Source organism: Lynx rufus, unplaced genomic scaffold (assembly GCF_022079265.1).
Source record: "Lynx rufus isolate CCGP_SWC_20201006 ecotype Redwood Valley unplaced genomic scaffold, mLynRuf1.p SCAF_1, whole genome shotgun sequence".
Lineage (NCBI taxonomy): Eukaryota > Metazoa > Chordata > Mammalia > Carnivora > Felidae > Lynx > Lynx rufus.
Window position 1 is genome coordinate 81,158,442 of NW_025814823.1, and position 288,358 is coordinate 81,446,799.

A 288,358-nucleotide genomic window follows, 5' to 3' on the forward strand; every position below is an offset into this window, starting at 1 on the left:
CCTCTCCACGCTCGCGCTCTCTCGTCTGCAAGAGCGCTTCCCTCGGGCCAGTGTGAGCATGGGGTGAACAATACACACGGTTCGACAGTGCCGGGCTTAGGTCCTCACTTAGAGGCCTATCCCATGCCCCTGGGTGCCCACGGCACCAACACCAACACTCCACCCGTGAGTGACCTGCTGCTCACGGTGTGTCTGTCCTGCCACTTTCCTGTGTCTGCCCGCCACGGAGCGCACTCAAAGTGCCACCCTGGTCGTGCTCAAAGTCTTAGTTATCAGAGGGGACTGGTGTCTTTCTGTCCTCCAGGCCCTCCCTCTGTCGGGACCTGCTTTTCCCTCCCTCTCCCTCTGGCCCGTTGCTACGAATGCCTCAGGCTTGAGCTGGGCGGTGCTGCTCACATCTGGACGGGATTCCCTCACCCACCGTACTCCTGTCCCTCCATCATAGCCCCCGTCTGCCATAGGCCACTGATTCCTCAGCCGTCCACCTCTCCAGCTTGGCGGCCACCGCAGTGGGGACAGGTTCTGCGGCTGTGCGCACGTCACTGGTTCTCGGCTCTCGGTGCCCTGCTTGGCATGTGGTTGGTACAGAGCAGACACTGGCCCAGCGAGTGAAGGGGTGGCCGACCTCCACAGGTAGGCTGAGTGGTCCGGGAGTGGCCGGCCTGGAGGTGCAGACAGAGCAGGAAAGTGTCGGATCTGGAATGGGCCGGGTAGGGGTTGTCCACCAGCCCCCTCTCCCCCTCCCCTGCACTGTGTAGGTGTCATGGCACCAGAGAGGAGAGTTTGTCACGTCTGAGGTGTGAGATCGCTCCCTCTTCGTGTCTTCCAACCACCTAGAAGTTGTTTTATTTAGCTCCTTCCGCTGGTACTTTTGTTACGTCGCCCAGTTAATGAGTGCAAAGTGTGAAGGATTCCTGTCCTCAAACCCTCGCCGCTGGAGGAGAGAGAGCGAGATGAGCGTTCGTAATACCAGGAAGAGGTGAGCACGTGCTCAAAGGCACCGAAGGTTCCCGAGGGGGAGGTTGGCTTTGGAGGATGCCGGGAGGGTGAGGGGAGTCTCGGGGGCCGACCGGAGCAGGGGTCAGGGAGGCAGGGGGTGCAGTGGCGTGCGGACGTCCCGAGGCGGGAGCCGCTCCGTGTCTGCGGGTTGGCAGGGGTGCCGTGCGGCTGCAAGAAATGGGAAAGCCACAGGGGGCTGACTTTCCTCCCGAGACGAGACAGGCAGCTCCCGGTGCCCGCGTAGCTGTAGGAAGGCCCAGCAGCGATTCGGCCTGCTGAACTTCGTCCCCGTGCCTGGCCAGTACGTGGCTGTAAGAAGACCCGCTCTTCAGCTGTCACATCCGCTGTCAGGCTGGAAGAGGGGCGGCGGGGGCAGGACAGGCCGCGGGGGGCCTGTTGCGGGAGGAAGGCAGCAGCTTCCTCTGACACCTGGGCCGACCCCCACTTCGGTGCCGTGGCCACGCTGGGGGGCAGGGAGTGGAAAGGACCCCAGAAGGTCAGAGTTCTGTCCGCCAGAGGGGCAATGCCCGTCATCACGCTCGGGCTGCGGAAGGTGGAGAGAAAGCGCAGACTGAGGCTGGACGAGGGGGAGCCTCGGCTGTCCCGCCAAGCGGTGGGACCCCGCGGAAGGCACGGGAACCATTGAGGAATTCACCTGGGAGGGCTGTACTTTACAAAATTATTTATCTATTTTCAAAAGGTGTTACTTTTGGGGCACCTGGGTGGCTCAGTTGTTGAGCTTCCGACTTTGGCTCGGGGCATGATTTCATGTTTCATGGGTTTGAGTCCTTCATCGGATTCGATGTCAGCACAGAGCCTGCTTGCGTTTCCGTCTCCCTCTCTCTCTGTGCCTCTACTTGCACGCACACGCGCTATCTTTGTCTCAAAATAAATTAAAAAAAAAAAGAAATACTTTAAAATAAAAGATTTTACTTTTAAATAATCTCTACACCAAATGTAGGGCTCAAACTTACAACCCGAGATCAAGAGTCTCACACTCTAACAACTGAGCTGCCAGGCGCCCCTGGCGAGAGCTGTACTTTAGAAGAAGGATCTAGCAGCAAGTTGGGGAGTAGAATGAGCAGGGCAGGAGCGGAGGTGGAGAGAGAGTCGGGGAGCCCCCGCAGTAGCCCAGCGGAGGCCCGGCCAGGGTGTGGCTTCAAGGAGCAGGGTGGAAACTGAGAGGACAGAGGACCGGGTGCCCAGGCCCAGGAGGTGGGGTTGGGGATGATGGTGCTGCATCGGAGGGGACAGTGTTGGGGTTAGCACCAGAATCTTGTGGGGGTGCCAGAGAATCCCTAGGTGTCCCCAAGTTCGAGTTCCACCTCAGTCTGCAGCCCACACACACACACAGGGTCTGTCTTTTCCAGTTTCAGCGTATGGTTTGGGCACCTTGTGGAGTTCGAGACACTCTTCTCTTTTTCCACCTGCAGTTTGGGGTGGTTAAAAAGAGCAGCTGTCCTCAAGTCTTCTTCATGAGTCTCAGAAGTGGCATCTAACTCACTCGAAGAAGTACATCCTCCATAAATAGATTTGGCAGGGAAGCTGGGTGAGGTCCCATGATTATATAAAAACTAGTGTTCATTTTACATAAAATGTCAAGTTGGTCTTTAAATAGCAGTCTCTGAAGCACAAGCCATTTTATTATCCATTAAGTCATTTAGCATCCACTATACAGTTTTTCAAAGTTATTTTTCCCAGAGGGGTTGCTGATACACAGTATGCTTGCAGAAGGGCGCCAAGAGGAGAGGGGAGAGACTGTTGAGAAGAGACGAGCCTACAAGCAACCTCTTTAAACTGTTTGCTTTATGATTTAGAGAAAATGCAGATATCAAATTTGAGACAAGGAGTCAAAAAGAAAATCTCTAGATGCTGTCGTGGGCTCAGGGCTGTGTTTGGTGCAGCTCAGTGAGGCTTGCCCTGCTTTGCAGCTCTAATAGTTTCCATCTCGGACACCCATGGTCCTAAATCTGTCACCCACTTTCAGTTCCTGACCAGGACCCCGTATCAGGCACAAATGCATCAGAGAGAAGCTGTGACCTCAGGCTGGTGAGAGCCCCATCTGGCTGGGGAGACTGAGTCCGCACACGTAAAGTGACCCAGATGCTCTCTGAACTGTAGATAATCGTAGCCTTACTCTTCATGCTTACTTACTCCTTGCTGCTTCTCATTTTAAAACGCCAGGATAGCCCTGGACCCCTCCTCCAGTCCCTGCTCCCACCGCGCTGGACTCATCCCCAGGAGGGTAACTCCCTCCAGCTCTTCGTCTGAAGTTGAGCCTCAGGGAAAGTTAAAATGTGCATGTGTCCCAGACCTCTGAACTGTGTATGGCTCACCCTGGAGGGCCCAGGGTCCCTTGATATAAACACAAGGGGCCCGTGTGTTCTAGGGTGTTGGACGTCATGTGACATTCGGGTTGAAGGTGGCTCGTGAGGACGGCTCCTGTCACTTGTATGTGTGTCAGTGGTCCCTTACTTTTCTGGGTGTGGCTCACCAGGGGGTGAGTGTGGTTTGGAAAGAGGACTTCCCATGAGGTGGAGTGCTTTTTTTTTTTTTAAAGTTTATTAAAAAATAAATGAACCTGCAAGATCATAACTTGAGCTGAGTTCAAGAGTCAGAGGCTTAACCCACTGAGCCACCCAGGCGCCCGGGAGTGGAGAGCTTTGAATTCCTTTTGTGGAGGATCAGATGGCAAGGTCAACCAGGGCGCTGTGTCCTTTGGGTAAGGCCTGCTCCGTTTCACCCAGGGGCGGCCTCGTGGCCCTGAGCTTGAGTCTGTCCTGGGTGCTCTAACTAATGCAGGCAGCCGGGATCTTGCTGTCCTAACATCGTTCCTGGGATTGTTTGTCCATTCCGACCCTACCTGGCTCTGTCAAAGTTGAAGCTGTTTCATTGGGGTGCTGCCTTGGACCAGTCAAGCATGGGATTTTTTTCTAGGGTGTGCTGGCTTGGGGTGCTGTAACAAAATACCACAGATTGGCCAGCTTGTCAACAGCATAAATTTAAGATCCAGTGCTGGCCGACTTGGTGTCCGGGGAGGGCTCTCTTCCTTGCCGCAGATGGCCATCCTCTCCTTGTGTCCTCCTTTGGTGGAGAGGAAGACATCATCTCTCTCCATGTGTCATCTCTTAAGGCCACTAATCTCACTTGTGAGGGCTTCATCCATGTGACCTAATAAATACCTTCAGATCACAAATTTGAACATGTGAATTTTGGGGGAAACAGTCTGTAACACAGGAGTAAAATTCAAGATATTTACTAACTCATATGCCATGGATATAACCAGACAGAATAAGCCTCAGCTGTTACACAAGGGCGTGTCCAAGAAGCCCCTATCAGCCAGGGATCAACCTGGGGGGTTTCTGCAGCAAAGCATATGCAGGGAACGAAAGGCTGTAGCTATCTACCAAGTCCCGGGCAGTATTTCAGTAGCTTAACATCTGGCACAGCTTTATCCACTGCTTTACTGGATGAATATCAGTTTAATTAGCTTGAAGCTCATGAGTCTGTCCTGCTTGGTTTCCCCCTCCCTGCTGCTTGGAAATTTTGGAATTCCAGGGTCATCTTTTGTTGCACTGTAGGACTTGAGGGTGGGTATGTACCCAGGATATCTGCTTCCAGTTCCCAGAAAGATAGTGTCTAAACTATTGTCTGTTCCCTCTGACCTGCAAACTTCCCACTTCATATCATTTTCCCAGTAAAATAACACTATTTATTACTCTAATCCTGAAACTCAGCACCTCTTCCTAAGGACTTGAACCTATGGATTTTCCCGTGGACTCGGACACCTGCTGTGTGCCCATTCTGTGTCTTTGCTGGGGCCACATCCCCATGTGAAATGCCCCTCTGTCCACCTTCAAATGTCCCAGGCTGCTTATTACTTACGGCTAAGTTAAATGTTCTCCCCCACCTTTCTTACCTCGTCCATTTCCTTCACTCTTCTAATTCTTCATTGGCACCTCTCACAGACCCGTCACTTTCCACTTTGGATGGCAGTTATGTCTCTGCGCACCTGTCTCCCTGGCTGTGCTGTGACATCTCTGAGCCTAAGACTCTGGCATAGATCTTAATGTTTCCTGAGTGCCTCTGGCAACATAAAGATGTTTCACATGGTGATAAACTGAGGGAAGGACAAGTTAATAATTGTTCCTGGCATTTGTAGGAGGTAGAGGATTTACTGATATTTTGCATTCCGGAGTTCACCTGAATTTTACAACAATCTGTAAGCCAAGTTGGTTATGAGGTTTAGATAGTGGGTAAAATTTATAATCTAAGTAGGTTATAGCAGTAAATTACAGAATCGAATGGAGATAGCCATTATCAATTATTTAATGAATCTATGATAAATCTGAAGATTCATGTCAACTGTGATCCTGGTTTTAACTCAACAGATTGTGACATGAACTCCTGTTTTAGCATTTCTCCTAAATAAATAGCTCTGGGTCGACTGGGCTGAGCTTTATGTCAGCCCTAGTCCCATATGCCTGTGAACCCAGGACACAGGGATACATGGTTGGCTAAGGTTTCCAAGGGGCTTTCAGCTTATTTGGGGAGACAGGGGAGTAAATCTATGAGATACCAAGTGTTTGGTTACCCCTTGCTGTGTAATCAACCCAAACAGCAGCTACGTCTCATGATTCTTTCTGCAGGTGGACCGGGCTCAGCGGGGGTGGGAGGAACCCTTCCACAGGGCTCACTTGGAGCTATCTGTGTGGGTGCGGTCAGAAGGTGCTGGAGTCATCTGCATCCTAAACATTGATGCTGAGGTTTGGGGGCCTCCCCTCTCCAGGTGATGCCCATATGGTCTCTCTGGTCTTTCAGGAGGAGGGTCGACTGTGTACACAGTGGTTGGGACCTTCCACACACTGTGTCCCAAGAAGAGGGCACAGAACATGCCGGTCCTCTTAGCAGCAAGGCCTGAGCCTGGCACAGTGTCATTCTAGCACATTCTCCTGGTTCATGGAACTCAGGTCCAACCCAGATGCAGTGTGAGAGGTCCAGCCCAGGAGGCATGGCCACAGCCACCACTGGAGATGAGCCAGCACACAGAGCAATGGGTGGGTTTTAGGAATGTGCACAGGCTGCCCTGGGAGCACAGAGAAGCCCAGATTCAGGGCAGAGATGGTTTCTGCAAGGTAATGAATCTAGAGCACATGTGGGTTTTTTTTCTTTTTTTTTTTTTTTTGCAGTAAGTAAGATTTAGCCAAATGAAAAAGGAATACTCAGTGAGTGAGTGAATTAACAAGTGAATGAGTAGAGTCAGAAATAGAATATTGGGGTTTTCTATAAAAAAAAACTTAAGGTGGGAGGCGTGGAGATAATATGGAAGGCATTTTGGAGATGTGTAGACATGGAATGGAAGGATCATTCATCAACATGAAAAATGTCTGTCTTTTCACCACCCAGCTGGCATCACATCACTGCTGCAATCATGGGGACACATGTGCAGCGCACCAGCTCTGTACATGTTTAACTTTGACCTAGAGGCTTCAGCCAGTAAAATAGGACAGAAAAAGGAAAGAGGCAAACAGTTTCAATATAGAGAAGGTGATGTTGTCGTTTCAGATTAAGATTACCTAGAAGACCCCAAAGAATCAATGGAAAAACTATTGGAATAATGATTGAGTAGCGTAAGGTAACTAGTCACAAACTAAATGTTCAAAAATGGAGAGCTTTCTTCTACACCAATGGTAGTCAGATAACATCACTGGGAAGACGTTCAGCAGGAGCTACAAAAGTTTACCTAAGAGTTAACATGACAAGAACCAGATAGGACCGAACCCAAGAAAATTATAACTCTACTGTATGACAGGAGAACACAAAAAGAGGTTTCAGTGATTGCAGGGACATGCCCTGCCCCAGTTGGAAAAACCCAACACTGTAAAGGCATCATGCCTCTCCAAAGTGATTTGTAGGAGGCTTAAGGCAATTCCTATAAGACTGCAATGGGCATTTTCTTAGAACACGAGATCTTGCTCTTTCTTGATCTTGGGGTTGGAAGTTTGAGCCCCACACTGGGCATAGAGATCACTTGAAATGAAATCTTAAAACCCAAGAAACTTAGAGAAACCCATGAAATATCAGCAACATCAGATATTCACACAGATCATAAAGCTGTAATACTTAAGAGGGTGTTTTGCTGCCATAGGAGCAGATGGGCAGATCAAAAAGCCAAAAATGGAAACTGCCAAATGGACTCAAATATATAGTTAGTTCACGATAAATGTGATATTTCAGTCAGTGAGAAAGAAAAGGAATATTCTCTATGGAATGCTGAAATAATTGGTTAACCATTTGGAGGCAAAAAGTTAATTACATAACTTCATATATCATTTACAAAAAACAATACATTGAATGATTAAATGTAAAATAATTAAATCGTTCAGTAAGAAAAAGGAAATACAATCTTGGGATGTGGATGGAGGCTTTTTTCTTTTTTTCTTTTTTTTAACAGTAAAGGGAGCAAAGTAAGTTGGAGAGATTTGACAATAATAACAAAAAAGAAATAGTTCTGTGTCTCTCAAAATACATGCAAATTAACCCCAAATGACAAACGAGGTGAAGATATTTGCAACAAAGATAAAGCCACGGCGTATTTTATCCACTACATAGAGGGATCACAGGGCAAGAAAGTAACATGTAATCTGGTAGAAAACTCAAAGGCAATGTGGAAAAGCAGAAATACAAATGGCTGGTAACTCCCTTAGAAGGTTCAATTTCTCTAGCAGTTAATGAAGCAGTAGTTAAAATGGGGTGTCATTTCATCTGTTAAACTGGCAAAGAAAGAGCATGAGCGTTCCTAGTGCTGAGAAGGAGAGGCGATGGACACAGCAGGGAGGACTGAAGACAGTGAGTATTTTGGAGTGTAGTCTGACCTCAAGAGTTTTATAAAGTATATATATGTGTTGCCTTTCGACCTAGCAGTTTCTTATCACAGAACTTATCATAAGAGGAGAATCAAGAATTTGCACACTGTTCATATAGGAATACAGTCAGGGTGTTATGTCTGATTGTTAAAAAATAAAAACAGCCTAAATGCTTACTTTAAAACATGTAAGCTGTGACATCCATAAAGTGCTACACTGTCCAGCCTTTAGAAATTACTGTTTAGGGGGCGGGGCACCTGGGTGGCTCAGTCGTTTAAGTGTCCAACTTTGGCTCAGGTCATGATCTCCCAGTTCATGGGTTCGAGCACCACGTCAGGCTCTGTGCTGACAGCTCAGAGCCAGGAGCCTGCTTCGGATTCTGTATCTCCCTCTCTCTCTGCCCCTCGCCCGCTCACGCTCTTTCTCTGTCTCTCAAAAAATAAACTTAAGCAAAAAGAAATTACTGTTTAAAGCATGAAAAGGCATCGCAAAATGTGCACAACAAACGTCAAAGTGAAGCAAAGAGCAACGAACAAACAGCAGTAACCACAGCACAAAGCCAGGAGGCTGAACCATCAGTGCCGTATCCCGAATAGTCCTCTTTCTCTCCATCTACTCTCCTAGAGAAAGAGCTTAAGTTCTATGCGGCCAATGACATTTTGAATAGTTATGTTTCCTCTTTGTGCTTTTTGGAACTTTCCACGTTTTCTCCAATGGACCTGTGTCCCTTTTCTTTTTAATCCAAGAGGAAAATGTGGCTTGAAAAACAAAGCAAACAAATGTTAACTGCGCGTTGCTCGACTCCCGTATTGCTTAGATGTGGCTTTCGGTCCTGCTTTGGGGAGTCCCAACTCTTGCCTCCTGCTATATCCTTTCCAGGGACCTCAGGGCTGACAAATGTACCAGGACAAAATTGGTTGTATTTGATCGTCTTCATCGGTCGAGCCTCTATAACGACACAGCACCGACTGGGCGGCTTGAACTACAAAATCTGTATCTCATGGTCTGGAGTCTAGAAGTCTGAGATCAGGGAGGCGGCATGGTTGGGTTCGGGGGTGGGGGTGGGGCTCTTCCCGGCTCCTCGCTGTGTCCTTGCTGTGACTGTGGAAGGGGCGAGGGGGCTCTCTGGGGTCTCCTTTATAAGAGCACCCACTCATTGCAGGGACTCAGCCTCATGACCGAAGCACCTTGCATAGACCCTCCTACACCATCACACTGCGGGGGTGGGGGTTTCAACACACAGATTTGTGGCACACACATGTGGGCCACAGCGCCAGACTTAAATGTGATGGACTGTTTGGGGGAGGGGATGGAGGAAATTGGAAACTCAGGACCCGCGGGTAAATGGGAGATTCAGTACATCAGGTTTCTCCAGGATTTCTGCCTCTGGGAGGCCCAAAGCTCTGTGATTTTCACTGCCTGTCAGCATCTCTGGCATGTTCTGGAAGCAGGTCTGCTGAGAAAGCCTGTATGAGCTCAGAGGAGTTCTTTTCTGGGGCGCCTTATTTGTAGAAGGTGGCTTCTCCCCAAGGCCGGCTCTTAAATTGTTTCCATGGTTAATGAGAAATAATTATGGTGAGGAGCCCCCAGCTCCAGACCTAAGTAACAGTCTCTGTTTAAAATAGTTTGTGGTTGATATCAAGTGAGGCCAACATGGTCTTCCCCCCCCCCCACCCCAGGTCTCCTTCTTTATATCATTCAGAGGGAGTGACTTTCAGCTCCACACCCCACATGCAAGGGCAGAGGGCGCATCTGCTTCCCTGCTGTGTACACAACAGCAGCTGATTGTACATTATTCACCAGCGCACTAAATACAAAGGAGGAGAGGCGCGGGGCTCCATAGGTAAATTTGGATTTTTTTTTTTTTAACAAATGTTTAAAAGTACCAGGAAGGAAGAAAGGGAGGGAATGAGGGAGGGAGGAAGGGAGGCAGAGGGAGGCGAGGGAAGGAAGAAGGAGGGGGAGGAAGGAAGGGAGGGAGAGAGAGGCAGAGGAAGGGAAGGAAGGAAGGAGGAAGGGGAGGGAGAGAAGGAGTGGGGGAAGGAAGGAGAGAAGGGGAGGGAGGGAGAGGGAAAGAAGGAGGGAAGGGAGGGAGGGAGGGATGGGCAAGGAAGGAGGGAGGCGGAGGGAGAGAAGGAGTGGAGGAAGGAAGGAGGGAGGGGGAGGGAGAGGAGTGGAGAAGGGAGGGGGAGGGAGGGGGCGCAGGGGGAGGGAGGGGGAAGGAGGGGGAAAGAAGGAAGGAGGGACGGAGGGATCAAGGGAGGGAGGCGGGAAGGAACCCCTAACAAATCAAGATGTCTTGGCCATGACTTTGCATTAGAGTTGCCTGTCTGCTTCTCAAGAATTCAAATGAATTTTGAGAATCCCCTTAGAAGTGACAACCCAAAGTGTAAGAAATGATAAACGGCTTTGGCCTCGGTAATTTTTATTAAGCACTAAATGTCACATTTAACCTGCATTACTGAGAGCAATTACCCACATATCAACAGTCAAGCGGCGCAGAGCCGTGCCTGGAGCGGCGCGTTTGGCTCCATCTGGGAATAAGGATTTTCAATTAGGAGCCAAATAGCTGCAGAGGGGCCGGGGTCCTCCGGGGCTCCCAGAGGAGGCCTGCGGGGTAGTCTTCCGAGTGAGTCATCGCTGGCAGTGTCAACAGATCATCCCCAGCCATCTGCTGCCAGAGCGGCGCTTACTTTATCAAATCTCAATATTTACAGACGCTGATCAGCTCGTGGGACCAGGATGGCTCCCTGCCAGGGAGTTCTGGGAGATTCATTTAAGGTGTGTTTCAGCAGGCTAATTAATTTACAAGCACCTGTGTCATCGCCGGGAGCTGTTAGCACAGCAGATGAGCCTCAGCCCGGGAGGGAGACTTTCTCTCGGCTAAATTGATTTCAATTGATTTTAATTTGCTGATGGCACAGTTGCAGGTTTAACGTGAGCCTAGCCCGAAGCCCCTGTTTCCGCCCCCCTTTTGGGAGTGAGCCTTGCGGATGGCGCATTTCTTGGCCCTGTCGTGGAGGCGAGGAAAGCCCGAGGCGGGAAGCTTGCGTGACACCTACAGGCTCCACGGACTCTCGGAAGCAATATTCACTGTGTCTAATCAGACGTGAGGCGCGGGCTGCCAGTTAACATCCAGGGTTCCCAGATAGATCCAGGCTTCGGATAAACAACAGATAATTTTTCAGTAGCCGAGCGTCCTGTGGGGACATTGTTATTTGTTTATCTGAAATCCAAACTTAACCAGGTGTCCTGGGTTTTATCCGCTGAGTCTGGCAGCCCTGGTTGGGAGCTGCTGAGTCAGCACAGGAGCAAGTGTTCCCCTCTACCTGGGTGGTTTCCTCTGCGGCTGAGATGTTCTTGTCATGGAAACGTGATTTTTCTTAATATATTTCTTTTAAATATGTATGTTTTTTATTTGAGAGAGAGAGCACAATCGGGGAGAGGGGCAGAGGGGGAGGGAGGGAAGGAGAGGCAGAGGGGGAGAGAGAGAGAGAGAGAGAGAGAGAGAGAGAGAGAGAGAGGGGAGGTCAAGCAGGCTCCATGCTCAGCACGGAGCCTGATGCGGGGCTCGATCCCATGACCCTGGGATCATGACGTGAGCCAAAATCAAGAGTCGGACGCTCAACAGACTGAGCCCCCCAGGTGCCCCTTGATTTTTATGTGAAGGTTTGAATCAGAATTTCTGAGCCAGATCTTCCACTTTCTCCTCTAAACACAATTCCTACCACTACGTCCTCTTCCTAGCCAGCTGCTTGAATGGTGGAGCGAGTCGGCTGTAGGCTGACCCCCGCCCCCGCCAAGGTGATGGTGTTAGGGGGTGGGGCCTTTAGGAGGTGATTAGGTCCTGAGGGTGGGGCCGCTGTGACGAATTAGCACCCTTATGAGAGACAGCCCTCCGCCTCCCTCTGCCTGCACCGTGACAGCCAGCGGGGAGGCAGCCGTCTGGGGACCTCACCAGAACCCCGCCATGCGGGTGCTCTCATCTCAGACTTCCAGCTTCCGGAGCTGAGAGAAGTAAATGTGTGTTACTGAAGCTGCCCAGTCTGTTGTCCTTTGTCATAGCAGCCCCACTTGAGACAGACGGAGTGAGACTTGTTCAGTGTCACACAACTACGGTGAGGACCAGGACCTTGACGGGCATTATCTTTTGGTGATGGGCAGAGATTCAAAGTTTGGACGGTACTCATGTACATGTAATTAACATGTCCCAGGTGGGACTCATGTGTGTGGGACTCAGTTCCCCATTCCAGTTCCTGTGGGTGTCACCCACACTGCCCTCTGCCTGGGCCTCCTCCCTCACGGAAATGGCCACCGGACTGATTGATCTTCCTGACTCTCCCAGTTCTGGATCTTCATTAGATCACAGGGCTATTGTTAACCTGGGCCTGGTTGTATTAGTAGTCAATTTGTAAGTAATTAAGTTCTCTGTTTATTTTTTAAAAGTGTTTTTGTCATTTAATTAATAAGTTTTGAGGGGCGCCTGGGTGGCGCAGTCGGTTAAGCGTCCGACTTCAGCCAGGTCACGATCTCGCGGTCCGTGAGTTCGAGCCCCGCGTCAGGCTCTGGGCTGATGGCTCAGAGCCTGGAGCCTGCTTCCGATTCTGTGTCTCCCTCTCTCTCTGCCCCTCCCCCATTCATGCTGTGTCTCTCTCTGTCCCCAAAATAAATAAACATTAAAAAAAAAATTAAAAAAAAAATAAGTTTTGATTGCAGACCTACGTGTACAAAATGCCGTGATATACTCTGAGGGGGTTTGATCCAAGCATCAAGTCTAGACACAGGCCGTCTAGAAGCATACAACAAATATGTGTATATCTTGTGCTCAGTAGGATTTCATCCCTGGTGCTAAGACTTAAGAGAAAATTCTCCTGTGGTTCCTCATGGAAAGGTGGCTGTCCAGAGTGCTGAGTGTCATCCTAACAGCAGCCACGAGGACAGCTTGTGAGAGCTGTTTGTTATGGTGCCCTTAAGACAGGCTACTGGGGGGCGCCTGGGTGGCGCAGTCGGTTAAGCGTCCGACTTCAGCCAGGTCACGATCTCGCGGTCCGTGAGTTCGAGCCCCGCGTCAGGCTCTGGGCTGATGGCTCAGAGCCTGGAGCCCGTTTCCGATTCTGTGTCTCCCTCTCTCTCTGCCCCTCCCCCGTTCGTGCTCTGTCTCTCTCTGTCCCAAAAATAAATAACGTTGAAAAAAAAAACAGGCTACTGGTAAACCTAAATCTCGTGCTTTGAATAAAAGTCACCAAGGTGATCCCAGAGTAATTGTAGACCTGGTTTTGGTCTGGTAGACCCCGAGCAAAGCACTGGATGAACACGTCCTTCGGCACCCTTCCTTCTCTCGGTGATGTGTTGCTAAGTACCTGGTAGCACTGATTTCCAGGCAGTGGGTTGGGCGAGTTTTCACCGCCTGAAGAGGGCCCTCGTTGAAGCTGCTTAACGTTGTTCCAAACGGAGAGTGAAAACCAGTTGTTTGCTCAGACATCTTCGCTTCTGTGCCGCCTTCCCAGGGCTTTTGTATCTGAGTGTTGCTAGTGTAGAATTGGCATTTTCCCCAACTTAATTTCTTTTTAAAAATATAAATTACTATTTTTTAGATGGCTGTTTCAGCTTTTGAGTAAGCAGTACCGTGAATGAAGTCATGGGTTTGATGCACTCTGTTTTCTTGTCTTGTTACTTGTTCATGTGTTGCTGAGATCACCTGTGTGTGTCCTGCAGCCTGCATAATCCCAGGGTGGATGGGGTACCTGAGTCCTTCAGGAGAGATGAGGTTTAAGCAGAGATAGCATCTGTTCAGTAGAGGATTAAACAGAGCACCTGAAGGTGAAGGTTCCCCACAAAAGCTGCCAGGACACGTGTCCTACCTTTCCATGAGAACTTTAAAAGTCTCAAGGTTCTGGTTGTGTACAGTACACAGAGATTTAGGAGGTCCTCCATGGGGCATTTTCTCAGCTGGCTGCAGCTGGGAAGTGCTGCGGGTTCGGGATTTATGTGTGCGGAACAGTTGGTTAGAAATACCCACTGAGCAGGTGTTCTTGGAATCAGAGTATGGACTGATTTGATTGCTGGAGGCTGGTTCCCTGGCAGCATGCAGGACATTTGTTTGGGAGAGTGCTGGAGGCCCACAGCTGAGGAGGAGAGGGGAGGAGTGGGGGGATGTGGGGGAGCCAACGGGAATCAGGCTGGCCATGGTCTCAGTGGAGCACCTGGCTGGCCCTGTGGGGCGCCGTGAACCTGTGTGGTCTTTCAGGCTTTCCTGAGTTGGGGCAAGAGGGCCAACCCTTTCTAGCCTGGGTGGGCCACCTTCCATGTGGGCTGTGTCCAGAGGGGTGACCTTGGGTGAGGCGGCTCTCTCTGGACAGGGCTGTCCCTGAGAAGGGCTGGTGGCCGAGGGCCGGCCGCCAGCAGCTTCCTGTGTCCAGGAGCGGGACCTTGCCTTCTGAGGTGGGACAGGTGGGGTCATAGCATCTTCCCCATTCACAAGGCAGGCATGTTTGACACTTGCCTCTTACGTATGCCATTGAGTCCTTTACACATCTTGTTGTGAATCCTCTCAATACACTTAAGAGGAAGGCATTTTTATCACTTCCATTTACCGTGTGATAAAACTTTCATCCCGGGGTGGTAAAGACACCAACATCAGTGAGTGGTTGAGTCAGGAGATGGACTCACTCCAGGGCTCACTCCAGGGCTCATTCCACTGTGGGGAGTTAAGCTCTGTAGATGTGTGCACACGCATATTTTACATGTGTGTATAATGGACACACGTGTGTATACATGTGTGTATAAATATATATGCTATGGGCATATGTGTGTGGATATATATGTAAACCTGTGTACAGCCTCGCCTCGTATGCTGGTTCAGATGCTGTCAGAAATAGTATTACCTGAAAACGTGTGTCAGGTGGTGGATGAGATAGAACTATCACTTTCTATCATGAGGGGAGAGCCGTCTGTGGAGGAAGGAGGCCCAGGATCTAGAGAATGCGGGTGGTTTGGCCCTTGAGGCCCAGAAGGCAGGGCTCGCACACCAGGTCTGGGGTCCAAGATTCTGGCCACCACATCCCCGTGGCAACCACAAGGTTTGAGAGGAGAAGCGTTTTGGACCCCTCCATGTGGGGGCGTGTCGGACAGTCTTTGCCCCAGCCCGTGGAGGGGTGTCTCAGGCCACCTGGGGAAAGAGCCCAGATGTGTCGGGAAGCTGTATTTTCCTCTCCCAAGGCAGTCTCTGTTCATCCACCCCTTTGTCTCCTTGTCCGTCCCCCACGCAGTCTCCGGATCAAAGGGCGGATTCGGGGCGGCAGTGAAGGAAGAGATCCCTACAGAGGCGTGTTCGGTTGCCCACTAGCCATTGACTAAGGCTTTGAAATTTGAATGCATTTCATCATGGTTGCAATTATTTTAGCCCAGGGGAAAAAAAAAACTTTCATAGCAGGTGCTCACCAGCACCATTAGGAAGAAAAGTAAATTACCTGAATAGTAACTTTAAAAAATGTCATATGCTTGGGAACCTCCCGAGATACTGGTTGTAAAATGCTCTCAGTGATAACACAGTGATTTAATTTGCTGCATGAGGTCCTTAATGATAAACCAGCTGAATAATGGTGATGAGTATTGGTGACATCGAGCTTAATTTTGGAATATATCAGGTCCTTGTTAGTGACGGTAGAACGGTGCCATCTGTGATGGGAAATACTTGCTTTCCAATTTTCCAGGGGGTGGAGTGGGGAGAAAGCATATGGGGGGCTCTTCCAAAAACAGGGCTCTAAAAGCATTCTTGTGTTTACCCTCCTAGAAATTATTATAGGATTCAACAAAGGAAGTTTGCTACCCTACTGACACGTGAGGTGGTGTTAAGGAGCAAGTTTTTGTTTTTTTTTAACTAAAACAATTTTTTTTTTTTTTATTTGAGAGAGAGAGTGTGAGCAGGGGAGAGGGGAAGAGAGAATCCCAAGCAGGCTCCCACGACCATGGGATCATGACCTGAGCTGAAACCAAGAATCCAAAAAATTAAAAGTCCATTTCGCAGGACAACTCTGTGCATAAAGAACACGCAAGATTCTATCAGAGAGATGACTGGCGTGTTCTTAATCATCTTGTAGGATTCCGATTGGAGTAAAACAAAGTTACAGCTTTTATTGATTTATCCTTAACCTTTGCATATGTGAGAGCAATCTAACCTAGGCTCAAACCGATGAGCCACCAGGCGCCCTGGGGCAGGTTTTGAATAAGTGTAATCAATGGTATTTTAAAAAAAATTTAGCACCTATAACTTAGCCTAGGTTGGATTACTCTCACATGTGCAAAGGTTAAGGATAAACCAATAAAAGCTGTAACTTCGTTTTACTCCAGTCGGAGTCCTACAAGATGATTAAGAACACGCCAGTCATCTCTCTGATAGAATCTTGCGTGTTCTTTATGCACAGAGTTGTCCTGAGAAACGGACTTTTAATTCTTAGGAAAGAAAGTGGATCAGTGCGGCAAACAGTAGGACTAGTGTCGTGAAAGGCCTATAGCTGAGGAGGGGTGTACGATTTCCATGTAAAGAAAGGCCTGGGATCCCACCAGACAGGGCTCATTAATTTAAGACAGTTGAACTCATAAGCATCAGAGTTCACAATTCAATTATGCAGGGAGATAATCTTCCTGTGGTGGCTTATTTAGCTCATGAGTTCTAATTAATTCTGTTCCACGAGGGAGGGCTGCAGAGAGCAGCCTGGGCCCATAATCTAGGGCTGTTCGTGTTCATTTTAGTAAGCTGTGCCCACGCACACGCGCGGCATAAAATACCTTCATCCAGTCTCTGCTGCATTTAGCTGACGACCTCAAGAGTCAGTGTTGGGATATTCTTTTAACTGAGCAGGCAGCAATTTCTAGAAACCATTGGGTTGTGTTCTGACTCTGCAGAAGCTGCCTATGGCAACTGTCCTGCTCCCTGTCACCAGTTTGGATGCTAAAAATAAGTAACAGATTCAACTCCAAGGATGACTCTGGTTGATAAGAGTCTATTTACAGTCTACCTGATCTGTTTCTGTCCTTTGGGGCCCCAGGATGCTCTCATTTCACTCCCGTATCAAAGCTCACTCCTCTCACCGTCTTCTGTGAGCCAGACCACAACCTACCTGAGTGCCCTGGTTTCTGATCTTCCTTTCCGGGCTTTCGACAAAGGTGAGGATGTCAGATGGCCCTCACAGTGGTAGGTTGAACACAGGGACAGGGAGTGGGACAGAACAGCTGGACTCTGAGGACAAATGCTTCGAAGAGTTGTTAATAGGTGCCACATGTTGTCCAGGATGGTGATACTTTGCTCGTCAGTATGTTTGGATGAGCTTGTTGTAGAATTTATTTTATTATAATGTGTGCATGTATATATATCCTATTTATTCATTTGGCCAACCTTGGGTGAGTGCTATGTACCAGATACTGGGCGTAAAGTGGTAGGCTCGTTGGGACAAGCTAAGTTTTGTGAGGGAAACCACAGCCCCCAGAGCTCAGCAACCTGAAACAGCAAAGGCTGCTCAAGGTCCAGTTGGGGTCCTCCCTGTGTCTCTTCCCCTGCAGGCAGCACCCTCGGGAATGGTCAGCTGCGGTAGAAGAGAGAGTGGGAGCTGTGGAAGGCCTTTCCCCAGCAGTCCGGTCCTTTGGGCCAGAAACGACACACGTGATTTCCACTCATAGTCCATTGGCTGAAACTGACCACGGACCCTCCCAAACACACGGGGTCAGGAGGGGCACGTCCCTCAAATGCCCACAGAGCCCGGGGCCAGGGTTGTTTGGTGGTCAGCAAAGTGACTGCCCGCGTGGCGTGGACACATCTGTGCGGTATAGTTTGGTTGGGCAGCTGGACATCAGCAGATGATTGCAGAAGTCACCACTGCAACCCTGATACGTGCCCTGGGGCAGTCGGAGGCATCACATGTGGTCCTTGGGCATTGTCATCTATTCATGAGAGTAGTTTCTTGTTAGAGGTTTGACATCTCTCGGGTGGAATAAATCGCAACCCGTAAACGTTTAGAAGCCGAGGAGATTGACTAATAACTCTTGGTGGTTTTTAAATCCTATTCGCTAGGTCTCTTGGGTTGAGGGGTCTGGTTGGACCAGAGGAGTTCTGACTTGGCCCATTTGGATTTGTTTGATCCACAGAAACTATTCTCGGTCAACCATTCTCGGCACAGGTCAAAGGCAACAGCAACCTGATATTTTGGGTTTGCGTATCAGATTTTCCAGGAAAATAGGTTTTGCTGCTTTGAGATATAATACAGACCAACCTCAAATAATTCTTTCACGCGAGAGCAATCTGAGGCCCGAGGAAGTTAGTGGCTTCTTAAGGCTATGTTAGAAACTAATGTCAGAGCTCAGTTGCTGCTTTCATTTTTCTAATCACTTAAAAAAATTGTGGTGGAATGCATATAAATAAAATGTACAGTTTTCACCATTTTACATATTTTTAAGTGTAAGTTCAGTGGCATTAACCGCGTTCACATAGTTGTGCGTCCCTCACCGTCATTCGTCTCCAGAACTTCCTCCCCAACTGAAACTGTCCCCATTAAACACCAAGTCCCCATCCCTACCCTGTGGCCAAGAGCCCAGTGTCCCCGCAGGCTTTGGGTGCTCTGTGCTGGGGTGAGTCCTCCAGGCTGGGGGTATGTCCGGTCTTTCAGCAGGACACCCCCAGATGTTAGGTTCCCCCAGTTACCACGGTTAGTCCTGCTCTGCTGTGGCAATAGTCACTCCTTGGGGATTGCGGGGCCTTTCCCCTGCCTGCCCCCGGGCTGGGGGCACATTCACCTGGGGAAGGCCGGGGCCTGCGGGGGTCTGTGGGTCCCAGTCTTCCCCACCTGTGGTCTTGGCCCCTGCAGAGCGGGGCACAGAGGGAAGATCCCCCCACATCTTTCCACGGCCTGCTGCACACACCGCTCTCCTGTAGAGGCCGCTTGGCAGCCCCGTTTCCGATGGTTCGTTCATGCAGTTGGACAAGGTGTATCGTCTGGCCAGCATCTCTCAAAACTTGGGATATGTCATTAGGGCCATGGATGCTGATGACATTTCTTCACTACTGTTGCTTCTGTTTGAAGTGTTCAGTCAGTTGTACGGGGTCAGACAGGAGACTCCACAGCCTGTGCACATGGCCCTGTCCCTCCTGAAGGTGCCTCCAGACACTGGAGAGCAGCCCCTCGCGGAGGAGGCCCACGTCTCAGGAGAGGTGGGACTGGGTGCACCGGGGGACTTTGGTGGCTGCAGCGCTTGTATGAGAGGTGAGTGATGAATCAGGGAACGGTTGTGATGTATATTCAGGGAAGTTGTATGCAGCTGGGGTGTTCTGGTCATTGGAGGGACGGAGCTCAGAATCTTAGAATCGCAGAAATTCTCAGGAGTTACATGGTCTGCCGGCATCAGATCGCACCAGAACTTTTCAGTTTTCCTTTCAATTTCTGCCCCAGAGGAGTGGGAAAAACAGAAAATTCATAAGAAAAGGCACCTGGCATACTTGAGAAATTAGTAGTAGAAATGTAAAAGACAGTAAAGAAAACAATCTTTTGATACAAAGTGTCATAGCCAACATAAATAAATAGGTTTTGCATCTGTGATGTTATAAAGTTAACATAGAAACACAAGAAGAGTCTTTTAATTTTTAACATATTTATTTACGTGTGTGTGTGTGTGTGTGAGAGAGAGAGAGAGAGAGAGAGAGAGAGAGAGAGAGAGAGAGAGAGAGAATGAGCAGGTGAAGGGCAGAGATAAGGAGACACAGAAACTGAAGCAGGCTCCAGGCTCTGAGCTGTCAGCACAGAGCCGGATGTGGGGCTTGAACTCACAAACTGTGAGGTCGGGACCTGAGCTGAAGTCAGATGCTTAACTGACTGAGCCACCCAGGTGCCTCAAGAAGGGGTCTTGATGCCAGATTTTTTGGACGAATCCAGATCTGATTCCAGGAGAAGAACTTGTAGTGATTTTGTTGTCATGAACTGAAAGGACCAGTTCAGGGCAAGCGCAGAGATTTGTTATTAGTAATTTAATTAACAAATGAAAATCAGCTTTTCAAGTTGTACTGAAGGTATGCAATTTTAAAAACGTACTCTATATATGTGTTCATTTTAAGATAGAGCCACTTAGTAAAGTGGAAGGTATACATTTAACACAGAAGTTTGCTTTTTTTTTTTTTTTTTTTTAAGAAAAAGAACGAAAGTAATGGGTGGGAGACAAATACACAAAGATTTGCCAGGCGGCCCAGGTGAAGCGTCATTTTCAAGACCCTGCTGTTCCTGAATCTCCCAATTCGGGGAAAGTTCTCAAAATAAAGGCCTTTGAGAACTAAGCTTTGCCAACCGAAGCTTATGGAGGGACGGTACAGTCCCAGGTCTTAGTGGGATGCACAGCCCTCACATCTCTAGTCCTGTTCGGAATGCTTCATCGTCCCCGCAGAGGGATGTGAACCGTTGACCACACCCTGTAGGCTGCCTCGACAAGGCGTCCTCATCTGAGTGGCTTACAGGAGACCCCGGCCCCTGTCGCCCCTCCCGACCCCTGCGCCACCACAGGGGCGCGGCTGAGCAGGGGGAAAACCCCGCTTGCCTCTCCTGGAGCCCGTGGCTGTGCTGGCCTGCACGGGCTTGTTGCGGCGAGCGTGGTGGCCGCAGCCCTGACCTGCTGCAGGATGACGTTGTTATGACAGTGCCAGTCTCTCAACAGCTGGGGAGCCTTGAGGGTTGTATTCTGGACGTCACGCAAATACGTTTTTGGAGGTGATAATGTGGTGCTGGACGTAACGCTGGTACGATGAAAGAGGCAGCGTTTGCAGGAATAAACCATCAGAATGCTCTTTGGGGACAATGAAGATTACTCTGAATAGTTTAAACTGGATAAACAGCGTTTAAAGCAAACCACACGCTTCCAGGCATCCGTATGAGGCTTTTTACAGATTAGACTAGATCTCTGGGTAACATTGTTGGGGAAACATCCTCTGTTTCATCTGGAACCATGCAACTTTCTGATTAATAATATTAATGGGAGAACTGATATCCCTGTTTGTACAGGGAACAAAAATGTAATTCTAATAGAGGCCAGGGCAGGGACGGGGAGCTTGTCAGGACGGCTTCACGCTGATGCTCTCGAGGAGTTCTGTCTTTTTTTTAATTTTTTTTTTATTTTTATTTTTAAAAAAAATTTTTTTTCAACGTTTATTTTTTGGGACAGAGAGAGACAGAGCATGAACGGGGGAGGGGCAGAGAGAGAGAGAGACACAGAATCGGAAACAGGCTCCAGGCTCTGAGCCATCAGCCCAGAGCCTGACGCGGGGCTCGAACTCACGGACCGCGAGATCGTGACCTGGCTGAAGTCGGACGCTTAACCGACTGCGCCACCCAGGCGCCCCTCGAGGAGTTCTGTCTTTGTTTAGCTTCTGGCTCCTTCCAAGCTGTTGGGTCTGTAGCCTTTATGTATCACCGACATCTGTCATCTCCGTCCGCCATGTGTGGGACATGGACCCTCCTGAGCTGTATGTTTAAGTCTCTTTAAAATTGCAGAGCACAGAGTCTTGGTGATGATCCAGCCCACACGTTGCCCACGAGAAGCAGCTTCTGCAGCCTGCTGTCCTCGGTGTCGGTCCCCACCCTCGAACAGCAGCACAACCGGAACGTGCCGCAGGCTTCCCTGGCCGACGCGCCTTTAACGTATCAGTGGTGTTGCCCGTCAGTGCCGCTTCCCTGGAGCATTTGTTCCACTCCTCAGGGTTCCCTTCCCAGCCCCAAGTCACCTCTGTGGTCAGGTGGTGGGGGGTGGGGGTGGGGAGGGGGACCAGCAGCCCTAATGTGACATGAGACAAAATTGCATGCTGTTTCCAACAACTTTGCATCCTGTGAAATCCTGGGCTGTGTCGTGTCCGCATTGTGTGTATGTGTGTGTGCATCTGAGCACATGTGTACGAGGCGATAAGAGTACAACTCTACTTGGGACTTGATGATGAAAACAGCAATGTGAAGATCACTTGTGGGAAGGTGGGTGTGGATTGCTGGGAAATGACTTTGTGAGGTGTGGGGACCATCACAGACTGTGCCCTCTGCAGGGCGTAAACCACCCCCCCCCCGCCCTCCTTGGGACCGCTGAGCCTCACACACCCCCCCTGCCCTCTTTGGGACCCCCAAGTTCACACCCCCCCCCCCTGCCCTCTGCATGGCTGCCAAGTGTCACATACCCAGCGCGTCCTCTGGGGGGCTGTCGAGCGTCACACACACCCCCTGCCCTCCGTGGGGCCGCCTAGTTGCAGCAGGTCTGGTTTCCTTGCTTGTGGAGGGCGGGTAGGTTCAGCACCCTCTAGGCCCAGCCACGTGCGCATAGATGCTCCTGGAACGTGCGCTGCACTGACTTGATGTGTAAGTTGTAACTGAGGCTGTATCCTCTCTCCCCTCCCGTGTGACCCTAGACCGCACTGCCTATCACTGGTGCGTGGGACCGAGTCTGGACCTCATCCGGCCCTACCCGACGCCCCGGCTCGGCCTCCGTTCCCCACCAGCCCCTCAGGTGTGGCGTTCTGATCTCAAGCAAATTCCCTTCAATATTTCAGAGAAAGAAAACTCGATTTCCAACACGAAACCTGTTCCTAGGCTTCCTGCACGACTGAGCCGGGCCCTCCTTCCGACACCGGGCCCGTCTTTGTTCAGAGGAAGGAAGAATGAGGTAGACTGCAGAGTGCTCGGGCAGGCGTCTGCTGCTCTAGGAACACGTGTATTGTGGCGTATCATGTAACGGTGCGCTGTGGGGAATAGTAATGAATAGTTGGGACCACAATAATGCGCATTGTTGATGTTTGTTAAAATAAAGATATTCAATTTATAATAAAAGGGATTAAAAGCTTAATTCATGGCTATGTTAATATTTGCCTGCGAGTACTCAGATAAAGGGTGACGCACCTTATCACGTCGAACACCTGCGCGCACAAGTTCCTCCACGGAGATCTCCATGGGATTGCATGTTTTACAGAGCTTAAACTTTCATTTCCCAAAATAATGATATCATTCATTTACAGATATAGATAGGCTCTCCTCACTCCAACTCTATCCTGCAATGAGTATTGTGACTTCAGCTACAAAAATGCGGATTAATGGCGGCGGTGATCCGCCGCGATTTTCCCACTGCAACAGCAGACGAGCAGGCAGGCGCCAGCCAGCCGTGTGTGCACGCTGTCGCTTCTGGACGCCCGCAGGCTGCCCCCACCTGGAGGTTCTCCCGCCAGTAGAGGGGCACGGGGGAACCGGCGTGGTGGAAAGTGCCTGGCCACAGACACTTGTGAATCGAATCATGTTTTAAAGTATCCTGGCTGGGGTGGGGGGCTTTGCTCTTTGTGGGAGGTTTGTGACAAATTGTTTGGGTGAAGTGTCCTGATGGAAAGTTAGCACATGCTTGTGAGCACCTCTGACTTCATCATCCTGGGCTAATTCCCTAGGAGATGCGGAGGTATGGTCAACTGTGCCTGTAGCCTCAGAACCCCCACCAAAGTACTAAGCTACATGTTATGTAGATGCTAGACTGTTGATATATTTAAAGATCTTGGTTGTATCAGTGTCCTGGGGCAGCAACAGAGCCCCACCCCGGGGGGGCTGCACCACAGACCTTGCTTCCTCCCAGTCCTGGAGGTGCTGGCCTGGGATCGGCGTGCGAGCCCAGGATTGGGGTGTGGGCAGGGCCGTGCTCTCTCTGACGGCACTGTGGAAGGGGGTCCCGCACACGCCCAGAGTCCCCGCGATGGTTCCTGTGGTCTCTGCTGTGTCCAGACCTCCTCTTTTATAAGGACACTGTCCCTGGATTAGGGCCACCCGACCCCTGTATGGCCTCAACCAACCACATCTGCAGCAACCTTGTTCCCAGATAAGGCCACATCCTGCGGTTCTGGGGGTCAGGGCTTGAAGATATGCCTTGTTGAGGACACAATTCAGCCTGTTACAGTGGTGGTAGCAGCTGGAATCCTGGATGGCGTAGGTGGCAGGGACCGGCATGAGGCCGGTGGTCTGAGCAGATGCTGCCTCACCCAGGGAGGTGGCCCAGAGAAGCTGGGCCCTGGGCAGGGCTGTTCTGTGGCCCCTGGCTGGCTTCTTGTTCCCAGACTTGCAGGAGTGCATGAGACGAGCATATGGACTGGCCCCACAGTCACTGTGGAGGAAGCCACCCCCGTGGCCGGGATCAGATGTAGGGAGATGGGGTAGACCCAGAACTCCCAGTGTCTCGAAATACAAGGGCGGTAAACTGTGATGCTTCTGGAAGTCAGGGAAGTGCTTCCTGGATGCAGATGGACGGACCCCAGTGATGGCGTTGGCGGTATCTGAGCCCAAATGCAGTAGCTTGTGGCCCACACGCGTTTCTAGGCCTCCCCTCGTTCTGGGCCTGTGGAAATGAGTGAGGGCTCAGGAGCTGACGGGGTTGACCATACACTCATCTGAAGAGTTCCCGTGGTCCTCCTGTTGTATCGGGCACTGTGCTGAACCTGTTGTATTCGTCACAGATGCATGACGTGACCCTCCACCAGGAGGAGGCCCTGATCCTGCTGTCTAGATAAAAGTGGGTGTTGAGTAATTTTCTCCAAGGGTCTCAGCTTCTGCTGGGTTTTGGCCCCATCAGTTTGGGTCCAGAGAGCTTGCTCTCGACCCTGTGCTGTCAGCCCCCTCCACAAAAACCACAAAAGGTTTCAGAAGGATGAGTTAGGGAAGAGCTTGCCGGTAAGCAGAAAGATAACTGGCTGGCTGTAAGGGCTGGCTAAGCTCTGGTGTCTGGTGGGAGGAAATCTGGCTTTCGTGGGCTGGAAGCTGTGTGTGTAAGGCATGGGAAATAAGTTGGGTAGGAAAGGTTGGAGTGACTATATAAGGGTTTAGAAGCAAGCAGAAGTCTCTAAAGTTGAGTCTTGCAGTGAGCAGGTGCCATAAACTGTTCAGAAAGAGGCGGACATGTTGGGGAAGGTGGGCCAACTGGTCAGAGGGGGACCAGAAGCAGACACCTAGTGGCCTGCTCCCCACGGAGGGGGAGTGGGGGCGGCGGCCATGGTCTAGGTGTGGTGACGAGCTGCAGAGGTTGGATAAAGAGGAAAGAAAGGTTTTCAGTAGAAGACACTAAATTAGAAACAGATTTACTGCAACAGGAATAGGCATTATACATCGTGATTATTCTTGGCCCTTATAATTTCATATGATTTAATATTTTTCTCAAAGAACCCATTGCGTATGCACTTGAAGTTGATTTCAAAAACAAACGTTCTGGGACTTTGCATGTAAATAGACCCACACATCTGATAAAGTTGCCAGATCATGTGTCCCTTTATGTATTTCAGTTTGTGGCTCAGGAAACATGGGTCCAGGAGAAGACAGGGGGCTGTGAGCCACACGCCAAGACCGAAGGGGCAGCGTGGGGACAGGCGGGCTCAGGGAGGCTGGCGGGTCTGGGAGCACAGCCTCGGGCTGACACCTCGGCTGGGCTGACATCAGGGCAGCCCGGAGCAGGCCTTGAGAGGCGGGGAAGGCTGGGCTTGTGGAGACAAGAGTCCAAGGGCCAGAATCAGCAAGTGCGTGGGCACCGGGCCCCAAGTCGGGCTCACAAGTTGTGCTTGTCTTGTTTGATTCGGTGACCTCTGGCGAGGGCTTGTCGGAGGCCAGGTCCACCGGGTGCCGCATGGGCAGGGCAGGGCAGGCCTACGCCCTGCCTCACGTGCTGGAGACACGCCTGGTTCTGGGGCGAGCGTCAGTGCGGCTGCCTCTGAGTGTGGATAGAGGAGGCAGTCTGACAGCCTCATCTTCTACCTCTATGTCTGAAAAGTGGACACAGGACACGCCATCCATTGGTGCTGTTCACACACGTGAATTCATCCATATGCACAGTTGCACAGTGTTGTCTAAAAAGTCACCTTTATGGGGCATCTGGGTGGCTCAGTGGCTTAAGTGTCCAACTTTGGCTCAGGTCATGATCTCACTGCTTGTGGAGTCCGAGCCCCTCATCGGGCTCTGTGCTGACAGCTCGCAGCTTGGAGCCTAGAGCCTGCTTCAGATTCTGTTTCCATCCCTCTGCCCCTTCCCTGCTCGCTCTCTCTTTCTTTCTCAAATATAAATAAATGTAAATAAATATAAAAAATTTAAAAAGTCACCTTTAAACGCGTACATCATGGATTCTTTACAGAAGATACTGAATGATGCGCGGTTAGGATAGCTGCACAACCAGGATGCGCAGTGGCTTCCGGTCACAGGGACCGTGTCTGAAGGAGCATGGAGGAGGAATGGTGGAGGGGGTTTGCGCAAAGAGCGTCTGATGGAGACCAGTTTGTGTTCCCGTGGGCTGCACTGTCCACTATGTCAGTACCCAGCTGCCGGCGGACGTCAGATTCGAGTTAATTCATATTGAATATATTACAGCCTTAGTTCCTCAGTTACGCGGGCCACATTTCAGGTGCTCAAAGAGCCACACTGGCTGCTGGCCACCGCACTGGACAGAGCAGGTGTGGGACATTTCCATCACTGCAGAAACTGCAGGGATGGCGTTGCCCTAGGGGACCACGTCTGCAGATCTAGAAACACCGCAGGGTGATCTGGTGTAGCTGGTTGTTTGTGTCACAAAATGAAATCAACGTCCCTGTAACTATCATCCTCCCCTTATTTCCCTGTTGTCACCATTTACGTAGGACAGGTCTATTTTCTTTTCTTTTCTTTCTTTCTTTTTTTTTTTTAGAAGAAAGGACGGGTCTATTTTCTATCTATTTTAGGTAGTAAAATACCAAAGTGGGTTTTAAAAGAGTCTATTTTAACTCTTTAGCTAGCAAAAGGCCAAAGTGGAACTTTGGAACAGTGGTAGGAAGGAGCGGCTAACAAAGTCGGCAAGACTAAAATTGTAACTGGCAGATTATACAGTGTAACAAGCGAAACTAGCAACCTTTGAAGTTGGTCGTTTGTTTTTAGGCGGCCACTTCAGCAATATTTCATTGTAGCTAAGTTTCAAATGCAGGGCAAAATGAAGCCAGTCTGCTCACTTGTGGGTTAAGAGGCACTTCTAAAGGTAGCTGGGGGCCCCTTCATTCTTTGCGCCACCAGCCGCCTGTTAGGAGCTCCCAACGCCTCGGTGGCTTTGGGCTTGGCGGCTCCAGGAATTTGATTTCCTTTCAGCTCTGCAGTTGATGAGCTGGGTGACGTTGAGGATCTACCTGAGTAGATCCACCGAGCCTGTTTTCTCAGTGAAGAGGGATCCTGTGGCATCTCCCGTATGGGCTCCCGTCAGAGTGGGATGTGAGCTTAGCGCCGGACCCAACACGCGCAAACCACCAGCTGTGCTTTGCGCCTGGTGCGGTTATGGCTGGTGGGCGCTGGAGACCAGGTAGGCTGGTGTCAGATGCGAGGATGGATTTAAAACTGCTGTCTTCACAGCCAGATCATGGCTTCCTGGGCAGCCTAAGAACTGGGCGCCCTTCCGAGCAATTTTCTGTTCGTACACGGGTGGCATTCAACAGGAAGATTTTGCTAGCTTTTGAAACAGAGAACTGAACGAATAGAGCATAAAAAATTGGAACTTTTCTGATGAGACTGGTTTCATTTGACTCCGTGAGTGACCTGTGGATCATTTAAGTCTGACGGCGACACCCGGGCTGTTCCCAGATGCTCCCCGCGGACCAGGCTTGCACGCAGCATTTGTGAGCAGGGCGGTCCCACGCGGCTGTGTGAGCCCTTTCTGCACAGGGAGTGGGCAGATGTCACTTGCATAGCACTGGGGTTGTGCCAGCACGTGTCACAGCTGCCAGATGAGCAAGAGAGGGAATCCGAGGTCAGGGCCAGGTTGGGACATGCTGGCGTCTGAAGGTTGGCTCTGTGGAAGATGGGGGCCCGGCTGTGGAGCGGCCGTGGTGGTCTCTGTGTGCGGACGGGGTGGCCCGAGACCAGCGAGGCTCCTGTAAGGTTGAGGAACGAGACCCCCGACCCGAGGAGGGCGGCTGGGTGGGCGTCCACAGCAGGGGAGGGGCCGGAGAGTCCCTGTGGGACGGATGCTGGTTGTCCTGGGACAACAGTAACCTCAGAAAGGGACTCTGGAAAGGCACCTGGGAGGCTGGTGGATGGGGAGGTAAGTGCCCTTCCACGTTCACCGTGAACTTGATGCGTTCCCTGACTGTGACAGCACAGGACCGCTCCCTGTCACCCTTAGTTGCAGAGCCCCGATTCTGGCTGAGCGGCCCCTAAATGAAGGTGATGCTCCTGCCCTTCTCTGCGGCCACCTTGGCCTCACCCCGCGTTCTAGCTACTGAGGGCAAACAGACGTGTGCATGTGACTTCCCGAATAGCTCTTTGGAGGCACACGGTGTGATGTTCTCCATCCGTCACCTCTGCCCGCCCCTGGAAGGACACCGGGAGGGACAGAGTGACAAAAGGGATACTGCATGGAAGGAGCTGTGTTTCTGACGCTCAGAGGCCTTCTGCTCCAGGTGCCTTCATGTGAGGGACAAATACGCCCTTACTGGATAAAGTCACTCTTCTCCCAGGGGTTGCTGTTCAGTCTGCCCAGGGCCAAGCTTCCCTCCAACCCCCACACCCCAGAAGGGGTGCTTCCGTGAATGGAGAGGGGCCTGGAGGCTCACCCTGGAAATAGGAGGACTAGATTACACTGAATATATAATTCTTACTGAATTTATTTCTTCTTTTCTTAAATTTTTTTTTTCAACGTTTATTTATTTTTGGGACAGAGAGAGAGCATGAACAGGGGAGGGGCAGAGAGAGAGAGAGACACAGAATCGGAAACAGGCTCCAGGCTCCGAGCCATCAGCCCAGAGCCTGACGCGGGGCTCGAACTCACGGACCGCGAGATCGTGACCTGGCTGAAGTCGGACGCTTAACCGACTGCGCCACCCAGGCGCCCCGATTTCTTCTTTTCTTAAAGAGAGCTTTTTTTAAAATATTTATTTCTGAGAGAGAGAGAGAGAGAGAGAGCGAGCACAAATGGGGGAGGGGCAGACAGAGAGGGAGACACAGAATGGGAAGCAGGCTCCAGGCTCTGAGCTGTCAGCACAGAGCCCGACGTGGGTACTGAAACCACAAACTGTGAGATCGTGACCTGAGCTGAAGTCGGACACTCAACCAACTGAGCCACCTAGGCGCCCCTTATTGAATTTATTTCTACGTAAGACAAGTTTGGTTCAGTTGACCTGTTAAATTACTTAATTTTTGTGGACTCTGTTTCCTTATCTGTGGAGTGGGCACAACAATACCACTTGGAAGCTCGTTGCGAGAATTGCCTAGCGGAATGCCCAGCACACAGAATAGACTCGCAGACTCGATGCATGTGGGTCACAGAGCATCAGTGTTATAGGTCCTCAGGTACATTCTGTAAGAACACTGAGTGAAGGACAAGATACTTTGCTTTTTTGCGAAGATCTAATTCTCATCCCTCTTTGGTTTGGTTTTCTCGAGGCTGCTCCTTCCGATCATGGACCGTGCATTCAAATGAGAATAAAAAGAATCCACATTTTTTTTTCAATTTTTTTCAACGTTTTTTATTTATTTTTGGGACAGAGACAGAGCATGAACGGGGGAGGGGCAGAGAGAGAGGGAGACACAGAATCGGAAACAGGCTCCAGGCTCTGAGCCATCAGCCCAGAGCCTGACGCGGGGCTCGAACTCCCGGACCGCGAGATCGTGACCTGGCTGAAGTCGGACGCTTAACCGACTGCGCCACCCAGGCACCCCAAGAATCCACATTTTTTGATACGTGGGGCTAATCTCTGAATCCCTGGCATAAAGTGAATTCCCGAATATGTCCAATATGTCTTCATCTGAATTACTGTCGTTTTCAGTGTTGGTTAGTAAATGATGGCAAGTCTGCCTTTAGTCTTCTGTAGAGTGGAGGGAAATATTTATATAGGTGTGGATGTGTGCACGCACATACACGTGCATGGCTATTACGGAGTGTGGAATAGCTGGTCAGTTCCCTCCAAATAAAGGAGGAGTAAGTACAGGTTTCGAGGGGATTGCTTCAGAGTCCACTCCTCCTGGGCGTTGTCATGACACAGTTCAGCTCTGCCTTAGCCTGGACATTTTTAAAGATAACTATGTTTATAGGAAGATGGGCTTCTGTCCCCACTCCTTCATTTACACAGAATGACTTTTTCTTTAAACACTGGGACTTTTGTTATGCTAATCAGGCAGGGACCATTTCCAATTCAATTTCACCTGGGCCTGGTCAGCGGTTCTCTTTTGTGGCGTCTCTGGGGACCTTCCTTGTCTTTTAAGCTGTAATTTAGTTGGAGCTGCCGTCAATTTCCTGTGCTCATTACGTCTGCCGCGGTATCTCGGCCCTGTCATTGTGCTGATGTTCCAGACCAGAGGGGAGCGTGCCTCTCAGGCTGGCCTTCTGCCCACCTCATGGCCCAGACCCAGGTCCCCTGGCCGCCCGAAGATGCCCTGTTCTCAGGTTGGTTCACATCAGATCTGGAGATGGGAGCTTGGCTCTACAGAGACCTGTCAGGAGACGCCACTGCTCAGTGATTACTTAGTGGTTTCAACCAGGCGCACAGGCTGGGCCACGGCTCTCGCTCTGGCCCATCCTGGGAGAAATGAGCTTTTAAACCCACACTTTCAAAGTTGACACAGGAACACCAACCATTAAGAGTGTCTGATGATTGGGGTGCCTGGGTGGCTCAGTCAGTTAAGCGTCCGGCTTTGGCTCAGGTCATGATCTCACGGTTCGTGGGTTCCAGCCCCACGTCGGGCTCTGTGCTGACGGCTTAGAGCTTGGAGCCTGCTTTGGATTTTTCCCAGTTGTCATGGAAGTCAACGTCAGCCAGTTCCTGAATCGGGGCACCCGGTGTGGGGAGGCTGGGCCTTGAGCAGTTTTCTGGTGGGAAAAATGAAAACACACACCTGCTGGCATGAAGCAGGGGCTTCGTAGCTGCCAAGCTCCCACACGCAATCGAGGTAAGCCGAGAAGAGACCTACCAGAACGGCCGGGCATCCCGTTTGTGGGAAAAACAGAACCTTTGGATCAGGCCTCAGAGGTTCATGTTGGCCTCATAATCGAGGGTGATTAGTTGCGGTGGACTTAAAAAAAAAATCTACTTTCCTATAACAGGTGAAGGTGACATTAACAAAACTGAGGAGACAGACACATGTGCCTTGTGAGTCTCTAGAATATTCCCTTCATCTGCGGTGCTCAGTGTGCTTGGATCTTGGTGTTTTCTTGTGCTGTTCCTCCTGGACCCCTGCAGCAGGTTAAGCTGATCCTAATGTTGGCACCTGCCTCTCAGAAAAAAAAAAAAAAATACAGCAAAGATTCCCTCTTCCTTTATCTGAATAATGGCTCAATTTATTAGTTGTGGATTAATCAATCTCCTTATTCCAAAAGAATTCTGAAGTAGTTGCATTATTAACCCAGGGGATAATTCCCTTCATTTACCATAAAGGTTTTGCAGAAAGTTTGAGGCCAGCCACGTTCACTTATCTCAGGAAGTTGCCTCGTTTTCTCGCCCAAGTGTCGGAGGGAACAGTGAGTGTTAGAGAAACACGTGTGGGCTCACACAGGGCCCCGCCCCACAGGCTCGGCTTTCCTCCCTCCGCCTGAACCTTCTCACTGGCAGTGTTGCAGCCTAAGAAAGAAGGTTCTAGCACCCAGACTCCCTCAGCACTCCCTTTCAGTCTCGGTTTTACTTCATGAGATATCTCTGGCTGAAAAATTGCAATTAAACTTAGTCTTTTACTGACATACTCGAGCATATTGCTTTTTACTCCTTCCCTCCAAATACAGCTACTGTCTAGTACAAATGGAAAGTGAGGCAGGGAGGTAAATGGCCTCGGCCAAGGTCCCCCAGCAAGACCCCTGAATATCCTGACCCCTGCAGAACTCTGGGCCGGCTCTCCACAAGCCCCACCACGCCCGCAGGTGTGCTAGCAGGGGGAGGCAGTGGAGGCCCCAAAGAGCCGGAGGCCGGACATAATACTCTAATACCACTTTGTGATGTCTGCATTAAGATGACACACTGCAGTGACAGGGCCTCACAGTGGGAATATCACAATGGAGTGGGAGATTGTCACTGAGGCCAGGGCTCCCTGGGAGTCCATTCAGAGAAGGGGTTTTCATTTTGCAGGTTTCTTAAAAGTTTGTTTCTGAAAGACACCTTTACTGGGATTTTTTTCCCCCCAGCTCAAACATGCGCTGCCCTGGAGTAAACAGTCCGTATGTAGGGTTGCTCATTTTATTACCTTCTTTGGAATATCACCTGCTGGCCCCCAACACTGGGTCTTTTCTGGAAGTCGGAGGGGAGCGTTCATTTGTTTTCCAAATAAGAAAGCGCAAGAATGGTCTTTGCTCTGACCATGGATGCCATCGCCTCTCGCGTCAGTATATGCAGGTGCAGGCTCTTAGATGGGCGATGGCCTCAAGGATGGGCGATCCAGAGGACGGACACTTGGGCAGTGTGTGAGGGCCGCCAGGAAGGACCTGAAGGACCATTCTGGTGCCTTGCATGTCACCCAAAGAAATGCATTCCTTTGGATAAAGGTTCTTTGGCCCTTTGTAAAGATGCCCCCCAAAGTACCACCACTCAACATTCAAGGCCTCATTAGGGCAACTGGTCTGAGCGATAGGTGTCATTTGAAGCGTGTCTGAGGACTTCTAGAGGAAGCCATGACCTCGGACCACACCATGTAATTGTTGGCCCCTTGTAAGTTGGTCGGCAGGACTAGTTTGTGCCTCTCTGCACAGCCTTGCGGGGGTGACGGTGGCCCTGGTTTGCTCACCTGTGGTCCGGGTTCTCAGCAGTCAAAGGTCAGGGTGGGTGAAGCATCCCTCCTGTGACTCCTCCTCACCTCTGGTGCCCAGAACCCAGAGGCTTTCTTCAGAAAGGTTCTCTCCAGGCTTCCAGCTCTTACTCTGGTCCTTGTTCCATGTTGCTAAATACCCTGCTTACACTGCTCTTCCTTGAGTTTTCAGTTTGGGGTTTTACATATTGCCCTACTAAGGGTAAGGAAGATTTAACCTCCTTCACTTTCTCAGAAGCCTACTTTCTCTCCCCCCATTGTGCCCATATGGGAATACTCTAATAGTTGGTCACATGGATACCCAGCATTTCTATGAACTTGCTGACCCACGTGCCATTCATGCTGTCACGGGATGCATGAAGATTGAGCTTTGTTCCTTGTACTTTTTGTTTATCCTGGAGTGGTTTTGTTCTCTTTCTGTAATTTCCTACATACTTCCTGCAGATCTATCTGTAAATGCTTATAATTTAAATACAAAGCGTTAGACTGACTTCGCCCCATCTGGACGGACTGCCCTCTAGACCAGCCACCTGGCTGGTTTTCTGGACTCTTCTACCCTGACCCTCCTGCGATAGTTTAACCACTCTGCTGGCCAGATCCTGTTTCCTGGATGCCACATTGAGCACGGACGTTTTTGTCTTCCTTTTGGTAGATCGCATCTTCCACTACCTTTCTGAAGAAAGTGTGTGGAAGGTGATTTAAATCACTGTCTTGTTTTCTGCATGCGGCCTTAGCTGGTGGTTGGCTGGGGATAGACATCTAGGTCACGTGTGATTGTCCCTCAGGTTTTAAAGATGTTACTCTCCCATCTTCGAGCTGCTGGAGCTTCAAGGCCATTCTGGTTCTAGATTTTTGTCCTGAACTCCTTTCTGTCCCATCCCTAGAAGCCTTTAAAAAGGATCTTCTTTTGGGGCTCCTGGGTGGCTCAGTCCGTTAAGCATCTGACTCTCGGTTTCAGTTCAGGTCATGATTTCACAGTTTTGAGTTCGAGCCCCACTTTGGGCTCTGCATTGACAGTGTGGAGCCTGCTTGGGATTTTCTTTCCCTCTCTGTCTGCCCCTCCCCTGCTCATTCTGTCTGCCTCTCTCTCTCTCTCTGAAGATAAATAAATAAACTTAAAAACAGTATGTAAAAAGGATCTTCTTTTGATCCCAATATATTGAAGCTTCAAGAGCACGGTCTTTGATATTTATTGTAGGTATCTGTGGATGGTTGTCTGTCATTCAACCGATGGGTCACTGAAGTCTGGATACTCACATTCTTCCATCTGGGAAGTTTTCTCCTAATTCTTTCATAATTTCTTCCTCTACGTTTTCCTTCTTTGCTTTACCTGGAGTTATACTACTCGAATATTCTGTCTTTTGTGTGGACCACTTAATTTTTCTTATTTTGGCTCTCTTTTTCATTTTGTTGATTTTTCGTATTGTTTATTTCTGAACAATTTCATCATCTTTCTCTCCTAAATTTTTCATTTTGATCCTACTTTTAATTCTTAAGGTCTCTTATTTTTTCCTTGAGTATGACTTGGATGTCTTGGTTACTAAGATGCAACATCTTCTCTTCAACATTATTAGTGGTTAGCTTTTTAAAAATGTTCTACAATGTTTATTTATTCTTGGGGGGGGGAGGGGCAGAGAGAGAGAGAGGGAGACACAGAATCTGAAGCACGCTCCAGGCTCTGAGCCCAACATTGGGCTCGAACTCACAGACTGCGAGATCATGACCTGAGCTGAAGTTGGTTGCTTAACTGACTAAGCCACCCAGGTGCTCTGCTTAGCTTTTTAAAAGAAAAATCTCTTCTGACCCCTGCCTGAGTTCCTCCTGTCGATCTGTTCACTTGTTCATTTTCATCTCCGCCTTTCTCGTTCATTCCTCTTGCACATCTGGTGGATGTGGCTGCAGGCACATCGGAAGGCGCGATGGTAAACAGCAGTGCAGAATCAGCTGAGCCTGCCTCCTGAGAGCCAACTGTTGAATGTTCGGAAACTTTGTGAGCTCGTTGTTCCGTGCGACCATGATTAAAACTTATATTGCACAAACTTGCAATTAAGTAAATTATGTGGAAAACGGGAAATAAATCCTTAACACATCACCCTAATTACATTGGCTGTATTTTACTGTTGTCCATATGGTGAAGTTCTTCATGGCCACAAGACAGTAGGCATCCCGTCGATGGCACGCCGCCACACTTGTCTTTCCAGCTCCCAGAGGCGGGTGCGTCATGATGGCAGCTTGAAGTCAGCCGTGGTGGGAGCATTTATGCCATGGAAGTTGTCCAGCACTAGAGCAGGGCTCTGTAACCATGCAGCCCCACCAGGGAGTCTGTTGTGGTGCATCCCCCCAGCGTACCAGGTGGTCACCTGTTCATGCCCCCTGGTGCTTCCCTGTCCAGAAGATAGCCCCTTGGGGTTCCTTTCCAAATGTGAGCAAGGACTTGCACCGATCAGTGCAGTGACCTCCCCTGCGGCCCGGGTCTCCAGGGCTCACGGAAATGGCCCCGTGAACAAATGTCCCTCTCCAGCCGGGAGAAATTCTCTCTTTCCTTCATCAAAACTCAATTTCCTTCCAATGTTAGGTGTAAACAAAGGCCAGAGCTTCAGCTAATAGTCCTTCTGAAGTTCACAGAACCATTGTCTGAAAATGTTCACATTGTGGTTTAGAAATGACTACTTTCCAAAGAACAAGACCATTCCTATGTCGCTTTTACTTCTCAGTAGGAATGTTGGGTTTCAGTTCTTTTGTACGTTCAAGAAACTATAGTTTTTGTAGGGCATGCATTTTTTATTCTGTTTGAAAATATTTATAACAGTAATTAGCACCATACTCTGCAAAAAAGTGTTTAATATTTGTTGTAAAGGGAACTATAGCTGTGTGTACCCACTGCAGTGTGGTATTTTAAAACATTCCAAATGGAGAGTCCTATAGTTAAGACACAAGACATCTTTGAATTACAGTTCAATTTTCTTAAAAAGTTAAAATAAAAATCAAATCATATACATATATCATTTGTGACAAAACTAATATTTTCTGAGCTCAATGTTTTTGTCTAAAGATTATGACGTTTTGAATAGGAAAAAATATAAACAGCTAGAATAAGACAATCATGAAGAAATGAGATAATAGTCTTCAGATGAAACAATTAAATATGAATTATGACATAATTACAGACCCCCCGATGGGTAAAGAAGAAAGCTCCTGATGATATAATCGTGTTTTTCTGTAATGTCTATTGCTGTTTAGGCTAAAAAGATATTTGTTCCATCGCATTCTCTTCTATTTTGTTGTTTGAACCTTTCTCAAATGTTCCTTTAGGCTAGGGGATTTGTTGCTTCAGTTGGGTTAAAAGTAGCGATCCTAAAAAAAAGTTTAATCAGAGTCCCGGTGGATCTGCATAGCAGAGCGCTCCCCCGCTTGGCAGACAGGGACACACAGAATTCCTCCTGTCGGGCTGCATTTCGGCATCATTACAAAGCATGAATGGCACAGACTTCAAAGTCACCAGTGCTTTTTCCTGAGCAGACTGGTGTACAATTTATTTAAAAGTTGAAAAATCAAACAGGCTGTATCTACTTGTACAGGACCGATAGAATCATTCTGATCTGAGGCTTTCAATTTTGTTTTCATCTTACACAGTTTCATTCAGTAGTAAATGTCCTCATCCAGCCAGAGTCGCTGCCTGAAGAGAAAGCTTGGTTTCTGGAGGTAGGTGGCTGGACGCTGAGGGAAGAAATTGTTATGTGTGCATCTGAGCATAAACGCGGACGTATTCCTGTGCACTTTCGCCTTCACACGCACCCACATGCGTATCTGCGTCCTCACGGCAGTGGTTCATATGCACATATTTTCATAGACAAATGCAAACAACATGTTCATGTACATATGCATATACGCACATATTCATACACATACGTACCGTATTTATCCATAAAAGCAGCAATATCCAGATACAGATCCACGTTCATAAACGCACTGACATTTCCGTGCACAGAGATGGATTAGCCGGTGTGCCTGATGGCTTGTGCCATGACACTCAGGTTACAGTGTGTCTGGAGAAATCAAAGGCCACTGTAGCAGCTATCCAGATTTGTATTTTACTCACTGTTAAATTTGGGTTAGATGATAAGCATGATTTTTGGCCCACGCTGGCACCTGTAACCCACTCTGACTTGCCAACAGCTCTGTTAGTACATCTGTCTACAACTGTGTTCTTCTCTCCGTTGACTTCAAAAGGTTAAGGGTAAAAATGTCTTGGGTGGTTCATTCTGGATTTCTCACTTGTAAATTTACATCATCCTTTTTAAAATAAAACTAATTTTTTTTGTATGTAATGTAATTCATGGTTATTATAAAAAAGGTGGAAAATACGGCCAAGTAAGGGTTGGCAGGAGCTGTGCAGCTACAGTGATGGGTAACGGGGCTGTAGTCCTCAACTACAATAACAGCGTATTTCTCCTTCCGACTGTTATTTTAGGGTGCTGAAATCCTGATGTAATTCAGTTTTGTATCCTGGTTTTATTCTAGTCGCGCTACAATATAAGCATCTCCCCATGTCATTACAGTTCTTTGTCAGCGGTTTTCAGAGGCTGTAAAACGTACCAGCATACATAGCCGCGTCTGGGTCACTCCTCCCGGGCTCTGTCATTGAGCACACACTTGCTCTCCATGGTTTGCAGTGTTAGAACTGTCTCGCAGCGAACATCTCTGAGTTAAAGATTCTTTTCTTTCTTTCTTTTTTTTTTTTTTTTTGTTAAATTTATTTATTTATTTTGAGAGACAGAGAGAGAGAGAGAGAGAACATGCTAGCAAGGAGGGCAGAGAGAAAGGGAGACACAGAATCTGAAGCAGGCTCTAGGCTCCGAGCTGTCAGCACAGAGCCCGACGCGGGTGCTCGATCTCACAAACCTCAAGATCATGACCTGAGCTGAAGTCGGATGTTTAACCACCTGAGCCACCCAGGGTCCCCAAGGATTATTTTCTAAGAATAGATATTCAGAAGTGAAATTTCTGTGGCAAGATATGAACACATTTAAGCCTCCTGATGTGTTGCCCAGTCGCTTTCTCCTGGTCAGCATTTGCCCCTCCATGGGCAGGGCGAGAGCCTACATCCTACATCCCTTTAAGCTTGCTAGTGTTTCCGACCGCCTCAACCCTAGTGTTGACATTCACAGAACAGCCATTCCTCAACACCATTTTGTTCACGGGTGGTGTGGGAGGCTCTTTCCTGGTTTTCGTATAATGATACCACTTGGAACCCTCCAGAGCTCTAGCTAAGACTCTTCTCAGCCCCCACCCAGACACGTTCTCTGCCCTGGGCAAACCGAGCTCCCTCTGGGTTCTCTGTCATTGTCCTCTCTGGTTCTTAGCTCATGCTCTACTAAATTTGTTCCATTTTGGATCTGTTCATCATTCACCCTTTTTTCTATTCCATGATGACCGAGATATGAAACTCAAGGCCCTCTTTGGCTTCCTAAAGGCAAGCAAACAAGAGCCCAGTCCGTTCTTAGGAAGAGAAGAGCAGCCAGAAGGTCTGGCGTGGCTGAGGGTGGTCAGGGGCCGCCCTGAGGCGAGGCAGAGCCCCCACGAGCATTAGGCAGGGCTCAGGTTAGACACCTGGGCCCCAGCAGGCCTCCTCGCCTGGTCCTGCCCCTCTGTCCTGCCCCTCTCCCGTAGCCTCAGGGGCCCTCATGGACCCCCAATCCCTCTCATTCCTCTGCACGGTCATGCACCCCTCCTTCCGCCTCCCCCGAATGGTCACAAGGTCAGGCCTTTATGTCAGAGGGTCAAGGTGCTTTGTGGGACAAGGGTTCTTCTCCTGGGCCAGCTCGTCCACTTGAGAAGGGAGTGGCAAGGGTGGTGGTAGTACACACCTCGTTACAGTGAAATCTGAGGAGTCCGTGCTCCCCAACCTTAGGGTAATGGTTTTCGGACAGTTATACAGAGGGGGCGGTATGTGGTACGGCCACTAACTGCTTCTCTTCTGTTCCCTCTTCCATTCCTCTCTTCGAAGTATTTATTTATTTATTTATTTATTTATTTATTTATTCAGGTATAATTAACATACAACGTTCTGTTAGTTTCCGGCGTGCAATATAACGATTCGACATCTCCGTTCTCATCATGCTCTCAATCCCCTTTTTCTGTCTCCTGCTCTGTTCCCCACCCACCTCCCCTCTGGTGACCACCAGTTTGAGTCTGGTGTTTTTGATCTCTCTTTTTTGCTTTGTTAAATTTTAAATTCCACGTTCGAGTGAAATCGGATGGTATCTGATATTCTCTGACTTCCTTCATTTAGTACCGTACTGTCTGGCTCCATCCATGTTGCTGTAGATGGCAAGGTCTTATCCTTTCTATGGCTGAGTCATACTCCATGGTATACGCACACCACGTTATCTTGATCCTTCTATCCACGGACACGTGGGTTGCCTCCACATCTCAGCTATCGTGAACCACACGGCAGTAGACACAGGGCTGCGTGTGTCTTTTCAAATTAGTGTTTTCGTTTTCTTTGGGTAAATACCCAGCAGTGGAATTGCTGGGTCACATGGTATCTCCATTCTTAATTTTTAAACATTTTTTAAAATATTTATTTTTGAGAGAGAGAGAAAGAGAGAGAGAGACAGAGTGTGAGCGGGGGAGGGGCAGAGAGAGAGGGAGACACGGAATCCGAAGCAGCTCCAAGATGGCGGCACAGAGCCCAACACGGGGCTTGAGCACATGAACCGGGAGATCGTGACCTGAGCCGAAGCCGGACGCTTAAATGACGGAGCCACCCAGATGTCCCTCCCATTTTAATTTTCTAAGGAATCTCCATACTGTTTTCCACAGTGGTTGCACCACTTTGTGTCCTTGAAGAATTTAAATCTGCCCTCAGGCAAACACCCACTTCCTGGGCGGTGAAATGTTCTGCTTTTGACTTCCTTGTTTCAGAAGGACGCGTGCACAGGCCGGTGAGTCCAGGGGGCCAGTGGAGCCCATGGGACGCGCCCCAGCCCCCCTGCCCCCAGTGTGGGAGTGGCGGTGACACGTGCAGACCCAAGACCTGGGAAAGAGGGAGGGAGGCGTCGCCAACAGTAAGCAGCGAGCAGACCGTGTCCTGTGAGCTGGGAGTCAGCTTGTCCTCACTCGGTGCCCTGAGCTGGTGCCTCCCACCCTGGGTCCCCGGGCCAGCGAGCAGCACGCGCCTCTTGGCGGACCTGCTGGCGGCGCAGTGTCCCCTGGGAGCAGGCCAGGAGTCTGACTGGCAACCGGGGCTCTGGGCGCTGCTGCGGCCCCTGCAGTCTGAGCACACGGGGCTCAGGGTGAGCGGCCCCACCTTGCCAGAAAGACGGGGCTTCGGGCCCTGCGGGGAGGCCGTGTCCCATCCCGGCTTCGACGTGGGGGCAGGTGGGCTGCCGTGCTCCTGTGGTTTCTGTGACTCGAGACAAGATGTTCGGCGGGGTTAGCGTGAGGACAGTGCACCGCACGAGGCTGTCATCGCAGTGGTTCTGATGACAGAGCGGGCACCTTTTCGTGTAATTACAGAGCGTGCTTATTCATTATTTTCACTTAGCTAGGTCCGTGCTGCACGTGGATGTAGGACATAATATGTGAACGTGGTGTGTGTGCGACGCATACGTGTGTGTCCACCCATATTCAATACCCAGGCGGATAATGCCGTATAATAGTGCGGTACGCCGGAGTTTTAATCAAGGCGTCCCTTTGTGAGGGAGCAAAACTAATTGTGTTGTTGTGTGTTGGAGGTCAGAGTTGTTATAATAAAACATCCATCTTGGAGATTTTTAGAGGAACCTGTTTAAAAGGTTAAAGTGGGTAATTATCATACCCTAATTTACAGCTACTTGGCAATAAGAGTTGCTTTTCAATGAACCATTTATTCATGATCCACTGCTCCACACTGCGGGATTCTTCTTGACTAGGTTAGGAGATGTAATTAATAAATGATAGGATTATTTATGGTTCACGGTGCCAGATTGGGAAATACAATGATATACAGAGTGAGCTGAATGATTCTCACAAGCAGCCTAGCAGACTTTAATCCATGGATTGAATTGTCATATCACTTGATATAGTGAAGTGAATTCTGGATGGAATTCGTAGGACGTCTCTGCATGACGGCCTGGAGCTTCTCGTGTGCTGGTGGAAGGCGGCCGTGCCCTGAGGCGCTTCCTGTCCATCGTGGTCTGAATGCAATTTGAGGGGAGGGGTACAGGTATGTTCGTAGGATTGCCCGTAGTAGGAATCCTCTCTAAATCATGGTTGCAAACATAAATTAGGACTCAGATTTAGAGTCATAACAAGACAAGAAATCTGAGGTACTCAACAAGCGTGCCTTCATATTATCAAGTCAAAACATGGTCAGCCTGAGCTCCTAGATTTTTCCAAAGGTGAGTTTTTTGGCATAAAGACAATGTTTGTAATGTTGTTTGTTTTCCAAGCCCCTCATGACTCTGGCACTTAGTAAGCACCACGTGTCATTGAAAATTGCGACTTGCTTTGACTGGTGTGAGACCTCAGAGCTCAGGCCTGTCCTCTCCACGGATGGTCTGCAGGGACAGCATGCAAAGCCGTGGGGTCCACACGCGCCCACTTGGCCAAGATCGGCTTTGGCACCTGCCCCCCCAGATGACAGTCACCGCCACAGTGAGTGCAGCTGCAGAACTACCATACCGCTGCCTCCTGGGGTCCGTGAAAGGCGCCAGGAGCTGTGCTGTGTGCGTTACGATTTCAGAGTCCACCTTGCCACGTCCTGGGGGGTGACTGATGCCATTCCAGCCACGGGTGAGAGACCAGGGCTCAAAAATTGAGTGATACGTCTGGGGTGGCTCAGCTTGTGTGGGCAGGATAAGTCAGTGCTCAGGATCCCAGAGCGACAGCCCCATCCAAGAATCCCATAAAGTGTGTCTTTTGTGAGCTGTGAAGCACTTCTTCATGAGGTTTTTCTTTCCTTAAAATTTTTTTTAAGTTTATTTATTTATTTTGAGAGAGAGAGAGAGAAGAGAGAGCGTGTGAGTGGGGTAGGAGCAGAGAGAGTGGGGAGAGAGGGAATCCCAAGCAGGCTCTGCAGTGTCATCACAGAGCCTGATGCAGGGCTAGAACTCACGAACTGTGAGATCATGGCCTGAGCTGAAATCAAGAGTTGCAGGCTCAACCCACTGAACCCCTCCAGGCACCCCCTCGTGCACTTTTTCAAAGTAACCTGCCTGCTGCTGGGGAACTTGTCCATAGATACATTTGTATTTACATTTATAATCAGTAGTAATAGGGAGAAGCGTCCCTGAGAGGTGGGAGGGACACAGGACCGGTGGCTCCCCTCATCCGTGGTCCATGGAAGGTGCCCAGAGCCCTAGTCTAGAAAGGGCTTCACCCAGGTCACTGGTTCACCCGTCTGATTATAAATATTTTGGAAGTTCCCTTTTCTACCTGCGTTGGGTTGAATAGTGCCTCTCACCATGACCACTCCGACCCTCAGAATGTCACCTTGCTTGGAACAGGGACTTTGCACATGTGATTAGTAGGGTGAGGTTGCTCTGGAGTAGGGCAGGCCCCGATCCAATGACAGGTGTCCTGTAAATAGAGGGAGCTTTGTGTGAACGTTCCACTGAGCACTTGAAAGTCGTGCAAGGGTAAGGGCAGATCATCCTTGAGTGTGGCTCTGAGGACACTCGGGGACAGGTAGCACCCTCCGTCTCTGCGGCTGAGTGCCAGAGCATGCCCAGCTACCATGGCAGTCAAAACCAGGGTGTGCACCAACTTCAGTGGGAACCACAGACCCCGGGGAGGTGCTGTGAGGTCCTGTGGGATCCGAAATCTCGAAGTCTCCGTGGGCAGAATATGTAAGGCTGGACACAGGACTTTCTTTCATCGTGCCTTCAACTTCAGAGTCTTCCGGGTTGGGCCGCGTGTCAGATGGGGCTCCGGGTGCTCTTAGCACCTCAGAGGCAGGGCCAGGCCAGGCCAGGCCAGGGTAGGGGCCGGCTGAGTCCTTCCATGGGGCTCTAAGATGCAGTCCCAGAACCTGGTGGGCATTGGCACATGTAGGGTCAGCTGTTGCCTGCGTTTTAAAGTGCTACTTCAAAGTCCTGTTTTGAGAGGAGTTGTAGACATACACACATTGGTTCTCCGGCTGGGGTTTGATAGGTGGCTGAGGAGTGGCCTCGTTTAACTGGGGAGGCAGGTTCTCAGTGGTAACAACTGCCAGATGCAGGGTCCCCCTTACGTGATAGGCATTTGTGGGGTTTCCTGATCTTTACCATAAGCTGGCAAGGAAGGTATGACTCTCACCTTCTGTTCTAGTTGAGGCTGAGACACAGAAGTTAACTATTCACCCATTCCAGGTTGAAAATGCCCGTGTGAGACAGTACCTGTGCCCGACTACAGTGCTGTGTGGATGTGGAACTTTCTGGCTCCTTTCGCGACTTAACAGACATAAATAGAGCTCGGACAGAGTTAATGCTTTCATGTCAGAAAATGTTGTGCTTCGTTTCCAGTTGCTCGCGTATCAGTTACGCATTTTGCGTATGGACACCAGTTTCCATTCTTCCCGGCTTGTCCGTTTTTCCTGTGTATCTGTCACCAGCTTTAGTCAAATAGGAGTGGCAGCTGTAGCAGTAAACTTAGAGTAGTTAATGGCATTATTTTTTAAGTCCTGGTAAAAATGGGGCCAGCAAGGAAGCGTGCATTTGGTAGAAATGGAGCATGGGGACTTGACTTAGCCGCCCCCCGCCACCGCCCCGTTCTTAGAGATGTGGTCGTTTAGGTGCCGTAAGTACTCTTCATGGAATGAAATAACCTGGAGCTTTTTGACAGGCAGAGCAGCATTTGTTCGGCCCAAAGTCCAGCTCTGTGGCTTTTGAGCTTTGCTTAGTGTTTTGAATAACGAAACAGAAGGGCCTTTGTTTGGCAGCTTGAGGGTAGAGCCAGGCTGTAGGAGGCGGGACGGGAGGCGGGCTGCACAGCCTGAATCCGCAGGCGGCAGTGAAGCAGGGCGGGGCAGACGTTCCTGAAGTTGAACGGAGTCTTCTGAGTTTAAGGGAGAAAGAAACGGACGCGCACAATGAAGTTTTCCTGGAAGTATCTCCCTCCGTGGAATGGAATTTCTGCATGTGATTCCAAATTTAGTTCCCTTCTGCACCACTCTCCGCTGGGAGTTGTTGCCGTGCGTGAGTGAGCTCGGAGAACAGTTTGGAAGGGTGATTCGTGTTTCGTTTCTGGTTTGTCCAAGTCTGATCACCCCCAAATGAACTTCAGTGCAGGGGCTGGGGCCTCAGTTTCCTCTGACGGTGGCCATGACTTTGGAGCCTGTGTTTTGATTTGGAAGCTTGTTTTTGGGTAGGAGATTCAATTCTGTCAATTAAGGTGGAACACCTGCTTTTTCTCTGATTTTTCAGTAGATTTACATTTTGAAAAGCAAAGCAGGTGCTTGAATTTTGTAGCGTTATAATGAAATGGAAAATTGTCAATGTCACCCAAGTGATTGAAAAATTTCCAAAATGAAGTTGAATTCATGAAATGTTACGAGGCCATGAGACCCAATTTCAACATGGCTTCCGAGGGCAGAATCAGCCAGAGACCTTGTTAGAAGAATCTGGAGAGACTGATTCTTTATGTACTAACACCCTAGGGCTTTATGGATTCCCGGAGTTGTTTTTTTTTTTTTTTTTTAAAGGAGGGTCGGGATGCAATTTTATGTAGCATGTTTAATACAGCATTTGTGAATAGCAAATTGTCAGGAACTCTTAGGAGCGCTATTATATCTGTGATTCTGGAGCCAGGAATAGAGAAATTACAGCAATTACAGTCCCATCTCATTGATTAACGCGATTGCAAAATAGTCACGAAAATATTGGCATTGCTGCTCTAGTCTGTTTTACCTAATAATGTTCATGCCAATCAAACCAGATTTGTCAAAGGAAAGCATTAAAACAACAGTGGCAACACCCTCACCATCTCATCCCATGTAACTTAACGTATGTGAGGGGAAGGCTGGGAAGTCTCTCCCAAACCGGTCTCTTCCCAATGCTGGCGTTTAGTTTGCAATCGCTGTTTCTTGACACAATCACAAAGATAGTTATAACTTTGTTATTATCTTTTAAATATTTATTTATTCTGGGGAGAGCTCATGCAGGGGAGGGGCAGAGAGAAGGGGACAGAGGATCTGAAGCAGGCTGTGTGCTGACAGTCTGACTGTAGCCAGCCTGATATGGGGCTCTAACCCACGAACTGCATTATCCTGACCAGAACTCATGAAACGCGATATCATGACCTGAACCGAAGTCAGACGTTCAACCAACTGAGCCACCCAGGTGCCTCTAAGATAGTTAACTTTAAAATGTTACATGTTTTGGGACGCCTGGGTAGCTCAGTCGGTTGAGCTTCTGACTTCGGCTCAGGTCATGATCTCGCAGTTGGTGAGTTCGAGCCCTGCATCAGTCTCTGTGCCGACAGCTCAGAGCCTGGAGCCTGCTTTGGATTCTGTGTCTCCCTTTCTCTCTGCCCCTCCCCCACGTGTGCTCTGCCTCTCAAAAAATAATAAATAAGAACGTTAAAATGCTACGTGTTTTGATATGTAAAGAAGTCACTGAACTGGATAGTCCTATTACTACACATGTCATACAACAAATTTTTGAAAAGATAGAACCTGAAAGCCGGGTGACAGCTTCCCTGGAAAAAGTTGTTGTTCAGGAATTCTGTTTCTGTTTATGCATCTTTCCACCAAAAGTGAGAGGCTGTACTTGGATGAAGTCCCTGAGCATGTGCAAGTCCTTGGCATTTCCGGGCTTTCTCTTTCGTTCTCCCCAGTGTCTCGTCCACAAGAGAATTTGCTCCTCGTCATCTTGTGCAGAAACGCTGCCTCCATATCACGTGTTACACCTTGTCCTACATCTTGTCCCTTATGTGGTCTGTAACTTGTCCATGTTTTTATGCATGGACACCTTTGGTCTAAGCAAAAACTGTACAAATAAAATTCAGGGGCACCTGGGGCTCAGTCGGTTGAGTGTCCGCCTCTTGATCTCGGCTCAGGTCATGGTCCTGGGGTCCTGGGATCGAGTGTTAGGCTCTGTGCTGACGGCGTGGCGCCTGCTTGGGATCCTCTCCCTCCCTCTCTCCCTGCCCCTTCCCTCTCTCTCAAAAAATAATAAATAAGCTTCAAAAAAGATCTCTCTAAATAAATAAGTAAACTAAAAAAATTCAGAGCATTTTGCAAAGCTTCCTCATTTACCTTGCTTTTCTGCTCTTGGCCCCTGCTCCTATGTTAATGTAGGTACGACTTTATATTGAGCCAAGAGTGATGGGGTTTGGGGAAGATACTGAGGCCCTTTTCTTCCTGACCTCCAGATGACAGTTGTAGGGCACCGTTAGCTCTCTGAAAAGACTCCTCCTTAAGTTGCACGTGCCTCGATATGCTCGGTTGGGAAGCAGGAAGAATGAGAGAGAGTTGTTGAAAACACTGTGCGATGCAGACCCACACCAAGCTCATTAAAACCCCCATACTTAGTTTGTTGTTGATTGAAAGCTAAGACAAGGACATTTGTGAATGAGAATTAAGCCAGCCTCAAGCAGTACATTTATAAACTGCCAGCACCCCCAAACAGGATTGGATGTAAATAAAATCAGCAGCCTTTATTTCTTGCCCAGAGAAGTGACAGCACAAGGTACCCATCTACAAAGCCACGATAAGGTATATTCGAGCTCTGGCACTTGGGAGGCTAGCAGACATGTGGAATGTAAATGACAGGCTCCTTCTGTCCTTCAGCCCACCCATCGCTCCTTTCCAGCCTTGTCAGGTGCTCCCTGCCAGCCAGCAGGGAGCCCACCTCGAGCACAGCGGCTTCCTCCCTAAACCGCTGAACTCCTATCACCCATCGCTTGTTGGATGCAGCCTTCCTGGATTTCTGCAAGGGCAAGTGACTTGCCGTCTCCTCTTTGCTCCTAAGGTACTATAGTCATATTTCTGTTACGGTGTTTACCTCCTGAATTCACCCACTTACACTCTGCCCACCCGGCAAGCAGCTTGAACGGGGCGTCTGCCCTGCTCCCCCTTTGTGCCAGCACCCAGTGTCCTATAAATATTTGTTCAGTACATGGATGTGGGAATGAGCGGATCAACTCAGCAAATTCAAGCTGTGGTTCCCTCTCCCAGCCCTTGGGCCTCAGAGGTCATGCAGGGTGCCTACACAGAGCTCAAAATCCAGCTCTTCCTTACTGCAAGGATTAAATGAGGCAATGCCCACTATCACACTGCCCGGGATACTAAGTGCTCAGTAAACGCTAGCTGTTGTTCGCGGTGGACTCAATATTATTACGGGGCTTGAGAAAATGCAGTAAAGAGGCCTAGGCTCTGCTGTGTAACAGTAACATCAGCTAACGCTTACCTAGTGTTTACTGTATGCAAGACACTCGCGGAAGCCCTTCACACCGACCAGCTCACCGATGTCCTGGTGGCCCTGTGAGGGAGGTACTCTGAGGCTTCTGGTACAGAACAGCGCACTGAGACGCAGAGAGACTGAGTAACTTGTTAAGATCGTGCAGCTAAAAAGAGGCAGATCTGGGACTCAAACCAAGGCAGTGCGGATCTAGCATCCATAATACAGAAATTATTTGTTACGCGCCTACTGTGTACGAGGTGTTCTAGGTTGTACATGTCACTGCTGGAAGTGCTGGAAATACACGGTTTCATCAAAATTTAAGGGAGAGAGATTCAGTCAAGCAAGCTGAGCTGTTCTGAAGATTTTGTTGGATTATAATCATTTATTTTCAGATTGAGTCTGGTCAGAGACTGAAATAATACAGGTTAGTCGTCCTCCAATGTTTTAGTCTAAGGATCCCTTTACACTCCTAAAATTTATTTAGGACCCCAAGGAGCTTTTGTTTCTGTGGGTTATATCATTAATATCCCTGGATATTAACCACATTAGACATGAAAACAGAGACATTTGAAATACTGATTTATTTAAAAATTATAATGATAAACTCATTTTATGGTAATATAAAGAACTTTTTTTCCCTGAAAAATAACTCTGTTTCCTCAAACACAAATCATTAGTGACAAGAGTGGCATTTTTTACATTTTTGCAAATTTCTTTGATGTCTGTCTTAAGAAAGACGCCTGGATTTTCATCCTCTTCTGCATCGGCCTGTTGCTGTGTGTTGTTGTGGCTGAAGAAGGTGAAGGCCACCGGGCCTCGTGCAGATGTGAAGCTGAGATGGGAGGAGGGTTTGAACAGCCTTGCAGATGGCGTGGGCACGCCTTTCTGGCACAGCACGGCCCTCGGCACGGGGACGTGCCTTCTGGGTTGGTGGCCACACGGGATAGGAAGCCGGATGAGCAAACCTCTCCTGCTCTGTTAGGCTGAAATCTTCACTCTTTGAATCAGATGCGATTGTGTAATATCACGTGCTGGTCATCTGGAGAACACGATTCCCTCAGTTATGTAGATCTTCCAAATGTGCCACATCAGAAGGTCACCTTCATTAATATCCTTGCTCTGTCCTCAGAGACTTAAGTACCAAGATGTCAAGTCACCGAGGCCGAAACGAAGCTCACGAACTTTAAAGTTTCCTTTGAAATCTCACTTTATCCTTGGTGACAAAGACTAGCAATTGTTTTCCTTGAAGAAACAGGGTCTCCTCTTTGTGCGGTTTTCAGACAATGCTCGCCAAGCACCCAGCCTGAAGAGTGCTGGTCTGGGAGGTAGAGGACACTGGTGTCCCACAGAGGAGTGGCTGGTGCGCTCCTACCTCCGCAGCCACATCTGTCCCGTCTCACCCTGTGGGGCATGGCTGCCAAGGGCAGAAAGGCCTGGGGCCCAGGGCCATGCTTTCAGAAAAGGACTACTTTTTTCCACATCATCAGGGACCTTCCTGTGTGACACTAGCTTTCTCTCTGTCTCTTTATCTCTGAGCCCAGGGTGGTGAACAGTCCGGGGATGCCCAGTGAAGTCTGGTGGCAGGCCAAGGCACCAGAAGTTTGTTCACATCCGGTGAAGAGATACTCCCCTCTTTCAGGTGTGGGCTGAATTCTGTCTCCCAGGATGATGTATCCAAGCCCTGACCTCCAGAAATGGAGGATGTGACCTTATTTGGGAACAAGGTCACTGCAGATGTCATCGGTTAAGTTGAGGTCATACAGGGGTCGGGTGGCCCTAATCCAGGGATGGTGTCCTTATAAAAGGGGAGGTGTGGACACAGCAGAGACCATGGGAAACGCCGAGGGGACTCTGGGTGTGTGCGGGACCCCCATCCCCAGCACTGTGAGAGGGAGCATGGCCCTGCCCACACCCCGATCCCAGGCCGCTCCCCAACCCCAGACCCGCACCCCGATCTCAGGCCCCGCCCCGATCCCGGGCCCCACCCACACCCCAATCCCAGACTGGGAGAGAACAGGGTCTGCAGTGCAGCCGGCCTGGGGTGGAGCTCTGTTATGGCCCCAGGACACAGGTACCCCCAGTCCGCAGAGAAACATTCTCCGCCACCAACGTATTTAGTCATGTGGTAGGAAATGCCGCACGGTCCTGCAAACACAGCCAGCAAATCTAGACTTTCTTTTGCTTATGCATTTCATTTCTTTCACTTGCTGACATAAATGGTGCTGAACTCAGAGTGCCTCTTGGCATAAAAGTGCTCACTGTCTTCACCAGTGACTCACGGCTTTTTCATCTTTGCTTCCTGTTTATTATTATTTCAGAGATTTTGCTTAAGCCTTTAAAAATATAGAGTTTATCTAGCTCTGTATGTTGCCCTAGAGAATAAACCTCCCTGATTCCGGAGGTGATTGTGGGCGGAAAACAAATTCTTTTACACTTTCAGGCTGTTTATGGTCCCTGTTACCACCTTCGGTGCCTTCTGGTTCCTGACCACATGAGACTGTGTCTCTGCGTTTGTCCAGAAACAGAGAGGGCTGGGCTGCAGAGGAGGGCCAGGGGCCTGTGCTCCCGACGCCCTCCACGAGAGGAGGGCGCTGGGCCCCTGGCAGGGGCTCTGAAAGCGGCACGCGTCCTGAACCCAGAGACAGAATCACGCCGTACTGAGTCTGCAGCTTTCCTGCGAAGCTTTCTAATGAAGTCCAAGTGCAAACCAAGGGAGCCAGAAGACCGAGCGTGGCCTTGCGTTGTCCAGGCTTTTCGAATTTTTCTTCCTGATTTCTGGCTGCGTGATATCTTGGAGGGTCTCTTAGGAGGACACGTCCTGAAGGCTCCTGGCGTGCCTGCTGGTGTCCACGTGAAGTTTGTGGTTTCAGTGCTTTTTTCCTCGTGGGCTGGTGTGGCAGTGTTGGTGGGCATTTCGTGTGAAGCATTTTGGAAGGATTATTAAGCGATTTGACATTATCCCTTCCAGAGCTGCCAGGGGAGACCCTTTGCAGAGGCGCCGGGGTGGGTCATCTAAAGGCCAGTGGCACATATGGGACGATGAAAAGGGAGTGTGTGCAGAATTCGGCCGAAGGGACGGTGAGGCAGGCAGGGAGGGGTGAACGGCCAGTTAGCAGAAGATTCAGCTCCAGGTTACGGGCTCGTCTGCTCCCCCTCCCGCCCCTCCCCACTCCAGCACAGGCCTGTGGCTCAGGCCGGCTCAGTGACCGTCACGGGGAAAATGCCACGCACACGTTCATCCTTCGCCTGTGCTCGTGCTGTGGTCCAGCGGCTAAACTTCCCACACATTTCGCCTCCCTTTCCACCACAGTGTAGAATTTAGAACGTGTGACCTCCGCCCTCCTCCGTTTGCGTGTGGCGCAGTGTGGCTTCACAGAAAGAAGTGCGCTTGCCGGGGACCCACGGGCGCAGACCTGTGCACGGTGCCTTGGGAGGTCCTGGGTTTCTTTTCTTGCTGGGAAACGTTTGGTGATGATAAAATTTAAAAAAAAAGAATAAAATATATGCTAACTAATTTGGATGTAAATTAAAAACAAAGAAAAAGAAAACAGTCCCCAAGTGGCCGTGGCACTCACCCTGTGGGCGGGGCCGGCGCTGAGGGTGGCGGGGAGACCCTGCACCTCAGGACCACCGCGTCACCTGCCTCTGATCGCAGAAGAGCTGCGGTCGGAGGAGCTGGGACCTGCCTGGCTCTGACGTTTTGTAGCCACCATCCAGGACGCTCTTGGTCATCTCCGCGTCCCCATTCTTAACGCAGGGTGATGCCGTGCCTCACTTCCTGCGCAGGGTGGCACAGGGACCAAAGAGGAGTGAATAGGAGGAGTTATGTGTTGTCCTGGGTGCGGCCGGGGAGGGGCATCATGGCTCTGTACCTGAAGCAGGTGCGCATTGACCCAGTCCACACGCACCTCCTGTTCCTTGGGCAACCACGTCTCTCTGCTTGCGTCCCTCTTGATGGTGCCTGGAGGCCACCACTCTACTCACGTTCCCTATGGCTATGGCATTTCAATAAATGGTTCCAGAGCCACCAGTCATTTCTGCCCAGACTCGCGTGTGTCCCCGAGCGGTGTGGAAAGCCTTTTCTGGTTGGAGAGTCGGGAGAGCTTTATTGTGCTGAGAACTCTTCGTCTGTGCATTGCTTAAAAAGTTCACCAGCTCAGTGGGTGTTGACCTCCCTGGGCGCCTCACCAGCACGTGTTCTCCCCCGCCTGCTCTCCTGCCCTGCGCCCCCCTGCCCGGCCCTCCCTTACTGCTCTGAAGTCTTCGGACTGGCCTTGATCTGGAGCCTCGGCTCCGCGATGGCGCCCTGCCCCAGGGAAGCTCACCGCACGCACGCATCCATGAAAGAAATGCCATTGACCCAGAAGTTCACTCGGAGAGCTGTAAAATTTGACTCCAAAGAGCCTTGAGAAGGCTTGCGGAAGTCTGTTTTTTATAGCAGAGTGCTGCAAAACCAGGCACAATTCCCATTCACATGACAAGACGGAGCGAACGTGGGGCACAAACAGAGTGGTGTTACAAGTGTCTTTCTAAAAAAGTTCAGTGTTCAAACATGTTTGTTAATGTTACAGAAAAACAGCTTTCATTAAAAAACATTTTTTTAAGTTTACTTATTCGTTTTGAGAGAACACAAGTGGGGAAGGGGCAGAGAGAGAGGGAGAGAACCCCAAGCAGGCTCTGAGCCGTCAGCGCAGAGCCTGACGTGGGGCCCGATTCCACGAACTGTGAGATCATGACCTGAGCCAAGATCAGGAGTTGGATGCTTAACCACCTGAGCCTCCCAGGCGCCCCTGAAACAGCGTTCATTTTCAATACTCCCATTTTCATGGCGGTGTGCTGCCATGCTGAGACCCACTGTGTGCTGCCTGCCACACCCACACGTGGGAACCTATGCCATCAGGGGCTCATGAGTGTGGGACAGCACCTGCCACACAGGACAGGGCTGGCTCGTCAGCCCTCTGCCTGGAACTGGAAGCAGAAAGGGGCTTTCCCAGCATGGCACTTCGTTCTAATGACCTGGGCCAGTGGCCTCTTTCTACTGACCTCATTGGCATACCCACCCGGCAGGGCACAGCCAGATGAGTGGGGATAGCAGGTGCCACTGTGAGCCCCGCCTTCCCCCTTGGCCTCTCAGGCTGCACCTACCCACCCTTTCCCGGCCAGTCCAGCCCCGGAGGCAGCTCCAGCGTGCGTAGATGTAAAGTCCTTAAATTCAGTGTCTGGACATCCTTAGGTAGTTGATGCTTTAGGAAAGGCCTTGGAATTCCAGAAATTCTATGCAATGTTGGTGTGTCATATATATTTTCTGGGGAGCATATCCAAAATTATCATCAGATTCTAAATATTCAGAATACGCTCTTGTGGCACAAGTTCTGCCTGGAACGATCATAAAGCAGATTCATGTGGGAGGTGTGCTGTTAATCCCTGTGGCTCTGAACCTGGCACCCCAAGGGGTGGGGGTCAGAGTTTTCTGGGTCTAGGAGGGGAAGGAGGTGGTGTTAGACAGGGCCTGTGATGGGTAATTTTAGGTGTCAACTTGGCCAGGCCATGATTCCTAGATATTTAGTGAAACACGAGGGTCAACGTTGGTGAGGAAGTGTTAGATGGATGTGATTAACATTTAAATCAGTAGACTTTGAACAAAGCAGATTGCCTTCCCTGATGGGGGTGGGCCTCCTCCAATCAGAGGAAAAGGACCAAGGTCCCCCAAGGAAAAGGCACTTCTGTCCTGCAGACAGCCTTCGGAGTGGCACTCTCTGGGTCCCCAGCCTCCTGGCTTGCCCTGCAGACGTTATGCATGCCATCCCCTGTGATGTCCTGAGACAGTTCCTTAACCTAAATCCACTTTTCAATCTCCCTCTGTTTCCTTCTCTTTCTCTTTCTCTCTCCACACACACACACACACACACACACACACACACACACACACACACTCTTTATTGACTCTGTTTCTCTGGAGAACCCTAATGCACAGCCCTACTTTTTCTATAAATGTTTGTCAGTACTTACTATTTGCTGAGTATTTCAGATGTGCTGTTTAATTCTCAGAATAACTCTATGAGATGCTGATGGACCTCTTCTGGGGGTCAGGAGGACATTGGGGTCAGTCTGACACTCTGCCTTCATTCCTTGTGATTCCTAGCGGAGTAGGAAGTCCCTCACGGGCTGTATTTCCTGGGCAGCACTGGTTACCCTCATTAGGGTAGAATGCGTTTTGTCTAAAGCCTTACGACTGTCAGAGTGTGCTCAGCGGCTCTTTGGCATCAGGACGAATTTCCTTGTTAGGCTTTTCCTGTCTTCGTCCTGAGCCTTCTTGTCTACATTGACACTTCCCAAACTGAAGGTCAGTGAGCTTGGAGGGACTGGTGGGGAGCCTTTGAGAGGCTGGTTTCCTCTGCAGCTCGGCCTCTGCTCCACGACCACCAGGCGGCCTGCTTCCCAGGGAGCCGACCCAGGGGCTCCTCTGGACCCCGTTCCCGGCTAGCTCGGCCTCAGGAGAGGCACGGATTGACTTGGCGTAAGTTCAGCTGTGCAATCACTCCCGTGTGCAATCATGCTGCGTTCTCTCTCCCGGCCAAAGTGCTTGGCAGAGCCCGGACCCCGTGGGGAGGTGAGGGTGCCTCTCACCCACTCTCAACACCACTCACCCACGTTGACCGTACACTTGAGTGCGACACTCCTCTCATCCTCCAATCATACCCTAGACGAGGACGAAAGATTGCAACTGCCACAGAGGCAGGGCTGGAACGGGGGCTCCTCCAGGCTGCCCCCGCCCCGCTGCTGCATCCTGGCCGCTGCCCAGAGCAGGCCTCTCTTCTTGAGTCTTCTTGGGTCATCACCATCAGGAACACCGGGGTGGCATGAGTGGGGTTGTTCTGAACCCTGGATTTGGCATTCTCCGGTGGCACCGGGGGACCGCACCTCTGAGCCTGCCGGAGGAAGGGCAAATGTGGGAGTGCCAGCCCAAGGTGTGGGCTTCCGGGAGTGAGCGGGTCACGCCCGAGTTGTTAGTAGATGCCAAGATCCACAGAAAATGGAGCGAGGCCGTGCGGACAGGAGGGGGTGTGGGCTGTAGTGGGTGCTGTCACTGAGAGACTAAGAGAGGCCCACGGCGGGACCGTGCTCCCTGGGGGCCACGGGTCCCCGGATCCGCCGTCTTACTTGACGTCAGCGGCCACCGTGTGACACTCCTTAGGCTGCCCTGTTTCTTTGGCCGCCATAGAAAGTTTGGCCTGGGAGGGGGACACTTGCCGTCTGCAGTCCTTGTGTGAAGCCCTCTCTCTGACTGCTGAACGAAACTTCCCTGGACGAGCGCGTCTGTCCACGAAACGGACTCGGGTGCTCCCGTCCTCGTGCTTTGTTAGCAGTCTGAGCTGCCAACTGCCCGCCCTGCTCCCGCGGCCTCTCCCAGGGCCGAGGTCCCCTTCCTCCTTTCAAACTGTTCCTCCAGACCCAAGCCGTGTCTGTTCCCTCCCGCATCTGCTCTTGCCATGTCAGCCAGGACCACCCCGTCACCTGACACCTCTCCATGGTTTCCCGATGTTGTGCACCGTCCCCTGCATGGCTTACCCCAGGCCACCTCCTGGTCTGCCCACCCTGGGAGGTGTTTCTTCAAAGTGCCCGGCACAGGGTGGGGGGGGGGGGTCTCAGGAGGGAAAACGCCGTAGCATGGTGACAGAGGGATACGGACAGGAGTCACCAGCCACTGTGAATGCATGGGGGCCGTGGGGCCCGCTGGGGTCCAGACCTCTTCCCCTTGGGTCAGCAGCGCTCCTGTCATGTTCTGTGTGTGGCTCCCGGCACTCAGTTGACAAATAAAAAGTGGTTGTATGTCTCATGAGAAGTACGTGTTTACAAAAAGGAATCGACCGGAAACCATAAACTGGCCACTAATTGCATATGAGTCATTGCCCTTAGAAGTAAAACTCTCATTTTAGGAAACGGGGAGTGTGGTGTGCTCTCAGGATTCGAAGCAGAGAGAAGTGGTGTCTCAGTAGTGGCGTGGCAGGCCTGGGGGCAGCCCACATCATTTATTGAGCCCCCCCGCCCCCCCCCCCCCGCCCAGTGGTCAGGATACCAAGCTGAGTAAATCTCAAGCTCAGGGCGGGGATTGCACACAGATGGCGTCTAGAGGCCAACCGAGCCCTTCAGCGATGGGCTCCAGCATAGAATGTTTCCAGACTGTCTCCGGCAGCTCTGCTTGTCCTTTCTTCCGTCCACCAGATTTCTCCTGGACTGCTTCCTCCATCAACGTCTGGATTAGTCAGGTTCTTCTGTTGCAAGCCACAAAAACCAAATCTGCCTAATTTAAGCAGAAAAGGATTTTTATCTTGGACTGAAAGGGAAGAGTCAAGAGCCAGGTTCTGGTGGAGACAAAGCCCGAGCAGGTGCGGGAGTGTGGCTGGGAGGAAACACAGACGCTTCCACAGCGTGCGGCTGGAGAATAGGCTCCCGCCTTCCTGTTGCTGCTTATTGGTGTCATGCCACATCTGCTCAGAGCCCAGAGTTGTGGCAGTGAGAATCTGAGTGACCTGGCCTTGATGAGTGTGCACCGTGGGCACCCCTGGGGAGAAGCGTCACCTGGATTCTCAGCGACGTGGTGCCTTTCTGAGCCGATGCCAGAGGGGAGGATCTGGAGAAAACCTAAGGTCTCAGTCTTCAGTTGCTAGGTGCAGGGAGACTGGGGATGGGGGAGAGGAGCAAGTTTAGTGGAGAGGGAGGCAAGGTAGCAAGTTGGTCTATGATCTATGAGTTGGGCGAAGCATCCAGGTGGGGAAAGCTGGTTAGCAGTTCGCCCGGAGATCGCGAGAAGGTTCCAGGCTAGAGGGGCCATTGGACTTCATGTTAGAGGGTGACTGACACCAAGGAGTGGACTGGATTATACAGGGAAGGGAAGCAGGGTGAGGACCCAACGCTGGAGGAGCTCTGCTGTTGTAGGACTGTCAAGGTTGGAGAGAGTCACCACAAGGAACCGGGGGTCTGGTGGCCAGTGCTGCCCGGGAGGCAAGCACACTGTCTTGGGTTCCCACGATATTGCCGTATCTTCTCCCACCTTGTCCGGTCACGGGCACCATATTGAAAGTGGCTGCACACGTTTCTCAGGCCTTTGGCTCTGATCAGTTGAGGGCACGTTTAGTGGCCGATTTCTTTGATGGAAGCTCTTGGAAATTTCTAGTTTTTATGAAAATTAAATAACATTAATTTTGGAGAAAAACACAGTTCTCTCCCCCCGCCCCCCCCCACCCCCCTGTAATGCTTCAGAGGGCCAAGGTTCTAGCAGAACCGTTCAGTCTTTAGAACACGATGTGGAAGCCACCCCTCCTCACCCATGCCACCTTGTGCTTTGACAGAACCCATGCATCACATTGTTTAGCAAGCCACCTCCTCCAAAGACATTGTACAGTCTATTTCCACAGAGCGAAAGGCTGACAGGGAGACAGATCACGACCTATTCAAGGTTATTTTTGCCAGGGCTCCGGATTCCACAGCAGTGGAAGTACAAATATCGTCACTGATGTGGCTTCCCATCTCTGCAGAAATGCGTACCCGACGTGGTAAATCGTCTTTACTGGTTTCACCCCTTCCTCTCTCTACGCTTCGCACAAAGACAGCGATCTTGGCCGTGGCCCCCGTCGGAGGCCCCGGGCCCCCTGGCTGGTCGTGCAGCTGGGACTCCTGGACTCTGCCCTCGTTCCTGGGGCTGGGGCTTCGGCTCGTGGTGAGCGAGCATGAGAGCCCCGCGGTATGTTCAGCCATGTTGGCATTGTCGTTTGAGATTTCTTTTAATTAAAAGTCTGCCTCGGAGTATGTCAAGTACTTCTGTATTTTTGCCATTCTTCTTATCTCTATGGCAACAAAAACATTTCAACATTTACATGGACATCATATTCTTAGCTAATGTACTATCTGAACCGTGTGTGTGCCGAGGAGGGCCCGGCAGAGGCTGCTTCTGCTGGCTGGGATGCTGGAGTTGCCAAGACAACCAGGAGGCCCAAAGATGTCCTCACAGGGAGCAATAAATGGAAGCTTTAAATTAATTCACCCTCGTGTGTTTTTGTAGCTTAAGTTGTTAATTGAAATAATAGGAATGACCTTCCATGTAGATTCAAAGCACCTGTCCTATTAAAATCATCTGTGCTATTTACTTAAGTACACTCGTCTATCAGGTAAATCTAGCGTGAAAAGGGGTAAATGGAAGACACATCGCGCTGCTAGGTACTGAGTTGCGGTAATGGGGGAGGCAGCTTCCCTCGTGTCAGGCCTGAAATACGGGAAATAAAAATTTGTGTTTTGGAACTTCATTTGCTTCTGCTCTCTTCTTGCTGGCTCCAAATCTGGGGACCTCTGCAGCCTGTCAAACGCTGGCGCTCGGCTAAGGAGGGCAGCCTTCGCTGTCTTGCCGGTGCGGTCAGGCCGGCGGACACACTAATGTGGCGCCCAGTGCCCTGCGCCGCTCCGGACCGCTGTCCCCTGCTCTCGTAAGCGTCCAGGCCGAAGTGTTCCCCCAGCCCGGCTCCTGATGCCGTAGACAGTCCAGCAGCACCCCCTGCCCTGCCAATTCACCTGCTTCTCAGGATGCTGCTGTACGGGCACATCATAGCTTGGGATCCTAACTGATTTTTTCCTGCAAAGTGAAAGTCACGGGGGTGCCTGCACGAAAGTGGAGAAGAGAGTCTTCTCACCCATGGAAATGTGTCCTCGGTGACACTTTGCCTCTGAAGAATATTCTCTTGGGGCCATGGGTCAGATTTAGAGGTTATGTACGTAAACTTGAGAGCTCAGAGGGAGGGATAGAAGCATACATTTACATGATCCGATGTAAATATGGGGTTAATTGCAGGTGCCAACCCAAAGTGAGCCGACAAACCCTCAGGCAAGGTCTGCTGCCTTCCCCGAAATTCCCTCCTTATTCACTTCTAGACCTCCTTACTGCCTGGTAATGTCTTGCCCAAGTGTTGGATTGCCAGAATGGGAAGCCAGTCATCAGGCTTTGAGGTGATGGAGCCCCGGACAGGCTCACACCTGCAGGACAGAGGCAGGAGCCCTAGGGCCAGGCCTGGGGGGGTGGGTGGGGGCACCAGCCAGTGTGTGTGTGTGTGCAGAAGCCTCAGGCTTTGAGGGAAGAAGGAAGGGAAGAAGAGAGGGAAGACATTACCAAGGGGAGAACTCAAACCTTTCTACTTCCTGCCTTTGTATCGGGCCAAGCTGCACGTATGGGTGTAACTTATTTTCTTAGTCCCTGTAAGAAGTATGATCGAGAATTGTGCATTTGGTTCCTGTTACCCAATGTCTATGGCTATAGACAAACAGAAACAAAACAACACAAAACAATAAACAAAAAGCAAATCCAAAATAAGCAAGTGTGCAGAACTCGTACTGTTTTGGGAATGAAATTCTGATTTTCCTGGATGTTGCCAGTAACACTGCTTCTTAATTGTGAGGTGTGTGATGTGAGAGTCATATCCTGGGAACGTGTCTTAAGGGTCCCTGCTAATTTTGAGAGCCCAGCCAGAGGCAGCAGGGGAGAGAGGGTGTAGTCTTGGGGGCACGGGGCAGACTTCCAAGGCCACCGCCTCTAGACCCTGGCACCTGTCCCCTAGAGCCCTGCTCAGTGACAGCACGAGGGCCATCCCTCCCTGCATGGCTGCCCTCACTTCAGGACTCAGAAAACAAGCCTCAGCCCTCCCCACGCTCTCTCATTTGACCAGAGTCTCGATCCCCTGCCCTGAGCCTCTGGCTGGGGCTCCTCCGGGGGGAGATGGGCGGGAGGGCGGCCCAGGCGCAGCAGCCAGCAGCGAGATTCCAGAGATGATTAACCACCAGGTTTCTGGGGGATTGGTAATCACTCTAATGGTTTTCTGACTGCTGATTTTAGAGGCATTATCAGGAGGGCTTTTATAATGATGACTTTTACTCTGTAGCTGCACTGTGTACTGTGACTGCATGCTATCGAGTAAACAGGGAGCTGACCTAAGCACAGTTCAAGCAAGCTCGCCAGTGAACAGGCGCGCACGTTGCTTTTTCATTTGGGGGGTGGGGTGGGGGGGTGCGAGTTTATTGGGGGTGTGACTTGTACTACTGGGTCTGGCTTTTTTCACCATTCATGAAAACGATGGCAAAGCTTTACTTTGAGGAGCTGTTTCTCCCCCAATTTAAAACTTTTCTCCCTTTTTAAAAAGGGCTTAATGAATCCTTGTGGCCACACGTATTTGACTTCAATTAAGTGGCAGTTTCAGGCAGATCTACTGTCAGAAATAGTTAAATAATAAAATCAAATAGTGAAAACCTCGACTTTCACCACAGATGGCATACACCAGCAGGGCGCTCGTGCTCATAAAGGTGTTCCTGCCACTGGAGCCCCCCCCCCGCCCCCAATTCTCCTTCTTCAAAAACGTAAATGTTTGAACATGCGGCTGCTTTTAAAATAAGGACCTATCACTGGACATACGTTTGACTATCTCCATACCTGGGAATTCCTTGTTATGCTGGTTTGTGCCTTTTAAAAAAGAGAAAGACTGGCGGGGATGATCCTTCTTGGGAGAAGATGCTTGCGGTTCCAGAAAATAGGGTTATTGGACTCTGGGCTGGATGATTGCAAATCAAACACTGGGTGAATAATTGGGAACTTAGAGAAATCAGAGAGGATGCATCCCACAGAAGCACACGATTCCTTCTGTAAACACTGTGCTCTTGGTGGATCGGAGAAATGAAGCACGTTTGGTGGCTCCTTGTGCGTCCAGCGTGAGACCTGGCAGGCCCGTGCACGTGTGGATGCAGGGACGGGCTCCAGCCGTATCGCTGGCGGTAAGTGACGTGTGCTGAGAAACTGAAAGAGAAGTCTAGGCCTCAAGTAAGGCCTTCCTTCTGGAATCCGTCTTCCTTCTGGAATTTGCTAAGTTCATTATTGCCACACAGTGATTTTTTCCCGTACCTTTGTGTATTTAATTTCCTTTTTAATAGACAAACTGTCATGGGAGGTTACACTGAGCATTATTATTCAAAGGAATGTTTATATCACTCAGATAAATATCATAGGGAATTATGGATTGGGAGTGTATTTATTACACACACAACTGAGAAAAGTGTCTGTATTATCAAGTAAATACATGCTATATTTAAATGTGATAACAATCACCAATCACCAAGGTTTTCCTCAGTGTTCTGGAATTAGAATACATAGAAAGGCAAATTAATATTTAAACCTCTGTATACTTTCGAGAATCCCCAATATGCATAACAAAGCCACGACTGGGCCCCCTGTGGTGGGTAGGGTGGTGTCACAACTGAATTTACCCTGGGGCAGGAGAAGTAGGGGCCAGGGCTGAAGGTGATGCCTCCACCGCTAAAGGTAATTCCATGATTATTAAGAGCTTTTATTGCTTGTGGCTCCTCGGTGGGCAGCAGATAAAGTACTTGAAACAAAACAACTTAAGTCTTTGTGAGCCCAGATGCCAAGGTGAGGATAGGACACACAGCTGAGGTTAATTGGGTAATAATTATCAAACATGCAGAAAGCACGTACATGATGTTGTGCAAGTCAAAGGTGGAAGCTGGGACATGGAATGAGCTGCGGGAATGAAAAGTTTAGACCAGGTGGAGGCCGTGCAGGGCAGGAGGCCTGGGGTGGCATCTCGGTGATTTGATTTGGCTCAGGTGAAAGGTGACGTCCGTCAGCCACCCAGAGAATACACTCCCCTTCTCTCTTCCTTTTCGTTGGCAAGGAAGAACCAGGAAGCAGTTGGGACCAGACTGTATGTCACACGATGAAGTAGTAGGAACTACCTAAGTTTACCCACATCTAGGAAAAGGACAACACGAGAGCTTCTGAATCTACCCGAGAGTCCACACAGAGTGTGTTCTCTGAGCATCTGTGGGGGCAGAGACTACAAAACCAGCCTTAATGGTTCATTCCTGGGTTGCATCTTCTGAGCAGTCAGGATGTTTATTCTTCTGGCTAACCAAAATCCGTTTTCAACCATTTGGGGGTGGTAGGGCTGGCTGGAACCTTAGAAGCTGTCCAGTGCCATCCCTTTATTTTGTAAGCGAGTAACTGGAATCCTAGAGAGGTAGTGTTCCTCACTCAGGACTACCTGAGCGGTCATGGCAAAACAGGGGGCCTTCTTATTTAGTATCCATGTGGAGAGACAGACCCTTCTTCTAGAAGCCAGTTAGGTCTCTAAATCAGTCTTACTTTGATTAGCAGCCCTAAATCCTTGAAAATTTCCCACTATATCACCTTTTCCTTCCCTCTAATTAAAAAAAATTTTTTTTAACGTTTATTTTTGAGACAGAGAGAGACAGAGCATGAACGGGGGAGAGTCAGAGAGAGAGGGAGACACAGAATCTGAAACAGGCTCCAGGCTCCGAGCTGTCAGCACAGAGCCCGACGCGGGGCTCAAACTCATGGACCACGAGATCATGACCTGAGCTGAAGTTGGACGTTTAACCGACTGAGCCACCCAGGTGCCCCTCCTTCCTTCTAATTTTTAATCAATAATAATTTGATCATATGTGATCTGTAAACATCTACTGTATAATACAATGATATCTGAAGTACAGAGATATATAATCTTTAATAAGTACCTGGTAGTTGTAGGAACTGCAAGATTCTTTAAGAAAGTATCTTAGATAATCAATCCTCAGAAAAGTCCTGCCAGGTAAATACTATTATTTACATTTTAAGGTGAGGAACATGAGCTTCACAAGGGTCCAATATTTTACCCTCAGAGGTTAGGTCCTAACAGAAGTGTGACCCCCACTGTGGTTTCTCCGTGTCCAGATCCGGGTGGCTGTATACATAATGTGCCCCCTTCCCTGGACTCCTTCCTTCTCTGAACCTTGTTGGAGGCTGAGATGCCCGAGTAGGATTCCAGAAGGAGACGCCCCAGTAGAGCATCTCTGTGCCCACCATCTGTGTCCTGCTGCAGTAGCCCGTATCCTTGACCCCCAGCCCTGGCCCCACTACCGGTCCTAGTTAATGCTTCCAAATGTATGCTCCACAAGACTAAGGACCGCACACACCTAGTGGATCAGAGGTTTGCGCTGTAATCAGAGTGGTGTGCACAGAAGTCAACGGTGCGTGTGTTTGAACAGCCATAAATATAAGTGGTATTGTTAGGGACAGTAATGAGTTACTGCTACAAAGCCAAACGTCTCCATGCTCCTTGTCTTTATCACATCTGTCCGCTGTACTGATGTGAAGGTCCTCCCTAACTTCCCTACAACCACACACGCACGCACGCACTGGGGGACGTGTGTCACACTCCTCTGTCCCCCCCCCCACCCCCAGCACTGACACTTCTCCTTTCTCATTCTCTCACTTGAAAGGCCCTACCCTGACTGGCCCCTTCAGCTCCCCCGTCAAAGCCCCTGATGTCCTGGAGCAGAATGACAGAGGGGTCTGGGGTCTGGGTCTGTGACTGGAGACATCCACGTTCCAGACCCTCCCTCCCAGACACCTGTGGATGTGACTTGGCTAAAGTGCAAAGTGACCGCGGTCAGGGGAGGAAAGATGGAAGGCAGGACCGTCCGAGACTCTGCGAGTCCAAACAGAGCCGTAAAATCAAGGTACCCCACAGATTGTGCTGATTTCCCCTTTGAGAAAATAGCCATCTTCCAACTGTATTCATTCATTCAACCACAATGTATTGAGTATTGAGCGACTGCAGTATTCTGTATTTGTGAGAAAAAAGTCTTAAGTGGCTCTTCAAAGAGCTGAAAGAGGGCTAAATCATTTATTAAGTCTTAAGATATCAGTCCCTGTGGCTTAGACTTGACAGGAAGTGGAAATTGAGTGAGGGGAACCCTACGCGTGTGGGATGTGCGAAGTAAGAGTCTTCATTTGGTGTGTCAGCTGAGGGCTTGGGCTGGGCTGAGACTGGCAGAAAATGACACTAATTAGGGATTTTATATTTCTTAAGCAGCCAGAGGCCGGAAATCCTCCGCCATAGGCTGGTGTACTCGGCCAGTGGAATGTGAGGGACCTGGTTGCTTTTTTATTTCTGTTCGGGCGTCATTAACGGTCTTGTTGCCCCCAGTCCCTGGATGGCTGATCCGTCGTCAGCACTGACTCTGCCTTGCTGGCAAGAAGAAAAACGCACGCATGTACACACGGGGACAGGCCCACCAAGACGCTCCCCCGTAGGAAGCTTTCCTGAGCAACCCACCCAGCAACTTCTGTATGGCCCCCTGGTCAGAAGCGTATCACGTCACAGCCCCCGGTAGTTTGCAGGGCAGAGCATTTTACCTGGCACAGTGCCACCACAAAGAAGTCAACGTCGTTAATAAGGAGGAAGGGAGAGTGTACGTTCCTCGCATTGGGCGAGGTTTTTGGAAGTTGACCCAGTGGGGAGAAAGAGGTCAGAAGGCAAAGGGCTGGCCAGTCTGTCACGGACACTATGGGTACGACGATGATATGGGAGATACTCGAGTGGGCCTGCTGGAGGCAGGGTGGCTTGTAAGGGCTGGGGTGTGGGGTGTGGGCATGTGTGTGGAGTGCCCATGGTGTTCTAGAAGCTGCATTTTATATACAGCAACGGTGGCCATTTAGTCACTCTAACCGGGAGGCAGTCTGGTCTGGCGGTTATGGGTGTGGATAGTAGGGTCAGAAAGCCCTGGGTTACAGATCCCGTCTCTGAGCTCCTCACCGCTGGAGTTGGAGGTTACGGGTCAGCAAGCAGAGGGGGCTAAAGTGATCAGTGTGGAATCGGATCAGAGCAGGACGTCCGTGTTGAGCTTGCATAGATACAGATGGCTGTACACACAGAAGTACTCACAGATATGGGCACATACCCAGGCCAGCACACACACATACATTTCTTTGTCAGCTAAGAGGGCCTGCAAGCAATGCCACCCCAGTAACGCCAAGCACACCGGTGCCCAGAGCCAGGTTTCTGAGGCCATCCGTTCTCCGGCAAAGCAATCCGGGTCTCCTAAGAGAAACGCTGGTTCCCAGAAACGTACATGCCGAGCCTGGAGCGCCATGGGGTGCCAGCGCCTGACTGCTGAATAACCCCAGGCAACGATAATGACACGTCGGGGGTGGGGACACAGGAGCTAACCACAAGGGCCCCGATGGCCAAAGCTGGAAGAGTTTGGGAAACATGGGAAATAAAGTGGTATTGGATTGCAACTCCAAGTATGAAGGAAATATTCATGAGTCCATGTGGGTGTAAATAAGAAATTGGTTGAATAAATAAACGGGGAGACGAGACAAATCTCCCATCTGGAAGAATTTCACGTACACACTGCCCGCAATTCCATAGCCACTGTGTATGCCGCCCCCACCCCGGCAATTCCGAATACACTATCCGCACTCCTCTGGTGATTCCACATGCACACGTACACCGCACCCACCCACCCAAGCACTCACGTGCACACTCACCACACACACACACCCACATACAGTCAACCAAGTACTCACAGTCACATGTTCACATTTCACCCTTTGAAAACACTGGCAGAAGGAATCATGGGAACCGTTGTAATCTCGGGACTCTGCTCTCTCAGGGCAGGGAGGCTGAGGCACGGGTTACTTTCCCTGGAGGAATCCAATCATGAGACACTGGTCCTTTGGGGAGAGCTGAGAAAGCTCTCATTTCCGGGAGTGCTCCCCAGTCCCAGGGAACCTTGACATCCTCACCCATGCCGGGAGGCCACGAGCCAGAAAGTCTTTGACATCGGTGTGCCACTTGTGAGGCAGGCACAGGTATTAGGCGGGGAAGGGGCCCCGTGTCGACTACCCACTGTGGGGAAAAGGCCCGTGGTGCATGTGGTGCATCACCGGAGGGGAAGTCTGGGTGTGGTGGGATGCACACGTATTTGAAGAGCCAATATCAAGGCCATCGGCATTTCTGCTGGATCCCCAGCATCTCCCCATTGACTTGAACTTAATATACTCTGCGGCCAGCCAAGCCAAAGGCCCATTTGCCGCGGTGTTTTTCTGTGCATTAGTGTCCATTATCAAGTAATGGGTGTCTATCAGTGTCAACATGTCCGCAGACAATTAATTCAGCTCACTACTTCTTTCTGGTAATCACGAGTCACTGGACCATCCGGTGCCACATGATATTAAGTACCCTTTTGACCACTGCAAGGAGCATTTACAGGAGGACATGAGGGAAAGTGACATTTAGTGTCTATGGCCGTGAGCTGACAGGCAAAATCGCTCGTGAGAGAAAGAGATTTTTTTATCGGAGGATTTCTTACAGTAGGACTTATATTTAGTATTTTGTATATTTTATGGTTTACATTGAGTATTAGATATTAAGCATTAATATATTGTGGGTTTTGTATTATATACTAAGTAGTGGACGTGGAATATATTTGGTGAAAGATTTTATAAAAATAATCAAAGGGGCGCCTGGGTGGCGCAGTTGGTTAAGCGTCCGACTTCAGCCAGGTCACGATCTCGCGGTCCGTGAGTTCGAGCCCCGCGTCGGGCTCTGGGCTGATGGCTCAGAGCCTGGAGCCTGTTTCCGATTCTGTGTCTCCCTCTCTCTCTGCCCCTCCCCCGTTCATGCTCTGTCTCTCTCTGTCCCAAAAATAAATAAACGTTGAAAAAAAAAATTAAAAAAAAAATCATATATAGTAAGATTCTAGTTGTTTTTTAAGTGTTACGACCAGTTAGAAGAAATCACACAGGAGACGTGATCGCATTCGGAGGAGTGTACGTCAGGCGACAAGACAGAGGCAGTGGAGATAAGGAGGCTGGAGGCGTCCCTGGAGTGAGCGGAGTGAGCGGAGCGAGAGCCATCTGGGCCCCGACGGGCTGGACAGCTCGGCAGGCACTGAGCCGCGGGGGCTGCCTCAGCTGCGGGCCCTCTCGGCGCTCGAGGTAGTGAGAGACGCTGGTGTCTGGGGTGGAGGGACAGCTGTCCTAGCTGCTGGCCCCGTGGGAGGTGTGGGAACAAAGCTGTGGGATGAGTGCAGTGTCACCCAGGAAGTGTGTGCGGGACTGAGCTGTAAATGGAAGGCACAGAACCGGACCCCGGAGCCTCCGGGCTTCTCGCGTTCTGCCGGCCTGCATCCCCCCACGCTCACCAGCTGTGGCTGGTGTGCCTCAGTGCCTGGGACGGCCGGCTCTCGGAAACCCACCAAGAGATCGGGGAATGGGTGGTTCCAGGAGAGGATGGGAAACCCCAAAACTGAAATGCAAACTTTTTAACTAAATGTTTCGAAAAAGTAACACAAGGGCAAATTCGTGAATGGCTACACTCAGTGTTCCTCAAATTGTGTTGCATTTGGAAAATGGTAAATTAGCTTTTCTTACACTAAAAAATCCCTGGGGGTGCCTCCCTAGGTTGAGCATCTCACCTAGGTTGAGCGTTCGGCCCAGGTCAGGAACTCACAGTTGGTGAGGTCAAGTCCTGCTCCGTGCTGACAGCATGGAGCCTTCTTGGGATTCTCTCTCTCTCTCTCTCTCTCTCTCTCTCTCTCTCTCTGCCCTTCCCTCTCTCATGCTCTCTCAAAATAAATAAACTTAAAAAACACTTAAAGAAACCCTGAGCATGCATACAGTTACCAAGATGGCATAGCCTGTGGTAGATCAAGTGTGTTATTTGTTGCCAAACAGGACAACAGTAACACGGGAGAAACTCGTAGGGCTTATTATTCTGTGCCAGGCCTGTTTCCCCTCCTAATGGGTATTAATTCATTTACTCACCATAGTAACCTGTGATATAAGCACTATCGTCATTTTCATTCCATAAATGAGGCGGGGAGGTGTTATGTAACTTCTAGATTACACAGTGCTGGGCCTCTGCTTTACGCCATCTCTGAAAGGAACAATCATAAAATTCTTCAGAACTTAAAGGAAAACATTAGATCATTGTGGGGTGTGTGGGCACGCGTATGTCTTTCATATCCTTGGGGTGACTGGGGTGGGGTCTTTGAGAGAGTGCTCGGAGCTGGCAGGCGCTTCCAGTGGCTTTCCCCGGCGACCAGGTGTGAAAAGCACAGTGGCTGTTTGGATGCTAGGCTTTGCTGCGCGGAAGTCCTGCCCCAGGAGTGACGGGCACGTCGCACGGGTAGACTCATGCGTGGCTCTGGTCCGGTAGCAGGCACAGCACACTGCCACCTGGGCTCTGCTTCTAAACCACACCGACCATGGCTGTGGGAGAGGCCGATGCGGGAGGGGGCCGGCCAGTGGGTACTGCCTTCCTCAGTTCTTCCTGGAATGAGAATCGGGTGTTTCTGGAACATGACTCTTTGAATGAATTGGGATTATTCCCATTGGTCATTTTATTAGCAACTCATGGCAGCTGTTTCTTTGGGGGCTAAAAAGAGGAGAAAGAAGAAGGCGTGTAAGCAAAAGGGGTAAGCTAATGGCTTGCCCAGAATGCCGTGGCCATTTATGGGGGCCCGAGGGACATAACAGAATTGCCATAATGTTACGTTTCACACATTTTATTTTAGCAGTATGATCGTCTGGTCACATCTGCAAATCAGTAGCACTGCAAAAGTGATCGTTATAATTATAGATTCATTCACTCTAAGATGGTTCAGACTGACCTTAGAGATCATACTACCAGATTTTCAGCTTAAAAATGACTTTATCCTGGGGGTGCCTGGGTGGCTCAGACGGTTAAGCATCCAACTTCGGCTCAGGTCATGATCGTGCAGTTTGTGAGTTTGAGCCCCGTGTCGGGCTCTGTGCTGAGAGTTCAGAGCCTGGAGCCTGCTTCGGATTCTGTGTCCCCTGCTCTCTCTACCTCCCCTCCGCTTGTGCTCCCCGCCCCTCACCCCCTGCCCTGCTCAAAAATAAATGCACATTAAAAAAAAATTTTTTTAATGACATGATCCTGTCATGTATAACAGCAAGGTATGAACAAAACTGGAATTTCTTATGCACATCGTGAGAAACAGAACTAAAGCCGTCCTGTGCGCTGTGCTCTGAGAATGTGAACTGGAAGGAGTAACTTTTCCTATTACATGTGTTTGCCAGTATGTGTTTTCTCCCTCCTGTTTTGAGGACTGAGGTTCTCCCTCGATGCCACTCCGTCCTTCTCCGTCTTGACATTTAATTTGGGGGGGGGCAGGGGAAGGTGTCCGTGACACCCCCTCGGAGAGGCAAGGGGTCCCCTGGGCAGGACGCCGTAGCGCACTGCAGGTTCTCTGGGAGAGCGTCATGCTGTTTTCGGGCCTACGTCTTAGGCTTCCCTGATGGCGAACCTCCGTGTCCCTGGGGAGAGGGAAAATAAAATTCTCTCAGCCCAAAACGTGCTGGGTGCTGTGCCCTGTTCACCCTTGGTAACGCTTACCCGGCAACTGGTTAACACACTGCCGAGAAACTTCTCTGTTTTCAGTCCCCGAAGCTGAGCAAGCACGTCGGTGTGGGCACACTCGTGACCCAGCTGTGCCCTCGCCCCCTGGCCCCTGCTTTGATAAAGTCTCTGCTGAGTGTGGCTGCTCCTGGCTTTCCGGAGGAGACGGCACACAGTTCCAGAGGCCAAAACCACTTTTCAGGCAACCACAGGTCCGTTTAATCCTGTGTCACCTTCCTGCTTCTTGCTGCCTGGCCGCGTGTGAAGCAGGTGCGCAGGGCCCAGCGCCTACTTCCACTCCTTCCCTCCCTGAGCGCCCGGGGCCAGGGCCGCCATGCATGCCTGCCAGGCCTTGGATCGCCTGCCTCCGCCCACGTGGGCTGGCACAGAACTGACGGCAGCCGTCTGCACGGGACCCGGGACTCCTGGGACGTCACCAACGCTGGGGTGCACCGCTCTAAGTATTCTTGCACGGCTTGGGGCAGGGGGCTGAGCGGGACTCTCTTTCGGACTGTACTCCATAAAACTCTGCTGTCAGACAGCCCTCTAGGCCCTCAGTCAGATCCGTTGGTCCCTGTAGGCCAGCCTTCCCAAACCCGGGCTGACGGGCGAGAGCACGAGCAGGGCTCGGAGACACTGTGGGTTTCTGCCAGGTAGCCACTCCCCACAGGAGCTGGCGTGTCCGGTCCACGGCCGGGGGGGCCAGTCCCAACACGAGCTGGTGTCTCCAGTGCGTGGTGGGAGGAGCAAGGGAGGGCGTGGCCACATGTAAACAGTTCATGACCTTTTCCTATCATGACCACTTCTGACCATGGTGCTTTCATTACGGTCACTTCTTACGTAGCAGGTTTGTAAACGTGCAGTGCGGGGACGGATCCCCCAAATGCACAAGCTTGGATCTGACGTCATCACACAGAGTTGAGACGAGGACACGGTTCGTGGCCTCGTTTGAATGAAATACCCCTTGTCAACCCAAAGGAGAATGTTTAACCTGACTGGGTAATGATCGGTTTTCTAACCAGATGTGCACTTCTGGGCTGGTTCTGTGCTTACAATGTCCGCCTGTGTCTTCCCAGCCCTGTAAAGGGGGCCACATTCTGTGTGAAGGTGGGGAACGTCTCGCGAGACCTGGGAAGGAACGCGTCCATACCCGCTGGTCTCAGAGCTCAGGTGGACACATGGGGAGCCCAGAGGTGATGATGACAGGCATCCTGGGCTGTGACCAACAGCTGAAAACCATGTGTAGTTTTTACCGTGATTGCCGGTGTTCGAGGCTGTTTTAGTGAGCTGCTTACAACTGCAGAATGTGAACAGCCTTCCCCAGTTTCCTAAGTCAAGTTTAATGATATGTTTTAGCCAGCCCCCAAGTGCTAAAGTGGTCTCCATTGGATGGCAAATCACATCAAAGAAATAAAGAAATCAGCTGGAGAAAACTCCCAATGTGTAAGTTAAAAAAAAAAAAATTCAGTCGTATTCTATTTTATTTTGGGGTGAGATAGAGTTATCTCACTTTTTTGCTAATTTATCTTCAGGTTTAAAGATGAGGACACCTGAGGTCTTACTCCCTGTCTGGTGTTAGTGTCAGAGATGAAGGGGTTGTATTGCTAATATTCACGGCGACTATCATCTCTGAGTACTCTAGTGCAGGTAGGGGAGCTTCTAATACTTACAACACTTCATGGGCGGCTGCTGGGAACCCCATTCTGTGGGGAAAGAAGGGGAGTTGTAGGAGCTTATGTCGGACTGGGGCTGGAACAGGGACACAGCCCAGGACAGGAGGAACTGCTCTCGGGGCCTCCTTCCTGGCTGTGCGCCCCCAGCATGGAGACTATGCCTCCCATCCACATCCAGCACAGTTCTCTCTGTCCAGGAACTCGTCACGGGCGCTAGATAATTCCCCATCATCTACATGCTGGATCCATAGGGGCAGACACAGTTTGCTTAATAATATTCCCAGAGTCTGCAATAAAATAACTGAGGAAAACTCACAGTGTAGTCAAGTGGCTATGATTTGTTGTGGTTGACGTTGTTTTATTATTGTAGATGCTTGATTATAACTGAGTTCAAAAGAAAGTGTTCATGCTCTGTTAAAAATGTTTAAACACACAGGAATAAAAACTCTGGTGGGAAATAAAAGGAATTTTTTGCATGGAGCATGGGGCCAAGGATACGAAGTTGTTAGTCTGTTTCTTACGAAGTATAAACTATAGGACAAAATAGCTTCTTTCCAATTTACAAAAGCAATTGAATTCCAGCTTGACAGCATAGTTTTCTTGGTGACTTTTAGTGTCCGTAGATTTTGAGAAGCAGAGGCAGGTCCCACTGGCCCGTGCACATGGTACACGTGGGGCATTTCTGCACACGCTGAAAAGTGAGTTGGAGGCATGGTTCATATTACTGTCTCTGGGTGCCCAACAGTGACGGATATAAATATTTTATTAAGCAAACCTGCGGGTCTCTGAAGATTATATGTCTTATCAAGTTGACCCTTATAATTATGTTGTCTCCTGCAACCATGGGATCTCTTTTAATTTTGCAGTTCTCTGGTAAATATTGAACCACAAGGAAGGCGCACAACTGTAGGCAGAGACTGGTGAGGAGGGAACAGGGTTCCGGCAAGTGGGTAAGGACGCGTCTCCCTCCCGCTGCTCTGGAGAAGCCAGCACTTGGAGAAAGGGCCTAATTAGGCGAGAAAACAGTCTTCATCCTGTTTGATCCTTACTTTGTTACCTCTTGCTCTGCTGGGGTTTGGACCCACCTGCGTCTCCCATTTTTCAAGAGAACTTTTGTGCGATGTCACGATCCCTGAGGAGGGTGAGGGCGCTGAGGCAGGAGAGGTGGGGATGTGAGCTGGCACTTTCCTCCTTGGTCCCCGCCCGCTGGCCGGGGCGTCTGCTCGCGTATCCTCCTCATCAGTTCGTGTTTCGCTCCAGGGCGCCACGGGCACAGCTGCGGAAGCACCCCGCGCGTGAGCCTGGCTGTCCTGCATGGGGCGATGCTGACTGGGATAGAGCCCCTTAGCCCCCAAGTGTGCACGGTGGGGAGGGGGGGCAGGCATCGGTCAGCCTGGCTTCTCATCTCCCCCGTGCCCCAGAGCTCGGCCTGGCTCCCTCTGTAGCTGATGGAGGCTGCGCCCTGGCCGTGCCTAGCAGGGCCCCTCCTTCGTCACTGCAGTCACTTCTGCGTGGCTTGCTCTCCCCTCCCTGCCCTTCTTATCCTGTGCAGTATGACCGTCTTTCTCACACTCAGACAGACATAGCCCCAAACAGGTGTTCGGAGAAACAGATTTCTGGGTACAACCTGCCAGGCGGTGAGCCTACAGGCCACCCTCTCAGCTGGCCTCTCGGCGGTGCGAGACGTGAAATCAGGATGTTTCTGTGGCTTGTGTAGCAGTGGAAGGGGGACTCCTGCCTGACTCCACGGACGTTGCTTTCTGCAGGCTCCCGATTGAGCGTCTGTCTTGTGAACTGTGTCGTGGGACCTCTTGTTCTGGGTGGGCTGACTGTGTTCAGTTTGGGGTGAGGCACCCACTGCCATCCTGGCCAGCGACTCTCCCAAGGGGGGTACAATCAAGGACTGGAGACAATAAAGGACAAGGTCACCGACAGGGTGGGGCCTCTGAGCCAGCGTGGTGCCACTCTGATGGGCTTCCTCCTGGCCCTGCAAAGTGGACACCGATCTCTTTGGAAAGGAGGCAAGAAGTAAATTAATTTGTGCGGCAAGTAGATTAATCTGTGCACTTGAGGGCTCAGGAAGCAGTGTTTATACTCTAAGGATACTGCTGGCCCAAGGGGCTGGGGGCTCCTCTCCCATTTGGGGGTCACCTCAGGACGTGACACCGCCCAGCCTCAGCACCATCGCGGGGCTCAGTCTCGTCCACTGGCATTAGGTTGGCAGCAGTGGGTGACAAGGCTGCAGTGGAAAGAGCTGACAAAGACACAGATGGCCGACTGCGAGAGGAAGAAGCCACAAGATACGGGGAGACCCCAGACTGCCCTGTCGCTCGTTCTTTCTCTTGCTCTTTCTGTTTTTTCTGGTAGCAGAGTTTAGGATTTTAATTCGCTCCAAAGTCTCTGAAGCAAAGACCACAACAAGTCATCCTGCTTTCCTTTACAACTCCCCCCTCCCAAAGCAAAGACAAGACACAGACAACCACAGCAGCATTACGTATGGGAAAATATTTAACTTTATACACGGGATCCTGCAGGAGAGTTTTGTACAGTGAATTCACCCTACCAGTGAGGGTTAGCTCCGTCACACAGGCCTTGGAAAAACGTCCAATCGAGGCTGAGGGGGGTGGCAGGGAACCCCGGGTGCGGTCTGTGGGCGGGGCCAGTCTGATGCCCAGTCCTGCGTGGCCTCCAGAACATTGTAGACTCTGGTTTTAGGAGCTTGGGTTTTGAATCCCTGCTCTGCGGTGCTCCTGGGTCTGGGGCCAGTGACTTAACCCCGGAGGGTTTGGTCGCTGCCAGGTGGGGACAGCAGTAGCATCTGCCTCCTGGTAGTTACGCGGTATAAATGAGGTAGTTCCTGTACAGGACTTCACTGGGCCTCCTTGGCACCAAGTACTCAATAGCGGCCAAGGTCCTGCCTTTCTTAACAGAGAAGAGAAATCAGTCCCTGGGAAAGTGGAGCTTTTCAGTCCAGGTTGTCATTTGTCCAGGACCCAGGGCAGATGTCGACCTGGCAGCGTCCTCAGCCTGCCCTGCTCCCCAGGCCCTCCCGTTTCCTGGTTCTGACACCTGCCTGTTGCGCTTCCTGTTCTCGGGGGAGGGGCCTTGGGGGAAGTAGTGATGGAAAATGGGACGGATTCCTTTCTCCTATAATTTGTGTGTGGAAGACAAATTCAGAATTAATCCCTTACTCACTGGTGGCAAACTCCACAGCACCTTAGAAAGACGGTCCTATTGGACTGTTCTTTGGTTCTCGCTCAGTTGCACATTTCTGAAGTCTAAATTGTGCCCAAACATACCACCCTCCCCCTACTCCTTCTCTTCTTCTCTGTAGTTAAGTAACTTTTCTTTAAAAATCAAACAAACGAGCAAAAACTCTTCCTCCAGAATAATTAGAGATTTATAGGAAGTTGCAGAATAACAGACAGGGAGGCTGCACGCCCAACCCCAGCCTCCATCAGCACTAACATTCCGCGACTAGAGCCCAGTGTCAACGCCAGGACGCGGCTTCTTCAGGTTCCAGCGGTTCCATGTGGACGCACTGCTGTGCGTGCGTACAATTCTGTGCTGTGGTATCCCGTGAGGACCCGTACTCGCCACCCCACGGTCAAGCCACGTACCCAGCCATCGCCGCAGACTCCTGTTAGCACACGGTCGGTGCACCCTGAGATCGGACTTTATCACTCAGCATGTTTGTGAAGTGAAACCAACACTCGTTCCTTTTCATCGCCACGCCGTAACCTGCGTGGAGATAGACCACGGTCTGTTTGACCACCCGTCCCTTAGAGGACCCACGCTGTCTCCAGGGTGTGACTGTTGTTACCAGTAAAGCTGCCATGGACATTCATGGACAGGCTTTTGTGTCGACAAAGCTTCTTCGGAACAGAGGACCAGGAAGGCGGTTGTTAGGTTATACGCTTAAGTTCGTTTATAGTTTTAACAGAAACTGGCACTGTCTTCCCAGAGTGGCCTTCCTGTTGAATGTTCTCACTGACAACATGTGTGCATCCACTTTTGCTGGACACTGTCACTGGTTCCATTCTCACCATCATGATAGCCATAGAGTGATACCATATTGTGTTTTTTTAATTAAAAAAATTTTTTTTAATGTTTTATTTTTTTGAGAGACAGAGAGAGACAGAGCGTGAGTGGGGGAAGGAAGGGCAGAGAAAGAGAGGGAGACACAGAATCGGAAGCAACTCCAGGCTTGAGCTGTCAGCACGGAGACCGACGTGGGGCTTGAACCCACGAACCATGAGATCGTGACCTGAGCCAAAGTCAGATGCTCAACTGACTGAGCCGCCCAGATGCCCCTCTTATTGTGGTTTTAATTTGCCTTTTTCTAACTTCTTTTATTTGCCATCTGTATGTCCTCTTTGGTGAAACAACTATTCAGGTTTTTGGCCCATTTTGTAATTAAACTATTTTTTTTACTGTTGAGTTTTGAGAGTTCTTTGTATATTCTAGATACAAGTCCTTCTTTGCCTGGTATGTCATTTGCAAGTGTTTTCTCTCAGGCTAATTTCTTTTCATCCTGTTAACCATTTTTAATTTTGACGAGTTCTAACTTATTGTTTTCTCCTTGCTTGTGTGTCAAGTCTAGGAGTGCTTTGACTCATTCTAGGTCCTGAAGATTTTCTTCTTCTTTTTTCTTCTAAAAATTTTGTCGTTTTCCATTTTCTGTTGAGCCTGTGTTTGGCGGTGGGCTGAGTTTCATTCTTTTTTTTGCCTAGGACAATCCAATTGTTCAACAGCACTTGCTGAAAAAGTTATTCTTCCTCCATTAAATTGCATTCACACTTTTGTGAAAAATCAGTTGGTCATATTTGCATGTGTCTGTTTCTGTGTTCTCTGTTCCATTCCACCCATCTCTGTTCTTCTGCCAATACCAGACTATTTTGATTACTGTAGATACATGATGGTGGACTGGTTCCTCCCTCTTTATTCTTCTTTTTCAAAATTGTTTTGACTATTCTAGAACATTTCCCTTTTCATATGCATTTTAGATTTTTTTGAATGTTTATTTATTTTTGAGAGAGAGAGAGAGGCAGACTGTAAGCAGGGGAGGGGCAGAGAGAGAAGGAGACACAGAATATGAAGCAGGCTCCAGCTGTCAGCACAGAACCCGACACAGGGCTTGAACCCACGGAACTGTGAGATCATCACTTGAGCCGAAGTCGGACGTTTAACTGACCAAGCCACCCAAGGCCCCTTCATATGCATTTTAGAATAAGCCTGTGTATGTTTATAAAAAACAACAACAACAACTTTTCTGGGTTTTAGATAACAATTGCATTAAACCTATAGATTTATTTGAGTAGAATTGACATCTTGAGACATGTTGAGTCTTCCAATCCACAAATTTCGTATGCCTCTCCAATATTTATTTATTTATTTATTTACCTACTTAAAAATTTTTTTTTTAATTTATTTTTGAGACGGAGAGAGACAGAGCATGAGCAGGGGAGAGGCAGAGAGAGATGGAGACACAGAATCCGAAGCAGGCTCCAGGCCCTGAGCTGTCAGGACAGAGCCTGACGTGGGGCTCAAGCTCACAGACAGTGAGACCATGACCTGAGTTGACACCGGATGCTTAACCGACTGAGCCACCGAGGCGCCCCGCCTCTTCAATTATTTACATCTTCTTTAATTCATTTCATTGTCATTTTGGAACTATCAGCATACAGATCCTGTACATGTTTGTTTCTTTGGAGCAGTTGCCAATGGTATTACATTTCTGATTTTCATTTCCCTTTGTTTATTGTTGATTTATAGAAATACAATTGATTTTTGTGTATCTTATGTCTTGTGACCTTCCTGAACTCACTTACTAATTCAAGGAATTTTTGTGGATTCCTTGGGATTTCTATATGGACAATCATATCACCTGTGAATATAGCCTATTTTCTTTCTTCCTTTCCAATCTACTCCTTTTATTTTTCTTGCCTTATTGCACTGGCTAGAACTTCTAGCACTGGGCTGAATAAATGAGGAAAGCAGTGATACTTCCCCTCCCCCAACCTAAAGAAGGAAACGTTCAGTCTTTTCACCATTAAGTGTGACGTCCACTGTAGGTTTTTGTAGCTGCTTTTTATTAGGTTTAGGACGTTTTCCTTTATTCCTAGTTTGCTCAGAATTTTTATTATAAATGGGTATTTGACTTTGTCAAGTGCTTTTTCTGCTTCAGTTAATATAAACATGATTTTTCTTTAGACTGTTGATATGGTGGATTACATTGATTTATTTTTGAATATTGAATCAGATTTGCATACCTGGAATAAATTCCACTTGGTCTTAGTGTATTATTCTTTTTGTACATTGCTGGATTCAGTTTGCTATTTTTTTTTTTTTTTGTATTTTATGTTCGAGTTTATGAGAAGTATTGGTCTATAGTATTCTATTGTCTTTGGCTGTTTTGGGTATCAGAATAATACCAGCTTCATAAAATGAGTTGAGAGGTACTCTCTCCTCTGCTATTTTCTGGAGGAAATTATGTAAAATTGGTGTTAATTCTTTAAATGTTTATAACATTCTCCAGTGAAACTATCTGGGCATGAAGATTTCTTTTTCTATAACTCTTAAATTACAAATTAGAGTTTTTTGTAAGTTTGTAAGACTACATATTTGTTTATTCTTGAAAAGCAGGAGGCAGGTGCTATGAAAGCTTCTTTGGTAAGAAGCATGGCTTGTAGGCAGGGAAAGGAGTAAGACACGGAGATAATTTGGGTCAGTATCTTCATGATCCTGACATTTCTTACTTCTTTAAATGGTCCATTTTGGATATGGCACATGATGCAAAAGTTCATCTTTATTTTTATACGTTACATTCCGAAGACATTTTATGGCATGATTTTGATAAATGTTACCAATTTCTATTTCTTTCTGTTTTCAAACTTTTGGACCTTTACAATAGAGAAATGCTTCTGGTCTTAACCTAGTTTTTTTCTCCCTGTTTCTCTATTATATTTAGAAGTGTGTTTCCAAAGTCAATTTCTTTCCTTGAGTTGTTACAAAAGAAGCAAGCATCTGCCCAGATAACTAGTGGAAGCTGAAAATCTATTCCTCTATGGTCCCTACTTGTGTGAAGTAAAGTTTGTAAAAGATTTCATGTTCTGCGAGCAAGTAAATTGTGGGATCTCTATGATCTACCTCAGTGTCAGTTAAGACAGTGCCAGCTAGGAAGTGTCGATTCTTTGAGGATGAAACATCTCCTTCACATGGCTATTTAAAACATATCTACGGAAAATATAAGAATATACAGATAGTCTCTGTATCTAAGTGCTGACTACCACAGTGTGGAGGAAGGCCAGTTTGTTTCCTTCTGGGAACAGTCGCTACCGGGTAGTATTTATAAATGGCTTTCAAATGCATTATTTTAAAAATAAAAATTTTTTCATTAAGCTCAGAAGGCGATGTAAATTCTGTCATCAAGGCCCCAATAGTTTGTCTTTATGAAACAGATCTTGCAAATGTTCCAAATTTATTTTTTTAATGAAAAACACATACACTTGTTTGATTACCCATGACGGTGAAGTAGGGAAGTCATTATAGACAGAGGAATCGCTATTGGCTTGCTTTCCTGTCTGGAGGAAGAGGAAAGGGTATGAGTATGTCCTCTCTGGTAACTCACCCCCCCAACAGAGCCAAAGCTGGTGCTCTTGGTCTCACCATTTAGAATCACCCCACAAGAAAACCTCCTATTATTTAGAAGTGCGTTATTGTCAGCAAGTAAATGCTCTCATCTCAGTGTTGATAAGGTTAAGGGAGAAGGATATTGCAGTCACCGCTTGTGTCCCAAAGCGGGGTGTGTTTCCATGAAAGCAGCTCTGTATAAATAGCAAATGCAGATTCTATCGATGATGTATCTTTGGACCGCTATTTATTTTCCCTTCAAAGTGTGTGAAATGCTGCTGATCTTTTTATTTCTTAGAGGATGAACAATTGCAGCCTTAAGAGACATTTAAATAATGCTTAATTTTTAAAGCAAAAGAATAAGACGGATGAATGCGTTCAGCTTAGGCTTCAGATCAGGTTTCTGTTTTTTTTTAAGCTTAATGTGTGATATTAGCCTATTAAATAGCGTTCTTTTATTTGATACATTCCCTATCCCCATTAGACATCATTTCCATTGATGATATTTTGTATTGTTTGCACGTTAGCACATCTCATACTAAAATACGGGGGATGGAGGGGAAAATAATTAGATTTATGGCTTTGCACTTTTAGTTTCTGATTTAAAGACCTGTTAAAAACTAGCTCACAATATGGTACATACAAGGCCATTATCTGGTTAAATGAGCTTATCAGAATAACATATCTCCGTGAGTGATTTTTCTGGAGAGGAGGAAAGCGGATGGCCAGCCCTTCCACTCGGTGGAAACACAACTTGGAATTTACCATAGCAGCAGAATGCAGTCAACACAACAGTCATCATTAGGCAGTTAATGGTGATAGCTTCTGTATAACTTTGTAATACTCAAGCTTCTCTTGGGGGGGCTGGGAGGTGATGATGGCCCGCCTTCAGGCGCGCAGGGAATTCTCCAGACCCTTGGCGTGGAAGGACCTACAGGCGGACACTCAGAGAAGTCAGCAGGGCACATCACACTGTGGGCTGAAATGCCTAATCAGTCCTAAAGATGCTGGAAAGGGGTCTAAAGGTATGTTCTGTCTACTGGCTGATTCTAGACTGTCTTTTCATGAGACCAAAGATAAAGTTAACAGTTTAAAATGACAGATTTGCAGATACACTGACGTGGGATTCAGACTTGGCTCTCCTACTTTAGATGCTTTACTTTGGGTAGTTTACTTCCACTTCTTCTTCTGTTGTTAATTAAAAACATTTTTTTGAATGTTTATTTTATTTTTGAGGGAGAGAGAGAGCATGAGCGGGGGAGGTGCAGACAGAGGGGGAGACACAGAATCCGAAGCAAGCTCCAGGCTCTGAGCTGTCAGCAAGAGCCCAATGCGGGGCTCTAACCCACAAACCATGAGCTCACGACCTGAGCGGAAGTTGGACACTTAGACAGCTGAGCCACCCGGGCGCCCCGAACCAGAACATTTCTATCCAAGCATGACATATATCTCCCATGTAGGGAGGGAGGCTTCCCTGTCCTTTGATAGAGCTTTAAAATTTCTGTAATTTTCTTTTTTTATGTTTATTTATTTTTGAGAGAAAGAGAGTGAGCAGAGGAGGGGCAGAGAGAGAGAGGGGACTGAGGATCCAAAGCAGCTCCATACTGACAGCAGAGAGCCCATTGTGGGGCTTGAACTCACAAATTGCAAGATCATGACCTGAACTGAAGTCGGACGCTTAACCAACTGAGCCACCCACGCGCCCCTGTTTACTTCGACTTCTTGAGTCTATTTCCTCAGTTTTAAAATGTGGGAAATATTAGTTTTGTCTAGATAATTTCATGCCTGCTGTGTCTGGGAAACCTTTTTTCACATAAATTAAATACAGACTGAGTTTGAAGAGCCCATGACTTTTTCTTTTGCTCTAAATTCTAATGACTATTCCACTTATATTAGTATCTTGTGATTTAAACATACTGTAGAGCGGAGGGGTGTCTGGGTGACTCAGGTTAGGCATCCGACTTTGACTCAGGTCATGAACTTGTGGTTTGTGGATTCGAGCACTGCATCGGGTCTGTGCTGACAGCTCGGAGCCTGGAGCCTGCTTCGAATTCTCTGTGTGTCTCTCTCTCTGTTCCTCTCTGCTTACACTCTGTCTCTCTGTCTCTCTGAAAAATAAAGATTAAAAAAATACCATAGTGTAGAAAGGAAACCATAAAAAATGAAGTGTGAACCATCAAGCCAACTTCACATGGATCAGAGAGGATGTGTGTAACTCCCAGCTTGTCGTAGGTGCATTGAGTTTCACATAGGTTTGCTGATACATTTGTGGTGCTGATAACTCAGTAGATTTCACTTCCCATGTGAGATGGATGTATGGACTGTTGACAGTAGCCTTCAGGACTTGCCTCCAGCCAGGAAGATCTGAGTTAGAATCCTGAATCCAACACTTTTTCACTACATCATCTCAGGCTGGTCTCTCAGTGTCTTTGTTTGTTTGTTTGTTTTTAATATTTATTTATTTTTAAGAGAGAGGCAGACTGCGAGCAGGGGAGGGGCAGACAGAGAAGGAGACACAGAATTCGAAGCAGGCTACAGGCTCTGAGCTGTCAGCACAGAGGCTGATGCGGGGCTCGAACCCACGAACTGTGAGATCATGACCTGAGCCGAAGTCGGGCACTTAACCGACTGAGCTACCCAGGTTGCCCCATCTCTCAGTGGCTCTGTAACCTCAGATTCTTTATTTGCAAAACAAGGGTAAAAATACCTGCTTTGAAAGTTGTAAGAATTCTAGGTGTTTTCTATTACAAGCTGGTGCAAAGTTAGGAGCTCTGACCACATGCCTGGATCTTAGCGAGTTTGCTAATGTAGTGCTGTCTTCATAGCAGCACGGGAGGCATTGTTATTGGTATTGTCTTTCCCCAGACCCCCAGAGGATGGCACTCCCCCACCCTGCCGTGTAAATGGCTCTCGTTGAGGTCCTTCTAGACCCTGCCAGTGTTTTCCCTCAGGAATGTCCTTTAAAGCCAGGTCTCTCCCTCCCTTAGTATCTGATGTGTTCAGTAGTGATAACAGTATTTAGAAACCTTTGTGTCTCATGACAGGGTGGGATTCAATCAGGACCCTGTACCTATGTTCCAGCTATCTGTGTCAACCCAAATCTGTCCTAATTAAGTGAAGCTCCTTTACGGGTGATCAACAGAAGTATAGGAAATGATTGGATTCCAAGTAAAGTATACGGATAGCAAATTTCAAAAATAACTCAAAGCTTTAATGCCTAGTACAAAGTTAAAAATAAGTTAAAAATTAAGGAGAAAATTGATGTCTTTAAGGAGAGCCATCCTTTTAAGTATACGTACCTCTGAGTTGGAAAGTTTATCTGATGAGATAGTTAAGCTGTAGGAAGCACTATTCGATGTGTGGCAGGAGGAGAATGTTACTTGCAAAAATGGCTTGCACTTTTTTTCCAAAGATGTTAATATCTTCAGCAGCCACATGTCCAGTGTGGAACGTGGTATAAAAGAAGTCATGCAGGAGACAACCCAACTTTCCCATTTCCTGGCGTGTGACACAGGGCAGTAGAACCTGTGATCTAATCTTTTAAAGCTAAGGGTTCCGTATCTTCGAAATGGGGGAACGCCACCATCACCTTAGTTTCGAGGATTAAATGAAATAACATGTATGTACATAAACCACGTGGCTCAACCCTAGGCGCAGCATGGGGGTTTAAGAACTACTCACTTTTGTTCCTGTGATTATGGGGGGAAAGCAAAAGCATTTAGTCATTTATTCAACGTTCTCTCCATTAACATATGTCTGACTTTGGGTTTTGAAATCCTGTGCACACACCCTCTAAGGTACTTTTCATCTTCTAGAATCCCTAAGAGTTTAACAAACCCAGTCAATAAAGATAACCCACCATTGATTCCTGGGGGCCACTAATCCACTCCTGGAGCATGGCCACCTCTGGGTAAAAAGAGCAACAAATATTTATCAGCTACATAACACCTCGACTACATTCAATGGAGTCCTTTTATAGTATTTCCTACAGGACAGAGATAAGAAAGCCGTGCACGACGGCGCTGTTACACCTGTGTGTGTTTATCCAGGTCTTTAAAAGATAAATACTGTAATCAGGGAGTCAAATATTAGGCAATTATAAGACTTCAGAGACTCGATGATGAATTCAGTCCCTTTCTCGCTAGTTGGGTGATGGATTTAAATCAGAAACAATAATCTTGCCCCGAAAGGGAGTTTCGCTCCCTCCCGGACAGTGGAAAAGTAGCCGAGAGCCCTCTGTGTATGTTTCAAAATAAGCTGCGCATCGTCTCAAGTCAACCTGGGTGTTAATCAGAAGATCGGTGAGGCTCATCAGTTCCGTCCTTGCACGTGGCTAATTGCATTAAAATTCTTCTGTGAGCACGCTGCGGATAGCCCAGCCACTTGGAACATGCAGTCAGTTCTGTGTTTCTCTTGTAACCTAGTGCCTGTTTGCTTGAGGTTATGAGCCATGTTCGACTCTGAGAGGTGTCCGTGCCCCGGGGCACACACAGTTCTGCCCGAGGGCCATCAGAGCTCCCAAAAGCGGGGAGAGCACTCTGCTGGAGGTTCTGGAGTGAGCCTTCACTGCGTCTCCATTGCGTGGCCTGATTTTGGAGATCCTTGATTTCCCTGATGTCTGAAGGAGGACTGATGACTCATTTCTCCATCTGGTGATTCCCAAAGAGAGACCAGTAGGGATACCTGAGCATAGCAGCCAGGAGCCAGTCTAGGAAGCAGTTGGGAAGGGCTTCTGGCTTCTGAGGAGACTGACCCAGACGGCACCCGCCACTTCCCTTGGCCGAGCCCAGACGGGAGGGGGCCTGTGGAGGGCCAGGGCAGAGGCCTGCTGTTTCATATTTGGGGTTCTACGTCCCCCATTCCCAAGGCTGGTGACTCTTAGAGGGAGAGATGGTAGAAAGGGGAGCAGGTTCAGAAAAAGAAGGCAATGAGGGGCCAACACTGAGACACTGCCAAGTGTCATCCTCAGGGAGGTAGTGGAGAGAAGGAAGGAAGTGAGAGAGGAACAAAGTTCCCAGGAGATCAGGGCACAAAGAACAGAAGGATGTGAGGTCAAGTCAGACTGGGGGCAAAGACACGTGTGAGAGGGCATCAGAACGGCAGGAACACGATGCTCCTGGACAGTTTGGTGGTTTGTGAGCTTCCCTTCACTGGGGAGTTTTCGGGTGTCGGTACTGGCTGAGCGATGAAGAAGGCTGAGAGGTAGGTGTCGCTGTCCAGACCTCACCGGTGCGGGACCCCTGTCTCAACAAGTAAAGTTCTGGGCACCACACAGCTGCTGGGTGACAGCAGCAGGAGTCTGCCTGTTTGCTACTACATTACTCTGGTTCTGTCCACCTCGGGGTTGGCAGACTTCTTCTGTAAGGGCTATAGCAAATATTTTAAGCTTTCTGTCACCATGTAGCTCAAAAGCAGCCACAGACAATATGCAAACGAATGGCCATGGTGGGGTACGATAAAACTTTATGTACAATACAGACAGTGGGCCAGAGTTAGCTTGAGGGCCCTAGCTTGCTCAGGCCTGGTTTACATAAAAGTGGGTGGGTGCACTGGGGACAAAAAAAAAAAAAAAAAAAGCCAGATACGTGCCTGAAGGGAGCCTGAAGAGGGTGTAGGAGATGCCAGGCCACAATAGTGGTGGTTCCTACAGCAGCTTAGCCACACAATCCCTTCTGTTGCTAAATCATCTTCATATGTTTTAAAAGTACAGGTGAAGTCACCCTGTGTCCTCAGTGTGAACAGTTTCTTTCCTTTAAAAAAAAAATATTTTTAATGTTTATTTACTTTCGAGAGAAAGAGACAGAGGCGTGAGCAGGTGAGGGGCAGAGAAAGATGGAGACGCAGAATCCGAAGCAGGCTCCAGGCTCCGAGCCGTCAGCACAGAGCCCGACGCGGGGCTCGAACCCATGAACTGTGAGATCAGGACCTGAGCCGAAGTCGGACGCTCAACTGACTGAGCCACCCCAGGCGCCCTGAACAGTTTCTTTCCTAAACAGCAGTCTCCCTCCCTATCTTCTGTTTCCAGTGCTGTGCCCAGAACCTCTGCTCAGTGACTGTCCTTCCTGGGGGTGAGCTCCGGTGGCTTCTAGGAGGTCACTCAGCCCCGTATGAGAGGCTTGCCGAGGAGCTGAGTTCACAAAGCACTTTACTTTTTATCTCAGTACTTTCCTTGGCTCTTACTTCTTTTGGAGAGGAGTCAAGAAAATCGTCCAATGTCTTTTCTGTGTCCTACAAAAATATCAAACACAAGTGTGGATGATTTTCCAGCCAGCAAAAGTCACCTTGTGGGAATCGACTTAATAATTTGTGTGTGTATTTTCTGTTTGTTGGAAGAACTGTGCTACAAGCAGGCCATTTGATTATCATTCATTTTCCTTGACAGTCAAATGCCTTGAAAAGAAAACCCGGAGCTGGTATAGCAGAACAAACTTGAACTCTTGGTTGCAAAACGTTGATCTGCATCAACAGTTCAAAGAAAAATACAGGAAACGCTGTCCCTTGTCCAACAAGGAGCCAATTCAAGGACACAGCTGTGAACATGCCCCAGAATGGAACTCGCTTGCCTTATTTTGTGTCCAGCTAAGGGTACTCCAAACACATTACCTTCATTTGCTTTGTCTGCTTCTCGTTTGCATCATCAACAGCTCGTCTGACCTCTGTCCATTAGCAATACCAAGAAAAAAATTTCTTGTCCTCAATTAAAGTGTCTTTTTGAGCCTCCTGCTTCCTAATTGTTTCACCTCTGCCTGCAGAAGCACCAGGGAAAATTCTTCTTGTTCACCCTAAAGTATTGCTCCTGAGTTGTAGGATATTAGATTCATCAGAAACCTGTGTGGCCACCTGGCTCATTTCTAGCCTGTATTATGCCCACGAGAGAGCTTTAGTGAGGTCCGGGGGCTTGCTCATAAATGGGTGTGCGTGGACCCCTAATGCCTGGAGATTCTCTGAGTCTTGGGATGTAAATAGAAAAGCAGGATGATAAACGTGGGTGTTTATCCCAGAAATAAGCTCTTCCCAAAAGATTGGCTATCTGTTTATTCTCCAGTCTGCTTTCATCGTTGGCCTCAGTCACATGAAATTGTTGGTACTCTCTTTAAAGTGCTGGAAAACACTATTTTTAAATGCTCAATCAGGAAGCCAGACACCCTGGAAGACCCGTGTTCCAATTGTCCCCAACTACGAAGATACTGTAGGTTCAGTGAGTCTTTGAGAGCAGAAAATCCGCATCTCGGTCATCGGACCTAGCGTCCTTGGATAGAACAACGAGTCTGTAGCTCAGTTTTAGGGCAGAGGTTGGCCGCCCGTGGCCTGGGGGCCAGATCTGGTCCACACGCATTTTCTGTGGCCGCTGACCTAAGAATGGATTTTACATTTTTGAATGGATGGCAAGAAAATTAAAAGAAGAATGGCATTTTTGTGGCACATGAAAATGATATGAAATTCAAATGTCAATGGCCCTAAATAAAGTTTGCTTGGAAGACAGCCATGCCTATTTGTCTACACGTGGCTTCTTTGAGACTATGAAGGCAGAGAAACAGAGCGTTTGGCTTGCAAAGTCAAAAATATTTATTATTTTATTTTTATTTTTATTAGATTTTAAATAATAAAAATTAAATTTTCTTATTTTTTATTATTTTTTAAAGTTTATTTTGAGAGGGAGAGCGAGCCTGCACAGGGGAGGGGCTGAGAGAAAGGGAGAGAGAGAATCCCAAGCAGGCTCTGCACTGTCAGTGCAGAGCCCGACGTGGGGCTCGAACTCACGAACCGAGAGATCATGACCTGAGCCAAAACCAAGAGTCGGATGCTTGGCGCCCCATCTGTCCTTTAGAGACAGAGTTTGTGACACATGTGCTGAGGGTCACGCCTGGCACTTTGCTTGCTTTCTTTCATGTACATCATCTGCCCTGAAAATTCACTAAGTTCTGCTTAGGTATGTGGCACGGTGGCTCTGAAATATTTCCACTCTACTCTCAGCCCACGGAGTGGGAAACTTCCAGATGCAACAAAGACATCAACACTTGATGGTAAATGAAAATACACGGTGGTCGACCGTCTGGCATTAAAGACCCGGGCACGGCAGGCAAACCAAACCAGTCCCAATTTCAAATCATTCTCCCTAAATATAATGCGTTTCAGGAGAGATTAAGGAACCTGCTTAACTGCAGGCAAGGCAGCCACGTGGCCCAGGCAGCAGGCCCTAGAAGGACTGAGTACACTCCGCCTCCCTCCTCTGGCACCTCTTTGTTAGGTCTCCCAGGAGTCTGCGCTGTCAGGGTCCTTCCTTTGTGCAGAAGGAAGCAGCAGGGGAGTGTGGGCAGGGCTGCTGCTAATCTGCAATCCAGTGCACATTTGTTTTTCTGTTGTTTGCTTCAGAGTTTCTGGAATCTATCACTTATATGGATTATGTAATAAGAGCCAATCAGCTCGGTGAAAACCAGCTTCCGAAAGGCAGGAAGTTTAATTTAAAAAAAAAAAAAAAGATGGGACTGGCTTATGCCAGGTTATAAAAGTGAGGTTGACCCCAGTCTCCCTTTCCCCTCGGAGTCACGGCTCTATAGTTGGCTAGCTTTCCAGTAATTGAATCTGAAGGTCGTGTCCTGTTCTTTAAGAATTGCCAATGGAGTCTTGTAATCCTCTCCTGGCCTCCTCGGTGCATCAGGACTTTGGTTTATTGACATGTAATTAGATCAGGCTGTCACTACATCACTGTCAGCGTAGACATCACGGAGTACGCAGCTGATCCATGCAAGATCTCCGCTGGGATGCCACCTGGCCTTGTCAGTCCTCCAGTCGAGGGCTACATCTCCTTTCCTGTGCCTGATTCCAACGGTGGCGGGAACTGTGGTGGCGGAAATCTGGTGTCTCAGGATTTTCCTGCTGACTTTCGACTGTCCTGTTTTCTGCAACACTGAAGGGCACCAGTGACGGTGAAATACTGAAGACTGGGACTGCAAACCCAACCATCCTGCATGACTCCTCCCTCTCTGGGTGACCCCCTCCCCCGAAGTAAGGCAAGCATAGGGGCCAGAATGCATGAAGCACCAGAATGTATGAGGGGTACAGTGTTTCCTCCCCTGAATGTTAATTGATGTGAGTTAATTTGGGAAAAAGAAGCCTAGTTTCTCATTCTCAGATGACCAGTTATAAACAGGTGTTTACTGATAACACTGTAACTGATAAGAGGAAATGCACTGGGTGCCTGTAGATTGTCCCCTGTGTTTGGTGACAGTGAGTGCTCCCTGACACTGTTTGTTGAGTATCTTCCACCACACCACGTTCTTCCCTGAGGCTCTGAAGAAAGTACTCTAACCCCCCTCACTGTGCCCGTGAAGGAGCAGGGCTGAGGTTTGCTGTCCTGTGAGTGTCCCACAGGTTGGAAGGTCTGTGTCCTCCGCTCTCGGCCATGTCGCCAGTGGCAATGGAGGGATTTTTCTATCCTTTCATAACTCTATTTGCTAATGCAAATAATAATTGCATTTGCATTATTTGCATTAGCAGTTCCAGCTATGGTGGGCGGCTCACGGGAGGTCAGCTTGGGAACAAACCCAAACGTTCTGGGCAGTGCAGGAGGTGGCCCAGACCCCACACAAGAAAACCACCTCGTTCCCTGTGGGGTGAGAGGGCTGTGTGGCCGTGGGAAGCAGTGGTGCCCTGGGCAGGGGAGGCTCTTCGTTACTGTGTATGGACCCCATGTGTGGGGAGGGGCGGCCCCACGGAGGGGGGTCGGGTTCCCCCAGAGTGGGTCAGGTCCCCGAATGTGTGGAGGGGCAGGCCCCAGGAGTGGGTTGAGTCTCCCAGGAGCAAGGTCAGGTCCCTGGGAGCAGGCTGGGTCCTCCAGAGCAGGTCAGGTTCCCCAAGAGCAGGTCAGGTCCCCCGAAAGTGGTTCAGGTCCCAGAGTCCCTAGTTGGTTGGGTCCCCCGGAAGCGGGCCAGCCCCGATGGGCGTCACATCGCCTGGTGCTGGTGGTTTTACCCTGTGGGAGACATGGAGGCCCAGACCGTCCTGGCTGGAGTGGGGACAGGGACCAGACAGGGAGCACAGTAGGGGAGGAGTCTACTCAGGAAGGCCTGTGTTCAGGGGCCACTGGGGAGGCCAAGGCAGCTCCCGGCAGCGCGCTCCGACCATGTGCGCCAGCAGGTGCCCTGAGGAGGCTGTGTGGTGACGGGGCAATGCGGGCATCAGAGAACCGGTTGAAGGGAGTCCGTGACGCCAGGAGCTGCTTGGGGCTTGGGCCGTGGGCCTACTCCCCTCCATGCTCCTGTGCCCGGAAGGCCTGACCGACCACGGGAAGAGCTCAGCCCGCACACTCAGGGGCAGTGCTGGGCCTCCACAGGTGACAGGAGCCCCAACGTCACTGCGGTTGCTGCAGACAGCACGTGGTCCGTCTCACCTTCCTTCTGGGGGACGCACGTCTCATTTGCGGTGAAGGAAAGTTGGAAAAGGAGGATGTGCTTGCAGTTAAATTAGAAATGCATCCAGTGCACAGTATACGTGACAAGCAGCTGTGCTGGTGCTGTCAGCGCCCAGCGGGCCTCCCAGCGGTGGGCCGGGCCTCGGGCAAGCCATGCCCTCTGTGTGCACGCTGCTCTGTAGTTTGCACGAGCGTCCCCTGTGTTCAGTTGTATGCGTGTGAGTCCGGTTTGCACTCTAAAGATAGCTCAGACGGACTGTTCCTCACCTGTTCAAGATCTCTTGGAGGCAACTCCCTGTCAGCACAGGGGTGTGGGAATCTCCTCTTGCCCACAGCTGTGAGGCTAACCTGGTTTGCACCGTGAGCCCCTACCTGCTTAAGCTTCTCTGGTGCTTTCTGCATCGCCTTGGCCCTGGGGAGCTGAAGGTGCGCGTCCCGGAGGTCTGCCCTGCACCCGGCCCTTGCACCCCTGCTTTTCTTTCTCCCTGGCCCGTGGGGAGCGGGCGCTCCAGACCCCAGAGCTGGCCCCAGATGCTGAGGCTCATCCCCACACCTGTGCAAAGGGCAGCGTGGGTAGAATGATCTAACCACCTTGGACACGTGTGACCTTGCCTGGGCTATCTGCTTGCCTTTACTGCCCAGTGGAAGGCTACCCTAACTCTCTCTGCAGCAGGTGCATGTGTAGAAGGAATTGCTACAAGTTTGCCAAAGGTGTGAGCATCCTAAACTCAGAGAGGTAGTTGCTAACTCCCTCCCAACCCCAATTCATTTGGATGAACATTGAAGATGCAGACCGAACGGGCCAAGAGTTTGCAACACGAGGCCACACAGGGAGAGCTCGAGTGCTGCGTGGCCGGGGCTCCATACGTGGCGGTACACAAGCCAAGGGTCGCTGCCCTGGCAGCAGTCCACAGCTGGTCTATCCATCCAGTGGGCTATTACTCAGCCATAAAAGGGGGAATGAAGTGCTGACACATGTCACAGCGCTGTGGGAAGGCAGACACAGAAGGCTACATACACTCTGATCCTATTTGTGTGAGAGTTCCAGAACAGGTGGATCGATAGAGATCCAAGCAGATGGCGGTCACCAGGTGGGGGGGGAGGGGAGCTGAATGAGGAGAAACTCTTCAGTGGGCACGGGGTTTCCTTTGGGATTCTGGAGTTAGATGGGAGTGTTAGTTGCACAGCATTGTGAATACAAGAAATACTGTTGAACTGTTCATTGGAAAATGGTTTGTGTTACATTATGTGAAGTTTTAAAAAATTTTATTTCAATTTAATTTAATATTTTTAAGTGTTTATTTACTTTTGAGAGAGAGAGCGTGAGTGAAGGGGAGCAGAGAGAGAGACACACACACAGAATCTGAAGGAGGCTCCAGGCTCAGAGCTGTCAGCACAGAGCCCGACGCGGGGCTCGAATCCACCAACCGTGAGATCGTGACCTGAGCCGAAGTCGGTCGCTCAACCGACTGAGCCACCCAGGCGCCCCTGTGAATTTCATTTTAGTAAAACACTTTAGAAAAATGCTTAAAAGGCACTGTACAAGGGGAGAAAGACGCCGTCTCTCTGTTTGTGTTCCATTAACAGGTAGAGTCTTGCAACTGATATTTTTGGCTGCAGCTCTGATTGGCATCTAGTGCTTAGGGGATGGCTGTCTGTGCTCAGACCTCCGTGGGTGTGTTGACCTTGACTTCGCGTCAAAGCCAGCTTTGTTCTGGCTTCCTGGAGGCTTGCTCCTTACCAAGGATTAAATCAGATGCTGCATAGTGGATTTGGTGTGGAATTTTGGTTTGAGCAGGACAGTATTTATCCTTTGTGAAAGATTGGTCAGGTGGGCTTATGTATTGACAGTTTATTTTATGAGAGGAAAAACAAACTCTACCAGATTTTCTCTAGGTTTTAAAAGAAGCAGTGAGAGCATGCTGGTCACTAGGTTACTGGTGTCTGTGATTTCATTACAGATTTCATCAGCTGCACTTCTCAGGAAGGGAGATGAGGTATTTCATTTCGTGAACTGGGCTGAGTTTCTGCCTCAAAGAGCTCCTGGGTCTCTCACAGTCTGGTCTGCGCAGTGGATTCCCGATCCTTCCTCTCCATGGAACCTTCTCTCTCGCTGCACCCAGATCAGACTGTCTGTGCTCTATTGTGGTGGTTCTGCATCGGCCTCGACCACCCCGGTCAGTCCAGCCAGGGGCGGGATTTCCAGGCGCTGACTGCACACCTCCCAGGTACAGGTCACAGCAGTCTGGTCCAGTGGAAAGCACAGCCCTTGCTCTCAAGGGCGCCTGGCCCTGGATGTGGCAGCAGGTGCGCCGGTACCCAGATGCTCTTAGCTGGAGTTCCGTAAAACTCATTTCGCAGGGGAAATAAACCTGCATTTCACATTCTGGAAATGCTAGCAGGCTGTAGGAAGTGGAGACAGTTTTCACAAACAGACTGAAATTTCAGGTGGATTTTAAGGGATGGGTGGAATTTACCTTGTATTTGAATTTAATACCTGTTATTATTATTTTAGATAGCAAAAGTAGACGCAGCTAGTATCCCCAAATCAGAAAACACAAACAGGTAGAAAAAGAACAGACCAAAAACGAACATACCTGACTAATGAAGAAATAAGACTGTGGGAACATTGGCATGATCTTTCCAGAACCTCCCTTGCCCCTTTTCTCCCCTTCCCTTCCCGTCCCCACCTCTCTGTCCCCCACCCTGCCTTAGTTTAGTCTGTGTATATGGTCTATTGGTAGGCTGCTTCGTAGGGACCAGACACTATGCTAATGGTGCACACACAGACACACACACACACGCACAGAGAAATAGGATCATGATGTTCATAATCTGCCCTCTTCTCCTGATGGCATATTAACTTTTCCAGTGTAAGCAAATTTGTTTCTATGGCACAATTTTAAATGGCTTCAAACTATTGTGTTATGAAGCTAGGTGATGATTACACACTCTCTTGTGTTGGGTTTTCCCGTTCTGGCTGGTGTAGTCACCATGATGAACACCCTGGTGCTAATCCTCTTGAGGATTCTTTTTCCTTCGATCAGTTCTCAGGATCATTGCATCAGTGGACCTGTACATGTTACAGGTTTTTTTCCAGAATGTCGCTGAACAGTCCCCTCAAATGCCTGGATTTATGCTCTGATCAGTGGAACAGCGTTGTGTCTGCTGCCCTGAGAGTTTGCTGAGAGTTTGGCCAGTTTGATAGGTGAAAAGTCACCACGTGTTTGCATTTATTTGATCATTGCTGACTGTTAAGTTTCCTATGTTACCTCCCTGTTTTGCCCTCCTCCTCCCCTCCCCCTCCTCGTCTTCCCCTCGTCTTCCCCCTCCTTCCTAATCCTCCCCTTCTCCTCCTCCCCTTCCTTCTTCTCCTCCACTCTCCCTCTTCTTCCTCTCTTGCCCACCTTCTTCTTCTCTTCCTCTTCTCTGCATTGCTTTCTCAAACTTCTGGCCCCTGGTGTTTTTATTATTGGTTTATAGAAGCTCTTTATTTATTAAGGGTATTACCCTTTGTCTTAAATGCTGAAAGCTTATTTGTAAATGGATGTCCCTGGGACTGACCAGGAGAAAGGGGAAGAGCTTTCCAAGAAGGAAATGAGAGGGACAGTGGTTCAGAGGTGGGACTGACCACACCTGCCTGGGAAATGTGGTGAGCCCTAGGGTGAGCACAGAAAAGCACTTGCAGATGGTGTTAGAGGATCGGAATCAGTCTGGACAGAGAGGCGGAGGCCCGAGCACAGGGTGCAGTTGCCAGGCCCTGCAGTGCCCCTAGGCGTGAGTGTGTGCGTGAGAGTGTGCATGTGTGTTTAGTTAACAGTGGCCAGAGAGCTATGGTTCTCCATGTAATTTGAGTCTTCCACCAGTAAGGGTGGAAAGAGTTCTCTGGTGTAAGAATTCTGACAGGGGCACCTGGATAACTCAGTCGGTTGAACATCCAGCTCTTGATTTTGGCTCAGGTCATGATCTTGTGGTCGTTGGAATTGAGCCCCAAGTCAGGCTCCGTGCTGAGTGTGGAGCCCGCTTAAGATTCGGTGTCTCTCTCTTTCTCTCTCTGCCCCTCTTCCCCACTCACTTGCTCTCTCTCTCTCCCAAATTAAAAAAAAAAAAAAGAATTCTGAGAAATGCCAATACATGACACATAGAGACTCTTCTCTACACAGTAAATTCTCAAACTCTGAACTCTGACCACTAGTGATTTTTCTTCGGCAGGGACATCACCCGGTCAGCAGTGGCTTCCTAGATTTCACTGTGGTTGGCACTGTGGGAAAATCCCAAGCTCTGGAAGTGTCTCCAACTTCTGGGAGGGGGGAGGGGTAAACACAGCACGTGCACACCGATGATGTCGGCACTCCAAGCATATGAGGCCCCATAGGATTCGGTGGCTCCAAACAAGAGGGCTCACATTGGGTTCGAGGCAAAAGAAACTAGAAAGACGTCGGTGGGTCGGCTGGCGCTGGAGCTGCGGGGTCCTCTGCACTGTGGTCCGCAGAGGCCCCGACCCGGGGCTGGCTGTTTCTCCTGCATCAGACGCAGCGGGCCTCCTGCCCACACCTCTGGCATGGCCCAGGACAGATATTTTCCTGGATGACCTTCTTCTGAGGCAGAGGAGAGTTTTGGAAGAGTAACTTTGGAAGGGCTTCAGCCTTTCGGGCTGGCCTGCTCTGCTTCAGAGGCCAGCTCCGGCCCTGGCCAGCTCCAGATCGCACGTGTCAGTCTGAACCCTGATGGCTTCATAGGGTGCATAATCCTAATCAACTGTGTGGGTTGAGAATGCCCCACCCAAAGTCATATGTCCAAGCCCTGACCCCCAGAACCTCAGAATGTGACCTTATTTGGAAACGAGGTCGCTACAGATGTAACTGGTTAACTTGAGGCAGCTGTCCCCTGCTGCCTGTCTGTCTCCTGGCAGGTGTCATGGGGCCGGGACAGAGCATGGCTCTCACCCAGTTTTGCCTTCTCAGCTGTTAAAATTCGAAGTCATGCACAGGAAGCCATTTCAGTAGTTTCCCTCTTTGTGAAGTTACAGGACAAACACATTACGGTTTATTTTTGACTCCACCTTCTGAACTGGCACGACACATCTCCAGAACCCAAAAAGACCTCTTGGAAAACACTCCGGGATTTGTGGCAGGGAAGGTCAGATTGTTTGAAAATGACTAACGATTAGTTTATGGTGCTCGTAATACAGGTTCCATAACAATGGAATTAATCTTTAGAGGGAAAAATTAAAAGGTAGTTTGCCCCCGAGGGAGCCATGCAGGGTTTGCACATCAGTATGATGAGCGCTCATCGGGACAGACAGCAGAACCCCAGGACGCCTCATTGTTTAATCAGGATGGGTAATATCAACTTGATTAATCCACCGCGCTTCCCCGTGACAGGGCTGCTGGCCCCACCGCCTGGCACTGCTCCCATCCCCACAAGGAGGGCGCCTCTCCGCGGGCCCACCTGCCTCTGCCCTTGGCTGGTTTGCCGCAAGCACTCACCTGTCACCTGAAGGGCAGCATGCCTGGCGGCCGCCTGGAGAAAGAAAGCTTCCTTCCCTGCCATAAGTGCAGAGGGATCCCAGGTTTCTGTGCCCCAGCTTTTACCTGGGGAGGAGCTGGCTGAGGTTCTGACAGTGAATACAGACGCTGCCGAGTCGGACGTGTCCGTGGAGACCCCGCATCCCACGTCTGCAGATATGGCCACTCACCGTCTGTGCACGATTCTTTCTGGGGGAGGGGCGCACTTTTAGGAGACACAGAAAGGACTCTGGGATGCCCCAGTGGCTGGCTCTGCCTTGATGGGCCCCAGAGTCGGAGGGCCCAGACAGAGCCTGGCATGGAGCCTGAACCCCGAGGGGAGGAGTTAAGGTCCAACAAACAGGCTCTGCTGTCCTCACTTGACCACAGTGTTCTGGGTCCAGCCGAGACCACTCCTCTCCCACCACAAGAAAATTACTGAACTGATGTACCTGTTTTGATTGGTACAGTTTTCTCTCAGGGGGTGAGCATGCTCGTGCGTTTATGGGTACATCCAAGGTAATTATTATATGGCGGTGTGCATGGGTGGGGCATCCTGGGTGCCGCTGCAGAGCAAACGTGAGGCCCTGCCTTCCATTATGTGTGACGGTGTGTTTGTAGGGACGCTGACTCAATAGGAAAGGTGGGCATGCGTGTGTGTCCTAATTGAGGCGGGAGGCGGGGGCGGGGGGGCCAAGACTGACCTGGGAGGGGGAAAATGAGTGGTAAGAATGGACGGCGTCCTTCCTTTTAATCGCGCTGTCCTTGGCAAGTGTAGGGGAGGCTGGAGGAACAATGGGGCGCTCTCTGGTGAGACCTTGTGGCGCTTTGCACTCGGGGATTTGAAACGGCACCTTGTTCGCCTGCGTGTGCACAGCCTTACGGTTCCACCGTCTCCTGACCTTACAGTCTCGGGGTGGTTGCACAAAGTGCCGGCTTTCACAACTTCCAGATCATGTTGTAAAGGCGGCAGAGACCAGCAGCGTGCACGTGCTATCATGATGTCGGTTAGCCTTGAGGAGAACGAGAGCTTGGGGTTTTGAAACTGCTCAACAGCAAACAGGGAGCTTTTATCAACGTTACTCACAAGAAGAAGAATTTTCTGTCATTTTACTTTACAACACAATTAAATAAGGGATCGTGGTGAGCACACTATTATGGCTGCGCAGTAAAATTTATATTAAGAATCTCACTGTTTACAAAACATATTGTCTTGTAAAATGTTGCTTGTTTCATTTTAGGGAAAACACAAAAACCTCTCACACAATAAAGCATCCTCTTAACATCTTATAACAATATATTAAAACCATACGTGCCGCTAGGCCAGCAGGATGGATTTCCTCTGAAATTCTGGATATTAGCATATTAGTGATTGAAAAAGCTATTATTTGCCCTCAAGGGAAAATCTCTTAGCATCTTTCGCCAGCAAAATTTTGAAAAGATATGTATTTAAAATAAATCTGCACCTTACTTTTGAAAGAAAAGTGTAACTATACCAACAATTTAGCGGCCGTCCAATTTGCCCCCCTCGGAAGGAAGGAGACTCGGAGCGCAGAACGGCTGCGTGGCCTCCGGGAGCTCCCGTGCGCTGCGCCTGGGTTTTTATCTCCTCCTCAGGCTGAAAAGCATTTCCTTTTTATATTTCCCACATTGTTGTTTATACTTTCTTTCACTTCTACATTGTCAAGAATTTTCATTAGGAAAAGAAAGCAAAATGGCCCCGGTATTAGCCAGTTGCCAACGTGGGTGCTGATATCCGATGCTGCGTGTGTGTTTGGTGGGGGGAGTTCCCTTAAATGACGTCGTAACGGGAAGCTTCCTTATTAACAGTGAACACCGCATGTTTTCCTAAATGCAAATATCAGAGAATCTGGCGTCCCCTTCCCGTTGGCTGGGACTTGGCTGACAGCCACCACGTTACAAACTGGCCGTTGCCCGTTGTGAAAATACAAGACGATGTAACATCATGACAGAGGCCACTGCCAGCACACAGGACAGGACATCGCGGCTGCCGCTTCCCCATCAGTCGGCTTCCAGATCTCTGGGTGATGGTCTCTGGATGAACTTGATGCGCCGTCCTGGAGGCCATGGCGGGCCTGAGCACACAGGCAGTTCTGCTCATGTGATCGGCTCTGGGTAGAAGTGCTCCACTAACGTGACCCCCCAGCCTCTCATTTCCTGCTCCTGTTTGCTTTGGGGAAGAAACCAGAAAAGTCTGCAGCTAACGCAGACCCTGAAGCCCTCCTGGGCTTCTGGTAGGAACATGAAGGGACAGGCTGGTGGCTGCCGAGCAGAGGCCAGGGACACGAGTGTGTGCCCAGCTCTGCTGTCAGCCCTTCCCTGGACGCCCTCTCTGTCTCTCCTGATAGAGTCTCCCAGGCCATTTATGAAGGACCTGGTGCACGCCAGGGACTGTGAGAGCACCTACGCGTGTTTGTTATTTGAATCTCACGCCACCCTGTGAGTGCATGTAGCCTGCAGTTTGTAGCCACCCTGGTGTCACAGCCCCTACCTGACAGGACTCACGCCAGGCCTGCTCTGCTCCAGACCTCATGCTGTGGCTGTTGGGGCATATTTGAGGGGATGAGTTCTTCCAGAAGGGCCATCGCCTGGCGAGGGCTGTAATAGCCACGTGCCTCCAACGGGACGGGCTGGATTTCACGCGGTCGCAGAATCTCCTCATAGGAAGGTGTTGATCCTGGGGAGAGCTCTGGAACGCAGACAGATCTCTTGACAGATGACTGCCAGCCTCTGCCACTGAGCGTGGCACTGCAGTGAGGCTGGGCGCAGGGTCCCCGACAGCCAGGCCAGAGCCGAGATTCTACGTCATGGTGGGTAACTAGAGAGCACATCTTGTGTTTATTTCCACCTACGGGTAGCTGGTGTGAGAGGCAATGGAAATGCACGCATTTGGTTCCGTAAAATCACATTACGAAAAATGACCTGTGTTCCCAGACCCAGGGTTTCACCCCTCTGTAGGGCAGGCCCTGCACAGGATCCGGGGGGGGGCCCTGAGCCTTCTGTGGAGCGTTCCAGCTCCAGAAACACGCCGGGGGTGATGGTCCGAGAGGCCACGCAAGTGTGGGCAGAAAACGGCCCTGTCTCCTTCACGGGGTATGACGGCTGCCCTGAGACACTGCGTGTGAGCTGAGATCCCGGCCCCTCCTGTCCTCAGCAGTGCCTCAGGACCTTCATGGCGAACAGCACTGCATCAGGTTTTAGGGTGTTTATTAATAATTTAAGCCTAAAGAATCTGAAAATCTCTGCTCAGGAGGAGGGAGATACTCTTTCTTTTTTACTTTTTTTTTTTGTTTTAAGTTTTACTTTATTTTTGAGAGAGAGAGAAAGCAGGGGAGGGACAGAGAGAGACAGAGAAGGAGACACAGACTCTGAAGCAGGCTCCAGGCTCCAAGCTGTCAGCACAGAGCCCGATGCGGGACTTGAACTCATGAACTGTGAGATCATGACCTGAGCTGAAGTCGGACGCCTAACAGACAGAGCCCCCCAGGTGCCCCAGGAGATTCTCTTTCTGTTTGTTTCTCACATTTTAAAATTCTAAGAAAATGTGCCATTTTTAGTCTTGAGAAATACTTTCAGTGATGTCCTGGGCTTTTTTAGACACAATGTCAAAACTCTGGATGAGTGTCGTCAAGGGGGGTCTGCAGCAGGGCTATCCGCCATCGTTCTTGTGTGGGGGCCACGGGGCTGACTTTGGGGACCTGGGGGCCGCAGATGCCCTCTCCACGTGGGACCCCGAGAGGTGTCTGTGACGTGTGTGAAGAGCCAGGCTTTCCTGGGCAGACAGGCTTTTGTGTGAAAGCCCAGGCTGTGTGGCCCCAGGAATGTCCCTGGCGGGGACATTGACACAGTGTGGTGAGAGGGATGCCTGGAGGGACGGCAGGTGGCTCTGAGGCCACACGCTGTCCCAGCTCCTGTGACCGATCCCCAGAAGCGGATCTCCCAACGGGAAACCAGGCTTCTGGGCGAGTGGCCAGACCGTGTCTTGTTTACCTGGTTTCCAGGCCTTATTTTGACTCCAAGTGGGAACCAGTGTCCTTCTTCCTGGTGTGCGGCTCATACCTGTAAACCATACACCTGAGTTTCTGCCTGTTCTCATCCCTGCGAGATGCGGCGGGGACAGTTTGAGGTGTGGTAATGGAGAAAAGGACGTTTGATAGGATGCTTGTAGCTGTTGGGGCACATCAGGTCCCTCCTCCCCTTTAGGGTGGTGTCACCACTCAGGCACATTGGAAACATCCTCGTCGGAGGTCACAGGAGGTTGGAAACCTTTACCGAGATGCACTGTAAACTGAACGCGGACTGTGGATCGTGGTCTGCCTTATGTGCTGTCGCTAGTGGTAAAGATAACGATGATTCTGGCAAACATTCTATCGGACCTTGAAGGGCCTTCTGTGTCCACCCAACGCTGGACTAAAGCAGCAGAGAGTTGCCCGAGTTGTCCGTGAGGAGGGGGCGCAGAGCCACAGGGCAGTGGGTGTCAGGGTGAGCCTGGGAGGTGCGGGCCTCCACGTGGTCGGGGGGGCACAGCCCGCTAGCAGGGTGCTCTGCGGGGCTGGGGGCTGCTGGGCCTTGGAAACACGGTGCCCGTCATTCACTCCTTCGGTCTGCTTGATTGATCGGGTCCTTCCTGCATTTCGGACCCTCTCTTGGGGCTGCAGACACAGGAACCATCGGCCCATGGTTTGCAGAGAAGGTAGGGAAGAAATGAAGCAAACGTGAGGCTGGTGTTGGGGGCCCACAGCGCCTCTGTGGGGAGGGCAGCAGAGCAGGGTCCAGGGTGGCCCAGACAGGGAGCCGCAGCCTGCCCATGAGGGAGGGAGGATGGAGGACGGATGCAGCTGCCGGAACGCCCAGAGCTGTGTCCTGAGTGTTCCCGGAGCCCCCGAGAAAGCCGCTTGGATACTATGTGCATCCTTTCCCACTAAGGGGGCAGAAAGCCCAGGGTAGAGGGCGTCTCCCTGGGTTCAGCAGGCCAGACCAGAGGGAAGCCAGAGGTTGGGGGAAAGGTGAGGACTTGTCACCTGGCTTTGGTGGGGGCAAAGGTAATGTCTTCCCAGAGGGGTGACAGCAAGGAGCAGACTGGCTCAGTGGGGAGAATGTAAGATACCCTAGAACATTCTAGCGGGACACCCAGCGGTGGACGTGCAGGCGCACGCTCAGGAGGGACACAGGACGGGGCTGTGGCGAGCAGGCCTACCCCCGTCTCTTAGGTTTCACTTGGTTCCCGCGTGCACCTGTCTGATGGGGGCCTTCCCGGACATCTCTAAACGGAGGCCCGGGGCCCATCTGGGCCCTTCCGTCCTTGGCACCACCATTTCCTCTAGCCTCCTGGAGCCCTTGCAGCCAGAAAGCAGAGCTGAAGTCTGGCGCCTCTGCGGGAGACCTCTTGGACCCGACAGTCCCCAGTCCCAGCCCAGCTGCGAGGGAGGGCGGGCCGGTGGCTCGGCCATGAGTCTGCAGGGGTGGCGAGAGCAGCCGGCCCCGGATGCTGGAGGCTCAGTTGGAGCGGAAGGAACCGTGAAAGGTGCTGGGAAGGGCGTGGAGGGGTGGGGGGGAGGGGCCACTGGAGGCAAACCACAGGAGAGCTTCCTGAAGGACAGAGCAGGCCACCGCCTCCCGCAGGCGAGGTCAAGGCAGACCCACACCCACCAGCATCACGACACAACGGAAAACCTGCCCGCGGCTTTTGACCTGGACAGTAAGACAAGGCTGTCTGTTTGTTTACTGTGAGTGTTTACCTCCCCGCTCTAGTGTGGACAGAGCAGGGTAGAAGGGCGTCGGGTTCGTTCACCGCTTTCCGGCTCCCGGCTCGCATAACGGCAGGGGACCGGAGCTGGAACGTGTGCTGGGAGGGGCCGGCTAGGCGGCACGGGGACCGTGACTCACACTCGGGGAGCCGAGGTCAAGAGAGTGGACAGCTCTGAGGGGAAATGACCAGGTCTGTTCCTGTACGCTTTCTGGGCCAAAGATGAAATCGGTTGTTCACAGACACATTTTAACACCTGCACGAGATTATAAAAACTGCCTTATGACGCTGGTGCTTCGGTATAGATTTTATCACTGCTGTTGCTCATTTTGAGCACAGGTCTGGCTTTCTGAGAAGAGAGCTCTGTAAATGGGCACCTCCGAGGAGGTCGGGCCAAAGAGAGGTTGTCTGCAGTACCCACCCCGGGTCAGCTCCCTCTGGGGAATCTGGGAGGGCCCTTCCCCGTGTCTCCGGCTCCGGGGACCCCGAGGGCCCAGCCTCTGTCCTCACGTGGCCATCTTCTCCCTGCACCTCCTGTCTGCGTCCAAATGTCCTTGTTTTTGTAGGGACACCAGTCATATCGGAGGAGGGGTCCCCTCTCCTCCACTGTGACCTCATGTTAACTAATCACATCTGTAATGACCCTATTTCCAAATAAGGTCGCATTCTGAGGTTTGGATTAGGGCTTTCCCCTGTCCTTTGGGGGACACAGTTCAACACGGAACAGCCTCTATGGGGAAAAGCGTGGACAGAGAACGGTGCTCGGGTTGTTTCATGGCCCCGAGGTACAGACTCTGACCCATCAGAGTAGACGCTTAGCCCATGGGGCGGGACACTAGTCAAAGCGAAGGATGCCTGTCTGTGGGCATGTGACCATGGGCCCCTGGTCAGGCTGGCAGCCTCTTCACCCCCTGGCCGGGCCAAACGAGCCTCAGGGGCAACCTGGGTGAGACTCAGCTGGTACAGTGTGTCCATGTACTGACTGGGGACCTGGGGGCTGTGTGGGGCACCCGCCTGTGTCTGTCATGTGGGGAGAGGTGTCCTAGGGCAGCCGCCTGGAAAGCGTGAGGTCTGGGACCAGGAGCAAGGACTGACCACCTGCACAGGAACAGAAAGGGTCCCCGCCCTGCCCCTCAGGTCGCGGAAGTGTTGGCCTTGTTTGTGATGCGGACCGTGGGTTGAGGGAGCTCCTGGCTCTGTAGCTGCACCCGAACCTAGAATGTGCAGGCAGACGTTACCAGTCCTTCCCGAGGGGGTGACCAGAAGACCCAACCGGGGCGGCAGGAGCCAAGACGGTCTGAGTCCTAGCAATAGGCAGGGCCGCTTTGAGAGGGAAGGAAGTGTACTGAACGTAAATACGAGTCTCTTATGTTCTCTGGGTTTTTATAGGGAATTGTAGCATCCTTGTCTGGGACTGTGTGTTCTTCGTGATAATTTACATCTCCCACAGAAATCTGCCAAGCAGCCAGCAGGCGACAGTGGATTGTTCCTGGCCCCACCACCGACTCAGGGCTGCCCCTCCTGTAATTGGGGAGAATGGGGAGAATGGCCCACAGCCCTTAGCACCGACTCAGCCTCTGTGGGCTCGCCTCCTCCTGGCTTTCCCCACGTTGCCTGAGGGGGCTGCTCTGGCTGAGCTCTGCTCTTCTCTCTTTGTGAAGGAGTTTTCTTTTCCCTTGATGTCTTTAACTTAAAAACAAAAATCAAAGAGTTGTGTGATTCCCATTGGGACGCATTATGCAGGAGGAAATTATTCCCATTAGAATCCGGTGAATTTCACATATATCTAGAATTGCTTTTATAATAAAAAATAAATGTTCTATAAGTAATAGTACCTGGGGAATATCACCAGTCCTGACATAAGTCTGGTTGATTTCGTGTTCGGAAGTCAGTTTGTCACGCCACTTAGCAGCATGACTATTGCACAGCATCTAATCTTTGATGGGTGTTCTGAAAAAATAACACTGTATCTCTGCCTTCAGTATTACTTCATTTAGATTCCCGGTATGTTCGGGGCGGCTGCACCGTTTTACTCTAAAGAGCTCTGCACTTCCTCAGGGGTCCCCGGGCTGTGCATGACAGAAAGGGGGCACACACTGCCGCGTGATGCTCACTTCTGGCACAGTCCGCCTGAGAGGTGGTCTCTACCACCAGGTGAATGACAGCTGAGACACAGTCCTGCACGGAGAGAGCCGGTCCGGCACACGCACCTGGAGGAGAAGGATGCAGAGGGGCCCTTAGCTAGAGAAGAGGGGCAGCCAGTTCAGGGGGGTGATGCCAAGTTTCGGGGGCCAGCACTCAGGGGTCCATGGGATTTTAGAGCTGCTCCTGGGGTTCAGAGCAGAGCAAAGTCAGGGCGCGTCGCGTCCCCTGCCGGTGTTTAACACCACGAGCAGCAGTGCCCCAAACCGCAAGCGTGAGGCCAGGGCCCCCGAGGTGTCTGCAGGGTGAGCTGTAGAGTGAAATCTGAGTCCCCTCTGTGCCTCATCACCCACACCCACACCCACACACGATTTTGTCCGTGCGTCCTCGCAAAGTTCACAGTGCACAGGTGCGAAAGTCCTTCCCACACAAACATTTTGAGTCTTTGTCTCCTTAGGTGCGTTTTGCAGGGCGTGCAGGTGAGACTCGTGGAGAAGGGCCTGGAGCCTTGTGGCCGTAGGAGCCGTCCCCGCCTCTGACACATGACTCCCTCCTTTATTTTAATCTCCCCCACCCTCCACCAAAAAAAAAAACCAAAAAAACAAAAAAAACGTTTGGTCTCCATTTTCTTTAACGGGATGAGGCAATTTCTTTTAGATTTGCTTAAACTCACCCGCTAGCTTTGAAAGGAGAACATTATCTGTAGATCGAAACATCGCTCCTGCCCGAGCTGAGCTGTGGCTGTGCGGAATCCAGCATAGTGAAGGCGGATGCCTCCAGAGCGTGTGCAGAGTCCCTTGTTTCCTTTCTTCCTCCCCGCCACTGCCGTGAGGGCTGGAGCGGATTTTGGTTCACAGCGCAGTGTGCAGTGTTAACTAGGTGACATATGGGTGGGGGACATTCCTGCCTGTCCACTGCCGCCGGGGGCGGCGGGGGGGGGGCGTTTCCATAGAGATAAGAAGCAGAAGTGCTCCCTGCCACCTCATTGGTATGCATCCCCAGTACAGGTTCATTGTGCGTGTGCTAATGACAGGGTGGCTCGGTAATAAAGATAGTGCACTGGAGAGATTTGCTGCCTTGGTATATTTTTCCCTGGCAGAAAACTACTTAGAGACTGTAGTCAGTAAGACGATGACTGGCAGGCTGAAGAGGCTGCTTAGCGGCATATGGGGGAAGGCTGGTGCTGTGTGCCACACGCATATGCTGCCATTAAACTCCAGCTTTGCGCTTTGTGTGTTCCTGGGCTCGTGCCAGGGAGCCCACCTGCTGCAAGAATACTTGTAAAGCCCAACTCAAAAGTGATTGAAAAGCTACTAGAATAAACTGTAATAACACAGTGCTTCACAGATGGGACATAATTGCAAGCTAAGTGCACAGCCTCTGCAGTAATGAAAACACGAGCCATTAAATTAAAATCATAAGGGAAAAAACGATAAAAGTCTGTTGATTTTTTTTTTTAGTTTTATTGCAAAAACTTCAATTTTCCTGCCCTCATTAATCAAATACCATAAAACTATAGTGTGACTCTGTTCTCGTGGAGGTTCAGGCAATTAGAGCGGTGAATGTTGAGAAAAAGGATGTAACTTTTGTCATTCGCTTGCTGGCATAACGCAGACCCTCCGTCACCAGAGCCACCGGTCCCGACGCGTATGTGTCCATCTGCAGATCGAAAGAGCCTCCGGGAATTTGCCCTAAGTTACGGCGGTTTGTCTGAGTTTGTCCGGGGCCAGGGCCACGTGACCGTGGAACTTTCGCTTTGTGCTCCGTATTCGCACGTGTGCAAAGTGAGCCCTTTCTCCCGGGTCAGCCCGCCCTTTGTGCTCCAACATTACGGATTTTCCACTCTTTTTGACAATCACGAGAGACCCCCCGAGCCGTGTGAACACAGGGGCTTGACGGCGTCCGAGCCGGGGTGGCCGGCGGGCAGAGGCCAGGCCTCCGTGCAATGGGCGGCCGGGCGCCGGCAGGAGGCGGGGGCCGTGGGAGCCGAATGCGCGGCGGGCGGGGGGCCTCCCCGGGCGTCTGGTGCCCCCGGGGCCCCGGCACCATTGTTCTGCTGCTTTCTGTGGGTGGGCCTTCCGGGGAGAAAGGAGCGTTTGTGTCTCTGTCATCACCCAAGTAAACAGCCTTTAGAAGACTTTCTTTTTTCGTTTTTAATTATGCATTTCTTTGGCATTCCTCACGGCAGAGTGGACGAGTTCCCATCCATTCAAAAAAACAACAGAAAAAAAACAAACCCAGCAGCAACCACGGGATAAATATGTTTTCACTTTACAAGGGGAGCTCGGCGCGCAGTCCTGGGGCGTCTCAAGCCGTTGATGGGGGAAGAACACGTTTCTCCTGCTGGCCCTCCCGTCGGGGGACAGAGGGTCGTTTCTCCGAGAATCCCGCACTCCCGACTCCGAGTCGCCGAGGAGCTGACGGGCCCTCTGAGCCTAAGCGGCTGTGGGAAAGCTCTCTGCGATTTGGTGGCAGGCAGGCTGGCAGCTGACAGTGCACGGGAGCACACAGCCTGGCATGGTCCCTGCCCGAAGACCGACCCACGGCCACCGGGCAGGAACAGGGTGGGCAGGCCAGGACCCCAGATCAGACAAATCTGTGGCTTCTCGACAGCTCAGCTGGGCCCAGCCACGAGGTGGGGGGGGGGGTGGTGGCACATCATGATCACCTGCCGCAACCACCGCAACACTCACATCACTCGGCCTCTAGCTGCTATTACAGCCTTCACACCTGAGTGTTTGCCACTTCCTGCCCGGCGGGACCTGTCCAGACTCACCTCGTGATGTGGTCTTCGAACGTGGCTCATGGGACAAGTACACTCGAGTGTGGGCATCTCCCCTGCCTATTTGTTCCACTTTTGCCTCCCTTCCTTGAGAACCGCTCGTCTCGCGGCCAGATGCCCCCAGATGGCAGCCAGGTTTGATGCGCCACGGTGGCCCTGGCAGGAGTCTGGAACCAAGGAGGTCCAGAGAGAGGACAGAATCAGATGAGGCCTGGGGAAGGAAGTAGGCTCTGATGTGAACTCCGACAAGAAGGGGATGTATAGCCTTTCTGGGCCGTGTTTGTACGAACAACACTGCCACAAGCCTCCTTAGCTGTGGTCACACTTGCTCTGCGGGGCTGTGCCTGTCCCACTGTCCCTGCCCTCTGCTTCGGACTGAAACATGGGTAAAAACAGCCCCTCTAACTGCTGAAAGGGATGTGGCCCTGTGTTACACTCAAAGGGAGAATTTATACTGGTCCTTTCTCCTTCCTCAGCTAAACAACTGATGTGTAAAAAAGCATACACACGTGTGCTTTGCCGTAGGTGTCCATGGCCAGCCCGCATGTGTCCCCTCTGAAATTTGCGGGGACCGTGTGAGAGCCATCCACCACTTCCCAAGCAGCATGGCGTAGCAGTGATTTACATGTGGTCGTTTGAAGGAGGGCGGTGGGAAGCCCACAGCAAATGAGTACTTTTAGAACACCTGCAACCACGTAAGCCTATGTTCATTTTTTCAGTGTGCAGCCTGGCTTTCTGGACTGTCAGCAGGATCCTCGATTTGAAATCCCAGCAAAGGGAGCCAGGCTCCGAGGGGCGCGTTGGGGAGACTCAGGAAGCGGCATGTGCGAGTGTGCAAGCCCAGTGTGGCTGCTCGGGAGATCTGAGCGTGCCTGCACCACACACGCATTATTTGGGGGTGTTCAGAGCTGTTTGTCAAGAATCCCGCTTATGCGTGTGTTTCTGTTTTATAAGAAAGTGTCGGGGCGCCTGAGTGGCTCGGTCCGTTAAGCGTCTGACTTCGGCTCAGGTCACAATCTCACGGTTCGTGGGTTCGAGCCCCACGTCGGGCTCTGTGCTGACAGCTCGGAGCCCGGAGCCTGCTTCGGATTCTGTGCCTCCCTCTCTCTGCCCCTCCCCTGCTTGTGCTCTGTCTCTCTCTCTCAAAAATAAATAAACATTAAAAAAAATGTGTATGAGTGTGGCGTGGGCATGCGTCAGCAGCACCCCACGGGGCTTCACTTGTACACCCACGGAGCCGTTGGTGACATGTTGTTCTCTTGGAACAGGAGTTCCTGCCAAGCAGACTACCGGCTACTCGGTTGTTGGCTCCCTTTCTCTGCGTTCTTTCTAATCTCTAAGCCCAAACCCAGATGAGATGCACGGTAGGCTGCCAGCCAACAGGGGCTGCTGAAATCAGCGTGGTTTAGGGGCAAGTCCAAGCTGTGGTTACAGGACCGTGGAGTCAGCAGGGCCACCCCGCACGGCACGCAGTGCCCTCGCCGCTCATGGAATTGGTCAGCTTATGATTTGCGTCATTTGTTTTCTCTTTGCCTTACTTAGCAAGATGGTTTAAGAGAAAAAAAATGGCAATTTCTTTTGTAGTGGAAAACCTCAGGGGAGGATTGGAGGTGATGCGGTACGAATGGAGGCCCCTCAAAGGAAGGAGAAGGTGGCCTGTCCCAGCTCTCCTTCCACAGGGGATGGCACAGAGTTACAGATGTGGGTTGTTACAAGTTCTTGTCACCTGCCAGCTCCTGCAATGAAGGAGTTGGCTCAACTTCTACGTTAGAGCTCACAGGTTTTGCCCGATTCTCAGGCCTGGTGATGATGTATCCAACCGGATATCTTATGTGTCCCCAAAAACACACCCATTGGTATATTTAGTCATTGTGCGGTGTCCCTGCCTCTCGGGGGTCCGGACTATGGGAAATAATTCACAGAGCACGGCCGTCCTCGCTTGGATTTACTGGAGCGGGGGTGTGCCAGGCTATAGAATTGGATGCCCTCTCCACCCAGGCCTCTGCGCTGTCGCCGAATGACCTTCAGCCAGGCCTTTTCCCTGCCCGGCCTGCCCCCAACAGTGTGCCCCCATCCTGACCTGTCTCCGAGCTTGCTTGCCCATCTGGAAGTCTGATGCCTGGATAAGAGGTGTCGGTGCTCATGTCTGGGCCGCGGTTTCACAGGACCATGGCGGGTGTTCAGGGTCCCTGGCGGGCTGGGTGACGTTTGCGAGGCCTCGTGCGTATCCCTTGGGGGCGAATGCGCCTGCGGGAGATTCACCTGAGGAGCCCTGTGGGGTCTCCTGAGGTGTTGACAGTGGTGGTTGTACCTGTGTTCGTCGTCCCAGGCTGACCTGCCCTCCGGGACATGACTCTGTGCTCACACATGACTTCTCGCGCCAGGGGCCGCTGTGTGTTCCCTCTGCTCAAGGCGGCGGGTCTGTCTCGGAGGTCATGGAGGGACTGGCTACATCACCCAAACCTGCCATTGTGACCACCTCTCTGATCACGGCCGTCCAGTCGAGAGGGCAACGGTGCCTGTGGCCTCCATCATTGTGAGTGAGGGAAGGGTCACCCTCTCTCCCTCCTGGAAGGGGTCTCAGGTTGCAGAGCACCCGGCCCTCTGCCAGCCTCCGGTGTTCTAACAACCTACTGGAAAAGGGCCCAGGGACTCAGTCCCGCCGGCTTGGAGGTGATAGAGCAGGGAAGGAGCTCGGGGTCTCTGCTGTTCCCAGCAGACACTTTTTTTTTTTATTAAGAGCCTTTTTTTACTAAAAAGCCGACACTTGCCTAGGCTTTATCCCTTGGTGGGGCAGTCTGGGCCACCAGGAGTTAGCGCCTGTCTCCTTTCCAGAACCGTGTGTGTGCGCCACAAAGTGCAGGGATAAGAGTCTCCTGCTAAGTTATAATCACAAACACAGCAGAGTGACGTTAGTGGGATGCCTTATGAAACCCAATCCTGCTGTGGCAAACATCGCCATCTGTGGGGGTCCAGCCTCTCTGGGGGAGGGACCAGCTGGGGGGGGGTTGTCTGTGTGCAGGAGTGGGGAGGGGGTTGGGCTGAGACCTCGGACAATCCCATGGGGCACTCTGGGGGTGGGGACCCTCCAAGGGTACCTCTAACTGAGGCCCGGGAAGGGCCAGGCAGCGTGGGGGTGTAACACTGGGGGGACACCTGATCTTCTGGAGCTGCTGTAACAGAGCACCACAGAGTGGACGCTGAACACAACAGGCTCTGGAAACTGCAAGGCTGGGTCGAGGTGTCCCCCTGACACCTGTGGGGTCAGGTCCCTCCTGCCTCTTCCAGCCTCCTGAGCTCCAAGGCTTGTCAAAAGCGTGGTTCCAGTCTCTGCCTCCGTGGGCACGTGGCCTCTCCCTCAGGGTGTGTGTCTATGTCCCCTCTTCCTCTTCTAGGGACACCAGTCATTGGGGTCCGGGCCCTGCTCCTGCATGACTTCGTCTTAGCTTGCACATCTGCAAAGACCCTATTTCTGAACAAGGTCACATTCCGCGGTTCCTGGGGCTGTGGGCTACTTGTCCCAGGACAGATGGGCAGCCTCCTTTGGCTGGGGCAGTGGTTGAGGTGGGGGTCTTGGCTGGGAGCCTTTGGTGTTTCCTGAGCTGGGCGTGAGGGCTGTGGTGCTCAAGGAGATTTGTGCCCGACACGGGCCCTTGTCCCATCCCTATGTGCTTCCACTGGGAGCTCCCGCCTGGGTTCCGAGGGGCAGCGTCAGTGGCAAGGCGTTCCTGGCGTTACTTGCACATGCAGTAATAATGTGGAATTTTCCTTTGGGTCCTTGGGGGGTGGATCTGGACCCCATCACTTTCCCCACCGGTCCCTTTCTCAACTTGCTGAGCTAGTCCACATCCCAGATGACAACTCCTGACCCTTCCTCCCACCACTTTCTTTCACAGTCTGACATCTTAAGCCACCTGCCCGTCCTCCTGCCCACCTGTCCTCAAAGCTGTGGCCTCCTTTCTTAGGACAGAAGGGACGTTGCAGGAAAAAGGATCCCACCGGCACTGGCAAAGCCAGGATAAGCTGATGGGAGGGGAGAGATTGTATGCAGGCTGTGCCTCGGCAGGAAGGGCTTCTGGAAGTTTCTTCCCCAAGCACATGCATCAACAGAGGCCACAGGGGTGAGGACACAGGGTGTCAGGGGCAGCCCCATTTCTGGAAGGTTTGTAGAAATGAGAGACACACAGAAGACAGACTACCCAGTAACCTGGGGTGAGATGCTCACAAAATAAGGAAACGGTGGGCTGAAGACACAGCCTAAGCTAGCCCCTGGAGGGTCTGGTAGGGAAAGGGCCACACAGGACACTTGACTCTACACACCATGCCCCTGGGGGCAGGTCGTGTGTCCTCAGCGGTTCCTTCCCTGTGAGAGTCAGAGGGCCATGAGGCTAGCACTCCGCTGCCCAGGGTTGTCCTCTCTGCCCCGCGTCCTCCCCCGCGTCCTCCCTCACTCTGGGCTTTACTGTTTCAGATGAGGAAGAGCTTGGGCGAGAACACACCAGGCACCTGGATCTCTCGAGGCCACACCACTGTTCTCGGGAATGATTTCGATGCCACAGGGCAGGGGCTGTGGAGGCCCACACGGCAACACCTGAACCCGTGTCCCAACAGGCTCTGGTGGAGATGCACCTGTTCCCCCCGCTGTAGCCGCACGTGTGTTCCAAGGCTGTTCCCAAATCAGCAGGTCCCAAAATGCGTTGTCCTAAGAGAAAGAATAGAGTGTCTGGGTGTCTGAGACTCTCGGCCAGTTTCCGAGGAGCAAAAGCCTTGGGTGGGGCCGTTCAGTGACTTCTTGGCTGGAAAGTCGCCAGTTGAAGGCTGACAGCAGTGGGCAGTGCTTGTGGGCCGGGGTCCATCGTCCTCTAACCTGAGCTCAAGACGGACGATAGGCAGCTGGAGATGCCACCAGCAGGGCAGGGGACAGTCCTGTGGGGGGAACCAAGCCCTCCTCCTTCCCACGCTGCGGCTCAGTCACCCACACCTGTCACCGCCCACGGGGGGGGGGACAAGTGGCTGAGAGGGTCCGTCAAAGGATGTGGCCTGCCTCCGGGCATGTTTTATTATGCAAATAGTTTAACTGTTTTATTAGGAAGATGATGTAGGTGGTCGAAAATACTTTTGGATCCCCTAAGGTTATTTTTGAATTCAAAAGGCAGTGTCCCCAGAGCTTGTCTTATAGTCTCTGCTTGGGATGTCACTGAAACAGGACGCGCCCCATCCCCCCCCCCGCCACCGTCCCACCAAACGTCTCCTGGTTGCCTGTGGTGCACCTCACTAAATGCCAAGAGGAAGACAGGGAGGTGTGACGTGACCCGGTCCAGGAGAAGCCGAGGAGCTAACTGAAGACGTGAGGACCTCATCTGAAAACGTCATTGAAGAGGCGGCGATGAGCCTGAGCTTACGGGGCGAGTGAGCGGGAGTTAACAGCAGTCAGAGCCACGGAAAGTGAACTCTGCCGAGCAGCATGGTGGGGGCCGGGTCTTGAGCCCGGGGACAAGGTGATGGAGCAGGTGTGGCAGCAGGAGGACAGCTCAAAGCAAGGCGGCCTGGAGCGACACCAGACCGGGGACCACAGCTCACAGCCTCAGTTCCTCGTGTTCCTCGGCAAGTCACGGCCTCACGCGTAAGACAAGAAGTCGCCCTGGGTTGAAAGTGTCCCCAAATCCATGTCCTTCCTGGAACCTCATGATGTACACTTATTTGGAACCAGGCAGTTAAGGTGAGGTCGTGTGGAGTAGAGGGGACCCCAACCCAATATGACTGGCGTCCTTGTAGAAGAAGAGACACGCAGGGATGGGTAGGTGCGGGCACAGACACATGGGCAGACACCACGTGACTGCGAGGCAACGATGGGAGTGACGAGGCCCAATCCGGGGCACCAGGGGTGGTGGGGCCGCCGGGGGCTGGGCTGGCTGGTGTGGCCCGGCCGACACCTTGGCTGCGGACCCTGGCCTGCAGAGCCGTGGGAGAGCAGGGATCCGTCGCTCCGAGGCCCATGGTTTGTGGTCGTGTGTTCCTGCCAAGATGCTGACGCAGGGGGTGAACCAGTGCTCACGAGCCCAGTGGGTGGGCCGCCCCGTTGAAAAGGATCAGGAGGTCCCAGAGGGACAGTGTTGAGTTGGGCCAGGCCGGGCCAGCTGGAGGAGAGGCCTGAGGCCAGGCTGCCAGCAGAGGGAGTTTTGGGCGGAGGGAGGGACGGACAGGGAGACCGCTGAGGGCTTTGTGGGTACAGGGCACGGGTTTGGCGAGGGAGGCCTGATGGGCCAGGCCTTTCTTTGGGGAGACGCGGTGGGGCCATTGCCCTCCTGAGTTAATGAAGCTGCGTTCACTCTCCCCCGTGGATCGCCACTTCCCCAAAATTCCATGCTCCGACGGGAGAGCTGCAATCTGGTCCTCCTTCTTGGCGACAATTAAGCTTCCGACCAGGGCGAGCTGTTCCTCCATCACAACGTAAGACAATGAGAGCGTGTACGGCGGGGAGGTCGCGTGGCAGCACCAGTGGGCAGGGCTTTATCGGGAGCTCGGGCCCTGGGGTGGAGAGGCCCCTCTTTCTCCAGCAAGACACAAATCTGAATGTGAGATGTCATTAAAGCCTCCTTCCTCTGCTACTGCTTCTTTTAGAATAACAAAAACACATCAGTGGTGAGTTTCGCGTTATTTTTAATAAAAGAAAACCCTTTAATTTACATATATTTAAGGCTAAGTAAATGAAAATGCATTATGTTACCACTGTTCTAGTGAATAATGAGCCCATAGGGTTCAGAAGAATGTTTGCTTTTCAAACCTTGCGCTCGCCTAGCTCAAGTCTGCCCCTGGGGCGAGGGAGGGGGCACGCGTTGTTGTCAGGGGCACGCTGGGGCTGGCAATGCCCCAGCGGGAGACGTGGGGCAAATGGATTCTAGTCAAGCCACAGCCCCCAAATCTGGTCATCCAGGGCATGTGCCCGGCAGGTGCTGAGCCCAGGCCCTGCTGGGAAGCCCAGGGCCACACTGTGGCCCTCCACCTCCCTCTCCTGAAAGCCGTGCTTCCGGCATCGCCTCTCTGACAGCAGGCAGCGGGAGCCGGGAAGACAAAAGAAATTACACACATACACGCGCACACCCACACACGTATGCGCACACACCTGCGAACACACACATTTTTGTCTCCAGCGTTTTGTTAGAAGAAAATGTCCTTGGGATCATTGAAAAATCACCATCATCCCTGACCTTCAGAGGAGAGCCTGGCATTCCGTGTCCTGCCGTGGTTCCCCAGAGAGGACAGCCTGTGGCCGTGTCTTCCCTGAGATCCGTGGGTGAGGTATTTGGCCCAGGCTCTGGCAGGCAGCACCCCAGGAGGAAGGTTCACTGTTAACGATGATGAACAGTCACTAACAAGCATTTCCTGCGTTCTGCACTGACTTTGGTGGGGGCCAGCCTGCCTTTTCTAAGAAAGATACTTTCTTGTCAACCTGAATACAGAGGGAAACTGAGGCAGGCTCGAGTGACCAGACACTGGGTTCATTCAGGAGCAGCAGTTGGGGACACACACACGGTAACAGGTGGCAACGACCCCGTGGAAGGTCCGGGGTGGTGATGGTCACGGATGGGCAGGAGCGTCAAGAGGGGGCATCCAGCCCGAGTCCCAGCAGTGAGTTCCCCGGCTCCGGGATGGGCAGAGACTCTTGGTGGCGCTCATCGGTCAGGAGGTGAGTGCGGTTTTCCGAAAGTCCCGTGTTTTCGGGGAATCAGTATGTCAGTTCTCAAGCTTCGGTTTCCTGAGGGCGCAGGTGTGAGATTCTCCACTTCGTCCCTCTGGTGATGTTGTACCCTGAGAGTCTCTCATATTCTATACCTTCAGGGGCCACATTTGGGCTTGAGGGGCCCCCTCCTGGCTCCCTTGCCCCTCACTCCACCAAGTGTGAAGTGTGGGCTGGACACAGGAAAGAGAAACGCTCCCCTGCCAGGGAGGCCTCCAGGCTGCCAGGTGCCTGCTGGGGGCTCTCCTTGAGCACTCACGGGTTTGCTCAAGCTGGGGAGGCTGCAGCGTCGCGTGCAGACCAACAGTCCCCTCGCGGTGGGGACTGAGCTCTGGCTGGGCCTCTCAGGGAGTCCTTCCTGCCTGGAGCAGGTTGGCCAGGGCTTCCAGGAGGAGGTAGCTCTAGTGTCAGACCCTGAAGGGCGGCTGAGGAACAGGCTGAGTGGCCCCAGGAGACCCGCGGCCGGAGCGGAGAGCAAAGGCAGGCCGGTCCCCTGGACTTTCAGGGACATTTCCTGCCCCGGTGCAAGGACACGCTCTTTTCTGCCTATTTCTATTTTCCCCAGTTAATCAGGTGACTTGAAAAGAAGCTAGATAAGGGCATTGTTTGTGCTGACATCACCCTGACGATACTGTCTGGGGAGACCCGAGGGGGACGCTGCCTTTCTGAGCGATAGAGTCATTAGGGGCCTCTCATCACCTCTGCGCATCTAGGTTAATTACCACAGAAGGCCTGGAAATGGCAGCTATAATTTTTCTCAAGAAAGTACTGCTATTTTTACTCTTCGACAGACCCTATTTTGCAGTTCGGTGGTGTGATAATTTTCGTAGAACGGCTGTCGTGCGTTTGATTAAATTTGGGTTGCAAGTTAGGCAGTGATGGCCCCACGGCCTGTCGATCAGCTCCAAACAAGCAGCTGTTCCCTCCAGGAAACGGGGCGGGGCCTCTGTGGATGCCCATGACCACCTTGGCACGAGATGCTTTCTGTTTAGGAAATCACAGCCGACATTTACCAAACAGCATAAGGTAACAAACCTCTGGCTTTGGGTTATCACTGAAGTCATGGCAAGGGATGGTGTTCAGAGAGCCTGTGTGGGCGGTTTCCTTTTAGAACATTATTATGACCCGTGTGAATCTTGTGAAGTTTATTTTGAGAGAGCCAGCCGGGGAGGGGCAGAGAGAGAGGGAGGGAAAGAATCCCAAGCGGGCTCTGTGCTGTCAGCACAGAGCCTGACGTGGGTCTCACCATGAGATCATGACCTGAGCTGAAATCGAGAGTCGCATGCTTACCCGATGGAGCCACCCAGGCACCCCTCATGTGATGTTGAAGTAAGTAATTTGTGGCATAACTTGTTTGGGGTGAGATCTGGGAAATTGTGTCGTGTACCTGTTGAGGTCTCTCATGAAAGGACAGATGGCTTTCGTGGACATAACATCTCTATTTCCTTTTTTTTTGTTAATGTCTTATTTATTTTTGAGAGAGATAACAGAAACAATGTGAGCAGGGGAGGGGCAGAGAGAGAGGGAGACACAGAATCCAAGGCAGGCTCCAGGCCCCGAGCCGTTAGCACAGAGCCCAACATGGGGCTTGAACTCACGAACTGTGAGATCATTACCTGAGTTGAAGTCGGATGTTCAACCAACTGAGCCACCCAGGCACCCCTCTATTTCCTTTTGTTTCAAAACCAGATGAAATTTGAAATGCCTGATTTGAAACCTGTCCCTAGAGCTGTCTCTCCTGCCCTCCAGACCATCCATTGGAGTGTGGCCTGACTGCACCCCTGCCGTCCGCCTGGGGGGTGCACATCTGTGGTTTTGATTATTGGCAGCCTCTGGTGCTCTGTTCACAATCACATGCAACTTGTAGGGGTGGGAGAAAGGATATTTGAACTTCTCTCTTCCTCCTGAAGTGAGCCCTTCGGTTCACCCCTTCCTTGTCCTTTGGGGAGCTGGGGAGGGTGTGGAAGCCCTTGGTACAGTAATCAAATATGCAGGAGGGCAAGGCCTGGAGGCATTAGAACATGCCAGGGCGCCTGGGTGGCTCAGTCAGTTAAGCATCCGACTCTTGATTTCAGCTCAGGTCATGATCTCACGGTTCGTGGATTCAAGCCCCACGTCAGGCTCTGTACTGACAGCTCGGAGCCTGGAGCCTGCTTCGGATTTTGTGCCTCCCTCTCTGCCCCTCCCCCACTTGTGTCCTTCCGCCCTCCACAAATAAATAAACATTAAAGAAAAAAAAAAAAGAACATGCCTTCCTGTGGCATCACTGTCCTCCTGCGCAGCAGATGTCCAGGGCCAGCCAGTGTGGAAGATGGAGATTGTAGAGGAAAATTTTAGCATAGGCGTCTCTTCTGGAGAGCTCTGGGCACCCTCCCAGGTCTTTGGGGGAGTCAGGGTGGTGGCATCTTGATTGATTCAAATATGGCTTCGTTCAGGAAGCTCTTCCTGGGTCTCCACACCTTGAGTGCTGCATGAAGGTATGTCTGTGATTGTGCGGGTGGTACCTGTGTCCCTGCGGGACCCGAGCTCTGTGGGAGCAGGGCCGTCCCTGCCTTGCGGCCGTGTCCCCAGGACAGCGCAGCACCTGGCACTCAGACACCTGCTTAGGGCAGGATGCTCACGTTGTGATGTGGCTTGGCACAGGCACCCTCAGATGCCTGGGCCGGTGTTAGAATGTTCTTGAGGGATCCCAGCCCTGAATGCTTAGCCTTTTGAAGGAGATGACTTACCAGTATGTTTTTGTTTACTTTTGAGGAAATTGTCTCATTGGAAATCTGTGGGGCTGTTTTCTAAACTGAGGGCTGAACGTTATGCTATGCTCATTCCTGAGGTTCCGTGGACTGTCACATTTGGGGATGAGCCGGCATGGCGAGGGAGAGGTTCCCCCGCTCCGCTCCCCTTAGGGGGGAAGTCATAACTGTCAGAAGCGAGATATAGCTGTCAAAAGTGCATGAAATCAGGTGTGCGAATGGGAAACAGAAGTCACAGTTCCCTTTGTTCTGTGACAGGGTAAGAATTTCAAATTTTTCATCAGAGAGGAAATAGAATTCTAGCAGTTACATCTAAGTGATGGGGGCCTGTCCCCAGAACCAGTGCTTGCTTATGCACAGCAAATTGACCCCAGTAACCCAACATGGCAAACCGGGGACAGTAGCTAAATGCACAGCAATTGTGTTTTGTTTGGCCAGTAAAACCAGCCCCTGTTCGACTGGGCACATGCTCATTCCAGATGTGACCCTGGGCCCCAGTTCTCCACGCGCCCCGGGACTCGGCCTGGGTCTCCTGACCTGGTGGGATTGCCCCAGGAGGATCTGTCCTTGTCTGCACTGACTCACCAGGCAGACATCCTGGCCTGTGATGGACACTGGGGTGGCTCAGCCAGCAGGATTCGAGGAAAGGCTGGGAGACTGATGGTCACCTTCTGGGTCCTGCTTGCTCTCTGTCCCCAGTGGCCCTCGTGGGCACCGCTGCTCTGTCTTGGGCCTCAGCCTGGGCCCCAGGCAGGAAGAACAAGGAGGGACAGGCTGGGGACAGCCTGCTGGTCCGCTGTCCGTCTGTGTGCTCCTGGGGAGACAGCAGCCTGCCCAGAGCCCCCCACTGGGGTACATCCCCAGCCTCCTGACCAGTCCCTGTACCACTTGGCTGCTGGCGCCTGGGGTCTGCCCTGCACCCCCTGCATTGGAGCCCCAGACCCTGAGTCTCCCTCAGAAACCCCACAGAATGGCTTGGGTCAGCCTCCTGCACTCAGCCTTCTTCCAGTCTGAGCCTTGGATTTTATCTGGGATGATACTTTCCCAGAGTGGCAGCCAGCGAGAAGAGGCACGTCATTTGACTGTGACCCTCGTGTCCATTTTCAGCGTCCACATTCCCCTTGAGACTGTGTGGACGGCCAGCCCCAAGGTCCCTTCCCCCACCTGCCAGAACCCTACATTTGCTACTCACCTCCAGCCCCAGTGCCGTCACTGGGATGGGGTCTGCCCTCAAGAGGGTGGGGGAGGCCTCTCCAAAAGAGGGGTGCAGCCACCCTGGGAAGGCGAGGACCTTTCTACACCGTGGGTCCTCCAGCAGGGAGGGCAGCCCTCATCTTGCCAGGTGGTGCACCTGGCCAGCCCATGCCCTCCTGCTCCTCTGTGGCTGCAGGGCTCTGGGGAGACAGGTCCCCCCTCACCCTTTTGGATTCGCACCTCCTACCTGGCAGCTTGCTCCTTGGAACAGAGAGGCAAAGCCAAACTTGCTTGCACAGACTGGCTCCCAGCCTGGAGATTAACACCACTTCAGACAAGGATAGAATTTTCTAGGACATGACGTGCATTGGGCGCTTGGCAGCTGCAGGTGCTGTATTTTCTCTCTGCGGCCGACCATGGTCCTTGAGAAAATACCGAGTATACCCGTGTAGCCTCGGTCTTTCTATTGGTGCGGCCCCGAGTCGTGATCAGATGCTTGGTCAAACAGAATGTGAAGGATCGTGCAAACATTTGTAGCTGCGTAAATACTGAATAATTTACGAGGGCAAACCTCCATATGCAAATGTCATTGTTCGTGTATTTACGTATTTACTGTTGGTTGTGGGGGGCGGCTAGAGCCTCATTCTTCCAGAAGAGCAAACAAAGCTTACTCTCCCAGAGGAATTCGTTCGTGCATGCTTGCACACCTACTGTGTGCGGGCGCCATGCTCCACACGACCTGTGTCCCCACCTGGGGGATTCCCACCCAGTGCTCCTTGGTCACCTGTGTCAGAGTCCCTGGGAAACTTTTCATAAGCAGCTTCCTGAGCTCCCCTCAGACCAACCAAATCAGAGCCCGTTGGGGTGCGCCCAGGAATCTGCGTCCTCACAAACGCCCCCGTGATGCGGGCCACACTCAAGTCTGGGAAGACCATTTCTGGCCAGTGATGTCTGAGAGTCAGGTGTGTGGGGGCGGGGTTCCTGGGCCTCCAGCTGGGTGGGGCTTTGCATCAGAATCAGCTGCGGACCGTTTTTTAGCCTAGTGCGGCCAGCCCCCCCCCCCCCACTTGGCCTGGAGGTTCTGATTCCTGAGGTCAACACGGGCCTGGACATCTGCATTTTTTGGCAAGCCCACCAGGCATCTCAGATGCGTGCTGAGAGAAACTGCACCAGGGCCAGATCACCATGGGTAATTCTGATGGAGACTCAGCATTTGTATCTTCTGACTCATCTGGTGAAGAAATCGGGACCCGCAGAGAGGCTGGGACTGCCCAAGCCGTAGTTCCCAACAGGGCCTGGCGGGACAGGTCCCCGGAGCCCGCTGCGATTTCCCACACACCACATGTTTCTCCCCCCACCACCTCCCCAAGTGGGTGTGGGTGGGGAGCTGAGCTGGGTCCCAGGGTGGAGGTGGCCTTTGCTACTGCTGACCTGGGTGAAGCACAGGGATGGCTGGGTTACTGGGCCAGTGGTTAGTTACAAGGCTGTCTCCCTTTGGTCAACAGTTGTGATGTAGGAGCTTTGCCTGGGAATGGCAGATACCACACTGGATGGGACCAAGTCCCTGCCCTGCCATCACACATGTCCAGGGACAGAAGGATGGCACAGATAGCCAGGAGACCACATATCCCACGTTAAAATCAGATTAAGGCTGGGGTGCCCGGGTGGCTCAGTCGGTTAAGTGTCCGATTTCAGGTTAGGTCATGATCTTGCAGTTCGTGGGTTTGAGACCCACATTGGGCTTTGTGCTGACAGTTCGGAGCCTGGAGCCCGCTTGAGATTCTGTGTCTCCCTCTCTCTGCCTCTCCTCTGCTCATGCTCTCTCTCTCAAAAATGAATAAACTTAAAAAAATAAAAAAAAATCAGATTGAGGCTTTCACATATCAATTTTTAAATGAACTTCTAAAGTTTAGAATAGCTTCAGCTTTACGGAAAAGTTGCAAAGAAAGCACCGAATTCCCAGACACCTCACACCCGGTTTCCCTTGCTGTACAGTCTTACCTGAGTACGGCACACCTGATGTACCAGTGAACTGATATTTATACTTTATTAGTAACTAAAACCCATCCTTCTCTAAATTCTTCTTTTTCTAGGAAATGGCCTCTTCCTCTTTCAGGATGCCATCACCAGTTTTTTTTTTTTAATTTTTTTTAACGTTTATTTATTTTTGAGACAGAGAGAGACAGAGCATGAACAGGGGAGGGGCAGAGAGAGAGGGAGACACAGAATCTGAAACAGGCTCTAGGCTCTGAGCTGTTAGCACAGAGCCTGACGCAGGGCTCGAACTCACGGACGGCGAGATCATGACCTGAGCCGAAGTTGGACGCTTAACCGACCTAGCCACTCAGGCGCCCCAGCCATCACCGTTTTTAAAGCTTAGGCTTTGTTGAGCAGTTACTAGGTGCCGAGCACTGTGATAAATGCTTCATATGCATTTTTTGAAATTTTCTCCTCTCAAGAACCCTGACTCGAGGCATGAAGTGACTTGCTCACAGACAAGCATCCCACCTGCTTCCGGGCTGAACACAAACTCAAGCGTGTCTCAGTTCAGTGCCACATTCCTACGCCATGTCACTGCATCTTCCTGGAGGGGGGTGGAGGTGATTGGGGTGGAACCCCGTGTGGGGAACCCTCAGTGTGGAGCCCCAAGGTGGCCACAGGACAAATTGTCAGAGGGTTGTGACTTCTGAACCCTTGGGATGGCGAGTCAGAATGCTGGAAGAAAAGATTAGTCTGGTGTATTAACAGGCAGCTTCGATATTCACGTATCTGAATTCAGATACAGAGTTTCCTCCAACAGTAGGAGATAAAGATTCAAAGCCATAGTGTGACTTTAATTCACACAAGAAAGCAGCCCTGTCTGATATGTTTCCTAGATTGTCAGGAATTCTATGGTATCAGGATAAGTAATACACTGTGAGGTTATGGGTATGTTTTCTAAATAAATATGGTGGAAGAGTGGCTTCACACTGTACCTGTTTGCTCAGCCTTGAGTGTAGACGAAGTCACCATCCACGTATCTTTCACTCTTTACATGTGTTGGAGCTTTCAAATTCCAAATGGTAGAAACCCAACCGAAATCAACTTGACCGAAGAGTCTGTTCACGCTACTAGAAAGGCCACAGTGGAAGAAGCTCCAGGCTGGGTCCAGGCTCGGAGAGGTGTCACCTGATGTCACTTGCGTTTGTCAGCTGGTCACACTCTCACCTGTTGCCAGAACCCTGGGAAAGAAGGGTGGAGCCCTGAGCTGGTGGATGGCCATCTGTGATCCCAGGGAAAAGATCCTCTGCTCCCAGCCCCGGGCTCTGTTCTTTCCTCTGAGTTTCTTCCTCCTTAGTCAGCTCCGGTGGCCGTGTCTTAGTACGCAGGCTGGGGGCAAGTGATTTACTTCTCACCGTTCTGGAGGCAAGAAATCCGAGATCGGGTCTTTCCCAGGGCCTCTCTCCTTGGCTTGCAGATGGCTGTCTTCTCACTGTGTCCTCACGTGGTCATCCCTCTGTGCCTGTTTGTGTCCTTATCACCTCCTCTTATAAGGACACCTGTCATATTGGGTTGGTGCCACCCTTGTGACCTCGTTTTATCTTAATGACTTCTTTAAATACTCTCCTTCCAAATGCAGTCCTTTCTGGGTAGTGGGGGCCAGGACTTCATCTGGTTGAAGTTGAGTCCATAACAGCTTCTCCCATCCTTGCCCTGCACACATGATCTCCAGGGGACCCTTTGTCACCCACCATATTTTGCACTGGAGCTCAAAGTTATTCCCATCAGCAATTTGAGTCATTTGTTGGAGAGACATCAGGAGCTCATCCTTGTGAGATAGCCACATTTTAGGAATAAGAACACCACTTTCCACTTCTAAATATCTGAAATATCTAAAAACAAACCCCTTGTTATCCTTTTTAGGTTTTCCACATATTTTTCATAACTTAAAACCATGGTGGGGCATCTGGGTGGCTGAGTCGGTTACATGTCTGTCTCTTGATTTGGGCTCAGATCATGATCTCACGGTTCATGGGATCGGGCTCCACATTGGAGCCTGCTGTCAGCACAGAGCCTGCTTGGGTTTCTGTCCCTCTCTCTGTCTCTCCCCAGCTCATGCTCTCGTTCTCTCTCTCTCTCTCACATAAATAAACATTAAAAGGATTAAAAAAAACATGGTAAGAAACTCCAGTGATGAACCGTTTTTAAATTCAGAAACGTTCACTGAAAGATGTGGAGCCCTGGCCATTTACAATCAACATCTGCCTTTCTGAGAGTACTGTTCACACGCATGCGCATGCGCCCCGGAGGTGGTTTCTCCCATCTCTGGGGTGGGAGACAGGATCGGAGTGATCATCCTCTAACACACACCTGTCATCGACCTTCGGTGGATTTCAGGGACAGAGACCTTTCCCACAATTAGGGTGTACCCAGAAGACTAATATGCTGCTTGTGTTCTTGTCGGAAACGGGATACTATAATGTAGCTGTCGACTGAAACGTGACTCCGTGGAACTTTGCTGAGACAGGTGGAGGGGCCGTCCCTCATCCTCTGTGCCCTCTGCTCCTGTGCACCTGCCTCAGGCGACAGCGACTTGATTTTTAAGCCTTTCGAAGAGCCTTGCGACAGCTTTTGTTGCTGGCTGGTTGAGGTTGTCACATGTTGGGCATATGAAAGAACAAGGTCAGGATTCTTTTTTCCTAAAACCTGTTGGACGGGCAGAGCTGCGTGCTGCTCTGTATCTCACGGTATCTGGGGACCTGGAGCCCGTCATGAAAGATGCGTACCCACCGTGTGTCACAGGAGACGGCCCCACCTTCGATCTTCGAACGTGCCCTGGAAGACACCTGCTCTGATGCGCTGATGGGCAGTGCTTTAAGCATGTTTCCTATAACAGCTTAAGGCTCTGAAGGTAATTTATGAAGCAGAATTTCTGTTGACTTTGATCCTTTTGGTGGTTAAGTACTAATAAAATGAGACTAAGCTGGCCTAGATGTCTCACAGCTGGTGTTCAGAGTTGATGGACAACTGAAGCTCATCAAATATTCATCTCCTCCTGGCATCCTGCCCGCCTCCGGGAAGTTGTCACAGGAGCGCTGTCAAGGACGCACTGGGATGTGCCGCGTGCCCTCCTGCACTGGGCCTTCTTGGCCTGTGATCTGTTCCTTTCTGCCACCGGCCTCATCGCGTGCCTGGTTTTGTGGGCCCCGAGTGTGAGCGACTTTCTCTTTCTCCTGAGCACCATATCTTGGGACTTTTTCTTTAAAAGGTCTGGTTCCTGGGAAACAGATCTGAGACCCAGATCTACCTGCAGGAATTTTCTGGGGTGACCTCCTGGGGAGGGGCACTTGTGGAGGTGGGTCAGGTAACAGTGCAGGCCCCAGCCGGCCCCTGGGAGCGTCACCCTGCTCCACCCACAGACTGAAGGCACCCCTCTGTCCTACTCATTCACTGGCCACCAGGAACAGGTCCCCGTGGGGTGGCCGGGAGAGACACTAGTGCCATAGTGGGAGAGGGTGTGGGGTCAGGGCCCCTGCCCTGCTGTGTCTCATCCCAGACAGATGCTTGTGTGGACTGCTGGGAGTCTGTGGACCTTAGGACTTGGTGGACCTGGCTGCTCCCGCTCGTGGCAGTAGTTCTGTGATGTGGCTACTCGACGTCCGCTGCTAAGAGCCCTAGAGCGTGTGACACCTCTAAATGGTGTGTGACTCCTTCTGCGGATGGCCTGGCCTCTCTCTACAGCCGGGGTCCAGGACGAGATGTTCCTGTTGGCCACTGGTGCTACAGCTCAGCGTGACATTTCCCCACCGGGACCCCTCCACTGCCGCAGGGTCCTTCAGGCCACGGGGCCCCACGGGAGGGCCACCTGCCACTGCCTGGCCCTGCTGCCTTCCATTCTCTGGGCCTACCGAGCCGGGAGCTCTTTCGGTCACTAGGTCAGCACAGGAGCCGTGCGCCCCAGTCTGCATTACACTGCCTGCTGAGCCCAAGGAGGTCCCCACCCCAGTCATGGCTTCTGCACGGCGGACGATGTGAGAGGGGTCTTTTCCCTTTTACTCTGGAGGGTACGTCTCCATCCTAAAACTGCCAATTCTTAGGATTTATCTCTCGCCACCTGGAATTCTCGTGTCTCCCTTCTCAGCCCTGCTCTTGAGGTCTGTGGCCGCTGATACGGTGGACTGTGGTCAGGTTCTGTGGGGAACTGGTCTCGGTGCTATAGGGCCCCTCGTGGGGAGCTGGGATGGCCCCAGGGCTGTAGGGCCCCTCATGCCGGAGGGCACAGAGTTAAAGCCAGCAAGGCGCTTGGCATCCACTGTCACCGTAAGCTACTTTGGGTCCTACTTCTGGGTGGGGGTGCAGACAAGGCACTTTCCAGGTCAGAGGCTGGATCCCAAGCTTCCAACACCCTAGCAATCTCTCCTGGTGGGGACCCCACACTAGGCACAAGGTTGACCCACCAGACTGATGCCATCTCAGCGCTTGGCCGTGGTTCTTCCTCACTGTGATGATAGCATGTCTTCTGGTCAGTTCCTCCTCAATCTTATCATTATTTTTTTTTTTTATTTTTTTTTTTTAATTTTTTTTTTCAACGTTTATTTATTTTTGGGACAGAGAGAGACAGAGCATGAATGGGGGAGGGGCAGAGAGAGAGGGAGACACAGAATCGGAATCAGGCTCCAGGCTCTGAGCCATCAGCCCAGAGCCCGACGCGGGGCTCGAACTCACGGACCGCGAGATCGTGACCTGGCTGAAGTCGGACGCTTAACCGACTGCGCCACCCAGGCGCCCCTCAATCTTATCATTATTTTTAATGTTTATTCAATTTTGAGGGAGAGAGAGAGGGAAAGAGAGAGAGCATGCGCTACTGGAGAAGAGCAGAGAGAGGGGGAGCCAGAGATTCTGAAGCAGGCTCCAGGCTCTGCGCTGTCAGCACAGAGCCCGACGCAGGGCTTGAACTCACTAACCGTGACAGCATGACCCGAGCGCTGGGCGCTCAACCTACTGAGCCACCCAGGGGCCCCCTCTCCTCAATCTTCTACACACTTCAGGGCTTCCTGGCACTGTCCTCACATCCCTTCTGCCTCATTTCTGACTGTGTGGTATCCAGTCACATTGGACATACCCCCTGCACATACCCTCCCCGCCCAGAGAATAGTGAGGATCTTGCCCAGTTTTCGGTCCTGGCAGGCATTTTCCAAGCTCTGTGCTTCTTTTGCAGCTGTTATGTTTCTGCAAACCCGTCTGATAATTTCCCATTGCCACTTCCTGTGAGAGAGCAGGGGCCCTGCCCTTGAACTGTTCGTGATTACCCAAGATGGCGAAATGCCCTGTGATTCTGGAGTTAATGGGGTGGTCTCAATTTACGACTGGGTGTGTTTTTGTTTGAAAGGCACACATCTCAGGACACGAATCTGGTTACAGTTGTTAGCTCACACCTTGAGTTTTGGCTCAAAAATATAGCTATTTGATCAAGTGAGGAAACTTCTGAGGATGCAGACTCTGGGCTGGCCAGCCTCAGGGCTGCGGAAGATTCCGGACAGGGGAACACAGGCCGGGGCAGGAGGGCAGGGCTGACGCTGGGAATCCCAAACTCACCGGCTGATTCCTCCTCACCTTGGCTTTGCTTTCCAGCACATGGATGAAACAGAGCTGGCAGAATGTCCATTTCCTTTTTAAAGCGATGTTTTCTTTGCAACTTCTTTGGCTGTTTTATCATTATTTTTTGCTCATCGGATGCCAGGATTATAAGTGTAGGAGGCGACGTGCATAATTAGCAGAAACTTGGCTTTCGTCGGTTCAGACATGAAACTATATTATTAGGAAAGGGAACAGAGCAGAGCCGGTACATGTGCAGAGGAGAGCCTCCAGTCACTTTGGGGGGGTTCCCTGGTGGTGGTGGGGGGGACACGACACATGAATAAATGCAAACGTTTGGAACAGGTGTGTCGTGCACAGACACCACAGAGGTATTTATCTATCCATGATCTGGAGTTAATGGAGGCCTTCAAAATAATTTGTTTATAATCAACATTTTCTTTTTTTTAAGTTTATTTATTTTGAGAGAGAGAGAGAGCGTGCATGTGCACAAGCAGGGGTAGGACAGAGAGAGAGAGAGAGAGAGAGAGAATCCTAAGCAGGCTCTACACTCAGCGCAGAGCCTGACATGGGGCTGGAACTCATGATCTCTGGGTACTTCATCTGTGTGTGTCTGTGTATCTGTGTGTATGTGTGTCTGTGTGTGTCTCTGTATGTATCTGTGTGTGTTTGTGTGCCCACGTCTATGTGTCTGTGCATGTGTGTGTCTGTGTGTCTGTGCATGTGTGTTGGGGGTGGCATTGTGCTCTTTGGATGTGGTGAGTGCAGGAAGTGGAAAGAAGGTCACCCACATCTTGACCTTGGGACGGAAGCATCGTTGGGCAGCTCCCCGTAAGAGAGATACCTTTGTCGTGCCACAAGCTTCTTGGCTCCACTCGGAGCAGCAGGGTCAGATGTTTCCTCAGATATTTCCAGACCATCTTCCCTGAGCCACAGAGACATAGTCTGAACTCCACCTCGAATTAGCTCACGTGACCAGACACAACTTACATCACCTAAGTCAGGCCAATCTGCTACAGTCCATCTGGCTGAATGTGCATTCTTCTAAGGAGTGAGAATCTTACTTCCTTTTAAAAACAATTACACTGAAATGTTTAATTTGGCATTCACAGGCCACGAGTCTGAAAAATCGCCCTTTACCTTTTGTGCTCCCAAAAAAAAAGTAAATTGTTACCGTCAGATCTTTAGTTTCCCTGAACAGCAAGTTGACATCATAAACCACTAAAACCTTCCCTCCTGCTGTCCCGGGTCACTTGATTGACAGCCTGCTTGTGCAATGGCATTTCACTGTCCTGTCGACATCAATATCTTTCAAATATGTTCACTGGACAGCGTAGTATTTCTACAGGTCTGTGTATTGGTTCACGTGGTTTACTGTTTGGTAAGTGACAGCGACATCACAGCACATAAGCTAGTATCTTATTTAAAACAGTAATGGAACTTTCCTACATGTTTTAGCAAATCTTAGGAGTCTTCCTTCTTCCAAGTACACACCTCCTCCATTTGGGTTTTGGAGGTAAAATGTGAAGTGGTGGAAATACCCCTGTAGCTCAAAGCAAATTGTCCAAGTCGAGACAACGAACTTCAGGAAGAGGAACTTTCCAGTGGAGAGGTCCAGAAACCATCTGTGAAGCCAGGGAGTCCGCACAGAAGAAACACATAGAGGAAACACGATGGAGTTAACTGACGCCCCCGTGTCCTTGGGGAGCCCCTGGTAGTGACGGGACCTTTAGGCGCCTCTGTGGGGATCAGCTGGTTTCTATCTATGAGTCACCCAAGTTGTGTCCTTCTCTCTGCCCCCGTCCACCCAGAAACGGTCAGCGGCTCTTGGCCATGCCCAGTGTTCCTCTCCCGAAATGAAAAGGGGGGGTGCTGCAGGGTTGTGGGCTTCCACCATTTTCCTGAAAGGGGCGAGTCTAGGCCATGGGAGTTTGGTGAGATCTCCCCTCTCCTTCCTCCCTTCTGGTCATCCTTTTGCAGGAAACCTAGGAAGCGCACGGTTGCGGACTCGGTGTCTGGGTGCTCTCCTCTGCCCTCTTCTCGCACCACATACCTGGTCTCGCTGGTGCCGACAGCGGGCTCTGCACCTTGCATACAGCAGGCACCTGGTAAATGTAGAAGGGATGGATGAGTAATTAATAAAGGTTTGTTGGAAGGACTCGGGGCCTCGGGTGAGAGTGCCAGGTGCTAGGGGAGAAGCTTAGGGAAACAGTCTGGCCGGGAAGACACCTCTTGGCCTCCTGGCTGCCCATCTTGCTGTACGCAGCCCACTGCCCTTGTCTGCTCTCGAAATTCAACCTGCTTCTATGAAGAGTGTGTCCTCCGTTCTATCTCCGTAATGTTTTTGTTGTTTAAAATGTGTTTTCTGCTTCTCCATCTTAATCTTGTCTATGCTTATATGTCTCACTTTGCATCTGGTGACTTTAGACCTGATCTTAATCTTTCCTCTCCTTCTTTTGAGCTTTTTTATCTCAGTGGCTTTTGGGTTTAGCTTTTACTTAAATACCATAAAACGTATCTTATGTGCACTACTGACTCCTTTTTATACGCTCCACACAAAGCTGAAGGTGAGGCTTCAGAGCCAAAAGAATTGGACTGTTCAATCCCAAAGCCTAAAACCGCCTGGTCATGGGGGCACCTTGACATGCTCCCCTATAAGGCAGGGACACACACAGTGCCCACTCGTGGTGGGGTGGTCATGATCAGGAGTTGGTAGATATTGCTGGTGATTTTAATGATCTTTTGCTTTTAATTCCTTTTTTTTTTCTATTTTTAAATTTATTTTTCTATTTTTGCTTGTTTGTTTCCACTTCATTCCTTATTTTAACCTATTTGGTATAGGGCTTTCCAGTTTTACTCTAAACTTAATCTTATTAAAATGTAATTACAAAATAGATCATAAATTTAAAAAATAGTACAAAACAGACGTACACATGAACTATAATAACACCACCAAATGTGTGTTGACCACTGAGCTTGAGAACATGGGACACGGCCAGCGCCCAGGCAGCCCCTGCGTCCTCACTGAGGACGTCCTTGCTCCTGCAGAAGTAACCAGCACAGCCCGTGGGCATGGGTCCTCTGCAGCAAGACAGTGACTGGTTTGGGGTGTCTCCTCACCTCACCTCACTGTAAGTGGAATCACGCTCCAGGCCTTGCTCTTTCCGCTCAACATTCTACTTTTGAGATCCGTTTTTCACTGTTTCACACAATGCATTTATCCCTTCTGATGTGATAGACACTGGGTTTGGTACGACAGCATTTGGCTCTTGTTTTTCTCCGTAGTGTGCACACTCCTTGTGCCCTGTGTGCTGGTCTCTGCAGGAACGGATGGCCAGGTCACGGCGCGTGCACCTCTTCAGCGTTAGTACGTGATGACAAAGTGTTGAACAAACTGACTCCCCTCGGTTCTCACCTTCACAGACCCTCAATACTATCAGACGTCTTTAGGTAAAAAAAACTCAGCCAGTAATTGTGTAACAGTATTCTGTTGGGGCTTAACTTTGCGTTTCCTGGGTCATAGTGAATTCATCCTGTATCTTGGGCCACCCCCGCAAAGTGCCCACTGTTACCTGTCACCTGTTTTTCTGTGGAGCTGATGGTCTTTTGCTTAGTGCTACACAGAAGCTCTACACATAGTCTGGACATGATTTCTTTGATGGTGGGTGGGGTGCACTTCTTCCAATTTCTGACTTTTCGTTCACTGTGTGGTGTCTTCTGATGAACACATGTTCTAAATGCGGTTGGGTGTGTCCATCTTTTCCATTATGCATTGTGCTCTTTTAGTCTTTAAAAAAATCTTTTCTATGTGAAACTCATAAAGGTGTTATATTTTCTTCTGAGTAAAAAAAAATTATTTCACACCTAGGCTACTGATCCATTGTTTTTTATATAGTGTGAGGTAGGGAGCCCAGTTCTTGGTTTCTTTGGGTTACCAGTTGTCCCATTATTTCTTTACTTAACTCTAATGCCGGCTTGGTCAGAAATCAGGTTTCAGTGTACGTGTGGGTCTGCTGCTAGTGTCGATACTCTGTTTCATTTGTTTGTCATTCCTTGCCCATACCATACCATCATTACTATAACTGTATAGCAAGCCTCGATATTTGGTGTGTGGTTATATGATGATTATATTGATACAGTTTAATACAAGAGTGACATTGAAATCTTATAGTAAACTCCATTTGGACATGGGTTTCATTTGCTAATGATTTTGCAAATATTTTTTTCATGTGTAAGATTGGCCTGTCATCTTTGCTTCCCATACCACCCCTGATTTTTATAACAAGCCTTAGAAAGTAAGTCGGAGGAGTATTTTCACTTTCTGTAGTCGCTGGAATGGTTGTGTGGTGCAATAAGACACTGCTCGGTAGTATTTACTTATAAAACCATCTGTATTTTCTTCGTAGATAGTTTAATGTAATTAAAAAAAATTTTTAATGTTTATTTTTGAGACAGAGGAAGACAGAGTGCGAGTGGGGGAGGGGCAGAGAGAGAGGGAGACACAGAATCCAAAACAGGCTCCAGGCTCTGAGCTGTCAGCACAGAGCCCGATGCAGGGCTCGAACCCATGAACCATGAGATCATGACCTGAGCCAAAGTCAGACACTCAACTGACTGAGCCACCCAGGTGCCCCAACTTTGTAGATAGTTTAAAAAAATATTGATGCAAGGCATTTAATGGTTACAGGATCTATAGGAGGTTATAGGACCCCCTTTTGGGGTCGGTTTGGATAACTTGTTTAATGTAGAAAATTTGTTATTTTCAAATTGGTTGGCCTAAGTATGTTCTTACTAATCTTAATAAAATTTAAAATATCTGCTGTGTATGCATTATTACCTACTTTTTAATTCATGCTGGTATATTTGATTTTCACTTTTTTTACCTTTATAATCTCCAGAGATTTATTAATTTTTTTTCAAATAACCAAATTTTGGCTTTGTTGATCCTTTCTCCTGTACCTGTATTTCTACTGCATTAAATTTTGTTCATCATCGTTTCCTTTCTTTTACTTTGTTGACTTTGTTCTGCTATTCTAGTAGTTTATTAATGTCCAGGCTTTTTTTCTTTTCTAATATAATTGAAGGCTATGAATTTGCTTCCTGTCATGACTTTGGCTGCATCCTGCAATTCCTGATAGCATTTTCATTATTTCTCAGCTCTGAGTATTTTCTAATTTTTATTATGATTACTATTTTGATTCATGAGGTTTTTCAAAGTGCATTTCTTACTTGACAAATATATGGATTTGTTTTAAAATCATTATGTTATTACTTTGAACTTAATGTGATTTATTGAATCTAAAAGGCTACACAAGAAGTATTCAGATTTCAGAAATGCTAAAATGTGGGTAAAATGACAACAGTAATTACAAGAAGTCACTGATTGTCACACACATCCCAATTTAGATTAGAGATACCAAAAACTAAAAAAGAAAATTGTGCCTTAGAGTCTATAAAATTTTGTTGCAGTCAGAAACTGTGTTAATGTTATGTTAATTTATTCAAATATTGTGCAATTTGCTTCACATGATCAATATTTGTAAATGTTACTTGAGTGTTTAAAAAAATGTAATTCTTTTCTATATATATTCCTGTTGTACTTTTCTATCAACCTTTTCACTACTGTTAATCTAGGTGTTTTATATCACTACTGATTTTTGTCTATTTGGTGTGTTGATTATATAGAGAGGTGTTTTAGATCATCTGTGATGCTAGATTTCCCAGTTTTTCCTTATAATTCTATTTTTGTTTTATATATTTTGAAGCTGTATTATTAGGTACACTGTTCTTAGAATTGTTAAATTTTCTTATTGAATTGAACCTATTAAACATGCCATAATCTTTTTTAAAAGTTTTATATCCCTGGAAATTCTTTTTGCCTTCAAACTTTTTTGTTTTCAAATGATTAAAACGTACAAATGCCAGCTTTCTTTGGTTGTTTATTTGGAACATATTTTTCCATCTTTTTGCTTTTTACCTGTCTGTGCCCTTATATTTTAGAAATGTCTCTTATAAACAGCAGATAGCTGGGATTTTTAAAATTCAGCATTATCTTACCCTTTTAATTAGGAAGTTTATTCATTTATAGTTATTGTGATTACTTGCATTCCTGTCTGTTTTACTTCATGCTAGTTGTCCTGCCTTTCTTAGGCTTTTTTTGTTCTGTTCTTATCTCTTTTGAAATTAATTAATTTTTTCTTCCTGTCTGATTTTCCAGCTCAGTTTAAAAGCAATACATTCTATTTCTATGATATTTTTGATTACTCTAAAATTAATAAGCCATAAACCATCTGACTTGACAAAGTCTACAGTTAATATTTACCCTCTTCACAAATGATATAAGAGTCTTAGCATGCTTTTATTATAAATTATGTGTTGCATCACTCTGTTTCTTGGCTCTGTCTTGTTATTTTTAACTGTACAAATTTATGTTATTACTTCCCAAAGCTAATGTTTGTTTAAACTTATGTAGATATTTACTATTTTCTTTAATAAACATTTCTTCTTGCATCTCAGATATTTTTTCCTGGGATTCCTTCTCTCTTCCTAGAGTTCACCCTATAAAAGTTCCTCTAATGAGGGTCAATCGTGGTATTTTTGAAATGTCTTATTTTCATCATTATCTTTGAAAAATACAGTTATCTAACTAATAATTTCAAATTTGTACCTATTTTTCCCCCAGAACCTTAAGGATATTATTCTATTGTCTTATGACTTCTATTGAGAAGACACCTATCTTTCTAATTGTTATTTCATTTTAGGGAATCAATTTTTTTCTTCCCTGTTCAATTAAAAATGTCTCACTTTGTCATTTATACTCATCAGTTTCACTAGGATGTATCTAGGTGTGGATTGTTTTTAATTGCCTTTCTTGGGGTTTATGGACATCCCAAATATGAAGATTCATGTCTTTGAGAAATGTCGAAAAGGTTTCCGCCATTATCTTTCCAAATACTGCCTCTCTCCCATTCAATTTTTCCCTCTAGAATTCTGATAAGAAATACTTTATATTTTCTCATATTGTGCTGTAGTTATTAAACCTTATATTTTCCTTGCCTTTCCTTTCTGTATCTATTCCACGCTGGGTAAGTTTTTGAGAATCAAGATCTGTCTTCCAATCATATAATTCTTTCTTCAGCTGTATCTAGTCTGCTGTGTAACTTTTCTATTAGAGTTTCTATTTTCAATGATTAGATGTTTCGTTCTTTAAAAATTTGCTGTCAGGTCTCTGTTGTACGTTCGGTCAGGAGAGACTTTAGCTTTTGTCGTTGTGTGTCACTCACTGTTAACTTTACCATCACCTGTGCAACATATGTTAGGAAAAATAAAATGGCTGCTTGATGTCATTGACTTTTCCTTGACCCTTGACTCTGTGGGAAGAAACTGATTAGGGCACCATCACATCAGTTCCGCAGAATTCCATAGATACTGGTGTGTAAAAACCTGTGCATTAATATGACTTTGAACTGTGGCCTGTCAGTTTATAGGAATACCAGTGGGAGAAATCAAAAGTCTATTATAGAACCCTTTTCATTTAGATTATTAGTTAATGACTGTGTATTAGTTCTAGATGAGCTAGGTGATTGTCTCCATGACAGAGAGGTTAGGAACATTCATGCGAGGCCCTAACTGATGTGAGGCTACTTATAATCTTTATACCATTTGGTTTGAATATTCATTCTCTTTACTGCAGAAATGTTTGATTATGTTCTGCGTCTGAGGTCCTCTTGGGATGTTATATAGTAAATTTGTATTTGGCAGAATTTCTTCTCTAAAATCTGAATACTTGTTGATTCTGAAAAAAAAACCAGTCCTGGGAATTTCAGATAAGGGATTGTTGCCTTTTAATACTTACGTCATTGAGTTCGGGTGGGGATTAAATAAAATAAATACTGTAGAGCTCTAAGTAGAGCATATACTCCTTGATAGTAAACCCTTAATAAGCAATAACCACTGACTACAGCACTCCAGAAATTGCTCTGATTATCATAGTTACTAAAGAGGTCGTGGGGACAGAGGGACTGGGCAGTGTGGACCTAGACATCTTAATATTTATATGCTGTCTTGCATCTCACACATGTCAGAGTGCAAGCTACGTAAGCATTTTGGAAGCTTGTTAGGTACTAACATAGGTTGGAACCAGCAGGACTGAGAACTTTAAATGATTCAGTGGGATAGGAAGGAAATGGTAACGTGCAGCAGTCAGTGTAGGCAATCAAACTGCATCCAAAGAGATGGGAGAATTGTGTTATAAAATTGTGGCGGAGCATGGGTTCCTCAGCGTCTAGCAGGAGGTGGTGGGGAGGGTTTCTCTTCTTTTTGCATAGAAGTCAGTTTTGATGTTGTGCAGTATGTTTGTTTTATCTCCTGTTACTTATTGGATTTTTCTTCTTAATCAAATTAGCAAATACTTTTAAAAATTATTTAAGCTTTTTTAAATATTTATTTATTTCGGAAAGAGAAACAGCGTGCGCGCACACACACACACACACACACACACACACACACACGTGAGCGGGGGAGGGGCAGAGAGAAAGGGAGACACAGAATCTGAAGCAGGCTCCAGGCTCTGAGCTGTCAGCACAGAGCCCGACACGGGGCTCGAACTCATGAACCGTGAGATCATGACCTGAGCCAAAGTTGGATGCTTAACCAACTGAGCCACCCAGGTGCCCCACTTTTAAAAATTACTTAAAGCAACTATTTTTAAAGATAAATGCTGGCTGGTTGGTTGAGTTGAAAAATAGTCTTTGTTACTCTAAACCAACTTGGTAGTATTTATCAACCTTCTAAAGAATGCCAGCATCTTGAACCCACGATCTCCATTTCCAGAAATCAGTCTCAAAGAAGGGATGTGAAATGGAAACTAACACGTCTGTGCAGGAGGACGTACCCTCCAGGGTAGTAGCTAGTGTGTAGTTGGGAAAGATGATATGCATGTGTATCCATTGGGGAATGGCCAACTAACTCATAGTATTTTCTGGGTACGGAATATTACAGAGCCATTGAAAGTGATGCTTTTTAGTGACATGGGAACTACTGGTGACAAATGTCTAGTGATAAAGCAGGATGCATGGTCTCCACTGTGTGAAACACATGCATACACAGAAAAATACCGGAAGAAAGAGCCGAAAATGCTTGTGTTTTATGTGTGGGACGATTGGATCACAAGTGTTTTTTAGTCCTCTCTCTGTCTCTCTCTCTCTCTCTTTTTTTTTTGTATTTCACATTATAACAGTGAATTTATTTCTGAACAAAAAAGCAATACTAAGAAAAATGTAATTTGTGGACAGGGTGAGATCCACAGTGAAGTGTGCTAGCAAGAAAGAGGCAGCAGCCCAGGCTGAGGTTGAACCTGATGGCAGGCCCCAGGGCATGCCCGGCACATGCGGACCGCAGCCAAGCAGAGCCTGGTTTGGAAAGTCCGGGGAGTGTCCACGTGGAGACAACGCTCAGGCCCTGGGGTCCAGGAAAGGGGGCAGCCATCCTGCCTCAGTGCAGAATTGTGTTCTCTCTGCAGATAGACCAGCCAGCTTGCATTGGGATGGATGGTTACGTCCAGGCCTTGACATATGTGCTTGGCCATTAATTTGCTTGTGAGTTTAGATCATGTGCCTCCTCCTCCTCCTAATTCAGGGTCCCTGCAGCATCCCGCACGTGGTGTTTCTGGTGTTGATACATGTGGTGGTCAGGAGCCCAGGCTTCTGGCATCTGGCAGAACTTCTGGTCCTGCTAACTTACACTGAGCAGTTTGCTAGCCTCTCCAAAACCCAGCGCCCTCATTTATAGCAAAGGACTTGTTTCTGTTGGTTGTTACAAGGATGAAATGATAAAATATTAGGAGCTTAACAAAGTGCCCAATACAGAGCAAGAGTTCAAAAGGCAGAGCTGTAACCTCTCGGGCATAAAATCCGCCAGGCAAATCCCCACGTGGTAACACGAGCGTCCTCATCCAGAGACACGAGAAGAAACGTGGGTCTCAATTTGTGGAGACGCTTCTCTCACACATCTCTGCGGTCGGCCGCTCTGGCCCCTGCGTGGCCTCCTGGGCGCCCACCGCAGGCTGCGTCTGCTGCCCATCTTCTCGTCCCCTGGCCATGTGGCCCGGGTCCCACCCACCTAGAACTTCGCTGGAAATTAAGTATGAAGCGCAAATTTGGGGCACTGCCATCACAGGCCCTTTTTTTGCCTCTTGAGAATAGGGAGAGGGATGCGAGAGAAAGTAAATGAACAACAAGTGATTTTGCAGCTGGGCTGACGCGACACTGTAACCTGGGACCAGGGCTCGTGGCTTGCTCTTGACATGCCCGGCACATGCGGGGACTGTTCCATCTTTGCCCACCAGGTGAGAGCGGAGACGTGCCGCCCGGGACCTTTGCCTGCACTCTGTAACGCCAGGGTGGGGTAAGCACGACTTACTTTGCTCACTAAGACAGTTTAACGTCCCTGTGCGGAGAGAGGACGTGCTGTGGAGGCAGTGCCCACGCTCCAATCTGGCTCCAAGACGTCACTGCCTGTGCATCCGTGAGAAACGAGAGTTACAGCCACAAATGATAGACCCTGTAAACGTGTTTAAATGCTGCTCATCCCCTCTAAGTCTTTCTCAATGCTGAGCGACAGCAGGGTGCGCTCAGGCCTGTTGAAGGGCGTCCCCAGTCCTGCGGCTCCCTGTCGGCTGTCTGCCATCGCTCTTGGCCCACGGCCTGTCCCAGCTGAATCCCCCCAAGCAGGTGTATGCGCCCTGGACCCTCAGCCTCCGGCAGCCCCGCTCCATCACAAGTGGACATCTCCTTCCGGGGAAAATCCACTGGGCTTACCACTGAGCGAGATCCAAGTGGTGACACATTACTTTCTGCGTGCCGCCACGAGCCCACTTGTCCGTGATAATTGGGAAAGAGACCCTTTTGAGAGTGAGAAGGGTGGGGGTGAGTGCAGAGGCAGTCTTCGCCGACCCCAAGGTCAGGAGTGTGGGGTGGGGTCCGGAGACCAAGGCCCCGGTGTGGCTTCAGAGCAAGCATTAGGGACCGATAGCTTCCCCTGGAAGGGAGGCTCCTGGAGGGTGGGAGGGGGTCCAGAGCAGGCCTGACAGGTGTCTGTGTGGTGACAGGCCCACGGGATGAGCTCTGATAGGGCTGTGGGGGCTCAGCGTTGTGTCCAGAGGGAGTTAGAAATGGAGGTGAGTGAAAGGGCCACCCTTGTCCTCATCCCCACAGAGGACACAAGTTCTGCCAGGAATGGGGGTCAGAGGGAGACCGGGAATTCCTCACCCCGTGTGCTCCTGGGGCGCAGGTCTCGGGCCTCCCCTGTGCCCGGCAAGGGCCGTAAGCAAAAGCCACCACTGCCAAATGCCGCAGGGAGGGAAGAAGAAGATACGGCACCTGGTCGCGCTTGACCTTGTGTTACAACAGCCGAGGCAGCACTCTGCCAGATGGCACAGAAGCGACAATGGCCGGAGCAGGTAAGGCCCCGGCGTGCGAACAGAGAGCCAGCACTGTGTGACTTAGGCAGGGACAACAGAGTCCACGGCCATCCCCGCTCATTCCCGCCGTGGCACAGCGACATGCAAACTTCCTAAAAAGTGGCGGAAGTAACGTGTATTCTTTTTCAGGCCAGAGGGGAAAGTTACGTGGTGGAGTAAGCACACATCGATTATAGGATTACAGGAGCATACGGTGTAATCTGTTATTCAGCAACAAAACCACATACGTTACAAGTATCTCCATGGGTGGCACAAATACGAGCTCCAAACCTTCACATCTAAGGGGCAATGCCTCATTTCTGTGGAACAGCAGTGAAGGATCGAAATACCATTCACACAGGAGGAAGCCCAAGACAGACATCTTTAAATGGGATGGAAGACTGTGAGAGGGAAATTACTCTCAAATTATGAAACTGTTAGATGTGGAAATTGTGAACTTTTGCCCCAAGGGTGAGGCAAACACGTGGGTCGAGCACACTGCTCCCAGCCGCCGCCCAGCAGGTATGTCTGGCGCTCCCCCCGAGGAGGGGGAATTCCCTCCGTGCCACTTCTTCGGGAACCGGGCAAAGGAAGGCCTAACGCCAGCGACCCAGTGTGAACAGAGCAGCTCGCCAGGTGTTTCTGGGCACAGAGGAGCTGGGGCCAAGGTGACGCCAGCCTCGCCGCCTGCTTCACGCCCGACTCACCCTCCTTCTGTCGTTTGCTGTCTCCGTCGTGTCCTGAGCGTTCTTTGCGTAACTCAGCCCCAGCACTCACATCCCGCGGTGACTTCCATGGAACGAGGGCCACTTTGCCACGAATGAGCACAGATGTCCCTCTGCAACAAGTGAATGCTCGGTGACCTGGCTGTTTCAGTGGGTGGAGAGACCAGGCCGGGGAGCCTAGGGCACCAGCGCCACACCCTGAAGCCACACTCAGAGGAGAGAGCTTCCAACCTGACCCTTTGTGTTCAGATTCTCAGCCTAAGTAATGGCTTGACACTCTGGGTCCTTGGCCCATATGCATTATTTGGAGAGGATTGCACATAGTTTGTTTTTTAAAAAAATTACGTGGAATCTGATTATTCTGTAGGGAAAAAAACACTGCTGATGCTAGGAAAATTACATTTAGAAAAATAGAAGAGATCAAAATGGGTATGACATTTTATATCCTGCATATTTCACTTAACATTATTACATCATGAGACTTTTCCCACATCATTAAGTGCTTGTGTAAGAAGACTTGTGAAAATGTACAGTTGTCTCCTATATAAATGCATAATTATTTATTTTGAGTTGATTTGTTTTAAACCATTCTGCTCCCTGTGTTACATATGGAAAATTACAATTTATAGCCTGGTTCAACAAAAATCTTAGTATTTGCTTTTTACTCTTTCCATAGGGGAGAAAATCACGGAATGGAATTGCTGATTCAGGAGGAAGTAAACATTCACAAGGCACCTGGGATACATTGGAAATCTACACTCCAGAAATTTCCCATAAATGGACATCCCGTCTGTAAGGTAGGATTCCCATCTATACTTGACAACTTGAGTATTGTGATTTTTAAAAAAATCTTTGCCATCGTGACTATTATGAAGATGACATTTACATCTAAGTCATATTCCTGTGGCCACAACTGAGGCTCAACATCTTTCATATGGTGACTGACTGTCTGCTGGGCTGCCTTTCTGAATCGCCTCTTTGTAGCTCATTCTTCTGTGAAGGTGTTTTTTTTTTTTTTTCCTATTGATTTACAAGTGCTCTTTACGTATTGAGGACTCCAGAAGCCTTTTGGGTATTGCATGTGTTGTAAATATTGTCCCAATTTATCATTTGACCTTGTATATTTTTTAACAGTAAAAGGCCATGAAAGTTTTAAGTTACCAAGTCCATCAGCACTTCAGTGTTCCTACTTTAACGTCATGTTTACAAAATCTGTTTTCACACCACATATTTATGTATATAACTTTTTCCTCTAGTTCTTTTCTGGCTTTCTTGTGCTATCATCCTTCTGCAGTTTATTTTTAGATGCATAGAGTGAATGCAAGTGTCAAAACTGATTTATTTATTAATAGTTAAACACTTATTCCAGCAGAGTTTACTTTGCAGTTCAGTCTTTCTCCACCTATTTCATATGTCCTTTCATTATTGCACTGAAGAACATGACATAGTTCGTTCTCCTTCTGCTTCTCTGTCCGTATCTGGAACTGTTCACCTCGCGTTCTGGCGGTTGCACACTAATCAATTGGTGTGGTCTGATACAGGATGTTTTCATGTGGAACACGCCTTCATAACTTTTTAATGATCTGTATGTTCTTTACCCTTTATCCTTCCGTATATAACTTAGTCAAGTTTGTAAAACTGTGTTGTTAGACTTTTGATTGGAACTTCATTCAATTCATTAAATAAATAATCCTAACGAGTGAATCGACATCTTTATAATATGCGTAATGGCTTTTCGATCGAGGAATATTATATGCTTCTTGTTGTATTTATATCCGTTCCCTCAGTGAATATTTGCTTGATGAAGGGATGTTTTTCATATTTATTTCAGTGTCTTTTTTATACTGTATGTATTTTATGCTGAACTGTTTTTCATTATTGTCGACATGTTGGAATTGTACTAATTTTTGTATATTTGTTTTTCTACTGGCCATCCATGTGGTTCATGTTATTCGGAAAATTATTTTTTTGAGAGCAAGGTGGACGGGGAAATCTTACCGCATGAAAATGACGATAGTGTTGCCTTTTTTGCCTAATTCCTGCAATTCCCAGACAGCGGTACACAGAGGGAAGGAGAGCGGCGCCCAGCTCTGGCCCGTGTGAGGCACCAACGGCTGGGTCCCTCCCCCACGTACAACATATAGGTGTTAGCTCCCTGTTGACTCCCACGTGACCTCTGAGATTTCAGGCGTCTCTTACCGTTCCTCGACATTTACTTTTCTCTATCTCTAAATAAATTAAATGTCTTTACCTCTTGTGGTTTGGAAGATATGAGCTTGGATTTTTAGTTTCTTTAGTGGCTACCCTAACTGTGTCTGAGTTCGACTGATTCTGAGTTCTCTGATTATTAGTGTCAAAAATGAACGCTCAGCTCTGTAAGATTAGGAGGGATCTTCCCCCCCTCCTCTGAAATAATTTTTGAACACTTAAAAATATAATGTGGGGAGCCCCTCGGTGGCTCAGTCAGTTGAGCGTCTGACTCTTAATTTCGGCTCAGCTGATGATCCCAGGGTCGTGGGGTTGAGCCCCGTGTCAGGCTCCACACTGAGAACAGAGGCTGGTTGGGTTTCTCTCTCTCCCTCTCTCTCTGCCTCTCCCCACTCGTGCTCTCTCTCTCTCTGTCTCTCAAATTAAAATTTATATATATATATATATATATATATATATATATATATATATATATGCGTGTATATATAATCTGGGATTTTAAAGGAGATAGAAATGATCATGAAGATAATAATTTATAATACTTTGTTTTCTAGGAATAGTTTGATTTTTGTCTGATTTTGGAATCCTAATTGCAGTTGTATAGATTTAATCCTATGTTTCTATCAGGAAATCTGTGTGTTGGGGTCTGTGTCCGCATCCTTTGGGTTCCCTTCAGTTTAGATACTTTGCTCAGAGAGGTTGAGATGGTGGTCTTGCTTCTAGATTCTTCTTCTGCGCTTATGGTCTTGCTGCTCTTTGTGCATGTAGTTGCCTGGCATGGCCTTAGCGTTCTGAGTCCCGGCCATGCACCCTTGGAACTCGGGGGTCATTGCCACACTGTCCTTGGGATACACTGCCACGGTGACCATGCCTGGGGACAGCTGTCACTTCCTTTACTTGTATGTGTTTTTACCATTGATACTGAAAGTTTATGGGATTGTTTTCCCTGTGCCTGAAATTTAACTCACTGGCCCCTGTGCAGGAATGTGTCTCTTTGCTTTATTTTAGCAAAAACCTCCATGAAATTTCAATTCTTTGTTGCTATTCTTTCCTTTGTTGAAACTTCGTAGGCACAATGTTCTCCCTCTCTCTGCTTAAAAAATGTGTTCTAGGGGCGCCTGGGTGGCGCAGTCGGTTAAGCGTCTGACTTCAGCCAGGTCACGATCTCGTGGTCCGTGAGTTCGAGCCCCGCGTCGGGCTCTGGGCTGATGGCTCAGTTTCCGATTCTGGAGCCAGTTTCCGATTCTGTGTCTCCCTCTCTCTCTGCCCCTCCCCCGTTCATGCTCTGTCTCTCTCTGTCCCAAAAATAAATAAACGTTGAAAAAAAAAATTTAAAAAAAAATGTGTTCTATCTTCAACTTGCATTCAGGAAAGAATCTCAAATTTGTTTTCCAAATCCTCAGCTGAGTTTTCTGCGTGGCGATTAGCCACTCTCTTGCTGTCCTGAAGATTCGAATTCTGTGTTTTCCTTTCTGTTTGTGACCCTTTCTTATCCCCCAGCTTGTACCCTTCTAACTCTTACCTGCATCCCTTTCACGGTAGTCTCTGTCTTCACCCTGTTTTCCTTCTGGTTTTCACGCAGCCTATATGGCCCCGTGGGTTGAGAACATAGAGCAAACCCTTCCAGGAACTGTCCTTAGTTTTGCACAGTGCACACCTCACATTACCAGGTCTTTGATCTCTACCTTGAAAAGATTTCCACCTTTGCTTCCTGTTAGTGTAGTTTTACAGACTCCCCCCCAGAACCGCTCTACCAGGCTCATGTGGAACAAGAAGGGAGTCCGGGAGATCCGTATTCTCGCTGCTCTTCCTGGCCGCACCGGGTCTGTGGTTGTGTTTTCTGTTCCCCGGGGCCGGACAGGCTTCCAGCTGCTGGAGCCCTTCTGGCCTGAGGAGTGCTGATTTGTCCCTCACGTAAACACTGAGAGAAACAGTCGCAGACCCTGGAAAAGCCACCCTCCTTCCCTTTTCCAAACCCATGCATGGAAAATTCACCCCTAAACACGGGGCTTTTCTCCTTTCCCCTTTTTCTACCATGATGCTTTCATTCCACAGTGCATTGTTATTTGGTCCCACTGGCCCGCGTACAGATGCGGAGACTGGCACCGGACCCTGTTCGTGGACACGGACCCACCTGCAGCGGCATCGGAAGGCGATTTGCGCGTCTTCCTGATTTGTAACATGATGCTTTGGACTATTAGACCCCGGTACTACCTGTTTGCGTTTACCTTACATGATTACGTGTAAATTTACATTATATGTGTACATGGAAGCAGAATCTAAAAGTTGTAGATTTCAACTCCTTGACGTGCTTGGTATCATCAAGTAGCTTTCAGAAAGATGTTTCGTGGAGACAGCTGGGCACCGGGTGTGTCCTCGGAATCCGTTTCCGTGTTTTATATTTCTGCATTTACTGACATAGTTATTCTGGCATTCCTGTGTGGAACGTGGGCTTACGTTGAAGGGGCAGTGAGAGGGGGAGGAGCCACACGGGTGTTTTAGGGGAAAGGAGGAAGGATGGGCGAGCGGAAGTCCTCACCGCACCGTGAACGGCGTGTTTGAACCAAATAGCGTCTGTATCACAGGAGGTATAATCCTTTCTCAAAGCGGACGTAGCGTCTCAGTCTGCATGTCCCGGACGCACCCGGAGGACACGTTCATCTCCTGGTTTAGAGCTGGGGCTCGTCCTTGATAGTTCAAAGCCTCCTAACCACGTACAAGGCGGTGTTTGAGGAAGGTGGATGTGAGCGTTTACTTTGAGCCGGGGGCACCATGTTCATTATTTTCCTAAATTAGCAAGTCTCCCCGAAGCACTTTGCACAGTGCGGCACGTCACCGGCTCCTAGGAGCGCGTGGCAGCCTGGGCGTCTGGCCCACTTTGAGGCTGGGTGGACCAGAGGGCTTCCGGGTCGAAGATTTTCTTGTTGGCTAGGACGCTCCCGAGCTCTGCTCTGCACAGAAGCAGGCCACGTTCAGGAAGGCGGCTTGCCTGACCGAGCCCCCGCCCGTGCAGGGGTGTGTGGCCTGAGCACAGAGTCGAGCTGCCTGGTTCACTCCAGAGACTGCGGCCATCTGCTAGCTGTGGCCCCTGGCTCCTGGGACTGTGGATGACACCATGCAAGATTTCTTCACCGGCCCAGTGGCTTCACAGAAGGATCCCCAGTTCACCTTCTCGGAGGCAGATCTTTGTTTCCTCCACGAGCCAGCACGGTAGCCAGAGGGTCCCCCAAGAAGTCTCCCCTCACACCTGGAACCTGTGAATGGAATGTGTCGTGTGCATCAGGGACTTTGCAGATGAGACGGAGGCTATGGGTCTGATACCTGGATTCCCTGCGGGACTCACTCTGTTGACAGAAACCCTTAAGCCAGCTGGTGAGAGGGGGTGAGGAGGGTGCGGGGGCGGGAGGCGGGAAGCACTGGACCCGCTGTCACCGGGTTGAAGATGAAGGAGGTCGGGAGCCAGAGAAGTGGAGGCCTGCGGAGCGTAGAACGTCCCCCCGCCCAGACCCCAAGGACCTGGATTCTGCCCACAACCCAAGCACACCTGGAAGGGGAGCCCCCAGGCCTCCGAGGAGCTAGCCAAGCCCATCCCGTGGCAGCCGCACAACTTGGGAGCGCAGATCTGGCCTGCTTTGGGACACTCAGTGTGTGTCTGCCTTGGCAGAGATAGGAAAGCAGTACGGGCCGCTGGCAGTCTGCCAGGCTGGGGCTTGCCTCGCTGTCCCTGCTGGAGACCAGGGCCTGTCGGAGCTGGGCCGTTTCCCTGAGCATCTGTCCTGGGCCCTGAGGTTCACGGTGCCAGGCGCCTGGCGCGCGAAGCCCCGCCGCCGAGCCCGCCCGGGGCGTACAGGGCAGGGGCCTCCACTTACCCGCTTATACCAGCCACGGTCCCGCCAGCGTGCACGGTTCACAGGGGCAGTGGTGGCGCGGGGGGCCCCCGTCACTCGTCTGCAAGTCCTAGCTGAACGTGGGCACGTTCTTGCTTTCCCTTCACAGACCACCTAGAGCTGACGAGACTCTCGGGCTCAGCAGGAGGCTCCGCACAGCCTGTCCTCAGGGGACACGTTAGACTGAGCTCACTGTCCCGGCCCGTTTCTCCCTGTTTATGTGGCTCTGCGGCCTAGACGCCTACTTTTTAGCATTAGTAGTTATAACACGGTACTAGAGGTAGGAGCTGGTGTGTGTGGCACAGTGACCACTTGCTGGGAGCTGGTCTGAACACTATCACATCTCATTTAATTCTCACATGAGCCCATCATCCCGCCTACAGTGAGAATCTTTCAGTTTTGTGCTTCGCCCTCTGGTTTTCCTCTCCTCTTCCTTAACGAAATATTTTGAAGGGAGAGACTTTTGGTTTACGTCAGAGACAAATTCCCTAAAAAAAAAAAAAAAAAAAAAAAAAAATGGCCTCGCACCTGTGTAGACAGGTGCCCGTGCAGACATGCACCCTTGTAGGACATGCATCCGTGCAGAACATGAGCCCTTGTGGGACTGTCACCCTGGCAGGCTGGAGCATAGTGCAGCCACCATGGCCTGCCTGTCCAAGGCAGGGATCTGGGCTTCTGTCCTAGGACTATAGCCAGCCCGCGGGGGGCACACGTGCCTTTCTTCTCCTGTCCTGCTGCTGCCACAGACTTGAGAGCCTTTCAGAAGTCAGACCAGGCCCGTTTGTGCACCTGTGGCGGTCTGCACACCCCAGCAGCCCTCCGGGTCGTCTGCCTCCTGGCTGGGTCCGCGCGGCCTGAGACTTGCCACCCCACCCCATGCAACCCCAGGGTCCGGGGACCTGCTTCTGCTGCCTCCCTCCCGGGCTTGCCCATCACTCACAGTAGACTCTCTGCACCTGAGCTTGGCTTCGGGCCCCGTGAGCGGAGACAGACCTACAAGGACTGGAGAAAGAACAAAAAGGACCTCTTACTTACAAGGCACACGCTGAGAAGCAGTTCACAAGGGGCGTTTTTGATGGTGTAATAACTGTGTTCGGGTGCCCCAAAGGCTGCTCACCTCCCACGTCTGGGCCTTTCTCCTCCAGTCTCTGCTGCTCCCCACATGAGTCATGCCATTTCCACCTTCTGGATGCCACTCACCCTGTTTCTGGACTGCCTCTTGGGGTGAGCCTCTCTGAATGCCACAAACACCCGAGTTCCAGAAGGAAGGCAAGCCAGTCATCAGGGTCTACGAGGCTCACGTGCTTAAAAAGTCCCTTCCCTCATCTGGTTATTAATGTGCACGTGTAACAATTATTTACCGAGTGTTTACCTGTTACCCGCAAGCAGGACGCCGTTTGTTCTTCTGACAACGGGAAGGCGCTGCACGATTTGATTTTCTTCTTTAGGAAAACACCATCACCAGATGCGCAGGAGTGAGGGCGGGTAGTGGTGCTGCAGACCCCAAGATGAGCAGGGAGGCGGCTGCACAGGCACCAAGGAAGGGTGACAGTTGAAGGCCAGCAGCAGAAATACAGGTGGAAAAGGCAGAGCAGACAGTGAACTGCCCTGGAAAGAGAATCGCAGGGTGTGCGGACCAGCGGGACGTGGAAGTGGTCCCCCCAAGAACCCTCCTCCCGACACATCAATCCAGGAGCTTGCTTGAGGGTCCGCCTTGTGTGGGTTGCTGAGGTTAGAAGGACCCAGGGCCACCATGAGGGGTCGGGCACCCATCTGGGCCACGTCTTTAAGGAGGGTGGGGGGATAGTCCGATCTGCAGAGTGAGGAGAAAGAGGTTTGGCCACGGGGCAAGCTGGCCCCGGGTGGGGCCTCGGTGGAGGGGATTTTCATTCTCCACAAGCTGCTTCCTCCTCTGTGCACCCCTTCGTTGTGGCGGTGCTCTGAGACCACCGCCGGGGTCGGTGCTGAGCTGTGGTGGTGCGGCTGTGCGTCTTCAACCCTCCCTGACCTCGTGGTGACTCCTGTGTCACTCTGCGGAACCCGGTGCAGAGCAGGTGGTCAGTCTTCTCCACCTGCTGCAGCCACTCCCTGCCCTTCTCCGGTGCCCCTTCTCCGGTATGGATCCAGGTTTACGCTGCAATCTAGCACAGTGGCATCTTCCCCGGGAGTGCTCTGCCCCGCCAGACAGTTCTCGGTGCCCACGTAGCCCTGAGACTGAGCTGTGACCCTGCTCCTGAAACGGACCTCTCTGTCGCTCCCAACTTCCCGGTAAGCTTTCGGGGGACGGAGCATAGGCTTATTCGTGCCCACGTGTCCACACAGATGCCTGCCCGCTTTGGCCATGGTAAGGGTTCAGTGAAGGATGAATGAAATTGAGAAACCGGAGAAATGACGCTGAGCCACATTTATTCCTGTGGTAGATTGCAAAATGTGACCACACATCCCTTCCATTCGGGTGCATGTGCCTCGTCGCGGTATCACCTGGCCAATCTCCCCATCGAGAAGTAGGGTCTAGTTCCCCCCCGCCCCTTAGATCCTTGGCTGCACCGTGGCCTCCTTTGACCAGTTAAATACCGTGGAAGTGACCTATCGCAGCGTTGGGGCCGTGCCTAAGAGGGCTTGCCGGCCTGAGACCCCTAGTAAGAAAGCCGGCCTGGTCTGCTGGACACTGAGCCACCACGTGGAGGAGCCACCAGCCACAACCAGCCACCCGACGTGAGGGTGACGGCGCCCAGCCGGCCCTTCAGGGGACCAGCCATCTGAGGGGGCCACGTAAGGCCAGCAGAGGGGCCACCCGGCCAGCTCACATTATAAAAAAGAACAAATCGTTCTTAGCCACCAAGTTGTGGGGCTCGCTGGTGGTGTAGCAAGCCCTAACTGGCACAGTTGTCTTGAATCCAAAGGCAGGAGGGATGTGAAATGGGTTGAAATCGGCCATCTGAGCTTTCAGAGCAGAGGCAAGACGACACCCTTACTCCTGGTGGGTTCTCCGCCACCAGCTGATGCCCGGCTCCGTCAGCACAACTGAACCAGAAACATATGGTTTGGAGCCACGTGTCCTCAGGATGATTGCAGGCTGCAGGTGAGACCCGCCGCGCGGGATGGTAATGACGATTATTGCCGACGATCACTGGGGAACAGAGCAGAGCGCTGTGATTAACGGAGCACTCCTCAGCCTAAATGGGTCTCGACTGCAGAGATTTGCAGAACCAGGTGGTGCGGGGAGCGTCCTCATCCTCGGAGCAGGAGACGTGGTGCGTGTCTGGTGAGCAGCGGAGCGGGTGACTTCTCCGTTCGGAGCGGGAAGCGGAAGCCCTTCCGTCCACGCATCAGAGAGAATGCCCTCTAGGCGGGGTTCAGACAGGTCCCCGGGGAGCCCGCTGGGGCTCTGCCCTCAGAAGCAATTTATGTCTTTCAAGCCAATTAATGAAGTGATCAGATGAACAGTGCCTTCAGATGACGTGACCGTTAATTTCCATTTGGCAAACACTGGGGAAGCGCACATTGAGTCAGGCACGGCGCTCGGCTCTGGAGGCCAGAGGCTGCACAGAGCCCTCAAGGAGTTTAAACCGGTTTAGGGGAGAGTCCACGTGTTCTGCTCAGTTAGTCCCGTATTGAAAATGGACACAAATCTGTGTACGTTTAAATATGTGTCTAGACCCGTGCGTCGGCGTGGAAAGGCCTTTTCCGCAGTCGTTTTAGATTGGGACCTGTGGTTGCACCTGACTCTGGAGCCTAAAGCTTGAGAAGAGTCAGTGCGGTGGGCTGAACAAATAGGTCAAAGGTCAGAGGTCACAGGGAACCACAGAGACCTGGGACCCAGGGGTGAGGAGGGCCGAGGGTGTTTGCCGAGTGGCCGTTCACCTGGCAACTGCTGGTCTAAAAGGACGCTCTCTGTTCCCTTTCGCAGTTCAGATCTGGTCAGGAGCTGAAGTGTTCCAGTTTATTCTACGCATTGGGTTAGGCCCCGATTAGGCATGCTGTGCCTTGGGCCTTGTCCGGTGGACCCATGAAGAAATTCTTGACTGGGAAAGTCTGTGAACTCTGGACGGCCTGCTGGCAGCAGGGGCCTGCTGTGGACGGTGGCCTCAGTGGACAGGGCAGCCCGAGTGCTGGTCCCCGAGGCCCCTTTCCCATGGCCAGGGTGCCTCTCCCAGCCAGAGGCCTGGCGTGAGCTGGCAGCAGGGTGGCCACTGTTCTCGTTGTCCGAGGGGCAGTGGGCTGGTCTCCACCAGTGTTAGGAGTCCTATCCTCTGGGCGCCCCGCTCCGGTGTGGGACTGGAGGGGCTTAAAACAACAGGACACTGTTCTCTCCCAGTTCCGAGGCATGGTGTCCAAAACCAAGGTGTGGGTAGGGTCGTGCTCCTTCTAAAACCTGTGAGAGAGGATCCTTCCTTGCTTCTTCCAGCTTCCGGTGCTCCTGACCATCTTCAGCGTCCTTGGCCAGTGGATGCATGGCTCCAGTCTCTGCCTCTGTCTTCACATGGCCTCCTTTTATGTCTCTGTCTGTCTTCTGTTCTTACAAGGACACCAGTCATGCAGGATTAGGGGCCGGCCCAGCCCCAGTGTGGCTGCACCTTAACTAGTTACATCTGCCACGACCCTGTTTCCAAATAAGGTCGTGTTCACGGGTAGCGGGAGGGGCATGATTTGTGGGAATGCTAACCAAGCCAGGATACTTGTGAAATGTTCTTTCCAGCCTTGGATTCTGCCTAGTGCCTCAGTGACTACCAGGTGATGTGGCCCAGCCGGGGAGGGGCAGGAGTGCAGCGAGGGTGGGGGTGGCACATACACATCCCTTCTCAGCACCATGACCGCTCCTGTGACCTGCCTTTGCACGGCCCCCTTCCGGATTGCCTTCGGTCCTTAATCTGCAGACTCCTTCTAACTGTGTTCTCCTATCACCACTCTGGCCACATTGTCTCCATCAGTGAAAGCACTGGCTGGAGTGTGTAGCTGGAGAGAAATTAACTGCCAAAGTCTACATGTTACACAGTTACTTGCTGTCCCCCAAGTTTGCATCTACAGCAGTTAAGACATCTATGTTGATGAACTAGATAAACCCTCAGATTATCAGGCTTAACACTGTAGGAGTTTATTCCCACCTCCCACACAGACGGCTGTGGGTGTTCCTGGCCAGGGGGGTTCTCCAGGTGGCAATTCAGGAATCCAGCTCTTTCTGTCTTGTGGCCCATCCTCCTCAGCATGTTGTTCCCAAGGGACCAGCAAGGGACAGAACGTGGAGAGTGGCACTCGGGAGGGGCATGCCACTTTCTTTCATGACCTCCTGCACCTGCCCTGTGCAGGTCCCTGACCAGGAGATCCCCTCGGTGTCAAATCAGAGGGCGGGGCCCTGCCCCCACGGAACCTTAGTCTTGTTGGATTAGCATCACCACGAACCCGGTCACCAAGCCGGGATTCCACGGATCAGTCTGCTTCCCTCTCACCTCGGTGTCCAGGCAGCATTTCTGTACCCAGCCTAAATCTCAATCAGGATGGCCATTAAACTCAGTGGACTCCTCCTCAGCAGCTCCTAAATCTGCCTTCTCTTTGCCACGTGCCACAGAGCCGCCGCACAGCCTCCCCGCTGACCTTGCCTCTTGTGCTGACCACCTTCTGACTTTGTGTCACCTGCCAACACGGCGATCCTGAGACACCGTGGCTCAGACCGGGCTGTGGCTGTGCAGTCCCGCCCCAGTGCTCACCGTGTGAGGTCCAAATTCATTATGTAAAGTACTAGACTCTCTGTAATGAGGCCTCTCCCGGTTTCTCCATCCTTGTCCCTCAACACCCCCTCACCTCTCTGCTTCTGACCCACAAGTGCTCCGCCCACACCAGCCAAGCCCACTTGACACCTCCTGGCTACAGCACATTGTTCCTTATCTCTGTGTCCTTGAAGGAAATACGGTTCCTTCCTCTTACCTCTTGGTGAACTCCAAGAATGAATTCTTTACTTTGATTTTAGTTTCATTTTTTTTTATCAACTATTAAATATGTAGATAGTTAAAAAGCTAAGTCATTCTCCAACATTTGCACAAAGGACAAAAGGCCTTTGTCCCTGTTTATCCCTGCTTGGAGACGATCGCTTCCAACTCTTCTCGGATTCTTTTGTATGTATCTCCACATTTCTAAATAGAAGTGCTTGCATTGTTACTTCCTGAGTTTTTAATTTTTAGGCATTTATTTACTGAGCTGCAACTGTGAGAAAGTGGATTAGCCCCCTTTCACCCCTTGGCCCCCAGGCTCCCAGCACTACAGCACACACATACCTCAGGTGTGTTTGCTTTACCCGGTCTATTCCGTCGGGACACGTGGTACACCGGGAGGACCTTTCCTTTCCACACACGTTTCTTGGAGTTAACAACTGTCTTTTCCCCCTCGGTTTTCTGTGTGTTTATAACTAATTACAAACCAAAGTCTTCTCTAATTGGGTAAGTCTGTCCATACTCTCAGGGGTGCTGGGTATGTTATCATTTCATCTTCTTGTGGAATCTCTTCCGGGGCCTTTAACCTTTCTTTCTTTCTTTCTTTCTTTCTTTCTTTCTTTCTTTCTTTCTTTCTTTCTTTCTTTCTTTCTAATTTTAATTTTTATTTTGTTTAACGTTTATTTATTTTTGAGACATAGAGAGACAGAGCATGAACAGGGGAGGGGCAGAGAGAGGGAGACACAGAATCTGAAACAGGCTCCAGGCTCTGAGCTGTCAGCCCAGAGCCCGACGCGGGGCTTGAACTCACGGACCATGAGATCGTGACCTGAGCCGAAGTCGGACACTTAACCGACCAAGCCACCCAGGCGCCCCTAACCTCTTCTGATCCAGACTCGTTTCCAGTCCCCTGTAGCGCCGCTGACTCATTGGGCCCCCCTCCGCTGCTATCTGGGGCTCCCTTTGCCTTTCTCTTGCGTTGGACCCCTTGTTTCCTGGACCTCGTGTTTTTCTCTTTCCTGACCCACTCCTTTTGTTGGAGCACTTCCTTCATTAGATTTCTCATCGAGCATATGTGGGAGGTAAAGTTTTTACAACTTGTATGTCTGAAAATGATCTTTATTTTATCTTGTTCTTTATTTGGAAGTTTGACTGGATATAGAAGCCCTAGCTAGAAATGGTTTTCATCCAGGATTTTGAAGACATCAATGTTGCTCTGATCCTTTGTTTGTGGCTTTGTTTCTCTTCCCTCTGTGTTAGAACGACATAATGCTGTACTTGGACGTAGGCCTTTTTTCATCTGTTGTTTGGCAGTGGTGGGCTTCTTCAATTTGGAAACATGTGTCCTGGAAGTTTTCTGGAATTACTTCATTGATGATTTCCTCCTCTCTGTTGTGACTGTTATCTCCTTGTAGAATTCCTATTGTTTGGACACTGGACCAGTCCTCTAATGTTCTTATCATTACTTCTTGTTTTCCATTTCTAAATTTTTATTTCTATATTCTCTTTCTTTGTGTTTTCCTCTACTTCCTGAGAGGTTTACTTACTGCATTTTATATTCCAATCTTACTTATGGGCTTTCCATTTTTGACATCATATATTTAATTTCAGCTTTGTTCTCTAAATGATCCCTTTTTATAGTTTCCTGTTCTTGTTTCTTCATTATAATGTCATCTCTTATCTCTTTAAAGATATTTATGATAGTCTTCATAAAGCTTGTTTTTTCTTGTATGGCCTTTGATTTATCTGAGTAAGTGTTTTAGTGCTTGCTAACTTAAGCTCTGTATTTCATATTAGGGCCTTTGCTCATTTGTCTGATGATACTTCGTTCTTCTCTCATATTTAAGTAGGAGGCACTAAAGGCACCTTGGAAGCTCCAGGCTTGCAGGTGGGGTGTGATGATTGTGGGATTTATTGTTAAGGAGGTCACTATTACTTAAGTTGGGGGACTTTAATATTGGTGTCTGGAGGTCTTTCTTAGCCTAATCAGTTGGCCCAGCCTGGTGTCTGGACTATAGAGGCCTGACAGTTTGCATTCTGAGTGCCTAGTAAGGGAAGGTGCTGAAAACATGATGTTTGCCAAGTTTTACTTTGTTTTACTTGTAGCACGGTGCTTCCCCATCCCTGTGCTTCAGTCTCCCACTTTGCTCACTCTGGAGGTTAAATCCGTAGTCTTCTGCTGGGATGAGGGGGGGTCATTCCCCCAGCTTGCCTGTACTGGGAATGGTGATCCGGGCATCTGACCTCTTATAAAGGAGACTTTTAATCCATCTGCCTGTTTTTATCCCCATTTGGTTTACAGCTTTTGGAGGTCCAGGGCACTGGTGATTACTGAGACTCCAGGCCGGTCCCCCCGCCCCCCGCCCCTGCTGGGGCTCTGCTTCCCCAGTGTGGCGGGTCAGTGGCCGACCATCCGCCTACAGTCCGGCTCCCCAAATCATGTCACTGCTCCCTCCTCTCCTTTCCTCTCTATCCTTGTGGGTTTGTACCTTTAAAAGGAATCTTGGGCTCTTTCTTTGGTGGGGACTCAGAGCAGGATTCAGTCTGCCATCCTCACAGGGACAAAGCACAAGCTTACCTCTCCTTTGGTATTTTCCCTAATCTCAGCCCAACCACCCGGCAAAATTGATCACTCTCGCCTTTGTTTGGGTCACCCTTGACCTTAATCATGCTGTCTAGGCCGTATCTCCATTTGGACAAAATGCTCCCTGAAAGAAGGGACAGGACCTTGGTTTATTTATGTCCAGTCCCTGCCGCAGTGCCTGGCATTCAGTCATTCATTCTCCCAGCAGACATCCACAGGGTGCATGAAGTAGACATACAAATGTCAGGAATACAAAAACAAATTAGGTGTGGCCCGTGGGGTAGGGGGTGGGGGGCTCACTACAGTGTCCCAGGGCCGTGGGAGGAAACAACAAACACGTAATCCGTATGGCCTTGTATGTGTGAGTGTGTGTATATTCACATACATGTACATGCTAAAACATGTAGCACTCAATAAAATCTGTACAACAAATGATACCTTCTTTCAAGATATTGACCGCACTTCCAAAAGTATAAGGAGCTAATGAATGTGACCTTTGCTCCATTGTTATATTTACCAGCCTATTAAATGTGAAGGGTTTTTTTCAGAGTCTGAAATATGTGTGTGTGTGTGTGTGTGTGTGTGTGTGTGAGAAATACATATGTATTTGCTCACTAATTCATTGGCCACGTCTGGCAGGCAGGCGGAAACACTGGTGGGGTAAATTTGTTTAGCCAAGGTTATTTCGCTGTTTATTAAATTGTGTTCTCCGTGTAAGAATCATGTCTGATTTACTCTTTCCACCCACAATACCCAGCAAATAGTTCTCTTGGAGTGCACAGTACATGGCAAAGACTTTGACAAATATTGAATAAATAATGGATGGTTGAGTAGATGGACAGAAGATGGGTAGATAGGCGGGTGGGTAGGTGGTTGGGGGTGGGGGGGTACGCGAACACACGGCTACGTGGACGGCTAGATGGGTGAGTGGAGGGGCGAATGATGCATTAATGGCTAGCCTTTGAATTTGAATTAATGATCTCAAAGGAAGGGCAGCTTTATGAAAATTAACTGACATGATGTGAAGGAAAACACTGGGTAAGCCCTAAAATAAAATGCATGGATTAAGGCGTTATTGTTGGATTTGTCTTCTTCATTCTATACCTCTTCTCAAACACACGATAAAGTGCCTTTCAGGTCGTCGTACCAATGGGTTTTGATTGTTGTAGATCTAGATGCTAAAGCAGACATCATGTAATGGTACTCATACACCGCCTGTCCTTGCCTATTTTTTCTCGACCTCAAGGACATGAAAGGAGGAAATGGACAAATGTTCCACTCCTTGTCTTTTATCTGAAAGTGCTAAAGTTTAATGAGAAAGAAAAGCCTTCAGAAAAGTCAGAATTTTATTTATTAACCACTTCTGTTTATTTTTTTATATGTCTGAAAATTCGTCTTGTTAAAAAAAAAAAGAGAGAAATTGTTATAAACTATGTAATTCTGAGTGTTAAGTTTTAGGCCTGAATTAACCACAGTTAATCTCTGGTGGAGGGAAAGGGACTGACGTGCTTTATGATTTTTTATATCCTTAAGATCTGCAAGGGTTCTCAACTGTTCCCATGGCGAGGGGTGGTCTCCTCGGGAGAAGCCTGGCGATATGCAGGTTAAGGTCCGGATTGTCCCTCTGGGGCTGGGGGAGAATAGCAGGCCTGGCACCCAGTGGGCAGAGGCCAGGGATGCTGCTGAGTATTTTACAGCCACAGGAAACCCGGCTCCCAGCAAAGAGTTATCTGGTCCAAAGTCTCAACAGTGTCACAGCTGAGAAACCCTCATGTAGGGCGAGAGAAACGACAAAGGGCCTACAGGTCATAAATCTTGGAAAGAAAGGAAGGCTTTGATGAGAACTTCACGTATAGAGCGGCTAACCTTTAAGAGTGTTGGAAAACTTACACACCCGCCCTTCCTTATGAGTCACGTCCAAGTGAAGGGAAACACTGGCGGAGCCCTGTTTCCTCACTTTCATTAACATACCTGGCTGATCGACCAAGCCACGCACTCTAGTCAGGCAATGCAGAGAGGCCCTCTTGCTGGAATTAAAGATTAAGTCTGCAAGAGGCTAATTTGGGAAAGGAAAAAGCAAGCACAGCATTTCTAGTAACCTCTTCTAAGGAGGAGAGAGGCCATCGTTTTGCTTTCGATGTTACTGTTGTTTTAAGGCTAGATGTTGCCCGAGTCGCCTGCCTTCCTAGGCAGAGAGACCTGTACTTGTTTCTAAGACAGAATCTCTTTGCAGGATGATCACTGTATTTTGTCCAAGAATTTGAGTGAATTCTTGGATTTTAAATAAGGAGGACAAAATATCCAAATTTTACCAAAAATCAAAAGTAGTGAATAATATGGTAAGAAGTGGAAGAAGGGCCTCAGAGGAGCCATTGGATGGAGAAAAGAAAGGGGTTTTGCTTTAATTGGATTTTAATGATCCCCTCTTTCTCTCTTCTGGCCTTTTTTTTTTTTTTGTGAGGGGGAAAAAAACCTTAAAACATAAAGGTTAATCTAACTATACATTTTAAGCTTTTAAAGGCTCCATTACACAGCTTATTATGCTAACAGAAACATACCTGGCGTCTGCAGCTTCTAAATGTATCAGCAATGCACGTAATGACTCACTTAAAAGACCATGGCCAGAACTCTTTCACTTATTTCTATGTAAATTGGATGCTTCACAATTACTATAATATGTGTGAAATTCCACTTATTATTTCTTTTAACATAGAAACTTTTATCACTTAACTCACTGGACAGAATATTTGAGCCATTTGCAATCATTAGAGCATTTTGTTTGGTCAAACCCTTACGGGATTATGCTTCAGAAAAGACAGTGAATTATATTCATTGCAAGAAAACAGCAATTTTAAATATATATGGGGCACCAGGAAACTTTTCATTTTAGTGCAAATTCAATATTATATCTTACTTCTTTTTACAGCAGGGTAAGCTTTTATCTTTAAGCAATTTGTAAAACCCAGCATGTCACAGGAGTGAGGCAGACGGCGGAGATCAATCTGATAGATAAATAGGGGCTTTGGGGAGAGAGGATGTGGCATCCCTGGGACTTGGGGAGTGTCGCCTTGCCACCCTGGTGGACGGCCCACGACGCTCAGCGCTTTCTCTCACTTCCAACGCGAACGAGCATCCAGATCCCGCCCGGCCCGGCCACCCTCAGCACCCCCAGCTTCCGGCAGAGACCCTCTACACTCCCCTGAACTTTGTGCACCTCACTCTGAAGACCACTGGGTTTTTTTCAAAGAGTCTCAAGGAAGAAACACAAAATGTGAGGAAGAAAGAGCATTATCATTACCCCTGGGGCTGATTTCTCTTTGGGGCTCAGGGCTCCGTGTCTGAATCTGACACTTCATACAACAGCCCCTGTGAGGCCTGGCGTATTTGAAGGTACCTCTCCTGCCTTACTCATTTGGGATACTTTGTGGAGAGGGGAAACAGCATCCAAGTGGAAATTTGCATACGTGCACCCTGAATTTTAAGACAAAGCACAGGTGGGTTTGTTTTTAATAAAGGATTGAGAACACTAAATTCAGACCGGGATTCATGTCTAATTATGTAAACACCTAAACCGTTGGGCAAGATTTATTTTTTTTTTATTGTGCCATTTAAAATGAAGCAATTTCTAAGTGACATATTTATTTCCCAAATTTTATTCTCCAAACTTCTACCAACGAAGATAAGCTGAGAAGTTTGCATGGGAGCTCTTATATATGGAATAAAAATCAAGTGATTTTATTTGGACTTTCATTATAATTTTTTCCAGCTATCTTCCTTAAAGAGAAGATACTTACATTTCCTCCCAAAACTGAAAACAAAGTTGTTATTTTTCTATTAGTGTTATGTTCCTTCGCATTGTGATAGCGGTCTCTGTAGACATACACAGGAATTTTGAAATACGCCACGTAATATACGCACTCACACTTAGCGGAGCGTGCGTGCGCGTGTGTGTCTGTGCGCGTGCACGTATGTGGGTGAAAGAGAGAAAGGGACAGAGAGGGGAGAGACCCAGGAGAGAACGACTGGTAACAAGGGGCTTCATCTTCCACTGGAAGTTAACTGGCATGGACTTGATGTCGGAACCGTTGTTAGCACAATAATAGTAACAGGTGAATGTACGATGGGCCTCGTCATTCACTTTGCACTAGAGGTAGATTCGGGTTTTAAAGTAAAAGACGGAGACTGAGATTCAAGTCCGTTTCGCATTCGAGGGAGCAACAGTGAAGAAGTACAACAGGCCAACCGGGCAGGCTGGACCTCTAGGCACAGGAAGCAAACCATCGGGAAACCGAGCGGCTCCCCCGGCACACGAGCCACGGCCGCACGTAACACGTACACCGGCGAGTCAGACTATGCAACTGCCCGTCTTGGAGCCTCACGGCTGAAGGGCACACACGCACGTGCATGTATGCGTAATGTAATTTGGGCATGTCGTGCAAGTAACTGAAAGAAACAGCAGCCACCAAGTAGTGGGTGAAGGACAGTCGATCCACAATAGATGGAATAAAATGTGTAAATATTGCATATCCATTCTCGCGTTACTCTTTGATAGAAACGCGCACGCCAGAGGTACTGAGGCTGTGTGCAGACTGCTCAATAGAAGGAGGTGCCCGAAGAGAATTAAAGCACGCTGAAAGATGGCCATTACCCTCTTTGGGCTGGACGCTTAAAACAGACGATTTTATAAATTTTAAATTGATAATGTATTCGTAGCTCAAGCAGAGGAAAACCCAATACGTTTTTTTATTCTTTTTTTTTTAAGCCTGCATATTTTCAAAGACCTCCTATAGTTAACATTATAATATAGTTAGTTGCTACAAATAATCGGGGGTGATTATAGGAAAACTGTCAGTGTCTGCTCAAGGTCTGAAAAGGCTGCAGCAAATAGCTTTTCTCTTTGCCATGGAGACTGGGGTCTGTTTTTACGGTTACTCTGGAAACCGGAGCCTTGCTGGTGTTAGTCCTTTTCAGTTACTTTAGCTATTAAACCCTCTGGTTGAGACAAAAGGCAGGAGGGTTGCAGACACTTCCTTGGAGGAGCAGGGCTCAGGCTGGGGAACGGGGCCCTGTCTATTCAGCTGGGAACGCTCTCCTCAAGGAGGCGGCGTGCTGCACTCCCGTGGTCCGGGGTCTACCTTTGCATGTTAGAATTTGGAAGCACATCACCGAAGCGTGCCTCCTCCCTCCTCTGTTCCCCCAGACATGAAGCCAGTGCCTGGAGTTAGGTGGGGAAGACCTCTCCTCTAGCTGCCCAGGCCCCGGGGGGGGGGGGAGGGCGCAGGGACAGCACGAGCACTTTGAATGTGAACACAGGGTGGTGGACGCGAGGGGCGGTAGCAAAGGTCCCCGCCGCCTGGGATTGTTTTATGATGCAAATTCACACGTAGAGGCGACTGTGTGCATTTTGTTTTAAGAAATCAGAGCAGAAATCACTGGTATTCTCTCCATCCTGTTACTGGATCCAGTAATCGCCTAGCGAGGAGAGCCCTGTGTTGGCAGATAGTTTACAGAGCAGGGAGGCCATCCGGAATGTGGAATTACAACAGGAATCCTGGATTCCTTGCAAGCTAGATGGGACTCTTCCCTTTTTTTTTTTTTTTTCTCCTTCTCTTCTCTCTCTTCCTCCAAACAGGAGTGTGCTTTCACCTGGGCGATAGTTTATCATTGCCTGTGTTTACCTTCATCTCACTTTCTGGTGGGAGTGTCCTCCTCTCAAGGAAAAGGGGTCCCCCCAGAAGGAGTGGCAGCCTGAACGGGCCACAAAGAGCATGCTTCTCGATGGAGCAGCCCGCCCTGGCAGGAACGTGGTCACACCGTGGAGGGAAGGCCACCGCAGGCGGGCGCAGGGGGCGTAAACCCCCTTCCCTGGGCTCGCTTACTTTTCATTTGAACTATTAAATGTGTCGCCCCAAACCCCATTACCATTCTCCCTCCGTCCTGTCCATTACGAAGGATGAGATCCTGGCGACAGAGTTAACACTGAAATACTCGCTTGAAAAAGAAGCAACCAAATTAATAACAAGGAGTATTTGTTAACAAGAAGCGGCATGAAGGAGGGAAAAAAAAACCCTGCTTTCTTTGTCAATGCACTTACCGCACGCAGTTCAGTGTGCTTAGTTATTTTAAATCAAAATGTGGAGTTACTTTAAATCGAGAGGCAAGTGGAATTTCCCCCCTCCCTGCCCGCCATCAGCACAGTGGAGAGTTCACAGTGACGTCCTCCGTCCTCCCAGCGGACTAAGGGAGGCGTCTGATTTGAATGAGCAGGGGCCCGAGTGCAGGAGGAGTCTTTCCGCCTTCTCAGTTCCAGCAAAGCAGAAACAGCAGTAACAGAAGGAACGTTCAGAGCCATGTAAAAGTTGCAAAGCGCACCATCGCCTCAGGCCAGGAGTTCTCATGGCGGGTATGGCTTCTGAACGACTCTTCCTCGATGTGACCAGGATTTGCAGCGTGGTCTAAAACAGGATTCAAGGTGGCACCAGCCCTCCGCAGAAGGCCATTACGGTTTTTAATGGTCCTGTCATACTTTCAATCTAAATCACACTGATTTCTCTCTGAATGAAAATTACCTGGCAAATAGATCAAAGCTTAGTTATCAAAATTAGGCTTATATTTAAAGAGAATTCAGAACCCAAGGATACACCATTAATAATTTACTAACAATCACGAATTCAGCTTTGGTTTGGGAAAAACATAAGTATAAGGAGATTCATAAAGCCCCACCCCCACCAATTTACATGTGTCTTCTGGATAATGTCATTCATTCATTCATTCATTCATTCATATCTTACCAAGATTTGTTTGGTTGGTGCTGGCTATGTGCTGGGTCCTATTTCTGGTGCTGAGAAGAATTTCATGAGCAAATGCATGAATATCTTTTGGGATAGCCCTTTTCAGATGCTGTCTGGTAACTGAACTGCCTTCTCAATGCATCTTGAAGGGAGAGGCAGGGAGAAGAAAGGGAGTTTCCTCCTTGATTAACACACCACTCATAATAATGTGGTGGAAATTGTTTTGACCCAGGAAACTTAAGCTTGTTATATATTCCTTTTTTCTTCCGGTTTGCTCTGACCAATCAAAATAGGAAAATCCCATAAACTGCAGGGCTGCCTTTTTTTAGCTATTCATTAAGTTGTGATATGTAAGCAGTGCTGTCTCTGCTGTATTTCGTACAGACCAGTGGGTGAGGGTACCTTCGGGCTTATGGATCATTCCGCACATTCTACCTGGATGTTTTACCAGACACCAGCCTTCTGGATATCCTCTTTGTTTTGGACTTGTGATTAAAATTGTAATTGAATTTTTGGTTGGCTATTAGTAAATTGGTATTTTCCGTAACTTTGTCCAAGTGTATTGTTTCCCTGAGCGAATTTGGTAGCGGCTTCAGAGATGCATATGAATTCTCAATTTGAATTTTTTATTATTGTTTGAAAGTGATTCTGCAATATGTGTGCCCTTTGTGTAATGTCAGACATAACTCTAGGGGTTTATATAGTAAAGCCTGCCATCTTTTATAAATGGCTATTTATGAGTGAGTTATTAGTCCTTTGAAATTGGAGTTTTCCAAACAGTAGGCCTTGTCCTATATCCACCCGAATGCCAGATTCATGCTACAATTTTCCGTCAAATTCAACTTTTCCTTTATGAGTGATTTCATGGATTTGTGTACAGGGATTCCCGGGACTATCGTGGTTGTCCTCGTGTGCCAAGTTCTGGTAAGATCTCACTTCCTCACTCTGTAATTCTTTTCTCGGGTAAGCTGGCCACAGTGAGCTTTTTATACCCGGGTCATGGTAGTTACTGTCATAAAGCTGATTTGACGGTTAAGATTATTGAGTCCTGCAGTATTTTGACTCTGGTAGTGCTGTGATACTCTTCAGATTCACTGTAATTTCATTTTCATGCATACATTTATATCTCATCTTTCTGAGTAGACCGTTAACTCCTTGAGGGCAAGGACCCTATTTTAAACGCCTACGAGTTCACTGTTCTCCACTCCCCGTGTGTGGTATACTGCCCTGCTCAACGTGTCCTTTTGCTAAAGCTGATTATCAGTACCAGCAGACATGGTTGCCTAAACTGAGACCATCTCTGATTTTAGAGGACAGGGGGTGGGGATTGTAGCCCGGCCTTTTCCCACGGATGCACCGATGCCCGTCACATGGACTTGTGTTTTGTTACCCAATGGAGTGGAGACGGTGCTTGTGTGCAGAGCGGTCCCTGCTGGGTGACCAGCGAAGGGATCGTGGGTGGACGGGCTTGTTGGTACCGCGTACTGAAGGTGAGAGCCAGACACTCAGCCACGCGCAAGAGCTGATCACGCGGGGAACGAGGAAGGCCGGGTGGGGGAACCCGCGGTGTGCGGGCCCGTGCTCTGGCGGTAGTTTCCGGCCGCCCTTCCCTGCCCTCACTGTCATCTCCCTTCCGTGCTAGCTCAGCCGTTGGGTGGAACATTCTACTGCATCTGTCCCCCTGCCCTCACATCGCGGATGTGTGTGTAACATCAGAAACCTGACGCCTTGCAGGAAGGCGCTGATTTGTGACGGGCAGAGTTTTGTGAAGATACTTGATTTCAGTTCCATCTTAAATAATATAATGCTCTCTGGGACAATAGGGCTTTTTAGAAAATAAAGACACAGTTTATGGAGTTTTTTTTTTTTTTTTTACTCATTACATTTTAAATAGAATCCTGTATTTTCCCCTGGCTTTATAACTTGTGCAAAATATATCAAAAATATACAGAAGTGAATGAACAAATGTGAAAGCCGCAGATGTGCAGGATTAATCTGTATATTTTTATGCAAAGGACATTTTATGCCAGGACAGACAATAAACACATCCTTTTCCTCCTCTCCGGTCTATTATTTGAATCGCTTCAGTACCAGAAATTGTGCACATTAATAGGTTGGTGAATCTAGTGGTTTATTCATTTGTCTGTTTGAGCCATAGACAATTGCTGGGGGAGGCTTTCTGAGGGGATTGCTTTTGACGATTTTGTAAATACTTTGTGTATGTAAGTTTTATTTATCTGTGGAAAAGTACACAGTTTTCCAAGAGCCACTTTTAGGGCAGAAATACTAGAAAACATTGATGAGAGTGTCAAGTTGAGGTTCAAAAGACAGTTCCCAAAGGGAACGTTAGCCCAGATGTGCTGAGACGTGGGGAAGGGTAAGAAGGGATTCTTCCCCAGGATCTCACCTGATCTGATACTTCTGGAAAATTGCTATTATTATAGAGAATCGGGACGTTGGTCCTAAGGTATTCCTAGTGTCTCTTCGACTGTTCCCTTTACCAAGTGCTTCTGGACGTCTTCCTCCCCAGTTCTGACAGCATGCTTCATCAGGCACCACGCGTGAACACATGCATGCACACGGGAACCAAAAAGAGAGAAGGGACGTTGGGGTCACGTGTGCTGAGCGCAAGCCTGTGGTCAAGTTGAGGCGAGTGCCCCCCCCCGGCCGCGGCAGTGACCCCGTGGTTCTGGGGGCAGGGGCTGTACCTGCACGGCAGCTCGAGCCCACCCACTACGGTGAGAACGGATGGAGGTGGGGGGCAGGCAGGTGCACCTGCTCTCCGAGTCCGTCCGCCCACACTTGAAGAAGCCGTGCAGGCCTCCCCACGACTGAGGAGTAAAGACAGACCAGGAGGCTAGGTGTGGTCCAAACAAAGCCTGGGTAGTCGAGATATCCCAATTATAGCTATTTTGTGTCGCGGGCAGCCGCGGCACCCCACGCGATGCCTTGCCAAGGACAAAGAATTTCCTTGTGTTTACACTTTTTATTACTATGTAGGATTAGGTCTGTTGCACACACAGAAGAGGAAGTCGTTTTATTTTACACAAATCAGCTACTTAAAGGAAATTGAGATATATAGAATTTACCAATGAAATGAGTGATTTGATGTGAATAAAAGAGGTGGTGTGGTGTAAATCAACACTGACAGCCAAATGGGGGAAATTGACAGAGCACTGTAATCACTCCCAACATCCACTGAAGTTATTGATCCAGAACCTCTATAATCCCCCTTCACATAACACAAGCAATTTCATATAATACCTGTAATAACGGTGCATTCAAACTCAAGTAGCCATCTGAAGCATTGTATCTAATGGCGGAGCAGGCCTTGCTGAGTAAGTGCTACAACTAGACACAAAAAGCGCCAATGACTCTTGCCTTTCACACGGAACAGCCTCTGATAAGAGCTAGTTCAGAAGATAAACAGTTCCTAATGCCAAAGAAAATGAGCTATTAATTGCTGGCTCGCTAAATATGTTGTAAAAGACGGAGCGGTGGGCGCAGCGTGGAGAGAACGTAACTGGATTTGGGGGTTGATAAACTTCTTAGGTTATCCACACGCCCGGTATCTGATGTTAATTACAACAGAGGGAAGGCAGCTGACAGGCATTTAGCTGCCGGGTCATTACATCCTTCCCAGGTGCTTTTCCCGTGAAATGTTCCTCCAGTTTTACAAGCTCCTTCTTGCACTGATGGATTATTCCGCAGCCTTATCAAAGCTTTGCCAGCTCCTCATTAATATATAGAGCGAGCCGCACTGTTCTATATATCATTGTCTTCCTCTTGGGGAGGGCTAATCTGTCAGCCATTATCAGCCAGTCAGCAGAAGGTAGGCAATCAGAGCTGACAGCAAAGAATCACGGGAGATCAGGCGAGGTTAAATGAGGCTGACAGTTGTGATAATGATGATTATACTATAAATTAAGATATGATGATAAAGGAGAATAAAAGACACAATCTGAAGCAATATTTGGTTTAACATGTCTCTCTTTTTCGTTACTGTTAAATGGCCATAACATTTATCACACCGAACAAGAATGGACGTTTAACTACCATGATAAAATGGGACAGCATCAGATTGAAACCCAACAAGTTGTGATTACAGTGTCAGGCACTTTTCCACGGGCTGAGAAAAAAAAATGGGAGAGAGAGCATATGTTATAATCATTCATGCATTATTCTGTCGAAAGAAAAGAAAATAGATCTATTTTAGAAATGTCTTCAGCCTTCTCGATGGAAAACCAAAGGAAACAGTTAATATATTCTTCTGCTTCCCAGATCATTTTTATCAATGAAACAATGGGGAGAGAAGTGATAGGGCTCCCGCCACACCTTTTCCCCCAGACGCATGTTTATTAGAAGCTGGTTCGGAGACGGCACCGGGGTTCTGGGGACGCCTGCTCCCTGTTGCGTTCTGAAATAAAGGCAGCTAAAAATCAGCCCAAGCCTTCCCGCCCACGACTTTTCACAGGAGGCATTTACAGGCTGCAGTAAAACAAAAGTGAGGCACAATTGATTTGCTTTCAAAAATTAAGAAATGGAACAGCTGACGTAGCCGCACGAGTCATTAAACTGCCATTTCTCTGGGTAGAGAGGCTGCGATGTTTGGAGCCTGCACGAAATCTCGGCGGCTCGAAGGGAAGGAAAATGAAAACCCGAGGTCCTTTCCCTCCACCTGCGTAAGTGTCGAATCGCGTGGCTTCCAGTCTTTACTTCTCCTCTGCACATGAGCACCGGCCACTGTCCCACGGGTACCTGCGTGTCTCAACGCCTAACACGGCGCAGGTGCGCTACCTCTGTCTGCCTATGGCGGGCTGACAGATCACGTAAGTCCCACGGTGAAATATGCATCCACTTCCTTTCGGATCTGTTTTCACTTTTCTAGTAAGATCAGGGACGGAGGAAAAAGAAGCCTTTTAATTCTCTTTCGCCTCCCTTGACAGTTTACTTTTCAGCTGGGAAAGAAAATTAGTTCTAGCTGAAAATATCCCACTCTGCCGTTCTGTGTTTACACTTCAGATGCTGAGAAATTGGGAGAATAAAAAGTTTAATGCTTTGGCTGTACCTGGTATTGATGGGTGCACACGGCTCTTGGGCTGATTGGTTTTGTTCGATGAGTATTTGTCCATCCAAACCAGGGTTTACTATCGGCATTTGCAACAAAGGCTTCTTAGTTGGGGCGGGGGCATTCTGTGGGCCCTGGGATGTCGGCCTCACTACCTGCCTGTAGCGCCCCATTGCCAGAGTGACACCCCAGCTCGTCCCCAGACGCTGCCAAATGTCCCCTTGGAAGAACTATTGCTTTCAACCAATACTGTTAGCATATAGATAAACCAGCATGACTCTCTACTGCCCTGTGAAGGCTTCCCAGTGATTTCTGGGGTTTCTCATCCAGAGCAGGCAATTCGGCGGAAGTGAGTCAGGGGTGATTTTTAACATATATAAACAACACGTTGGGGTGACTGTTTCCATCGTAAACCATTTCACATTGCAGACTGAAGTTTGGCCAGTGAACCTCACAACGGCGTTTAAAAACAGGTTTAGAAACCTGTTCCGAAAATACTTAGCTGAGTACCCGGCTCTGGCCTTGAAGTTCACCCTCAGGAGCGACCAAGGAAGCAATGCCGAAGACGCCAGGAGGGCCCAAGGACATGTTAAGGCGTTTGAGACAAAGCGCACTTGTAGATACACAGACTGTAACCCGTGAGCCGTGTCTTCACAGCGCGTGGATGTTACATTCTCTTCACGTACTTACACATCTTGCACATAAATAAACAGGTGTGAAAGATCGTTGCGCTGTTTTGCGTGGAGCCCCGTGACTGCTTTGGAATAGAAGCCACGGCGTCTCCACGAAGGTGGGGGTTGTGCATGGCCATGTGTCGTCCCTGCAGTCGGGCCAGCGCGAGGCTTTCATGGAACACGGGGAGCAGCCTCACCACCTGCCCCCTGGCTTCCGTGAGTTCACCTCAGAAGGTTGAGGCTCAGTCCAGTGGCCCTCCAGAATTACACTCTGTTCTTTTCTTCTTCTTCTTTCTCTCTCTCCTTTTCTTAGTTTAGTGCATCTTGCACTTTATTTATTTTTTAACTCCAATTAGCTAACATACAGTCTTATGTGAGTTTCAGGGCTACAATGTAGTGATTCAGCACTTCCATACATCACCCTGTGCCCATCACAAGTGTCCTCCTTACTCCCCATCATCTATTTCACCCACCCCATTCTCCCAGCTGCCCTCTGGTAACCATCAGTGTGTCCTCTATAGTTAAGAGTCTCTCTCTCTCGCTTTATTTCCCCTTTGTTCATTTGTTTTGTTTCTTTAAAAAAAAAAAAGTTTATGCATTTGAGAAAAAGAGAGAGAGAATTCCAAGCAGGCTCCATGCTGTCAGCACAGAACCTGACACAGGGCTCGATCTCACAGACCGTGAGATCATGACCTGAGCCAAGGTGAAGAGTCAGACACTTAACTGACTGAGCCCCCCAGGCGCCCCCATTTGTTTTGTGTCTTAAATTCCACATATGAGTGAGATCATACAGTATTTGTATTTCTCTGATTGGCTTATTTCACTTAGCATAATACTCTCTAAGTCCATTCACACCATTGTAAATGGCAAGATTTCTTTCTTTCTTATGGGTAATATTCCGTTGTGTGTGTGTGTATGTGTGTGTGTACATACTCACACCACCTCTTCTGTATGCTCCATCCATGGATGGACCCTTGGGTTATTTCCATAATTTGGCTATTGTAGATAATGCTGCAATAAACAAACTAGCCCTTTGAGCTAGTATTTTTGTATTCTCTGGGTAAATACCCAGTACTGTGACTACTGGATCATATAGTAGTTCTATTTTTAATTTTTTGAGGAACCTCCATACTATTTTCCAGAGCGGCTGTACCGGCTTGCATTCCCACCAACAGTGCACGGGGGTTCCCCTTTCTCCACATCCTCGCCAACACTTGTTTCTTGTGTTGTTGATTTTAGCCATCTGACAGGAGTGAGGGGGTGTCTCATTGCGGTTTTGATTTGCGTTTCCCTGATGACGAGTGATGTGGAGCATCTTTTCACGTGTCTGCTGGTCATCTGGATGTCTTCTTTGGAGAAATGTCTGTTCATGTCTTCTGCCCATTTTTAAACTGGATTGTTTGTGTTTTCAGTGTTGAGTTGTATCAGTTCTTTATATATTTTGGACACTAACCCTTTATCTGATGTGTCCTGTGCAAATATCTTCTTCCACTCCACAGGTTGCCTCTTAGTTTTGTTGATTGTTTCCTTTGCTTTGCAGAAGCTCTTTATTTTGATGAAGTTCCAATAGTTTATTTTTGTTTTTGTTTCCCTTGCCTCAGGAGACATATCTAGAGAGATGTTGCCATGACCACTGTTGGAGAATTTACCGCCTGTGCTCTATTCTCGAATTTTTATCGTTTCAGGTCTCACATTTAGGTCTTTAATCCATTTTGAGTTTATTTTTGTGTAAGACGCAAGAAAGTGGTCCAGTATCATTCTTTTGCATGTTGCTGTCCAGCTTTCCTAACACCATTTGTTGAAGAGACTTTTTCCATTGGATATTCTTTCCTGTTTTGTCAAAGATTAATTGACCATATAATCGTGGGTTCATTTCCACATTTTCTATACTGTTCCATTGATGTATGGGTCTATTTTTCTGCTAGTACCATACTGTTTTGCTAGTACCACACACTTTGTAGTGTAACTTGAGGCCTGGAATTGCGATGCCTCCAGCTTTGCTTTTCTTTTTCAAGGTTGCTTTGGCTATTCAGGGCCTTTGGTGGTTCCACACAAATTCTAGGATTGCCTTAGTTCTCTGAAAAACTGGTGGTATTTTGACAGGAATTGCATTGAACTGTGGTATTTTGATAGGAATTGCATCGGATGTGTAGATTGCTTTGGGTAGTGTAGGCATTTTAACAATGGTTGTTCTTCCAATGCATGAACATGGAATGTCTTTCCATTTCTTTGTGTCGTCCTCAGTTTCGTTCATCAGTGTTTATGGTTTTCAGAGTACGGGTCTTTCACCTCTTTGGTTAGGTCTGTTCCTAAGTATCTGATTATTTTGGGCACGGTTATGAATGAGGTTGTTTTCCCCTTCCTGCTGTTTCATTATTACTTTAAAGGAACGCGATAGATTTCTGTACGTTGATTTCATATCCTGTGACCTTACCGAATTCGTTTATCAGTTCTAAGAGTTTTTTGGTGGAGTCTTTTGTGTTTTCTCTGTAGAGTATTATTTCATCTGCAAATAGTTTTACTTCTTCCTTACCAATCTGGATGCCTTTTATTTCTTTTTCTTGTCTGATTGCTGAGGCTGGGACTTCCCCTATTATGTTGAATAAAAGTGATGAGAGTGGACATCCTTGTCTTATTCCTGACCTTAGGGAAAAGCTCTCAATTTTTCCCCATTGAGTGTGATGTTTGCTGTGCGTTTTCCATATAAGGTCTTTCCTATGCTGAGGTATGTTCCCTCCAGACCTACTTTGTTGAAGATATTTACACTCTGTTTTGATGGCATCTTTCTTCCCAGATGCAGGACGCATCTAGTGAGTGTGGGGAGAGACTCTGGCACATGGGCTCTGCTCTGTCGTGCGGTGCTTTCAGTGGGTGTTGAGCACAGCCCAGCCGTCAGTCTGGGCATGGCCCTCCCGGCCGGTCCTGCACGATGGAGTCCAGAACAGCTGCCTTACTTCTGACGAATGGAGTTGCAGACAGACCTCCCAGTGCCTTCTTACTGCCCAGAGGCAAGTGGCGCACCATCTGGCCTGCGATACTCCAGACTCAGTGAGCCCTCTAAAGACACTCAGAGCTCTGCCCTGGGGGTGCAGCTTGCCATCCGGAGAGTGGTTCTAATTTTGGCACAGGAGCCGCAGGCAAGAAAATATCTTGTTCCTTAGTCCGTTTTATTAACTTTGTTTTGTTGGCTTGAGCCTAGCGCTGTATTACCCCTGAATAATCACAGCCGCGCAGGTAGTTCCAGGAGCGCGAATGAGAGGCTTTCTTCAAGGGCCGTGCTCCTGCAGAAATGATTTGTACCCTCAGGCTGATTGTCACCGACAGAAAATGAGAACCAGGAACATTCAATGCAAAGTAATGTGTTCTGTACAATTACTGGATTAATAATTTTATTCCATTACTGTGTGGGGAGAGAGGACATCAGCCTGAAGATCTTCAGCTCTAGTATATTTCTAAGCGTCCTGTTAAGAGAGTGAGCAGGGGTCAGGAAACTTAATTATGCTATAACTAGATAGAAATTGCCAAGTGATAAAAAGAAACATCCAGACAGATTCAGCAGGAAATTACAGCTTTAATAATATAGCATAATGCCTACTTCTATACAATTATTGGAGAGACCCTGAATGGTTCAGAATAACAGGCTTGAGTTTCCAGTAAGAACAAAAAAAATCCCACTGAAAATGACATTTTGCATCTTGCTGTAAATATTTTTTTTTCAAAAAAGAAATAAATAGATAGTATTATTATTCAGTGATCAAAAATCTTATGCTCATTCCATCCCGGATGCTGTGACCACACTGACATTTTGAAATGATGAGAGGGTTGGATTATGAGGGGAGAAATTTACATTTGCAAATTAAGTTTCTGGTATTATACTTGGAATTAACAACTCGGTCTACTGCAGTCAGCCTTTGAGAAAGAAGACCCCCGCACATGGAGGCGGGGGGCACGGGTGCGGTCACTTTTCCCTTGAGTTCCAGCCGAGGCCGTGTGGAGGAGAGGCCCCGTGAGCCGTGCTCTGGAGGAGGGTGGGGGCGAGCTGGGGTGGGAGCGGCGGGGACCCTGGGCCGGGTCTCCTCCACGTGTTCGGAAACGGGGGCGGGAGAACTTTCCGAGCGGGGGGCCGAGCGGGCCTGACAGGAAGCAGTGAGCTGTTGCGAACGTGACCTGGAGTTTTAACTCAGGGCTGCGCCCGGCGTGTGGCACAGGACCCTCCTCTGATGTTTGTGTCGGGCCCTTTTTTCTCCCTCGTGCGGGAGGGAAAAGTCATTTCTCGTGCTCGCCCAAGAGAGCTCAGTGTTTCATTTTGTATTCTGAGGACGCAGATTAATCAGCCAGCTCCCTACCCAGAGATGGCCATTCTGCCCAGAAATCTGCATATCTGCATATTACGGTTCTTCCCCGAATTTAATTTCCTACAGGAGCTGATATTAATCACCCTGTTTAAACAGAGGGGATTTGGGGTCTATACAAATATGACATTTTTTTCCTGTAGAACTAGTAGAATATTTTTCCTCCTTTCTTTCTTTCTTTTTTCAATTTAAAGGGACAATAGCCTTACTGGCTTGGTCCTAAATAGCTTCTGTTGTTGCATTTTATTTTGACTTGACTGTTGACAACTGGGTTGGTAACAGTGAACCCAGATTCTACTTCTTAGACTTGGGAAATGCATTCAGTAGATTTGGAAATAGCATGGCCCCTGCGTTTTGACAACGGTGACAGGGATTGTCTGTTCTGACGTCCCTCTACGTCGCACGCAAAAGCTAGGAAGCATTCACAGGATGGAACCACGGAATCTTCTAAGCAGCCCTCACTGCTTTACTCCAGCTTATTCTGTGCGGAGAAGTTAAATTCATCAGCTGTCGGTAACTCTGCCAGGATTATTTGGCGTATTTTGTTCTGGCTGCCGCCGCACAATGGTGTCCCAGGCAGAAACAGGAGGCTGACGAACGGCGAGCTCAGGGCAATGTGCCGGTGTGCCTGGCACGCCCGTGCCAGCTGGAAGAAGGCAGCAAGCATCAGTTACTGACGAGATACACCGCTGTTATTAAAACAGAAGCTGCCATCCAGGTTTTTGTTTAGACTCATACCCCAGCCTCTCTCGGCCACAGAGGCTAATTTGGATTGGCGCTTTTTCCAGGGGGTCTTGTGCAATGGCCTCAGGGAAGGTATGAGCCAGGAGGAGTAGGGAAATGTTTAGAAGGCCGAGCTCCCAGGCTCTGGAGATCCTGGCTGCCACCCCCGTCCTGAACACTGGGATTTCCTGGAGCAGAAATCCTCGGGAGAGAAATAGAGGCAGTGGGTTCTGTGGATTGGCCCCACCGACATCGGACTGCTCCCGCTTTCTCGACTCTGAGCATTTTTGTTTCTGCGATTAGCAATGTGCGGTGGGGCAGGGCACCTCTTGAGTTGAGAGGAAATTCCCGGGGAGCTGGCATCCTCCCTTCTGTCCAGCAAGGTCACACAGTGCGCTCAAAAAGAGAGCAGAATTTTGTGGCCCTAAGCTAATACCACCATTGGTGATATCACTCGATAACTAAAGCCCAAACAAAGACAAATTCTACTTTTTCTTGCTCACTCAAAAAGATTAATGACTTTCTCACACTCGGTGTTTTCTCTTAAAAAAAAAAATTTTTTTTTAATGTTTGTTTATTTCTGAGACAGAGAGAGACAGAGCGCAAGCCGGGGAGGGGCAGAGAGAGAGGGAGACCTCGAATCCACAGCAGGCTCCAGACTCTGAGCTGTCGGCACAGAGCCCAATGCGGGGCTCGAACTCACAAACTGTGAGATTATGACCTGAGCCGAAGTCGGATGCTCAACCGACTGAGCCCCCCAGGCGCCCCCGGTGTTTTCTCTTTTAATTTATTTATGCCGTTCGGTTGAGAACAGGAGCTAGTTCTGGAGTAGCCGCCATCCATGAAATAGTTGATGTAGGAGTGAGCTGTTCAGCGGGTATGAAATCCAAAGGCCTGTCATCATTGAGAAGAGATTACCAGTGTCTGTGTCACTCCTGCCGAACTCCTAGGCTGTTCTATTTTCTTTGCCCATTGTAAATCACGAGGGTATCACCCCAGGCAAATAGTGGCTTAGATTGTTTATCTGTCTGTGCTAATAGCATTTTATTTGAAGTCTTAAAAGTCCCAAGTGGCTTAAAAGGGCACTATTACTCGACTTCGCATTTTATTGCAAAATGACTAGGTCCAGCCTCGTTTGCTTGGCTTTGAAGTCTTAATGCTACTTGGCTGTCAGATCCACGCATGTCCTTTCCAATTTAAACTTTGCAGGATTCCCTTGAAACAAGCCCCTTTCCTCTGCAGGGAATGAGGGACATTTAATAACTTGTAAAAATATTGTTTCTGAGATAGTAATATGTTGTCACTGATGTGATACATTTCACTAGTGGGTTTATCGCCAGCGTGTCTGAGAAAGAGGCTAACAATTTAAATGACGCTTTTCTAAGTAAGGGAGGGTACGTGACTGAATAGTGATGGATATTTATTTTCTGTTAAATTATTTTTAAGAGGGTAATCTGCATTGCCCACTGCACCCCCATTCTGGCAAAAAAACACATAGGGTGAAAATTTTGGAAAGTTACACAATCCTTGGAGTAATCAATAAATACATCCTTAGAAAAAAATGCATTCAAATGTTGGCTTATCTCCAAGCAGTGTTTCAATCTGTAGAGATGGGCAGTCCCTCAGGGCAAAAAACAATTAAGAGAAGTTGGTGGGGTGACAAGGACTGCGGGTGTCGCTAACCCCAAGACTGAACCATCATCTGATATAAAGGGGTTGCATCGCCCAGAGTGAGGGAGTCCCCCTCCCCACCGACTTCCATAGAGTTGCTGAACTCTCCTTTGAGGTGACAGATGGGAAATATGGTGACAGTGAGCAGAACTGGTGTGGAATTTTGGTCTGTAACCCGTGTATGGTGGCCCACGCAACCCATGGGTTACAGACCAAATATTTAACTGGCTAGATGTTATTGTGTGTGTGTGTTGTGCGTGTGTGGTGTATGTGCGCACATATGTATGTGCATGTGTGTGTGTGTCTCTGTGTGTTTAGGAAAACATAATGTGCACAATCTACTGGGTGACATGTTTTAGAGAAACTCCCTGGGATCTCCATCCAGGTTGTAGATAAGAACACCCACCAAAGAAACTTCTCTATTTCTCTATATATTTCCTGGAAGTGGGACTTTCTGGGTGCCTCCCACTGTCCCCCATGTGGCTGGCACATAAAGCCAAGGGAGATAGACTGCCAGCCTCATTCCCGAGGACTCTTTCTTGGTATTCTCAGTGGTACTGATCAGAGGATTGTGAGTCTAAATGCGGTTGAAATTCAGAACCGTCTCACATGACGGGGCTCTCCCATAGCCTCCATACTTTGGTGACAGAACCCATGTGGGTGACGCCCACACGCCGGGGTCTGCCCCACTCACCCAACACTTCTGTAGGGTCCTCACTTGCCTGGCTTGGTGGGATCCGTACTTGAGGGCGATGACCCACCCTGGAACTGCCCCAGCTGATGGGAGAGCCCGATCCCCCAGGATCTTTTGTCATCAAGCTCTTGAGGGTGCCAAGTTCAGAGGTGGCTTCCAGCCCAGGCAGCTACCACCGTAAGTCCACACCACTGGCCACCACCGCTAACAATAGTGCCCTCCTCTCTGCTGGCCACGGTGCTCATGTTTGGCGAGAGTCACCTCACTTAATCCCACAGTAACCCTATTTCACCGAAAAAGAAGCCAGAGCTCAAGCAGGGTAGGAAAGTTCCTGAGTTTGCCAGAAAGCGGCTGGGTGTGCATTCAGACCCAAGCCAGTGACACCAGGGCCCTGCGTCTTTCCCTCCACCATTTCTCCTCTGTTTTATTTTGTTATTGCAGATGCAGAAAAGTGAGATCCTGGGAGGGATCCTTGGTTGGGGCTCTTTGTGAATTTCCATGTAACTGGCCCTGTTGCTTGGGGAGGCCATTTCAAACCTTCTGCACCCTGGCCTCTCCATTTGTGGGCGAAAGCAGAGGTTAACCCTCCCGTACAGTGAGGGGGAGGAAGAGCAAAATCTTGGAAAATAATTCCTCTAGCACGTGCAAAATCAGCATCCAGATAATGCCTCCAGGGAGATGAGGACTGTTCCTTGTCAGGGGACCGGATGTGGCACAATCAAGAGACACGCAGAGACGTTGGTTCACTTTTATTTCCTTTTTTTTTTTTAAACCCTGCAATTCTATTTATTTTATCCAGAAGTGACGAGAAAGCCCAATCTACAGATACTGGTGTAGAGGAGATGCATGTCAGAAGAAGGTAATTGACGGTAAATGTCAAATATTAAATCCTATCTGGTTATTACCCAGCATATTAGCGATGTAAGTAGCTTAACAATTACAGCTGTGATTGACTAGGTGGGAACCAAAATCCTAAACACCCAGCGCCAGAAGGGATAATTATAACACATTAGCACCTGCTCAGACAAGATTGACAATTCCAGCCTAACATCTGCTTAATATCACTTTCATACTTTCACGTATTTTTTTCCCTTTTGAATGGGGTAGCGTAAGATTTCCTCGAGGATAACAATAACCCAACATCTATGTTATTCATTCACATTATCACGGCTGCTTGTTGTCTGTGGTCAGGTTTCCTGCTGACACGTTTACAGTTGAATAAAGAGCAGAGAAATGAGGTACTGGGGACCAGGCAGGCACAGTTGTGGTGTGTTTCTTGAAAACGTTCCTGTCAGCCCGACGCATTTGAAAGAAATCCCAAAACATAGTGCTCAATCGGTTGGTAGTGTCTGTGAGAATAGGTACACATGCATTAAACTGGATTGGGCTCAGAGAGCGTGATCGGTTGGCCTCTCCATGAAAGCCACAGCAGTACTGGCCCCCCACAAAGGCGTGTGCCCCTGGACCTCTCAGGGTGAACAGGGTGACACCGAGACAAAGGCACGCTGCATATTCCCCACGTTGCTTTTTCTGGAAATATTTGAGAAGCACGTTGGAAAGACCCTGTGTCCCTTTCGGATTTGGTTTGCCCGCATCTCTACGGAACTAAATGTACAGAGTTCTTGCCTGTGTATTAGGACGGAAGTGGAAGTTCATTTTAGTGACTTACTGTTGAATGAAAACTATTGTTTAATACTCTCCCGTTTTGCTCAGGATGCCTGACTGTCCCACAGTCAGGTGGTGAACTGGGCTCATCCATAGGGAACTGCAAGTCAGGCATCTGGGCAGGGAGTCGGCTGCGGAAAGCTGCAGAGCTGAGCACGCAGGATGTGGAGTTTTCTCAAAGGGGCTTGTGTTCACTGATGAATGCTTACATCTCACAGCCGTCAGTCTCTTGTCCTCTTACCCCTCATAGGTTCTTGCATTTTACAAGCATTTGTCGAGCATCTATCATACACCAGCCTCAGTACGAAGTCTTTCAGGTGGAACCTGCAGCATTACGAAAAGCACAGAGCCTTCTGGTCATGCTTAAGGCAGGGGCCCCAGTGCAGGCTGAACAGACTGGAGGCAGGGGGCTGACCGTGTAGGGGAAGGGGGAGGAGCACGGCCCCAGTGGAGGCCTCGGGCCCTCTGTGGCTCATTCCTGTTTCGGGGCTGCAGGGGGGCCTCTCTTGGTGGCCCTGGCCACACCCTGTCTCCTACCCAGCTGCATGCAAACCAGCGAATCGGAAGTCCACTGGCTGGGAGGCGTCAGACTGGTGGGTGCTAGCACTTTCTATCCCTCCACCAACTCATGCACGCGCCTCTGTGCCGGTGGGACCCCAGCCTCCCTTCCTCGGCACGTTCAGCCCCCTCTGTTCCCAAGGCTGCCTTGTGCAGAACCACATGGCAAACGGAGTGTGGACTCTCTTAACCTAAATCTGCTCTGATGGGCTCACTGTGGTCCAGGCCCTGAGTGGTCCTTGGGATCTGCTCTGATACAGACAGATATGCTGCTGCCCCATGGAGGTTACCACATGAGAGGGAAAGCCATCACTGTACGGCCCGTGTTTCACGGGGCAAGGAGAGGACTGGGGTGCCAGCAGCTGAGCTCCACCTGGGGGGGGTGGAACCTCCACCTCGAAGTGCTAGTTGAGTCCTGGATGAGAAGTAAGAACTGGTTCGGAGGAACAGTCATTTCCTTCACTAATGCAGCTTACCAAACCCCGGTGGTTAAAAATTCCCATTAATCCAATAAACAGTCTTCGTAGTAGTGGATAAGCTTGTATCATAATACCCGGACCGTTGCAATAATCAGTAAGAAAATGGGCTGTATTTATAAGCATAAAACCGAGGCCATGCAAAAATGAAACCTTGTACCGTGTTCGATCTCTTGAAATGGTGCCATCTTGCTAAAGAACAAGGCTCGTGAACTACGGGGAAAGCTTAGGTGCACAGATGCTGACAGTGATCTTGGTGTCAGGAGGACACTGGTCACAGGAGCCTGACGTTCTGAGGGTGCAGTTTGGCTGGCGTAAGGGTTACCTAAGAGTGTATATGGACTCCCGGCGCGGTCCTGATAAACAGATAAAGAGCGGCCTTTTCACCAGCAGATCCCCCAGGAATTGTGCTAGGTGCCACTGCCCACGTGCATGGGACTGCTGGGACTGCGTTGGGGTGGAGGTCTCCCCTGGATGGTGTGCCTTCTCTCCGGGCAGACTCTGAATGGGAAGCGTCCTTGGAGGCTGAATCGCAAGGACCGGGACTGCGGACCTGCTTCTTCCTCCCCCACAGGGGGCCTTCTCGTGGCAGTGGATTTGGGAGGGAAAAGGGAGAAAATGGCACCCGGTGCAGCCCCGTCGACGGCAGTGCAAGAGGGAACGGCAACTCCGATGCACCCTTACTCCGTCCCGATGCACCGCATCCCGCAGGACGCCGAGCATGTTGTCTAGGTTTGCAAGAGCTTGTTATCTCTGCTCCCCGACTGTGCTCTCGATGAGCAGCCCGTCTGAAGTGTGTCTTAACGGCTGGCTTTATGCACCAGACACGAGATCCAAGAGGCTGATACAAGTACAAGAACACGTGGCTTGTGACAGCAAACCGGAACCTTCTCCTAAGTAGGAGAGGGTCATTAGGCGTCCCAGTGAGGATTTAGGTTCAGGCCACGGGAATCGTCCCACCTCCAGGCCACGCTGGAGGGACAGCAGGGCCGCCATGGGGCTCACGCTTTTCTGTGTCGTGCACATCCACGCGGTGGCTTGGATGTCACGGGCTTCGTCCCTGCTGCTTCTCGTGTTCGTATCCAGATACCGTTTGCTGCTACCGCTTTACCGTCCGGGCTGTAACGTGCAGCTGCGTGGCAAGTTGAGGGCCGGATATCGGGAACATGGTAGCAGTGATAATAGGTAGGAAGGTAGGGATCGGTGTTACCAGAAGCTTTTGCGGTGAGCTGAGAATCTGGCCAAGGCACGTGTGGTCACGAGAGTGGACACTACTCTCTTCCACTTGCCTACTTCTGTCCCCATCCAAGCACTGTCATTTCAGCAGCAAGCGTTGTCACACGGGGAGGGAAGAACGCGGGGCCGTCCGTCTGTGCTGCATGAACTTGTCTGCTGTGCTGTCACCGTGCCAGCAGCTTCCCGAGATGAGACCCCCACCTCGTGATCCTTCCTCTGGGACAGAAGGTGTAAAGCCCCCAGGCACGGTGGGGCTGTGCATTTCAGAAGTGGACATCCTGCTGAAACCAGCGTGGCTTAGCGCCCACAGGGTCACCCGTCGGGGCCGGCTGCACACGCGGACTCCCGCCAGCGAGGTGTTGGCTGCTGAGGACCTGCCACAAGTGATCTCCCCACAGTGGCCTCATCGCCTCTGTCCCAAGTGGCACTCTGACCCCCCACCTTCTAGTTATGGAAACTTCACAGATGGGGGTGAAGGAACTCACACAAGAAGCATTTTCCCTCGTGTGTAAGATTGTGCTTATTTTCTGCCTGGTTCTGAGCTTAGAGGGAAGTTCCTGACCAAGCAGAGCTGATGCTGCTCGAGAAAAGCTCCTCAGCCCCCTTGTTCAGGGAGCCGTTCGCCAGTGTCCTGGGCGCCCTGACAGTGAGATGCTCACGCTATATCACATCTTATACCTAGCAGAGAATTATAATTTTAGACGGTATTTGCCCTCAAGTCTTAAAATGGCAGATAACGGCTACAAATTCAGTGGCACATATCCTGGAGGAGCGCTAGTTCCCCCCTTGACGGGGCCAGGGTGGTGCACAGCTAATGACTTGGGAAGGGAATAGAGCAGACCAGCACCCGCTCCAGCACAGCACCAGCTGTGTCCAGCACCCAGAGCAGAGGGGCTGCCTCTAGGACCTGTTTTACCCTGACAGAGACTGAAATATTCACAAACATCTGAACAGTGGTGCTAGGGACAGTGGAGCCGGACGACCTCGGTCCAGGCGGTGGGGAGGAGCAGTGCGGGAGTGGTGGGGGGACCCCTGCCCCCGCCTCCCCCCACTCCGCAGCCTCTGGCAGTCACTGCTCCACGTGGCTTCCTGCTGTTTGCCTCTTCCAGAATGCCCGATGAGAGAATCTACAGCGCTGTAGCCTTTCGAGACTGGCTTCTTCAACTTAGCAAATGAATTAAAGATTTATCCATTGGCAGCATGAATCAATACGTTTGTTCCTTTCTGTGGCTACTGTGAACATTCATATACTATGTGTGGGTGTGTGTGCTTAGGTGCGTGTGTGCATGTGTGTGTGCGCACGTTTGCGTGTGTATGTACATGTGTGTGTATGCACAGGTGCGTGTGTGCATGCATGTGCATGTGTATGTACACGTGTGAACATGCATATGTACATGTGTTTGTGTGTTCATGCACATGCATGTGCATGCACGCATATGTACACGTGTGCGTGCATGTGTGTGTGCGTGCGTGCATGTGTGTGCACACACGTGTGTATATGTGTGCGTGTGCATGCACGTGTGTGTGACCGAGTCCAAGCTCCTTCCACTCTCCCCATGACAGGCCAGGACGTGGCGAGGCAGGATGCTGAGGTAAGGAAAATGACTGGATTCAGAAAGCCAGCAAACCGAGGAGATGGCGGATGGTTGTCCTAAAGAACCATCTCTCCTGGGCAAGAAATTCCAGCCTCTTTTATGTTGGCAAAAGGGGGAAGCAGGAGAAGGTTGGAGTCAAAAGTACTGATGTCTGTAGACATCTGAGGAAGGTCCAGTAACTTCTTGTCCCCAGTCAGTTGATCTTTAGGTACGGAATCTGGTCATGCTATTCCTCTAAATCTTAAACATAGCATGGTCCTTTCTGTACGTACTTCCGTATCTCCTCCGGTGAGGCACGTTTTGGACAAAAAGCAGTTTTTGCGAATCTTAGCAATAAGCCAACCCCCCTGGATGTTGACATGCCTACGTGCAGGGCAAGGCAGAAGTTTCTAAGCTACAGGTCACAGCAGCAAGGGAAATAGAACCAGCGTGGAGACAGACATGCTAAGTGTTTTTCCCATTATGTGTGTGAGTGAACATAAAAGTTTTAAATTCAGTGGGGCAAATCCCCAGGAGTAGGACTTCTGGATCACGTGGTACATACATGTTTAACTCCCCAGGAAATCACCAAACTGTCTCGGAAAGTGACTGGACACGTTCCTATCAGCCATGAATGAGAATTTGTTTCTCTGCACCCTTGCCAGCATTCGGTATTGTGAGTTTTAACATTTTTATTCATTTGTTTTTATTTTAATCATTCTAATTGGTGAATAGTGATTGGTATCTCATTGAGTTTGAATTTTCATTTCCTTAGTGACTAATGCTGTTGAGTATCTTTTCATAAGCTTATCTGCCATTGATACATCTTCTTCGGTGAAGTAGCTGATCAGATCTTTTGTCTGGTTTTTATTGGGGTGTTTGTTTTTTTATCGTTGACTTTTAAATATTCTTTATATATTTTGGGTAGAGGACCTTTATCAGATACGGATTTACGAACATTTCTATCCGGCCCGTAGCTTGTATTTTCACTGTCTTGACCGAGTTTTTCACAAAAGATAAGTGTTTGCTTTGATAAAGTACAACTTACCAACTTTGTATTTTTTAATGGATTGTGCTTTTGGTGTCATATCTAAAAACACATCACCAAACCCAAGGTCAAGTAGGCTTTCTTCAAGAAGTATGATAGAGTTAACATTTTACATTTAGGCATATGATCTGCTTTGAGGTAGTTTTGGATAAGGTGTGAAGTGTGGGTCAAGGTTGATTTACTCACTTACATAGGGATGTCCTGTATTTCCAGCAACATTTTTTACTCTGTCTTTTCCTCCATCAAGTCAGTGTTGCCACCTTGCCCCAAATCAGTTGGCTACGTTTTTGTGGATCTGTTGTGAACTCCATCCTGGTCTGCTGGTTTATGCCCATACATTAGATGCTATCACGTTTGCTATACCATGAATCTGGGCAATTTCTCGTCAGAATTCTCTTGGCTATTCTAGTTCCTTTGTCTTTGAACATACATTTTGGAATCAACTGGTTAATACCTATAGAAAACCTCGTTGAGATTTCGATGCAGATTATAGATCCAGTTGGAGAGAGCTGACATCCTAGCAACAATGGGCTGTGTTCCATGAACAGTCCATCTTTCCATTTATACATCCCTCCCTTGGTTTCTTTCATTGGCATGTTCATAGTAGAGAGACCTGCACCTAGTCTGTTACATTTACACCTAGGTACTTCGGTTTGGTGTTAAGGAGTATTGGTGTTTTAAAAGTTCAAATTCTAATTATTTGTGGCTCAAGAGCTCAGCTGAGCTGAGAGAGCTGAGCTGCCAGATGTCAGAGCAGCTGATTAAGAAAACAAGCCACGTGGTAAGGACAGTGTTAAGTCTTCCACCCTCTGGTTCAGTAGTGTGAGCAGGAGGCCAAACCAGAGAGCGCGGTGGCCCCCTCAGTCTGTTTGCACCCATGGAATGGCGCAGATGGACCAGGGCACATGTGGGGTGATCTCACTGCTGAAGGGGCCCCGAAGAGAGGGGTCCATGGTTTTATGGACCTGGGGGCTTGGGGACGAGCAGGGGAGGGCTGGGAGAGGAAAGCAGTGACCACTGAGTCAGAACAGTGTCTTCAAGATTCCTCCTGACCCCTCAGTAAGGAGGGGCACCTGAGGAAGAGACCCCCAAATTGGGGCGCCTGGTTGGAAGGAAGATACACATAGGAACACAGATGGCCAGGGGGCCTGAGTCCTTGAAGCAACTCCCCTTAGAGCCCATGATGCGTGGACTGCGCCTCAAGTCCGGTGCGGGGAGACCACCTCCCCTGTGCAGTGTGCTGGATGGAGCCTTTGCAACCGCCTGTGGCTTGCTGAGAGGTTATACACAGGGGTTCGGCCAGGCACCGGACTCTTCCACTGGCACATAGGAGTACAGGTTGGCTTTTGGGCTTTGTATGGTATCTCGTGAAATTCTTTAACTCGCGTATTAGTTCTGGGAGGCTTTTTGAAGATTTGGGGTCTTTTTCCTGCATAGATAATTGTGTCGTCCGCAATTAAGGACAATTTTATCTCATCCTTTCCAGTCTGTAGGTCCTTTCTTTCTTTCTCTTGTCCTGTTGTGCAGAACTTCCAGTGTGATGTTAAGTAGGAGAGGTAATCATGGACATACTTCCTGTGTTCCCAAACTCGGGGGAAGAATTCACGGTCTCATCGTCGGCGCGGCGTTAGCTGTGGGGTCATCGAAGACTCATGCCCTTTATCAGATTAAGGGGCTCACTTCTGTTGCTTCTTTGCTGAGGATTTAGATCATGAATGGATGTTGAGTTTTGTTAAAAGCTTTTTCTGCACCTGTTGAGATAATCACACGGTTTTTATTTTTTTGTTCTATTTATACGGGGAATTACATAGATGAGTTGTCAGATGTTGAACTGGCCTTGTGTTTCTGGAATGAACCTGAGCTAGTTGTGTTGTGTTGGCCTCATTACATGTCACTGGGTTCTATTTACTAACTTTTCTACTTTTTTCCATCTGTGTTTCTGTTTTCCTCTTTTTCTGTATCCTCTTACGTTAAGTGAGCATTTTTTATGAGCCTGTTGAGTAATTTCCCTGGAGCTTAAAATATGCATTTCAGGGTTCGTCCCACTCTTGAGTACGTTTGTGCCCATTTCAGTGGCGTATAAGACCCTTACAGCAGTGGATTGCCAGCCCCCGCCTATTCCTGTGCGACGTTTGGCATATCCTCTTTCTTTACGTATCCTATAAACATACGAGGCATTGCCACTGTTTTTTTTCTTTAAACCGGGGATTAACTAAATTTTTCGTTAGACCAGGTAATAACTATGGTGGGCGTTACAGGCTCTGTGTTGTCTGTGCAGCTAGTCAGCTGAAATCGGGCGTAGCTGATGTGGGAATGCACACGTTTCACTGTTTTCTGGTGAAACTTCACTCACACAAGCAGGTGGTGGGTAAGGTTTGACCAACAGGGTGTCATTCTCCAGCCATGCTTTAGACGGCTACCTTTCTGAGAAAGTGAAAAATGAATTGAAACGCACCATTACAGTATTGTTTCCAGTGTCTTTTCACTCCCTTGTGCAGATTCAAGTGTTAGGGTCATCCAATCTTTCTAACCGGAGAATGTCCCTTAGCTTTTTTTCCCCTGTAGAATACGTCTACTGACGAATCAAATTCCCAGCTCCTGTTTTTTCCTAAGAAAGTCTTTATTTCTCCTTCATTTTTGAATTCTATTTTCTCTGGAATTCAGAGTCCACGGTTTTTCTTCTTTCAGCAGTTTAGAGGTGTGACTTCATTGTCTCCTGGTTCCCTTGGCTTCTGGGTCCTTGTCTTTGTGACGGGCCCTGGTCCTCTGCCTCCCACCTTTGCCATTCTTTGTTGTTATTTTCAACAGTTTCATGTGACACCCTAGGTGGATTGTTTGTTCTGATCCTACTCGGTATTCTTGGAGCTGACTGGATCTGTGGTTTGGTGCCTGCGATTAATTTTGGAGCATTCGTGAGCAATGTTCCTTCAAACATTTCTTCTGCTTGTTCTCTCTTCTTCTCCTTTGCTGTTGCAATTGTGCGTGTTCTGAACGTTTGCCACGGACCCGCAGCGCTTGGATATGCTGCTCTGGGTTTTTCTTTCTTCTCTACACTTGTTGTCTTTGCATTTCAGCTTTGGTAATTTCTGTTGACCTGCCTTCCAGTTTACTGACTCTTTTACTCCTGCATCAAATCTGCTGATGAGGCTTCAAGACACTTCTTCATCCCATTACAGTGGGGTTTTAAAATTTCTAGCATTTCCGTGTGGTTTTTTTCCTTAAACTTCCATCTCTCTGCTGGAATTCCCATCTGATCTTTTATGTGACCCACTTTTTCTGTTAAAGTCTTTAACATACTAATTATAGTTATTTTAAATCCCCTGGCAGATAGTTCAACAACTGTCTCGTAGCTCAGTCTGGTTCCAAGGATTGTCCTCCATTGGGAATGTGTTGGTGTTCCTGGCTTTTTTGTTTGTTTGTTTTTAATGCCTTGTCATGTTTTCTTGGGAGCTGTGCATGTTGTGTAGATGAGCAGAGTGAGAGAAATAGTATCCATGCCTGGGGGTGGGTGTGTCCGTCTTTCTACTGAATCTGCAGTGTGAGGTTTGCAGCCCCTGGGTGGGAGTTGGGGGTGTGTGGGGTTTATCACTGCAGTAGCTCCCTCCATGGGAGCAGGCTTTAACACCTGCAGAGATCCCTTGGGGGGAGGTGGGGCGTGGGGGGAGCAGGGTGAGTCTGTGTTTTCAGTCTTCCCTCAACACGGTACCCCCGGGAGGGTGTCTTTCAGGCGCCTTCCCCTCCCAGTCCCTCTCCCAGCAGGACTCTCTTGGGATTTTTCTGCCTTTTGTTAGCCGAGCTCCTTAGCCCCTTAGCCTGCCGCTGGTGGTGGGTGGGGGGTGTGGTTTCTGTCCTTCTGATGGAGGCTCATTCCTAGGCTTGCACCCTTCCCCTGGGTCTTGGGGGTGTGGCTCTCTCAGTTCCCTGCCTCCCCTCTGTAACAGTTGTGGACTCAGAGCTTAAATTTAAAACCCAGGAGTAGGCCGGGGTTTTGTTTTGATTTGTTCTGTTTTCCCGCCTCTCCCCCCTCAGTCCCCTGCTCCGTGGTCACCAGTGCCCCCACCAGTGGACCACAGTTTGTCCTACGGTGGAGATGGGGGGGCCACAGTTTGTCCTATGGCAGAGATGGGGGGCACAGTTTGTCCTATGGTGGAGATGAGGGGGGGCCTGGGGGGGGGTCTCATGACCTTGCTCCGCACTGGTTGCTGTTTCTCCCCCCAGGTCTTCACCACAAGGCCTGCGTCTTGGGCTCTTTCTGCTCTTTTCCACGAGCATTTGGTAGGTTGGTAGAGAAAGGACCTGCAAGGTCATGCAGGCTCCCCAAATTTCTGCAGCCCCAGGGGCTCGCGCTGGGCCTCCGCCAACCCTCAGCCATTACCAGTTGTGTCGTCTTGTCTCTATTTTAGGTGACCCGCGTCTGCGTCTCCCTGCAGCACTGTGTTGCAGAGGCTGAGCCCGCTGTTGGCTCTGCGACCTCAGCTCTCTGACAGGTCCGGGCCAAGTTGTGGATTTGGAGTCAGGCTGCTTCTTTCTCCCTGTAGGGATGGGAGCAACATTCCTTCCAAGGCAGCCCGTGCTGGGGTGGAAGCGGGAAGCCTCCAGGACCCAAGGGGGCCCAGCGCACACGGGAGCGGGGATGTCTGCATCCCAGGGCTGTCGGCCTTGGCTGCGTGCTGGTCTCACCCAGGACACGAGGCTCAGCCTCGGGTTGCACAGAGCTCTCCCCGCGGCTCCAAGCACAGCCAAGGCGGGAACCAGCTGCCTGGTCCTTTGGGAACCTGTTGCTTGCGGTCAGCCCGCTGTCTCCACGCCGGTGAGTGCGTCTTCCTCCGTAAGAGCCTGTTCTGAACTGATGACGGTAGCTGTTCCTTTCATCTATCCAGTAAAGTAGAAACACCAACGGCCTCTTTATTCCTTTTCCTAACAATGTGTGCCAAAAATGACTCCAACAAGGGGCACCTGGGGGGCTCAGGCGGTTAAGCATCTGACTCTCGGTTTCGGCTCAGGTCATGATGTCACGGTTTCATGAGTTTCAAGCCCCACATCGGGCTCTGTGCTGATGGTGCAGAGCCTGCTTGGGATCCCCTCTGTCTCCCTGTCTCTCTGAACCTTTCCTGCTCACGCTGTCTCTGTCTCTCTCTAAATAAATAAATAAAATTTAAAAAAATGAAATAAAATGACTCCAACAAGACAAAAAAAACCAGTTTTGAGTTCTCTCTTTGGCTGATGATGCTTTTTGAAGCTTGCCAGAGGGATAGCTAATTGGTATCTGGTGTTACTGTTTACTGGAGACAGAAGTAAAAGTCAATCTCATATAGTCTAATCAATTTGGTGAAAAAACCCCAGATATATATGGGTTTTTTTTCTGATTTCCCAATCCAACTACCCATTACAATTATTTTTCTTTCCATGAAGTTGCTATTTGGCATTGAACTCTGTCACTATCAAAAAAGCATTGTGTTTGGCATTTGGTTTCCTTATGCCCATCTTAAGAGCCAGCTGCTTTAATTTCATCATTGCTCCCTGGACATAGGTTCCTTGAAACAGCTTCAACGAGCTCTCGTCTCTGAAGGAAATGGATCGATTCCATGAAACATAGTCACGTTTCAGACAATACTGTCCTAACGTCTACTGTCTCCTTCTGCTCCAGCTGACACTCTGGTTGAGGTGTTTGGACATTCCAAAGGCTGATTAGCCGTTGTTCCTGGGCTGATTAGCCGGGTTCCTGGTTTTGCTCCTCTGTGCACATCGGACCAAGAACAAGGCCATCTTGCCTGACCCCAGACTGTCTTTGTGGTCTTGCACATTCTGATGGCGTATGGGACACCTCATGTATGGGCTTCTGAAACTTGTGCGTGCATCCGATTCCCCGGCGGCCTCTTAGATTGCAGAAGGAACAGGAGGCTGGGGGTGGCCGGGGTCACGCATCTTTTTCTAGCTCCCAGGTGGCACCGGGGCTGCCGGTCCCTGGACCACACTTCGAATGTCCATGTGCTAAAGGAGCGAAGTAAAAGGTGCAAAACCCCATTTTACCAATTTCTGGAACTTCTTATCCTCCTAATTTTCCAAAAGTCCCGGCCCAGGTTTTAAAGGTTCAAATTACTAGAATATTCTTCCTGACCTTATCTTAGAGATCTCTCTGCACAGCATGAGGGCAGGAGCCCAGCCTCCGGGCCCAGAGCTGAGTGGGCATGCCCGGCGAGGCCCTGTGTTACGTGGAGGGCAAGGAGGCGGCTGGCACTCACCCCTCCTTTCTCCTTCCTTCCGCTTTTCTCCCGGCCAAGCCCCTACTCCACCCCCCACCCCCAAGCTGCAAAGCCCAGGCTCACTCACAGGAGCCAGGACGATACCTGAGACCTTGCTGGAATGGCCTGACATTGGTGCGAGGTCATGCAGTACTGTCTGCAGATCCCTGACAGGGGGTGTCCCCAGTGCCACCTTGTGTGTTCTCAGCTGACTCCCCTTTCTGGGCCCCGTGTGGGGCTCTCTGGGTGCATCTTTTGGGAGGACCAGGCAGCGCTCCTGGATGCGTCTGGATCTCACACTGAATTTAATGACCATTCACACACTAACAGTGATGCCCAGCGGGACCCTACCTCTCTGTCTCCCCGTGGCTGTCATGACGATCCCTCACATCCGAGAAAACCGTATCGTGTGCTTCATTAACTCTCTTCACCCTCCACGTACAAAGGCTCTGGATATTCACTGAAATGAGAAATCAGATCATATTATTCTTATCTCCTGTTTGATAGAACAGTCCAGAGAAAACTGACGTACACCTACTGACCTGGAGTGTTTTCTTCAATTTTTTTTTCCAAAGCGATTTGTCACTTACTTGGTTTTGACAACTATGAGCATGAAGTCATCATCTGAAAACATTGTGACCCCCTAAGACAGTACTGTGGAAAGAACACCGTGTGCACAGCCAGGTCAACTACCCTCTTCTTCGTTCAGCCACACCCCCTGACTGTAGGAAAGTGGACGCACAATGCCGGGAGGATGGTGTTCACGGGCGACTCCAATGTGACCCTTTCTACTGGGAATTAGGATCACACGGGCCCCACAGATGCTAGTCACATGTGCCCAAAGAGCTATGACAAGTGTCTGAGTGAGGTGGCTCAGGACTTACTGGAGGGAGGGAATGAGCAAATGGGCTGGGGAAAGTTTGGAAGTTTTGAACAAGGCCAAGGCAGCTCAAGAATTCCATCCCTTTCGGGAGAGAAGTCTGTTTATTAGGAATGGGCATTACATTCTAATCAAGGAGATTAATTTGAGAGGGACAGAGACAGAGACAGCACGAGTGGAGGGGGGCAGAGAGAGAGAGGGAGAGAGAGAATACCAAGCAGGTTCCACACTGTCAGCTCAGATCCTGACACGGGGCTCAAACCCACCAAGCCATGAGATCGTGACCTGACCAAAAATAAAGAGTCAGAAGCTTAACTGACTGAGCCACCCAGGCGCCCTGGCAAAGGATGTCTTGAGATGATTATGGTACTCTGTGCTGTGTGCCACCAGTAGGCGTCTGTGCACGGACCCATCTGTGCACAGGACTAATCCTCTGTGGCCATGGCGTCTCATGCCCCCCACCCCATGCTGTAATTCCAGCCAGTGATATTTCATTTATGGCTGTCCTGTCTATGTCCACAGTGCAGTTGGCCCACGGTTCTCTTTTGTTGTTATATTTTTATGAGACTTCGCTGCAGGATAATGATTGACTAATGGTGTAGCCAGGCAGCTTTCCATCCACATATGCAGGACCTAAAAATCTCCTTTTTCTCATTCCCACAGAACACACAGGCCCTTTTGCCTTTGTGAGCAGCAGGGCCAATTTGCTATTTCTTTCTTGGCATTTATACATTTCTTCCGGCCACTTCCTCCATGCGCCTGTGTGATGGGCCTATTTGGCTTTGATAGGGTGGCCCCAGTGGATAGGAACTCTGCTACTTTTTTCATTACAGCCTTGTTATTATCATTATTAGACTTAGCTATTGTAGCACATGGGTCATGTACTGAGTATGCATGGCTTTAAATAATGTGACATTTTCCTGGGGCTAGTTTACATTAAATGCTAAGGAAGAATCTGATAATGACAAAGCAGACAGATGGGCTTTCTGAAATCAATCCCACAAGAACTCAGTTCAGAGGCCCTCGCTCTTGGAGATACGGTGTGAGGACGTGATCCCTGGAGCTGCAGGGTTTGGGAAGAACTCACCTGTTAGCAGCTGCCCTGGCTTTTCCTCCCACTGGCCTTACATAAAGATGGTGCCTTCCAGTTGAGGTTGCCAGAAATCATCTCTCTGGGCTGCCCACCTGAGAGTGAGGCAGTCCATGGCTGCAACCCCCCCAGTCACACAGGGCGGCGCTCGTTACGAGAGGGGGTGGCTCAGCGAGACTGCGTTTATGGAGCACCTGGTGTTGGAGAGGCGAGCAGACACTGGGGAACAGCCAGCAAAGGACACCGCGTGCCCAGACACTGCCGCGGCTCTGCCTGTGCCTGACCCGCCTCTCTGCCACCCACTTCTGTGCGTGGACTACTTGCGGCTCTGCTGGGTCCAGGACGAAGTGGGGTCTGGTTTCCAATTCACACATCCTATGGTGTGTGCATACTCAGTGAAAGCTTCATAACTCCCAGGTAGCTCACAATCCTTAACTGTCTGCTCCTTGAAGGCCCACCCGGGTCCCTGTAGGAGACACCCAACCACATCCTGCTCTTACAATATCATTATTCACAGACGATGAAAGAAAAAAACAGATACGTTGGCCTTTGTCAAAATTAAAAATTTTGTGCATCAAAGGACTCACTTTCACAGAGTGAAAAGGCAACCCACAGAATGGGAGAAAAGATCTGCAAATCATATATCTGATGAGGGGTTGATATTCAGCATATGTGAAGAATTCCTATAATGCAGTAACAAAGAAAACCAACTCGGTTAAAAAATGGGCTAAGGACTTGCATAGACATTTCTCCAGAGGAGACACGCATGTGGCCAGTAAGCATGCGAAAAACATGCTCGGTATCACTTGTTATTAGGGAAATGCGAATTGAAATCACATGGGTACTGTGTCCCACCCGTGAAGGTGGCCGCTCTCAAAAACCTGAAAACAAGTGTTAGTGAGGGTTGTGTGCTGCTGTGAGAATTCAAAAAGGTACCGTCGCTGTGGAAAACAGTAGGACAGCTCCTCAGGAAAGTTAGCACAGACTTACCATATGGTCCTGCAGTTTCACCACCGGCTATTTACTGAAAATAGTGTAGTAGCAATCCCAGGTATTGATACGCCCATGATCTCAGCAGCCAGAAGGTAGAAACAACCCAGACACCCATCAGCAGACGAATGAACCAGCAGGAGTGGGATGTTGTGTGTGCAGAGGGACGTTGTTCAGCCTTAAAAGGAAGGAGATCCTGACACCTGCTATAAGATGGATGAAACTTGAAGACGTAGGTGCTGAGCAAAATGAGCCAGACACAAAAGGCCACAGACTGAGTCTGTGTATGTGAAGTAGTTAGAAATTCCCAGAGACAGAAAGCAGAACAGAGGTTACTGGGGTGGGGGAGGGGAGAGAGGCGTTACTGTTTTATGGGGATAGAGCTTCGGTTTGGGGAGATGAGAAAGTTCTGGACACAGACGGTGGGGGTGGCCGCACAGCTCTGGGAATGTGCGGAATGCCGCCGAGCTGCGTATTTGGGGTGATGGCATGCCTTGGGTTATGTGTATTTTACTACTATAGAGAGTATCGCGTCTGAGGAACTGGTGCTGCTATTGGGAGTGCTGGCTCAAGATGTGACATCTGTATTGTTTTTTTAAATTTTTTTAATGTTTATTTTTGAGAGAGAGAGACAGAGTGGGAGCAGGGGAGGGGAAGAGAGAGAAGGAGACACAGAATCCGAAGCAGGCTCCAGGCTCTGAGCTGTGAGCACAGAGCCCGATGGGGGGCTCGAAGTCATGGACCGTGAGATCATGACCTGAGCCGAAGTCGGACGCTCAACCGACTGAGCCACCCAGGCGCCCCTGTGACATCTGTATCTTGCCAACACAGGGCTCTCTGTTGGGAGAGTGTGATTCATCTTGTTAGAAAAAAAAAAAAAGGAAAACACAGGGTAAAGAAGATTCTCATGTTATTTTGCTCAGATTTTGTTCTAAGATATTCTAAGGGTTGTCTCAGACCTAGATTATTGCTTCGGGCATGGGAAATCCGGAACGCCGTGATAGGATCTCAGGTTGGGAGGACTCTTACGAGGTCACCGTCTTGCCCCCGTCTGCAGCTGTCGTATCATTTAAATTATCCCGGGTGGGCAGTGGCCTGTTCTTCTTATGAAAAAGATCTCTTCATGTCCCATTTCAATTTCAAGCATTTCACTGGCACGAGAATGTTCTCTATGGATATCCTCAGGCACTCTGTTCAGGAGAGCATCTGTGGAGTGCACACCGTGACAGTGCCTGGTCTCAGCATGACGGGGCCACCCGGATTTCCTGACGAGATCGCAGGGGGGTCCCCCAAACCAGCTTCCAGTCAGGGGTGTGGACAGAAGGTGAAGGCCACAGACCGCCTCTCTGCTGCCTCCTCCCCCACTTGTGGCCCCGTGTCCTCCCTCACCTCGCCCAGGCTCCAGGCACCGTTGCCGTTCTGTGTTCTTTCGAGCCCTCCTGAGTCCTGGACATTTTCCCCCTGCCCCTTGTGCTGGCTACCTTGTTGGCGAACCTGTGTTCTACAAAGGCTTTGTGGAACGCACAAAGGGAATAAACGCCCATGGTACACAGCTATTAAAATGGAATTATGTACTGTTTTCTTCCACTGCCCCAAACCCCTTCCGGAATTTGCCAAATCGTTCGATTTCATCTTCTATTCTGGAAGTCCCTAATCGCAGATGTTGATACTATGGCACGGTCACTTTTTGGTTAGGATGTACAGTGAACACAAGTCTAGACCTTAGGGAAGTCAAGTTGCTGGTGACTTGTCATCTGTCACTTGTAGGGTCACATTATTCTGTTATCTAGTCACTGGTCAGATAGAGAGGAGAATGGGTTGTTTGGGGAACACAGCAGTTTATCATCTTGGTTTGTGGTTGCTCCGTGCAGGGCTATTCCCTCTGACCCGTCGATCAGCTGGTTTAGAGGGTCCCACATGCACACCTTTGAGGCAGAGAGCGGAGGCGCTGTCCTATACATGAGGAACCTAGGGCTTACGAGACCATCCCCCACATAAGCAGCCTCAAACCCGCGTCTTTAACATCCCATTATTATAGAGCCAAGATGAGCAAAATCTCCTGTCTAAAATACGGTCAAGGGTACAGTATGGCATTCTATGGCGTGATGTGAGGCCCGGCCACCTGGGGAGGCCAGTGCTGCCTCCCCAGGCTTCTGAGCATGGCGTGCTTCTGGTTCTCCATTCCTCGTCCTGGCCGATCTGCCGGCTCTGATGCCTGCCTGGAAGGAAACCCGGAGGGGTGGGTATTGATGTACAGATGAAGTCAAATGCCATTATAACATGCAGCCTATAGTCAAACTGTTTAATCTGCCTTTGTTATCTGTCACATTGCTCGATGACAGAAAGCAATTGCATTACCGATCTATAAAGCTGGAGTTACTCCCTGGGTGATAATTGACCAGATTGGTATTTCTATTCATGGGTTTTTAAAAAGAAGGTAAAAGTGGGTTGTGTCCAAGTACAGCATTTGATTGTGTTAATAAATGTGATAATCAGGTTTGGATGTACAACCAAATGCCTCCCACGAGTAGTGCGGTCGCCCAGCCTGCTGGGTCCCTGTAACCATATAGAACCAAAGGCCATTGTCCCAAAATTGCTACATTTGTGGTACAGGATTGCTTCAACGGTGCCCACTGGAGTTATTTGTTCTAAAAACAAAGTTTTAAACGAAGAGTCCTATAAGAAAACAACATTCTGCTTCTTTTACCCCTTCCTTCCCTTCTTAAGAGAGTGTTCAGAATTTGGACACCACGAGGCAGGAATCCCTCAAACCACAGAGAAGAGGCTCTCCAGTCTGGACTCCTGTGGTCCACCAGTCCAGGGCCAGCCTGCCCAGTTCTCAGCGGGGCAGCCGTGGAGGCCCGGCCCCCGGGGGGGTGAGCCCTGCTATCGCGCTGCAACCGGCTCCAGGGATGTTTGCTCGGCTCGTGGTACCTCTGCCTTCTTCTCCGGGCCTCAGACGCACTGAAGGGCCGGGACTGGCCTCGGGTGGAAGGACACCAGGCTCGGAGACAGGTGGGCCCAGGGTTAGATCCACCTCTGCCCTCCCTGAAGGCTCACTCTCAGCCAAGCCCCCCAGTCTGTCTGGGTCACGTCTCCTGATGTCTCCATCTGTGGAAAGCAGCTAGCGTTTCCTGCCGTGGGGGTTTGCTGTGAGGCCACAGGGCAGCCCTGCAGAGCAGCCCCCCTCCAAATAGCCATAACGAGACCAAGACCGGTTATTCATATTTATAGTGTTGATTGCAACTGTCTTCCTTGGGTTTTGAATCTTGGAAGTCCAGTGATCAAAGCAGAATACAACAACAACAACAACAACAACAACAACAACAAAAAGAGGTGTATTATGTGGAAAGAGCAGGGCCAGGTCTTTGCCATTGACCTGGTGGGGTGGGCAAGTGACCCTGCGTGTGTGTGCCAAAGACCGGTCTTGAGTGTCAGGGAGCAGCTCCACACAGGGGCTGGTTTGCTCATTGGCGGGTGTCGTACCCCCATCCTGGGGTGATGGTTGCTCGGGGACTTTGTCACGAAATGCAAGCATATGTGGAGATGCCCCTACAGCCCCATAGCACCTTCAGTGTAACGGGTGGGATAGGAGTCCTCCTTTTAATGAAGCACTCACCTTCTGGGAGCCTGTTGGCCACACCACTCAGGGGCTCCTGGCCGCCCTGCACCTGACGCTGGCTCCCGAGGGAGGAGGCTGCACGACTTCGCAGGAGGTTCAGGGAATGGAGGGATCAGCGGCAGTAATGACCACCCTGGCTGTTCACTCTGCCCTCTTGGGTGGCCTCAGAGCTGCAGCAACACCCATGTGACCTCTGGGTTGTCTAGAAACGCTGTGGTCACAGCTTGTTCCGATCTGTTTTCAGGATCGTCTGGGAGAGCCAATGGTAAATGGGTACAAGACCTTGAAGCCTCCAGCGTGAGGCCTTCCCATTAGGCAGGGAGTGCAGAACGCTGGCCTTTGCAGCAATCTATCTTCCGTCTCTGTTTCTGTGACTCCCATCACCATGGTATCTCAGATCCTGGCAGGCACGCAGCTAAAAACAGAACCCGGGGGTGGGGGGAGTGTGCCCTTCCTGACTTCGGATCGTGTGGAGTTCTGTTCTTCAGGGAACAAACTGAGAGCAGAGAGCTGGCTCCCTCCTCCCCCCAGGTGCCCCGACAAGGCACCGACCTTCAGGCCTTGGGGCGTAGGCTGGCGTCTGTAGTCTGTGTCTCAGCCTCCAAAGTGGGGGTGCAAGCCCATGTCACTCAGGGCCTGCTGGGATTTCGGTTGCTGGGATTCTCACTCACCCACATGCATCTGGAGGCCTGTGCCGGGCCAGGGGCGTGCCCTGTCCTCCAGCTGAGTGCAGGGTCACGGGAAAGTGCTCTGGTAACAGGTGCAGTGGCGGAACCTCCTCAGAAATGCTCCGGGGGCTCCAGGGGGCTCCCGCGGGCTATATGGAGAGCTCGGCACGGGCCAGGCTGGGACTTGGACCAGTTGGAGTGGCCTGGACCTACGTGGGAGCGTCGACCCAGGGCGGGCAGTAGAAGGTGACGCGGCAGGTACACTGAGTCAGGGCGCTTCCACTCAGCCAATGCTTCGTGAGCTAAGGCCCCACACGACACCTGAGGTGTGAGAGGCGGTGGGGTGGACCCCGGAGGTGCCCACCGATGCCCACAAGGGGGTGTGGACGCGAGGCAAGGCAGTTTGCAGCCAGGAAGGTTTTACTGAGAAGTCATTGACCAAATGTTACCTAATGTTTCACGGTGGGAATTTTCTGTCGCAATGTTACCTAATGTTTCACGGTGGGAATTTTCTGTCGCGTGAGGGTGTTTTCAGCAAGAGGTCAGCATGTAACATCGTAAGCAGAATGCCTCTTCCCGTGACGTGGGCATGCATTTAAATTCGTGGCATGTTCCTCTTGCGTGAGAAGGCCGCTCTCCAGGCACAGCGGCGTTTCCGAGCTGTTTCTCACCGGCACACGGGTTTGGCGGATCCTGCCGTGTGTGGCTGGTGGGTGGTAATTCTAGCTGCCCCCTGATGGTGCAGACCTAGCGTCCGTGTGTCCTCCTCCTTGAGCTGTGTGACTGGGGAGGACGGGAGTCAGCGATGAGGCATCTCTGGGGTGAACCGGCTGCTGGCGGAGGAACAGAATGTCGTTTCCGAGAGGAGAAAGGGCAGAAGGGGTCAAGGCCTCCCCGGGGCTGCGGCTGATCTGGCCCCTGCTCTCCAGGGCTCTGCTCTGAAGGCGGACTTTGAAATTATCCCCGCCTCTCCATCTGGCCCGTGAACACGGCTCGCCTGGAAATAGGGTCTGTGAGGGTGATCGCAGTGAGGTGAGGGCATGGGGTGGCCCTAACCCAACATGACTGGTGTCCTTCTGGAGGGAAACTGTGACACAGAGATGGACTCACTCGGAAGGGAGGCCGTGTGGCGGCCCAGGTGGGTCATCTGCCACAAGCCGCGGACCGCCAAGGCCAGCAGAAGCTGTTGTCCAGTGGCCTCGGAAGGAACCCGCCCCCCGACGCCTCCATCTGGAGCTTCTTGACTTGAGAACGGAAGTTGCAGTTGTTAAAGCCAGGCTCACATGTGGGACACTGTTAGGGCAGGAAACTAACAGGCCGACCTTTCGGTTCAGTGGCACAGACCAGACTGGCTCCTGGGCCACTTAGAAGAACGTCTCATGGATCCTTCACAAAGACGCCTCGGGAAGGTTTACTTTGAGGAGATTGCATGTTTAACGAGGCGCGCCCTGTGTTTGAACCTGCCGTCCAGGCTCTGGGAGGAGGGGCCGTCCATAAGGATGACACCTTCATGGCCTGACCAGAGTGAAGCTCATGGCCGGGGCATCCGGGCCTGTTTGTAGAGATTGGGGTGCTGTCCTCTGAGGGAGCACGGGGCGGGTCCAGGAGCCTCTGTCAATGATAGTGCAGTTGTCTGCCTTTATTTCTTCTTTAAATTTCTGATCGTTCATCAGTTTAGATACATCCTGTGTGATAGGTTTTCATCAGATTTGGCTGTTTTTCTGCCTTTTATTCTGGCTGTGTTCAAGTGCTCGGCTATGATCACTTTCAGCGACATCGCTTGGAAAACGCTGATAATTAGATTTAAATCATAAAGTATGTTAATGCATGCAGATAGTAGCAGGATAAAGATTTCAAAGGCAACTTAATGTATTCTTCTCCTTGGCAGAAGCCAAGCAGAGCTGTTTGGATGGTAGGTTATCTGCTGCCGTAAGACCAGGGAGGTTACACGAGAGGAGCCCAAGAACCCTCGGGGGCTGTGCTCAGGGTCCTTTGGGCTGGACCGCTGTCACAGTTAACAACAATTATGCTTCGGTTCTTGAAAACGCTTTCCGAACGTGTTCCATGCGGAGCGCACGTGCCCTCCTGCATGGCTCAATCTTTCCTTGCTGTGCATTTGTGGGGTGTCTGCTCTCTGGAAAACACCCATCAGGTGTCTGTGGGTGTCTTGGGGCCTCCAGCGTGGCCCTGCTCTTGGGGACATCAGACAATGGACGTATAAATGCAGCTGTCAGGTTACATGGAACCCCTGCCCACCGCGAGCTAGTAGGGAAGGGGAGGACACGTGACTCACAGAGCAGACAGTCTCCACACGGGAGGTGGGGGGTGGACATCAGCCCTGCAGGGCAACCAAATGGGGGCAAAACATGGTCTCAGCGGCTGCACTCGGGCTGAGATGACCCCGGAGATGTTCTGGCCTCAGCAATTGGGAGGAGGTGTGCGTCTGGAGATGGTTTCTGGATGGTGGGATTAGGAAGGAGGTTGGGTGTGCTGTCCGCTGTGTGTGCAGCACTGAGAAGGGCCTAGAACCTTTGTGAGGAGGCAGGTGGATGGGCACCACTGGCGGAAGCTGGGGTTGCACATGCTCTGGGACGTCTCAGCATGACGTGGCATTGCACGAGAACGAGCCCGTAGGGTGGAGGTGAGGACTCGGCCAGCATCAGGAGCTAGGAACAGACACCCCATCCCGTGACCTGGCACTAGCTTGGGCAGAAAGACACCCGGCGGCTTGTGCAGGACTCTGCCGGGAGGTGGGCCCTCCGTCTTCCAGTTTGCTGTCCACAGGGGGCGACACACGTGGGACCACTGGGCTCCAAGGGGAGAGGGGAGGCGGGTCAGCTCTGCAGCCTGCAGCCGGCCGGGCCCTTCACAGAGGTGAACGTAAGTGTCAACAGGGCCAGTCTAACACCGAAACGGAGAAGGATATTCGTGCAGTTTAGCCTTGAGCCAGAGACTCAAACAGCTCACACACGCACAAGGCCTGCCCTGGCCACTCTGTCAAATCTCCTCGCCTGGCACCCCAGCCCCCTGCAGCAATCCCCCCCCCCCACTCTGCCCCGTGCCTGGACCACACTCTACAGTTGTGGGTTCTGTACCCAACAGGGAACACACTTTTATTACTGCTTGTTCTCCAGCCCCACCCGTTAAAGCACGGGGCCCATGAAGGACGCCTGCTTTGCTTGGCACTGACCAAGTCCAAGGGCTCAGAGGGGGCCTGCAGTACAGGCCCAACACCTGTTGCTGAGTGCATGGATGGGCACGGAGGTTAGGTTCTCTTGTAGACGGACAGTGGGGCCGCCGGACAGACAGAGATGCGGAGGCCCATGGGATGCGCACAGAGGCGGGCTCCAATGCTATGAAATAGTGTTTCAAAATCAAAGGAACAGATACTTCTTGTCTTGTTTCCTATTGATGCGGTAAACGTTTCCCAGTGCCGAGCTCTGTTTTTGGAGGGCTGAGCACATTCATGAGGGCCATGAGCAGGCTAGTAGGATCATTTGATGCCTGGACATCTAAAGCAGCAAACAGGGCCTCAGAGCGTCGGACCAGCCCTGAGGCTTTCCCGTCCAGGGCCCTCTTGTTGGCTTTCGTTCACATCGTCCGATTTCCTGTTGAACCGAAGGAAGAAGTTCAGAAAGTCTCTTGCACTCATACACGGGCAGGGACATCAGTCATTATTTTTTTGCCTTAGGTAAAAAACCGGTAATACTGTTTTGATGTGCTCATGTCATTTCTTCTTCACACAACTTCTTTTCTTCCTTTAATGAAAATGGTCTGATTTCACCGTGCCATGCAGCTAACAGACATGCGGTAGCCATCCCAGGGCGAGCGTCACGGCCCAACCACTCCTCGGACGCCTGACGTTCCTGAGACGTCATGTCGAGCAAGCGAGCCAGTGACGGGTCGTCAGACGTGTTCTGGAGTCCATACTGATGGCCTTGTGATCTGTTCAGCTCGTTCTTCCCTTCAGTTTGTCATATGTCTTCCCGTTCCGCCTCCCGATCAACCCGTAGTGCACAAAACCACGTTTCATCATGCTGTAAAATGGAAAAAGATTTCTTTTCAAGCGTCACTGCGATTGTTTTGAAATGCCATTCTGTCTCTCTGTTAAGATTTAATTATCTGTTGCAAATAGCATCTGTGAATCAATGTTGCCCAACTCATTTTGGAATAGAAACGATCAAATATTTGGTAGCCAGAAAGCCAAGTGGGGAGAGCTACACCAAACACACAGCTTTCTGCTATGGCTCATGTTAAACACAACAACATACAGAAATCAGAGAGGAAGAAAGGAGACAGACCAGCTGAGCCACACGGCGATCGTCGCTCTGGGTGGCCTCACGAACAATACCGCCTTGTGGGAGATGCACACGCACGCACACCCATGCACACGGGCACACGCACGCACACACACATGCAGTCTGGCCCAGGGAACTTCGGCAGGTGCCTGGAAACCACCTTCTGTGTCACCTCCCACTGCAGAGACGGTGTCTCTCGAGATTTGCTCCCACACAGTCAGCTTCTCCCCACTTAGAGGAGATATTTGAATCCTCCCCAGGCCGTTGGGCACATCTCCTCTGAAATGATAGTGATGAGCGCCGGGCTGTGCTGCCTGGCCTAGAAGTTTCTCAGATCGAAGTCTGAGCATCTCCGGCGGTGTGGTGGGTGGAGTGCACATCCTGCTTCCTGCTTCCTGCGTCTCTGCTGCCTCCTGTGAGCGAACGCTGCCTCATTAGGGGTAATGCCTCTACTGTCGTGGGTATTCTCCTGGAGTGGTTCCATCTCCAAATATGTTTTTTTCCCGTATCCACATGTCAATCAGCCCCTTGTCTAACACCAGAAAATGATAGTCGGGAGAATTGAAATTGCTAACAGTTTTAACACCAAAATTTAACTATTCAAGGTTCAAAATGACGGCAGAATAAATAGTGGCTTTCAGAATTGGGCCCCGTTACAGAGGCAAGTTTCCAAATTATTCTAATTTAATCTCCAAAGTTGCAGAAAACATTCAGACAAAGTCTGTTTATCTTGAGTGAGTCGAATCCCCAGGTTTCAGCCACAGGCCACGCTGGCCTAGCAAACTAAATACTCGGCTTTAATTTTTCCAGGCTCGTGTTAGCTATGACATTGAACACTTCAGTTTTCCCTGGCCTTGTGCCCCTGGAGCGGGCCACCGGGTGGTCGGCATGCCTGGGGCAAGATGGTCCGTGGAGGGCAGGCAGGGCCCTGGGCAGGGGGGCTGTCTGGGTTGTGGCATTCGGCAGATGCTGCCATTTCCTCTTGATGTCTCCCAGCTCCAGACATTCACCTTCACTGGGTCCATAGGTGGTTCTGAGAAGGCAGGGTTCAGACGCTTGGCTCGGCGTCTTGGAATGCAGCAGGGTCATTGTAGTCGCACAGACGGTTGAATTGGGATCCCCGTTGCCCACAGCCATTTACTCACAGCCTGTGTGTGGGGGCCAATCAGGGGTGACTGAACTTCACCCTAGCCCAAAGGGCTCTCCCAGGGGCTAACACAGACCCTACGTCCCAGCCCTCCCCTGAGGGGTCCTAACAACCTCCCTGGTCCCTGACAGCCCCCTCTGAGGCTCACTGCCATTGCCTGTGGCTAAGGACCCGGCCCCACCTGACCGTGGGTCTCCCCCGCAGGTCACCTGGCCATGGGCTGGGCCCTGGGACACACACCAGCTGAGGCTGAGCCTGGGGGCTCGGTCTGCTACGCTTCAATGCGTTAGACTGGAGATAGCCTGAAGCCTCCAGCACCCCCACGTCCACCCATGCTCGTTTCACACCCTCTCCCAGGTCGGTCAAGGTGGAGGAGGCTGTGAGGAAGGTGCTGTCAGCCTCACCCCCTGAATGCAGCCAGGAGCTCAGGACTGGATCTTTGGGTGAACTGCTATTTTGTAAGCTTCTTTCCGGAAAGCTGCCAGCCTCCCTTCTTGGATCGGTTGCACTGGACATGTGTGTGCGGTGGAGTTTCACTCTGCCATATGTAAGCCTTAAAAGGAGAAAGTAGAATGAATAAGTAGGGAGGGAGGAAAGGGAGAGCCACAGAAGGTGAGAGCTTGAAGATGATGGGACTGACAAGTACCATGTGAGCTGAGGCAAAAACGCGGAATTTCACCGCTATTATTCGGCAGAGCGGCCTCCCAGACTTGGGGGTAAACACACATCGGGTCCTGCCTTTGAGAAGGAGACAGGTTCCCCAAAGCCGTGTTGTTGGGGGACAGTGCTTCGTGGATTGTATGTTCCTTTGCTGGATGGTAAACACGGAGAGATGTCATTTTACGCATTTTCTGTGTCAGAAAGCGTCAGGGAATCCAGGAGGCCGGCCAGGCCCTGCTCCTTTCTGTAAGAGCCCTCCCGAGACCCAGGAGCAGGGTAGTGGTGTGGGGGTGACCCACACGCAGGGAACTGTCCCCTGCCTGCCCTTCAAGGACTCACTTCCTGTCCCCGAGTGCCTCCTTCAGTGTGCGCTCACGTTCACATGGCCTGCTCACCTCCTGTGAGAGTGCTCCTCTCGAGGGCCCTCCCCCAGTGAGAGAAGGGCTTGGACACACGGGCCACCTCACCAAAGACAAATCGGACAAAAATGGTGGCCACGTCTCTCTGACACCCACAGCTGATAAGTATCAACATCTGGAAAAGGGCACGATTTGTGTACAAATGAAACACAAATCACAGATTCATCACTTCCCTAATGAGGTTCTCTCTCAATCTTCTCTTTTCCTCAGAACACAGGCTGGCCCGCCTGACCCTGACCTTCTGTGATAATTAAGCTCTTTGTGATGGTCTGTCGCCCAGACACCCTCTGATTTTCCTTCCTTCGTTTCCAGGACCAGCCTCATTAGAACAGTGTGACTTGAGCTAAGCACAGGGTCTCCAGTGCGGTCCCACCCACCGCGCACATCAACATGCCACCATAATCTCAAGTGTTTCTCCGTTACCGACCCCCCAGGCCACTGGCTTCTGTCTCTGGACCACTGATAATGGCTCCAGCGCCAGGTTGTGACCGCTGCCTCCCACCCTGAGCCTCGCTCGTGGCTGCCAGGGGCCCCGTCATTATTTTGGCCACACACCCTTTCATGGTTTTTGCCTTTAATCTCATTATCTGTCATTTTTCTGTCCCTAATGAATTCAGCATTTACCTTCGGGGACCATGCCCTGCGGGAGACACTGCCTTCCCACCCCCATGTTGGGGCCTGTCCATTGAATCCCATTAGCAGACGTCCTCACTGTGTGTCTTCCTCTCAGGACTGAACCGTCCCCATCCGTTCTGTCACCTCCCACAGCAGTGACGCGTTTCCAGAGTCCGCTTTCCTTTCCAGCTGGACATTGTAAGTTCTCGGCATCCTGTGCGTCTGGTGCCCAGCGAATCACTCCTCGCGATGTTTTATGATGCTATGGTGGGCCTCCTCCGTGTAGCCTCTTTTACGTTCTTTCATTTCTTCCAACAAGCCAACAGCAGCAACAAAATGTATCAGCAAGATTCTGCATAATAAAGCACTAAAAGAGGCATTTTTGAGCTTTTTCTCCACTGCCCGCCATTTCTTATTAGTGTGTAAAGAAGGTCTGTTTCCTTAAGATGACTATTTAGCTACAGCTAGAAATTTTAATGAGGAGATGCTGCAGAATTTGGCCCCAGTACATTGTGTGTGTGTGTGTGTGTGTGTGTGTGTGTGTGTGTGTGTTTTCAGAGGACACTATCTTAAGGTGGTAGAATACCAAAAATCACTTCTATGTGCCAGGAAGCAAATGGACCCGTGATCTTCATTTTTTTTTATGAATCCCTAAATGTAAAATATATTCCATAATTACTTCTGAAAGCGACGCATTTCCATTTCCCTGGTCTTTCCCTGCAGGATCTGGAAATGGATGTTACCTTAGCCCCACGTAAGCATCGGACGTCGAACACACTCATTTCCCAATCACCCATGTTGACATGATTCTGATTTCTCGCCGCTGCTGCTCCTTTGGGAAACGTGTGCATTACCGTCTGCTCCAGTCCCTTTTGTGAATGATGAGAGAAAATATTAATTGATTTTTTTAGGAATTATCATTGCCATGTTTCAGAGTCCCTATTGTCTCCCGGCGACCTCTGGCTCTATAAAGTCACACTGAATCTCATGATCTGTCGTGATACTTCATGGAGCCTTCCTTTCATCTCTGAGCATGGCTTTCTCACCTATTTTTTCTTGTAACTTTTAAACTTCATTATGAGATAAGATTTGCATTCTGCCGGGCCCTGGTACTTTGTATCTTACAGGAATTTCCCCTTCGGCATCCATCATTTTTGCCCTGCCTTCTCTGTAATAACAGCGCTTAGCATTTATATAGTGCACATCTTCGAAGCGCTCCACAAACTTATGGAGGTTTAATTGTCTTGCCCTCGTGGGCCCTGCTGGAGCGGCTACCAGAGGCCCAGACGCTGCCTCGGAGGTCCGGGTAGGGTCCCCGTGGGCCCCGCCGCCTTCTCTCTGACCTTCCAGTTAATTCCGCATTCAGAGGCCTCCCCATCAGGGGCTGAGGAGAGCCAAATCCTTCAGAGCAAGCCGCAGAACCTACTTACACATCTCACCCCATTAAAACTGTAATCGATTTCTAAAACCTACAGCGTAGCACTGTTAACGGAAAACATGCCACATTTAACATAGAAGGAGATAGAAAATGGGGGCCATCCACTTAAATATGTAGCTTGGTTACTGTCAGCAGTCGGGTCAGCGGGGAACGAGCTTCCTAGAAATGCCCAGCACCAGGGATCAGTGGGCAGATGTTGTCTGCACGGCATCCAACTGACGTGCAGCTAACACCACTCTTCCCTGGAGCGGGGCTGTGGCCGGGCGCCTGTGATCGTCTTGACTTGGGATCCTGCCTGGAGATGTGCTGAGACTCACTCGGTGGCTTTTCCCATAAAAACAGCAAGGCACCATCTTGTCCGAAGCAGGGAATTAAGAACGGATTGTTCTTTGAGGTTCGTTCAGTTTATGCTTTCTCTAGAGAAGGCTCATTTCAAACAAACACCGCGTCTTCTCAGTGAGATCTTCTAGACGTTTCCCACCAGAAGACCATCTCACTGGCCCCAGGATCATTTCACCTCTGTTTCCAACTTTCATTTTTTAAGCCTTGAAAGTAAGTATAAATGTATAACCAAACTGCAGAGAAAACAATTTCTAGTGGGTACTCGTACTAATACCTCTTGAGCTACATTAAAAAAAAAAAAAAAAAAAAGCAGTGTATTTAGTAATCCATTAACTGAAAGTTGAAACCATTTGGGAGCATTTACTCATATGCAGAGTACGACAGTGTTGATAAACATATTGATAATTCTGAGGCATGGCGAGTTCTGGAGAGCCTTCTAGATTATTCAATAAATATTAAATTATGTTTAGATTAATTTTTTAGAAATAGTAGCTTTATTCTAACAACTGGGAAATTAACAGTTCAGTTACAGTGCATGTGTAACAAGTTTACTAACGAAATTTCTAGGATGCCTGGCATACCACATATGTTCATGGCATATATTAGGACAAGTACGTAATAGGGTGATGCTTTTCTAACTTGAATATCTATTATACAAGGCTTTTGACTATTGCAGGGAAACTGATAAAATGGTAATATATAGGGTTCAGGAGTTACTCCTTATCAAGATAATCACATCTGGGTGTCATAATGATTTTGCTGCCCTGGAAAGTCATATACTTTGTAGAATCCACAACCAGATGAATCATTACATGGGACCTATAATTAAATCACTTATAAAGGCTGTAAGTGCATGGCAAAGTTTATTGATTTCCTTGAGAATAATAACATCTTGACCTTGCCACTGTTCAAATGGGATTAAATAAATCTTCCCAGTGGGGCCATGATGAAAGCAAGCAGGCTTCCTTCTCTTCTGTGAGTCTGCCGAGACTTTCCTCCAAGATACTAACTGACCCTATTACTTGTTGGACACACAGGAATGAGGTTGAGACATTCTTTTCCAGTTAATCCTGATTGAAATATGATTATCTTTTCCTATGGATTTATCTCTAGAACTGTGAGCTCTTGTCACAAAATGTCCTCAAAGTGTAGCCTCAGTCAAACTTCCACTGACTGGCACAGGCACTGAGGTCGTAAACGATGAGCAAAGCCAGACACGAGGCTTCCGTTCTGTTGGACGGTGCTGTTCTCGGAGTGCATGTGTGTGCACGTGTGTGCGCGCGCACGTGTGTGTCTGCTGGTGTGTGTGTTAGCACGTGTGTGTGCTAGAACATGCATGTGTGTTTGTGTGTGTGTGTGGAAAACTGGAAAGGCAGTTAACAAGCTTGCTTGTGATCTGGGGCGACAGAGGGGAGGAGGAAAAGCATGCCCTCTTTGAGGGAGAGGGAGGCGTTGAAGGGTCCTGCTAATGAACGTGCAATGACCCGCAGAGATGAGTCCCCTTCTAGAAAGGAGTGGAGTGCTGTGAAACTACATAACCAAAGAACTAAGGGGTCAGGGAAGGCTTTTCAGAAGACACAGAACTTCGTCTGAAATGTGTGTCTCCGTGCGTGCACTTATTCGTGCGTGTGTGTGCAAGGTGCACAGGTGTGTCTGTCTCTGTGCGCATATTTGTGCGCACGTGTGCAAGGTACACGAGCAGGTCTCTGTGTGTGTGCGTATTTGTGCGCATGTGTGCAAGGTGCATGGGTGTGTCTCTGCGTGAGCACGTATTTGTGTGAGCATGTGCAAGGTGCGTGGGTATGTCTGTGTACACATGTATGTGTGCACGTGTGTGCAAGGTGCACGGGTGTGTCTCTGTGTGTGCGTGCATGTGCAGCAACGCCTGGGCAGGTGGGCTGTGGTCTGGACCTGAGGCCGAGTGGGCACAAAGGCTTCAGTGGGAGGTGGCACCTTGCTGTCCAGGCCCTGAGGGAGGCCAGCGTAGCAGGGCTCCGGAGGGCTGGCGGGCGGCAGAGGCCAGGCCAGAGAGGGCGCCGGCCTCAGGCCCCATGACGCTGCGACTCAGCGTTGTAGGCTGATGCGCGGGTGTCAGACTCGCGTTTGTCAGGCTCACTGTGGGGTCAGTGAGGAGAGCCCCTAGGGAGGGCTCTGAGAGAGAACACACGCCTGGACGTGGGCATCTCTGAGCCTCAGAGTATCTGGAGTTGGACACACAGACGAGTGAGCGCGGCTGGCGCTGGGTCGGGCGTCAGGGACAGAGAGGACCCGGCAGCCATGCCTTTCTGCCCAGCCTCCAAAGCGCTGCCCCTTCTGTTTGTTGCACACGGGTCCATGGTCCTGGCAGCCTCCCCCCACCCCCACTGCCCTCTCTCAAAGCACCACTCGCAAAAGCGGCCATGACCTCAGATGTCAGGTGAGCGTGGCCAGACCGAGGTGAGGACATTCCTGAGACCACGCTCCCATCTGTCTCCGACTGCATGGAGGCCTTTCTCGCTGGGATTTTCCAGCTGTGGTAGCAAACTATCACAGATGGGGTGGCGTAAAACAACAGAAGCGTGTTCCCTCCCAGTCTGGAGACCAGCAGTCAGAAAGGAGGATGTCGGCAGGCCTGCCCGCTCCCTGGGGGCTCGGAGGGGCCCCCACTCTCTGTTCCCGGCGGCCAAGGCGGTGTGTGGCGTCCCTTGGGCCCCAGAGGCATCCTTCCGATCCCCGTCTCTGTCGTGCCATGGCCACCTTCTCCTGTGTGGGCCTCTGTGTGTCTCCCTATGAGGACACCAGTCATATTGGATTAGGGGCCCATCTACTCCAGCATGACCTCATCTGAACATCCGCAAAGGCCCTCTTTCCAAATAAGGCCACATTCTCAGGTATGGAGGGCTAGCGCTTCTGTGTCTTTTGGGGAGAACAATCCGGCCCACAACAGCTGGCTTTTGGGTTTTCAGCTGCTAGAATTTGGGCAACCAGATCTCAGAGCTAGGACACTTTACTGAGGCACCCTGGGAAAACATGAAAGAAAGTGAAGCTAGCACTTGTCCCTGAAGAGCTTCAAATTAAAGTCCAGACTTGATTTCCTTCCTTCATAAACACTGTGGGACCATGATCCGTGATAACTAGATACCTGCATCCAAATACAGCTTTACTGCTGCTGCCTTGAGATGACTTATTACAATATTTCGGCCACAGGAACTGTCACGTGGGACCTAACAAATGTGCAGAGGCCCTCCCCTGCAGAGCTGGCTTCTGTTATGTGAGACTTCTGGACACCCAGAGGTCTGTGGTAATTGAGCCGTGGCCACTTACTGCTGTGTGCCTGTTGCTGTCAGATTCTAAATACAGGCGTGCAACACTCCTCACTGAGCCTGCTGTGGGCCTGGCCACACTGCTCATGGTGACAGACCCAGGTGGATTGAGATCGGGACGTGCCCCGGGATCCATCTGCACCACACGGTCTGCAGGGAGCTCTGGTGAATGCGAAGACTTCCGTGGCTTGACTTCCTGTGTTCCTTCTTCCATGAAGCTTGCGGGAGCTTCTGACGCACCATCCCGTTCTATGCTGGCATTTCCATGTCGCATGCGTCACCAGCACGGTGGCCGAGAGAGGTCACTATGAGGATCATTAAACAAACAAAGTTCATCAGAGTAGGGTCCACATCCCCATCGAGGCCTTGAGCCCAGAACCTTTCCAGTCAGAGTGCCTCAACTATTTCTTGCCACTCTGGAATCATCAGTCAACACATACAGCAGTTAGTACGAGCTCTGTCACCATCTGCTGGGAAAGCGACCCCGCCCCCCACCCTCAGTGTCACAATCCATGAAGGCACCAGGCTTTCCAGTCAGGGTAGCACGGGGCTGCATGTAGTTATGTCTCCCCCACCCCCAGCCCCGGCGATAGCCAGACACGGCCTCAAGTGGCCGTGTACCCCAGCATGCCACACGAACATTGTCAACTTTACGTGGGAGGGTCTGCAAAGAGAAATCCTAGAAGAGAGGGTATCAGGATCCTTTGAGAGGAGTGCTTTTTATTTAATTGCCAGTTTGGTTCTTTGAGGCCTGATCTAAGTCCTACACAGGACTACGCTGCCTTCCCATTTGACCCCAGGCCATTCAGGAAACATCCATCCCAGATCCAGCACTGGCCCTGCTCTAGACGCAGATGAGACAGGGTTGTCCAAGACCCTGAACGGCCATGCCCCTGGGGACGGACATGGAAATATACACAGGCAATTAACAACAGAGAAAGCGCGGTGGCTCGGAGGGAGGGCAAGGCAGCTGAGAGCAGCCTGAGGGGTAGGACGACTTCCGTCGGCGGGATGGACGGCGGGATGGACAGTGAAGTAAATTCTTCCTGAGGAACTGACCTTTGAGCTGGGGCATGAGTGACAGAAGACACCAGCATGGTGAGCACTGAGGCAAGAGTGATGGCGAGGCACAGGGTGAGTCCAATGTCCTGAGGCAGCAGAAGGCTCTCAAGGACTGGAGACGAGGCCGCCAGCTTCCACTTTGGTTCAAAAACCTCTTGACACTGTCCTGGTTGAAGACAGACTTGGAGAGTCAGTTAAGCGTGTTTTCCTCTGTGTTGGAGCAAGAACAGTGGCAATCCACGTCTGACACCCACTAAATATGTGCCTAGCACACTGTGGGGAACCAAGGAGCCGCCACGATGCACCACGTGTGCATAACCCGCTCATTTATTCAGGTCAGGTACTCATTTGCAGCGTTCTGTCCAAAAGGAAAGCACTGTTACATTACGGAGTAAATAATGTGCTCAGAAATAGGATTTTGAAACACAGAATTGAGATTGACAGTAATAATTTGTATTTGTGGACTACTTTTCCGCCTTTGACCTCGGAATTTTTCTCAACATAGTATGAAAGCATGCACGTGTTTTACACACTCTCATGGCAACCCTGTGAGGCAAAGTGGCTAATAATAGTAATAGTAAAAATAATAGGAGTTAATATTTACTGAATTCTGACTGCAGCCAGGTCATGCACATGCCTAAGGCAACAAATACCCATATATTTATTAATATAGTTTAGGGAAAATAGCTATAACTTACATGTATATTGTGCTACGTAATGTGCTTACATTCAACAAATATTTAATGAGTCCCTACTATGTGCCAGGCACTGCTTTAGGGCCAGAGGATGGAGTAGTGAACAAAACAGACAAAATCTCTGCTCTACAGAGTTTACTTCATTTCTTTAATCCTTACAATACGTTAGCAAATACTTCCTATTATTGTTTCCATTTTAAGGATGAGAAAATGGAAATACAGAGACGTTAAATAACATTTCAGGTCACACAACTAACAAATGGTAAAGCCAGTACTTCTGAAAGAGCTCTGCAGCAGGAAGTGAGTCCCTCCAAATAAGGAGATGACTTGCTGGTTACAATTTCTTCTCATGGCTTGAGTGCTTATGTGCTGCCAACACGTGAGGAGCACGGCTCCCGGCCACACTGCAGCCAGCCTTATTGCCTGGAGCAGATCAAGATACTTCCCAGGGACTCAGGAAGTGGAGGGAAAGTACTCACAGGAGTTGTGGCACAAGGAAATGAAGGTGCATCCTTCAGGAGTCCTACAGCACAGGAAGTACAAGTGCACTGTCCAGAAGTCCTGTTGTAGGGACACAGGGAGTACAAGGCCATGGTCCAGAAGTCCTATTGTAGGGACACAGGAAGTACAAGTGATCCCTCCAGGAGTCCCATTGTAGGGACACAGGAAGTACAAGTGATCCCTCCAGGAGTCCTATTGTAGGGACATAGGAAGTATAAAGTGCTCCCTCCAGGAGTCCTATTGTAGGGAGACAGGAAGTATAAGTAAACCATCCAGAAGTCCTATTGTAGGGACACAGGAAGTACAAGTGAACTATCCAGGCCTTATCGTAGGGACACAGAAAATGGAAGTGACTTTCCCTGCAGCCTCTTTCCAGGGCCTTCATCTCAGAAGTAGAATTACATGACCCAGGAGTCCAGAATAAGCACTTCAAGGCACACAGCCTTGTCCAACTTAATTCACTGTTTGATATAAAAGCCACACACCAGCTTCGAATGCAATCGGAAGATGTTTCCAGGGTGCAACCATTTCAGACGGCCACAGACGAGATTCAGAATGGAAACAAAGCAGTGTGTGTCTCTTCCAAGGGAAAGATTATCTTTCCCTGGGACAGGTGGCCTCATGGCCTGGGAATGTCTTCTCGTGAGACAATTTACAACCATTCAGATTTCCTTTCCTGATTAAACCTGGTAACCAGATACACAGAGAAAACCCTAGCCTCTTGTCTCTCAGGAACCTCGAGGAATCCTCCTTCTGAAATGGACCACAGAGCAGAATAGCAGGGAAGTGATGGTGTCGTGACAACAAATGGCTCTGTCTGTGCGTGCAGAAGGGTGCTGGGTAAATCCAGTACTGATTATTTATTCAGTAATCATTTATTCAGCTCACAATTCTGTGGTTTGATAAGTTTAGATGGGCATCAGCTGGAAACCTTTTGGCCTTTCTTGGCTAAAGTAACTCCAGAGTCATCAGTCGGTTACTGTCGTGCTTGCTCTGGACTTTTTTATTCCATGTCAATTGTCCAAAACAAGTTTTGGTTGGCCACTGTGGGATACACACTGCCCTCGGCTCAGGGTTACCTGGTTCAAGGGGGTAGATACATGTAAACTGATACGATGTGCGTGTGGTCTGTGGTATAAAAGTACCTTGAAGAAACACTATGGGGACATTCTAGAAGATGCCATCCCTTTTGCATGAGGTCATCAGAGATCATTTCAGCAAGGAAGGTGCTTCAGAACTGAGTTTTAAGGCTTACATAGGAGTTCATAAGGGAGGTAAAGGTTGGCCAGTATTTCCCATTAGAGAGAAAAGCAAGTGTGTTTGAAACTCCAGTCTGGTGTGTTGAAACATGGACGAACATGGACACGGGAGCCAGGGAGCAATTCAATATTCAGGCCGCATACAAAATTAGATAAAAATAGCAGACCCATCCAAAGCTAAATAAAAATTATTTTTAATGCAATCTGAATATCAGGTCGGTATGACCGCAACATTAATGGTGTAAAACATGGAAGATCAAGTTTCCGTCCTAAACAAAAGTCAGAAGCACAGTTTACTGAATGATTATTTTATGCCGAGAGCTCATCTACCGCTTTGCAAGTGTTAGGTCGTTCCTTCCTCGTTCCAACTCTAGAGGTGTGCATCATCGTCCCTGTCAGCACATGAGGAAGCTGAGGTTCTCAGAGGCCAGGTAATTTTCCCAAGTCACACAGAGGAAATGACAACAGCAGGATTTGAACCCAAGTCCTCCAGCCCCGAACCCACACAGTTCCCACCGGGATACAGAAGTTTTACACCGTGTACCGTCCCCGCAGGAAGATAAGACCAATGCATGCCTCAGATGCGATCGTAGAAGAATGAACGCTATTTCACATCACAGCAGGAGGGACCACCCACATATGCTGAGGTTAAGGAGGGACATGAGGTCCACAGTGAAGCGCTCAGAGCGCGCGTGCGGCTCTTCCCAGGGTAGTTATTTTAGACTCATAATCTGTTCTGTTCGTACGGATAAGTTTTCCCAGAGCCGCGTCTGAGGCATCAAAGCAATGAATAGATGCCTCTTTATAAATTGGGCCATACTTCTTCCAGAAGCAACGTGTGCGCGCGCCTGCGTATGGTTTTTGGGGGGCGCTTGTACGGGTGTGTTTGCTTGGGGCTTTAATAAAGAGTGATCCCAGACGTCAGCTCGCCTGGGGACTGGGGATGAACAACATTTGCAGACTTCCCTGATTGTTTTCCTTGTTGCCGAAACGTTTAGTTTGGTAAACTGCCAGCTGGCAGATAGAAAGACGCCTCTCTGTCCCTACCTCCCGGTTCAGCAACTTGTGCAGCTCCGTAGCTGGATTAATTAGTGAATATCTGATAAAACGAGAGGAGACATACTTCTTGTTTCGAGGGGTCACGGTTCTGTTAAGTTGTTACTTTGTCTCCTGGAACAATCAGTACGTCGCAAAGCTACCTCACTATTGTGTCACTGCAAGACAGGGGAAGGGGCCTGTGAACCCAGAGAGCCTGGCCCAGCCCCCTCCCGTAGGCCTGGTTGGAGTTGTTCAGGAGTGTTGATGACGAGCGGTGTTGGAGAGCCTTGGGCGTGAGAAGCGTCCTTACCCCAGCACGCACTGGCAAGGCGGGCTGTGCACGGGAGGATGAACCCAGACATCAGAATGACGCTGACTCCTGTGGGTCCTGTGGACAGGATACGAGTGTCTAGACAGTGCTTGGCTAGGCTGCACCTTCTATCTCAAGTTCTGGTGCTCACACGATGAGGGGAATGAGGCAGGGGTGGGGGCAAGGGGCACTGTGCATTTGTAGCTGAACTGTTTCTGTGTCCCATCCCACAAAGGAGAGTGTGTCATCTGCCCTTCTCTCTGCCCTGCCCGCATCACAGATACACTTCTTATTCTGCTTCTCCTCGAATGCACGCGTGAACATACACGCACACGCACCAGCACACACACACCAGCATGCACACTGGCACACACGTGCACACATACCAACACACGAACACACACCAACACATACACACACCAACACACATGTACATACACCAGCACACGTGCATGCACACACGCGAAGCACACGCCAGCATGCACACCACCGCATACATGCACCAGCATGCACACACACACACCAGCACACACTAGCACACGTGCGTGTACACCAGAATGCACGCACACCAGCATGCACGCACACCAGCATGCACACCGGCACACACGTGCACACATACCAACACACAAACACACACCAACACACATGTACATACACCAGCACACATGCATGCACACACGCGCAGCACACACGCCAGCATGCACACCACCGCATACATGCATGCATACACACACACCAGCACACACCAGCACACATGCATGTACACCAGCACACACACCAGCATGCACACAGGCACACCAACACACACACACATGCACCAGCATGCATACACACACACCAGCACACAGTAGCACACGTGCATGTACACCAGCACACACACACACACACACACACACACACACACACACACACTCCTAGAACATCCCTGTCCAAAAGGACTTCTTACAATTATGGACATGTGCTCTGCGTTGTCCTGTGTGTCCACCCCTGGCAGTTGAGGGCTCACAGTGAGCCAGGGAGACCGAGGGACGGATTCCGATTTAAACTCTCGGCTGCCAAACCGGCCGGCCCGGCCCTGGAGCGGAAGCTCTGGGAGGGTGGGACATTTTTTGCTCGCCTCTGTGTGCCCAGCACAGGGGGCTTCGGGTCGTGTCTGTCAGCTCACTGACGGAAGCGGTCAGAGGACACCGGCCGGGCAGCTTGGCGAGGCCCTGAACCCGGCAGCCCACAGCCATTCGTCCCCGCCCCCACGCTTGCTCCAACACCGCACGTCCGTCGTCCAGAGAAGGAGACGGCCTGGACGGTGAGGCCTGTCGTGGTTCCTGCTGCTGTTGTTCTGGTGCTCGATTACGTCCCTCTCGCTGTGAGAGGGATCAGAAGATCCCAGAGCCGATCAGAAGCCATACGCGTGTCCTATCCGATAACCTCCTTGGGCCGGTGAACTCCTCCAAACGTTTGCCCAGGGGAGACGCGCACCGGTGTTTCCTGTCGTTGGCCGTGGATCTGCTCTCCCCACTGTCAGTGTCCTGGTGTCCCCGAGCAGGGCGGGCCCTGTGACCCATCCCCGCGTCCCCATCTCCTCACACGTCAGCTTCTGAGGCGACCTCGCCGTAGCTCGGAGCAGGGCCACAGGCCCTCCGTCCAGACCACCCACCTCCTTCAGCCTCCCCAGACCCTCTCTTCCCACTCCACAGGCTCTGTAGTTTGAAGGCATCTACTTAGGAGGTGGCAGCCAGGTGACATCTGTCATTTAGGGTAAAAATTTACACAGTCATTGTCAGTGTTGTCACAGGGAAAGGATAAATTGTGATTATCCTTTGTGATGAGATGTCGCGCTTGCTTGGGGGTGATTCTGGCCACGCCGCCCAAGCGTCCCGGAGGGGATATGCGGGGGAAGGTGGTGCCCGCGTCGGCAGCACAGCGGGACAGGCCGTGAGGCGGTTACAGATTTGTGTGAAATGCTCGCCACGGAGGAGGGCCACTGCCGAGGGGCCGGCTGCCGCCCCAGTCCCGCCAGTTCCTTTGTGAGCAAAGTCGGGCAACCGTGAGACCCGAATGAAAATTGCCAGGAGGGGCGGACAAGTAGGGCGTCTGAGATGCAGCGGTGAATAAACAGACGCGAATGAGTGCGGTGAGCGGCTGGCCTTGGCCCGCGGGACGGCTGGCCGCTCTGACAGCGACAGGAACCACGAGGCCCCCGGATAAATAGGTCTGTCTGCGTGCTGCTTCTCCGGGCCACACCTGCCTGTCACGGGCCACCCGGTCTGCGGCCCGGGAAGCCGAGTGTCCCCAGCGGCCCCGGAGGATAACAAAGGAGTAGCACCTGCCTCAGAGGCCCACGCGCTTCTCCCGGACGCCTCCTGCCGGCCTCCTGGCCTTCCTCCCTCCTGCTGGCCACGGCCCCGGGCTTCTGGTCCCACCTTCCTGGCTCCGGGTCTGGGGCCCGCCTGCCCCCCCCCCCCCCACGCTTGCTCCAAGGCGGCAGCAAGGCGAGTGATGAGGACTCCGTCAGGGTGTTGTTAGGGCTGTCTGGGCTCACAATGGCCCATTTCTGGTGATTGGCAGCTACTTACACTCAGCCTCCCACTGAGCTATTGGTGAGTGTTCTTGTTCTCTGCAATTTTAAACTGTTCCTGGCCTGAATATTAATATGTAAGGTCCAGTACATGGGGGAAAAATAATGGCATTTAAACCCTTTAACATCGAATCTGGGTATAGCGAAATAATTCCAAAGTCTCCCCAGAAAGCTCTTAATTTAAGGTTGGCTGAGGCATGCAGGGCGGGGGCCGCATTGCTAATAAGTTGTTCAGTGCATATTCATATCTGGCTTGTATTAGGGCCACTTTTGAATGAAGAGGCTGGAAGAGACCCCACTCACATTCAAATAACACGTGATTACTGTTTAGTCTCTTTATACTCTATCTGGGTGCGTTCAGGCTATTACGTGAGACAATTTTAAAAACTTGTCACGAGAGGGACAATTTGGAACCAATTATACATAACGGATCATTTCGCACATCTTTATCTGGAATGTGAAACAACTCCTGCTTTTAATATCGTCTCTGTGTGTAATTTTTCCAAGGTAAATTATCCAGAACGTAAGAAAACATGTTTTTTTTTTCTCATTTAAATAAATTAGGTATTATTTTTTTGTATGATCAATGGGTTTAAACTTCCAAATGGCAGGCCTCGGTGGTCAGGGTTAGCATACTGAGCAAGATTGTTCCAAAGGCCAACCCCGAGTCCCCAAAGTTGGGCTGGGGGCCTGGAGGCAGGGTCTTTTCTCCTGTCTAAATTCTCCCCAAATTCTGTCTTTATTTTATCCTGAAAAAAAGTGAATTCTCAAATCCTGTTTACTATACACCTCTCATCCTTACTATATATACTATATATATATATATACATATATATATATAGTATACATACACACACTATATATATATATATATATATATAGTATACACACACACACACTATATATATATATATAAACTATATACGGACATATACTATATACCTCTCACTCTTACTATATATACTATATAAATACTATACACACGCTATATATATATGCTATATCTCTCATCCTTACTATATATACTATATACACACACACACTATATATATATATATATATATACACACACACACACATATATATATATACTATATACATACATTTACTATATACCTATTCTTACTATATATACTGCACACTCCATACACACACACACACATACACACACACACAAGTTTACTTTATGCCTCTCATTCTCACTACATCACTGTAGGGTAGAGACTGTCCATCTGAATTGTCTCTGCTACCAATGATCTGGGTCACCTGGCTGAGGTGCGCTTGTTAGTGTCCCACCGTTCGTTCATACTTTTCCCTCTTCTCATGGAAGGGAGCCGCTGTGCACAGCCCCACGCTGGAGGAGGGGGTTACGCTCCACCTCCTGAGGGTGAAATAGCTTCATAAATTATTTGGAATCTTTCTTCGTGGGAAATCCATCTCTTCTGCCCAATTTGTTTATTTACTCAATTATTTATATACATCAGTGTGGACCCATGGATACAGGAATCATTTGCTTGTGATTCCATCCTTCTAAAGAACCAGCATATAGCTGTGGGTCCCTTTCTGGGTTTTCTGTTCTGTACCGTCGATCTACCTGCCTGTTTCTGTGCTGTTACCATACTGTATCGATGACTACAGCTTTGTAGTGTAGCTTGAAGTCGGGAATTGTGATGCCTCCAGCTTTGTGTTTCTCTTTCAACATTGCTTTGGCTATTCAGGGTCTTTTGTGGTTCCATACAAATTTTGTGGTTGTTTGTTCTAGCTCTGTGAAAAATGCTGGTGGTCTTTTGATGGGGATTGCATTGAATGTATAGACTACTTTGGGTAGTGTGGACACTTTAACAGTGTTTGTTCTTTCAATCCATGAACACGGAATGTTTTTCCATTTCTTTCTGTCATCTTCAATTTCTTTCATAAGCGTTCTATAGTTTTCAGAATACAGATATTTTACCTCTTTGGTTGGGATTATTCATAGGTATATAATTGTTTTTGGTGCGATTGTAAATGGGATTGATTCCTTGATTTCTCTTTCTGCTGCTTCATTATTGGTGTATACAAATGCAACAGAGGGGCGCCTGGATGGCTCAGTTGGTTGAGTGTCCAACACTTGATTTCGGCTCAGATTGTGATCTCATGGTTCATGGGATTGAGCCTCAAGTCAGACTCTGTGCTGACAGTGCAGAGCCTGCTTGGGATTCTCTCTCTCTCTCTCTCTCTCTCTCTCTCTCTCTCTGCCCCTGCCCCACTCATGCACTCTCTCTCTCTCTCAAAAAATAATAATAATAAATAAATAAACTTTAAAGAAGTGTTGATTTTGTATCCTGTGACTTTACTAAATTTGTGCCCCAGTTCTAGCAATTTTTTTTGGTTTTGGGGATTTCCACAAAGCAGGAAAGAATATCCAGTGGAAAAAAGACAATCTCTTCAACAAGTGATTTTGGGAAAACTGGACAGCTATATGCAAAAGAATGAAACTGGGCCACTTTCTTACACTATGCACAAAAAGAAATCCACAATAGATGAAAGATCTAAATGTGAGACAGGAAACCATCAAAATCCTAGAGCAGAACACAGGAAGCAATCTTTTGACCTCAGCCATAACAAGTTATTTCCAGACATGTCTCCAGAGGCAAAGGAAACAAAAGCTAACATGAACTATTGGGACTTCATCAAGATAAAAAGCTTTTGCACCGCAAAGGAAACAACAAAACTAAAAGCCAGCTTACAGAATGGGAGAAGATATTTGCAAATGACATGTCTGATAAAGTGTTAGTATCCAAAATCCATAAAGAACTTCTAAAACTCAGCACCCAAAAGGCAAATAATCCATTGAAGAAATGGGCAGAAGACATGAATAGACATTTTTCCAAGGAAGACATCCTGATGGCCAACAGACACATGAAAAGATGCTCAACATCACTCATCATCAGGGGAATACAAATCAAAACCACAATGAGATACCAGCTCACACCTGTCACAATGGCTAACTCACAATTTGTGGGTTCAAGCCCCACATTGGGCTCTGTGCTGATAGCACAGAGTCTGCTTGGGATTCTCTCTCTCTCCCTTTCTCTCTGCCTCTCCCCTGCTCTCTCTCTTTCTCTCTCAAAATAAATAAATAAACTTAAAGAAAAAAGAAACATGAAAAAAAAGTAGAACCAGCACCCATGAATAGTATTTATGAGGGAAATAACACACACTCTGAAATTATTCATTTGCTAAAACATGGCAGGAGGCTAGGAGATATTTCTTAAATATAAGTGTTCATTGATTTTATAAAGTACCTTCTAGAATGAAATGATACGTAGTTAATGATACATAGTTAATATGTAGTAAAGCTACATGCCCCCTTTCTGTAATCTCATATTACTATGCCCACTCATTTATTCACTCACACCATTAAAACTAATCCTAGGGATAGTGTCTTGATATTTACCTTTTTTCCTGATACATAGTTCAATCACTTATGTTGGGTCTTCACAATCTTGTAAATTAAAGATAAATCTGTAAACCTTATATTAGTCTACATAGCAATCCATCTACCCCGCCTATCTTAATGAGCTGTCCACATGGGAACTAAGGAATGAACAAAATAGACAATCCGTGTCCCTGGGAGGCCCACGTTACAGTCAGGTGGACCTTCGGTGTAGACACACATGAGTAAGAGAGCAAGAGCATTTTCAGCAGGGATGAGTGTCATAAAGAAAGCAGAACAGAGCAAGGAGAGGGCAGGACATTCGCATAAGGGAGGGTGGGTCTGAGATGTTTGTACTGTCGTATTAGTTTCAAAGTCATTTCACTCCTGAGTCACAGTAGCAGGTATCTGTATATAATTTCTTCATGATGGCAATTGCATAGATGCACATAATTTGTGGGTAGAAATGCTATAGATCTTTTCTGCTTACGTAACAACTAACAGCTTTTTACACTTGATCTTAGCCAGAAGGCCAAGAAATAATAGAGTTTTTTAGAGCTCTCAGAACCATCCACAGACCTTACAGCATTTTATCACATCTCAACAATCCCGTGGAGGAGGGATAGCTAAAGAGCACAGGGGTTTATCATCCGCTTCACTTCACAGCTGTGATGTTTTTGGAGGAGAGACCTTCAGTAGCTTGTCCAATGCTCTGAGCTAGTAAGTGGTACAAACGGGACCCACATTTAGATTTTAGGACCCCAACTTCACTGCTGCAAGCCTCCTGGCATTTACAAAGCTCGGGTTATTGAAAATCCATCTGATTTCATTCAGACCATCTGTGAAAATGCTATGAGTCTCAGATGTAAGGTGTATTGTCATCAGGGGCTATGGGGGAACCTTGGCCAGTCCTCCATTGGGTTAAAAACAAAGCCAGTGTTATTGTCAACTGGAGAGGTGGAAATCGGGCCCTTGCCTGATGGCTGCCCCTTCTCAGTCCCTAATAGGGAAGCAAGTTTAAAATCCAAAATCATCCAACTCTTATGCCATCCAGGTGACGAGCACTCTACTTAAGACTCTTCATTTGTTGAATCTCACCATCAACCAACATGAGTTGATCAATCAACACATATTAGCACCACCTAATTTCCAAATTCTGAATGCCAAGTTCCAGAGATACACGCAGACAGCCCTTCCCCTCATAGAGCTTAGAGTCTAGCCAAGGAGATAAATACTAAACAAATTATCCCATCCATCCCATTCATCCATCATCCATCCATTCATCCACTGTCCATCTATTCGTTATCTATCCATCATCCATCCATCCATCATCCATCATCCTTCCATCCATCATCCATCCATCCATCCATCTATCCATCCACTCAGCAAGTGTAAATGGACAAAGAGCTGGGAAGGAAGAGTCCTAGGGACTGTGGCAGTGCAGGGCAGAGGCCCAACGTAAGTTGGGGTGAGCATAAAAAAGATTCTCAAAGAAGTGATACTGAGTGTGAGCCAGACTAGAGGGCAAGAAAGTTCCAAAAAGGGCATCATTTGTGAGAAGACTTTTCACTTCTGGGAAACTGGAAGACCAGAATGGTGAAGCATGGAAAGGAGGAGGAAATGACAAGAGCTAACTTCGAGACCAGTCCCCTTTACCTCAAGCATAAAGCCCTAAGTGCAGGTCTTCTTGTGGCCCCTTGACCTCTTCTCCTCTCACTTTGCCATGCTCACGTGCCCCAACACATCCCTGTAAGACCCCAGGTGCTCACCTTTGCACCTGCCATCACAGCACCCAGAGCATCTCTGCAGACAAGTGTTGGGCTCTTTCCCTCACCTCTTTCGTCCTTGTCCACATGCCTCCTCACAGTGAGGCCCTGGCCACCCTGTTTGTACAGCAAACTCTGAGTCCCTGGGACTCCTCATGCCTGTATCTTGATCCACTTTTCCCAGGATTTTTATCTTCTAGCATGCTGTTGATTTCCTTGTTTTGTTTGGTGTCTAACTTCCCTCGAGTGTGGTCTCTGTAATGCATGGGTTTTTCTCTGTTGTGTTCACAGATGTGGCCCTAGTGGTTAGGACATTGCATGGTTCTCTCAATAAACATTGGTGGAAACAATGCAGTGGAGGGCCATTGAGGGATTTTAGGCAGGAAAGTGACGTGGTAACATTTGCATTATTAAAAGATTATTGTCTGCAATGAGGTGAATGGTTTGGAGGGGAGCCAGGGTTCTAGGGAGTGACTAGGTAGGATTTGATCAAAATTCATTTGGCCGCTATTCCTGGAGGTTGCAGAAATAGATGTGGCCATAGAGGGAATATTGTCTGTAAAATGGTTTTAGGCTTCCAGACAAAAATAAACCTTACCTAAAAATTAGGTGACCTCCGAGGAAGAGGGCCCAGAACGACACTTGGGGGTTTGACCCCCATTACCTACGTGGGTACATAAACCATGCCCATGTAGGTAGAAGCAGGCAGCTCCCAGGGCCAGCTGTGCCTCCTGCCAGCTTCAAGCAAACGAGAGAAAGCTCCAAAAGGAGTCCATGCTGGGTAGCCAAATGCAGCACTAGAACAAACAGGAGTCATCAAAGGGATCCAAATTTCATTATGGAAGACAGGCTCTTGGGGTTGGGAGTCTGGGACTCTAGACATGGGACCCTCCGTGGGTAGATAAGATGTCCCCATGGGTATCCTACTTGCTCTCAGCATACAGGGGCAGGGTCTCTGGCCACCAGGAGGGGACAGAGGCCCGGAGGTCTAAGGGTTCCCCGGGAACCTATTCCAGAACTGCTAATTCCAGAAGACAGGACCACTTCTTTCCCTCAGAACCACCTCTCCCAGGGGCCACGAGACTTCCTAGACCAACACCACATTGAATCCCCATCAGCACAGCCCATGTTTGGGTCACAGGGAGCAGCAGGCCTACACTGCAAGGTGTCCTAGACATGGCGATGCTAGAACAGAAGCAGGGTTTTAGAATCTGTCAGAGAGAGATGATGGACCTCGACTCCCTTTGTCATTGAACCACTGGGACATATGTGGCCCCAGAGAAACTTTCTCTGAGCTGCAGAGAAGAATGAGAAGGGATTCTGGGAAGGGTAGAAACCAGAGATGTCCCACTCCTGCTGGAAGCTTCTTAGACTCCTGGCAAGACTTGGGTCCTACAGATTTCCCCATAAACACTAGTTGAGATGCTCATACTCAGCAGTTCTCAAAGTAAGTCTGTAGGCCCCTGGAGGTCTTCGAGACCTCACAAGGCCCCACAGGGTCAGAACCATTTGCACAAGAGCCGGGGCTAGCTTCATGGGCCTGCGTCTAAGAGGGTCCCATGCAGGGTCCATTGAGCTGCTGTTAGACTCTCCAAATTCGTAACAGTTTCTAAACAAGGGGCCCCGTTTTCATTTTGCATGGGGCCCTATGGCCTTTGTGCTTGGTCCTGAAGACAGTTCTTAGACAAGTGTGGTAGTTAGAGTTCTAGGACGTGCCTGCACTGTGCACCCCTCGGAAGCATCCCTCTCTGAGTGGGGGGTGGGCCCAGTGTCGCCCCTGTGACTGTGCTCCATTACATGGCCAAAGGGCTGTCGTGGATATCATCAAGGTCTCAAATGGGTGGACTTTGAGTTAATCGAAGAGATCATCTTGCATGGGTCTGTCCTAATCAGGTGAGCCCTTGGAAAACAGAGATTTTCTCCAGAGGGAGAAAGCCAACAGCCCTGCTGGGAATGGTCTGCAGGGGGGCCGCTGCCAGGAGCTGGGAGTGGCCCCTGGCGGGAGCTAGCAAGCAGGCAAGGACCTTAGCCATGTGGCCACAAGGAACTGAATTCTGCCTGAACGGGTTCGGAAGAGGAGCCCAAGTGCTGACAAGAACCACACGTGGACTGCAGCTATGGGAGACCTGAGCCCAGGACGTGGCTAAGCTCTGCCCAGACTCCTCGTCCACGGAAGTCGTGGGAGAACAAACGTGTCTTATTTGTGGCTGCTCAGTTTGTGGTAATTTGCTTTGCGGCCCCAGAAAAGGAGCGGGATGTTGATATTGGCATCTGCATGGGCAGCAAGGTGCCTGGAGCCTTAGCGTGGACCCACGCCCCAGGAGCCACCACCCTCTTCACTGCCACACACTTGCAGCAGGGAAAGCCGGCTGCACCTACGAATGTCCTGGAGGGAGCAGCAGAGAGTTTCACTGTATTAGATCTTTATTTTTTTAATGTTTACTTTTTATTTGTGAGAGAGGGGGAGGGGACAGGCAGAGAGAGAGGGAGACACAGAATCCGAAGCAGGCTCCAGGCTCCGAGCTCTCGGCACAGAGCCCGACGCAGGGCTCGAACTCACGAGCTGCGAGATCATCACTTTATTAGGTCTTGGACCCTGAGCACGTGTCTTTTTAGTCCCTGTTTCTGCTGCCAACTGGAGCTTGCTGGCTGTCTCAGGAAGAGTACTGTGTTGGTAGCTCAATTTGCAGCCAAACTAACCACTCCTCCCACCGAGCACCAATGTGCTTGGAGAGATTTCTTTTTTTTTTTTTTTTCATATTAAATACAATTTATTGTCAAACTGGTTTGCATACAACACCCAGTGCTCATCCCAACAGGTGCCCTCCTCAATGCCCGTCACCCTCTCTCCCCTCTCCCCCACCCCCATCCACCCTCAGTTTGTTCTCAGTATTTAAGAGTCTCTTATGGTTTTCCTCCCTCCCTCTCTGTAACTTTTTCCCCCTCCCCCTCCCCCCTGGTCTTCTGTTAAGTTTCTCAAGATCCACATATGAGTGAAAACATATGCTATCTGTCCTTCTCTGACTTATTTCACTCAGCATAATACCCTCCGGTTCCATCCACGTTGCTGCAAACGGCCGGATTTCATTCTTTCTCATTGCCAAGTAGTATTCCATTGTGTATGTAAACCGCATCTTCTTTATCCACTCGTCATTCGGTGGACATTTAGGCTCTTTGCATAGTTTGGAGAGATTTCTAAGAGACGGCCAGTACTTGTTCAGACTTGGGTGCTCGGCAGATGTTCCGCAAATCCATCCCTTCAGCGACGGTAAGTGGTAGTATTTGTTGTCAGCACTGAAAATCTGAATGTTCAGGTGAAAGTTAGAATTCAGGACAACTTACCATGCTCCCATGAGCTTGAGGTGCCCCCGTGCTTCAAGACGCTGCTCCTGAGATGTGGTGATCTTAACACGTGTGATCTTAACAAAGGTGATTTAAAAAAACATTGATAAAATTTATGATGGCTTGGAAGATTTGCATAACCCTGGCGAACCAGTAATTTCCAGGTGACAGTGCATGGCAGCACAAAACCATCCTTCAAAGGGCAAAGCCGACCAACGCGCTTCAATGTGGTCACACACAAGTTTATTTCTGCGGCCCCGGATTCCACAGTTACCCCGTGAGACACCGCCGCTGTCTTTCGGTGGGGGAAGCAAAGAAAAAAAGCCACGACCTCCTGAAAAGGCCATTATAACACTGCTCCCTCCTGCAACTGCCCGTCTGTATGAGGCTAGTGAGGCTGGACTTTCTTCTTGCATTCCAACCAGAGCAACACGCAGCAACAGACTCAATCCAGAAGGAGGATGAGAATCCGGCTGCCTTCATTGACCAAGGCATCAAAGACATTTGCAAAAATGTAAAAAATAATGCCATTCTTCTCACTGATTTTTTTTTTTTAGAAAATACACTTATTTTCATACAGATATGTTACACATATGAATTAATGGATAACGGGTTTATTATAGTTATTTTTTAAATTAAATATGTAAACATTTTCATACCTTTAACTTCTAAAACAATAGTAAATATGACCCATAGAAACAAAATCTTTTTGTTTTCCCATGATTTTTTTAAAAAAAATTTCTTTTTTTTTTTAACGTTTATTTATTTTTTGAGACAGAGAGAGAGACAGAGCATGAACGGGGGAGGGGCAGAGAGAGAGGGAGACACAGAATCAGAAGCAGGCTCCAGGCTCTGGGCCATCAGCCCAGAGCCCGATGCGGGGCTCGAACTCACGGACCGCAAGATCGTGACCTGAGCTGAAGTCGGACGCTTAACCGACTGAGCCACCCAGGCGCCCCTAAAAAATTTTTTTAATGTTTATTCACTTCTAAGAGAGAGAGAGACAGAGTATGAGCGGGGGAGGAGCAGAAAGAGAGGGAGACACAGAATCCGAACAGCCTCCAGGCTCCGAGCTGTCAGCACAGAGCCCGACGCGAGGCTCAAACTCATAAGCCATGAGATCATGACCTGAGCTGAAGTTGGACGCTTAACCGACTGAGCCACCCAGGTGCCCCTCCATGATTTTTTTTTTAAATGCTTGTTTATTTATTTTTGAGAGTAGGGGAGAGGCAGAGAAGGGGAGACAAAGAATCCCAAGCAGGCTCTGTACTGACGATGTAGAGCCTGATGCAGGGCTCAAACTCGTGAACCGTGAGATCATGACCTGAGCTGACACCAAGAATCGGACACTCAACCCACTGAGCCACCCAGACGCCCCATGTTTTCACGTGATTTTTGATAGTATAAAGGCATCTTGAGGCCAAGAAGTTTGAGAATGGCTGATCTCACCTGACCTCGTGGCCCACAGTAAGGGACCAGGCCAGGAGAGGGAGAACACCTCAGTGTCAGTCACAGGCTGAACTGAGTCCCCCAGAAGATCAAGTCCTGAGCCCCAGTACCTGTGACTGGGACCTCATTTGGAAATAGGGTCATTACAGAAGTAATGAGGTGGCGATGAAGCCATCAGTATGACAAGTATGACCGGTGTCTCTATAAAAGGCGACATGTGGAGGCAGAGACAGATGTGCATAGGCGACGGTGTGAAGATGGCCACTTGGAGGGAGAGCTGTGCGCGCCAGCCAAGGGCACCGGGACTGCCGGCCCTGGCCAGGAGCTGGAAGAGGTGAGGAAGAGCTGTCCTTGGAGCCTCAGAGGGAGCACCGCCCTGCTGATGCCCTGACAGTGTACGTCAGGCCTTGGAGGCTGTGAGACAGTCTGTTGGTGTTGTGCAGTCAGCAGCCTGCGGCGCTGTGATTTGTCAGCCTTGGGACACGGACGCCCATGTGGATGCCCCTGTGCCGCCCCACATGGGTCCCCAGGTGATTTCACTCGTACCCCCCGGCCCTGCACCAGGGGGACAGGTGACATTCTGTCCATTGTACACATCAGGGAACCAGAGGTGCACAGGACCCCAGACATCCGGGTTGTGCTCTTGCCCAGACCTGCTCCCTCAAGGGCTCGGTGGCCAGACTCAGGATTGTGTGTCGTTGGCCTACAGCGGTCTTTGGCCAAAAGCACTCCATTTGCCGAGGCAGAATTTATCCTTTAGTTGTGTTATTCATACCAGTGAGGTAATTATTATTTAATTGCATTGGCCGAGTTCCTAACTGTAAAGTTAATTAATAATTATTATTTTTTGCCAGGAACATTCATTCAGTCAGCGTTAGGAGCCGTCAGTTTTCTCAGTGAATGCGGGAGCGCAGCTCAGCAAACACCAGCGGTCGGGGCTTCGGTTGGCAGGCAACGGAGGGGCCAGAGGGCCTTGGACCTGACCCGTCCAGGGTGACTCACGCGGAGAAGAGTGGCCGGGGTGGGGGGTGGGGTTGGGCACACATGGGACCTGACCAGAGAGGGCAGAAAAGAAGGAACGGAGGAGGCGAACGGACCTGTGCTCAGAGGAGTGTGTGGAGGCTGCCCAGGAACCGGCAGGGCCTGGAGGCTGGCTCATCCCATGCTTTCCGCGCTGCCACATCCCACAGGCCCGGCTCGCTCGGCGGCAGGAAGCGTGCCCTGCTGCTGTTTCTGGAGGTACTTGTGGAATCTGTGACTTGCCCGGGATACCTGCTCTTCAGGAACAGGGCAGATCCCACAGGGGCGGCCCACACTCTCTTCCTCAGGCTTACTTCCTGTTTACCCTGTGGGGGCGCTGGTGTCTCCTCCTCGCCTCCCCCCTCCTCTTCCTCACCTCTACTCCCTACTCTTACGGACCTAGACTTTTTGCTTTTTCTCTCTTTTCCGCTATGAAAGTCTACCTTTCAGGAAGATTCTGAGAATCTTTCAGATTAATGTGTTAATGATTCTCCTCAGGGGAAGGGAAGCTTGAGGTTTTAACAGGGACAAAATTGCATTAACTTAAGAGGAAGCTGTGGCTCGCTGGTGACAGAATGTCAGTGATCTGGCAGATTTATGAAAAAGGGCCTTATGGCCCCGCCCATGAAACCACACGGTCTACCCGCCACGAACACTGGCTGGTGAGGCATGCCCTCCCTATGCCTCAGTCTCCCCCACACACTTCCTAGGAAGTTCTTCCTGTTCAACTCGTATTCTCTGTAGCTGAGCCTGACATAGCTGGGGCCCCAGACTCGGGTGTTTGGCACGGGATGATGGGCAGCTGGCCTGGGAAGCAGCACCCTGGGGCACCCTAGCCCTGCCCGGCGTGAGTCCCGGCTCTCTGGAGAGTGACCTGACTGTGCACTTCCGTGAGGCTGGGAAGGGGGGTGCAGGGCCTGGCGAGGGAGCATGCCCGCTTTCCGTCCTTGACAGTTTGTCACGCTCGTTTCTATTTCACAGCACACGAATTCATTAAGAAGCTGGAGGTTGCACTTCCTTCCCCCTGGCGAATAACTTCCATGTAATTTGGTGGAGAGGCTACTCTTAACTGAGGTCACCCAGGTCACCCACACCTCCTGCCACTTGGTGGGCGTGGTCCCAGGGCCCGGACAGCAAGTCCTCCAGGGTCCCCCACCGGCCTGTCTGCACAGGGTCAACGTGAGGCCTTCTTCTCCTGCCGGGCCACACTCACTGGGGTATTTCATGATTCTTTCACGTGGCAGAAATCACGGAAGTACGTCGGTGTGGAGGGAAATCATAAGCAATTGATTCAAATTGGAAAAGCCAGTTGATGAGATGCGTTTTCCCTGGTGATTTGTGTTAAGTGCACAAAATCAGGCCAGCCTTTGTGTTGTAACCGAGCCGCTCTCACAGCGGACAAATATTTCCTACCTAACAATTAACTTGCAGATGAGTCCATCTGAGCTATCCAGAGGGCAGATTACCCAGTTGTTGGATTATCCCAGACCCTCGTCTGCCCTCATTACATCCCTGCAGATAATGAGAAGACTCCCTCATGGCGGGATTGAGAAGGTGCCTTTATAATGTGTCGTCTGACTCTGTGTCCAATCATTCCTTCCCCGGCTTCCCCCCAGGGTGCTTGGTCGTGTCGGTATCCGGGGGGAGAGAAGGTAGCTCGGGTTGTCAAGGGCACACAGTGAGTAGGCTGTGCCCTGGCAGCTGACCGCACTCCTGTTGTCTTTGAGGCCAACTCTGCGCTTTTTCTCTTGGACGCTGTCTTTGCGCTCTACACTGGAAAATGAAGTGCAGGCTCCATCTGGAATCTCATGGTGTTCTCTTTGGGACACACTGACCATCGTTATTCACTAGAGTTTGCATTCTTAGATGCCCTGTCACTCTCTGTCATCTATTCCAGTTTTGCTGGAGCCATCCTCGGGAATTGGCTCCACAATTAGCTATTATGTGCTCGTGTTTGATTGTGAACACGTTTCTGGCGGGCGTGCCAAGGAAACTTGGTGCCGTGTCTACGGAAGACCCTTAGTTGACCAGCTTGGGGATGAGCCGGAATGTCGGTCATCTGAACGGACCATTTCTTCACAGATGGGCAGGTCACCATGATGGAGTCAACTTGGTAACCTGATGGCTGAAAGGCCAGCCCTTAAGCTGCCTTTCATCAGCCAGTAGATGGGAGGGCTCAGGGTGTGGCCCCCCTCACCTGCCAGCCGCCCCTTCTCATTGAGGGTGGTGTTCACACCGCAAAAGTCAGACGAGACACTGAAGACTTGTCACAAGGCTTTATTTTCTCCGTAACCTGTGTGGAGAGCAATGATGACCTTACCACTTGGAATTTGTTAAAATCTAAGTTCAGCAGTTACCACCAGCTGGGGTGTGTGACTGCCTTCTTCCACCTGTGGGTCTGAGTTTGAATTCTTACACTGTCTGGGGTTGCCCTACCAGTGAGCGCTTGGCATTCGGCGTATTTGCTGTAAGTTGAAAAGTTTGTATTCCTCTGTATTGGGTCCAGACATAGGGAGACTGGTTAGAAGGCCATCGTGTTGGTTGTCGCCCATCACGTAAATTAAGACAGCTATTTCCTGTGCACTTTCAAATACAATCCAATAACCTGGTACGTTCTCCCTCCAATGAGAAATCTGACTTTAGTTAGTATCAGAGGGAGGAGATGCCCAAAGGGTGTGTTTGCAGGGCATGGTGGGAAAGAGAGTATCGTCTCTCCGATGGAGACAGGTTCCGCCTACGTGGTGTTTCATGAGCCGTGGGCATCGTCCCAGACTTCAGTCCTGCCTTTCTAGTGACTCCAAACAAACAAAGTTCATCTGATCCTAACACAGGCTTTATTTCATGAAAGCAGGTCACATCCAAAAAGAATTGGAAGGCTATTTCTTGGACTTTCCAGACGAACGAGGACGTTGCATTGGCGTTGATTACACCGAGGGCACTGTCCGTGGCCTTCAGGTAGAATGTCATTTGAAGTAGACATTGAATTAGAGCAGAGGATTCCGCTCTCTGCGAAATTGGAGGCTTTTCAGACCGCTGTGAACAGCATGAGAAAATGCTGGAATGTGGCAAAAGGCCATGGCCAGGAATGGGAGCAGGAGAAGTTTAGTCCAAGGAGGATCCTGGGCCTCTCACATCAGAGGAGCCTCGGACGAGCGGGCAACCAGGGGGAGGAAAGACGTAATTACAGGGAGAGCAGGCATGTGGCTGGTGCGTAGGGCTGTCATGTGCTGTGTAGATAAACCTTGTAGGACGGACGTGCACAGTCGGAGAGCAGAGCTGCGAGTCCGGGACGAGAGACAAGACTCTGGCAGGCACGGTGGCCCCTATACGTGTGGCCAGCACCATTGCGAACAGGGAGAAGGATCTTGATGCAAGAGACAGGATCAGTGGGAAACCAAGGAACATAGTGGGAAAACCCTAGGGATGTGGGGAGAAATGACAACCAACGGGGGCCTCAAGCTTAGAAGGTAGCACAAAACTATGAAAGGCATGAAGAGATCTGAGTCTACAGTGGAACGTGAGGGTGCAGGAAGGTGAGCAGAGGCCAACACACGGCCATGGAAGGATAAGAAGACGCCCCTGTTGCTTCTCTAACCGGTGAGCAAATGACAGATTCACTGCAGATTCTGGGACACGTGTGGGGAACAGCCAGACAGTGTGTCCAGAGGCCTGGGTGTGTACGTTTATTCTGAATGGGACTCCGTCCACCGATTCCCAGTAAGATTCAGCCCAGCCTCCTCTCTGGTCTCCGCTCTGGGGCCAGGGACGTTGTCTGTGCCTCTGGCTGTGGGGCTGTGAGGAGGACAAGTAGGGGGCTACGCACAGCACCCTGCACGCCCCCCACGGATAATCACTGCCTGGATGAGTCCACACACGACTGAAGAGATTTGCGTATGCACACAAATCACACTCCCAACCGCACATGGGACCTCCCACGCCATGTGCACTCAGGAAGTATTCCATTCAGATACAGCGTCCATGTTAGTGCTGCTCATTCACTCCTGGACACGCAGGAGAACTGCATTTTCCCGCGAGGTGAGGCCTGGCATGGTGATGAGGACCGTGGACACGTGTCACTCCTGAGTGGACACACTGCAGGGTAGGGTTTCCACGCTCCCTTTCCCCCCGTGATTGTGGAAGCACTGGCTGATATGGAGAGGGCATAAGATAGAAGCTTCCAGAAGGCTGAGCCAGCACATGATGGGCGGCCCTGCAGAGCATCCTTGACCCACAGCTTGAGCTGCGAAGTGCTGAGAACCAGGTTAATTATGTCAAACCATGGAGGCTTTGGTGCCGGCTGTCACAGCGGCATGACTGGACCTACCCTGACTAGAAGTGGCCTCTGCAGTTCATCTTCCTTGGGTCCAGGCACGCTTGAACCGGGCCTGGGCCTTGAACAGGCCTGGGACTGGAGTCAGAGTGAACACAAAACCTCCTGGAAAGAAGGCTGCCTGGCATCGCTTACGGTCTCCGAAGAATGGCACTCGGCCCCCGGGAGAAGTGCCTTCCTGAGCTGGTGCGGGAAGGGAGCCCGAGGCTCCCCCACCCGGCCGCCCTTCGGTGGCAGACCTGCCTGTCAGGCACGGATGCCGTGGTGCTCACCGCACGTGCAGCCCTGCGCCCCGAGGCCACCCCGCACATGGGAGCCGGTGCGCCCTCCAACGGGGCAAGCCCGACAGACATGCACACACCTACCGCTGGCTGCCTCCCCTCGGCGGCCAGTCACCTAACGATGCCCGCGGCAGGGTGAGGGCTTGGACAGACAACCACTGGAAGGGGAATGGGCCCCACTCTGGGGAGGGAACCCCCCAGGACAGCAGCTGCCTGTCGGTCTCCCCGAAGCGGGCACGTGAGCAGCCTGGCTCACGGCCACCTGCCTCCCAAGACAAGGGCACTTACTGGTGCCTCTACTCAGAGAGACGCCGCATAAGGGGGAAGGGGGTGGGAGGGTCCGGGAGGTCCGCGTGCCCTGCGCTCGGGCACGAGACCTGCGCGTCTGGCCATAAACATCAGCCTGGCTCAGTTCGGCTCCCGTGTGCTGTGTGGACCGGGGCTGAGGTGCTGGGAGCACGAGCTGCCAGGCGGGTGCGGGCTTGGCCCCACCTTCTGGCCATTTCCTCGGCCGTGAAACAGAGAAGGACAAGCCTGCAGCCGCGTGGACGGCAGGATGATGCATGTCCAAGTTCTCAGTAAGCTGCAAAGAGCGAGTCTGCGCTCTTACAACGCTGACAACTCTGAGCAGTGTGGACGGCAGGCAGGGAGGGCATCCAGCCTCCTTGACCCGGCACAGGCCCCCAGCAGCCGTCAGCCGACCTCATGGGGCTGGTCGAGGGTCATCCTGTCCCCGTCTGCCACTGCCTGTGTGGCCCACGCGGTCGCGTGTCTAGACTCAGGCCCCGCCGCCCATCACGCGGCCTTCTCGCCCCGTGGCCTTGTGGGTGACCGCCCTGCCAGGCCCTGTGTCTTCAAGAGCAGCCTCTACGTGACCGGAGACAATGGTGGCACCATAACCAGAGCCGGGAAATGGTTGTGAGCTGGCAGTTTCTTCCAGAACAGGCGTGTGCCCAAGAGCGCAGTTACCCCAGGAAAATGTTTGGCCAACCTACCCCCTGTTCCGTACTCTCTCCCTTCGCCTCCCGAAGTGGGCCAGGGTCGGGGGGGGGGCCTGCAAGTTCGGGGGCTGGTGGGAGACAGCGACCGTGAGGCCAGCAGCCTGTGTGCCTGAGTGCCCCCCGCACTCTGGGTCCAGGTCCCGCAGACATTTGCCGTGAAGTCAGTGCCGAGTCCTGACAGGGTTTTTTATTTTTTACTTTTTTGTATTCCTCTCATTTCTGTTGAAATGTGACACTCAAATTTGAGACGGGAGCAGAGATCAACAAACCCTGTCAGCCCTTGTCAGCCCAGGTGTGACAGTACCAGCTTCCTAAATTACCGCTAATCCGCCGGGGTCTCTGGATCCGCAGCCTTCATCGAGCTGTTTGCTCACATTCAGTTAACACTTCACATCTCCCCTTCCGAGGTGTCACTGTTTGCCATTTAGTGAGTAGGCAGAACCGTGAGAGCGCCGTGAAGCACACAGATTTGGGACGCCGAGAAAGCTGATTAGCTATTCAGGGGGAATAATCTTATTGAGAGCAGTGAGTGCCGCGTAGAGAATGCTTCTCCCTTCCCGGTAACAATCTTCTAATTATGTTGTCAGGCTTGCTGTTGGGTTCTCCCCCTGTGCCATTAAGAAACCGTTTTCTGTGTTAAGAAAGAGATTTCCAGATTGTGATGCTGTTTGCTGATTTTTTTTTTTTATTGTTTAAAGAATCTGTATGTATTAAACCAAACATTAAAAGATGACTCATGTGCAGCATAATTACTTGGGACGCGGCCCGGCGACACGGGTGGGGGTGCGGGCGGAAGGGGTGCACGGGGTGCTCGCGCGGGGTGGGGGGCGGGCGAGAGCTGGAACCGCACGTCAGTGCGCCTCCGACCCACGCAGCCAGGGGGTCGGCAGGGGCCGGTAGTGCAGTGCGGCTGGAGGATCCCAGTCCCTGCCTGAGAGGGATGAATCACGGAGCCAGAAGACGGTGCCCACCCTGGAGCTGCGCCCTCTGATCTCAGACCCGAGTCGAGTGGGAGAGAGTCGGGGGCCAGGCGGAGTGCGTGCCAAACTCTGGGGGACACTGCTCTTTGTGGGCAGGCAGTGTCTTCCTTCACACTACCTACTACCTGCTAACTTAAATAATGACTGGCAAGGAGCTTTTTCTTAATCTCTGCATGAGCCAGGGCACAAAGAGTGGGTATCAACAGGTTGCATTATAACAAATCTCAAAAAATAAACCTTGAAACCAAAGCTCCACGTGCCACGCAGCAAATACAGTGTTTCTGGGGGTCTCCTCACTGGGACACTGTACGTACTCATCACGAGGACTCGGGCTCCCTTTCTCTTGCTATGGGAGGAGTGTAGGCGGTTCCATTTGGAATTAATGTGCTTGGGAGCTTGATGACAACACCAGCTGGTGTGTTTACGGGGGGGCAGAGAGTGGTACCAAAAAGACCCATCTCGTAGGTCTGACCTACATGTCAGGAGGACTCTGTCAGTCATCAATCACTGAGCAACCAAGCAAGTGAAACAAGCAAGTGAGGCTGGCTCCGTGCCTCCGCGACGCTGGGCGAGGCTTCCTGGGAGGGTGTCAGCGTGGGCAGAACTGAGCCTGGGCCATCTTGGATGAATGTGTCACCTCTCTGAACCTTACAAGTAAGAATGAATATTCACTTCAGCATTGTTGTGAGGCTCAAAAGAAATTGCCCGACACCAGTAGGTGCTCATTAAATCATACGTTTTCTGACGTATGCCGCCCGATGCCGATTTCCAGTCGGGCTCTCTCTCCTTCTGCGTTTTGTTGCGTGTTCTCGGTGAGCGAGACGCACACACAATTTGAAAGATGCAGAAGAGTCAAGTTCTGGGGTTCATCACTTTGAGGCCCATCTACTCCCTCTTTTACATTTTGGGGTTGGACCCCGGGAATGGAGCTCACTCAACACCAAGCCATAAACCCAGGGAAGATGAGGACCCCCCAGCGGCATTCCACTGTTGCAGAGGTTACCGTGAGTCCCCTGACCAGGCTGCTGCTAACTGGTTATTTTCAACACCTTACATTGCATCCAAGGCTACCATGCGTATGTTTGAACACATGTGGTTTGCACCTGAGTCGGCGTATATGATAGATAAATTCCCTCAAGTGCAATTTCTGGGTCAAAACGTATATGTATTTTTTATAGGAAATGGCCGAATAGCTCTCGGTAGATTCTGTACCGACTTGCCTCCCCTCAGACCCCGCCAGAGAGCATATCTCCCCACGTCTGACGTCCACACCTGTTCAAGATGCTCTCTGACTTTTTGATCTTTGCCGACCCAAGACAGAAATGATGGTGTCTCACTGTGGTTATAATTTGTATTTCTCTTTTTATGAGTAAAGTTGGTAGTTTTATGTGTAAGAGGCATTTGTGTCTCATTTTCTGTGAACTGTCTGCTTATATCCTGTGACCATTTGCTCTAATAGATTGCCGGTCTTTCGCTCATTGATTTGTGGAAGTTCTTTATCTACTAGACAAATTAGCACTTTATAATATGAGTTTGAATATTTTGATCCGGTTAGTCATTTGTCTTTTCTCTTTGTTCCCGTTCCTTTTGTAATTCAACATTTTTTTTTTCAAATTTTTTGTGTAAGGTGAGTCAAAGACTTCTTAGGTGTGACACCAAAAGCACGATCTGTAAGAGAAAAAAAAATGATAAATTGAACATAATCAAAATTAAGGACTTCAGCTCTTCAAAGGGCACTGTCAAGACAACGGAAAGACAAGTCACACACTGGGAGAAAATATTTGCAAATCATATATCTGATAAAAAGAAAGGCTTGCATCCAGAATACATAAGGAACTCTTAGAACTCAATAATAAAAAGACAAATAACCCAATTTAAAAAGTGGGCGTAAATATCTGAACAGACATTTCACCAAAGAAGAGACATAAATGGCCAGTGAGCACATTAAGGGACGCGCAGCATCATTAGTCATAGGAAGACTCAGACTGAAGCCGTAAGGGGACAGAGCTTCACACCCACTAAGCAGGGCATCAGCAGCTGGACTGACAGCAAAGCGCTGGGGAGGATGTGGGGCAACTGGTCTCCACAGGTTGCCGGTGGGGACATGGGACAGAGCGGCCGCTTTGGAATCCGTGTCGGCAGCTCCTTTAAAAGGTGACACGGTTTACCATATGGCACGGCCGTCGCGCTCCCCGGTGTCTACCAGGAGACCCAAGCGCAAACGCACGTCCACACGATGACCCGCACACGGTGTTCATAGCAGCCTGCACCGTAGTCCAAATGCACAAGTACCCAGTGTCTGCGGGAGACTGCGGGGACACACACACCCCCCAGGACGTTATTCAGGAGGACAAAGGAGCACGCTGATGACGCACACAACGGCGCACACGGCAGAATAACTCTCCTGAGTGAAGGAAACCTCACAAACGGCGTGCACACGTGTGCCTCTGTTTACACAACCTTCCAGAAAATGCACTCGTCTTCAGAGATCACTGGGGAGCGTGCCGTGGCGGAAGTCAGGATTGTGACCGCATAAGTCAGGATTGTGACCGCATGTGGTGTCTAGGTTGTGGGGGTGGCTTCATGGCAGTCCACGCATCAAAACCATCAGATGGTTCGCTTCCCGAATGTGGGTTTACCGTACAACAGATAACCCCCAACAAGCTGCTCAGGAAAGGGGGAGGTTGTGTGAGGAGCAGTCTTATGGGTTCTGGGTCTTGGGGTCATGAAAACAATTCTGTGTTTCTTCTAGTATTTTCTGTAAAGCCACACAGAGACTTCACAGCTTCATCTGTCGCTTGTATGTGGTCCTACCTGCGGTGCATACAGTAGAAATCCAGCTTTTTTTCCCGACCAGGCAACGTTGTTTACTGTAAAAATCGATCTTTCTACACACCCCCAAAGGCCATCTGTCATGAAGTTTAAGCCCTGATTGTATTTGGCTCTGTTTCTGGACTTTCCTTTTTGATCTTTCTGTCCATCTACTTTTGTACCAGCATCACCCTGTTGTGATTTCTGTAGCTGTCAAAATATATTTTAATATTTCATGTGGAAAATCGAGTGATTTCTTTATTACTTCTAATTTGTAAAACATCTGACTATTCTCGCTGTTTTGCTTTTCCAAATTCAGAGCCCGTGTATCCTCCTGCCTGTGCTCTGTGAAAGGTGGTATTGATCAGGTGTGCCGAACGGTGTAGACCGCCTCAGGGAGGGGCAGCTTGACGCTCTTGACTTTTCCTGTCACAGCCCTACTTGTCCTAGAACTTCTCCATTGACTTGTCTCTCCAGTAGGGTTTTAATTTATTTCATATAACAGGTCTCCCTTTCAATGAAGTATTTTAAGACCCTGTGGAAATTTAAAGTTAAGATGGTCATATGTGGCCCTGTTGCTTGCTGAGCAGGTTACCAAGCCTGTTAACCTGTCTGCACCCCGGCCATCCTGTCACCCCAGACGTCACGCCACCTTCGCCGAGACAAGCCTGGCAGGAGAGGCAGGTGCACACAGACCGCGCAGTGTCCAGGCATGCCTGGTGTGACCCTGCGACTCTGCCCGGGCGCCAGGACACCGAGGAGCTCCAGGAAGCAGGCCGGCCTCCTCCACGACCAGGCCAGCACCCACCGCGTTCCCTCCCCAGACTTGAGCTATTTTCCGATTCTTGACTCCCTGGGCCACCGTCGAATCCACCAACCCTGCTCAATACCTTCCAGTAAGGGCTGTGAGGGCCGATCAAACTCACATTAGGCCCAAAGGACAGACCTCAGCGCCTTCTGCTGGGCCCCTAACGCTCTGCTTAGTTGTAAGAGTAGTAACGGCCATCGGGGCCTGGGTCAGACATCCTGACAGCACATCCTGCCCCAGCACCTCAGTGGGTCAGGTGTGGCACTGTCCCGTGTGCAGACAAGCAGCCTGATGGGACGGGAAGTTCCACAGCTGGGAGGGACGGGAAGTTCCACAGCTGGGAGGGATCGGGTCAGGTTCAAGCCCATGCATTTTTGCTGCAGGGCCTAAACCCCAAAGCTGTTTATCCATCATCACACATTTATTTTTTACTCATTTCTTCATTTGATTATTTACTTATTTATTTTATTTAAATCCAAGTTAGTTAACATACCATGTAGTATTGGCTTCTGGAGGAGAACCCAGTGATCGTGTCTTACATATGACACCCAGTGCGCATGCCAGCAGGTGCCCTCCTCAGTGCCCATCCCCCTTCTAGCCCATCCCCCACCCACCACCCCTCCAGCAACCCTCAGTCTGTTCTCTGTGTTTAAGAGTCTCTTCTGGTTTGCCTCCCTGTCTGTTTTTATCTTCTTTTCCTTCCCTCCTCCTATGCTCATCTGTTTTGTTTCTTAAATTCTACATATGAGTAAATCATATGATATTTGTCTTTCTCTGACTTATTTCACTTAGCATAACACCCTCTAGTTCCATCCACATTGCTGCGAATGGCAAGATTTCATTCAATTTCATACTTTTTTTAAAAATTTTTTTTCCAACGTTTTTATTTATTTTTGGGACAGAGAGAGACAGAGCATGAACGGGGGGAGGGGCAGAGAGAGAGGGAGACACAGAATCGGAAACAGGCTCCAGGCTCCGAGCCATCAGCCCAGAGCCTGACGCGGGGCTCGAACTCACGGACCGCAAGATCGTGACCTGGCTGAAGTCGGACGCTTAACCGACTGCGCCACCCAGGCGCCCCTCAATTTCATACTTTTTGATTGCCGAGTAATACTCCATTGTGTATTTACACCACATCTTCTTTATCCATTTGTCGTTTAATGGACATCTGGGCTCTTTCCGCACTTAGGCTATTGCTGATAGCGCTGTTGTAAACATTGGGGTGCAGGTGCCCCTTTGAATCAGCATTTCCATATCCTTTGGGTAAATGCCTAGTAGTGCACTTGCTGGGTGATAGGGCAGTTCTATTTCTAACTTTCTGAGGACCCTCCACGCTGTTCTCCAGAGTGGCTGCACTGGTTTGCACTCCCACCAACAGTGCACCAGGTTCCCCTTTCTCCACATCCTCACCAACACCGGCTGTATCCTGAGTTGTTAAGGCATCCGACTTCTGCTCGGGTCGTGGTCTCGTGGCCCGTGAGTTGGAGCCCCATGTCATCACACATTTAAAGCAGGGACAAGGAAGGCTCGCCGCCTGAAGGAGCAGGGGAGCTGGAGTGCTCTTGACCTTGAGGCGGGATTTCTAGGGAACGCTTGCAGAGGGGCAGGCCGGCCCTGACCCCAGGTGCTCGGGGACAAGGCTCTGCTGAAGCTGGCTGGCAATGCGACGCAGGGAAGTGAGTCAGCCTTTGCCCCAAAGTGGGGGTTCGAGGGAGGAGACAGGAGCGGGGTGAAGCCAGGTCCTAGAGGTGGAGGGAAGCGTGGGAGGAGCACGAGGAGAGGTGGGGGCCCGCGGGGGCAGCAGCCTGAGGGCACACTCAGTTTGGTCCTCTCTGTACTTCCCAGAAGGGGCCCCCTCCCCACCTGGGAGAGCTACAGAGAAGGAAAGGCAGAGAGAAAGGCCTGAACGGGAATAGAACCAGATATTTCTAATTCTCGGAATTGCCCACACCTCGCGGCGGGCAACTCACCGCGGCTCTGCCCTAATTAATAAGGCATTACACGTCATTTCTATTTAGCGGCCACTGTGCTAACATCGCCCCCACATGCTCTGCTCACCCCAGTTACAGAACGCCCCGTGGAGAGGGGAGGAGGCGGGAAGGAAAAGGTCAGGGTGTGCGTGCCCTGGCAGTCACCACTTGGCATGCGGATCATCCTCCCCGGCCCCACCAACTTAGCAGCATGGCCTTAACCTGTGCTTATTTCCGCGGCTGGCGGGATTTCTGCTGGGCTTTGATCACGTTTGCTCTTAAAGCTACAGACGGCCTGGTGACATGGGGCTTGATAGATGGCTGGGCATCTCTCCTCCTGCTCCTGCCTTCACCTCCCAGCCCAGAAGCACTGGGATCCCATGTCCCTTTTCTGCAGGAATAAAGTGCACGGAGGTATTAGTCTCTCTGAGCTGCTTGATCATAGTCCTGGGTTCTCTCTCGTGCATCAGAAGCACAGAAGAGAGAATTTTAAGACAGAAAGACCCGGAGAAATCATTAGGCCTGGCTTCTATCCCTGAATGAGGGGTTCAGCAGAGCCCGAGCTCCGTGGCGGTGCTGTTGCCCTGTCTCCCTCACAGGGTTCTTGAACCGTGCGTGCTAGCCCAAGGAGCCGTCACGGCCACTGTGACTACAGGCAGGGTGCTCCACTTGTATGAGCGGCTCTTTTGTGGAAAAGCTGGATCCTGCCTGCCCTGTGTCCCAAGTGTTAGGAACGGTTCCCGGCAGCTGGCATAGGAGGGCATACTTCATAAACTGGAAACTTCCACGCAAGGCTGACACAGGTCCACTGTTTTCTGTCTGAGGAGCTGGCAGAAGAAAATGCCTGAGTCTTGGGGGAGATTGGGTTCCCGCTGCCTGGCGTGTGGTGGGGACTTTGCTGAAGACACAACTGTGCATGGATGGACACCTGATCCACAGACAGACATCCACAGAGCGGGATGGTTTGTGGACTCCTCCTGAAAACTTGCTAATGGGCCACGTGGGCGAACGAGTGTGTGCATGTCGAGAGGCAGGTGGGGAGCTGGGGCCCTGGGTGCAAGTGTGGGCTTTGGAGAGAGGGGGCTGTGTCCGTGTCTGGGAGAACATGCCTGAATGTGGAAGAGAGAAGCAAGGGGGACCCCTGGCACAGACCAGCGAGGTGAAGGCATTCGCCCTCCTGACCCCTTGTTTTTGGAAGTGGTCGGTGAGGCCACTGGGCTTTGGGGTGCGCGTCCCGGTGGGGGAGGAAGGAGGTTGTCAGGAGCAGCGGGGCGGCAGACAGAGGATGCCTGGTCTCTGTGTCCACCGCCCCAGAGAGGAGCCGGGAAGACGCGCGTCCCCTGCAGTGACGCGGGTTGCAGGGTGGCTGTGGGAAGGAAGGATGGGAGGGCAGGGTCCCTGCCGGGACAGGGGAGCTGCAGACCCCCATGTGCCTGCAAGACAGTGTGTGAGGGGCACGGCCCCAGACACAGGGTGGGGCCGAGGCAGGGAGCTGAGTCACCTGGACTCGAAGCTCCCCCAAATCACAGGTGAGGCCCCAGAGGCCATTGCCAGGGCCGTGGGCCACACACAGGAGAGGCCAGTGACAGAGAGATGGAGAGAAACATAGACCTTAGCAAAAAAGAGATCTCATCGGTGTCCAAACACTTGGTGTGACTTCAGCAAGTCACTTGGGACCCAGAGAACTTGGGATGCATTTCTGATCTGACTGTTGCCACTAGCTGTGGCTCTCTGCCAGACCCCACAGGTCACCGGGACTCAGGGCTCACCTGCCTGGCACTTCAGGATGATGCCAGAACTCGAGGAGACCCGTGCCTTCCTGCGGGAGGTCCTGCGCAGCCCTACTGTCTTCCTCTCGAGTCACATCGTCCCCAAAGGCTCTTATCTACACCCCGTTTCGGTGTGAAACCACAGAGCCCTGGAGGAACGTGGGTGCATTTGCCCCGGAGCAGCAGGCAAGACCACGATGCAGTCAGCCACACGTGGGCCATCGTCCGTCCCAACTGGCTATGACATCAGAGGCGGAGGGAACCCTGCATGCTGGTAACAAGCCCACCCCCAGAGAGAAGCCTAAAGACTGATGCGCAAAGACACTTGCCGCGGGGCTCGGTGTTGGGGCCGCAGCCACAGGAGGGCAGCCGGGGGCACAGGCCGCCCGCGCGCGTCACACTCACTTGGGAGCCGGCAGACACCGGCGTGGGCTCTGCCCCACCGTCTGGAATCAGACCTTCCGGGAAGCTGCTAGATGGTGTGTCCCCCACCAGCCTGGGGTCCCATGGCACCCCGTGACCTCTTGTGCCCCCGGAGGCCCTTCTTCATGTTCAGGTGTGAGGCTCCAACAGTGTGACCCTGGTTTCTGCCTGGGGTGCACATTCCCGACTTGGAGGGTCACCGTGAGTGGTCAGGAACACACCCCGTGGAGTCAGGACACAGGGCAAACCCAGGTCCCTAGCTCGCAGTACTGGCAGGAGGCGAGGCAACCGGACTGGCCTCTAGTCACCACCGCTCTGGCCTGTGGGGAGAGATAAGGTGACAGTAATCAGAGTAACACCCTTCACAGGGGCGGGTGAGGAGTAAGCGGGCCAGGAACAGCGTGCACTCAGCACAGGCCCTGACCCATCAGGGGCACCCAGCAACTATCCCAGGGCATTCCCAGGGAAATGGGTGAAGGGCTAACGGCAACGATGTCACTGCAGGAGACCCTGGCCTGGATCACCCGCTTGCTCCCACAACAGCTCTGGACATTGCACGGCAGGGAAGAGCATGTGGACAGCCCTGGCTTCTACTGAGCCCCAGACCTCAGTGTGTCACCGGTCGGGCAGGACAGGCCGGTGTCCCACCCCCAGCCAGACGGCATCTGTCCCCATGACTCCCCCTAACCCGGGCCTGGACGGTCCAGGTGGGGTCCAGGCGCTGATGAGGCTTTGCTGAGACGGAAGTGTCGCTCCATCCGTGGTCCGCCAGACGGGACTCCGGCTTCTGACACTGAGACACCGTGAGAGAGAGAAGCGGAAGCCAGCTGGCCCCTAGGTAGCCTGAGTGTCTGTGACTCTTGTGTTCCTACATGTGTAGGTGGACAGCTGTTCAGTGTCCCTGAGCCGCGCTCTGTTTCTTGTCACCGCTCAGACACTGCCTTCAGTGTTTCACTCAGTGCGATCCCGGCTGGGCCCCCTTGTGCAGGAGGCCGGGAGGGTCTCCGCTCCCCCAGCCCGGCCGTCAGTCCTCAGTGACTGTGACCCGGCCACCTGCGGCCCTTCTCTGACAAGCGTGCACACACACGCACACACGGAAATGCAAAAGAAAAGCTAAATGGATGGCCGTACTGTCAGGCGGGGTCTGCAGGAGACCATGTGGAGTGTTAGTATTTGCACGATACTCGCCGGGCCACTAGCGGAGGCAGGTTTCCCAGGGCGCCGCTGGCTTGTGTGGCTCTTTGGGGCAGGACGCAGAATCGCTGAGACACCAGGAGCACAAGGGCGGGTCTGTCTAGGATGGAGACCCGCCAGGAGGAGGGAAACCCGGCGCAGTGGCCGGGCCGGGGCTCACTGACAGGGGCCTCCGCTTCCTTGGACCACACCTCCTCTCAGCCCCTGGATGGGGGTGGACAGAGACCCCGCATGGCTGCACGCGTGGGAGTGTGGAGTCCGCCGCAGGACGGGGCGGGCAGCTTGTCTGGAAGGACGGTGCCGGCCTCTGGCTGCTCCGAGGTTGGACCCGCAGACTCTGGCCTCCGGCACCCCCTCCTTAAGTGCCTTAGTGTTCACCCGCCAACGGAGCGGAGGACGGGGAGCCATGCAGGAGGGAGTCTCCTGCTCTGTCCCCCGAGTGTCAGGACACACAGTGCTTTTGAGGAGCTGTCGGGAGCTGGTGGTGTGTGTGGGGGGATCTCGGCGGAGGCAGCCCCTTCCTGAGGCTCTCTCCAGACCTCCCTGTACCTGCTACTGTGCAGGGTCCTCCCTCCTGGGTGAGGACGCGTTTTCAGTGCTGGGACCTTGTGGCCTCACATGTCCGCACACCCCATGTGGGCAGGGAGCTCTGTGGGTGTCCCTGGAGTTGAGGAGAATCCCTGGTAGGCGCTGGGAGCTTGGGGTGCAAACGAGGGAGGGAAGGGGAGGGGGAGGAGAGGGAAAGGGAAGGGGAGGAGGAAGGGGAGACAGAGGGGAGGGGAGGGGGAAGAGAGGGAAAGGGAAGGGGAGGAGGAAGGGTAGAGGGAGGGGAGGGGAGGAGGAGAGGGAAAGAGAAAGGGAGGAGGAAGGGGAGAAGGAGGGGAGAGGAAGAAGAGGGGAGGGGAGAAGGTTACATTTGGGGGCAGAAAACACAAGGAGGAAGTGCAGGCCACACCCCGCAAAGGTAGCCAGTGGAGAGTGGCATTGACCCCATCTGTCCATCATCCCGCGTCAGGACTTGTGTTCGTTGACAACGTCACGGGCCTCCAGTGTGCAATTATAGTCAGAAGTGCCTTCTCACTAAGGTACATAATGATTCATGCTGAGAATGTAATTAAAATATTGTGGTAGTTTAAAAATAATACTCTATTAAGATAATACCCTAAAATGGCTAATTCAGAACGAGTGCTTCCCTCTCTGATTGCAGCACGGCTGCTATGGTATAGCGGATGCTTTCATCCGAACGTGGCGGCCTGTGGAAGTGCCCCCGGCAGCGTGTGTGGGACCCCAGGCCGTGACATTTGAAAGTCTCCGTGTGCTCCCCACGTGTCCGAGAGCAGTGTCTCCAGTCGCCTGTGCTGTTTGAAGTTCGGGCGGCGGGACACGGCAAGGCTCCTCTAAATACCATCACGGTCCATTCACGTGAGGACAGACAGGACACCTGCTTGGCGACCTTTGCCGCCGCCCTTCCACAAACTACACAGAGTAGCAGTCTGAGACCCGGAGAGTGCACAGGGCCGTGGGTGCTGGGTGGGGAGGGGTCTCTGGGACATCCCCCCCTCCCCGCCACGCAGCACACGCACCCCTCTGCTGGCTGGGAAGAGGCCCGGTCGGCAGCGAGGCGCGTGGCTGTCCTGGGAGTCAAGGCTTTGACCACAGTGCCTCCTCTCTAGGCGTCTGGAGAGGACACTGCACAGTCAGCTGTGACAGGAGGGCCCTGCTGCACAGACTGCTGGGTCCCCTCTCCCCCTGCCCAGGGCTTGACCTCTGAGGGTCCACGGCCCTCACTACCCCCCAGGCTGCAGGCTGGGGGCACTGCTCCAGCAGTGACCCTTGGGGACATCTGGGCTCCACACAAATCTGTCTCAGAGTTGTTATTCCTTTAAAAATAAAAAATACTCCTAATAAAAATAAAGTGCAATTAGGGGGTACCTGGGCGGCTCTGCCAGTTAAGCGTCTGACTCTTGGTTTTGGCTCAGGTCACGATCAGGTTCATGCGTCTGAGCTCTGCATCAGGCTCTGTGCTGACCGTGCAGAGCCTACTTGGGATTCTCTCTCCCTCTCTCTCTGCCCCTCCCCTGTTCATGCTGTCTCTGTCTCTCCCCAAAAAATAAATAACAAACGTTAAAAAAAACAAAGTAAAATTGAAAAACAAAAACAAGGAGGAGAAAGAAGACAGGCCAAGAATCCACTCGGGTTCACACAGAGTGTGGCCCTTGGGCCCTGCTTACACAGTGCAGCGGGTGTGGGCACAGAGGTTCACGGGGTCACACCTGCTTTGAGGCCGGAATTACACGTGGAGGAGAGCCCTGGGCTGCCTGGTCTCACGGCCTCACAGTCAGGAGGTGAAGAGGCCTAGAGGCAGGGTTGGCTGGGCTGGGTCCTTCCCAGGCTGTGACCCCAGGTCGGGGTGATCCCGGGTGGTCCTCGGCCTATAGACACAGTTCCCCAGAGTCTGCCTCTGTTGTCATGGGCCTCTTCCCTCTGTGGATGTCTGTCTTTGTGTCTCTTCCGCTGTCATTGGGACCCTAGCTTTGGACTCCCACCCTATTGGCCTCATCTTTAACTACACCTGCAGGACGGACCCTGTGTCAAATCAGGTCACATTCTGAGATACTGAGGGTAGGGACTATAGTATATCCTTCAGGGAGGCACAACTCAGCTCAGAACAGAGGATGTGTGGTGTTACTGAAGCCGGAAGCCGGACCCTCACAGAGGTAGAACCCCTGGTCCTGGGGTATAGCTACTGCCAGGTGCCCCGTGGGCAGGAGCACAGGGTGAGTGGGGCCCAGGAAGAACCCCTGCTTCTCCCTCCACCCGCCCCTAGACGTCCCCTGTGCTTCCCACTGGCCAGGCCACTGGAAACCAGAGCACAGGGAACTCAGGAAATGTAATTCCCTGTGGTCGGGTGGAGCCATGCTGGGGAGTGTGCCTGCGGGCGGTGGGTACAGAGCTCGACCCAACCTGCCTTCTGGCCCTTATCCGCTTCCGCGCTCCGCTGGCCAGCGCTCCCCTCGGCTGAGCCTTGTGGGGTCGGTCCCCTTGCCCTGCCTCCCCCCGGGCTTCTCACGTGGTGGTGACACTCGTGGAACAGGGAGGAGGCCCTACCTCGCTCAGAGTGTGCACCTGCCAGTGGACACGTTCACGGAGTTCTGTCCAGAGAGGAGGTCAGCTGATCATCCTGAAACCATCATTCGCATGCCTGTGTAGCCTCAGAGTTATTTGTGTTCCCAGCCATCCTTCTCGTGGGGGCAAAGTGGTGTGTCCCGTTCACTGGGTCTCGGACGGTGTGTGGCATTGCCGGCATGACACGGTGGGGTCATCGTGAAACGCACAGAGGATATGCCCCGCACTACTACCCCAGACAGGAGACCTCAATTATTAAGTGTCTTCCCCGTGCCGCGGACGGCAGACACGATGTCCTCTGGGGTCGAAGGCACTGAGCTTGGATGGGGGTCGGGGGTGGCAAAAGCTGAATCCAAGGGGGACAGGGCCCCAATTTGCTGGACAGTTGGGGAAAGGGAGAAAGATTCAGTGAGAAGTGGTGTTCATAATGCCTTCATGGCCCAGACAAAATGTGTCCAAAGGACAGCCTTAAGGCCCAGTGGTGATTGGGTTCAGTGTCCTTCCTCCTCCACACCCAGATCGGCCCAGCAGGCACCTGTCTCTGTGTCCCTTCTCCCCACACGTCTGGGCTTGTCCCCAAGGGCCCCCCTCCTCAAAAATGCCACCGGTCTACCCTGAAGCGCTGACTCTTCTGGCCAGGCTGCTTATTCCTATAAAGAGCCCCCTTCTTAGGACCACCCGGCTGTCGCGTACGACGGCTCATTAGCCCTGGGACCTCCCGTGTTTGTGGCACCTCAGAGCGAACCGGGACGGAGGGTGGCGGCCGGCTTGTATCTCGGCGCCACAGACAGAGGGGTTTGCTTTTTATTTCATTTTTGTCCACTTTGTTTTGGGAGCAGGATCTCTGGTCTTGGCTGTGGTTTGTTTTGAAGACGAGTGTGGACAGAAGGAGAAGGCAGAGGTCAGGAAAGATAGAGGCGAGCCAGCCGCCCCACCAGGCAGACGCTGTGACGCTTATAAATATTGCACTTGGTTCTCTGTGAAGCCGCTCTTCTGAGAGTGCCGCGCGCACGCACATGCACTCTGCGTGCAGCAGGAGACCGGCCGGTGCCTCCAGAGAAATCTGTCTCTGAAGGGGGCTCTCAGGACTGCAGAGACGGGCTTTTTATACACGTTATGCCCATGCTACATTCAACACAGTTTTCCTGTAACGAAAGAGCCCCGGCCCCCTATCCTCTCCCCCCGGGAAAGAAACAGGCGGTTCTGCACTGAAGCCTGATTTTCCTGACTGGCAAGCTGGGCCTTTTCTGACATGAGAAGGAAGCACCCGCTGACCCTGGGACTCGGTGGGATGCAGCCCCGGGCGCCACCTTGCCCACACACATGGAGGGGGACGCAGGCCTTCCAAGGCCCTGTGCAGGCACGGTGTCCAGCAGGGCCGGGCTCTGAGCCCCCGACCCCCACGCGGGGCGAGCTGTGACTGCTGTGACCCTCAGAGCCTTCCCCGCCGGCATCCAGGCCCCTCCGGGGAGAAAGGCCTTCCCGGCGCTGCAAATGCAGGATGCGAGTCCTTCCGTCTGCTCCGGGTTAATAATGGTGATGGCCCCCACCACGGCCACCATCACCACCACCAGTACCACCACTAGCTCCACTGCCACGGCCACCACCACTGCCACCACCAGTGTCACCACCACTGTCACCACTGCCGCGGCCACCACCGTCACAGCCACCACCACCATCACCACCACCCCTGCCACCATCTGCTGAGGGACTCTTGCGCTAAGCATGCCGTCTCTGTTGTGACAGCTGGTCTTCGGCCGGGCCCAGGAAGCAGTTATTGTCACTCTTGTTTAACTTGAGGAAACAGCAGCTCAGAACCTGTGAATAACTTTCCAGGGCAACACAGGTCTCCAGAGCCGATCACACACCCAGGTCAGCCTGGAGACGGGGCAGGTGTGGGCCTGGGTGTCCCCTCTGGGAAGTCGACCCTGAGGACAGCCACCCTGTCCCGCGGGCCCCTCTCACCCCTGCTTCCCCCTCCCCCTCCGCCCTCTTCCTTGCACCCCTTTCTCGTCTCTTCCTGTTGGTGTCACCAGGCCCTTTGTTGGCGGGCGACGGCACGAAGGAGGGTGCACGTTTTCATGTTTATTTAGCCTCTCCCATTCAGCTTGCTGCTGCCTGTTCAAAAAGCAGGTGGATTAGATGGCTTAGAAAACCTCGTCTTTAAAACATAACTCTTTGTTCATTTTCTGTGGACCATGGAGCCATCTAGAATAAGATGGCTGAGCTTCCATAGACAGCATGCCATTCTGACCTGAGGGCGTGAGTCAACAAGATAATTCCACTTGCTGGTTGTCCGTCTCTAAAGGCTGAACTGCAGCTGGGAAAACACTGGCACCCCCCCGTCCGTGCCACATGGCAGGACCTCCCTTGGTTCAGCTCACCTGCCAACGTGCTGTGGGCAACAGTTAATGTTTATTGTTACCTGCCGTGTGCCAGAGCCGTGCTCGCTGTCCGGTTACAGAGCCAGTGACCCTGGGAAGTAGCTGTGCTGGTTCCCATTTCACAGATTCGGTGGTCGAGGAGCTTGGCCCTGTGTCCTCAGCTGGCGGGGGGTGGGGGGACACTGCGGGCAGGCACATTGGCCTAATCCCCGAGATGTGCTGCCCGGGGATGGGGAGAGAGGGCAGTGACCACAGTCGGACCTAGAACTTCCAGCCACAGCTTAGCCACAAATGTTGGTGAAAAAGCAAAAGCCCAGTCAGCTGGCTGTTAAGCAACTTTGCTGCGCACGCAAAGAAGTCCCCGCATGAATTACTTTTCCCACTGACTTAAATGAATGGGCAGCTGCTTTGACATCACGGAAGTAGAAAGGAGGTCATTGCGTGGTTCTGCAAGAGGTTTCCTAAAACTAAATTGCCAACTTCTCCTTCCCCATGGAAGATCGATGCTACCCCGCGATCCGCTTATCCCCTGTGAGAAAGTACCGGCACATTAGTCATCTGTACCTGAAATAACTCAGTCACACCCGTTAGAAAGCAGTTCACCTGCGTTTTCAGCCCCGTGAGGTACAGAGAAGGCTCAGGTCCCCGTTACCAACCCTGCCCGCTCCCGAGGGAGCCGGGGGCCACAGAAGTGTTGTACATGCTCCTTGTGAAGGGCGCCTGTGTGACCGGCCAGCCGTCCTCTCCTATGCGACGCCGCTGTTCACCCCAGGCTCCCTGTGCAGTGTGGACATGAACACACAGCCTCCTCTCCTCTCTCCTCCTTCCTTTTCTTGCCACTCATTCGCCTGGAGCCTCTCCCCGCTCCGTTGCTGCCAGCCTTTCCTTGTTCGGTTATTTTAAAGGTGTTTCTTGTGCACGGACTGTAGACCAGGGATTGTCTATCCATCCATCTGTCTTTTAATGGGGGGTCGGCCCATTGTGTTTAGTGTAATGGGTAATTACTTGGTTTTACTTCTTCCATTCTGAAGTTTACCACTCATTTATTTTGTTATTCAGCGTTCCTGTTTCCATCTTTGTGGGTTTGACCAGGCATCATCCTTCTGTCCCTCTCCCTGCACGGTCGCTCCTTCCTTCGTACGAGGATTCATGGTGCTCTCCCGTCCTGGTTGCACAATCCATCGTGTGAAACAAGATGCCGGGCGCCCTTCCTGGGGAGCCCCCCACACCCGCTCCACTCAGCAGACGGGCACAGGGGGTGTGATCTGCCGTGCGTCAGGGCCTCAGCCCCCCCGTCGCCCTGCTGCGTTGGCCCCGGGTGTTGGAGATTTAACACTGTTGCTCTTGGGTATTTAAGGTTTTGCCTGTGGTGCGTGTCTTCAGTTTCCAAGCGTTTACTGAGCACGTGCATCATCTCTCCCTCCTCGCGAAGTGACCGCATCGTCGGTATTTATCTGCATGTGTCTGCCTGTGGTTTGCTCACCCGCGTCCAGGCTCCAGGATGGGTGTTGTGTCCTCACGTATCTCCCCGGGAAGGCGATCTGAAAACGTGACTCCTCAAAACTAGCCTTCGTTCACCTCGACACACCGTGGGGGTCCTGGGCCATGTCTCCCTTGCAGAGTCTAGAAGTTTCTTCTGGCACCTGTGGGCTGAAAGCCCACACAATTCCCAGCTGGGAGTTGATGCCACGCCCATAACTCGTGTGCTCCTTACTTCTGGGGGCTCGAGGACTGGCCTCTCCCTTCTCCCGCGGGGGCCTCCCCGACTCTGCCTGGCTGCGGATCTCCCCATCTTTATCTCCTTCTGCTCGTCTAACACCTGTCCCCCTTCCCGTCCTTCATTTCCTTCCGGGACGCTTGCTGGTCAGCGGGTGGGTCTTGGGTCCCCTCTTGGTCCCTCCCTGCACTTGGAATCTTGTCTGCTCCATCCGTAGGACATACTTGCTCTCGGCCGTAACCGTTCCCTTCTCCAGGGTGCCTGACGATAGTTTTTCAGCGGGACGTGGGCATTGGCTGTGCTGGACTTGCGTGACAGCTGTTTCCTCAGAGGCACGTTCTGAGTATTTGCACTGGCTGCTCTGGCCGGAGACCCCTCCGGGTGCGGGTCAAGCCATGGACGGCCTGCATGGGTCCATGCCCTCGAGGCTTGGACAGTTGCCACAGCTCCGATGCCCGTCCAGGCTCCCGTCCAGCTCAGAGGGGTTGGTGAGAAAGGCCCACCTGTTCCCCATCAGGGTCAAGGCCCACAGGACTGCTGGGCTCTGCCCTGCAAGCCGACTGGGGCTGGGGAGACCCACACCCGTCTTCCGGGTGCCAGTCACTCAGCTCCACGCCGAGGCGTCCGTCCCCGTGTGCTGTGTTAGTGGGTGTGGTGACACTACGGGTTTGTGGGGACAGTTGCACCCAGGATTCCCATGGAGTGCCTTCATCCTTTCTGACTTAGGAGACACAGCGCGGGCAGGTGTACTTTAGCATTAAGGACAGCGGTCGGGGCCAGCATAGCCAGTAGCTAACAACTCAGGGCCTGTCTGGCAATTAGGAGCGACATCTGCCCCATTTTGGCTGCTTGGGCTCTGCATTAAGGAACCATGTGTCCTAGCTACCTTTTCTTATTTAATCCCCCTAACACGGGGTGAACGTGGCCCTTTTCTCTTCTCAGATGAGAAAATGCAAGTGTCAGGAAGTTACATGGCCCCAGATACCGAGCTGGCGAGTGGCAGAGTTGGTATCGGAACCCACGCCTGTCTGGTTCCGAAGCCTACACTTTCACGGCACCTGTGACACGATCTTAGTCCGCACGTTTGCCTGGCGTCTGCCTCCCCGCCACCGGACGTAAGCCCAGGAGGGGACACCTTGTGTCTTTCCCTCTCTGCTATGGCCTTAACGCCAGCCTGCCATGGCAACTGTGTATAGGCGGCTCTGTGCAGGTGCCCACGAGAAAGCAGAAGACACTCTCTTCAGTCCGTCAGTGACAATAAGCCCTCCTTCTTGACCTCTACTCCACTGCTGGCTTTGCGCATGTGTACAGGACAAGCTGAAAGCAGATGTGGGGACGTGGGAATTAGCCCGGCTCTCCAGATGGTTCTGGATTGGCCAAAGGAAATAGGGAGTGAGCTGAGCCCAAGGAGGTTGGGGCCGGAGGACCTGGCCTGGCGTCCAAGGCTGGTCCTCAAATAAGCAGCTTTGGCAGGGGCCTGACCATAGCCCCAGGGCAGAGGTGGGGTCCAGAAGGTCCCCCCTCCCCAGGACAGAAAGAGACTGCTAGGCTAATGGAAGGAACCAGCAGGTGGTTCGCAGGGGGCAAGGGAACAGGCAGGAGGTGAGGGCCCCGGAGCATGAGTCCAGGGGGCCCGGCTCAGTGCAGGTAGCCAGCAGGCCCTGGGGGGTCTTTGTGAAGACAAGGGGCTGGGCTGAGCAGGGGTCCCTAAGAACGGGGCTTCCGGCCACACGGCCCTGACACTGCTTGGGCTCCCGCAGCTCCTCGCTCTGGGGCTTCCTGCAGGCTCAGCCAGAACCTGGGCCTCAGGGACAGGGCCTGGTGCCCCCCAGCTCTCACCCCTAGGGCTGCTGCCCTGGGAAGCCAATTAGCACATGAATGAGTGCAGGAGTGTTGAAGGGCCAGGATGAGAATAGGCTCTTTTTTTCAATTCTCCTGTTCTTCCCTAAGGGAGAAAATTTTAGAAAGATTAATGATTGTGATGACAAATACAGTTTAAAATTAAGGGTGGCATGTCTTTCCTCATCAATTTCTATTCTTTGGGTCATTAAACCTTGAAGTTTCAAATGGAAAGATGCTCACTCAATTAAAGCGGGGCTCCAGAAGCCCGCAGCACATCAAGGAGACGGCCCCCAGTCCTTCTTACCTTTTGTGACCGTGGCAACTGTATTTCGCTAAATCTGTGCACATCCGCTTACAAAATAGTTTGTTTTTTTCAATAAAAGCATCACGTTGTTTTGACAGGACCACCTGTCAATGTGCACACTCCCTCCTGGGCTCCAGCCGAGGCCCGTTCTCCACGTCTCTGATCCCACGGCCCAGCATGCCCCGCGCATCCCAGGACACTCTGTCCCAACGCCTGCCCACCCGGGCCACCGAGGAGTGGGAACGCGCTGCCATCAGAGCAGCCGGTGCTGACGTGTCTGAATTACAAGGGAATCTGATGGCCGCACAGCTCGGAGCACCCTCTCCCCGTGAAGCCTCACCCCCACGCCCCGAGCTAGCCCCCTGGCCATCAGCAGGCAGACCCCCTGGGTGGGACCAGCCAGAAGCCACAGCTGCACAACGCAGATCGGTCTTCTGGCCCCTCAAATCATACCTGGCCCATAGGGCACCCAGCTCCAGCCTACAGGGCAAGTGCAGGCGCAACTCGACCTGCTCGGACAGGTGGACGCCCACCCCTCTGCCTTCGATCAGCGGCCATCTGCTCACCCAGCCTCGGTGCAGCCGGCTTCCTGAGACGTTCCTGTCACCTCATCTGTCCGCTGTTGGTTCCCACATCTGCACCCCTTTGCATGATATTGTACCCAGTTCCTAGAGTGACTCTTGGTACCCGAACCCTTATCACCTCTGCTCCTAACACACTGGATATCCCTTCTGGGGCCAAGACCACTGGCTCTGTCAGCCTTGCACTGCCCTTAGATGGGCTTGGTCTCAGGTCTGTAGCCATCCCTGGGGCCGTGATCCTGTCTCCTGGTTTATTCTCACTGCTCTGAGCTCGGGCAAAGCCAGGAAGTCCCCTCCAGGGGCCAGAGATGATACGGTCTGACTTCTGCATCCGGAGGACTCTGGTAGAAAAGGAGTCAAGGCTGAAGGGTGCCCTGAAGCCGTTCCTGGACTGTGCCTCTGCTCCCCAAGGCCCCCCTTCACCACTGCATTCCTCCATCAAGGTCCCACTAACTATGGGCTCTTGGAGACAGGACTCACATGTTGTTACCTCCAGATTCCCACTGCCCAGGACAGGTGCAAGAAAAATCTCTGTTGAATGAAGGAATTAGAAAAAAGCCAATGATGGGGCACCTGGGGGGGCTCAGTCAGTTAAGCCTCCAACTCTTGGTTTTGGCTCAGGTCATGATCTCACAGTTCATGAGTTTGAGCCCTGCATCAGGCTCTGAGCTGGCAGTGTGGAGCCTGCTTGGGATTCTCTGTCTCTCTTGCTCTCTGCTCCTCCCCTGCTCGCTCTCCCTCTTTCTCTCTCTCTCTCTCCCTCCCTCCCTCTTAAAAATAAATAAACATTAAAAAAAAAAGCCAACACAAGTAAAGACTTCCATGGCTTATGGATGCCCTTTGCTGGGTTTCTTCATGGAGACTCACAATGGGGACTCAGGGACCATGCTTAGGCAGGCAGGGAAACACCTTCTGACAAGATGCTAACAGGTGCATCTAGAAGGAATGTCTCAGTGAGTCACCAGGGCAATGAGAGTGTGTGGCTCCCTCTGCAGACCCCAGAGGACCCAGACTGCCAGTCCTTGAGAGTAGAAGGCACCAGTGTTCCGTTCTGTCCATGTAACACCAGGAGCTAGAATCAAAGCTGCCTGGCGTAGGGTCTCCAACCAACACTTGCCCGAGGGACATACCCATCCCGGTGCCCAAGGATGCGCCCTTCTTTCCTTTTTCATGTCAAGGATGGTTTGTGGAATAGCTACTCTGTTTATCCAAGTTGTGTACTACCTGAGAAGTCCTTAATTACAGAGTGGGATTGAAGTCCTGTATTTACCTACCACCCTCTCCTTAAGCTCCTATCAAATGACAGTAAATATACATTGTTTTAAAGGGCACAAACCGAGGGCAGGAAAAAATGAAGGAAAGACAATAGGGACAGAAGTTTAGAAGCCAGAGAGCAGATGTATGAGATTGACCCAGCAAAAGTGAGTCACTAGAAGCTGGACTATAGAAAGGACCCGGAAATGGGTTCACCATGTGCTTCTTAGAGACGTGCCAGCGTGTCTGGGAGAACGGGACTCTGGCAGCAAGGCTGTATAGGATGCAGGTGTTCCCCGCCCCTGCGGTGGAATGGCTACCCTGTCCCAGGAGATGGTAGGACTGTGGGCAGAGATTCCCTGGGGCCGGGCTTGCTGGGGGATCTGGTGCCAGCAGGGCCCACAGAGAGTCTGTGTGGCCATCGGAGCCCCCAGCCCCTTTTCCTGGTGGTCTTTGGGAGGGTGGGCAGTGAGCACTTTTGACCTCAGGCAAGTTGGAGGGTTCCTGTCTGGAGAAACTGAGGCACCCCAGAGAAAAGATTTGGAACACTTACAGAGGTTTAAAAACAAGTGAAAGGATCACAATCAGAGTGCTTCTCAACAGGAACATTTGAAACAAGGAGACAAAACTTTATGGGAAAAAAAGTCATTCCCTCCATAGAATTTTAGCTCAAACTCTCAAGCCAGACGACATGTTCAGACACATAATTGCTCCGTAAACGTGATCTCACACCCACTATCTTAGCGGGCTTCCTGGACGGACGCATACGCCACCAAAATAAGGGGAAAAGCTGGCAGAGACAAAGACACCAGGTTCAGGAAACTGGAACCCAAGCAGACAGAGGCAGAAGGGGCCCCCAGGGTGACAGGAAGCACAGGTGTCAAGGAGGGGGACACAGCTACAGGGACACAGCTGCAGGGCCATGAGAGAACCTTACGATTCTTCCAGAGCAGAGGGAGGACTTGGGATGAGCATGAAAAACTAACTGAGTGGGGGCGCCTGGGTGGCTCAGTCGGTTAAGCGGCCGACTTTGGCTCAGGTCATGATCTCGCAGTCCATGAGTTCAAGCCCCGCGTCGGGCTCTGTGCTGACAGCTCAGAGCCTGGAGCCTGTTTCAGATTCTGTGTCTCCCTCCCTCTCTGACCCTCCCCCCTTCATGCTCTGTTTCTCTCTGTCTCAAAAATAAATAAACGTAAAAAAATATATATTAAAAAAAAAAAAGAAAGAAAAACTAACCGAGTGGAAAAGCCTATCAGTGAAGTCCGGGAAGAAAAAGAGTTGTGTAGAAGGAAGTGTGACCACATGGCTCACAAACCACATTGTCACGAAATGTAATTCCACCTTCCACCCACGGACCCAGGAACGTTACGCACAGTATCAGGTGCATCGGGAGGGGTGGGTATGGGGGCCAAACCTTCACTTTCCGTAACAGGAAGTCAGTAGGCAAAACTGAAGCTCAAACAGCAAGAGATAGGAGTGTAAGCATAACGTCTAGAGAACTTGAGATGAACGTGAGCTCGAGCAGCTAAAAGATTTTAACCAGAGAGCATCTGGGGACCGGAGCGAGGGACCGGGAGTCTGGAGGCAGGACATAGCTGCTTTTGTTATTAGCCAGTTTGAGTTTTCAGACTCTGGAAGTCTGTCCCTTATAAAATGTTTGCGTCAAGTATAGAAGAGCCCCAACAGACACTGGGGCTCCAGTCCCCATTTTGATGACTATAGCGTGGAGGTGTGGTGACCTGTCTGAGTTTCCGGCACTTTGCAGCCTCAGACAGTTCACTAGTGTGAATAATTCAGGATGGGGGCGCTGATATTCTTGCAATTAGCTGAAAATATTGACTGATTTTTCACGGCATGATCCAAGTATGTCCTAGTCCTAATTATCTGTGTGGACTTTGCAGTAATTGTGAGAAATGGTAAAGGACTGAATAGAAGCAAAGTCAAGATTTCTTTGCAGTGGTTTGTAGAGCGGGTTCTGGTTTTAGCCGGACGACGAAGACCGTGGTGTCTTTCCCCAAGAGCAGTGCCCTGTGTGCCTCCCACGGAAATGCCACGTGAATGCCCGTAATGCACCGCACTCAGTTTAAAGTGGTTTGGAATACGCATGGGACTAAAAAGAAAGCTGGTTTTGCCTTCCTTTACTGCGTCTTCTCACCTGAAAAGACAGTTGTGGGGTCTGAGTCCTGTGTCCTGCAGTCACTGCCTTGGAACAACAGTGGGAAATGTGGGGCCTCTGCAGAACTCATCTCGGTCTGGGTCTCGAGATTCCACTATGAGCTTTGCCCTTTCTGTTTTTCCCACTTGGCAGCGGCCCTCGGGCTCACACGGCGAGGTGGGGGAAGAGGGTGGGGGCCCATCCTTGGATCAGCCCCTGCTGGGATTCAGAGCCCGTCCTCATACACCCTGTCACTCCCTGTAAGGATGACAACCCAAGGCTCAGAGAGGTTTAGTAATTGGCCCAAAGCTACACAGCAAATGCCCAAGCAAGTGGGGATTGGAGCCCATGTCCTCCTGACTGAGGTCTGCTCCTTTGTCTGCCCTGGCTCCGCTGATCAGTGAGTGGTCCTGGCAATGCCTCTGCCCTGCCCCTTCCTGCCTTCAGGGGACATCAGTGCCAGTTTGCCGGAAGGCTTTCGTGGAACAGTCCTGGGAGCCCTCAGAACTGCCCGGCACAGAAAGACGCAGTGAATACCTCCCACTTATATGTCTGTGGCTGCTGGTGGTATTGTTAAGATACCTGCTTCTCCTCAGAGTTTGCTTTTTAATTTGGAGACACATTCAGACTCTGTGTGGCTGGAGTTTGTAATGTCTGTAGGACACAGTCCCCTCAAGGAGGAGGAGGGGGGGGGGGCGGGGGAGAGGCAGGGCGTGATGGTGGAGCAGGTGCTAAGAGAGGGAGGGACAGAGAGCATTTCTTATTGTCCAAGGTCATTTACACATGAAAGGGTGTTCTGTTGCCTTCTGTGACAGAGTCTGAAATGCAAAATCAAATGGAGACCCCAGGAAGCCATCCAGAGCCTTCTATTGAAGGGACCTGGTGGGGAGGGGGCAGCCTGGCTGGGGCTAGAATTGGCCTCCTTTGTCAGGTAAGGCTTCACCTCTTTTCACGCTGCTGCATGAGGACCCAGCCTTGAATAAACATAGACAGGCGTCCAGTGACCCGGGCAGGGAGGCACTGGGATCCAGCAAAGCGCAAGGCATGTGGCGTGGCTCTCCTGGGGGTCAGCGGGTGCCTGGGCCTTCCCTGCGGCCGGCCTCGGGGCGGGCCTCACCCTGCCATTCTCTGGGGGCTCCTAGATGTTGTAGGAGGGAGGAGTTCTGGAAGTCAGGCGGCCTCTTCGTGGAGTGGGATCTGTGTTCAGGGCAAGTGTACTGGGTGCCTGGACGCTGGGGGCACTGATAAAGCTGTGGCTGTGCCCAAGACACCGACGGGGGCTGGGAGCCCCTGCTTCGCCTCCCCCACGTGAGCCCCCAGGAGCCTGAGTCTGGTCCACCCTGAGTTCACCAACGAGGAAACAAGCCCCTAGGCGTGGGGCCTGTCCCAGGCATGTCAGAGCCACTGGAACATTCTCTGGTGAGGGCCATCAGCTCCCCAAGCAGATGCTGGGCTGGGCAGGGCACCGTCCCTGCTGTCCGTCTTCAGTGGGATTTCGTCCCCTGGGCAGCCTGGGACTGGTTCTGACACCAGAGGGAAGCTAGGGCCTCATCAGAAACAGCACAGATACACACAAAACTCTGGGCTTCAAGGTCCTGTCACCTTCTGTGCTGATGCCCAGACTTGTGTTGGTGGGAATGAATGTCCTCCGCTGTTAGAACCTCACCCTATTCCTTTTAAGGCCATGGCTCCCCTTCCCCACAGACCCCGCGTCCTCACACGGGGGCTCACATCACAGGCCCTCAGACAGGGTGGGCCACCCCAGGCTCTGTTCCAGCATCAGGTGGGACCCAAGAATTTTGGTCACGCGTTCCCAGTGCCTGGGGAAACACAGCTGAGCCTTCTACGGGAGTGGGGACAGCAGGACAGGAAAGTCACAGGTGTCCGAAGAGAGCCTCAACACAGCTGGCATTTCAGCCTCGATTTTTCCCCTCCTGGTAAGCAGAGCTAGACCGCCCGCACCCCCTGATCCAGTGGTCAGAAAGTCGAACCTCTCCCCTGCTTGACCCTCCAGTCGCCGCCCCCTGTGACCCAGCAGTCTCAGTGCCGTGGCATCTGGGGTCATCTAGACCTTTGTGAAGAATGTGGTTTTCCGTGGGAGCCGGCGGTCTGTGGCTGGGGCGGACACAAGGGCAGCTGCATGAGAGGCCCGTCTCGGGGCTGTGCCGGGCCACCCCTGTGTCCGCACAGGCAGATGTGCAGCGGCCCTGCCTGTAGGTGGGGCCCGGTGTCCCTGTGGGAATATCGAGCCCGCTCCGCTGACCAGAGACTATACCAGACACTCAGATGAGCCATGGCCGCTCACTCCCGGCCCCGACTCATCCCCGAGGCCCCGGCTTTCTGGCTGATGCTGCCTTTCCAGCGCCTGCGTTCATGCGGACAGTCACTCTGGAATCAGTTCCCGTGCACGGCTCTGGCACCAGCTACTTGTGGGGGCAGGAGCGAGGCCTGTCCTCACAGCGTTTACGGCTCACACATCACGTGAATATTTGCACCAATCATGAAGTGCAACTAACCACGCTCTGAACACCGCCCGGGGCGCGAGAGGGTCCTTGTGGGCGGGTGCTGGAGCCGGTCTGCGAGGCAGCAGGCACGGGGTTGGGGGCAGGGATGGGCAGGACGTTCCCTGCTGCAGGCATCCGGGGTCCCCGCATCAGAAGGCCAGCGTGGGGGTGCCAGGAAGCACAAGGGCACGAGGCTGGCCGCGGGGCGCAGGTGGCACGGGAAGGCGGCTGGGCTCTCCCGCCACCAGTTGGGGGCTCAAGAGAGGTGATGTGTCGAGGGTGGGGCAGGGAGCTCCCTGGGGGAGCTTGCGCAGCTCCAGCCCACGTGCCGGAGTCTGTTCTTCAATGACGATTGTATTTCCGGGGCCCACGACAGCACCCTCATGTGCACATCACAGGTGCTCAGTACACGTTTGTTAACAAAGGTCTCTTCCAGAGCCCGCAACAACCTGTCGGACAAGTTACCCGTCTCGATACCTCGCTTTTCCCTGGACATTCCTGGGAGCTGCTTCCCAAGCTACAAGCTGGTGACCGTGAGCAGCACACAGCCTGCTCACCCCCGGGGGGCTCTCCACCTGGGAGCTCCTTCTCGGTGGAGACGCACCCGGTTTCCAAGTGGTCTGTGCCGTTCCAGGGTGCAGCACCCCTTTCTCAGCCCAGGCCCCTTCCGAGACCAACTCTAGATGTGTGGTGTCCACACGGGATTCAGCCTCATCCCCGGGCTCCACCCCAGGGAAGGCACTTGGCCTTGACCTCCATCCTTCCAGGGGTTGTGCCCGCCCTCTTGTGCCTGAGCTCCCCGGGGACAGGATCTGCCTGGTTTGGCTCACCGTCCTGCCTCCCCCTGCATGTGGGAGGGTTTAACAACTGTCTGTTGGGTGGGTGAATAAATAAATGACCTTCAGGTGGTTCTCGGCAGAGCCTGTCACTCTCCACGTACGGTACACAGACCCGCGCCTGTCCCCGCTTACTAGAGGGTGAGGCCTCTGCACCATGAGAGGTGCCCGTGAAATTGGCTGCACCCAGGAGGGCGCGTCAGCACTTACTTGTGTGTATACGTGTTCACAGAGGGGGCTGGGTGTTCACTGAGAGCTCAGTTCCACACATCGTGTGTTCCTTTTATGCATCACCCTTGCCTAACTTAACTCGCAGGCGTCCGCTGTGGAAGGGAACTTGGGCGTCTCTGGTCTGGAGGGTCCTCGACTGGCTGAGATCATGTCCCAGGAACAGCATGCCCGTGGAGCCATCGCAATAAAAACAAAAATTCCACTTTGCACAAAAACATTTTAAGGGACATAAAAATTTACAGTGCTGGCGAGAGTAAATTTAGTGCTTGTAGATTTAGACACCAAAGTGATGATTACACTAACAGCTATAAATATGCTAGATGTTATTTCTAGAAAATGGTACAACATAAATCAATGCTAACCATACACTTGTGTGCAATTAATGTTCCTGTTTTGACTGGAACACGAAAAGGACACCCACTGCATGAACTGTGGTAACAGTGTGGGTGGGGGGTGGCACCCAAGGACCACGTGGGTCCCTGGGGTGCTGGCGCAGGAGCACCCCACACCCGTCTTTCCCAGCATCCTGGTCACCTGGCAGGTTGATGCTTGAAATTAGCCATCGTGGGAATGTTTACACTGGAGAAATCGGCAAGCCTACACAGCAGTGCTTTTCCTCCCTCCCTCCCTCCCTCCTCCTCCCTCCTCCCTCCTCCACCTTCCCTTCCCTCCTCAGCCATTCCTCCTCCCCCTCCTCCTTTCCTTCCTTCCTCTGCCCTTCCTCCTCCCCCCTCCTCCCTTCTTTTCCTTCCTTCCTTCCTTCCTTCCTTCCTTCCTTCCTTCCTCCCTTCCTCCCTTCCTCCTCTCCTTCCGACAGCCAGTTACTAAGCATTTACCAGCACACCGCTGCCTGCATCCATCTGAATCAAGTTCACATCCAGATGTTACCTTCTGTGGGGCTTCCCTGCCCAGTTCCTGTCCTCTCTACCCCAACACACCAGTGACAGATGGAGAAACTGAGGTTCAGAGAGCCTTGGGACTGGCACAATGTAGCACAATTTATAGTAGCAAAACCACAGGGAAAACCCAGGCCATTTTCCACCCCACCAAATCCATCTACCACTCTATGTCCGTACTGCCAGGACAGTCCAGGATGTAGAATGTTTTGCTGGAAGACTGCCATTTACGATTTGAGATTCTGGAGTCACCATACTTCGGTGCTTCCTATGGAGTGTCACAAAGGTCTACATTTGCAGAAATTATTGGAGTGTTCTGTTTCCAGGATGGTGTTCAGGGTTGCTCAGATGTGGTACTCATCGGCATTACTAACGGAAACATATTCCCCTAATTGTTCAAAACCATCTCAGGACTGATAAATGTACAATATAAATATTTTATAGGTGTAATTCAATTAATCTCCAAAGCAAAATATCTGTTGGAGGCACGTAAACATACTGGTTAAATTGTATGTCTTCATTTCTTCCACTCCAATGGCTGAGACCGTAGAGAATAGACTATAAAAATTGCACCAAAGAGCTTATTCCCTTTTTATCGCCTGTCAAATTATTGCTACGACGCCCATGGTTGGTGGTGAAACATTGCAAACCGATGCTAGCTAGCGATGAAACGCCAAGTGTGAGTTGTGCATTGAGTTTAGGTAATGTACCAGAAAACATTGCATGAAAACACTAATTTTCTCAATATATATTAGTAGATGCAGCGTTTACCAATGAGAAGTGAAGATGTTTTTAAACAGTTTGTTGACTCGAAGTCTTGGCCAAGCTGCATAGAAATGCTGTCTGGTGGGTGTTAAGATTGGCCACAGAGGCACCCTTAGGGCTTCGAGACCCTGGCTGCACCCACCTGGCCCTGACTGCCCCGACCATGTGGACCCTACCCCAGGCTCACTCGCCATCCACCGTGGACCCTACTCCGGGCCCACTCACCATCCACCATGGACCTACCCTGGTCTCACTCGCCATCCACCGTGGACCAACTCCAGACTCACTCACCATCCAAGGTTAGGCATTGCCAAAGTTCCTACCCTCCTACTGTTACTACAAACACAAGCACCGGCCCCTCCACCTCCTCCCAGCTCCCTATCAGCCCTGCGCGGCTGCTTCCAAAGGAGAACCTGCCACCCACTCGCCCCGGAGTGAGTCATGCTGCCGAAGGAGAGCCAGTTCCTATTAACAACACATCTCGAGCTGTTGAGCAAAGAGCTGGCTTAATTTAACTTATATAGCCTATAAAAAATAAAATAAGAGAAGCATGAGATAGATGTGTTATTATCAGCCGTGGACGACACCAACGTTCAAACGTTTTATTATCTTATTATTGAGTGGTGTTTCCAAGAAGAACGTTTTTGTCTCTTATGTTGCTCATAGGAAACCTGTTCTTCAGCTTTAAGGAATAACTGTTGTCTAAGAGCACGAAGGGGAAAGTGGTATCTCGTGGATTTTACAGTGACTGATCTGATTACGGTCTGCTAAAAGCCAGTTCCAGCCTTGCTCAATTTGACTTTCCACTGGGCTCCTCCTTAGGTTTCTGGGACAAGCTGGGACCGTCATGTTTGGTGGGCTCCATCCTTGTGCCAATTGCAACAATCCTCATTAACTGCACACCAAGTAGGAAGAAGGTCGGACCTGAGAGTGCCCTCTGGCCCCCAGGCAGCACCAGAACGTGGCGGGGGAGCATTGGTTTGCTCGCTACCACGAAGCCCGGGCTGCTGTGGACCTTGTGGCTCTGACCGCAGGCGTGGCAGATGGCCGGGCCGCAGTCCCTCTGGGAAGGAGGTGCTGACGTTCAAGTGAGCACAGAGCAAACTGGCACCGAAGCTAGTCCCCGCTTTCCGACTCCAGCACCTGGCAGAGTTACGCATTAGTTCAACAACCGCATTAAAAAGCAGTAGTGGGAAGCGACTGTGGACGGTACAACAAGACTTCTCGCCCCCAAGTGCCCCTGAAGCAGAGCAGCATCAGAGTCTACTGGGAGAGACATTTCCTACATGAGGAAGAATCTGGGCGGGGTGAGGTGCCATCTCACACGGGCGCTTGGTGTTTGCTTCCATTTTCCACATGTATCTTTATGGTGTATTCTGTCTTCACGGGGCCAGCCTGGGGACCCCAAGAACTAGGTCTGACTGGAATATCTTAAGGGATTTTCCCAGGAAGGAGCAGGGAGTTATTTCCCAATATAATTTGTTTACTAAAGTAAGCACAGTTTATATACATTTTACGTGACTAGAATAAAACTTTATGGAGTTTTTCTTTGTAGGACGTTTGGAATATGGGTAGAGCCCCAAAGATAAAACCATCCCTAATCTCATTCTCAGACAGAAATCTTTGTTAACGGGTGGGGTGCATCAGCTCAGGCATTTCTGCCATAAATATCACGTAGCTCCTGAGAATCTTCAGTTCTGCAAAATTTTTAAAACAAAAATAGAGTTAAGGCAGACTCTCAAAATCTATGAAACTTCGTAAAAAGAGCCCAAACAAAAATGATATAATCTGGGGCGCCTGAGTGGCACAGTCGGTTAAGCGTCCGACTTCAGCCAGGTCACGATCTCGCGGTCCGTGAGTTCCAGCCCCGCGTCAGGCTCTGGGCTGATGGCTCGGAGCCTGGAGCCTGTTTCCGATTCTGTGTCTCCCTCTCTCTCTGCCCCTCCCCCGTTCATGCTCTGTCTCTCTCTGTCCCCAAAAAATAAATAAACGTTGAAAAAAAAATTAAAAAAAAAATGATATAATCTAACGTCTCCCCCCCCCCCACCGGGATTCAGTGGCAGAATCTGGACATATTTCTGTTTGTCAAGATGGGGAGGCTCCTGGTACCCAGCAGGTGGGGGCCACACCCCAAAGCACACAGGAACCCCCATAGCAAAGCATCATCCATCCATACCTTCGACAGTGCAGCCTGAGAAGACCGGCCCAACTCTCATTCGCCTGAGACCCCCCCTTGCCTTCCTTGTAACATCCCTTTGGCCACTGTCCTTGCTGCCATGTCGATTCACTTACTCCAGCACATGGGTGGCCATGTGCAGACATGCCCCATCTGAGGCCCAAAGACGACTAAGAGGCAGCCCCAACCCTGAAGAATCCCACTGATAGGGGCAACGTCAACACATCTACCAATCTGCCCCATGAGATAGTCCTATGACAGCTTTCATTTCACAGATGCAGAAATCGGGGCAGCAACAAACCGTTACAGTAGATCAGAGTCCCAAATCAGCATGCAAATAATGCAACAGGGTCACAGCAAATATTTACTGAGCTCCGTCCATGCCAGGGGCTGTGGAGCGAGTGGTGAGCAAAACACTGAGTTTTTCATAAAGACAATTTACAACGGCAATTGGTCGCTTTAACGTTATAAGGAAAAATACAATTTTTTTTAGTGTTCACATTTTAAAACTCATTTTTTCAAAAACTCAACTTATTCTTTTGACTTTAAAGGGTAAAAATATTATAATTGCCTTTGTCTTGATCTGTGGCTTCTGAAAAAATGTGTGTGTGTGTGTATGTGTGTGTGTGTGTAATTGTCCCACAGGATAGCATTTTGAAAGAAACATCTAAATTAAACAACACTTAAATTAAAAACTCTTCCCTGAGGACATCAGCAAAAGTAATGAATTAATAGTGACACATTTTGTTCCTCTCATCTCAAATTCCTAGGGACAGTCTTCATGCTATGTCAATGAAAATGAAAAAAAAGAAAAACCTTATAGAATAAGAATTAAATTTTCGAGTTACAAAAGTTGATCATTTCCCTGAGAGTCGGGCCCACACTTGTGTGTGTATTTATTTCTCAGTGTTTTCATGTGTGTGGGGTGGGGTGCTCCGATGTAGCAGTAAATACCCAGAAAAGGATCTAATAATCAGTGCTGTCCGATGTGGTAGCTTTTAAAATTAAAATTTGTGCTTTTAAAATTAAAATTTGAATTTAAGTTATTCAAAATCAACTAAAATTTAGCCCATGGTTCTTCATTCACACCAGCCGCATTTCACACACTCAACAGCCTTGCCTGCTGGCGGCCAGCACGTGGCAGTGTGTGGCTCCGGGCTAATGGTCATGCCACCATCACACAAAGCTCTATTGACGGGGCCACCATGCACCCCATGTTTCTAATTGCCATTCAGCACCAAGGTAAGGATCTGCTCCAGATCTCTCTTTCTTTAGCCTTTGTGATAAGGAGCACCCAGCCCCATCAAACAAAGGGGGTAGTTTTTGCGATTGTAAAAATTTTGTCACTTTGGATGCCTTGAGAGAGAACAATCAGATTTCATATGGAAACATTTTCAAACTTGGCCTTAGAAAGTGCTCTTTGAGAGCCCACGAACGGTTCAGAGGTCCCCAAGACCCCTCAGCCGTGTTCTGGTCTGAAAAGAAGCTCCACGGGGCATCTGTGGGGCAAGGACGTGCACAGGGCGGATCCCGGCACCACGAGGGGAGGGTCCGCCTCCGTCTCTAGCCCTGGCACGACAGCCGGCTGAGAACCAAACCCCTTGTCCTTCGGTTAGTCAGAGCCCCGTGGGCCGCCCAGAGGCTCCTGCGGGTCGTAGGTGGTGTGTGAGTGACGGGATGGGATGGCAGAGAGTCCAAGGTGGGACCAGCAATGTTTTTTTCATTACGAGGTTTTCCACCAGTTCCCTTCTTTTAGGACACAGCAGGACCAGAACGAACACGTTGGCCTGGAATGGACGGTGTGTGAGCGTGTCCCCCGCTTACCCAGGGTTTCACTTTCCGTGGTCTCAGTTACCGAGGGTCAACCCTGGACCGGGGGGCAGATGCCCCTCCTTCTGATGTAGCGTCAGAAGGTCACGTGCTGTGTCATGTGCCGCCTCCCTGCCTCCCTGCATGTTACCACGTGGGCATTTGGTCATCTCACATCGCGAGGAGGGTAAGGACAGGGCGTTTGAGAGAGAGACCACACTCATGTGACTTAGAGTATATTGTTGCAAGTGCTCTGTTCTTAGCTACTGTCGTTAGTCTCTTACTGTGCCTAATTTATGAATTAAAGTTCATCATAAATGTGTGTGTTTCAGGACGAAACGTAGTGTATATCGGGTTCAGTACCACGTGTGTTTTCAGGCGTCCCTGGGAGTCTCAGAACTGCCCCTGCACGGAGGGGGAGGCTGTGTCACGTCGTGTAAGTTTCAGCTGTGCAGGGTGTTGATGCAATACACTTGTATGTTGCAGTATGACCAGCCCCGTGGCATTATCTGACCTCTATCGTGTGGCATAATTGTCATTTGTTTTTATGGTGAGAAAATTTGAGATCTAGTCTCTTAGCAACTTCCAAGGTCACAGTATTGTTGATCATAATCTCCTTGCTGTGCACTGTGTCTCTAGACTTACTCATCCGCTACCTGCACCTCCATGCCTCTGACCAGCATCTGCCCATCTCCCCACCTTGCACCCCAGTAGCCACTGGTCAGCTCTCCTTCTGTGAGCTCAGCTTGTTTAGATCACACGGACGAGTGAGGTCACACAGTTTGTCTTTCTTTACTTTCCTCACTCAGCGTGAGATCCTCAAGGTCTGGCCGTGTTGTCACCAATGGCAAGGTTTCCTTTCTCCCCACGGCTGAGTAATATTCCTCTTCTGGGTGTGTCTCCAAAGGAAATGGAAACAGGGTCTTGTCTGCACCCCCATGTTGGCCACAGCGTTACTTGCAGATTGTGATGTGGACATGAGCTCAGGGCCGTCCAGTGGATGGATGGGTAAAGATGGGTGTGTTTTAGGATCTTGGGTGAGGAACGAAGACCTCTTCCCGCCAACAGCTGCCCAGCCCTCTCATGGGCCTCGGAGCTTTGTTTAGCCCACGGGCCTCCGAGCCGTTGGCCGGCAGCCCAGATGGCCCTCAGCAAGCTGACAGCGGAGTCGTTCTGCAGCATTGGTGAGACGTGCCCACTCTGGCCAGCGGCCCCAGCCCTGGGCTGGAGGGTTTCCTTCACTTCCCACGACGTCCTGGAGCCTCACCCGGGCAGCTTCCTTCCTGCTGGGGCAGTTCTGGTGGGGGGCAGTTCAGGGCCTCCATGAAGGCTCAAATCCTGGAGAATCCAGGAAACAGTCCTGGAAACCAGCCGTCACCCTGCAGGGCGGGAGCGCGCGTCTCGGGGGTGGTGGCCCTGAAGCATAGCGTGTCCCCTGCGCGCGCGGGTCTGCGGGGGTGTGCCCCTCCCGTGCAGCTGCTGGCTGGTACCATTTCGCTCTCGCTTTGTTCCTCACAACCTCTTTGCACTGAACTCCAGATGCGAGTGAAACGGTCACAAAAGAAGTATCTGGGTTAAATGCGTGCTAAACAGGTTTAAAATTACTGCTCATTGTTTGGAAGCAGATGCAAACCTCAAACAAATGCAAAACATCACGGCAGATGCAAAAGGGAGGGCGATTTGAAAATCGGATCCCAAGTGCTTGATTCTGCAGGGGGCAGAGTAGCCGCCTCCCCCCCACCCCCCACCCCCCACCCCCCGGCCCTGCGTGCGTGGGGCTGCGGGGCCGCGGGCCAGGTGCGCGCTCCGAGAGCCCGTCCGCCCTGCGCGGCAGGGGCCTGTACGGTCCTCTAATTTCTTAGGCAGCGTCCTTTGTATTTCTCCTATCTTGGCAGCGCCCCTTAAAATGAGCCTCAAGCTCACTCCTGCTATTTATTTTCAGTAACTTTCTGAGGCTGCCCTGGGGCCTTTTCTCATCTTCGCACACCAGAGCTCCCTGCTCTGACCCCCAATAGCCAAACTCCCCCCTGCGGTAGCACGGCACATGTCTGTGCTTTGTTTTCTCCCTTGGTACATTTTTTTAAGCTTATTTATTTATTTTGAAAAAGAGGGAGAGAGAGAGAGAGCAGGGGAGGGGCAGAGAGAGACAGAGAATCCCAAGCAGGCTTCGGGCTGTCAGCACAGAGCCTGACGCAGGGCTCGAATCCACAAACCCTGAGATCATGACCTGAGCCATAATCAAGAGTCGGATGTCTAACACACCGAGCACCCCAGGCGCCCCCTCCCTTGGTGCATTTTGCACAGTGTGTTTTGCAGGTTGCTAACAAGGCTCACGGTCACACAATCCAGCCCTCAAGCCTGGCTTTACACACAACGTGTTTGACTCGGGACCCGTGTGCCGTGATGAGAACGTTGCCCACAGAACCTGGATCTATAGTCATAAAGTATTCCCGAAAAGTCTTCCGTTTTATTGCAGCACTGCTGGAGAAGGTTCTAGCACTTCTTAATCGGTGGCAGGCATCTTAATAAGCCCCTGAGTCATCCCTCTGTGGGGTGGACACTCTTCATGCAGACTGGCTAAGACTCCAGGGCCCCAGACAGGATGCAGTGTGCCCAGGGTGCCCACCCTCCCTCCCTTCCTGCCTGCTTGCCTTCCTTCCTTCCTGCCTGCCTCCCTCCCTCCCTCCCTTCCTTCCTTCCTTCCTCCCTGTCTGCCTTCCTGCCTGCCTTCCTTCCCTTCCTTCCTGCCTTCCTTCCTTCCTTCCTCTCTTCCTTCCTTCCTTCCTGCCTTCCTCCCTTCCTTCCTTTCTTCCTTCCTTCTTTCTTTTCTTTTCTTTTCTTTTCTTTTCTTTTCTTTTCTTTTCTTTTCTTCTATAGGTTAATTCCATTTTCAGTTTCCCAAATAGTCACACAGGGCCTGGTGATTATCCACCACCAGTCGGGGATCATGTGTCTCCTTAGAACTGGAAGTTTAACAGGTACATTAAAAATATGGCTGCTATCGCCGAATTAACCGTTGAACATTTTTAACAACTTTGGAAGCATAACTGTCATCACAGAAGAGAATATCTGTGTCCTGATCTCAAAATTGACATTTTGTGCACTGGCCTATCCTTACTACAGAGGTCTTTTCCCTGGAGATACAGTCCCTTGAGTGAGGTCTTTTTGGAAGGCTGAACCCGCTAAATTCCTCTAAAGACAGAAGGAAAAACTGCTTGTGTGTCCTTCACCCCGTTCAGCTACCGCTGGTCCCCTACCCCTCCCAGCTGCCTGACCAAGATCAGCATGTTGAACATGAGCGGCCTCAACCCCCATCTCGTTGCTGGGCCCCCCATTCATCAGTGACAGCACCCGCCCCCACTCTGTTCTTCCCCGACCCTGATGCGTTGCTAAACTACAGCCTTAGAGCTCATGCTTTCTTGGCACTGCCGTGACCCAGGTGCTCACAAGACGTAGAGTTGATTTTGCATCTGGAAGGAAAGGCTCTCCCTGGAGCTGGCCCAGCCCCGTGAGCAGGCAGGTCCCTACCGCTGGGGGGTCTGCCCTGGCCACACAGAACGCCAGCGCTCGGGGCCTTTCTGTGCAGACACCGTGTCCTCAGAGGAGCTGGCCCAGAGCCCCGTGCAGGTGCCAGGCCAGGGTGGGGTGGCGGCTGCAGTGAGCGGGGGCCACCGTGAGGCAGGAAGTGCACCTTCTCCTCATGAAGTGAGCGATGGAGCAGCACACCTGGGGGTCCCCGCCTCAACGAAGAGAAGTTCCCAGAACAGGAAAGCTGTGCTGAATCCAGGGAATTTGGAAGATACAAGGCGTTCTCTATGGGGAGCCTCAAAAACGAGACTGTTTCTTTACACCTTGGATGTTTAAGATGTAAGGATGCCGGGAAAAAGACAACCTTTGGACTTAAAGCTGTTCTTTTATTCAGATGTGTGACGGTTAAGGACCACGTAGACCATAAGTGTCCCCAAATCAAGCCAGGTGGTCTACCAGCTGGCCAGGACTGCTGCTGGCAGCCCCTGGAGGGAAGATAGTGGGGAAGGGACCATTGCCAGAGCACCTGTGCCTCGGTTTCCTCTTGCGGCATTGAGAAGAGATGCTCCCTGTGTTTGCCTCACCTCCCGGAGCTGGGCAGCCCTTGGGGATTCCCTAGAGAAAGTTCTTGCTGTGTGTGGCACGTCGCAGTCTAAGCACTGCAAGGAAAACCGTTTCCAGCATAGTTTCTGTAGTGATAAAATTACTATTTTTACAACTGCTCACTGAACCCCAGGGCGCGAAGACCTTGCCACAGGGCACCATTTTGTACCCCGTTAAAGTCAAAAGGTGTCTTTCTGCACCTTCCCTGGTGTCTTCGCTGGGAGAAAACTGGAGCCAGGTTAGATTGGTTAAATTCATAAGGCTGTGTTCTGTGTGCACAATACACAGCAGAAAATTGAAACAGAGGATTCCTGGAGGAGGCGCATTGTAGCAAGCTACGTAGCCGGCATTATTCGTCCTTTATTAAGTCCAGACGCGATGAGAGCCCGCTCCTCCTGGGGTGTGGACAAGTGGATGTCTAGAACCCTCACAGACAGCAATTCTCTTTATAAATAGCCGGGCTGTTGGGCCCCAGCCCCCAGACAGCACTCGAGTGCCCACAAATGTCGTGCACAATGCAGCCAGGTGTGAGTCACACACGGGTTGGGGAGGGGCTGGGATGCAGAGCGGCGGTCTTCAATGGCAGCCCCACCTGAAAGCGTGTTTGCAAAAGCATCTTCAGTTCCAGACTCCACTTTCCATTAGCACAGAGCAGCTGGAGCCCAGACACGCGGGTGCTGCCCGCGGCCCAGTGATGTTGCCAAGTGGGAGGCTTTCTGGGAATCAGGAGGGGCCGGGCCTCCTCCTGACATTCAGGACGCGCCATGCAGAGTGCCCAGGATATTTAACCCCCTCGCAGGGCGAGAGGGTCCTCTGTGCATCCCCCTGCTTAGATTATAAACAGCTTCCGCCATGGTGATTACCTGCTTCTTGAGACGGGCTCGCTCTTCCTCCTCGGGGAGGCTTGTGGAGGACACGGCTTCTCAGTGGGGAAGGGATGTCAGGGGCCTGGGGGTTAGTGCCGAGAGGAGAGATGTCTGCCTCCAGCCAGGGGTGTCCTAAATGAGAGACAGAATGACACATACCCCCTAAAAAATACATACGTGATGGTCTAAGAAGGGCACCGATAAGTGGCTTCATGGTCACAGAAATCACCCCCAAGCTTTAGGCTCCTCATCTGGAACATGGACATAAATGCTTATGCTCTCCGGGGGTTCTGTGACTCTAACTCGAGCCACAGTTGGTCAGAGGAGTCTGCGTTGAGCAGCTACCTCCCCTCTGTCCCTATAGTAGACACCCAGCCTCCAACATGGTGGCTATGGGGTTGTTGCTCAACTGTGGTTAAAATTTGGGAGCCGAGAGGGTCAGGAGAGGCCCCCATGGGGGGGGTTCCCGGCCTGGGTGGCCCTGCCCTACAGGGGACACTTGGGATGGGGGTGGCCCCAGGGCTCCCCTGGCAGGCAGCAGTGGAAACAAGGATGCTCAGGGGTCCCATCCAGGGTCAGTCCTTACAGACGAGAAACTGAGCCTTAGGAAAGCAAAGACTCCTGGATTGTTTCCAGGAACAGCTGTGGGGTGGGAAGGCTGGGGACAGAGCAGGGACTAACCTCGTCTGGGTGCCTGCACGCGGCAGGGCCTGGGACCGACCCCTCCCCATCAAGAGCCTATGAGGTGGCTCTTGCTGTCCCCATGTCAATTACGGGAAGCCGAGGAGGGAAGAGGTAGTGAACCGTGCAACGTCACACAAGTAGGAAGGGCAGGATGTGGGTCTGAACCAGTGTTGGTTAACTCCGAAACACCTGATCCTTCCACCAAGAGAGGGCAAGCGTCGAGGGGGCTTTGCCCACCCCACGATTGTGCTCAGGGCCCAGGCTTGCTTTTAAACTAAGACAGCCTTTCCTACAACCACCAAGAGGACTGAGAAGATGGTGATAAAGTGTATGTTCAGGCATGTTCAGGAAAGGCTGCATAGTATACTGCCTGACAGATTTAAAAAAAAAAAAGGAATCCATAAGGCACTGAGTTGTCCACAGTAATGACTTTCTTTAATTCAACATTTTCACCCACTTGGTTACTAGTGACAAGCACTGGAAGGAAACGGGGTGCCCCCTTCTCCAGGTGGAGTTGATTTAGCTGCGAGTAACAGCAAGTCTGAACATAAGAGCACACGTTAAAAAGGCTCTGTTTTTCTCACGTCTCCCAAAGTCATGAGGTTGCGGCTCTGACGTTGGTCTGACAGCTCAACAATAATGAGGACCACCGTGTGCAATTCTCTTGAGCCTTCTTCATGGCACAGAATGGCTGCTGCATCACTGCCAGCTCCATGTTGTCCGTTTTCAAGGTGGGAAAGAGGAAGCGTGGCCAGTGGAGAAGGAAGATGAGGCCGTGGTGCCGGCAACTTTGTACGTCACACAAGACACAGCGTCCCTGGGGCGCCTGGGTGGCTCAGTCGGTTGAGCGTCTGACTTCCGCTCAGGTCATGATCTCACGATTTGTGAGTTCGGGCCCTGCATCAGGCTCTGTGCTGACAGCTCAGAGCCTGCAGCCTGCTTCCAATTCTGTGTCTCCCTCTCTCTCTGCCCCTCCCCTGCTCATATTCTGCCTCTCTCTGTCTCTCAAAATTAAATAAATGTTAAAAAAAAAAAAAAGACACGGCGTCCCTCAGCAGCAGTGGGGCTGGCAAATTTGAGTGTTTGCTTTTCCAGTGTTTATAGCAGAGAAAGGCAGGAGTGAGAAGGTTTGCGCCCTGGGTGAGCCAGCCTACGTGAAAGGGTGAGCCAGGTGCGACTGGAGGTGTTGGGGTACACGGTTACAACCACACCAGTCTGTCTCCTAACGAGATCAATAGTAGAGTTCGATGTCTGTGTATTTTTATTTGTAGGGTTTACCTTATTGTATATTCAGATGTGACATGACCACAACATATGCACTGGTATCGTTTGTATAAGGGATCACAGAACACGCTCAGAAGCAGGTGGAAAGAGTAGTACCACGGACACTTCACTTGCCCTGTTGCAGGGGTGGGGTGCTCAGCATGTCTTGTCAAGAAGTGGGGCTCCCCCGGAGGGATTGCCCCTCAGCTTTGGTGTAAATCTAAAAAAGGCCCTGGGTCCACGTCTTTCCTGGACCTTTCTCACAGCTTGTGCCAGTTAGACGCAGGATGGTGCCATCCGCGATCTTGTGTGGCTGGGAGGAAGATGCCCTGGCAGCCCCAGAGGGACAGACAGGGGCCTATAAAGTGGGTCCGTGACTGCAAGTGTGGACGACATAGAGGCTAGCCTAGGACCCCGTTCAGCAGCTGCCCCCAGGTGCCGTGGCACCTAGCAGGGGCTGAGGGCACAGTATGGTTTGGACCCAGAAGAGACCCCACTGTCCTTCTGGGGGCCCATGGTGCAATACAAAGTGGAACCTCAGTCCCACAGAGGCTGCTACATAGGCCCAGGGCTGCTGAGCCACTAAAGCCAGTGGACAGCCCCCCCCATTACCCTCTCAGAGGGCAAAGAATCTGCCGGACTGCCCCCTACCTCCCCTCCCCACCCTCTCCTCCTGTGTCCCTCCCCAGCTGCCCACGGGTGACAAAGCCTTGTGGGTCTCTGGAGATTAGAAGTCAAACAGGAGGAGGGAGGGTGAGAGGTTCTGAGCCAAGGATGCACTTGACTGAATGTTGATGTGGTTTTGAACCACAAGGGACTGAAGAATCTGGATGCCACAGCATCAATCTTCCACACCAAGCCTGAGGGTGAAATGCATCTTGCTACAAAATGTGACCTAGATATGCATACATTTCTCCTTTGTGCCTAAGAAAACGGGTAGAAAAACAGCCTTCCTGGAGAAATCAGGATTCCCTTTGGAATCCGGACTTGTGCTCTGCCTATGTGCAATTGAAGATGCCCCATTGGAAATTCCAGCAGGTGCATCACGTGTATTCGAGGAATACAGTCTAGGGCTCAGGGGCAGCAGGCATAGCTTGAGATGCCCCCTAGGGTGTCATCCACGCGATGTTAGGTCCCAAGTCACCGACTCCGGGTTCCTCCCTCCATGCTGTATAGTCGCTCTGCAGAGACCAACATGCACGGAGCTGGGAGCAGCCCCTGGACGCAAGCCGTCCGTGAAGCCACCCCAAAGGTCTGCATCCAGGCAGCAGCCACACAGGTGAGCTTGGAAGCCGGTCCTGGGTGGCAGTCTCTCTCCGAGCCACAGGAGCCCGCTAGGGGCACCTTTATTGCAGAACCACAGAAACTGTATGATAATACACATGGCTGGTTTTAGCCACTGTGTTTTGGGGTAATTTGTGACACGGTGATGGATAGTTGATATGAGGCCCTGTGGGAAGAGCCTCGGGGTTTTGAGCCTGTGCTCGTGTTAGCCCCTTGTGTGGACTGTGGATGCAGCAGACTTCTTCTAGTGAGTGGGCCACCAGTGTTCCCTCTTGGCCACTGGAGGAAGAACATGATTGTCTGAAAAGAGACTCTTGCTTCGGCTAAGAAAGAAACAGCTGTGAAATGTATCCAACAAGCTTGAGCCATAGCTCCCTGAACGCACAGGAGAATGTGTCCCATTCTTGCTTTTTGAGATCAAAAGACCAAGTGAAAGCAGGGTCCCTTTGAGGTGGCATCTTGTTCTTATATGAGCCACCTGCTCCCCAGGGCCCCCAGCTCTTGGCCTACCCCCACCCCCAACTAAGACTGACCATCTGCGTAAGAAAGGATCTCCTTGGGGCAACTTTGGCCTGACACTCCCTGGTCCTCAAACCAGCCCTGCTCTGGCTTCTTTCTCAAAATGGCTGCAGATAAAAATGTTTTCATCATGAATTTCATAACGTGTGTTTCCTTCAGTCAAGGATGCTAAGACCTCAGGTCACATTGCTGTGGGCTATGTGCAGGGGTGAACTTGGGCCCCTTTGGGCCTTACTGGTAAAAGGTTGACCATAGTTAGCACTACTGACCCCAGACCGAGGACAGCTGGGGACCCCTCTGTGCTCCTGAGTTGGGCGACTTGGTCTAAACGTTCTTCACTGTTCCTTCTTCTGTCCCTGCACAGCACAGAGCCCATCCAGAAATGCTCAGGGAGCAGGTAGATTTGGGTTAAGAACCTTTATTTGCAAGTAACACAACAATTAACACAACTTAAACTGTTAAGTAAGAGGGAGCATGTTTTAAGAATGTGCTGTTCCCTGAAGCCGAGTGCAGCAAGGGCCTGGGTCACACACGCTGTCACCACCAGGCAGCACCCTCCCCTCTGTCCACTTCTTCTCCTTTTCTCCTCCCTGGGCTCCCCCGTTGTGTGTCCTTTCCCATCACAGGCAGATACCGATGGTCTCTTGGTGCTAACTCCAAACCCCAGACAGGAACTGGCATCTGGGGAACGTACCAGTGTTCATCACTGTTTTCCTCTGGCAAATCAGCTGTTTCCAGGGCTTGAAGTCACCTGGTACCACTTGGTGCCTGGGCTTTGTTTGCCCAAGACTTGGTGTAATTACAAAGACCTAGAGGGTCATGCCTGGCAATTTCTCTCTCTCCAAGTCTTCAGGAGCTGACTCTCCATGTCTTGAGAGTGATGGAGAAGAGTGGAAGTACCTTGAGAGAAAGCAAGAGCTGACCCAACAAGAAGAATGGACTGACTTAGGCATCAGATTCTGTCCTCTGCCACCTAAACAACATTTTCCTGGTGTTTCATATGAGGATTCATTTATTGTCTTTATATGAAAAGCAGACCTCGTTTGGAGCTGTGTCTTGTGCTATTTGCCAGAAGAACCAAGCAAATTCTTGGCACACAGGAATCCCTGCCTTTGCCCACGCTGGGCCCTGTGCGCGGCCCCACGCCCATCGTCCAGCAGGCCAGGCTCAGCAACATCACCCCAGGGAGTTTTCTCCAGCAAACCCGAGGGGCTTGGTACCCGCTCCTGATTGAGACCCTCATCGTTTACGCTTCACTGGGGTCTTTCTTAGCTTTCATGGACTATGTACAAAAAAATGGGACAAATGTAACAAAAATGGGATAAATATGAGCCAAATTGACCTCAGGAGCTAACAAACTTTATTTTGGAGAAAAAAAATGGGAAGTTAACATTCTTTGCTTCAGTCCATGGAAACCCAACTGAAAGTACTGAGTGTTGAGAGAAAATTCACTATAAGGATGAGGTCTTTGGGGGGCTAATATGTTTAGAAGAGAATATATCCACATCTGTAAGACAGAAAAAATCTGGTAATATACCTCACAGCCCTAAACGTATTAACATGTCACAGAAGTGAAGTCACTTGTCACAGTGAAGATTGGCATCATGTTGGCGGGGAAAGAGCAGGGGCGCTGGCCGTGGTCCTGACTCTGGGCTGGCTCTGTTGCTCACGAGCTCCACAACTCCATCCCTTGTCACCTCACTCCCTCAGGTTTCCCCTGTGACCAACTGACAGTGTTCATTTCAGCTCCCACCATCCCAGTGTAATGGTTCGGTGATTTGTGTGCCTTTTCCTGGGAGCCAGCTTTGGGAGGGAGTACGGAGCTGGACTCTTTGTCCAGGGAATGTGGCCCTGCCCACAAGGACCCCTGTTAGGAGATGGGCTGGTACACCTGTATCTTCCACCTGTGTTGCATCCACACTTAGTTCGGTGAAGCCCTGACTCTACCAGCGGAAGATTCAGCTGCACCCATTTACTATCTGCACAGTGTTTCCTGTATCCCTCCCATGTCTTGCATCTTTAGAAGCGGGTGATTCCTGTGTGGCATTGAGACCGACTCTAGAGTCATCCCACATGTGGTTTCCTTGAATACCTCCTTCCCTCATCATGTTCTAGACAGGATGGTTTACTTTTCACTGGCTTGGAAATTTATTCCCTGGTTTAGAGGCAAACATAAATATGCCCTCCTATCCCAGGGAGTCCCCAAACCTAACGGAACAAATCACAAGGTCACCCTGGGCACTGTGTCTGCCAGTGTCCTCACCTACTCTCCTACCTGAGGCCCCTGTGTCTTCTGGCACATGGGAAGCACTGGGCGTCCTGAGCCATAGCTCATAAACCAGCTGACGGTGATCAGACCGGAGCAGAAGGTGACGACCGAGTCCTGCTTATTTCAGGAACATAAAAGGAGCAGAAGGGCTTTCCCCATAGACTCCCCCTTGCTGTGGGCAGAGGAGAGGAGCAACCAGAGAGAGCCTCGGACTAGAAGGTAGAACACTGTCCCTGCAGACACCTGCCGAGTACCTGCAGGCCCCATTGTTCACAGCAGTGACCTTTATAAAGTCACCATGAACTCTGAACTACCAAACGCTGAGCCATTGCTCTTGGGGAGATACAGGGTCAGGTTCCTGCAAGCCTCTGGTCACAATGTTTTCATAACTGATCAAAACACATAATGGTACTTAATGTGTCTCTGTTGAAAGACCCCTTACTTAACCTGTGCTGTTGATTCATTAACGTGGAACTTGTGCCACCAGCACTGTGTCTTGTGCCTGAAGGAAGTCCACCTAAGGCACACACAAGCCCTGGCTGTCTCGCACCCAGGGGCCACAGACAGCATCTCAGCATCATGCTGAGGGTCCGCTTCAAACAGTGAAGCCGCCAACACAAAGCACAACCATTGGGAAACGTGGCACTGAAGACCGCAAAAAGGATGCTCACTCTGGATTGGGAGCTGAGAGAGGAAGTCAGGGCTCTGCCCCGTTAGGCCTCAGCTGGGAACACGCACGTTAGGTGACTCAGATTTTCCACCGGTCTGCACCTGTCAGTGGGTGACCACAAAAGCACGGTGATGAATGACTTCGGGCTTACAATAAATTTTAACAAGTAGGCAAATTCGCACACGCAGAATCTGAATAATACTGAGGATTCGCTGTATACAGTTCCTGGAGACAGAGAGAGCTCCCTACATAAAGATGAAGTCGAGCAGAATGTTTAAGAGACGAGGCTCTGATTCCAGCCCTGGCCCTGTCACTGCTGCTCTGTGACGTTGGGAGAGTTACTCAAACCCTCTGTGCACCAGTGGCATCATCTGTAAAATGGGATTCGTTCGTCTACAGCCCAGTGTTGCGGTGAGGTTGGGTGAGGCAGGTCTGGCCCGGCAGCGCTTGCTTCAGTAGAGTGAGTTGCTGTGATTATTGTGGATAGTTTCCTGTCCTCCCCTGCAGACATTAGAATCAGACTGTGATGCCCAGGACTCTACACACCCACGTAGGCATTTACTGGTGACCACATACGCATAATAGTGTCGCTGGGCCCGCCAGTTCAGCACAGGCGCAAAGAAAACTTCTCTATTTCTTATTTAATCTATAAATTTTCAGGCTGAGTTTTTTTCCTGTTCAAGATCGGAACTAAATATAGACCGTCCTTGTCTAAATTTGGTAGGCTGAATCTCTTTACTCAAGTCTGGGTCTTGTGGCTATCACCAGCCAGCACTCCCCACCGAGATTTAATGACGCAGACCTTTTGATGTGAGCTGAAATAAACTGCCCTCTCTCAGGGCTTGAGTCTGGGAACAGGAAGGAAAGAAGGCTGGACACCATCTGTGAAGAGGAGAGGGAGAGAGCACCGAGGGGGACAGGATGTGTCATGTACCTGGTAGCTTACTCTTCTGAAGAAATGTGTGAAAAACAGAGAAACCAGAGAATCAAAAACAACTCTGTATATGTGGTGGGAAGACAACACGGGCTAGGAGAACTCTTTGATCGACTCTGGGAAGAACTGAGAATTGAGAATAATTTAATAAACACCCCCCCCAAGGCAAGCCATTAGCCTTGGGCATGGAGCTAATAAGAAGTACTTACAACTAGGTTTAGTGCCAAGTAATAGAGACTAAAAATAAAATAAGAAGAGAGAAGAACTCTTTACAGATTTCTGCTTTATCATCCCTGGTGTTGGCCTTGCTGTCACGGTCCAAAATGTCTGCTGGGGCTCTGACATCAAACTCGTGTTCCAAGCTGCAGGCTGGAGGGGGGATAGAAAAAAGGTACACTCCTTCCCTTTCAAAGACACTACATGGAACCCTTATATTTCATGGGGAAAACCTTGCTCACATGGCCACACAGTTGCAAGGGAGTCTGGGAGATATTGCCACACTGTGCCCAGCCAAAAATCCTGGTTCAGTTAATTTTAAAAAGAAGGAAAGTGGAGATTTGGCCAGTGACTTTCAGCCTCTTCCCCCAGAAGAACCCCTAAGCAGGTGACCTTGTATGAAACACAAGGACAACCTTCCTGGGGCCTAAGCGTCCTCACGGGCATGATGGCAGGAGGGAAACAGGAGTGTGGCTGTCAGAAAAATCTCTCTGGTGATGCCATGTAGGGAGATCAAAGACCAAAATGGTGCCATGTAACCGTGAGGTGATCGGCCATCCTAACAGGATGTTACATTAATGTAATACAAGTTAATAAGAAGGTGTGGGGAGGAGACTCGACTGTTATAAAATTGTTTGCAGGAGAATTGTTCCCCAGGAGTAAGTAGTGTAGCACCCAGCGTGGCTGTTTTCCCAAGAGAGGCCATCCTACACGCACTCTGAGTGTAGACCCCCTAAGCCCCGACAGAGGGGTCGGCCATGCAGCCCCGGGCCAGCCTTCTGTGTGCCTCCATGCCTTTATGATCGAGCTGGGAGCAAGGTGTGGAGAGCACTGGGGAAAGCAAAGCGAAGTGGGCCATGTTCAGACTCACTGGGAAGGACGATGGGGATGGGGAGAGGCCGTGGATGGCATGCCCCTCAGATGAGGGCAGAGCCCTTCTAAATGTGACAGCACACAGACAGACCTCCAGCCCCGAGACCCTGGGTCTCTCCCGCCACCACCTTCCTCGGCCCCCCTCCCGCCCTCCTGATGGGGCTTGGCCCGTGCTGTGCCAGGACTGGGCTCGCTGCCTGTGGTGTGGGTCACTTTCCGTGGTGGAAAGGCAGGGCCCTGAACGTGGACTGGGAACAGACGCTTAGTGGCTGCACACCCGTGTGTGGTTAGTTACTGGGGAGCAGAGGTAAGAACAAGGTGTCATTAGAAGGGATGGCTTTGAATTGTCACTGCCTGTGGTTTCAGTGTAACTTGGTTAACTATGAGTTTGTAGAAGTTGATTTTTAATAATGGCCCAGTTTAACAAGCAGCTCCAAAAATTCCTAAAACTCTAACGATTGGCCCTTGCCAGTGGGAGCAAGATGGCCCCAGCACAAACTACCTTGTTTTCCTGCCAGCCACCTTGCCGCCCACTCCTGACGGCCCGCCTGGCCGAGCCCTAGCCAGGTAAGACGTCCCCTCCGACCCACGTACCTGCACCCGAGACCTGGAGACGGGCAAGCACAGCCACGTGTGCCAGGAACCCCGACACCATGCTCCCAGCGGCTCTTAGAATGAAGGCTCCGAAGCCAGCAGAGCTGGGGCACAGAGACAGAAAGCAAACGTGGCAGAAGACAGAGTCAGTTTATCTTGGCTCCGTGAAACCACTCTGACTCCTTGCACCTGCTGTCCTGAAATTTGCAGATTTTCTTTGAATCCCCATCTGGACGTAATCATCACTTAGGATGCAGAAAGTTAATTTAGGGGAAGAAAGATCCACTGATCATCCCCACCCCACCCCCAGTGCCTGGTGACTCTGTGTCCGTGGGGAGCGTGCCAGCTTAGGGTGAATCACCAGTTACTGGGCTTGACTGCTGGCATCTCCTTAAAGGGCCACAGTTGAGTCAATCAGGCATTTAAAACAAACAAAAAAAAATGGAAAAAGATAGACCCTTCCTCCAGTAACGTTTCCCTAGGGGCTATTTGCCAGTCAACATTCCGGCATCGTAGAAACAGGGCTGATGTGAAGACCCCTAAGGCTTACTTCCGTTCCTGAAAAAGTATAGGTTTGGGGGTGAGAAATAGATACTCAAGAAAACAAGAAAATAGAGAAAGAGAGGAAATCTTGAAGGGGTGGGGGCTGAGCACAGAAGCAGGGTCCAAAGTCAAAATCAATTCTGCATCAGTTACGGCTTTTATTACTTTTAAGTCTTCCAGTTTTAGATGCTGGAAGTTTCTCTCACCCCTGTCGCGCCCCACCGCCTTCTCTCCCCACGCATCCGCATCCGGGGTGACACTGTCACAGGCATCTCACAGATGTGCACCACGTACAAGCAAAGGAATACTTTTGTATTCTCTTCTCCGTTTGTACACACGAACGGTAGCACCTCATAACACATCATGTTTTGCCTGGATGTTTATCTCAAAGCCTAAGCTGGTCAAGATCTGAGAGACTTTTTATTCTCTTTGATGATGACAGACTCATTCCCTTGGATGAATGAACTGTAATTTGTTTAACCAACTCTCTGCTACTGACTGAGTGTTCCAATATTTTGAAATAAAAATAATGACTAGCGTGCATACCTGAGGGACACATTTCTAAGAGTGAAATTGCCTTCAGTAGTTTACAAGCATTTTTAAAATTTTTGTGTGTATTGCCAAGTTGCTTCCTATATTAGTTGTGCTGGTGGACACGCCCAACAGACTATAGAGTTCTTGTCTCTCCACACCCTTGTCAGGACCTTGCCAATCCCAGGCAGACAAGGATACGTCATTTAAAATTTTGTTTTAATGTTTATTTATTTTTGAGACAGAGCATGAATGGGGGAGGGGCAGAGAGAGAGGGAGACAGAATTGGAAGCAGGCTCCAGGCTCTGAGCCATCAGCCCAGAGCCTGACGCGGGGCTCGAACTCACGGACCGCGAGATCGTGACCTGAGCTGAAGTCGGACGCTTAACCGACTGAGCCACCCAGGCGCCCCAAGAATGTGTCATTTTAGCCGTAATCAGCACTTCTCTGAGTGCGGCCGAACATCTTTGCAAATGCTGACCACCCGTTTATGTTTCCTTCCTGTGACTTCACTACCTACAGACGCTGGACACTTCCACTGAATTGGAAATGTTTCTTTTCTAATTGATTTATAAGAGCCTTTATAGCTTAAGGAAATGGACTTTTCTGCGATTAAGTTACAGACATTGCTCCCAGGTTCTCCTTTGTCTTTTCATTTTGTTTCTGGGTGCTGGCGTCATTCACAGTTGTTCTTTATTGTGAAGCCAGGTTGCTCAGTCTTTCCTTTTTCCAGATGTCGTCAGTTACACAGACCTTATTTTGATATTGTCCTCTAAAAAGTATCCTATTCGTCTTAAGATTTCATTTATTATGTCCAAAATTTTGGTCTACTTGCGATGTAACCTGGTTAAAGGTGAGACTGCCGAGTACCCGCTCTTTCCACGCAACTTAGACCCACCTTTCCCTCCGCTATATGAAATGTCACCTTTATCGCTTACCAAATTCCTGCATGTACTTGGGTCTCTTTGTAGGTTTTCAGAGCCATCACGGATCTGTGTATTCTGATACAAACACTGCAATATTTAGTATCTTTACGGCACGCTGTGAGGACTCGTCCCCCTTATTGCCTTTCTAAAAGCAAATGATACCATCAGCCAGTCTTGGGTGTTTATTTTTCCATACGAATTCAGCGTATCTCATTCTCCCCCCTCAAACAAAAGAGAAGAATCCCTTGGTGGAGCTTTTGACATTAAACGTGTAGAATCACTTAGGAAGCAGGGTGCCCGTCTGTGACTTACGCATCGTCTTGTTTCAAACAGCAAACTTTACTCGTCATTCTCTCAAGTTTACTCCGTGTCTTCAGGAGCATTGAGAGTCTTCTTGTGAATTCTCCCCAGGCACATTGTCATTCTTGGTGCTCTGTTACATGGGGTCACTGCTTCAATGTTTTTTCCCATAGTTCTCTGTGTCTTCCGTTTCTGGGCCTGCTGCCTGCTGGGTGCAGTCGGTGGACAGTCGTCCCAGACCTTCTTAAAAACAAGGAAAATTATGGGGCGCCCGGGAGGCTCGGTCCGTTAAGCATCCGACTTCGGCTCAGGTCACGATCTCACAGTTTGTGGGTTCGAGCCCCGCGTCGGGCTCTGTGCTGGCAGCTCGAGGCCTGGAGCTGCTTCGGATTCTGTGTCTCCCTCTCTCTCTGCCCCTCCCCAGCTTGTGCTCTGTCTCTCAAAAATAAACGTTAAAAAAATTAAAAAAAATACAATGAAACCTTTGCCATCTTTCATTCTCGTGCATTTTCTGACCTCTTCATAGTTTGAGGGACACAGTTGTCCACAGAAACTCCTTCCCTCTCTGGCTGCAGATTCCTGCGGCCAGGCCTGAAATGTTCTAATCTTTATTGTGGTTCTGAGTGCAAGCCGTGGCTGCTCCAAAAGCTTCCATCATGTCTCTCTGTTCACATCCTCGCCCTTAGGCTGAGCAAGGATGTTCAGGCAGCTACTCTTGGAGCCTCTTCTCTGTAGGGCGCAAGGTGTTACTGACGAGGTTCTGGGGTGATGGGGAGGTCCGGAGCTGACGGCAAAGAAGGAATTCTTGAAGACATCTTTGGTGCAAAAAGGTGATTTTAGTAAAGCACAGGGACAGGCCCCGGGGGCAGGAAGAGCTGCACTGGGGCCGTGAGGAATGACTGCCTCTATACTGTTGGGTTGGGGGAGGTACAGTCAAGAGGAAGTTTCTTAAAGGGATTTTCCACGCTAAGGACACAGGGTACTGGAGGCTGGCTATGGTCAAGCTAAGGTTGTTTTTCCTCTAGCAAAGCATTAGCCTTAAGACAGTAGGAGGTTCCTGGAGAAATGTTCTACTCTGGATTTGCCTCAGGTATTTGCCAATGGGCTGCAGGTTATAAGGAAATTCAATTTCATCTGCCAATTCCTTCTGCCTTTGTTCCCCACATCACTGTGGAGGGGAGGGTGATGCTGGGGCTACACGAAACTGAGTCTGTAGGTCTCTGGAGATCAGACTACTGATAAGATTGCCTTTTTCTTGTGATTTACTAAGATATTTGTGAACTGATGGAGAAGCTATCAGTTTAACCATTTGTTTTCTGTCCTTTCCTTTGTCCTTGGGCAGCCAGGAGTGCCTGAGCAATGTCACACACATCCCAGCTGGGGCGGGATGGGGGGCGAAGTGGGGGGCGGTCTGGGGGGTGGGGTGGAGCGATGCTAGCTTGTGCTTGGCCTTCAGGTTGCCTTGTGGTCCCTCATCATTAGCTTCGAGTTAACCTCTTTTCAGTTTTTTAATTTGTATAAAAAGGTTTATTTTGAGAGAGAGGGAGAGACAGCACGTGTGCACAAGCAGAGGGGCAGAGAATCTGAAGCAGCCTCTGTGCTCTCAGCACAGAGCCTGACATGAGGCTCAGTCTCCCAACTGTGAGATCATGACCTGAGCAGAAATCAAGAGTCAGGCATTTAACCAACTGAGCTACCCAGGCACCCCAACTTAACCTCCTTTTAAAGGAGGCACGCGTTGGGGCGCCTGGGTGGCTCAGTCAGTTAAGTGTCTGACTTCGGCTCAGGTCATGATTTCAGGGTCTGTGAGTTTGAGCCCCACGTCAGGCTCTGTGCTGACAGCTCGGAGCCTGGAGCCTGTTTCCGATTCTATGTCTCCCTCCCTCTGCCCCTCCCCCGCTCAAGCTCTGTCTCTGTCTCTCAAAAATAAATAAACATTGGGGCACCTGGGTGGCTCAATCGGTTGGGCGTCTGACTTCAGCTTGGGTCATGATCTCACGGTTTGTGGGTTTGAGCCCTGCATTGGCATTGGGCTCTGTGCTGACAGCTCGGAGCCTGGAGTCTGCTTTGGATTCTGTCTCCCTTTTTCTCTGCCCCTCCCCCGCTCAAGCTCGCTCTCTGTCTCTCAAAAATCAATAAACATTGGGGCGCCTGGGTGGCTCAGTCGGTTGGGCATCCGACTTCAGCTCGGGTTATGGTCTCACGGTTTGTGAGTTCGAGCCCCGAGTCGGGCTCTGTGCTGACAGCTCAGAGCCTGGAGCCTGTTTCGGATTCTATTTCCCTCTCTCTGCCCCTCCCCCACTCATGCTCTGTCTCTCTCTCTCTCTCAAAAATAAATAAACATTAAAAAAATAGTGAATAAACATTGAAACAAAATTTAAAGGAGGCACGCGAATTTGCCTCCCCAAAGTGGCTTCCTGGCACTTAACACAGTCTTTGCTTTTCACTCTTTAGGCCCTGCCCGCCACCGCTGTGCCACCTGCCTGCCTGCCGCGTCCAGCACAGTGGACCCAACTGGTCTGCGGCCCAGCCGCCCCTCAGCCTAACTCGAAGCTGGTCTTGAAGGCATGAGGAGGTGGGCACCACCTTTGTCAAGAAATGTCATCAAGAAACCAGGGCATTCCCCCCGGACTCCCTCGGGTCTGTCAGCACGCACGTGATGCAGGTGCCGTGCGCCAGCATCCTGGGGCGTCTGTGCCCGACCCGAGGTCCCGATCCTTGTGGTCTGTTACCACTGTTCCCAGGCCTTTGCACCCACTGCCGGCTTTGGGATGAGGTCGCTTCTGTCTGCATGGGCCCCAGGAGCCCTGCTTTCTCTCATTGTGCACGCTGAGGTCACACACTGAGTCGCATGTCCACGAAGGCCTTTCGTCACACAGGGCTCCACCGCACACGTCCCTGAGACACACCTGCAAGGTCGGGCTAGCGGGCCACTCTCTGCCTTCCGTTTCTGGAGCTTTTTCCTTGTTTATTTAGGGACGCAGAAACAAAACAGGCTGATCAGACACCACCATGAAAGGCATTAGTAGGTCAAAAGCAAAAGCAGGTGAAAAGCTCATCCATGCGCTGTCTTCAGCGGAGACAACACAGTCCCACCTCATGCAGGGACTCTCCACCCCCTGGGGGACCCCAAAGCACCCCGTAGACACAAGCTTCCCCAGACACCCAGGATCCTTCCCAAGGCACCTTCAAACTGTGGCCATCGTTTGCATGGAAGGACGGTACAAAGGAGAATAGACCGTTGTGTTTGCGGAAGCCAGCCTGGCCTCCTCCAGGACGGGATGTGGATCTGAAGTCATCCCTACCAAATGACAAGCCTATCCGATAGCCGGGTTGCTATAACCAGGTGACCCAGGTCACTAGACGCACTGCTTGTAAGGAAAGCGGTCTGTCCCCTGTGCAGTTTCCAGTCTGCAGAACAGCAGCGCCGTGAAGGACACGGGAGCAGAGGCTAAGGAAGACGTGCTTCCCCATGATGCTGTGAGAGCAAGAGAAGACCCGAGTGGACCGTGAACGTGGGCCGTGTAGCGCCCACCTGCTGGCGACAGACGTGCAGTGACATTGGGGGGCGGGACCTTGCCGTGGACACTGTGGCATTTCCAGGCCTGGACTGTCCACAGAGAATTACCAGGACAGAGTCAAAAACACACCGAGTAGGAAGTAGCTGCAGATCAAGGACCCGTTTGCACAAAATGCAGAGCTGTTCAAAGAAACAAGTGTCATCGAGACATGTTGGCTGTTACTTGGCATGAAAGTTCCAAGGTGGCTGCTCAGTGCGAGGGTGTGATGAAAGGGACGCCCTGAGCTGTGCCCGCTCCTCAGAGCCCATTCTGGAACGGACACCAGTCAGCGGGACTCGTCTTTTAAGCACCGCCTCCTGTTTCCCGCCAACTCTGCACGCGGCCCGCGGTGCCTGAGGGAGGCGTTCTTTACCGCGTTTTGTGCTTCTTTCTTCTCCCGGTTAACCAGGCCTATTTCTCCGGGAGTGAGGTGTGAGAACAGGTGCGCTCCCTGGAGAAGGCCGGGTCCTTCCTGTCATTGGTTCTTGGACAATTTCATCCTTTAGGACCCCTCCTCTCTCCTGCTAAAATCCAGAAGAAGTAGAGAAAAGTGTCCTTAGCCCAATGACTAACGCACCTGCACCTTTCTGGCTTCCTTATCAACCTCTCAACCCCAGGAACAGTGAACCCTGGATCAACATATCAGTCGAGGTCGACTTGGATTTGGATTACAAATTGCAATCATCTGAGAGGCGAGCCGCTGGCATGGGCACCTGACTGTTCTCTGCAGCTGAGGATTAACGGACACACCGCCTGACCACCTTCTCCGTCTGGTAAGTGCAGGTGCACGCGCCCTCGCTCCCTGAGACCCGGGCTTTCCGTGGGTGCTGCGCTGTCAGGAAGGCTCTGTGACGTGCGGGGTGCTGCAGGACAGTCATGTTCGTGTTCACTGTGTTAGTTGGGGGGACTCGGTCTCCAGAATTCACAGAATGTTCCTGCCATTTTTCTGATTCCTCGAACGTCCTGAGTTTTCAGACATGAGCTAGATTCGCCTGCTTGGGTGTGTGTGTTCTGGTGGAGGTGAAGAGAATCTCCTATTTTTGTTTCATGATGTAAAAAACAGGTGAGGGGTCCAGGAAATAAATAAGTTAAAGAACCACTGGAATTGGGTGGATTGGGTCATAAAAAAAGAAAAAAGAGCACAGTGAATAGAGTGAAAAGCTGGAGCAAACCGGGCATGACAGGGACAGGGGGGCAGGGGGAGCAGTGGGTGCCGCAGGGGCTTGAACTTCAGGGGCAGGGCCCCCGCGAGTCCTGTGTGGGACAGGCCTTCAGGAAGGACAGGGAGGGGGTGCAGATTAAACCAAACTGATGGCTTATACCTACAAAAGTTGAATGCGGCAGGTGAGGGCTGGCCCCACGGTGCCACCGGGCTCCTGGAGCAGGTGGTTTGAAGAGTGGGGAGACATGGCCTGACCCGCCCAGGCCTGTGCTCCAGAATCTTCTGGGGCCCCAGTGCCATGGGCCCAGCAGTGGGGAGGGCGCCTCTCAGGCAGCTCCCGCCATGCAAACGGCCCACAGTCACAGGTGAGGGAAGGGCTGTGACCTGAGAACTGCCCATTATTTTGCTATTCTATGAATTCCTGTCCTGTTGATATTTTAAATATGAATCAGCTATTGTTTGATAAAAGTGTAGATTTGCAGTGTGCCCAAGCTTGCAGTGTAACTGGTACTTTCAGATCGTTGAGGGCGGGAATATTCTTGGAAAGGATTTGCCATTTATTTTGTGTCACCAAAATGACCTTTGACCTATGAATTCCACTCTGAGGAATTGGAATTTTTTCCTAAGGAGAAAAACCAAATACCTGAAAATATACATGATCATTCATTTGGAATAGACAAAGATTGGTAAAAAAAAAAAAAAAAAAAAAAAGAGGGGGAATAACTTTATCAATTATGATACATATATTGTTGAAATTTTTGAATCTGTTGAGTCTGTTGAAAATTTTCTGAAGCAGTTTAACAATGTGGAAATTGCTAATGACTATAAAATGCCCAATACAAGATACAGGTGTGGAGTATACACTTGGATCACATGCATAAGGAACAGTAATTTATGCAAAAGGAATCAACCTTCTCTTTCTTTCATGTTATAATTACATGTAATGATAGTTTCTTGTAATTCTTGATGTATTTCAATTTGTGTTCAGCCTCTTGTTTTATACTTTCTGTATCTTCCACACTGTGGTGGACACAGCTCTCTGTGTCCCCCAAGCTTCCCTGCTGCAAAGACACGTTAGAGATTGGTGAGTGGGTGGGGTTATGTCCTACACTACCCCATCTCCCCAGAGAGGAGGTGGGTTGCCACCCTTGCAGGCCCTGGAGGCCGGGATCTGAGGGCGGTCTCCAGCCAACAGGGCAGTGGGGACTCAGTCCTAGAACCTCACAGACCTCAGTTCTCTCAACAACCCAGCCTCTTGTGGGAGTGCGGGAAAAAGGCTGGGGCTCACATGGGAGTGTGGCCCCAGCCAGCACCAGGATTCCAGTGCGCTGGGGCCTGAGCACAGGACCCTGCTAACCCACATCCAGACTCCTGACCCACAGAGCCTGTGAGAAGAAAGGGTGTGAACCAAGTTCAAGGTGATTTGTCGTGCCACATGACAATAAGAACACATGCCTATTTTAGGTTTCTTTTTATTTCCTTCCTTGGATTGCTTTAGATTTATCACATCTTTTTCCTGATGTTTATTTTCCTCCCTCTGCTAATTTGGTAGTTACCAATTCTGTTTCTGTTCTTTAGTTGTTCTCATGGGCATCAACACAAGAAAAATTAACTTACCAGAGTCTGAATTAGCCAGTAGCTTCTCCCTTCGTTGACACCTTTACAACTCAGAACACGTTAACTGCCTCTCTCCATCCTGATTTGCATGCTACCGCTGTCATTGATTTCACTGCAAGCTTGACTGTTTTCTTTTTAAACTCATCACACGTAATTATTGTTTTTACACAGCGTTTGCTTGGATTTCCCCACATATTTACCACATTTTGTGTCCTCTGTCTTCTCCTTCATTTCAGACCATGTCACTGGGATCACACGCCTTCTGTGTGACATCAAACCCTCTGTTTATGGTCATCTAACAGTGCCTTTGTTTCCCCCCTGTCCTCAAACAGTGAGTGGTCTTGCTGGGTGCAGTATTTGAGGTTGAGGTTTGCCCTCGGTAGTTGAAGATACGATTCCAGTCGCCTGAATTTCCATTGTTCTGATGAGTAAGCTGTCAGTCCCTCCTCTGAAGGCAGTCTGTCCTTTCTCACTGGTGCTTTTAAGACCTTCTCTTGCTTTTCTCCTTCTGTTGCTGTGTTATGCTGAATCTAGGTATGGATTTCTTTTTAATTATTATGTATTGAATCATGGGGTTCTTCAATCTGTGGGATGATATCTTCCATTAGTCTCTATTTGGTTCTATTTGGTTGTTTTCCAGTCTTTATGACATCTGGGGGTTTTTTCCTCATATTTTAGTATTTTTTATTTACTTAAACATATTAAAAATACTTTGTTTTTTGAGCCTATAATTATCACATCTTTAACTGTTACTGTACTTTTTTCATTTCATTCTGTTACCATTTTCATCTGCCAGCTGAAACTCTTCATCTGTTCATGCATGTTGTTTACCTTTTCTATTAGTGCCTTTCAAGTGTTAATCACAGTTATTTAAATTCTTGGTGTCTGATAGTTTCAACATTTGGGTCACACCTGCCTCTCATTCTGTTGACTGCTTTGTTTCCTGACAGTGAGTATAGTCCCTTCCTTCCTCCCCCCTCCTTTCCCCTCCTCCCTCCCTCCCTCCACTCTTCTCTCCTCCCTCCCTCCCTCCCTCCTTCCCTTCCTTCTCTTGTATGTCTTGTACTTTTTGGTTGAGAGCAAGATAGTACATGTGGACACAGTTCTGAGTTAATTATGTTTATGTGTGGAAAAAGGAGCACCCCTTTTTCCACTTGGCCAGTAATTTTAGGGTTGAGTCTGCCTGATCCGAGTTGACTTTGGGATTTGTTGTTGCTATGGTTACTCTCCGTGCAACCACCAGCATTCCTCTAGCTTTACCTGAGGGCAGGGGCTACTTTGCCAGAAAAACTTTCTTGGCGTCCACTTCATTCTCAGTCTTAAACCTCTTGTAACCATGCCTCCAGTGGGTCTCTCGCCACATACTTGCCTCTCCCCCCAGGGTGGACCACCAAGCTTTCCATACAGCACTGGCCAGCCTGACGTTGGGAGTCAAGACCTTCTCTTGTTTGGTGCAGACTCCGTCTTGGCAGGAACTGCCTCCTGGGTCTTGGGAGGGGAGCTTCCCCGGAACGCAGCAGAAGACCTCTAATGGTCCAGATCCCAGTTGGCTTTCTGCCCGTTCCCAGAGAATTGAGCCTCTTCCTTTACCCTCCCCCAGCCACGACGGGTTTTCATCTGTGCCCTGGGAGTGACAACATTTTATACTCATGTTATCCCACACTCAGCCTTAGGCAGTTTGTTAACACCTGTACTGAGTTCTCATTACCCATCCTACCCTGGAGAGCCCCATCTTCTTTCTGCACCCTGACCGTGGTGAGTCACAGGTCTCGTCTTGTCTCCACGGAAGCACCTGTCTCTGCTTACGTAGCAGGCTGCTGTTGGTTGACCTGAAACCTCAGTGCTCTGATGGGCTCAAGAAAAGGCACATTTGTAGATCATTGGCTTTGTGTTATTGTCAGGGTAGGGCAATCCACTCGCCCGCCTTCTGCACCTGCTGCTCTGCTTCCGGCAGCTGCCTGCCCCAGTGTATTTAACCAGTCCCCTCAGGTGGACTTTTCGTTTCTCCCAACCCTTTGCTATTTCAGACACCTCTGTGGAAAATGACATCATTTTTCACACTCGTGAATATCTCTGAGTAAGTTCCTGGGAGAGGAAGTGCCAGATCACAGGGAGGGCACATTCGGAATGTTTATATTTATCGCCATACATTTATGTTTATTGCTCTGTGAAGTTTAAGGAGTTTACACTCTTTGCCTAACTAAGAAGTGAAAAATGGTTCCTGTGTCGTTTGAATTTGCTTTTCTCATATTACAGTGAGATTGAACTTCATTTCATATATTAAAGCAATTTTCATACTGCACTGCACACTTAAAAATGGTTAAAATAGCAAATTATATGTTATATATTTTCACAATAGAAAAGCTATTTGCATTCTTTTCTATGAATGAAATATTCATATTTTTACCCACTTTATAATAAATGTGTTTGCCTAACGTGTTTCAGTTGATTTTTCTAGATTTCTAAGTAGATAATCATATTTTCTGCAAATAAGAACAACACTGTATTTTCCTTTAAATCATCCTGGGGAGAGAAGGCATTCTTGTCTTCCTTATGACTTTACCAGGGGCGTTTTCCTGTTCTCACCATTCATGGCCTGGTTGGCGATTGGTTTGATGTGGTCGGTCTTTGGTAGGAGAAATGTATTTCTATTCCTATTTTCCTAAAAACATCTTTTAATCAAGAATCATTTTGTTTTCCTCAAAAAGATGCCATTGGAATTAAGGTTAGTATTGCATTTAATTTGCGAATCATTCTCAGGACGACTACCGTTATGTAAGTTGCTGGTATTTTATTCCATGTGTAAATGGATTCAATATTTATCACCATTCCTTGTATACTAGGGCATTTGCATTCTTGAGTCATTTTTAGATTCCTCTTTGAATTAGCTGGTCAAATATTTGAGTGATTTTCCAAGAAAATTTGTGGTGGCATGCTTCCTGAACTCTTGCTTCCATAGTTACATCTTTCTGTTCCCTACACGCAGGAGCATCAGGGCGGCCACACAAGGAGTCCTCTCGGTTCCCGCTTCCCAACAGCGGAGTCCTGTCGTCCCGGCTTCTGAGGGCCTTCCCTTTGAAACCAGCCCGAGGTTTCTTCCTTCCGATATTTTGTGAGCATCTACATGCTGCATATAGAAATGTTTGTGCTTAGAAATCACACGTTTGGCACGTGTCCGGGCCTAAGTCTTCCTTTACTGGTTTTCCTTGAAGTCGGAGGTTTCCCTTCCAACTGCAGATTTAGGTCTGTAGCTCCCCTCTTGTATCTCTTGCGCTTCCTCTATTCTCTTCTTCAGAAGGGCCAGTTATTTGCACTTTTAACCTGTATTGTGTGCGCTCCGAACCTTCCACCATGTCAGAGTTTCACTTCTTTATCTGTTTCTTTTTTCTTGCCATCCTCCACATCATGAATCCACTTTTCTACAACTTCGTCCCTGCTCTTTCTGTCCTAACACTGAAATGTGCAATCATGTTATTTCTCCTTTTTAAAAAAATGTTTATTTATTTTTTTTGAGAGAGAGAGAGAGAGAGAGAGAGAGAGCATCCCAAGCAGGCTTCATGCTGGGTCAGCACGACGTGGGGCTCAATCCCATAAACCATAAGATCATGACCTGAGCCAAAATCAAGAGTCAGATGCTTATTCAACTGAGCCCCCTGGGTGCCCTGCCGTGACCTTATTTCTGCTAATGCATTCTTTCTGTAAATGTCCCAGCCACTCTTTAATCCAGCTGGCTCTCATGCGATCTCATCTTTTAGCTCAAGTTCAGGTACTCACAGGGTGCCTGCATTCCATGGAGTGTGCAAAGTGGGGTGATAAAATTTCTCCCTCACTCACTATCCCTTTAGTACAGAAGGATATTTCCATAGCTGTTACAGGAAGCTTTTGCTCTGCTTTGCCTTGGGTACTTGTGTTGGCATCAAGGGAGGCTTTCACCGGCATGGTGTCCACCCGGAGTCACCCTCGAATGGCTCCACTGCTCACCTGCATGCTCATAAAATCTGTTATCTGCTCTCAGGATGGTAAACTCCTTGATAAAAAAGCTATATTATTTGTGTGGCTATATAACAGTTGTGGCAAAGGGGAGGTGCTGGGGAGGTGGGAGAGGGTGTGTACTGGTGACCCTTTCTCCCTGACATCGTTCTGTGGTCAGAAGCTTCTCGGCATCATTTTGTGGTCAGAAGCTTCTACTCTACCTACCGAAGGCAGCCGTGTCCACGTTTGCTATAAATGCTGCCAGGCCAGCACTTGCATCCGGTAGGATTGTTGTATCTTCTAGGAAGACCCTGTGCATTGGCAAGGATAGAAACAGGAGAAGACCCCACCACTAACACTGCGCTTTGATGGGAAGACCCCACCACTAACACTGCTCTTTGATGGGGCCACACTTGTCTCTGGGCTTCTGGCTGAGGTATCTCAGACGCTCCTGATCTGCAGCAGAGAACAGTTCCAAGTAGGAGTTCATTATCTGTCCCTCCAACTATGAGATTGTTGGTGTAACTTAGCTCAAACTGTTCCTGCTTATGTCCCATGATCTTGAGTTGTTTTTTCTTAAGAAATTAAGTTTGTCGTTTAATGGAGCACCTGCTACACTGTAAGTAGTAAAAGCTTTTCAGGACTGTTACTTCTTACAACGTGTACTGGGTAGCAGACCAAACTTTTCACCAAGATAATCTTGAAAAAATAATAAAATTTCTTTACAAGGGGCACCTGGGTGACTCAGCCGGTTGCATGTCTGACTTCGGCTCAGGTCATGATCTCGCGGTTCGTGAGTTCGAGCCCCGCATTGGGCTCTGTGCTGACAGTTCAGAGCCTGCTTCGGATCCTCTGTGCCCCCTCTCTCTGCCCCTCCCCACCTTGTGCTCTCCCCCAAAATAAATAAATATGTTTAAAAATTGCTTTATAGTTTGCTTCAAGGAATCAGAGAGCAACGAGGGCAGCTACAGGTGAGGGGCCAAGACCCCGGGAGATGGGGTTCTCAGCAAGGTGAGCTCTGCGCTCTGGACTGCCGCTGCTATATCTTCAAACTTTCCTGGTTTATAAGCACCATAGGCCAAGAAATGGAGAGTCTTAGCAGATGTTAGTGGCTAAGAGGCTGGAGACCTAGGGAGAGCTTCTGGGGGTTCTGTGGTGTTAGGCACAAAACTGGAGTTCAGGGTTACTAAGGTCATTTTGGCTGGAGGAGCCCAGAGGAAAGAGAAGTATAACAAGCATGGGTTGTTCTTGATGTTGACACCTTTGCTGAACCTTAGCCAGGAAAGGTGACAGATCAGGCATCTTCACAGACAGAAGCCTATAAAGGCTGGTGGTCTCAGTGTTTGGGGGACACACTGGAGTTCAAGACCCACTGGGGGGGGAGGAGGAGGGTAAATGTCATTTGCTCAGGTCAGCTTCCTATGGGGGAGCTCAAGGGGACCCTGAACAGGATCCCCTTGTGCCTGGGGACCCCGAGGTAGATGGAACTGAGGGATAAACCTGAAGGGCTGTTCGGGCAGATGAGGTGCTCTGCCCCCTGGTCCACTCGGGGGCATGGTCACTTCCTAGGCGGCCTCCTGCTCCTGGTACCCCCTGGAATGGCCTCACTTCACGACTCTGCCGTTATCAGTATAGACTGCTTATTGACAGTTAGGAATAGTTTCCAGAATGATTAGATTTTCCTCAAGGCATCCCAGAGCTAGCAGTGCACAGCTCATGTAGAATAACCATGAGGCCAGCAGCCACTGCTACATTGCTGAAGGCGAGCCTTGACGAGGTCCTTCTGACCTCGTTGTTGGCAGAGCAAACGGGAGTCAGATGACCTCCAAGCTATAGGAATACACTCAGTGCAGTTGCCCACAAAGGGATTGAGAGGTCTCGGCCATAATTCGGAAGCCATGTGATATGACACCTCACTGCTCCTCGCAGATACAGAGAGGCCTGTGTTCAGCGAAGTAGGTGATGTGGAAGTGGAGGTGAGACAGGATCTCGAGCAGGACTAAGACAGGTGCGTTGTCTGGATGAGAGTTTTGCTGCTTTCCCGTGATAACAGGGAGTGCTTGTGAGCACATAGATTGCCTGCTACTATGGGGCTAAATCCTTGCTACACAATGTCTGCCACAATTCCTACAGTGCCCCCATGTTTTCTGCCATCGTTCCTACAGCGCCCCCTACATTATCGGCCATTGTTCCTACAGCAGTAGCGGTGCATGTGCGGAAAGCAAAGCTTGTAGAGACTCAATCCCTTGCCTAAGGTCACAAGGCTGAGAAGGAGCAGAGGAGGGACCGAGAGTCAGCTCTTCCGATGCTGACGCCCATCCCTACAGTTGCTGAGCCATATGCCCCCCTCTGCGGGGAGACATTAGCAAGTCCGTGAGCAGTTTGATGGCGTGTGGATGTAAGCAGAGGAGATCACTGT